The sequence below is a fragment of the Myxocyprinus asiaticus genome, chromosome 23 (assembly GCF_019703515.2).
Source record: "Myxocyprinus asiaticus isolate MX2 ecotype Aquarium Trade chromosome 23, UBuf_Myxa_2, whole genome shotgun sequence".
Lineage (NCBI taxonomy): Eukaryota > Metazoa > Chordata > Actinopteri > Cypriniformes > Catostomidae > Myxocyprinus > Myxocyprinus asiaticus.
In genome coordinates this window covers 264,878-553,235 of record NC_059366.1, presented here as the reverse complement: position 1 = coordinate 553,235, position 288,358 = coordinate 264,878, and the positions used below count along the sequence as shown (strand labels likewise).

Below are 288,358 nucleotides of genomic sequence, written 5' to 3'. Positions count from 1 at the left end.
GCAAGTTTTGTATTTCATTTGGAAACCAAGGTCCTAGAGTCTGGAGGAAGGGTGGAGAAGCTCATAGCCCAAGTTGCTTGAAGTCCAGTGTTAAGTTTCCACAGTCTGTGATGATTTGCGGTGCAGTGTCATCTGCTGGTGTTGGTCCATTGTGTTTTTTGAAAACCAAAGTCACTGCACCCGTTTACCAAGTAATTTTGGAGCACTTCAGGCTTCCTTCTGCTGACCAGCTTTTTAAATATGCTGATTTCATTTTCCAGCAGGATTTGGCACCTGCCCACACTGCCAAAAGCACCAAAAGTTGGTTAAATGACCATGGTGTTGGTGTGCTTGACTGGCCAGCAAACTCACCAGACCTGAACCCCATAGAGAATCTATGGGGTATTGTCAAGAGGAAAATGAGAAACAAGAGACCAAAAAATGCAGATGAGATGAAGGCCACTGTCAAAGAAACCTGGGCTTCCATACCACCTCAGCAGTGCCACAAACTGATCACCTCCATGCCACGCCGAATTGAGGCAGTAATTAAAGCAAAAGGAGCCCCTACCAAGTACTGAGTACATATACAGTAAATGAACATACTTTCCAGAAGGCCAACAATTTACTAAAAATGTTTTTTTTATTGGCCTTATGATGTATTCTAATTTGTTGAGATAATTTTTGTTAAATGTGAGCCAAAATCATCACAATTAAAAGAACCAAAGACTTAAACTACTTCAGTCTGTGTGCATTGAATTTATTTAATACACGAGTTTCACAATTTGAGTTGAATTACTGAAATAAATGAACTTTTCCACGACATTCTAATTTATTGAGATGCACCTGTACATAGATTTAAACAGACATTTTTCATCGGTGCACCTAGGTGTTGCAACTAACAATCTGGGCTTCAGCCACCCTCTACTAATATTAGCATTATGTTCATGCTGTACAGTCAGAGGAGGACTGCTCCAAAAAATGACGACTAATACTTAAGACCTTAATTTGCTGATTCAGGTGTGTTTGATTGGAGTCTGCAGGACAGTAGCACTCGAGGAGCAGACTTTGACATCCCTGCATAAGAGTGTTCTGATATCTTTCAGTATTGCAATGGGTTATACAAGATACAACACATACAAATCAAGTTTCACAGTCAAGTTGTTCCCTTTAACCTACTGAGACCCCCGTGTGACTGCTGTGTGCTTTTTCAATTTCCCTTTTTGATTTGTAACTAGTAGCACTGGATAAACAAGCAAAAAACAAAATAATAATAATAATTTTTGAGCAAATAGTTTTCCTATAAGTTGTAAAATTTTAAACAATATCAAGCTATAGAACGTCAAATTGTTTATTATGTGTGCAGGAGTGTTGGTTTTTCATGTTTTTGAGACGTTATAGACATTACAGCTGATTTTCTATAAAGCTGAATTAAAAATTCTAATTAAAAGTAATGGCCATCATCATCCAATCACTGCCAACAATGTTAAAATAAAATTATACTTTATAAATTCTGAATCTATGTACTGATTATCATTGTCCCATGTCTGCCAAACATGTTGAGTGAACCAAACATCATCTACAGCCTGAAACTGAACTTTTCCTGCGGGACAGGAACGCACAATCCCTCCATCAGTGCTCAGACTGTCCGCAATAGGCTGAGAGAGGCTGGACTGAGGGCTTGTAGGCCTGTTGTAAGGTAGGTCCTTACCAGACATCACTGGCAACAACGTCGCCTATGGGCACAAACCCACCTTTGCTGGACCAGACAGGACTGGTAAAAAGTGCTCTTCACTGATGAGTCACGGATTTGTCTCACCAGGGGTGATGGTCGGACTCGCGTTTATCGTCGAAGGAATGAGCGTTACACTGAGGCCTGTACTCTGGAGCGGGATCGATTTGGAGGTGGAGGGTCCGTCATGGTCTGGGGCAGTGTTTCACAGCATCATCGGACTGAGCTTGTTGTCATTGCAGGCAATCTCAATGCTGTGCGTTACAGGGAAGACATCCTCCTCCCTCATGTGGTACCCTTTCTGCAGACTCATCCTGACATGACCCTCCAGCATGACAATGCCACCAGCCATACTGCTTGTTCTGTGCATGATTTCCTGTAAGACAGGAATTTCAGTGTTCTGCCATGGCCAACGATGAGCCCGGATCTCAATCCCAGAGCATGTCTGGGACCTGTTGGATCGGAGGGTGAGGGCTAGGGCCATTCCCTCCAGAAATGTGCGGGAACTTGCAAGTGCCTTGTGGAAGAGTGAAGTAACATCTCACAGCAAGAACTGGCAAATCTGGTGAAGTCCATGAGGAGGAGATACACTGCAGTACTTAATGCAGCTGGTGGCCACACCAGATACTGACTGTTACTTTTGATTTTGACACCCCCCACCCCCCCCCCGTTCAGGGACACATTATTCCATTTCTGTTAGTCACATGTCTGTAAAACTTGTTCAGTTTATGTCTTAGTTGTTGAATGTTTTTATGTTCATACAAATATTTACACATGTTAAGTTTGCTGAAAATAAAAGTAGTTGAAATTGAGAGGACGTTTCTTTTTTTGCTGAGTTTATGTAGACTTCATAAAAATTGAATGGATTTTTTTAAAAGCAGCATATCAAACGAAACTAGAGACACTCCTCTTTACAGCCAAACAGGTTTCAATCAAAAAAACGTTGCCGCTGGTACTTTTGTTGGTGCTGCGCCCATAGTAACGCTTCCTGGAAATCAATGTAATGCTATTATGTGACGTGATGCGGTGCACCAGACGTTTAACCCTTAAATGACAGTGCAGAGTTTTGTGAACATTATTCAGTCAGTTTAAATTAATTTAAATTATGCGTTGCATATAGCGAAGCCAAAATACGTCCATACACGTGGACGCAGGGACGCACAAGGTTAATAGTGAAAAAAAAAAAGTGTTTTGTGAAATAACAATATTTAAAATGTTCTGTGTATTTAATTTTTAAGGTTCGGAGGAGACCAAGGGGTTGAAAATTTAAAAGTAGCCTGTATGATGTTTTCTGTTTGAGGTACGGGTAGAAGCAGTTTCATTGCAGGGAAGAGTGTCCACAACCAAAGGTGATATATGCTGTGTTGTTACACTGAATTCAATGTTCATACAGTATTGTGCATTTGGAAACCCTCCCACACAGTTTTTTTTTTTTTTTTTTACAAAGTATACAAAATAATTTTCAATCTTGAAACTAAAGATTAGTTAATCATCTAACAGAAAAGTTCATCCCGACATTTTCCAAGATGGATGGGATAACCATCCTCTAAGTACAGAGAGAAATCTGACTCTAAATCAGTTGTGGGAGATGGAAGAACATCACTCTGTTCTTCCAGAAAATGATGAGATGTTGTCCTGTATAATGTCAAATCAATGTAATTCTCTTCTTTTAACATTGTCAATTGTATTGTGTGTAGTGCAGTGGTAGGTCTGATCACTGACAATGATGAAACAGCCTACAGAGAGGAGGTGCACACTCTGACACACTGGTGTCAGAAGCACAACCTCTCCCTCAATGTCAGTAAGACAAAGGAGCTTGTGGTGGACTTCAGAAGAAAAGACAGAGAACACAGTCCCATCACCATCAATGGAGCACCAGTGGAGAGAGTCAGCAGCTTCAAGTTCCTGGGTGTCCACATCACTGAGTAACTCACATTGTCCATCCACACTGAAGTCGTTGTGAAGAAGGCTCATCAGCGCCTCTTCTTCCTGAGACGGCTGAGGAAGTTTGGAATGAACCGCCACATCCTCACACGGTTCTACACCTGCACTGTAGAGAGCATCCTGACTGGCTGCATCTCTGCCTGGTGTGGCAATAGCACCGCCCACAACCGCAAAGCACTGCAAAGGGTGGTGCGAACTGCCAGACACATCATCGGAGGTGAGCTTCCCTCCCTCCAGGAAATATATACAAGGCGGTGTGTGAAAAAAGCTCGGAGGATCATCAGAGACTCCAGCCACCAGAGCCATGGGCTGTTCTCACTGCTACTATCAGGTAGGCGGTATCGCAGCATCAGGACCCGCACCAGCCGACTCCATGACAGCTTCTTCCCCCAAGCAATCAGACTTCTGAACTCTTGATCTCCCACGATCAAATACATCAGCACTGCACTTTATTACTCTTACTCTTATATCTCACACCGGACTGTCATAAATTGTATTATTATTATATTATATTCTCTCTTAACAGCTGACTATCAACCGACAGCCTGAATGTCAATACAGTACAATACTGAAGATTCTATATATACTATATATACTTTTTTTATATATTTTTATTTTTTATTTTTATTGAATAATGTGTATCTATATAGTGCGTATTGTATACTGTACAGTGTATGTTATTATTTGTATATTGTTGAGTGTAATTATGTGTATATCAGATGTTTAAATTGTGCTGTGTTAATTTGATGTTATTGTAAATTGGTATATGTCTCATCACTGTCACGACTGCTATGTTGATCGGAACTGCACCCAAGAATTTCACACACCATTGCACTTGTGTATATGGCTGTGTGACAATAAAGTGATTTGATTTGATTTGATTTGATTTTATGAAAATTTAACACACGTGACAAAACGTCATGGTTACTTGTGTAACCTCCATTCCCTGATGGAGGGAACGAGATGTTGTGTCGATGTAGTGACACTAGGGGTCACTCTTGGGAGCCCGAGACACCTCTGGTCTTTGATAAATGGCCAATGAAAATTGGCGAATGGTATTTGCATGCCACTCCCCCGGACATACGGGTATAAAAGGAGCTGGCGTGCAACCACTCATTCAGGTTTTATGCTGAGCAGCCGAGACAAGGTCTGGCCATTTCAGCGGGTTGTTCAGCGTTGTGGCAGGAGGGACACAACATCTCGTTCCCTCCATCAGGGAACGGAGGTTACGCAAGTAACCATGACGTTCCCTATCTGTCACTCACTCGACGTTGTGTCGATGTAGTGACACTAGGGGTCCCTTTACAAAATGCCGCAACTGGCTGAACTGTGTTACGTGAACTGGGTGTGTGTGATGGGCAGACAACTGTGTGCCCCGTAGCCAGCACACCAGCCCAACACGTAACCATCCCCAACATAGTTATGAGTGTCGAACGGCCCTTTGGGGACAAGTTGACTACCCAAAAAATAGAAACAGGCTAGCCCAGTCGTGGCCTCTTTTCCCCTTCTTTTTTTCCACTCCCTAAAAAAAAGGGGGAATATCTGACTGGGCCGACCAGGTCTAGTCGGGGGGTGTCCCTCCCAAGGGGAGGACACAGCAGAGACCACACCTCGCCCAGAGAGTGAGGGATATTTAAGTGGAAATATGTCACATGGTCTTGCCGAATTATGTCGGAAGTATGTCATGTGGAGAAGTCTCATGGTAGGTCCTACCCAATGGGGGAGGAGTTACTACAAACATGGAGACTGTGGCAGAGGGGCCTCTGCCCAAGGAAGACGCAGTTTGCCAACAGGGAAACGAATTAGCGGAAGATATACATTGCATGGGGTTACCTACAGGGAACCGCCACATGCGGAGCACCTACCCCAGAACAGGGCTTTTAGTTAGGACATGTACTGGGCCAGCAGCGAGTCTCTATGAAAACTCGACTGCCACAGGGCTCGGAGGAAGTCAACCAGGGAACATAGTTTGTGAACACTACTGGGAGTTAATGGCGCACGTCTTCAGCTCAGGGGAGGTGAAAGGCGCTATGTGCAAGCGATACACCCGGCCAGCTATCCCGGACTTATCCTCTTGTATTGCGTGCCACTACCCGGGATGAAACCGGTTCCACCCGGAGGTTGTAGAACCTCGCAAACATGTTGGGTGTTGCCCATCCCACTGCTCTGCAAATGTCTGTTAGAGAGGCACCCCTGGCCAGGGCCCAGGAGGCCGCTACACCCCTGGTAGAATGGGTTCGTAGCCCTACTGGGGGCGGCATGTCCTGGGCGTGATATGCCATAGCTATGGCATCAATGAGCCAGTGGGTGATCCTCTGCTTGGAGACAGTGCTTCCTTTCCATTGTGCACCAAAGCAGACAAAGAGCCGCTCAGAGATCCTAAAGCTCTGCGTGCAATCCAAATAGATGCGTAAAGTGCGCACCGGACACAGCAATGACAGGGCTGGGTCTGCCTCCTCCTGGGGCAATGCTCGCAGGTTCACTACCTGGTCCCTAAAAGGAGTCGTGGGAACCTTGGGCACATAGCCCGGTCAGGGTCTCAAGATCACGTGAGAGTAGCCCGGACCGAATTCCAGGCATGTTTCGCTGACAGAGAATGCTTGTAGGTCTCCTACCCTCTTGATGGAAGTGAGCACAGTCAGGAGGGCAGTTGACTGAAAAGGCTCAAAGGGGGCTCTCTGTAGACCCTGAAGAACTACAGAGAGGTCCCATGAGGAAACGAGGCGTGGTCTGGAGGGGTTCAGCCTCCTGGTGCCTCTCAGGTACCTGATGATCAGGTCGTGCTTCCCTAAGGACTTACCGTCCACTGTGTCGTGGCGTGCTGCTATAGCGGCTACGTACACCTTCAAGGTGGAAGGGGACAGCCACCCTTCCAACCTCTCCTGCAGGAAGGAAAGCACCATTCCAACTGCGCATCTCTGGGGTCTTCCCATCGGAAAGAACACCACTTAGCGAACAGACGCCACTTAAAGGCATACAGGCGCCTTGTAGAGGGGGCCCTAGCCTGAGTGATCATGTCTACCACCGCGGGTGGTAGACCGCTTAGGTCTTCCGCGTCCCGTCCAGGGGTCAGACATGGAGATTTCAGAGGTCTGGTCGTGGGTGCCAGATGGTGCTCCGTCCCTGAGAAAGAAGGTCCTTGCTCAGGGGAATTCACCGGGGGGGGCTGTCATGAGGAGCGTGAGGTCCGAGAACCACATCTGGGTGGGCCAGTAGGGTGCTACCAGGACGACCTGCTCCTCGTCCTCCCTGACCTTGCACAGAGTCTGTGCAAGTAGGCTCACTGGGGGAAATGCATATTTGTGCAGTCCAGGGGGCCAGCTGTGTGCCAGCACGTCTATACCGAGAGGTGCCTTGGTCAGGGCATACCAAAGTGGGCAGTGGGAGGATTCTTGGGAGGGGAACAGGTCTATCTGTGCCTGTCCGAATCGACTCCAGATCAGCTGGACCACCTGAGGGTGGAGTCTCCACTCTCCCCTGAGGGTAACCTGCCGTGACAGCATGTCCACTGCAGTGTTGAGGTCGCCCGGGATGTGAGTAGCTCGCAGCAACTTGAGGTGCTGCTGACTCCAGAGGAAGAGACGGCGGGCGAGTTGTGACATACAACGAGAGCGCAGACCGCCTTGGCGGTTGACATATGCTTCCGTTGCCATGTTGTCTGTCCGAACTAACACGTGCTTGCCCTGGATCAATGGCCGGAACCTCCACAGGGTGAGCAGAATTGCCAGCAACTCGAGGCAGTTGATGTGCCAACGCAGCCGTGGGCCCGTCCACAAGGCAGCCCCAGCCCATCTTGGAGGCATCTGTCGTGACCACGACACACCTGGAGACCTGCTCTAGGGGAACGCCTGCCCGTAGAAATGTGAGGTTGGTCCAAGGGCTGAAGAGGCGGTGACAGACCGGCGTGATGACCACGCGATGTGTCCCACGGCGCCATGCCCATCTCTGGACTCGAGTCTGAAGCCAGTGCTGAAGTGGTCTCATATGCATCAACCCAAGCGGGGTGGCTACCGTTGAGGATGTCATATGCCCCAGGAGCCTCTGAAAGTTTCAGTGGAACCGCTGTTTTCTGTTTGAATGCCTTCAAACAGGCCAGCACTGACTGTGCGTGCTCGTTCGTGAGGCGCACTGTCAACGAGACTGAGTCCAACTCCAAACCGAGAAAAGAGATGCTCTGAACCGGGAGGAGCTTGCTCTTTTCCCAGTTGTCCCGAAGCCCTAATCGGCTGAGGTGTGAGAGCACCAAGTCCCTGTGTGCACACAACATGTCCCAAGAGTGAGCTAGGGTTATCCAATCATCGAGATAGTTGAGAATGTGAATGCCCACCTCCCTTAACGGGGCAAGAGCTGCCTCTGTGACTTTCGTGAAGACGCAAGGGGACAAGGACAGACCGAAAGGGAGGACCTTGTACTGATACGCCCTACCCTCGAATGCACACCTCAGGAAGGGTCTGTGTCAAGGTAGAATCGAGACGCGAAAGTACGCGTCCTTCAGGTCTACCGCCGCGAACAAATCTTGATGCCGGACGCTCACCAGAATGCGTTTTTGCATCAGCATCTTGAACAGGAGTCTGTGTAAAGCCCGGTTCAGTTCTCGCAGGTCCAAGATTGAATGAATTAGGGGCTGTAAAACCCATTCTTCATCTCGGCCAGAGGGACAGTTTCTATCGCACCCTTCCGTAGGAGGGTGGTGATCTTCACGCGCAAGGTAGCAGGTAGACTTTACTGTTACAGAATGACAGTGCTCTTGTGCGCAAAGCAAAGTCCACAGAGAAATGGTTCATCGAGTCTGGTGTGGAAGAACTTGACTGTCCAATACAAAGCCCAGACCTGAATCCCATTGAACACCTTTGGGATGAACTGGAACACTGGAATTAAGACAGAAGCCCAGTCTCAGAAATTGAGTTCCTATGTTTGAATGTATTTTTCACTGTTTGTAATACTTACAGTAACATAGAGCCTTAAGGGAAGGTATTGTGTTTGTTAGATGTACTGCTGTACAGTAAATTGAAATACCTTTTGTCTCCCTGGTTTAGGACATAAACATTTCCCTTATTGACTGGGAAAGCAGTGGCCTACCTGAAGAACACACACATTCAGGTACCAGAAACAGAGTGCCCGCTAACTGCAGAGGAGGCTGGGGAACTCAGGACTGCAATAGACCCAATGGGACAATTAGTGTGAGTGTTTAGTGCAGTGTGCACAGAGTGCAGTGACATTTACACTCACTGAGCACTTTAACAGGAACACTATAGCTCTCAAAACAGTGTAGGACTTTACTCAGTGGTACTCAGTGGTACTTTCAGAAATAATTAATAATTATTTCTTTAGTTATTAATTAATATTTAAATTAATCAATTGAATCTAACTCATTTAAACCTCATATGGGGCTCCTGTAAATATAGTGCGCTATGTTTAGGAGTGGGTTTGGTTATTAGCAATAATTAATAATTATCAAAGATAATTATTAATTATTAAAATCAATAGAACATTGATGAGAATCAATGTTAGCTTTTTTTAATCCTTTAAATCAACAAATATCAAAGATAATCACTAATCATTAACATCGATGAAACATTAATTAAAATTAACACTAGCTTATTGATCATTCAAATTCAACAATCATCAAAGATAATTATCAATTATCAAAAATCAATAGAATATTAATAAGGATTAACATTGACGGGGCACCACCCTGGAATCAGGGACTAACAACCAGATAGTATAACAGTCTCAATATTAGATTGTTTTCTTAGGAAAATCGACATCCGAAGAATATTGATTTTCGGGAGAAAGAACAATGAATGAAGGCTTGAATCCGAGCACTGACATCCCGTCAGCATGACACAGGTGTATGCAAAACAAACCAAAACACTTCTCTTTGTAATATAACAAAGTTTATTTATGCAGTAATATCAATTTATAATTAATACAATGCAGTCAATAAACTTCTGACTTACAACTACAAACTAAACAGTGATATGATTAGATATGGAAACTAAAATAATCCTATAACACATGAGTGTGTGTGTGTGTGAGAGAGAGAGAGCGAGTGTGTGTGTGTGGTTAGTACGAGAGAGAGAGAATAAAGTGATGGCCCCAAAGCCGGTTTCACGATCGTAGGAGAGGAAGCAGCTGTTAGTTTATCACTCAGAGATGCGGTGGATGGCTCGTAAACCATCCCGGTCTTTGATTCTTTAATGGATAAACTCGGTTTGCCGGTCTCACCCACGATGGCGGAAATGCACAACAGTCCAATGTGGTTGGACCACAATACAGCAAATCAAATTCATGATAATTAATACCCTGAGTATTAATAATGAGCGGACATGGCGGTCCGTAAACTGTACAAGCAAAAACCTTGGTGCACAAGAATAACACACTATAATATTCTATCTCTGCCCAGACGTAAACCTCTTACTTGAATCGCATGAGGATGCAGGTGGAATGTGTGTTCATCCGTCCTTTAACTCAGACTCGGTTCCTCGAGGCTTGGGTGATGACGGGAGGCCATTTTCCTCACTCTGTCGGCGGGCGGTACAGCTGCTGATTCTCAGCGGGCTGGCGGAGAAATCAGAAATGTCAACTTGATTGAAGATGGAAGAGACATCTTTAATCTCTTCACTTCTGCAGGCAAACGGATGAAGATGCGGATTGCTCGGCGGTCTCCTTCGGATCCGTTAGAGTGTTCGGTTGAACACAGAGTAATCTCAACTCGTCCAGCGAGATGGAGATTGTATGGCCACAGTTTCAAGTTAGACGTTACTTCCTTGTGCCACGAGACTGCACCTGAGAGCAGCGATGAGCTGCATCTATACACGGCGAGCAAAGTTGCTGGAAGCAAATCCCGGAAGCATTTCAGAGGTACTTCTACTCCTGATGATGTCATGTTTGAGGGACGTTCCGTTGTGTGTCTCATCCAATAGGAGTTGAGAGTTCGATCCTTTAATGAGCAAGGCTTCATGGGATTTGTAGTCTGTTTTGGACTCCCTTTGTTTGATTTTGGCGCTGTTTTTATCAGTAAGATTTACGACTTGTTATGTGGGGGCCTGAGTTAGGTTTTACGACTGTGTTAGGCCTGCCTTTGTCTTCTATCTGAATACATGAGGCCAAACAACAGCATCAATTTCTCATGGCATGGATTCCACAAGATGTCGGAAACATTCCTTTGACATTCAGGTCCATGTTGACATGATTGCATCTTGCAATTTCTGCAGATTTGTGAGCTGCACATTCATGCTGTGAATCTCCTACTCTACAACATCCCAAAGGTGTTCTATTGTATTCCGATCCGGTGACTGGGAAGGCCACTGAAGAACAGTGAACCCATTGTCATGTTCATGAAACCAGTTTGAGATAATGTTTGCTTTGTGACATGGTGCATTACCATGCTGGAAATGTAAGCGCAATGTAGTTCTAGCAGGAAGACTAGCAGCTGTACATCATTGCACCATTAGCTAGGTAACTCCTAGCCAATCACATGTAAGCCACTGCTTTATAAGTTTGCTCACAATCTATCACATTGCTGTTTCAGTGTGCTAACACAGCAATATCATTCTATAGCACTGTCCGATGTCGAGTCCATTTTGCTCTCTGACTAGCAACATCCAGCTATGGACACTGACTTATTCACTGCTCCTTACCTTTTATCCAGAATCAGCAGTCCTCGCCGCAACACACGTCTGCAAATTTCCGGATTTTCAGTGGGATCGCGCCCTTTCGGAATCATAATAGACATGTTCCGACCTCTCCAGGCCACAGGAGAATCAGTGCACAGAACATCTCCGGAAGCCCGCCTTCCCTTCCCAACGACGCCATCTGTTCATCTTAACTTCTGCCCGTATCAAACCCATGGGGAGTAAACAATCAGCAAACCCGGATCTTCATCCATATCTCATTCACTTAGGAGATCTCCCTCAATCTAGCCACCGCATCCTCAATCGGAATGCATGACCCGGCGCGGAAGGAGTGCGCTCCTCGCCAAGTCTGTCAAAATCATCGGCTCAGGCAGCAGCTGATTTCCATCAGAAATAAGCTAAGTTCTTATCATATCCTTCAATGCATTCAGATTTAGTCAAGGGTCTAGGCCTTCTGTTCCCTACGTTGTCTGTTCATCATAACAACATCTGCATCAATATCAAAAGGCAATATTTCATGTCAACAGTGCATTCGCTCTCATAGTAATGGCAGGCAACCACGCGTTCACAGCGTGATCAAATGAGGGTAACTCGGTCAATGTTCACTCACATGTCATTCACCGCATGCCCGAGCGTTCCCCATCGGGGAATTAAGATCATTATTGAGGCATGTACAGTGCTCATTGTACGGGGTCCCATCACTCCATTCAGTAAGATATTCCTGTTTTGTTGGTTGCTCTTCGCTCTAAATCACATAGCGGGCGCTTTCCAATACAAGGTATCATCCCTATGCCCTTCTCACTAGGAAAGACAGAGCTCATGATGTTGGCACTCCGAGGGAGCATGGCATCACAGTTTAATATAGTCTTCACCAGAGTCTTGTGAAAGGGTCCTAGTGAAATAATTAACTTATCTCATTAGGTTCAACATTTCAAGTGGTGTTCCCTACTCAAGCGCCTTCAAGGGCACATTAATGCCGCTTCGGAAAATGCAGTGTTTTCTTACTCTATACATACTTCCACATTCTCATCGGAAGCACCTAGCAGTAGGCTCTGCACTGCATTCTCTTATTCATCATATAATTTCATTACCAGCGCAACGCATATCGCCTATATGATCAGGTCATACAGGGGGTAATTCCTTTTTCACAGCATATTTATGTTTTATTACTCATTCAGGCATTATTAAGTGCAGTAATTTGTATCTTATGTCTTCATAAATAGTACACTTTCATCTTTGGTCCATGGGGATCTTCAAGCATTGGGGCTTCATCAATGTTCAAAATTTCAAAGCTCATGAGTTTAACAGTCATGTCAGCCTAACTACATTACTTTAATTTAAGTATCAACACATTTCAGTATGATGCTGTTCACTTAATGCACGTGATCAGGGACGTTACATTTAGTAGCAAGCAGGTTTTGCAATCATTGGATAAAACCTGTGCCAAATCAAGCTCACTAATTTCATCTTGCTACTCTTAATTTCTGTTCCTGCTGGTAAGTCATGGCTCCCTCCAAATGCTTTTATTTCTTCAACTATGTTTCCAAATGCCTTATTGATTTTAAAGTTATCAATGTTTTCGTTTTGCTCCACACAATGTACGTAGGTGCGCATACACACACACACACACATATACATATTCAAACAAAAATGTATCATCATGATGGCACCATGGATGGCTGCCTCGTTGTGGAGCTCCTCAGTTCTTTTGTTGTTTTTGTTTGTTTGTCAGAATCAGAATCAGAATCAGAATGAGCTTTATTGCCAAGTATGCTTACACATACAAGGAATTTGTCTTGGTGACAGGAGCTTCCAGTATACAACAAACAAACACAGTGTCCTGTGTTTAGTAATCTTTTTCCAGTCAGTTTTAACAGAGATGAACTTCTGAACATTCGACAGCATATACCAGACAATCTTTTCCTGGTTTTCGAATATTCAGACGTTTTGCTAGACATTTTAGTTGGAGGCGCAGCTCTGCTGTTCAAGAGACGCAGGCGAGGGAGACGAGTCGGTGCGCTGTTCAAACTCTGTCGGCACGGATTTCGAACAGCGCTGCCGAGTATTCACTTAGCGAATCTCCGCTCTCTTCCTAACAAAACGGACGAACTACATCTCCTCACCTGCACAAACAAGGACTTTTCAACCTCTGCTGCCTTGTGCTTCACAGAAATCTGGCTGAGTGAAGCCATTCCGGACAGCGCATTACATCTGCCGGACTTCCAGCTGTTCAGAGCGGATCGCATCGCAGAGTTAACGGGGAAAACGAGAGGCGGCGGAACATGCTTTTATATCAATGAAAGTTGGTGTACAGATGCAACAATGTTAAAGAGGATGTGCTGTCCTAATTTGGAAGTGCTCTTTATTAACTGTAAGCCTTTCTACTCACCATGGGAGTTTTCCTCGTTTATTCTGGTGAGTGTGTATATCGCACCAAACGCGTGTTTGAACACAGCGCTGCAACAGCTGACTGATCAAATCACAGACATGGAACAACAATACCTGGACTCAGTTATTATTATTCTTGGGGATTTTAACAAAGCAAATCTCACACGTCAACTGCCCAAATACAAACAGCACATCACATGCCCCACCAGAGACAGGAACATACTGGATCATTGTTACACAACAATAAAGAATGCATATCGCTCTGTCCCTAGAGCAGCTTTGGGACTCTCTGATCACTGTCTGGTTCATCTTCTTTCAACCTACAGGCAGAAATTAAAATCAACCAAGCCAGTAGTAAGGACTGTAAAGAGATGGACCAATGAAGCAGAGCGGGAACTAGAAGCCTGCTTTGATTGCACGGATTGGAGTGTTTTTGAGGCTGCAGCCACAGACCTGGATAAGCTCACAGATACTGTTACATCATATATCAGTTTCTGTGAGGATATGTGCATTCCTACTAGGACTTATTTAAAGTTCAACAATGACAAACCGTGGTTTACAGCAGAGCTCAGGCAGCTTCGACAGGCAAAAGAGGATGCTTACAGGGGTGGGGATAAAGTCTTGTACAATCAGGCCAGGAACACACTGAACAGGGAAATCAGAGTGGCTAAAAGAAGATACTCTGAGAACGACCCTGCATCAGTGTGGAGTGGCATGAAACAACTCACAAATTATAGGACTCCTACCCCCAACCCTGCAGGGAACCAACAATTGGCTGACGACCTGAATGTGTTCTACTGCAGATTTGAAAGGCCCAATCTCACACCCCACACTCACTCTGACCTTCACTTCATACAAACACCAACACCTCCTGCAACATCCCTCCTCCCCCCTCCTGCTACTCGACCTGCACTTAAGATCTGTGAAGATGATGTGAGCCGTGTCTTTCGGAAACAAAAGACGAGGAAGGCTTCAGGCCCAGATGGTGTCTCACCAGCATGTCTTCGATCCTGTGATAACCAGCTGGCCCCCATCTTCACACAGATCTTCAATAGATCACTGGAGAAGTGTGAAGTCCCATGCTGCTTCAAACGCTCAATCATTATTCCTGTCCCAAAGAAACCAAAAATCACAGGACTTAATGACTACAGACCTGTCACCCTGACGTCTGTGGTCATGAAATCATTTGAGAGACTGGTGTTGGCCCACCTGAAGAACATCACTGGACCCTTTCTAGATCCCCTTCAATTTGCTTATCGAGCAAACAGGTCTGTGGATGATGCAGTCAACACAGGATTGCATCATATCCTGCAACATCTGGACAGACCAGGGACATATGCAAGGATCCTTTTTGTGGACTTCAATTCGGCTTTCAACACCATCATACTCCAGAATAAATGACACCAACTCTTTGTTCCCATGTCTATCTGTCAGTGGATTATCAGCTTTCTAACAGACAGGCAGCAGCTTGTGAGACAGGGGAACTCACTTCTAGCACCTGTACTATCAGCACTGATGCCCCCCAGGGATGTGTGCTCTCCCCACTACTCTTCTCCCTCTACACCAATGACTGCATTGCCACGGACCCTTCTGTCATGCTCCTGAAGTTTGCAGATGACACCACTGTCATCGGCCTCATCCGAGATGCCGATGAGTCTGCATACAGAAGGGAGGTTGAACAGCTGGCTGTCTGGTGCAGTCAAAACAACCTTGAGCTGAACACATTCAAAACGGTGGAGATCACTGTGGATTTTAAGAGAAACACCCCAACACTGACCCCCCTCACCATTCTAAACAGCACTGTGGCAGCAGTGGAGTCATTCAGGTTCTGTTGTGGCTTCTGCCGTCTTTATGAAGAATCACTCTCAAAATCTTAAGGTTTTGATGCCAGAAGATAGACTTTATTATCAGAGATAGCAAAGCTGAGTCAGTCTGCAGAGTAACTAACTTTCTGTATTCAAACATCCCTATATACACATTCACCTAGGGCGTGACCAATACACCCCATACATTTTGTTCTGTGTCTTCAGACTGTTAGAGAACATGAACTATTTGAGAAGCTCCTCTCCATCTCTCTACAGGGCCTTATCTTATATTTCCTCTAGTGTCAAAACATGAGACTCAAGATTACTTATATGAGTACCATATGTGATCACATATTCCATTTTGATGGGCCTCCTTTACACAGGCTTCTACACACACACACACAGTAAAATCCATGCTTGACCACCATAAATAATTGTAGACAAAAATGGCTATATTTACATTGATTAAACTTGATTAATTTATATTTAACTTAATAAAAATTACTCCACATATCCCCCCTCTGAGACTTACATAAGTCTCACCTTCACTGTCTTTATCCAGAGTGCAGTTTCATAATTCAGTCGCCTCAGTTATGCTATCTAGTGACTAAGTTAAGTCACACAGCTTCATTACCAATGACCAGATTATGCAACCGCACTCTGGTGGAGATTACAGAACCAAACGTCTCCATTCAATTTTGATTAAGAACGGAGTAAAAGATTCTGTTCTCTTATTCATTCAATAAATGCAACATATAAGCATGTTATAAGCATGAGCGTGCAATTGGTTCAGCCTTGCTTGTGTTTGTCATAGTTACGTAGAGTATATCAAACAAAATATTCATCCTAATCAAGAGTTCTTTTTTGTAGTGTACATATCTTCAACCCAGATACTTTGTACATCGTAGAGGGTCACCCTTTGGGGAGAGGTTAGGCTAGCACTTACACCCAGGGTGTGGCTCATCTTTATTCATCTTCTTCGTCTTCATTTGAGGTACTTGAATTCCCATCCAATGTTTGTGAATCCCAATTTGGTTATAAAGCCAATCCTGATAATATACACTTTGGTTACCCTCTAATATCACTTTCCCATATCTTGACATCTTAGCACTTCCATTTGCTTAACTGTGGCTTTGGTAACTAGTGACCTCAATAAAGGGAGTACACAACAAAACAATAGCCCTCCTATCATTATTGCAATTCCCAAAAACATTCCCAATTTAGCAAACCATGCTCCCCATGCTCCTAACTTTAGATCAAACCAATCCCACATTTGATTATCTCTTCCAGCATTTGCTTTAACTTCGGTTCTTAAGTTTTTTAATTTAATCATGACTTCACTAAATGTTCCTCCTGGAGCAGTATTATTTGGTATAAAAGTACAACATTGATCTCCAAACATAACAATTACACCCCCTTTGTCTCCCAATAACCAATTAAGAGCCTGCCTATTTTGCCATGTCATCCTACTTGTTTCGTGTACTTGTTCTCCTAATGCAGATAAAGCATCATCAGTGTAATTAATAAACCTTTGTTGATTATAGTAAATATAATTGATCCATTCTGTGTTTTTATTTTGTGTGATCCAAATGAATATTTATTCAAACCCTGCTTTGACTTCATCTGTAGCTTTAAATTCATTAGGTATATTCCTGGGTTGACCAATTGAATCTAATTGTCTGAATCTAAATCACATTAGGGTCTGTTTTATAAGCTCTCTTAGTTCCATTCTTATCTTCCATTATGAAATGTCCTAATTCCCACTGTGCCATGGCAATATCCTGGATCAGTCGTACTCTAACACATATTCTTTTCCATCCTAGTGGTAAGGAGGCCCTAAGTCGTTCTTTTCCACAGACCCAAAAAAAATCTACCACCACTATTGTCTGATCCTCGTATAACTCTATTGAAGGTAACGCTATAGTTTGATTTTCACATTCTTCTGGATATATTTTCATTCCCTTTCCTAATCCTTGTGCTTGAAGTACTGGGGCTCTTACAGGTACATTTGATTGTCAAGCATTTGTTTTGTCTAAGTACCAAATAGTAGCACATCTTCCCTTGAATTTTCCCATATCAAGAGTTCCTTCAGGCTTATTATAGCACTCATACTCTTGGCTATAATCTATGTTGTACCATTTTGGGATTTCTACCTTTCTTTTATTTTATTTTTTTATTTTACATCCCAATATCTACACCAATCTCCCCAATGTGGTTTATTAAATTGCTCCTTAAGGATGGAATTACCCACAAAAGCCAAACACTCAGCTAAGCAGTAGGGTCTAAAATGCTTTTCTAGATGACAAAGGTTTCTATTAAATTCAGCACATTTTTGATAGTCATGTGGATTTGGAACTACTATTACCTTGTTTAAGGGTGATTTGGAGCACAGTAAGCAATTTTCCATACCTGTCTCTCTTGCTGTAAACGTTGCCCATTCGTACCATTCGTTATTTTGCACTGTTTCCCATAAACTATCTAATTCATTAATTTTTTCATTACTATTAATATCATTATCAATGTTTCTACGTTGTTTTGATATCTTCTGTTCTTTATTCAATTCTTGTTCTGTTGGGGTTATTATTGAGTTGTTACTGGGTCTGACCGAGGGCTGAAAAATCAATTGTAGGGAAGTCTGATTGAAATTTTGAGCAGTGGTGTTGGCTGTAGCTTGGGCTTGTAGTATCAGATGCAGTAGACATGTGATGATCATTAGACATGCTACTGGACTTATTCCTTCCACTCTCTTGATTCTTTCTGCTTTGCTCAGCTTTTTGTGCATCTCGTTCTGAGCTTTTGCCAATCTGCACTCTTTTATCCTGTGTCTCTGGTCTCTCCTCACTTTCTTCCTTATCGTCTGTTTCAAATCTCTCTCCTTCTCTTTCCTTCCTTACTCTGGGAACTCTTGTGCCGTGGTTTAGATGATACCAGGTGGTGCTTCCTTCCACTTGGACTGCTGTTGGAGTAGCTGTCACCACTTTGTAAGGTCCTTCTCTCCTGGGCTCATTCCACTTTCTCCTGAATACCCTTAACTATGTCACCTGGGATGACTGGACAAGATGTCTCTGTCTCCTCTTTGGGCTCCTTTCTTTTTTCCTGTAAATGGATAGCTTTATGTATTGCAGTTAGTTTCTTCATATAAGACCTAAGTTCCATTTGCAATTGCTCTAGAGGAGGTCCTTTGTAGGGACCTCTGCAATACAGCACAGGCATGGGTCGACCCGTAAGCATCTCATGCAGTGTTAAGTGCATGCTTCTGTTAGTTTTCATGCGATAGCTCATTAGCGCAAGAGGTAAAGCATCAATCCAGTTGAGTTTAGTACTTTCACAAATTTTGTTAAGTTTGGCCTTGAGGGTACCATTCACCCTTTCTACCATCCCTTGGGATTGTGCGTGATAAACACACCCTAGCCTCTGTTTTATTCTCAATTGTTGCAATACTTGTTTTACAGTTTTTTGAATGAATGCTGATCCATTATCTGAATTTATTTCTGATGGTATTCCAAATCTAGGGAATACTTCTCTTATTAGAAATGTAATTACTGTTCCTGCCCCCTCATCTGCTGATGGTATTGCTTCTACCCATCTGCTACATCTGTCTATTACCACAAGCATATACCTTTTGCCTTGTACTTGCTTTATCATGTCCACATAATCCATCACCAGGTGCTTGAATGGTCCTTCTGGTATTGGTATGTGGCCTATTGGTGTTGCTGTTCCTTTCCTAACATTGTTTTTGGCACAAACTTCACATGTGGACAGAAATTCGTCTATTATTGCATGTAAGTATGGAGACCAATATCCCTGCTGTTTTTTTTTTATCACTTCCCCCCTCGCGCAATGGTCAAAACCATGCGCATCTGGAATAAGAATGTTTAAAAATGTGGTTGTTGCAACGATTTGTCCTTCATGTGAACGCCAAATATCTTGTGTGTCTTTCATGGCTCCTCTTTGTTGCCACATGGAGTGTTCATAAAGACCAGCTTGTTGTTGAATTCGAATAATATATTCCAATTGAGGTTGTGGTTCTATAAGATCTACTGGAGCTAATATTGCTACTTGACATCCTGATGCTTTTTAGCTTCCAAATCTGCTTTGTTGTTACCCTTAATGATATAGTCATTTCCTTTTTTATGAGCCTGACATTTGATGATTGCTATTTGTTTTGGTAGCATCATAGCAGAAATTAATTGACCCATCTGTTCAGCATGTTGGATGGGAGTTCCATCAGTCTTTTTGAAGCCTCTCTGTTTCCACACTGCTCCAAACAGATGACATACACCATGAGCATAAGCTGAATCAGTGAAAATGTTTGCTGTTTGTCCCTTTGCTAATTGACATGCAGTCTTGAAAGCTTTTAATTCTGCTAATTGAGCAGAACAAGGCTGTACACACTGTTGGGAAATTATAGGCACAAATACATCCATGTTTTTCTTTACTACTGAATATCCTGTTCCCAAATAATCTCTAAAACTGGAACCATCCACAAAGTAAGTGACTTCTACCTCAAAGATTGGCGTAGACTCAAGATCTGGCCGTAACCTAGTGAATGCCAATGAATTAGCCGCACAGTCATGTGGCTCACCTTCATAAGCCAAAGGAATCAATTCAGCTGGATTAACTGTATTACATCGCTTAATGGTAACATCTGGATATGTAAGTAATGATGGATATGCTAGAATGCGGGCTTGAGTCAGAACAAATTTTCCTTGTTCTAGTAACTCCACAATTTTGTGATGCATATAAATGGTTACTGGGTATCCCATAGTTAATGTAGATGCTTTCTCATATGCGTAATATACTGCTGCAAGGCCTTGTCAGTAACATGGTGGGTAACCTTGCGCTACATTGTCCAGCTTAGTGCTATAGTAAGCTATGGGTTGTTTTTTCCTACTACTACAGGTCTCTTGCATCAATACAATTGAAGCATAACCATCAGCTCTGTTTGCCACATATAGGTGAAACGGTATAGTGTAGTCGGGATTACAGAGAGCAGGTGCCCTTTGTAATTCTTTCTTTATAGATTCAAATGCTAGCATCGCATCTGTATTCCATTTTAGTGGAGTACTTAAATTTTGCAGTCCTGCTTGTTTCATGATTTCTCTCAGTGGAGCTGTTTTTACTGCATATTCCTCTATCCAATCAGAACTGAAGCCCGTCATTCCTAAGAAAGTCATCATCTCTCCTACTGTTTGTGGCAATGGTGTTTTACTTATGCCTTCTAAGTGATCTGGGGCTATAGCTTTTGTGCCATATGAGATCAATCATCCTAAATACTCAACCTGTGGTTGGCAATACTGTAGTTTTGTTTTGGATGCCTTGTGACCTCCTTGAGCTAATTTAGTAAGTACTTTAATAGAATCTCTATGACACTGTTCCAATGATGTGGAACAAATCATCAAATCATCTACATACTGCAGCAGAGTACCGTCTATCATTAGGTCTTCTAAATCAGCCTTTAGAACTTGATTTAATATATGTGGTGAGTGTTTAAATCCCTGCGGCATTCTGGTATAGGTATACTGTTTACCAGCATATGTGAATGTAAACAAATGTCTACTTTCCTCTGCTACCGGAACAATGAAAAAGGCAGAGCATAAATCACAGTAAAGTATTTGGCATCAGGAGGGACATTTGTCAGCAGCGTGTGCGGGTTTGGAACATCAGCTGGCCAATCCTCTTCTATATCATTGATTGCTCGTAAGTCATGAACGAGGCGCCATTTAGATTTGTTTGCTTTGATCACAGGAAAAATTGGAGTATTACAGTAACTGTTTGTTTCCATTAACACTCCTGCTTTCACTAGACCTTCAATAGTGTTTTTTATGCCTGTTTTAGCCTCAGGCTGCAAAGGGTACTGCGATTTTCTTGGCAGTCGTGCACCTGGCTTAAGTTGTATTCTTATTGGGCTGGCTGAATTTACCAGTCCTACATCTGTGTCATGCTGAGACCATAACTTAGTTGGTACCTGATGCTCCACTTCCTTAAACAATTCAGCATCAATAGTCTCTACCAGTTTGGGTGTTGTTATCATCTGCGTTTGTATTTTTTTTTTACTAATGACTACTTTCTGAGGAGTACCCATCAATAAACTAATAAATAAATTTTTGTCAGCAGAATGAAAAATCAATGGATTTACTGTTGGTTCCCATTGGCACTGTTTAACTTTTTTCATCACTGGCCCCAAATCTTTTGCATTCCAATTTTTCCCTACATATAATGATACATGTGGAGCAGAATCTGCTACATTAAACCAATTTTTTACAAATTCACTCTCAGTTATACTCAAAGCTGCTCCCTGTTTACTTATTATGATGTATTGTGAGATCATTTCAGTTTTTTGTCCTTCAGTTCCTTCCTGCCATTTCTTTTCTATTTTTGCATCTCTCTCAGGATCATATATCATTGTACAGTGAAATTCTGATTTTGGCAACTGTGCTTCAGGAATCTGTGCTTCAATAAACTTTCCCCATTTATTAATTGTTTGTCTCACATCATTTTCTGTCTGTCCTATCCAGTACACATTTGCTCTTGGCTCAAAAATCATCATTTGAGTTCTTATTCCCTGTAAGTCTATATACACTCCCTCTAGAGAACACCAAATTTGAAGTCCCAATTTACATAAAGCATCTCTCCCTAACAAATTAACAGGAGTCTGATTTGATACTAGGATAGGTATAGTTACACTTTTGTTTTTAGTTTGTAGAAACACTGGAGCGGTCATAGGAATTAGCTGAATTTGTCCCGAGAATCCTACTGTCTTTGCAAAATTTCCAGACAAGTGGAGATGTGAGGCATAATTTGTATTTACACATGTATACCGCTCCTGTGTCTACTAGCATGGGTGTGGTTTTTCCCTCCATTTTAACCTGCAGCATAGGTTCTTGATCAGCATTGGTTGTTAAAATTGGAAGCTGACTCTCCCCTGTAGGATTCTCTGGGCATCCCTAATATCCTTGATTTGGACCTCCCCAAGGGTTTACTGGGCCTTGAGATGGACCCTGAAAGGGCTGTTGCCAACTTCCCCCCCTTCCACCCCCAGGTGGCTGTTGCCATGTACTTATGGGGCAATCGTTTTTGTTAGGTCCAGGCTGTCCACATCCCCAGCACCTTCTCTGAGGAAAATTATTAGGCCTGCCTCTTCCTCTCTGTCCCCCTTGTGATGGTTTGTTTTTCCATCCCATCGTCCCTGGCTGTTGAGCATAGACATTGACAATGGGTGCAGGGATCTGGTGTGTATTTGTAGGGATTGCTGTAGGTGAATTCAGCTGGATAGTTGGTGATGGAGCATTTACAGGAGCCATTACTGTCATTTGCTCTGATTCTTCTTTCTTTACTGTAGCTTGAATCTTTTTCTTATGCTTATGTGTTAGTTCTTCAAGTTGTAACTGAGTCAGTTTTCTCTGCAGCTCTTTCTCTTGGTTCTTAAGCTTTTGTTCATTTTTTCTGTATTGCTCCACTGCATGAGTCACATGATCGCAAAACTCCTTGTGTTTTTTGGAGGTTAAGCCAACCACGTCCTCCAGCTTGCTCTTTACAGCTTGTGGCATGGCATCTATCACAGCATTTCTAAACAATGTAGCCATTAATGGGTCTCTTTCTGGATCCCCTTCAGTCTCTTGCTTCCATCTGTTTAGTTGTCTCTTAACACATGTGATTGGGTTTTCTGTTTCCCCCAGCTGCTCCCCCTTTAATGCCTTAAGGTCCACTCTGGTTGGATACTCAGCACACATTGCCTGCCACACTGCTGGACGGTATGCATCAAAAACAGTTCCATCAATGTAATAAGAGTCCACAGCTCTATCCAGACCAGATGTTTGAAGGTTTTCTTCCATCTTTGCTCCTCCTACAGTTTTTGCCTTTAATGTCCCCCACAGATAAAAGTCTGCCCATTGTTTGTTCTTCAGACACTCTAATCCACTTCCCAGCCCCCTCGTGGATATCAGGGAGGTGAGTGACCAGCCCCTCAAGGTCCTGTGTAGCCCAGGGCACATAATGTCCCTGCGTACCTTTAATTAAAATGGGGAGTTGTTGTGCCAATGGTCTAAGCCTTCCTCGTTCTCTCCCTTGTGTCCACCTTCCTCCATCAAATGATGACTCCTCTTCACTTTCTATATCTCTACTGTCCAATAGTCTACTTCTATTTCTCACCAATTTATCTGTGTCTTGTATTAATTTTTCTTTTTCTCTAATTTTCCTATTTATTTGTGCTTCTATTTCTTGCGCTTCCACTTCAATCTCCTCTTGTTCTCTTCTCACTTGCCCTATCGGTTCTTCTTCACATTCTTTTTCTTTTTCATACTGTCCTTTTATTTTCTCTAACGCTGTCCTTGCCTGTTCATAACAATCTAAAGGCAAGTTTCTCTCACTTTTTCTATCCTGTTTCTTCTTTGGTCTCACTCCCAGTTTTGTTTGTCTTTCTTTTTCTAACTCCACATTCCTCCATCTGCATTTCTCCTAAAACCTCTACAGTTCCCTTGAGTATTGGGAACTGACCTTCCGAGGGCACATATGGAGGTGGTTTAACAAGGACTTCTTCTCCTTTTTTACTCTTCTCTTTTTCTGCATCCTTCAGTATTTTTCTTGCCTGTCTTATATTTTTCAGAGAATTTTCTCCTTCCTTTTTGAACAGGGCTAGCACTTCTCTCTCCTTTTCCCTTTTGTTTCTCTCTTTTTATCTTTTTTACTCATCTTTAGTTTTATAGTTTTTTATCAACGTTTCCATTTCTTCGCACAACCCTACATCAAATGTCCCTTCCTTTGGCCATTTTGTCATATCTTTGGTTCTCTTTTGCCATTTGTTTGAAAGCTTGTCTATAAGTTCTTTACACAATGGATATTTTAATCCTAATATGTCCACAGGAGTGGCTGCCATGATTTTTCCCATAATACACCAAATCCTATCTTTAGGAAAAATATATCACATTTTTGGACAATTTTATTTGTTCAATTAATATGATCTTCCTAAAGAAATTCAGTTATTTTTATTTATTTATAAACCAATTTCCCTTATCACATTCTATAACATACACTTTAATTGTAATAATTATTATACCACATACGTGTACAAATTTCCTATATGTTGTCAATTTACTTTTAGGATCACTATCCAAATAGTGCCAAACCACAATAACAGCTACTTTTTCTTAGATAAACTGAATTCTTATTTCTTTATTTTATTCTTTATTCTTTTTTCCTTCCAAGTATTTTTACTTGGCACACAAAGAATGAAAAATTATTTTATCACCCTTCATTTAGATAAATCATTAAATTTAGAAGATGAACATATATCTTACTATTTTATTTTATTTCATACTACAATAATCTGTAAAGCCAACAATTTTTCTAATTTCTTTCACCTTCAATTTTTAATACACAGCATTCACACAAGTCCCTTCATTATTTTGTGGGGCTCAAATTCTCATACATACCTATTTTCATACATACATGTCCCCTTTTTTGGGCTCATACACTCATTCTTTGCCCCTATTATTATTTAGGGTTCATTCTCTCATCCACTCCTCTCAAGTGTGACAATAATTGTGTCCTCTGTTGAATCACACTTATGTGACAGTCCAGAAGGCATCCATTGTCCACAAGATAGAGTTTTTCTCATACAGCCACAGTCACAGATATACTCACGCAGACACAAACTTAGTCACAGACTTTTATATATATCAATTTTTTACAAACACAAGGCATTTATAAACACAGAGCTCTCAAAGAATACAATAAAATTCTAAAATGCAACTATTCTACCCCCCTCTTAGGTGACCTGCAGGATTTGCCTTTCTTGCCTTCCTGGCTTTTTTTTAATTTATTTATTTTAATTTATTTTTTTCTGCTTTTCATTTACTGTTATTCATCATGGCCCCCTTAACAGTAAAAGCAGATAATTACAAGATTTTCCTGCCTGGTTGAAAACCTGTCTCTCTTGCCTTATTGGCTTTTTTATTTTTAAATTTTTCTGCTTTTCATTTACTGTTATCCATCATGGCCCCCTTAACAGTAAAAACAGATAATTACAGGATTTCCCTACCTGGTCAAAAACCTGTCTCTCTTGCCTTCCTGTCTTTTTTTATTTTTACATTTTTTCTGCTTTTCATTTACTGTTATCCTTCAAGGCCCCCTTAACAATAAAAACAGATCATTGCATGCATTTATTTCTTCTGGAATCAGAACCCTTTTTTTTTTTTTTTTTTTTTTTTGAATTTGGAGGAGCTTTTTGAATGTCCTTACCACCACAAGCAGATTCTGGCAAGCAACACAAACTAATTATATATGCAAAAAATGCTTACCTTTTTACGTGGCCACTGTTTGAGTTGCTTGTCCAGATAGCTCACTGTGGCTTCCACTCTGCTCCTTTCCAGTGTCCCACATTGGGCGCCAATTTGTTGTGGCTTCTGCCGTCTTTATGAAGAATCACTCTCAAAATCTTAAGGTTTTGATGCCAGAAGATAGACTTTATTATCAGAGATAGCAAAGCCGAGTCAGTCTGCAGAGTAACTAACTTTCTGTATTCAAATATGCCTATATACACATTCACCTACGGCGTGACCAATACACCCCATACGTTTTGTGTCTTCAGACTGTTAGAGAACATGAAACTATTTGAGAGGCCCCTCTCCATCTCTCTACGGGGCCTTATCCTTTATTTCCTCTAGTGTCAAAACATGAGACTCAAGATTACCTTATATGAGTACCATATGTGATCACATATTCCATTTTGAAGGGCCTTCTTTACACAGGCTTCTACACATACACACACACACAGTAAAATCCATGCTTGACCATCATAAATAATTGTAGACAAAAATGGCTATATTTACATTGATTATACTTGATTAATTTATATTTAACTTAATAAAAATTATTCCACAGTTCCTGGGCACTACCATCTCACAGGACCTGAAGTGGGAGACCCACATTGACTCCATTGTGAAAAAGGCCCAGCAGAGGTTGTACTTCCTTCGCCAGCTGAGGAAATTCAACCTGCCACAGGCGCTGCTGATACAGTTTTACTCAGCAGTCATTGAGTCTGTCCTCTGCACTTCACTTCACTTCAGCTATGAAATCAGACATCAGAAGACTACAAAGGGCAGTTCGGACTGCTGAGAGGATTATTGGTTGCCCTCTGCCCCCCCCCCCCCCTTCAAGAACTATACACTTCCAGAGTGAGGAAAAATCACTCTGGACCCCACTCACCCTGCCCACTACCTTTTTGAACTGTTGCCTTCTGGCCGACGCTTCAGAGCTCTGAACACCAGAACCGTCAGGCACAGGAACAGTTTTTTCCCTCAGGCTATCCATCTCATGAACAGATAAACTGCTCCATTGAGCAATAACTATGTGTAATACACAGTTCAGTCTTTCTTATATTTATCCAACATATCCAACCTCTTCTGCAATTTCATTCCTCTGAGAAAAAAACAAAAAAACATTTGCACTGTACATAACAGATCGTATTAAATTTGCACTACCCATGTGTATGTGTGTATGTATGTATGTGTGTGTCTGTACGTGTGTATAATTAGTTTTATTTTTTATTATTATCTATGTCTTGCTGCTGTTTTTGTATTGTTTTTGTATTGTTGTACACTGGAAGCTCCTGTCACTAAGATAAATTCTTTGTATGTGTAAGCATACTTGGCAATAAAGCCAATTCTGATTCTGATATACAAGGCAGCTCTCGTCAGCAGCAGGCAGTAGGATTCGTTCCTCTGGACATCACAGTGCCGGATAGGTGTTCTCACAGCAGATACCGGAATTCCGTCCACTGGAGCTGCATGTCATGGACCATGCATGCTCTGCTGGTTTTAGGGGCAAAATTTTTATATATATATATATATATATATATATATATATATATATATATATATATATATATATATATATATATATATATAAAAAGGCAGATATCAAAGATGCTTTCAAAATCATGCCCATTCACCCCACCGACTGGCCCCTCTAAATTTCCATGGCAATCAAAATTTTACTTTGCTGTCCGACTCACTCACGGGTGCAGAAGTAGCCCTCACATGGTAATTCTCTGTTGAAAGGCCTATACTGGATCCTTCTCAATCACATTAAGATCCCCTTTGTCAAAATCACCTGCTTGACGATTTCCTGCTCATCAATCACCCCGCTGCCCCAACCCTATTTTCGGACGTTCTATCGAGCTTTTGCACAAGTTGTGTGTTCCCCTCTCAAGTGGGAAAAAAAAAACACGGGCCCCGCCACGTCTCTCGAATTTCTCGCCATCACGCTCGATTCTCTAAACATGCAAGCTTCCCTGCCTAAAGATAAACTCGACAGGATCAGGTCTATTTGCACGTCGTTCTCTGGCCAGTTTGGGTCTCATAACACGATCTCCTGTCCCTATTAGGCCACCTCAAATTTGCCATGTGCATCATTCCTCAAGACCGCTCCATTTCCCGCCTCCTCACACTAGCCCATTCCGTAGACAACCTCTCCTACATATCAGTCGATGATGGCTGCTGCTCAGACCTCTTCTGGTCACAGCTACATTATTAAATCACTGGAATGGTATTTCCTTTTCACAAATTTTTTTTTTTTTTTTTAAACTCCGGACGACATGTCCCTTTTCACGGACGCGGCTCCCTCCATAGGATTCGGGGGATATTTTCTAGGATCATGGTTCACAGGGAAATGGCCAGATGAATTTTTCAGTATAGCTTCCTATGCTCCCTCATCTGCTCTCTTTGAAATTTATCCCATCGTCATGGCAAGTGTTATATGGGGTTCCCATTGGACATGCAAACATGTCGTAGTTTTGCGACAATTCCGCAGTCGTCACTATAATCAATAAACACTGGTCCTCCTCTAACCATCATGTCCCTTATGAGACGTCTGACATGGCAGAGCATTTCCTGCAACTTCATTATCTCAGCCTGACACATTCCTGGGTTTTTCAATGTAATCGCTAACTCCCTCTCTCGTTTCGCTTCCAGGAGTTCCACAGACCATGCCCCCCCCCCCACCAGCAAAAAAACAAAACATTCCCTGCCACCCCTCTCAGACCTCCTGCTGGATTAAGCCCCTCCTTACTACCCCATTTAAATTCTGCTCCAACTCATGCAGAAAGGTCCACACTTCCTACAACTCCACCTGGGCCCACTATTCCTCCTCCTGCAAATCACACAGTACACCTCTATTTTCCGTTCTGATCTCCCAGTGTGCTTGTTCATTTCCTTTTGCTTTCACACTAGACATCTCAAATTTCTCCCCTATTCATCACTCCATCCCCCATGTCATGCTACTGGTTCAGAAACCACCTCACCGCACCCTAAAACATTGTGGTCTCTCCCCTCATGTCCTCTCGGGGCACTCCTTTCACATCAGAGCAGCTACTACTGCCACTCTTCGAGGCATACCGGAGTCCTATGTCAAGATGCTCAGCCAAGGACGAGGTCACGTGATGCCATGGAAGAAGCAGATGTGTGAACGAAGAGCTCTGCGCAGTTTGCTAAATTTTTTGTTATTCTCATGTTATAATTTGGTGAAATTCGATACACCCAGTTACACATTTGCTCTTTGAGGTAAAACATAGCAAAGAAGTCAAAATCATCGGGCTCTGGAGACATTAAAAGACACTTGCGTGTTCAGGATGAAAGCCCCGACAGACCTACAGACTGAGGACTCAATTTGGATGGCGCGGCGGGAGAAGGAATCCAGTGTCAGTTGTCCAACATATCGGTGATGACGACGAAGTTTCTTGCTGACTTGGAGGATCTCGCTGTAATACGTCGATCGATTACGGCGATGGAAATAAAATTCTCTGACTTAGTTACAAGAGTGTCAGATGCTGAGAAACGAATTGATTATTTGGAATCTTCGGAGAGGGAATTAACCGCTAATCCACCCGCGACCAAATTTGATCTGGAACGCTTGAAGATCTTGAGAATAGAATCCACAGGAATAACGTCAGAATTGTTGGAATTCCTGAGCATGAGGAGGGCAGAGATATGGTGAAATTCCTAGACGAGCTCTTCCTGAGTCTGCTCGACATAACAGGCCACAAGCTGGAAATCGAGCGAGCTCACAGAGTCCCAGATCACAGATCTGCTGAGGGAGACAGCCGATCGATTCTGGCCAAATTTCTGAGGTCATCCGATAAAGATCTCCTGTTGCGCCAGGCGAGGAGCAAAGGGAAGCATTCTTGGAGGAATCATAATATTTTCTTGTTCCCGGATTTTGCGAGTTCAACAAGAGAGAAACGCGATCGGTTCAAGGAATGCAAGAAACTCTTACATCGGCGAAAGATCACTTTTGCTCTAATGTTTCTGGCCAAACTGAGAATAGAAACGAAGAATGGTCGCAAAGTATTTACATGTCCCAATCAGGCAATGTCTTTTATTGAGTCAATGGGTGAGTAAACCATTGGATGTTTCTCATATGAGTGGGTCTGACTCGCTGTACTTACTCATTTGGTTTCTTTTTGCGTTGGCTCCACCTAGCGGCTGGAGTTTGTTTTGTGAATAACACTTTCCTTAAAGAAGCTTTTGCACTGATGAAAGATTACTTTTGCATTGAAGTTCCCGGCCAGTTTGAGAGTGGACACTACGGATGACCGCAAAATATCTACATGCTCACACAAAGGATGTCTTTAAAAAAGTTGACGGATTGAGTAAGTCATGGTATATACTTTTATGCGGCCTCCGAGAGAATTGACTTGACCATCCGGGGAACAGGGATGTCGGTTTTGTTTCTTTTTGTGTTGGCTCCACCAACGGGACACTGGAATGATTACGTCATCCGCTGAACTCATAACAGCTGGCTCACTGAACATTTGTCTATCCATGAAACTGAACGGTTTTATATCAGCTGAAATTTGTTTTGTGGAGGATCACACCTTTAAAACAATTCTGTGAATTAATCTACATGTTCTGTGTTCATTCTTCCTTTTGGCTGGGGGTTATTTTACAAAGTATTTTCTGTTATGTAATTTTGCTTCACAAATTTGTGAGGCAAAATTGAGCAATCCGATGGCAAAGTTGTCGTGGGGGCTCGTCATGGACATTTTGAGTTTAAAGGGATTGTCGCCGGTTGGCGCTCTCGTGCGCGGGGTTAATGCGCACGTTTTTCTTTTTTCTGTTTGTTTTGTTCGGGGGGAAGTTCGGGGTTTGATTGTTTCACTAATGGGGAATGTGGTCTGTATAATTTTGTTTTTGACACAGTTTTTTTTTTTTATATCAATATGTCAGTTGTTAATATGAGTATACTATCTCTCTCCACATGGAATGTAAATGGGTTGGGGCACCCCATAAAAAGAAGGAAGGTTATTACTTTTCTTAAACATAAGAAATACGATGGTGTTTCTTCAAGAAACGCATCTTTCCTCGCAGGAAGCTGAAAAATTTGGGAAGATATGGGGTGGACATGTTTTCTTTAGTGTTGGCTCAAGTAAGAGCAAGGGAGTCATTATATTGGTAAATAAACATCTACAATTCAAATTTCTCAAACAGATTAAAGATAAATTAGGAAGAGTCATTATTGTTTTAGCTGAAATTCAAGAGCAAAGGTTGATTTTGGCTAATATTTATGCGCCTAATGCTGATGGTCAGGGCTTTTTTATAGATCTTGAAAGGATGTTGCAAACCACTGGCACCCCTCATGATATAATATTGGGAGGAGACTTTAATCTGTTGATGGATTCAGTCCTTAATCATAGTGAAGCAAAAGTGTGTAAGCCCCCCTAGAACAACCTTGATGCTTCACAGGATGTGTAAAAATCTTGGTCTTACAGATATTTGGAGACTTTTGAACCCATCTGGTAGGGACTATACATTTTTTTCATCAGTCCATAAGATTTATTCTAGAATAGATTTTTTTTTTTTATATCCAAATCCCTCGTTTCATCTGTTGTTGATTGCACAATTGGAAATATCTTAGTCTCAGATCATGCCCTGGTGAGTTTAGAGGTGTTGCCATATACGGAGAAAAAGAAATCATATAATTGGCACCTTAATGTGTCCCTTTTGCAAAATCCTGATTTTCAACAAATGCTAAAGGCTGAAATCAGTGTTTATATGGAGATCAATTGGTCCTCAGTATCCACTGTGGGCGTGGCTTGGGAGGCACTTAAGGCGGTTCTTAGGGGTCGGATCATACAGTATGCCTCATTCATCAAAAAATCCAAAGCACGAGAACTCGTGGAGTTGGAAGGAAATATTAAAAAGGCCGAAGCAGAGCTGAAGCGTCGTTTGTCATCCGATGGCCTCAGAGAATTGACTCGATTGAAATACAGATATAATACTATTTTGTCGCAGAAATTGGAGTTTTGGTTGTTTGGGGCAGGACAGTCGTGCTTTGGGTCAGGGGACAAGGCGGGAACACTTTTGGCTGGATATATAAAGCAGAGAGAATCTTTTTCTGCTATTCCCTTGGTGAGATCTGCTGGTGGTGAAATATTTACCTCGGCCATTGATATTGGTAATGCTTTTGGAGAGTTCTACTTTGATCTCTATAGTTCCACGTCTTCGTGTACTGATGAGGGTGTTAGAAACTTTGTGGAACCATTGGATCTCCCTGGACTGACGACTGAGCAGAAAAGTTCTCCTGATTCTGAGGTAATCTTGGAGGAGCTTGGCAAGGTTATTGTGGCCTTGCCTACAGACAAGGCTCCGGGGCCTGACGGCTTTGCTGCTGAGTTTTTCAAATCTTCAGAACTGGCTCCACTTTTGCTAGAAGTTTATACTGAATCATAAAAGAATGGAAAGCTTCCGCCAACCATGACACAAGCCCGGATCAGTCTGATTCTTAAAAAGGACAAAGATCCAAGCGAGTGTAAAAGTTACCGTCCAATTTCCCTGATCAAGTTAGATGTAAAAATTGTCAAAAATTCTGGCTAATCGATTTAGTTATGACATCACTTATACATATAGATCAGGTGGGGTTTATTCGGGGCCGTAGCTCTTCTGATAACATCAGGTGTCTCATCAATATCATGTGGTCAGTAGCGAATGAACAATCTCCGGTCACTGCCATCTCACTTGATGCCGAAAAGGCGTTTGATATGGTAGAATGGGATTATCTTTTTACGGTTTTGGAAATATACAGGTTCGGGAGTAGGTTTATTGGATGGATTAAGTTACTTTATAGACACACAGTAGCGGCGGTACAAACAAATGGACTAATTTCAGATTATTTTACTTTGGATAGGGGCACATGGCAGGGTTGCCCTCTTTCCCCATTATTGTTCTATCTTGCCCTGGAACCACTAGCAACCGTGATAAGAAAGGAGGATGATTTTCCAGGGGTGGTGGCGGGAGGTATGGCGCATAAACTCTTGCTTTACGCAGATGATATTTTATTATTTGTCTCTGACCCCAGTAGATCTATGTCTTGCCTCCACAGAATTATTCATTCCTTTTCTAAGTTCTCAGGATACAAAGTCAATTGGTCTAAATCCGAAGCTTTGGCTCTGACAGCGTACTGCCCAGAAACGGCTTTCCAGCCAGGTGCTTTCCAGTGGCCCAAACAGGGCATTAAGTATTTGGGGATTTTATTTCCAGCAAATTTGTGGGATTTAGTTAGAGTTAATTTTCACCCCTTAATAAAACGGTTTTCAAGCAATGTGGGCAGGTGGGCTTCATGACATTTATCTATGATTGGGAAGGTTAATGTTATTAAAATTACATTTATGCATTTGGCTGACACTTTTATCCAAAGCGACTTACAGTGCCCTGATTACAGGGACAATCCCCCTGGAGCAACCTGGAGTTAAGTGCCTTGCTCAAGGACACAATGGTGGTGGCTGTGGGGATTGAACCAACAACCTTCCGCTTACAAGTTCAGTGCTTTAGTCCACTACACCACCACCACTAAAGCAATTTGACAGCATAGCATAGTCTTTCATTTGGAATGGTAAGCGTTCCAAATTACATTTCAATAAGTTACATAGGCCGATTGACAAAGGTGGGCTAGGCCTACACAAAAATGTATTTTATTATTATGCATTCGGTCTCGGACATTTGGCTCATTGGTCGCTTCCACCTGAGAGAGCCCCTCCCTGGTTCTGTATAGAATGGCAAGTTCTTGCCCCTATTTTACCACTGCAGTGCCTTTCTATCAAATTAATTGGAGAAGCTAAGTTACATCCCGTTATCTCGCACTTGAACTCGGTATGGACTAAAGTGTCCGGACTGTTTAATTCTGACATTTTTTTAAATGTTGCCTCGAGCATATGGCTGATCCCCAAACTATGCATCAACAAGTCCCCTTTATGCTGGTCAGAGTGGATTGGGAGGGGGGTTACTACACTCAGTGACCTGTATGAGAATGGAGTGTTGAGATCCTTTCAAAATTTGGTTCAACTTTTTGGGATTCCTAGATCTCAGTTCTATAAATATTTACAGCTGTGCCACCTGCTCTGTACTGTTTTTGGGAGTGGTTTACACCCTCCTAAAGCGGCAGATACTCTGGGAGAGGTGATTACTGCTTTTGGAAAAGGTCATGAGGCATCGGTGTATTACTCCCTACTAATTCAGAGTCTGGGAGACGGAACTTCAACTTCTCTTAAGAGATTATGGGAGAAAGATCTAAATTTGGTATTGGAGGAGGGAGAGTGGGCTGGGATTCTAAAAAAATGTCAAATCTGCATCCAGAGACGCAAGGGTTCGCCTCATGCAATTTAAGATTTTACATAGAGTCTATTGGACCCCCTCTAGATTGCATAGGCTTGGTCTTAAAGACACACCCACCTGCTGTGGAGAGAGAGGTGTAGGGGTTTTGTGTGTGTGATTGTTTTACTTATTTTTGTTGTGTGTCACTGGTTGTGTGACCACTGGGGTGTTGTTGGGGGTCGGGTGAGGGATTGGGGGGGGGGGGTAGTGGGGGTTGTATATTGATTCTGTATATGTGTGTTCTGCTATGTATATTTAATGGTTGAATCAATAAAAAATGTTAATCAGAAGATGCTCAGCCGCTGGTCTTCCCACCAGAAATATAGTCGACCTAACCCAAATCATCAAACAAGCTCAACTCTCCATACCTATCTGGTGGTGGTTGGTGGCTCTCTCTCATCACATCTTTCCCCACACAATGATTAAATTCAAGCACGTCCATCGTTTCACAAGGATAACGCATAACTATGTCTACCCTCCTCGCCAGGGCTTCCATAATCTCAAGCATGGTTTCCTTTGCATAGGTATTGCACAAGCCAGCTTGCCCTCACCAGAAAGCTCACACTATCATGGGATATCTTTCAATAGGGTATTGCACGACAACATCGCCATTATCATATGGCTTTATGTATGCTGTTCATCTTGGCAAAGATAACTATTAAACAACGGCCGCCCTCGTTTGAGGGCTTGAGCCTCATGGAATATATCTTTCTACGAAGGGTACTGCAAGCAACGTCGCCATTATTGGATGGCTTTACGCACGTTGTTTACCTTTCGGCAAAGATAACCATCAAACAATCTCTTCCCTTGTCGGAGGGTTTTCATAATCAAATGTTGTTTTCTTTCAATGAAGGGATAGCACGCAACGTCACCATTATTGTATGGCTTTAATGCTACGTTGTTCACCTTTCGGCAAAGATATCTCAAACAACTCTTCCCTCGTCGGAGTGTTTTCATAATAAAACGTTGTTTTCTTTCAATGAAGGGATTGCACACAACGTTGCCATATTCGTATGGCTTTACGCTACGTTGTTCACCTTTCGGCAAAGATATCTCAAACAACTCTTCCCTCATCGGAGGGTTTTCATAATCAAATGTTGTTTATCTTTCAACAAAGACACTGCACAACAATGCTGGCATAATGTAGAGCCTCATCCCATGTTGTTCATGTTTGGCAAAGATTCTGCACAACCAGGGGCTCCTCGACAGAGAGCCCAAAATCGCACTCAAGGACAAGGACAAAACCAAACTCGAGGAGGAGTTAAAAAAACAAAAAAACAAAAAACAAACAAAGAGTAAAAAGACAAAACAAACAAACAAAAAAACAAAACAAACAAGGAGTAAAAAAAAAAAAAACCTTGGCTTTTCCTATTGCAAAGGCATTGCACAACCATGCCAGAGATATTGCGAATTTCATATCAAATCCAGGTGTTCACATCTCTTCTTATTTCCCCCTTCTTCTCCAGAATGAACGCCTAACACAAGACCTGGTTCGTACCTGACTGGATCGTCTTTTTTGGGGGTAGTATTCTACTTTCTCTCTCTTTTGGGGTAGGCTCCTCTCCCCTACCTCCTATCTCCAGCAGGATATGACGGTTCGGAGTACAACTTCTTCGGACTGCCAGACGGGACTTACGCCAAAGAGAGACGTTACATTTCTGTTTTATATTCATCAAATAAATGTCATCTTAAATTTCACTCATGTCTGCGAGTCTTCCTGCGAGTAGCCATTAGAAGATGGGTAAATTGTGGCCATGAAGGGATGAACATGGTAAGCAACAACACTCAAAAAGGCTGTGGCATTCAAGCGATGATTGATTGGTATTAACTGGCCCAAAGTGTGCCAAGAAAACATTCCCCACACCATTACACCACCACCACCAGCCTGGACTGTTGACACAAGGCAGGTTGGGTCCATGGATATATGCTGTTGGTGGCAAATTCTGACCCTACCAGATAACCTAACAGATGTGTGCCTCAGCAGAAATTGAGATCCATCAGTCTTCAACTGTCCAGTTTTGGTGAGCCTGTGTCCACTGCAGTCTCAGCTTTCTGTTCTTGGCTAACAGAAGTGGAACCCAACGTGGTCTTCTGCTGTTGTTGCCCATCTGTCTCAAGGTTCGACGCGTTTTGCATTCTGAGATGCTATTCTGCTCACTACAATGAGTTACCGTAGCCTTTCTGTCAGCTCAAACCAGTCTGGCCTTTCTCCTCTGACCTCTCTCATCAACAAGGCATTTCCGTCCGCAGAACTTCCTCTCACTGGATGTTTTTTTGTTTTTGGCACCATTCTGAGTAAATTCAAGTGTTTGTTGAACGTGTAAATGCCAGGAGATCAGCAGTTACAGAAATACACCCACAATCATGCCACAGTCGATATAACAGACTTGTACCTGCATGATTTTATGCACTGCACTGCTGGCTGAGATAATCACATAAATAAGTAGGTGTACCTAATAAAGTGCTCAGTGAGTGTATATTTCATTTGTATAATATGTGCAACACAATTTCTGTGTATATATAAAAAATGTGAGTACCAGAATTTGTCTTGTACTTTCAGTAGTGGTAAGCCTTTGACATCTATCATGGATAATGTCATGTCTGTATGCACTGTTAATAATAATAATAAACACTCTTAGAAGTGTCTTTTTGTCAGTTTATTTATTTCTTTTTGTCAGTTGTAGATTATACTTTATACCACAATGAACCAAATACTCATTCATCATGACACTGACATGAACATTGCTGTTTGACAGCTGCTGAATTAATTCTTTTTTTTCTTCTAATTTTTATCCTCTTTTCTCCCCAATTTGGAATGCCCAATTCCCACTATTTAGTAGGTCCTCGTGGTGGTGCAGTTACTCACCTCAATCCAGGTTGCCTCCGCTTCTGAGACCGTCAATCCGCGCATCTTATCACGTGGCTCCATGTGCATGACACCGCGGAGACTCGCAGCATGTGGAAACTCATGCTACTCTCCGCGATCCACGCACAACTTACCACACGCCCCACTGAGAGAGAGAACCACTAATCATGACCACGAGGAGGTTACCCTGTTGTGGCTTCTGCCACCTCTGTGAAACATCACTCTTGAAGTCTTGGGGTTTTGATGCCAGAAGATAGACTTTATTATCAGAGATAAAAAAGCCATGTTGTTCCCATCACAACAACTACAACTACTACTACTACAACAAAATGGTTTGCACCCACTTAAATACATATCATCTACCAAGGAGTGGCCAATATATTCCATACATGTCACCAATCCTATTCTTTGACTCCAATCTGTTTATTTTAAGAAGTGGACAGGAGACACCTGTGGAGGAACCTCAACATATATTTTCTCAGCAGTCATGAGAGCAGTTTACTATATGTGAGCACATTCCTTTCCTACACAGGCTTCTCCACACACACACTAAGATTCATGCTTGAAAATCAGAAATAATTGTAGAGTAAAATGGCTATATTAACATTGATTATACTTGATTAATTTATACTCAACTTGATAAAAATATTCTACATTATCCCCCCTCTGAGACTTATATAAGTCTCACCTTCACTGTCCTTATTCAGAGTGCAGTTTCATAATTCAGTCTCCTCAGTTATGCTTTCTAGCGACTTAGTTAAGTCACACAGCTTCACCACCAAATGACCAGATTATGCAACCGCACTCCGGTGGAGATTTCCGAATCAAACGTCTCTATTCAAGTTTGATTAAGAATGTAGTAAAAGTTTCTGTCTCATTATTCCTTCATTCAATAAATGAAACCTATAAGCATGTTATACTGCAAGCATGAGCGTGCAATTGGTTCAGCCTTGTCTTTGGTTGTCACAGTTATGTAGGAGTATATCAAACATAAAACAAAATATTCATCATCATATTAAGAGTTCTTTTTTGTAGTGTAGATATCTTCAACCCAGATACTTTGCGCATCATAGAGGGTCACCCTTTGGGGAGAGGTTAGGCTAGCACTTACACCCAGGGTGTGGCTCATCATTCATCTTCTCATACATATCTTAATTGGAGGAATCAATTTCCTCCCAATCTGGTATTTCTGTCCATCCAGAGTAGGTGTCATTGCATTGGACCATTCACATTGATCAATGTCATCTGCTTCACCGTTGCACGGATCAAGAATGATTTTACTAATGGTATCACACTACAGAATATTATGCCTTCCACAAGGTTTGTTATTCCAATCATTATATTAATTTTAGCCAATCGTGTACCCCATTTCTTAAAGAATTCCATTTAAATTGTTATAAACAAACAAGACAAGCAATGTTAATCTTTAGTCACCACCATGTTTTCTTTTTCCATTCTTCATTAATATTAAAATGTACATGAGTTCAATAAAAGCATAAGTAAAAGTAATAAATCCTTTTTCTTGTGTTTTCTTGTCTCATCTTTGATAATTGTTGATTTAAAGGATTAGGAAAAGCTAACATTGATTCTCATCAATGTTCTATTGATTTTAATAATTAATAATTATCTTTGATAATTATTAATTATTGCTGATAACCAAACCCGCTCCTAAACGTAGCACACTACATTTACTGGAGCCCCATATGAGGTTTTAATGAGTTAGATTCAATTAATTAATTTAAATATTAATAATGAACAACTGTATTACTTAACATTAACAAAGGTTACTAATGCTGTAAAAAAATATACTGTAGCCTTTTGTTGTGTTTTTTCATTATACCTAATGCATTAACTCATGTTAACAAAAGGAAACTTATTGTAAAGTATTACCAAACCATTCCCAATTAATGAATGTTTTGAAACTTATCAGATGGGGTTCTCTGTAGAACTGTTTTTTAAGTGAACACACTCTTCACAAATAACATTTTTGGCTACACTATGAATGTTTGGCAAACTAACAAACTTATGCCACTTCATATGTGACATGAATCACTTTAATGAAATCATGACATAGACATGAACTTGGATAGTGGACAGAAGCTTGAACACAGAAATTTATTTTGAATCCTTAGCCATTAATGATTGTTTTGGAACGGTAAAACAATAACCAAAATCCAGTGTCACTTATCTTCCAAATTCATCGAAAACTCTTTGAATGTATTGTAGTGACCAGGCAAGCGGAGGGTTTGAAAACATGTGGATGATCTTGGATGATTAGCACAGACCACTTCAACCTACAAGCCTCTTGACGGAATCTCCATTCCTACCAAGAATTTTACAAGTTGTTGGAGTGTTGGAGAAAAGCAAATAATAATAATAAAAAAAATAGTAAATTATATATATCATTGTCATTGTTGTTGACTGCTCAATTGGAGTAATCCAAGTCTCAGATCACGCCCTGGTGAGTTTAGAGGTGTTGCCACATACGGAGAAAAATAAATCATATAGTTGGCGCTTTAATGTATCCTTTTTGCAAAATCCTGAATTTCAACAAATGTTAAAGGCTGAAATCAATGTTTATATGGAGACCAACTGGTCCTCAGTATCCTCTGTGGGCGTGGCTTGGGAGGCACTTAAGGCGGTTCTTAGGGGCCGGATCATACATTATGCATCATTCACCAAAAAATCCAAAGCACGTGAACTCGTGGAGATGGAAGGGAATATTAAAAGTGCAGAGGCTGAGCTGAAGCATCGAATGTTGTCTGATGGCCTCAGAGAATTGACCCAATAGAAATACAGATATAATACTATTTTGTCATGGAAGGTGGAGTTTTGGCTATTCAGGGCAAGACAGTCATACTTTGAGTCGGGGGACAAAGCAGGGAAGCTTTTGGCTAGATACATATAGCAGAGAGAGTATTAATCTACCACTTCCTCAGTGAAATCTGCTCATTGATATTAATAATGCTTTTAAAGAATTTTATCTTGATCTTTATAGATCATCTTCATCTATTGATGAAGATATAAGGAACTTTGTGGAACCATTAGAACTCCCTAAACTGACGACTGAGCAAAAAAATTCTCTTGATTCTGAGATAAACTTGGAAGAGCTTGGTGAGGTAATTAAGGCCTTGCCTACAGGCAAGACTCCAGGGCCAGATGGCTTTGCTGCTGAATTTTTTAGATCTTATACTACAGAACTGGCTCCACTTTTGTTAAGTTTATATGGAATCATTAAAGAATGGAAAGCTTCGACCGAGAGGCTGGACGCCATGCAAGAAGCAGACGTGTGAGCGACGAGCTCTGCGCACTTTGCTGAATTTTCGATTATTTTCATATTATAATCTGGTGAACTTTGTTACACCCAGTTACACATTTGCCCTTTGTTGCAAAACATGGCAAAGAAGTCAAAATCCTCGGGCTCGGGAGACATTAAAAGACATTTACGTGTTCAGGATGAAAGCCCCGACAGGCCTACAGACCGGGGACTCGGTTTGGATGGCGCGGCGAGAGAGGAGATCCAGCGTCAGTTGTCCAACATGTCGGTGATGTTGACGAAGATTCTTGCTGACTTGGAGGATCTCGCTGTAATACGTAGATAGATCACGGTGATGGAAATAAAATTCTCCGAGTTAGGTACAAGAGTGACTGATGTTGAAAAACGAATCGATTTTCTGGAATCTTCGGAGAGGGAATTAACCGCTAATCCACCCGCGACCAAAGTTGATCTGGAACATCTCCTTGAAAAGCTTGAAGATCTTGAAAATAGAAGACGCAGGAATAACGTTCGAATTGTTGGAATTCCTGAGCTTGAGGAGGGCAGAGATATGGTGAAATTCCTAGACGAGTTTTTCCCGTGTCTGCTCGACATCACAGGCCACAAGCTGGAAATCGAGCGAGCTCACAGAGTCCCGTCTCACAGATCTGCTGAGGGAGACAGGCCCAGATCGATTCTGGCCAGATTTCTGAGATCATCCGATAAAGATCTTTTTTAAAGATCCAGGCGAGGAGCAAAGGGAAGCTTTCTTGGAAGAACCATAATATTTTCTTGTTCCTGGACTTTGCGAGTTCGACGAGAGAAACGCGATCGGTTCAAGGAATGTAAGAAACTCTTACATCAGAAAAACATCTCGTTTGCTCTGATGTTTCCTGCCAAACTGAGAATAGAAACGTCAGTCGCAAAGTATTCACATGTCCAAATCTGGCAATGTCTTTTATAGAATCAATGACTGAGTAAACCATTGGATGTTTCTCATGTGAGTGGGCCTGACTCGCTGTACTAACTCTTGAGGATGCTGGGCAACATATTGGATTTTTTGCGTTGGCTCCGCCGAGCGGCTGGAGCTTGTTTTGTGAATAACACTTTTCCTTAAAGAAACTTTTGCATTGATAAATGATTACTTTTGCATTGAAGTTCCCCGACAGATTGAGAGTGGACACTACGGATGACCGCAAAATATCTTCATGCTGCTCACACAAAGGATGTTTTTTATGAAGCCGACGGATTATGTAAGTCATGGTATATACTTTTATGCAGCCTCCGAGTGAATTGACTCGACCATCCGGGGAACCGGGATGCCAGTGTTGTTTCTTTTTGTATTGGTTCCGCCTAGCGGCTGGAGCTTGTTCTATTGAATAACACTCCTTGGAACAGCTGTGGATTAATCTGTTCATTCTTCGTGCTTATTCCTCCTGCTGGCTGTAGTTTGTTTTGTTGAGTTTTTTTTTTTATGGGACATTGGAATGATTACGTCATCCGCTGAACTCATAACAGCTGGCTCACTGAACATTCGTTTGTCTGTCCGAGGAATATGAACGGTTTTATATCAGCTGGAATTTGTCTTGTGGAAGATCACACCTTTAAAACAGTTCTGTGAATGAATCTACACGTTCTTAGTGTTCATTCTTCCTATTGACTGGGTTTATTTTACAAAGTATTTAATGTAATTTCGCCTCAAATTTGTGAGGCAAAATTGAGCAATCCGATGGCAAAGTTGTCGTGGGGACTCATTGGCGTACATGGACCTTTTGAGTTTAGAGGGATTGTCGCCGGTTGGCGCTGTCGTGCGCGGGGTTAATCGTTTCACTATTGGGGAATGTGGTCTATATAATTTTGTTTGACACACAATTTTTTTTTTTTTTACTATATCAAAATGTCAAATGTTAATATGAGTGTACTATCTCTCTCTACATGGAATGTGAATGGGTTGGGGCACCCCATAAAAAGAAGGAAGGTTATTACTTTTCCTAAACATAAGAAATATGATATAGCGTTTCTTCAAGAAACACATCTCTCCCCGCAGGAAGCTGAAAAATTTGGGAAGATATGGGGTGGACATGTTTTCTTTAGTGTTGGCTCAAGTAAGAGCAAGGGAGTCATTATATTGGTAAATAAACATCTACAATTCAAATGTCTCAAACAGAGCAAAGAAATTAGGAAGAGTAATTATTGTTTTAGCTGAAATTCAAGGGCAAAGGTTGATTTTGGCTAATATTTACGCACCTAACGCTGATGATCATGGCTTTTTTATAGATCTTGAAGGGATGTTGCAAACCGTTGGCACCCCTCATGATATAATATTGGGAGGAGACTTTAATCTTTTGATGGACTCGGTGCTTGATCATAGTGAAGCAAGTGTGCAAATCCCCTAGAGCAACATTGATGCTTCACAGGATGTGTACAAATCTTGGTCTTACAGACATTTGGAGACCTTTGAACCCATCTGGTAGGGACTATACATTTTTTTCATCAGTCCACAAGATTTATTCTAGAATAGATTTTTTTTAAATATCCAAATCCCTTATTTCATCTGTTGTTGATTGCTCAATTGCAAATATCTTAATCTCAGATACTTTGAGTCTTTTTCTATCATTCCCTCAGTGAAATTTACCTCGGCTATTGATATTAATAATGCTTTTAAAGAGTTCTATCTTGATCTCTATAGGTTCACGTCTTCGTCTACTGATGGAGATATTAGGAACTTTGTGGGACCATTAGATCTCCCTAAACTGACGAATGAGCAAAAAAACTCTTGATTCTGAGATAACCTTGGAGGAGCTTGATGAGGTAATTAAGTCCCTGCCTACAGGCAAGGCTCCAGGGCCTGACGGCTTTGCCGCTGAGTTTTTCAAATCTTATGCTACAGAACTGGCGCCACTTTTGTTAGAAGTTTATACTGATTCATTAAAGAATGGAAAGCTTCCGCCAACCATGACACAAGCCCGGATCAGTCAGATTCTAAAAAAGGATAAAGATCCAAGCGAGTGTAAAAGTTACCACCCAATTTCGCTGATCCAGTTAGATATAAAAATGTTGTCCAAAATTCTGGCTAATCGATTAAGTTATGACATCTCTTATACATATAGATCAGGTGGGGTTTATTCGAGGCCGTAGTTCTTCTGATAATATTAGGCGTTTCATTAATATCGTGTGGTCAGTAGCAAATAAACATCTCCGGTTGCTGCCATCTCTCTTGACGCCGAAAAGGCTTTTGATATGGTAGAATGGGATTATCTTTTCAAGATTTTGGAAAGGTATGGGTTCGGGAATACATTTATTGATTGGATTAAGTTACTTTATAGACACCCTGTAGCAGCGGTACAAACAAATGGGTTAATTTCAGATTATTTTACTCTGGATATGGGCACCCGGCAGGGTTGCCCTCTTTCCCCATTATTGTTCTGTCTTGCCCTGGAACTATTAGCAGCCGCGATAAGAAAGGAGGATGATTTTCCAGGGGTGACAGCGGGAGGTGTAGCGCATAAGCTTCTGCTTTACGCAGATGATATTTTATTATTCGTCTCCGACCCCACTAGATCCATGCCTTGCCTCCACAAAATTATTAACTCCTTTTCCAAATTCTCAGGATACAGAGTTAATTGGTCTAAATCCGAAGCATTGGCTTTGACAGAGTACTGTCCAGTAACGGCTTTCCAGCCGGGTGCCTTCATGTGGCCCAAACAGGGAATTAAGTATTTGGGAATTTTATTCCCAGCAAATTTGTCTGATTTAGTCAGAGTTAATTTTGATCCCTTAATAAAAAGGTTTTCGAATGATGTGGACAGGTGGGCTTCATTACATTTATCGATGATTGGGAAGGTCAATGTTATTAAAATGAATTGCATTCCAAAATTTAACTATCTGCTACAATCTCTCCCTGTAGATGTCCCTCTCTCTTATTTTAAGCAATTTGATAGCATAGTGAAGTCCTTCGTTTGGAATGGTAAGCGTCCCAGGTTAAATTTCAGTAAATTACATAGGCCGATTGACAAAGGTGGGTTAGGCCTACCCAAGATTTTATTTTATTATTATGCATTCAGTCTTAGACATTTGGTTCATTGGTCGCTTCCACCTGAGAGAGCTCCTCCCTGGTTTTGTATTGAAAAGGAAGTTCTTGCCCCTATCTCACCACTGCAAAGCCTTTCGATTAAACTAGCTGGAGAGGTTAAGTCACACCCCGCTATTTTGCATTTACACTCGATATGGACAAAAGTGTCCAGAGTGTTTAATTCTGATATTTATTTAAATGTTGCCTCGAGCATATGGCAGAACCCTAAACTATGCATTAATAAGTCCCCTTTCTTTTGGTCAGATTGGATTGTGAGGGGGGATTAATACACTTGGTGACCTATATGAGAGTGGAGTATTGAGATCTTTTGAAAATTTGGTTCAACATTTTGGGATTCCCAGATCTCAGTTTTATAAGTATTTACAGCTGCGCCACCTGCTCTGCTCTGTTTTTGGGAGTAGCATACACCCTCCTAGAGCGGCAGATACTCTGGAAGTGGTGATTGCTGCTTTTGGGAAGGGTCATGAGGCATCAGTGTATTACTCCTTGTTAATTCAGAGTCTGGGGGACCGAGCTTTAAATTCTTTTAAAAGATTATTGGAGAAAAATTTAAACTTGGTTTTGGAGGAGGGAGTGTGGGCAAGGATTCTAAAAAACAAAGTCTGCAACTAGAGATGCAAGGGTTCGCCTTATGCAATTTAAGATTTTACATAGATTTTATTGGACCCCCTCTAGATTGTATAGGCTTGGTCTTAAGGACACACCCATCTGCTGGCGATGCCATACTGAAGATGGAGACACCATCCATGCTTTTTGGAGGTGCCTTAAGATCCAAGAATTTTGGCTGAAGGTGCAAAGTTTTGTGTGTGATGTGTTGGGCACTCAGGTCTTGTTCTGCCCCAGACTCTGTATTTTGTGTGATAGGGAGGTCATGGATTTGGTAGATAAGCACATGAAGGACTGGGTTTTGACCGGTGTGATGATTGGTAGACAGGTTATTTTGAGGAGTTGGAAGTCAGATGGAACACCCTCATTCCCGGAGTGGTGCGCGGAGATGGGGAGGGTGGCTGCCTTCGAGGAGGGGTCGAGTATTAGGATGGGGGTTAGGGAAACTTACAATAAGAAATGGGGCAATTATTTAGCATTTTTGAGGGATTCTCAAGGTGGGGCGGTGGAGGGAGTAATTTAAAGGTTTTTTTTTTAGTTTTTTTTATTTTATTATTATTATACTTGATTATTGTATGTTATTTTATGTTGTTGTTTTAGTTTTCTGTGTGTGTGTGTCTATATTCTATTGACCACAGGGGTGTTCGTGGGGGGGTCAGGGTGGTTTTAGAGTTTGGTAGGGGGAGGGGATATAGTGGGGGTTTAATGTTAAAAGTTTTTGATTCATTATATAGATGTTGTTGTATTTCTTGTGTTAATTTATGGATCAATAAAAAAAATTAATAACAAAAAAGAATGGAAAGCTTCCGCCAACCATGACACAAGCCCAGATGAGTCTGATTCTTAAAAAGGACAAAGATCCAAGCGAGTTTAAGAGTTACCATCCAATTTCACTGATCCAGCTAGATGTAAAAATATTGTCAAAAATTCTGGCTGACCGATTAAGTTATGACATCTCTTATACATATAGATCAGGTGGGGTTTATTAGGGCCACAGCTCTTCTGATAACATTAGAGTGGCGAATGATCAGACTCCGGTCACTGCCATCTCACTTGATGCCAAAAAGGCATTTGATATGGTAAAATGGGATTATCTTTTTAAGATTTTGGAAATATATGGGTTCGGGAAAACTTTTATTGGATGGATTAAGTTACTTTATAGTCACCCGGTCGCAGTGGTACAAACAAATTGATTAATTTCAGATTATTTTACTCTGAATAGGGGCACCTGGCAGGGTTGCCCTCTTTCTCCCTTATTGTTCTGTCTGGCCCTGGAAACATTAGCAGCTGCGATAAGAAAGGAGGATGATTTTCCAGGGGTGGTGATGGGAGGTATGGCACATAAGCTTTTGCTTTATGCGGATGATATTTTATTATTTGTCTCTGACCCTACTAGATCTATGCCTGCCTCCACAGAATTATTAATTTATTTTCCAAGTTCTCAGGATACAAAGTCAATTGGTGTAAATCCGAAGCTTTGGCTCTGACAGCATACTGCCCAGTAACAGCTTTCCAGCTGGGCACCTTCCAGTGGCCCAAACAGGGCATTAAGTATTTGGACATTTTATTCCCAACAAATTTGTCTGATTTTAGTTAACTTTGACTCATTAATAAAAAGGTTTGAGCGATGTGGGCAGGTGGGCTTCATTACATGTATCTATGATTGGGAAGGTTAATGTTATTAAAATGAATTGTATTCCAAAATTTAACTATCTGCTACAATCTCTCCCTGTAGATGTCCCCCTCTCTTATTTCAAGCAATTTGATATAGGCCGACCGACAAATGTGGGCTAGGCCTACCCAAGATTTTGTTTTATTATTATGCATTCGGTCTCAGACATTTGCCTCATTGGTCGCTTCCACCTGAGAGAGCCCCTCCCTGGTTTTGTATTGAACAGGAAGTTCTTACCCCCATTTCACCATTGCAAAGCCTTTCTATCAAACTAACCGGAGAGGTTAAGTTACACCCCGTTATCTCGCATTTGCACTCGGTATGGACAAAAGTGTGCAGTGTGTTTAATTCAGACATTTATTTAAATTTTGCTTTAAGCATATGGCTAAATTATGTATTAATAAGTCCCCTTTCTGCTGGTCAGAGTGGATTGTGAGCGGTTACTACACTCGGTGACCTATATGAGAGTGGAGTATTGAAACCTTTTGAAAATTTGGTTCAACATTTTGGGATTCCCAGATCTCAATTCTTTAGGTATTTACAGCTGTGCCACCTGCTCTGTATTGTTTTTGGGAGTGGCATACACCCCCCTAAAGCTGCAGATACTCTGGGAGAGGTGATTACTGCTTTTGGAAAAAGTTATGAGGTATCATTGTATTACTCCTGCTAATTCAGAATCTGGGGGATGGAACTTCAAATTCTCTTAAGCGATTATGGGAGAAAGATTTAAACTTGGTATTGGAGGAGGGAGTGTGGGATAGGATTCTAATTGGACCCCCTCTAGATTATATAGGCTTGGTCTTAAAGACACACCCACCTGCTGGCGACACCAATCAGAAGATGGAGACACAACCCATGTTTTTTGGGGGTGTGTTAAGATCCAAGTGTTTTGGTTGAAGGTTCAGTGTCATATGTGATGTTTTGGGCACTCTAATTTCATTTTGCCCCAGACTCTGTATTCTGGGCGATGGAGCGGTCATAAATTTGGGGGACAAACACATAAAAAATTGGGTCCTGACCAGTATTGTGATTGGCAGGCAGATTATTTTAAGGGGATGGAAGACAGATGGTTCTCCCTCATTTCCGGAGTGGTGTGTGGAGATTGGGAGGGTGGCGGCTTTTGAGGAGATGTCGAGCAGAGGGCTGGGGGTTCGAGATTTGTTTGCTAGGAAGTGGGACAGGTATTTGGTGTTTTTGGGGGACTCTCAGGGAGGGGCTGCGGAGAGAGAGGTTTTGTTTTAATTAAATATGATTATTATAGTTTCTTTTTTGTGTGTGTGTGTGTCTGTGTGTGTGTGTGTGTGTGTGTGTGTATTATATTTGTGACCACAGGGGTGTTCGTTGGGGGTTGGGTGGGGTTGGTGATTGGGGAGGGGTAATAGTGGGGGTTAAATGTTGACTCAATGTATATATGTTGAGTTTTTTCTTTGTTATATGTTTGAGTCAATAAAAAAATTAACAAAAAAAAAAATAAAAAAAAATAAACACCTTGGGAGAAACCAGGCTCACAGTGGGGGCCAGTTCCCCTCTGGCTAAACAGCATGAATAAATGACATTATTAGTTATTTATGTGCAGTGCAAGGCATGGTTAAAAATTAGTAAACTAAGTAAGTGTTAAGGGCCAGTGTTTAAATAAAATTTTGTATGAACTGTAAGATTAACGACTAATGTCTTTGAAGTTCATCCTGGATTAACTGCAGAAGTTCACATTGATGCATTGTCCTTTGTTAGTAGGATTCTATGTATTCCATTTTAAGACAGTATTCCATCATTAGACCAAAGTGATGCAGGCAGAGATCAATGAGGTGCACCACAGTTCAACTGGCAGGTCATTTCGGTGAGGACTATCCTAAGTCCAATGTTCAGGCAGTGGCATATGAAGTATCCCATGACTTACGGTTGGAGTTGGCATCGGTTCATCCTCTAAAGTTCATCGTAATAGACTGAAGTGATGTCTGGCTGGCACCGGCTGCATTTAGTCATCATCACTCAGAGACACATAGCAGTGGAGTCTGACACCAAGCAGGAACGGAGCTGGATCTGGCCGGCTATGGTAACCTCGGGATATGAATCCAGAGGCTGAGACAGGGAAACAAATAGAATAATATTAGCACAGATGCCATTAAATTTTTTGCAGAGTTATAGATAATGATAAATGTTTCTGGTTCCGGCAGACCTAAATAAAGCAGCTTATCCTGACTGAAACTGTTCATATATACTGTACTATTTCTCTGTATAACATAGTTGGGAGAACACTATCTATTCTAGTATTTGACATAAACGCGAGATTTGAAATTGGTCTATAATTAGCTAATTCTCCAGGATCAAGCTTTGGCTACTTAATAAGCAGTTTGATAACTGCCATTTTAAAGTTTCTTGGGACATGTCCTAAGGATAGCGAGGAGTTAAAAATATTAAGAAGAGGTTCTGAGATTACAGGGAATACCTCTTTTAAGAGCTTAGTTGGTATTGGATCTAACATGGATGTTGTGGCTATTGATGTTTCAATAAGTTTTGTTAGCTCTTCATGACCTATGACAGTGAAGGATTGAAGTTGCTTGTGTGGAAAATTATGAGACACTGTTTTCTGAGGTACTGAGACAGACAGTTGCATAATTCCAAATTTATTTTTGATTATTTCAATTTTATCAGTAAAGAAATTCATGAAGTCATTACTATTTTACTGTGATGGAATATCTGGTTCAGTCAAGGCTTTATTCCTAACCAATTTAGCCACAGTACTGAATAAACACCTAGGATTGTTGTGGTTATTTTCTATGAGTTTACTAAAATATGCTGACCTGGCAGCTTTTAGTGCCTGTCTGTAGCTACAGTTACTATCCTTCCATGCACTGCGAAATACCTCTAATTTTGTATTCTTCCACTTGCGCTCCAATAACTGTTATTACATCAAGTTCTTCTAGACTTTTTGGCTTATTGAGTATATGAGATAAATCTGGAAGATTATTAGTGAAGCTATCCTTAGTGGTCGAAAGAATTGTTCTACCTGAATGATAAAATGGTGTAGAGAACATTAGCTGATCACATCATAAGAGACAAGGTAATGATCTGAGATGTCATTGCTCTGTGGCAGAATTTCTATAGTATCAACATCAGTTCCATATGACAGAATTAAATCTAGCGTATGATTACGGCAATGAGTTGACCCTGTCATAATTTGTCTGATTCTAAAAGAGTTGAGAATATCAATAAAATGCTAACCCCAATGTGTCATTTTCATTATCTATGTGAAAGTTGAAGTCACCAACAATTAAAGCTCTATCCACAGTAACTACTAGATCTGATAGAAAATGTGAAAATTCACCAAGGAAATCAGAATACAGTGGGGGGTGATCTAAATACTGTAGCAAGGGCAAAAGACGACAGATTTTTTTATTTATATCTGACGGTGTCATATTAAGCATTATTATTTCAAAAGACAAACTTACATCCTGTCCTCCGAGTAACACCAAAAACTTAAATTGCAGCAGCACCTCCTCCTCGACCCTTCAGGTGAGACTCATGTTTATAACAATAACTTGGGAGGGTAGATTCATTTAAACCAATATATTCATCTGGTTTAAGCCAGGTGTGGCATGGGGGGCGTGGTCATGTGTCTGTCTGTGGGAGAAGTATTCAGGCTCGTCACCTGGGTTGTAATTAACACCTGTCTCTCATTATAGTGATGGCGGAGGGAGACCTGATAAGGCACACGTCAGAGTGGCAGAAGGAAGTGGTGTCTGAGTGTCTGGCCATGTCATATTAAGAGACTGTATTTGTTTAGTTCTTTTGGGATACTGGAAGCCTTTGCGTCGGCTACTGAGAGCCAATTTTATTTACCATTTTGTGTGTGGAAGAGAAAATAAATACTCACCTCAACTGTTCGCTGTCTCCTGACTCCTCCATTGCCCAAGAACTCAGCTCTATCACAGTGGTGCCGAACGCCATTATGGAGTCCTCACCGCTGGACGAAGTGTTCAAGACCCTCGCCAGCATCCAACAAAATCAGCATCAAGCCCTCATGGAGGTACACCTGGAGCAGGAACAGCATTTCCAAATCCTGCTCCAGGCACAAGCAGAGAACCGGCAGGGGCTCTGGAGCCTGATTGCCAGAGATGGGGCTGGCGCTGCGACCCCCCCCCCCCCAGAGCCCATCCCACCCATGACCCTGATGAAGATGGGGCCGGATGATGACATGAAGGCCTTCCTCAATTTGTTCGAGAAAACAGCTGAGGTATGGAAGTGGCCTCCCGACCAGTGGGTGGCCCACTTATTGACATTACTCTCCAGGGAGGCACACATAACGGCACAGCAACTTTCCGCCGACAGCCTCCTTAACTACCACTATCTGAAGAAGGCCATCCAGCAATGGGTTGGTTGTAGCCCTGAGCAGAGTGGTCAGCTCTTCAGATCCCCGAGCTTCGGGAATCACGGCCACCCGTTCGCTTTTGCCCAACAGCTCCGTGGATGTCGTCAATCTGGTGGTACTGGAGCAGTTCATCTCCCAACTTCCTCAAGGAATGTCCGAGTGGGTCCAGTCCCATCACCCGGCGTCGCTGGAAGAGGCCATTCAATTGGCAGAGGACTACACGGTGGCGTTTCCAGGAGGCAGCGATGCAGTGTTGTTTTCTTCCTCTCCCTCTTCTACCTCTCCACCCCGTGTCTCACTCTCCCCCCTCCATTCCTCCCAGTCCTGGCTCCCCGGAAGTGGGGAGGAGCCCCGCCCAAACCCCTTCCCTGGTCCAGGTGACCCCTCCCCTTGTCTCCCCCTCCTACTCCCCTGTCTCCCTCCGCCCCCCCCCCAGGTTGGTGAGACCACCCAATGAGTGTGGTAGGAAAGATAGATCTGAATCCCTCACACAATTGTTTGCTGTTGTCGTGTTAGTTCCTGATCAGCAGATGTTTCTCTTTAAACTAATAAGGTGAAGACCTTATCTTTAATTAAACAAATAATAAGATTATTTGTAAAACATTTGGTACACAGATTATGCAATCTAAAGCACATCAGAAAATCATTTAAAAAAAAACTGATAGTATACTCTAATGCAAAGGTTTCTGGAAGGAAGTTTGGATAGTGATTTTTATATTCTGCTAGACTGAGTGACAAGTTCGGTGATGGAGACATCTTGCACTGGTTTGCTAGGTTCCATCGCAGTGGAGGAGGTTCTGGATTCTGTTTTAACAGTTTGGAACACGAAGAGTTGAGAAATGCTGATCTCCTGGAGCACTGAGAGGATTTTTGCAATCTAGAACACGAAGATGAAGCCCTTATGTCGGTGCAGAAGTTCCTTTATCCCGGAGTAGAACTCATTTGCATTGCGACGAACATTAAGGGTGCTTTCACAAGTGGTTGGATTGTTTGGACCGAACCAGAGTTCGTTTCCTCCCCCTGCACCCGCTGGTCTCTTTTCACATCATAGTTGAGTATGAACCATGACCCGATTGTGTCATCAACATATGCACAAGAGAAAGTCGTTTACCACTGTAACTAGGTAACACCAAAACACACAAATGTGTTCACATGCACAAAATGACAATTGTGTTTGTCTTCAACGGATGCATTGAATGTGCAATGATGTGATGAATGTTAGTGTTTGACGGATGTAAGCCGAGATGTGAAGAATGTGAGCTGCTCTCTGAAGGTGATTTATTTAGACACAAGCAGGTATGAGAAATGCATTAAACCATCGTAATTGTGATCGGGAGCCTGCAAAGACGCAAATTATTTGTCATCAATATCGGTTCACTTCCACTATTTAGTACAGTTTTGGTGCGGCAGTGAACCGTAATGGAGTTCACAGACCACCTTTTCAAGCAGACTTGGGTGCGGTTCATGGGTGTGCACCAGAGTACCGAAAGCAGCATTCACACCACCCAAACAAAACAAACTTTGATGCAACTCGAACCCAGGTGTGCACGAAAAGTGCTAGTGTGAAAGCACCCCAAGAGTCCAAATATGTTGAAAGGCTGAACTATACATTAATTTATGCATTAACAGCTCAGTTTGTGCGAACTGTTGTCGCAAATAGTTATTTCTAAGCATTTACCATTCAAATCAAATCACTTTTATTGTCACACAACCATATACACAAGTGCAATAGCGTGTGAAATTCTTGGGTGCAGTTCCAAGCAACATAGCAGTCGTGACAGTGATGAGACATACCAATCTACAATAAACATCAAATTTACACAACACAATTTAAAATCTAATATACACAATTACACACAACACAATATACAAATAATAACAATGTACATTATACAATACACAATATAGAATACACATTATACAATAAAAAATGTACAGTAGGTTGTATTGTACTGTATTGACATTCAGGCTGTCGGTTGATAGTCAGTTGCCAGTGTGTTGTTAAGAGAATATAATTTATGACAGTCCAGTGTGAGATAATAAAACTAATAAAGTGCAGTGCTGATGTATATTGATCGTGAGAGATCAAGAGTTCAAAAGTCTGACTGCTTGGGGGAAGAAGCTGTCATGAAGTCGGCTGGTGCTGGTCCCGATGCTGCGATACCGCTTGCCTGATGGTAGCAGTGAGAGCAGCCCATGGCTCGTGTGGCTGGAGTCTCTGATGATCCTCCGAGCTTTTTTCCACACACCGCCTGGTGTATATGTCCTGGAGAGAGGGAAGCTCACCTCCAATGACGTGTCTGGCAGTTCGCACCACCCTTTGCAGGGCTTTGCGGTTGTGGCGGTGCTATTGCCGTACCAGGCGGAGATGCAGCCAGTTAGGATGCTCTCTACAGTGCTGGTGAAGAACCGTGTGAGAATGTGGCGGTTCATTCCAAACTTCCTCAGCTGTCTCAGGAAGAAGAGGTGCTGATGAGCCTTCTTCACAGCGGCCTCAGTGTGGACGGACCATGTGAGTTCCTCAGTGATGTGGACACCCAGGAACTTGAAGCTGCTGACTCTCTCCACTGGTGCTCCGTTGATGGTGATGGGGCTGTGTTCTCTATCTCTTCTCCTGAAGTCCACCACAAGCTCCTTTGTCTTACTGATGTTGAGGGAGAGATTGTGCTCCTGACACCAGCGTGTCAGAGTGTGCACCTCCTCTCTGTAGGCTGTTTCATCATTGTCAGTGATCAGACCTACCACCGTCGTATCATCAGCAAACTTAATGATGGCATTGGAGCTATGTGTTGCCACACAGTCATGTGTGTACAGGGAATACAGGAGTGGGCTAAGAACACAGCCCTGTGGGGTTCCAGTGTTGAGGGTCAGTGATGAGATGTTGCTGCCCATTCTAACCACCTGGCGTCTGCTTGACAGGAAGTCCAGGATCCAGCTGCACAGCGAGTTGTTTAAGCTCAGAGCCCGAAGTTTCACATCAAGCTTGGAGGGCACTATGGTGTTGAATGCTGAGCTGTAGTCTACAAACAGCATTCTCACATAAGTGTTCCTTTTTTCCAGGTGGGAGAGAGCAGTGTGTATTGTAGATGCAATGGCATCATCAGTGGAGCAGTTGTTGCGGTAAGCAAACTGCAATGGGTCCAGTGATGGAGACAGCACAGAGCAGATGTAATCTCTGATTAGTCTCTCAAAGCATTTGCTGATTGATGGGGGTCAGAGCAACAGGACACCAGTCATTTAAGCAAGTGATTTTGGATTGCTTTGGTACAGGCACAATGGTGGACGTTTTAAAGCATGTGGGGACTACAGACAAAGAGAGGGAAAGGTTGAAAATGTCTGTAAAAACACCAGCCAGTTGGTTCGCACAAGCTCCGATGACATGGCCCGGAATGCCGTCTGGACCCGCGGCTTTACGGATATTCACCCATCGGAAGGATCGGGTTACATCCGCTACAGAGACGGAGAGTGAACTAACCTCTGTAGGTCCGGCCGTGAGAGCTCTCTCTGTGAGGGCTGTGTTATTTCCCTCTTACCGTGCATAAAAAGTATTTAGCTCATCCGGGAGAGAGGCAGCGGTGTTCACGGCGGAGTTTTTATTCCCTTTAAAGTTACATTTTGCTGCTCTGATAGTTTTTCTGAGGGCATAACTGGCTTGTTTATGCTCCTCTGTGTACCCGGAATTAAAAGCGGAGGTCCGCGCATGAAGTGCCGCGCGAACATTGCTATTAATCCAAGGTTTCTGGTTCGGGTAGATCAGTATTGTTTTGGATGGAACAACATCCTCTACGCATTTTCTGATGAAACACGTTACGCTATCAGCGTAAACCTCGATGTCGTCATCAGAGGCGGACCGGAACATCTCCCAGTCCGCGTGATCAAAACAGTCTTGTAGCATAGAATCTGACTGGTCTGACCAACACTGGATCGTTCTGAGGGTGGGTGTTTCCCATTTCAGTTTCTGCCTGTAAGCGGGCAGAAGCAGAATGGAAGAGTGGTCCAATTTGCCAAATGGTGGGCGGGGGAGGGATTTGTAGCCATCCCGGAAGGGAGAGTCCCCTCGTGTGTTAAAACTGATGTGTTGGTGGTATTTTGGTGCAATCGATTTAAAATTGGCTTTGTTAAAGTCCCCGGTCACAATGAACATGGCCTCAGGGTGCGTGGTTTCCTGCTCGTTTATAATCCCGTACAGTTCCTTGAGCGCCCAGTCTGTGTCGGCTTGTGGGGGGGATGTACACAGCTGTGATAATGACCGCTGTGAATTCCCTCGGTAGCCAGAATGGTCGACACAGAAGCATGAGAAATTCCAGATCAGGAGGGCAGAAAGACTTGATAGAATGTACGTTCCTCTGATCACACCAGGATTTGTTGATCATAAAACATACACCACCACCTCTGCTTTTACCTGAGAGATCTTTCGCTCTGTCCGCTCGGTGCACGGAGAGCCCCGCGGGTTCGATGGCTGAGTCTGGAATCTCCGCAGACATCCAAATTTCTGTAAGGCAGATAATGCAGCAGTCCCTCGTCTCTCGTTAGAAAGAGATCCGCGCTCTCAGCTCGCAGAGTTTGTTGTCCAGAGACTGAACATTTGCCAGTAGAATACTGGGTAGCAGGGGTCAATTTGCACGACATCTTACTCTGATGAGAACGCCGGCTCTGTTTCCCCTTTTCCTTCTGCATTTTCGCGGCCGGGCAGCCCAGACAGCGGGTCGGCATTGAGGAATTTGAAGTCGGTTTACGGTGTGTAATTGCAGAACCAATGTCCAAAAGTGTTTGTCTGTTGTAGACAATAAGGCAGACAACATCAAAGACAAAAAACATAAGAACTGTAAACAAAACAAACAAAAAACTACAATGTTGTTTTGGAGCTCGCAACGCAGCAGCCATACTCGGCGCCATCTCGAGTCCAACCTGTCCAATTCTGCAAATTGATATGGAGTAGATGTGATGTAATTGTGTGTCCATTTCACGAGTAAAAGTATGTATGTGAAGATTTGTCATTTCTTTTGGAGCATTTCTTTGTTTCAGTTGCTCCAGCCAAATGGCCAGGCCAATCAACAGAACCGGCTTACTGGTCCTGAGATGTCTTGTAGTCATTCACACCTAGGTCTTAGAAATGTGAAGCCTGGGTAAACAATAGGTGATCTGGTGATGGGGGTCAACTTCTCTGCAAGGGCCTTTATCACAAAGAGTGCTGGAAATTGTTTTTTATTCTTATCTGATAGCAAAAGGCATTCGTTTATGTAAGGCCTGATCAGATAAAAAACCTGATCACATCAAGGCGAAGTTTCATCCCCTTTAGTGGATGAAAAGGCTTTGGAATGCCTTTGTTTGTTTGCTGTCCGCTACACAATTATGACATGCCTTTATACAGTCTGGGGATTATGAATGTAACATGGTCCAATGTACATTTCCAGTTTAATTGTATCGGAATCAATAATTTAAAAAAAAATAAAATTGACTCGTCTACAGATAACTGGCATGTCTGAATAAAGGAATAAAAAACAACGTGTTTTATCTCCACTCTCCCCCTTCATCACTGCTTGACTTTGGTGAAAGTAAGCCATGTTTTTTGAAAGAAAAATAAAATTTGGCTCTAATAAGTAAACAGCAGTATCTTTATTTATTTAATTATTTTTTTAAAGTCTTGTTGCTGTTTTTGTATTGTGTACTAGAAGCTCCTGTCACCAAGACAAATTCCTTGTATGTGTAAGCATACTTGGCAAAAAAGCTCATTCTGATTCTGATCTCTTTTTCAATATAAGATAATTCAAGATTTTAAATAGAAACAATTTTGCCGGCACTGGAGCTATGTGCCTGAGTGGGCGGGGTTTAAGCACCAGCTACCAATAAATTGGCATGATTCTTCATAGCAGTGGTCTTCAACCCTGTTCCCAGGGACCCACAGCACTACACATTTTTGATGTTGCCCTGATTTAACAATTGATTCAAGTCACCATCTCATTATTAGAGGATCCGTGACCTGAACTGGGTGTATCAGAAAAGGGAAACTTACCCAAATGTGCAGTGCTGTGGATCCCCAGAAACAAGGTTGAAGGCCTCTGCTATACAGGTACAGTAATTATCAGTACTGACATCAGTTCTCACAGCGACAGCTACTAACGCAGTCATGTTAAAATACAGAATACTCCATAAAATAAATATTAAAAATATATATAAAAGACATAGTTTCCTCGTGTCTCTCTTCTCTCAGACTACCTGAGTTCAGTTTCTATTCCAGTTTTATAGCACAATAAGCAAAGTTACAGAGAGCATTCTAATCATGTCTGAATAAGGCATTTTAATGTTTTTCTTTTTCTCAAAATAATCAGGAGAAACAACCTTCCCTAGTCCATAAATGTAGTCCACAGTTTCAAAAACAACCAACAGGAATCTTATTTAATGGGAACATAAATCCCCACATTTACTTGTTCAGACAGAAATATGTCAATCAATAAATATTTTTCCAAGTGTCAAACAAAAATTTCTACATCTCAGGCCAATATAGTAACAAAATTCACAATAAACTTGCATGAAAAACTAAACAATATTATAACGGCTTTAAATAATTAGTCACAAAAAAAGAACATTCAAATTTTGTTCTCTTGTAATTTGGGAAAAACAATTTTTTCTTACTGGAAATCATTTTATTTGTCAAATGCTACAGTATTTCTCTCTCACCACTCGGCCTCCCCAACAGCCTTGGAGAAAACATAGTCTTTCCCTCCATAACACATGACTCCATCTTTCAAGTAGAATTTCCATCGATTTTTGCTGCGGTGAATCTGTCAAAAAATGTTTTAAATAAAATCATTAGTGCAACTTTTACAGATTGCAATGGTTTAACTTATGACGAGTTTATGTACAGTATGAAAATGAGGCCGATTCAAATGTACACACACTGAACCAAATCAAATGGCTCAGTGGTGTTTTCTTAATTACAAAATATATAAGAGTGGGCAGATCAAGGAGTTTGTTTTGATGGTCCATTTTAAATACTAGAACACACTATATAATACTAAACATTACCCTGTTTGGGAGAGTAGTGTAAGTAATTGGGAGTAAATATTGAAAAACAATTGATTTAGGGGAAAAATAAATAATGTATACCACAGGTCTGTTAAATGCTTGATTCTGATTGGTTGACAGATGTGTTCTATAGTGTGCAGTTATTTTTCAGTAAACAGACAGCTATGAAGTAGTTACAAGTCTTGACTGCATAATGGTTCCATATCACTTCGCCAAATTATCAGTTATTTCGAAAAGCAGTACAAGCTACCACAGCAAAATAACCAATTAAAACAACGACACTGGCTTAGAACATCGGATAAACAATTTGTATCATTTACACAGTGCGTCGTGATTGCATAACCACCTCGGGGTGTGCGTTATTTTTATAAAAATTCAACGGCTCGGAGTCATTTATTCATTGCTTATAGTATGAAGCTGCACAAGTCATTTACTATTCCATTTAGTAATTTAGCAGACACTTTTATCCAAGACGACTTGCAAATCAGGAACATAAACAATTTGTTGTTTACTTAGAGTGCAGAAGAGATGGGTGCAATTTACTTTCCCAGCCTTTCTTTTCTTTTTTTATACAGCACAATTAAAAACACCACGAGGTTGGCCAATGTGCTTAACAGGGCAGCATAAAAAAAAACACCACAACAAAAAAGCACAACAGCAACTGATGAATTAAAAGACGTTATTAAAAGAAAAACACAGTTTACACAGCATTGTAAGCTAGAGAAAAAGTGTGTTTTTAACATAGATTGGGCTTGTCTTATATGTAGAGGAAGGTCATTCCAAAGTTTAGGACCGGCTGTGGCAAAAGCCCGGTCACCATTATGTTTTAATCTAGTTCTGTTTAAGCTACATTCCCACCAGAAGCCTGCGGTCGGCTAATGAGCGGCAGCTCCTTGTACAAACACAAAGAGGCACCAAAACACTTTCCCAGACTTTCAGTTTCACTGTACCACGTTGGTGGAATGACCTTCCCAACTCCATCCATGATGCAGACTCACACTCTGTCTTCAAAAAATGGCTAAAAACACATCTTTTCCATGAGCACAACAATTCACTCCAAAAAAAAAAAATTGTGTATATATATATATATATTCTTGTTGCACTCTAATCTGTCTTGAATACTACTATTCTGATGCTAGTGAAACTTTGTAATGCAGCACTTTTAGTACCACTGTCTCCTTAAGATGAATCACTTATGATGTATTATTCCTCTTTTGTAAGTCACTCTGGTGGAGTCCCCTGACCCCTGGCGGACGATAACGGCTCCTCCGCTTCCTGGCGGCTGGCAGCGGCGAGGACTCCACAACAGCGCCTCCCTCCCGGGTTTCGGCACCAGTGTAACGGGGTTCTTAGGAGGCGGCGGGAACTGGCAGAACAGTCAACATAACTTTACTGACATAAATTAACTTCAACAAACATAAACACAAAGACACACACACAACTGGCGTCTCCAGCTCATCTATATCTCCCTCCTGGCTGATTAAGACAATTCAGCACTGGCATGCATCCTCATGGCCTGGCCACACCCTCCTCCTCATCACAAATGGAAAACAACAACAACAACAAAAACTATACTGCCTACAAAGGATAAGAACGGACAAAGAGAGAGCACATGTGGGCAATATTTAAACAAAAATAAACACTGCTAACAAGACATTGCTGGAAACAAATCAAAGGAGGGAACCAGGAACAGAGACAAGACCTCAAAACTAAAGTTCAATATAAAGTCCAAAATTCTAGAGCGACCCATACTGGCTGGTAGGGAACTCCCTCCCGATGTTAGTTATTGCAAGTAGATTATCAGACATGCTGAAGAAGATCCGTGAAGTTCCCTTTCATGTCCGTCACTTCGACGCGGTGTCAGTAGCTGACACTATTGGAAACTCCCCCATAGAGTGCCAATCTCTGAAGCCCTTTAAAATCATGGCAATTTATTGGCAGATGGTGCTGGCACCTGGAAAAGCGGTGTGGCACATCAATTGCCTGGAGCTGCTTGGAGAGATAATACTGAAGTTGTGGTTTACATAGACAACCAGGGGGGGAGTGCAGTCACGTCCAATGTTGAACCTGGCATGCCAGCTTCTCCTCTGGTGTAAGAAGCATCTCATTCATACGTGTGTTGCACATCCCCGGTCACCTGAACTGCGGTGCAGACTTACTTTTGTGTCAGTGACTCAGCCAGGGGGAGTGGAAGCTTCATCCCCAGACTGTCCTGAGGATTTGGGAGGTATTTGAGGAAGTAGAGATGGACCTGTTTGCGTCCCCAGAGACCACACACACTGTTGTCTCTGGTACTCCATGACTCAGGCTCCGCTGGGCTGGGACGCCCTAGCTCACAAATAGCCAGAGTAACACAATTATACGTTCCCTCCCATTCATTTGCTACACCAAGTGTTGTGCAAAATTCGGGAAAACAAGGAAACCGTGCTGTTGGTTGCACCAGAGTGGCCCAACCGCCCTTGGTTCCCAGAGCTGGTAGAGCTGTTGGATGCTCCCCCATGGAAGATTCCTTGCTCTAAAGATTGTTCTCTTACTTGCTCTGGCTTCACTCAAATGTTTTGGGGACCTTTAGGTCTTATTGGTCCATGACTCTTGCTTAGATATTGGACCGTGCTTGATTAAGTGCCCAAGGTTTTGGCCACTGCGTTCAGGGCTCGGGTTCAGGGATTAGTTGCAAGCGTTCTCTCATTTTCCATTCGCACCAGACGAGGTACAGAAACAGCACATGCCTTGTCCTGTGAGGGTGCAACGCATGTACATTGACTGTACAAGTCAATTTAGGCTGACGGATCAGCTTTTTGTCTGCTTTGGAGGCCGTTCAAAAGGCTATTTTCAGTGTAAAGAGTAATGTTTAATGATCTACTACCCTGTTGCCTAGTGGCATTGTCAATTTCAGTTGCACAGTGCTTCACTACCAGGTCTGGCTAGCATCACCATTATATTCTCTACTTGAAATTATTGAAATCTATTTGTATTCCTTTCTATTTGTCAATATGAAAGGGAGACTCTGTTGATGCCTCTTAACCCTGACGAAGTGTCTACGTGATTGACTGGAAAGTGAATGGACTGGTTATGAGATGTAATCTTGATAAAGAAGTGATTCTATTGGGTTTTTATAATATAATTTGGAATAAGATTTGCAGGATAACAAAGTTTCACAATTTTAAATCAAATGATCAATGGGTCCATTAACTCAAACACCAAAAACTTCTGTAATAAGCCACAGAGTATTTTGAAATCGTATAATTTTAGAACAAAGGACTCTGATCATAATTTAATATTGTCAGAAAAAAAAAGAAAAAAAGTACATACAGTACTGTGCAAAAGTCTTAGGCACGTAAGTTATTTCACAAAAGCATGTGTCTTAAGATGGTTATTTATATCTTCAGCTTTGAGTCAAAATGAAACATACATTTTAGACTCCCAAACATTCCTTTTGCAAATAGAATAGAAGAACAGGGAGCCCTGCAACAGATTGCATGACCCCCACAGAGCCCCCCACTAAACATTGAGTCTGGGATTACATGAGACAGAAGCAACTGAGACAGCCTAAATAAATAGAAGAACTGCAGTGAATTCTACAAGAAACTTGGAATATCCTATCTGCCAACAACCAAGAAAAACTGTGTCTAGGTGTACCTAGGAGAAATGGTGCTGTTTTGAAGGCAAAAGTGGTCACATGAAATATGATTTAGCTTCTTTTTTTGTTTACTGGTCTTTGTATGACCTTAATTTATAAATGAAAACTATTCATGGCATTATTTTTGAAGAAATACTCACTAGGCAATATTTTTCACAAGTACCTAAAACTTTTGCACAGTAATGTATTCAAACTGGGAAAAACATGTATTTTATTTTAAATACTAAAGAAATATTTAATGAGGAATTGAAACAAGTGGATTGCAATAGTTTAGATACTTAAGATCTTGATGCCTCTTGCAAAGGTTCAACTGATATAATAATGTTAAAAATAAATTTAGTATAAAATCTGTTAATAGACGCACAATAGTGAATCTTCCATGGATACCTGAACAGATAAGGGATCTTATGAATTTTTTTTATTTGGCTTTAAAATGTAGTCTTAATAATGCTTTGCACATCTTAATAATTACATGCACCTCTTTAAACATCTATACCGAATCATTTTTCCTGATAGTTTGAAAACAGCCTTTATTGTGTATGCATTTATAAAACTTGTGATGCCTGTGAAGTAGCTAATTACAGATGCATCAGTATACCTCCAATGTTATCCAAAATCTTATAGAAGGTGGTCACAAATCAATCAATAACACATTTCAGTATGGGTCAACATCTCCACCCTATGCAATTTGATTTTCATGAAAACCATTCCACAGAAACAGTTAACTTAAGAAATAAAAACAAGGTTGACAGGGGCGGAGTGGTTGGCACTATATTCATCGATTTAAAGAAAGCATTTGATACATCATGATATACTGTCTAAATTAATCAACAAACGCAGTAATTTCGCATTCCCATTATGTTCAGGTGCCAAGCCCTAGGATCTATTACAAAAATAAGAAGGTGTGCACTCTGAAAATGTATTTAGAGAAGAATCTTTTATTCTTTAGCAGCATGGGACTTAATATTAGACTAAAAGACTCTTCTCTAGAGACATTTTCATATCTTCTCTTATTTTTGTAAATTATCAACACAATATATCCCCAAACACAATACACTGGATGTCCTCTTATTTAGATAATAGACAACATTGTACTAGAATCAATGGACATTTGTCTTATTTTTTTAGATTGTTGCATAGGGGTTCCTCAAGGTTCCATTTTGGGCCTTTGCTGTATAAAATATTTAGGTGTGATTATTGATAGTAACTTGACTTAAAAGATTGTAAATTACTGTATAATCTTAATGAGTTTACATTTCAGGAATTAAATAAACAATGCAGCACAAAAAAAATACACATTCAATGATACTGTCGTATTTCTCTTATTGTGTTACAATTTGGTCTACTACTATGAAAACTCTGCGTAGACTTTTGCATAGGGGTTCCTCAAGGGTCCATTTTAGGCCCTTGCCATTTACAGTATTTACAGTTGAAGTCAGAAGTTTCCATACATTTAGGTTGAAGTCATTAACTCATTTAACCACTCCACAGATTTAATATTAGCAAACTAGAGTTTTGGCATGACACAAGTAATTTTTCCAACAACTGTTTACAGACAGATTGTTTTGCTTTTAATTGACTATATCACAATTCCAGTGGGTCAAAAGTTTACATAAGTTAACTGTGCCTTTAAACAGCTTGGAAAATTCCAGAAAAATATGTCAAGCCTTTAGGCAATTAGCCAATTAGATTCTGATCTGAATGAGGTGTACTGAATTGGAGGTGTACCTGTGGATATATTTTAAGCCCTACCTTCAAGCTCTGTGCCTCTTTGCTTGACAATGAAAAAAAAAAAATCAGCCAAGACCTCAGGAAAAACAATTTTTGGACCTCCACAAGTCTGGTTCATCCTTGGGAGCAATTTCTAAATGCCTGAAGGTACCACATTCAACTGTACCAACAATAGTACGCAAGTATAAACACCTTGGAACCACACCGCTCAGGAAGGATGCATTCGTTCTCCTAGAGATGAACATAGTTTGGTGTGAAAAGTGCAAATCAATCCCAGAACAAAAGCAAAGGACCTTGTGAAGATGCTGGAAGAAACAGGTAGACAAGTATCTACATCTGCAGTAAAACATGTCCTATATCGATATAACCTGAAAGACTGCTCAGCAAGGAAGAAGCCACTGCTCCAAGACCACCATAAAAAGCCAGACTACAGTTTGCAAGTGCACATGGGGACAAAGATCTTACTTTTTGGAGAAATGTCCTCTGGTCTGATGAAACAGAAATTGAACTGCCTGGCCATAATGACCATCGTTATGTTTGGAGGAAAAAGGGTGAGGCTTGCAAGCCGAAGAACACCATCCCAACCGTGAAGCATGGGGGTGGCAGCATCGTGTTGTGGGGGTGCTTCACTGCAGGAGGGACTGGTGCACTTCACAAAATAGATGGCATCATGAGGAAGGAAATATTGCGGATATATTGAAGCAACATCTCAAGACATCAGCCAGGAAGTTAAAGCTCGGTGTATGTAAACTTCTGACCAACTGGGAATGTGATGAAAGAAATAAAAGCTGAAATAAAATCACTCTCTACTATTATTCTGACATTTCACATTCTTAAAATAAAGTAGTGAGCTTAACTGACCTAAGACAGGAATGTTTTCTATGATTAAATGTCAGGAATTGTGAAAAACTGAGTTTAAATGTATTTGGCTAAGGTGTATGTAAACTTCTGACTTCAACTGTAGGTGTGATTATTGATAGTAACTTGACTTTTAAAAAAAGATTGTAAATTACTGTATAATCTTAATGAGTTTAAATTTCAGGAATTAAACACTAAATGCAGCAAAAATATAGACACATTCAATGATACTGTCACTTATTGGGTTATAATTTGGTCTCAGGCTAGCTGTACTACTATGAAAACTCTGCATAGACTTTATAAACAAACAGGTATTGGACAAGAAAAGGAATTCATATCACCATTGTAACATTATTAAAAATACAATGGTTATAGGAGATTCTATTGTAAGGAACGTGGAAATAGAGACTCCAGCCACTATTGTTAAATGCATTTCCATGCCAGAGCATCTGAAATCAGATCAAACTTACAAGTGCTAGCTAATGCTAAACGTACATTTTCTAAAACTGTTATTCATGTCGGCACTAACAATGTCCGGCTTAGCCAGTCGGAGATCACTAGAGATACTTTTAAAGAGGTGTGTGAACTTGCAAAAACAATGTCAGACACTGTAATATGCTCTGGCCTCCTCCCTGCTCATCGTGGTGACGAGGTTTATAGTAGATTAGTGTCACTGAATGGCTGGATGTCTGAGTGATGTCCGGAGAATAGAATAGGATTTATAGGCAATTGGAAGAGTTTTTGGGGTAGACCAGACCTGCTAAAAAGAGACGGACTCCATCCCTTGAGGGAAGGTGCCGCTCTCCTCTCTAATAATTTGACTCATAATCTTAATAGTGATAGTATTTGACTAACTGGGGCCCAGGTCAGGAAGCAGACAAATTGGCTAATCCGAACATCTGCTAGCTGCCTTGAAACGTCACACAGGTCATATAAACTACAACACAAAGAATTAATCACCTAGATAAATCACATAGAGATAGTGTCTGTTCCCCAAACTACCAAACACAAACCCCTCACTGAATCATTTAGAAAAAAAATAGGTAAAACTTGAAAATAACAAAAAACAAATTGAAGATAAAAATCAGATAAAAGGTAGGGCTATGAAACATTAGACCTCTTTCAACCAAAGCACTAACTGTAAATGAAATTATTACAGATCATAGTTTGTATGCGCTCTGTTTGACCGAAACCTTGCTTAAACTAGATGAATATTAGTTTTAATGAATCTACTCCCCCAGGTTATTGTTACAAAAAGGAGCCTCGTCTGAAGGGTCGAGGAGGTGGTGTTGCGAACTTCAGTTTATAGTGAAGTTTTTGGTGTTACTCAGGGGCTGTTTACACGACAACGTTTTCAACTAAAAACAGAAAACTTGCGTGTTTTGGGGCCTGAAAACGCAAACTTTTGAAAATGGTTTCACATGCAAGTTTTTGAAAACGATGCCGTTATTGTCTCCGTGTAAACATACAAAAACGTGAATTTGTGAAAATGATGACATCATGCGGACGCATATTACGTGTTATATAAAGAATGATGGATTGATAAGCATCAATTTGAGATGTATAATTATCAATATGAATACTGGTGTCTGTGCAAATAACAATAAATCAACAATTTATTCATTTGGAGCATTTTGTATGGAGTGTGAACATCGTACAGTAGGCAGAACCTGCAATTTGAAAATCTTGAAATGAAATGTATGGATTCAGATGGGAAAAATGTATTTTAAATGTTATTTATTTGATGTACCTTTACCCTGCAATTAATTCACCCACCGCTTATGTATATAGCCTATAGACAGAGATGTGATGCCATGTACAGTATTCAATGATATGCTTAGAATATGAAAACACGAGGCAGCGAAAAAGCATGTTAGATCCAGTGTATACAAGACCTCTCTCTGTCAGAAGATACCCGTATATCAGAGTTCTGTCTGATATCCAAAACCAGTCAACATCAACAGCTTATGTTAACTTACTCTCCTACCAGCCCAAGAGTCAGCAGGGGGAATACAGGAGGAGGCAGTAGACGAAGTGATGGTAAAAATGAGCAGAGTTTATTGAATAATCTTGAGAGTTCAGTCTATAGGCAAAACGCGAGAGTACTTCAAAACAATGCGCGAGACATTCAAAACTACAATGGCGGACTATAGGACTGTGTGTGTGCTGCTCAAGATTGAGTTTATTGACGCTTCTCCAGAAAAGTAATTGTAGTAATAAAGCAACCTCATCGTCCATCCAGACAAAATTGCTTGACGCTTTCGCCATCTTTATTGTTTGTATTCACCGCTCTGCGGAAGAATGCTTATGTGTGCAGGCGCGTAGGGTTTCTTTACAAGTGACATCACCAACTACTGGCCTGGCATGCACAATACAGCATTTTTAGTTGTTTTCGCAGATCCGTGTGAACGGGGATCGTTTTGACAATGTTGTCGTCTGTACGTGAAACTTTTCAAAAACGCAAAGGAAATACTTTTCCGTTTTTAGTACATCATTGTCGTGTAATGTGACACTGCCAGAAATAAAAAATCTGTCTTCTTTTGCCCTTGCTACAGTATATAGATCACCCAGGCCATACTCTGGTTTCCTTGGTGAATTTGCAATTTTTCTATAAGATCTTGTAGTTAATATAGATAGAGCTTTAATTGTTGGTGACATCTATGTGAATGTTGAAATTGAAAATGATACACTGGGATTAGCATTTATCGATATTCTCAACTCTCTTGGAGTCAGACAAAATGTGACAGGACCAACTCATTACCATAATCATACGCTAGATTTAATTGTCATATGGATTTGATACTGATACTATAGAAATTCTGCCACAGAGCGATGACATCAGATCATTACCTTGTCTCTTGTATGCTGTGATCAGCTAATGTTACTCAATCTACACCACGCTATCGTTCAGGTAGAACTATTCTTTCAATCATTAAAGACAGCATCACTAATCATCTTCCAGATTTATTTCATATACTCAGTTAGCCAAAAAGTCTAGAAGAACTTGATGTAATAACAGAAAAATTAAATACGGTCTTCTCTAACACTCCTGATAGTGTCGCCCCCCTTCGATAAAAGAAAAAGAAAAAAGCCCTGCACCATGATACAATGATCACACTCGTGCTCTCGAGAGAGCAGCTCGGAAAATGGCGCGCAAGTGGAAGAATACAAAATTAGAGGTATTTTGTGGTGCATGGAAGGATAGTGTCTGTAGCTACAGACAGGCACTAAAAGCTGTCAGGTCAGCATATTTTAGCAAACTCATAGAAAATAACCACAACAATTCTAGGTGTATATTCAGTACTGTGGCTAAATTGGTTAGGAATAAAGCTTCGACTGAACCAGATATTCCGTCGCAGCACATTAGTAATGACTTCATGAATTTCTTTACTGATAAAATTTAAATCAGAAATAAAATTGGAATTTTGCAATCGTCGGTCACAGTACCACAGAAGAGAGTGTCTCAATGTCTCACGAGCAACTTCAATCCTTCGCTGTCATAGGTCATGAAGAGCTAACAAAACTTTTCGAAACATCAAAAGCCACATGTATGTCAGATCCAATACCAACGAAGCTCTTAAAAGAGGTATTCCCGGTCATCTCAGAACCTCTTTTTAATATTATTAACTCCTCGCTATCCTTAGGAGATGTCCCAAAAAACTTAGCAGTTATCAAACCACTTCTGGAGAATTGGCTAATTATAGACCGTTTTCAAATCTCCTGTTTATTATCGAAAATACTAGAAAAGGTAGTGTCCTCCCAACTATGTTCATTTCTACAGAGAAATAGTATATATGACCAATTTCAGTCAGGATTTAGGCCCCATCACAGTACAGAGACTGCACATATCGGTTACAAATTATGCATTTTATTAATAAAATGCTCTTATATGATCGCGGCTGTATTTCTCATCTAGTGCTTTTAGATCTTAGTGCTGCCTTCAACACCATAGATCAGGACATTCTCTTGAATAGGCTTGAGAATTATGTTGGCATTTGTGGACTTGCATTAGCATGGTTTAGGTCCTATTTAGCAGACCGCTACCACTTTGTCTGTGTAAACGAGGAATTGTCAAATCAAACAAAAAGTTTGGCGTGCCACAGGGATCAGTTTTAGGGCCTATACTTTTCTCCTTATATATGCTTCCCCTGGGAGATATTATCAGGAATCATAAGTTTCTACTGTTATGCAATACCCAACTTTATATTTCTTCAAATCCCGATGAAATTTAACAGTTCTCCAAATTAGCAGTGTATCAATGAAATCAAAGATTGGATGGCCAGAAATTTCCTTCAACTCAATTCCGAAAAAAGAGGTACTATTTATTGGACCAAAAAACTCGCTAAATGTAATATGACACTCAATAGATGTAGTTACATTCTCTTCTACAGTGAAGAACTTAGGTGTAATATTTGATACCAATGTGTCCTTTGAAAATAAAATTTCCAATGTTTGTGGAACAGCATTCTTCCACCTCATAAATATTATGAAACATGCTATCCGTTGCTGATCCCAAAAAACTAATTCATGTGTTCAGGAGCTCAAGACTAGATTATTGTAATGCATTGCTGAGAGGATGTCCTGCAAGTTCAATAAATAAACTTCAACTGGTTCAAAATGCAGCAGGCAGAGTGCTGACTAGAACCAAGAAATATGATCATATTAGCCCCATTTTATCATCATTACATTGGCTACCTGTTAAATTTTGAATTAATTGTTTTATTTTGTTAACTACGTACAAAGCTTTGAATGGTCTAGCTCCACTGTACTTAAGTGACCTTCTACCACACTATATTCCATCATGTTCAATACGATCACAAAATTCTGGCCTGTTAATGGTTCCTAGAATATCAAAATCCACAAAAAGTGGTAGATAATTTTCCTATTTGGCTCCTAAACTGTGGAATAGTCTCCCTAACACCGTTTAGGACGCAGACACACTCACTCACGGAGTTTAAATCTAGACTAAAGACTCATCTATTTAGCCAGGCATACACCTAATTTATCCATCAACTCACAATTAGGCTGCTTTAGTTAGGTCTGCCGGAACCAGAAACATTTATCATGATCTATAACTCTGCAAAAACTTCAAATGGCATCTATGCTAATATTATTCTATTTGTTTCCCTGTCTCAACCTTGGGATGCATATCCCGATGTTACCAGAGCCAGCCAGATCCTGCTTAGTGTCGGACTCCACTGCCATGTGTCTATTTAGAAAATGCAGCCGGTGCCAGACAGACATCACTTCAGTCTAGTACAATGGACTTCAAGGGATGAACTGATGCCAACACCAACCGTAATACATGGGACACTACATATGCCACTGCTTGAACCTTGGACTTAGACCTCACCAAAATGACCTGCTGGTCGAACTGTGATGCACCTCACTGATGTCTGCCTGCATCATTTTGGTCTAATAATGGACTACACTCTTAAAATGGAATACATAGACTTAATTATTTGCCAACAAAAGACTTCATCGGCCAACTAACAAAGGACAATGCATCAATGTGAACTACTACAGTTAATCCAGGCTGAACTTCAAAAGACATTACTCAATCTTACAGTTTGTAAAAATCTTTATTTAAACACTGGCCCTTAACACTTAGTTTAATAATCTTAAACCAAGACTTGCACTACACATAAATAACTAATATTGGCATTATATTCATGTTGTTTAGCCAGAGAGGAACTGGCCCCCACAGTGAGTCTGGTTTCCCCCAAGGTTATTTTTCTCCATTAACCAACCATTTGTTATAGTTTTGTGTTCCTTGCCACAGTCGCCTTTGACTTACTCACAGGGGCTCTAAATACAATTATTTAATTATTTATTTTATACACAATTTACAATCATATTTAATCAAACTACACAATGATCACTCTCAAGACTTTATAGATTTTACGGTTTCATTTTTTGTTAATGCATGATTTTCTGCAAAGCTGCTTTTAAACTATGCTTGTTGTGAAAAGCGCTATACAAAAAATATAACTTGACAATCTTCTGACAATTTTTGATTATGGCAAACGCAAGTTGTTATATAAGATTTTACATAGGTTTTGCCCTACCACCTCTTTAACAATTTGTAACATCACACTACTGCTACAAGTTTGACCATCAAATATAGATCAACAAAATTTGGTGATCAGTCTTTTCATTAAAAGCAGTAGAACATTAACACTCACTACCTAGATCTATAAGAGTGTAGTACTTCAAAATTGTCATGTGAATTGTTGTAGATGCTGCATGCATATGTGGTATTCTTTTAAAAGTTTATTATTTTGTATGGTATTTATTATTATTATTAAATGTTCAATTGTGAATACAGACATCTTTCCAGGGCAGTACTGTAACTGCCGCCCAGAGACTACAGCTGTAATTTAGCTTCAAGCAAATACGGTTCACACATGCATGTAATATTATATATACACACACACACACACACACACACACACACACACACACAGTACTGTGCAAAAGTTTTAGGCACTTGTGAAAAATGTTGCATAGTGAGGATGTCTTCAAAAATAATGACATACAGTGCATCCGGAAAGTATTCACAGCGCTTCACTTTTTCCACATTTTGTTATGTTACAGCCTTATTCCAAAATGGATTAAATTCATTATTTTCCTCAAAATTCTACAAACAGTACCCCATAATGACAACGTGAAAGAAGTTTGAAATCTTTGCAAATGTATTAAAAATACATTCACAGCCTTTGCCATGACACTTAAACTTTAGCTCAGGTACATCCCGTTTCCACTGATCATCCTTGAGATGTTTCTACAACTTGATTGGAGTCCACCTGTGGTAAATTCAGTTGATTAGACATGATTTGGAAAGGCACACACCTGTCTATATAAGGTCCCACACTTAACAGTGCATGTCAGAGCACAAACCAAGCCATGAAGTCCAAGGAATTGTCTGTAGACCTCCAAGACAGGATTGTATCAAGGCACAGATCTGGGGAAGGGTACAGAAAAATTTCTGCAGCATTGAAGGTCCCAATGAGCACAGTGGCCTCCATCATCCATAAATGGAAGAAGTTTGGAACCACCAGGACTCTTCCTAGAGCTGGCCGCCCGGCCAAACTGAGCGATCGGGGGAGAATGGCCTTAGTCAGGGAGGTGACCAAGAACCCGATGGTCACTCTGACAGAGCTCCAGCGTTTCTCTGTGGAGAGAGAACCTTCCAGAAGAACAACCATCTCTGCAGCACTCCACCAATCAGGCCTGTATGGTAGAGTGGCCAGACGGAAGCCACTCCTCAGTAAAAGGCACATGACAGCCCGCCTGGAGTTTGCCAAAAGGCACCTGAAGGACTCTCAAATCATGAGAAACAAAGACTGAACTCTTTTGGCCTGAATGGCAAGCATCATGTCTGGAGGAAACCAGGCACCGCTCATCACCTGGCCAATACCATCCCTACAGTGAAGCATGGTGGTGACAGCATCATGCTGTTGGGATGTTTTTCAGCAGCAGGAACTGGGAGACTAGTCAGGATCGAGTATTGAGCAAAGGCTGTGAATACTTGTGCATGTGATTTTTTTTTTTTTTCTTCGTTTTTTATTTTTAATAAATTTGCAAAGATTTCAAACAAACTTCTTTCACGTTGTCATTATGGGGTATTGTTTGTAGAATTTTGAGGAAAATAATTTATTTAATCCATTTTGGAATAAGGCTGTAACATAACAAAATGTGGAAAAAGTGAAGCGCTGTGAAAACTTTCCGGATGCACTATAAATAGTTTTCATTTATCACTTAATGTCATACAAAGTCCAGTAAACATAAAAAAGCTAAATCAATATTCGGTGTGACCACCTTTGCCTTTGAAACAGCACCAATTCTCCTAGGTACACCTGGACACAGTTTTTCTTGGGTTGTTGGCAGATAGGATGTTCCAAGCTTCTTGGAGAATTCACCACAGTTCTTCTGTCTCTATGTAATCTCAGACAAACACTATGTTCTGTGGGGGGCTCTGTGGGGGCCATGACATCTGTTGCAGGGCTCCCTGTTCTCCTATTCTAAACTTTTCTATTTACAAAAGTAATGTTTGGGAGTCTAACATTTATATTTCCTATACAAGTTTATTAACACACTAAAGCTGAAGATATAAATAACCATCTTAAGACAAATGCTTTTGTGAAACCTCTTATGTGCCTAAGACTTTTGCACAGTACTGATATACAGTTGTGCTCAAAAGTTTGCATACCCTGGCATTGATTTTGAAAATATGACTGATCATGCAAAAAAAAAAAAAAAAACAAAAAAAAACTTAAGGAAAGTCATTTATTATCACATAGTTGTTTGGCTCCTTTTTAAATCATAATGATAACAGAAATCACCCAAATGGCCCCGATCAGAAGTTTACATACCCTTGAATGTTTGGCCTTGCTACAGACACACAAGGTGACACACACAGGTTTAAAATGGCAATTAAAGGTTAATTTCCCACACCTGTGGCTTTTTAAATTGCAATTAATGTCTGTGTATAAATAGTCAATGAGTTTGTTAGCTCTCATGTGGATGCACTGAGCAGGCTAGATACTGAGCCATGGGGAGCAGAAAAGAACTGTCAAAAGACCTGCGTAACAAGGTAATGGAACTTTATAAAGATGGAAAAGGAGATAAAAAGATATCCAAAGCCTTGAAAATGCCAGTCAGTACTGTTCAGTCACTTATTAAGAAGTGGAAAATTCAGGGATCTCTTGATACCAAGCCAAGGTCAGGTAGACTAAGAAAGATTTCAGCCACAACTGCCAGAAGAATTGTTCAGGATACAAAGAAAAACACACAGGTAACCTCAGGAGAAATACAGGCTGCTCTGGAAAAAGACGGTGTGGTTGTTTCAAGGAGCACAATACAATGATACTTGAACAAATATGAGCTGCATGGTCGAGTTGCCAGAAAGAAGCCTTTATTGCGCCAATGCCACAAAAAAGCCCGGTTACAATATGCCCGACAACACCTTGACACACCTCTCAGCTTCTGGCACACTGTAATTTGGAGTGACGAGACCAAAATAGAGCTTTATGGTCACAACCATAAGCGCTATGTTTGGAGAGGGGTCAACAAGGCCTATAGTGAAAAGAACAGCATCCCCACTGTGAAGCATGGTGGTGGCTCACTGATGTTTTGGGGGGGGGTGTGAGCTCTAAAGGCACAGGGAATCTTGTGAAGACTGATGGCAAGATGAATGCAGCATGTTATCAGAAAATACTGGCAGACAAGTTGCATTCTTCTGCACGAAAGCTACGCATGGGACACTCTTGGACTTTCCAGCACGATAATGACCCTAAACACAAGGCCAAGTTGACCCTCCAGTGGTTACAGCAGAAAAAGGTGAAGGTTCTGGAGTGGCCATCACAGTCTCCCGACCTTAATATCATCGAGCCACTCTGGGGAGATCTCAAAGGTGCGGTTCATGCAAGACGACCAAAGACTTTGCATGACCTGGAGGCATTTTGCCAAGACAAATGAGCAGCTATACCACCTGCAAGAATTTGGGGCCTCACAGACAGCTATTACAAAAGACTGCACGCTGTCATTGATGCTAAAGGGGGCAATACACAGTATTAAGAACTAAGGGTAATCTCATTTTTTCCTTTGTTGCCATGTTTTGTTTTATGATTGTGCCATTCTGTTATAACCTACAGTTGAATATGAATCCCATAAGAAATAAATGTGTTTTGCCTGCTCACTCATGTTTTCTTTAAAAATGGTACATATATATCCAATTTTCCAAGGGTATGCAAACTTTTGAGCACAACTGTGTGTGTGTGTGTATATAGTGAATTGTCCTGGAACAATAAATATAGAACAGTAAAGTATACAGTATGGTGCAATACAAATGTATGAACAGTACATGTAAATTCATATTTGTACATGCTACCTATTCAAACCCATGTGTTCAATACGCAAAATCACATTTATATATATATATATATATATATATATATATATATATATATATATATATATATATATATATATACACACACACACACACACACACACACACACACACACACACGATAACACTCCAGTATCTGATGGTATCAGATGGTATGGTACTTTGATATTCAGCTACTAGATTTAAATAACATTTTGTATTTATATGGTTCTTCAAAGTGCTTCATAGAATTCCATGGTACTTCAATATATGAATACCATACTCACCAGATTCAAATACCATTGTACTTTCATGGTGCTCCCAGGAAATGGTCCATAAAAACATGGTAATTCCATGGTACTTTTTTGATGTGTTTTTGTGTAGGCTACAAAGTGTTTTGATACTCTTTTGGCTGGAAAATGAGTCGTTCACAAGCAACACACACGTGTTGAACTTAATAAAGACCTTCTTCTATTTGCAGCTGCCCATCAATGGGAGTTTCCCTTTGTGTCAGCTACTAATGCAGCGTCTCCTTTCAAAGAACCAAAGATACAACTTTAACTTTTCCAATCGGACCCTTATTTCCTTGTAAAGCCGCACTTAACCAGCAAAGTTTAAACTCTTGTTTCAGTGCAGCGGTGGTGCTTAACTGTTGTCCTGGATGCATTCAGTGCCATGTATCACAAAAACATAGTACTTGTAAAAAATGCTCTATCAACTTTATCAACTCAGAGTTTGATCCTGTGTTATGGTTAGTTCACAAGCACGTTCACATGAATGAAGCAAACAGCCAATTGTGTGCAACATGGAGCGAGATAGCACAAGCCACTTCTCACGAGAGAATCAGCACGATTACTTCGCTAAAGATGGTTATGAAAATTATGAAGAATTTAAACTCAATTACACAGCATAAGAGGACATTATAAAAATATGATAAATGAAAACACATTAACAACACGAATGATCACTATAAAAGTGATTTGATATCAAATCATGAATAAATGTAACAAATTTAATAGTTATCGTCATGCAGAACTTTAAAGGAAATGAATGTTGCACTACAATAAAACTCCCCCTTAATGGTTTGTTATGGCACAGTTACCTTGTCATACTGGCAAACAATGACATTCTCTGTGTCAAAGATCTCTGGGATGTCCTGGTCGCTCACATCATCCCCAGAGTTCAGTGGATCCTGGGAAAATAGGAGAAAAAAAAAGAAGTTCAATCATCATTTAGCAATGATTTGGTAATTGAATGAACAAACAAGTGTTAGCTCATGGCGAGTTGTGAATTGTGTTTGTGTCGTCATTACCTCTTCCTCCTCCTCCTCATTGGCACTGATCATTCCCAGGAACTCATTCTCTCCAACCAGCCCCAGATCTTCATCTTCGTCTTCATCATCATCTTCAGTGTCCGAGCTACTGTCAGCGATCCCGTCCAGCTGCGAGAGCTCTACCAGCTCACTGAAGTTCAGGTCGTTCTGCAGATTAAAGTTTATCATGACAACACCTCAGCAGCAACATTTCCTTCATTTCATTACAGCTACAAAGCTACATGAGGATTCGGTCATCATTAAAATCCTCATTTCATTTTTATTCTTATTTCATATTATCAGAATTGAGAATCATTTTTTTACCTTAATGAAGGCATTGTCTAACCAAATAAAAACAATGTAGGACTGCACAATTAATCGAATAAATAATCGAGATTACAATTACAGCTACCGCAATTAACCAATCGTAAAAAACGTAAGTTATAGCAGTCCATGTACGTCTACTCATGTTGCGTCAATTTTTTTTTACATTTAATTTTCTATTTAACATATGTTTTTGCAGCAGTTGTTCAAATAACCTACAAGTCCATTGCTCACTACTGTGTATATTTATTCAAAATTTGAAAAAATTGTTTTTCATGCTTATAAGTGGGCCACTGTGAAGTTGACCATTTAGACACGGTTTTCGTTTACTGATAAAACAGCAATAAAGTAATTCAGAAAGAGTTTTGGCTTGATTTGGATGAGTTGCCACCATAATAGGGCATGCAGTTAATCCACCCAAAGTAAGCATTTTAATGTACATGTGTACATGTATTAATCAATTAAAATATAAGGGGAAATAATTGACAATTACAATTTTTTCATAATCGTGCAGCCCTAACTCGATGTGAGAGCCCATTTATGAATCAATTGAAATAAATTCTCAGTCTGAACAAAGCAGCTATTACTAATTCACAAAATATCATAACACAAACACGATGATATAATACATACTAAATAATTGTTTAATCTCTATGATAGATTAAATTGCTGTGTACTCTTAACCATCACAGTAGATTTTTAAATATAATTGCTGTTTTAGGTTATTGACGTTCATTTTCAACCTATGAGATGCTGAATACAAATATAGGACAGCTACAGGTCACTAAACTATCACTAGATAGAACTAGAGATAAGATGAAATAAAACATGTTCAATTACAGAGGAATTCAATTTGTAGGAATTTTTGCCAAAGTCCTTAATTTATGACCCTGAAAGTGTCGATCCACAGAAAAAAACCAAAGTGTTGGTTTGATTTCAGCTGTGACACACAGATTCTTCCTAGTTTTTGGGCTTTTCATTTATTGTCTGCTTTCGCTATTTGTAGCAAGTATTGCCTATCACACAACATCGGTTTATATTTTCAGTTGTTTAACATGTTCTGTTGTGGTTTACCTTAATGTCACTTTTAGTTTTAGTGTGCAGGTGTGACAGAGGTGTCCATTCATCAACACCTGACGCTGCGGCTCGCTCCTGCTCATTTAAAGGCGTTTCCAGCATGTCCGGAGCACAACTGGCAGCCAACTCTGACCGCGGGCCCTGTGCGTGCGGGGTGACGGGTGACACTGTGTCGAGCTGGGGGCTGAACTCAATGCCATCGAGGGTAAACTCACTCTGACTGTCTGCGGGTGAGGGGGGCGGTCCATCAGCATTGGGGTGAGAGGTGTGTTTGTCGGGCTGATGGAAGAGTCCACCGAGCATGTGTGGAGGAGGCTTCAGATTCTCAGGCACCGGACAGACAGACGGCTGCGGGCGACACGTGTCAGACAGCCGGCCGAGGAGACCGTGAGTGACAGTGGTGGGGTGAGGAGGCGGGTTGGAGTTCTGCTCGGGTCGAGTCAGGATGGGCTGAGCTCCTCGCGTCACCATCACGGGAACGTTGACCTTATAGAAATGTCCTGAGGTTTTGAGGGGAACAAGAGCAGCTTCAATATCATTCATATAATTATTTCTGCTCATTTATATCAATATATCAAGAGATTAGCTCAAGGGATTTCAAAGTCTTACACAGCAACAGTAGACAGTAGTGTTTACAAATTTTAAGAAATTTCCGTAAACGACAATCGTTAACGTAAATGAATGAAAATCGATCAATAACAAAAATAAAGAGACAACAAGCAGTGCTGATCCATAGGTCTTCCTGTATCATCCACACCGACGATCACATCAGTTCTTGCCAGGACAGCATGAGGTACATTTACCTGAAATGTATTAAACAGTTCATAGATTTTTTTTTTTTTTAAACAGTAGGCTACATGCACATACTTCAGTGATTGTTTCGTGTTTTCACAGTAGGGCCGCAACTAACAATTATTTTGATAATCGATTAATCTAACGATTATGTGAAGAGGTTTGTTGGGAAGGAATAAACGGGAAACTTAGGACTTTAACGCAAAGGTAGGTCTTTAATTAGACAAACTCTCTAATAAATATTCAATGATCACGCTTTTCAGCGTCCAGATCAACACAGTCTTTGCTTATGTGTGGTAGCTCTCTCTCTCTGTCGCTATCCCCAATGCTTACTGCAATCAGAAACAGGTGTTAGACATTATAGCACTCAGGTGTGTGCACACTTACCGCTTTCTCTCTCTGAACGAACGTTCGACCATGCCCCCACCGCTATAGATTATTAGAACGATTATTTCAACATTTAATCATTAGCTCTTAAACGATTATTCAGCTTGTGCCCCAACTTAAGTTGTATTAAATGTGCTTACTAACAAGAGGGAAAAAAAAATCTTTTTTTTTTGTAATTAACATTATTGATTCATATATACACCACAAAGAAAAACCCAACACATATACACAATGAATCAACACTTCACATTAAAATCTCACTAATATCCCTCCCCATTCACCAACCCCACCCTGACCCCCAACAAACACCCCTACACACAAAAAAATACAAAAAAATAAAAATAATATTAAACATACATAATTAAACTAAACTACTCTCTCTACATCCCCTCCCTGAGAGTCCCCCAAAAAAACTAAATAATTGCCACATTTTTTAACAAATAAGTCCCTTAACCCCAGCCTTCTACTTACCACTTCTTCGAAAGCAGCCACCCTCCCATCTCCACACACCACTCCAAAAAAGAGGGTGCTCCATCCGACTTCCATCCCCTTAAAATGATTTGCCTGCCGATCATGAGACTGGTCAGAACCCAATTTTTTATGTGATTATCCCCCAAATTTATGACCGCCCCATCACCCAAAATACAGAATTTGGGACAACGTAAAATTTGAGTGCTCAAAACGTCACACATAAAACTCTGAACCTTCAACCAAAATTTTGGGATCTTAACACACCACCAAAAAACATGGGTTGTGTCTCCATCTTCTGATTGGCATCACCAGCAGGTGGGTGTGTCTTTAAGACCAAACCTGTACAATCTAGAGGGGGTCCAATAGAAACTGTGTAATACCTTGAATTGCATAAGGTGAACCCTTGCATCTCTAGATGCAGACTTGACATTTTTTAGAATCCTAGCCCACACTCCCTCCTCCAATACCAAGTTTAAATCTTTCTCCCATAATCTCTTGAGAAGTTGAAGCTCTGTCCCCCAGACTCTGAATTAGCAGGGAGTAATACACTGATGCCTCATGACCTTTTCCAAAAGCAGTAATCACCCCTCACGTATCTGCCCCTTTAGGGGGGTGTATGCTACTCCCAAAAATAGTACAGAGTAGGTGGCGCAGCTGTAAATACCTATAGAACTGATATCTGGGAATCCCAAAATGTTGAACCAAATTTTCAAAAGATCTCAACACCCCACTCTCATACTGGTCACCGAGTGTAGTAACCCCCCTCACAATCCACTCTGGCCAGGACAAAATCATCTTTTAAAAATCTCTCTAAAATGACCTTCAGTAAAGAAATTCACAGCAAAAAAAACCCTATTGTCATCAAGTGTTTGTCTTGTTTTCCATTTAAAATAGTCTAAAAATACATTTACTTGAGAAGCATCATATAAGATATCAGAATGAGCTTTATTGCTAAGTATGCTTACACATACAAGGAATTTGTCTTGGTGACAGGAGCTTCCAGTACACAACAATACAAAAACAGCAGCAAGACATAGATAATAATAAAAAATAATTATACACATACGTACAGACACACACATACACAAGGGTAGTGCAAACCTAATACAATCTGTTATGTACAGTGCAAATGTTTTTTCCAGAGGAATGAAATGGCAGAAGAGGTTGGATGTGTTGGATAAATATAAAAAAAGACTAAACTGTGTATTGCACATAGTTACTGCTCAATGGGGCAATTTATCTGTTCATGAGATGGATAGCCTGAGGGAATAAACTGTTCCTGTGCCTGACGGTTCTGGTGCTCAAAGCTCTGAAGTGTCAGCCAGAAGGCAACAGTTCAAAAAGGTAGTGGGCAGGGTGAGTGGGGTCCAGAGTGATTTTTCCAGCCTTTTTCCTCACTCTGGAAGTGTATAGTTCTTGAAGGGGGGGCAGGGGGCAACCAATAATCCTCTCAGCAGTCCGAACTGTCCTTTGTAGTCTTCTGATGTCTGATTTCGTAGCTGAAGCAAACCAGACAGTTATTGAAGTGCAGAGGACAGACTCAATGACCGCTGAGTAGAACTGTATCAGCAGCGCCTGTGGCAGGTTGAATTTCCTCAGCTGGCGAAGGAAGTACAACCTCTGCTGGGCCTTTTTCACAATGGAGTCAATGTGGGTCTCCCACTTCAGGTCCTGTGAGATGGTAGTGCCCAGGAACCTGAATGACTCCACTGCTGCCACAGTGCTGTTTAGAATGGTGAGGGGGGTCAGTGTTGGGGTGTTTCTCCTAAAGTCCACAATCATCTCCACCATTTTGAGCGTGTTCAGCTCAAGGTTGTTTTGAATGCACCAGACAGCCAGCTGTTCAACCTCCCTTCTATATGCAGACTCATCATCATCTCGGATGAGGTCGATGACAGTGGTGTCATCTGAAAACTTCAGGAGCTTGACAGAGGGGTCCTTGGCGATGCAGTCATTGGTGTAGATGGAGAAGAGTAGTGGGGAAAGCACACATCCCTGGGGGGCACCAGTGCTGATTGTACAGGTGCTAGAAGTGAGTTTCCCCCGTCTCACAAGCTGCTGCCTGTCCGTCAGAAAGCTGGTAATCCACTGACAGATAGACATGGGAACAGCGAGTTGGTGTAATTTATTCTGGAGTATAGCTGGGATGATGGTGTTGAAAGCCGAACTGAAGTCCACAAAAAGAATCCTTGCATATGTCCCTGGTCTGTCCAGATGTTGCAGGATATGATGCAATCCAATGTTGACTGCATCATCCACAGACCTGTTTGCTCGATAAGCAAATTGAAGGGGATCTAGAAAGGGTCCAGTGATGTTCTTCAGGTGGGCCAACACCAGTCTCTCAAATGATTTTATGACCACAGACATCAGGGCAACAGGTCTGTAGTCATTAAGTCCTGTGATTTTTGGTTTCTTTGGGACAGGAATAATGATTGAGCATTTGAAGCAGCATGGGACTTCACACTGCTCCAGTGATCTATTGAAGATCTGTGTGAAGATGGGGGCCAGCTGGTTAGCACAGGATCGAAGACATGCTGGTGAGACGCCATCTGGGCCTGAAGCCTTCCTCGTCTTTTGTTTCCGAAAGACGCGGCTCACATCATCTTCACAGATCTTAAGTGCAGGTTGAGTAGCAGGAGGGGGAGGAGGGGGGTTGCAGGAGGTGTTGGTGTTTGTGTGAAGTGAAGGTCAGAGTGGGTGTGGGGTGTGAGATTGGACCTTTCAAATCTGCAGAAGAACACATTCAGGTCGTCAGCCAGTTGTTGGTTCCCTACAGGGTTGGGGGTAGGAGTCCTGTAATTTGTGAGTTGTTTCATGCCACTCCACACTGATGCAGGGTCGTTAGCTGAAAACTTGTTTTTCAGCTACTCAGAGTATCTTCTTTTAGCCACTCTGATTTCCCTGTTCAGTGTGTTCCTGGCCTGATTGTACCAGGTTTTATCCCTACCCCAGTAAGCATCCTCTTTGGCCAGACGAAGCTGCCTGAGCTCTGCTATAAACCACGGTTTGTCGTTGTTGAATGTTAAATAAGTCCTAGTTGGAATGCACATATCCTCACAGAAACTGATATATGATGTAACAGTATCTGTGAGCTCGTCCAGGTTTGTGGCTGCAGCCTCAAAAACCGTGCTGTCCAATCCGTGCAAAGCAGGCTTGTAGTTCCTGCTCTGCTTCATTGGTCCATCTCTTTACAGTCCTTAATACAGGCTTAGCAGATTTAAGTTTCTGTCTGTAGGTTGGAAGAAGATGAACCAGACAGTGATCAGAGAGTCCCAAAGCTGCTCTAGGGACAGAGCGATATGCATCCTTTATTGTTGTGTAACAATGATCCAGTATGTTCCTGTCTCTGGTGGGGCATGTGATGTGCTGTTTGTATTTGGGCAGTTCATGTGTGAGATTTGGTTTGTTAAAATCCCCAAGAATAATAATAACGGAGTCCGGGTATTGTTGTTCTGCGTGTGCGATTTGATCAGCCAGCTGTTGCAACGCTGTGTTCAAACATGCGTTTGGCGCGATATAAACACTCACCAGAATAAATGAGGAAAACTCCCGCGGCAAGTAGAAAGGCTTCCAGTTAATAAAGAGCGCTTCCAAATTAGGACAGCACATCCTCTTTAACATTGTTACATCTGTACACCAACATTCATTGATGTAAAAGAATGTTCCACCGCCTCTCGTTTTCCCCGTTAACTCCGTGATGCGATCCGCTCTGAACAGCTGGAAGCCCAGCAGATGTAACGCACTGTCCAGAATGGCTTCACTCAGCCAGGTTTCTGTGAAGCACAAGGCAGCAGAGATTGAAAAGTCCTTGTTTGTGCAGATGAGATGTAGTTCGTCCGTTTTGTTAGGAAGAGAGTGGAGATTCGCTAAGTGAATGCTCGGCAGTGCTGTTCGAAATCCATGCCGACGGAGTTTGACCAGCGCACCGGCTCATCTCCCTTGCCTGCGTCTCTTGAACAGCAGAGCTGCGCCTCCAACTAAAATGTCTAGCAAAACTTCTAAATATTCGAAAACCGGGAAAAGATTGTCTGGTATATGCTGTCGAATGTTCAGCAGTTCGTCTCTGGTAAAACTGACTGGAAAAAGATTACTAAACACAGGACAAACAAACAAAAACAACAAAAGAACTGAGGAGCTCCACACCGAGGCAGCCATCCACGGCACCATAATGATATATTTAGACTTGCTTTAAGAGAATGTATCTTAAATATAAGCGTATTTTGTATACAAGTGTATTTTTTCACTTGTTTATACTTCTGCGAGTGCAGTAAAGACAAAATATACTTATATTCAAGATCTATTCTCTAAAAGCAAGTTTAAATATCTTATATGCTGCTTCTCAGGTGAATGCATCTTTAAGGATTTTTAGATATTTTAAAATATTTGTATTTTTAATATTATATTCAACATTCTCAGATAAAAAAAAACTTCTTCTGCAGTATAGTTCCTAAAGTAAATGTACGTTGTTTTTAAGGAGTTTTAGATATTTATATTGGAAAACAAGCCAAAACAAAATCAAAAACGTATCTTGTTGCAGCGTATAATGGGGCGAAGACTACCCTCTCTCACCTTTCTGTTCACTTCAATCCATCTTTAACTCACAAAAAACAAACTCTCTCATATTAATAAAGCTGCGTATTGCCAATTTTCTTCATGATAATATGTGTCACTGTGCATTTCTTATGATTCAATAAGTCGCAAGCCTTCACGTTATAATCTAGCTGCATTAAGCGTGTGCGCTCGAGGGATGAGCGTCCACGCGCCAGAGTGTACATCAGCCGGGTGCAGTTTCAATCTCTCCCCCTTAGATCAGGACATTCGCACAACTCATAGAAGAGGTGCTGACCGCACGAAGACATGCCCGTTTTGAAGTTCATAGTTATTTACTTGATCTGCTTCTGTATTATCTGAACTTCAATTAAAGCTATAAAGCATTAAATATAACTGCATTTAAGATGTAACACCGGGGTGTTTCCTGCTCTGCTTATTCCACAATGAGAGTGCAACACTACTCATGCTGATGTTTTCAAGTTTGCATTAGAAGGGTTTTTCAGTCAAAATCAAACTTTCTATAAATAGACTTGAAGAAAAATGTGCATCTTTGAGTATCAAGCTGTTCACCACTTAGTTTATTATTGTTATTAATTAATTGAATTTCATTCATTAACGTTAACGATAGACATTTTCTTAATTGACATAATTTGCAACCTTAAATCTAATGAATGTAAAAACTAACCAACAGACAGGAAGTCTCACCTGAGGCCGTCTGTAGCGTGACACCAGCGGGAATTTGAACTGGATATGTGATTCCAGGTGGAAGAGAAAACGTGGCCACAGATCCACAGTTGTTCTGAAAGTCAAATGAATGTACATCATGAGTCTGAAATAGTTTACATTATCATTTAAAATTCAAGAACTCAGAGCTTCAGTTACTTCAGATTTACAGAGGTGATTAATGGGGAAATTCTACACACATAAATGTATTATAGGTTCAACCAAAACTTAGTGTTAGATGAGGCCTGGGGCTGCCAAGCTAATGATGACCAAAACAAACAAAAAAAAAACACACTATAAAAAAATGTTTTGTCATATGCAAGATTGTGACCAAAATTTTGTTGTTATTCACTGACAATCTACCTATCCAGTGAGCTGTTAATTGCTGTGACAGGGTCATAAAGTCCAGAAAGAAAGCCATACAAGTTAATGACAATTTTATTTTATGGGTGAACTATAACCCTTTAAATATCATCACAAGAGAGCGCTTTAAATTTAAAAATGTTGCGGATAATCAGAAAAACATGATCAAATCTCCAATATTCTCTCAATACATCTAACAAAATATACAGATATGTCAGTAGTATGTTTATCATCTGATTTCATTAACATGATGTCGATTGACTTACAGTTTTAGAAGTGATATTGTGAGCCGCAGGAATGACAACTGGCATGAGAGAGAGAAGAAAAAAAAAACATTAAACATCTGAGAACCAAAACGGATTTAAAGAGTTTGTCAAACTGAACTGTATGGCACAAAACAGATTGAGTGCGATATCTTAAAGACAAAGACATTACAGTAAGATTTTAATGACTCGACAATGTCCATTCTGAACAAATAATCGGAATTAAACTGTTTTCCACCAAGGGTAAAAAAAAAAATAAATAAATAAAAAAAACTGGTCACTGTGTGTGTGTGTGTCTGTCTGTCTGTCTCTTTGATGTGAACAGCTGAACTGACCGGTGGGTTTATGAAGAGTTTGACTGAAGTTTGTCGGAAGCTGCAGAACAAAATTAGATGGATTGCGGTCTTTGATGAAACCCTCCACGGCTTTAGATTCAATGACCTTTGACTCCCAGAGCTGAAAGACACGCACAACACATGCAGAAAGTACTGCCACTATCATCTCAACAGCACAGGTTTGATTTCTCTTATACGTAAGCAGCTGTTTTTATACTCATAATGAGTGACAGGATTCAGAAGTCCACTTAAATGAACACCTCTTTAATAAATATAGTGACTGAATTAGTCGCACCTGTTTCAGGTGATCCAGAACTCGCTCATCCACTCCTTCATCATAAAATAGCTCTCTAATACTCTCAATAACATCGTCGATGATAGACAAATACAGCTTCGGCTGAAATATAAAAGAAAAGAGCCCAACAGTTACTGTTTCTTGGGTGAAATACATTTTCCAGACTAACTAATCAGTAAAGTTTTGCTGATTATTTGATCACATAACGTCAAGTTAAAGATGAATTATAGGGTAAATGAAGAGAAACTTACCAGAGTATTAGCGTTTGAGAGCATGTCGCGTTCACTTGACAGTCACACGAGCAAATTAACTCCATCTGACGCTTTAATTCACATGACCAGAGCTACTCTCGAGATTGAGTCGTCGAGGTTTGCAAAACAAAGGGTAACGCGGCGGTACACTGACGAGGAGACCAGAAGCCGTTCTTTTTGAATGGATGTCTATAGAGGAGATGCTTCAATAGTAGTTAATAAACTGGTTTTGTGAGGAAAAAGCTCATCACTGTCCACTACGTTTCAACATGTTTTACACTAAACACTGAACTATGTTCGGAGTTTACCACGATAAAATTGCTGTTGTATAAGAGAAGACGCGGACAATTTTGCGACAGGTATGGGTCAGTTTACAGCTTTCCCCATTCAATTGTATGATATCCGCAAACGGTGACTGACGGTCGTAACACGCTAGTTGAACGTTACGCTCGAGCCTTGATAGAGCCGCGGAGGTTGTAATAACAGTAAATAAAAGAATCTCTGGTACAAACATTTAAAGGCATGCAGATCACCCCAAAATGAATAACACAATTTGGCTTTCTTTCTTTTTCTGAACACAAAGGGAGAAATTGTGAAAAAAATGTTGTGCTCAGTGATGTCATGCAGTGGCAGTTTATGGTGACCACCTCTTCAAGCTTCAAAAGGACGCAACGGTATAATTCAGAAGTCTAATAATTTATTCCATGAGACTCATGATTGTTATGAAAGCATACGATAAGGTTTGATGAGAAACAAACCGAAATCTAATTTATTTATTTTAAATCTAGTATTATTTCTTTTATACTTGAGTTAAGGGACAAAAGATGTCTTACATACAAAACTCCCTTTTATGTTAAAAATCAAGAAATTCATAATAATAAATAAAAATACTGAAAAAGTTAATTCTAAAGGAAATGTGTACACTCAGGGCATTTATTACTTCTATTTTTAAATAACTTCATTCGAATATTTTAAAATGCATGCTGTTTACAAGAAGTCACAATGTTAAACTGCCAAACAAAGTGTTTAAAAATGCAACAAATTCATAAATATAAATATCAAATGAAAGGTAGGGATCTGTAAGATATCAAACAATACATAAATTAAAATTTAAATAATATTTTTCCAATAAAAAACTGCACATCAAAGTTGTATCCTCACTTTGCATCAACTCTGACAGATTTTTTTATAATCTTGAATAAAACAGACTATAAGTTTCCATCCACTTTGTGCTGTTCTGTTATCGACAGAGTGAAAATGTTAAAAAAAAAACAAAAAAAAAACATACTGATAAAATGGTGTGCATCATGACGTCATTCTTCAAAAAAAAAAATACAAAAAAAAAAAAAAAATTTGTTGCATACATTTTGTTTTAGCACAAAAGAAATCTGCCCTTGAGCCATTTCCATACAGATTTTTGTGTATATCGCAAATTGCGTACCTTTCGCCTTCCAGATGTCCCCAATTTTTTTACCGAAGTCTTAGTAAAATGTATTGACACAATTAATTAAAATTGGCCAGCTAACAGTCATTTTAATTTCACAAATAATAGCAATATTAGGAAATATCAGAAGACGACATCGAAATGCTGCAGTTACTCCTGATAGGACAGCAAGTAACTGCCCTTACACGATGAAGCCCATGGGTCTGAGAGAGATAACGCAATAGGGCGTTCTGGGAGGCTGTGGTTGAGAGAAAAGTCACAGAAAATCTCTGGTTGCAATATGTTAGGATGGCACGGCTGATGTTCAAAATGCTGTGCCAATTCATTGGTCCTGATGTTGCGCCCATCGCAGGTTGCCACCGGTTCCGACCTGAAAGCGGATTGCCATTATTCTGTATAAGCTGGCAACCTGCGGCGAGTACAGAGTAGTGGGGGAAACTTTCGGGGTTAGTAAGACGACCATCCATTGGTGTGTATGCTGTGTGCACAGCTATTAAAGAAAAATGTATGCACCATTACATCAGGCTGCCAAATGTAGCGGAGGCCAATTAAATTGTGCACCGAGGAGTTCCACATGACACCATGCAAGGAGCGGACATGTAAATGGCGAACTCTGTGCACTTTGCTAGTTTTTAATGATTTTTACGTCATAAACCGGTGAGATTCGATACACCCTGCTACATATCTGTTCTTTGAAGTCAACTTGGCAAAGAATTCAAAATCCTCAGGCTCTGGAGATATTAAAAGACACTTACGTGCTCAAGCTGATACCTCAGATAAGGCCGCAGATCAGGGATTCGGTTTGGATGGTGCGGCGGGAGAAATCCAGCGGCAACTGGCGAGCATGTCTGTGATGCTGACGAAAGTTGTTGCTGACTTAGAGGATCTTGCTGTAATATGTCGATTGATTACTGTGATGGAAACAAAACTCTTTTAGTTGGTTACAAGAATCGGGGACATCAAGTGGTGGATCGATTATGGTAGATTTGGAACGCGTTTTGGATAAACTGGAGGATTTGGAGAATCGTAGCCAGCGAAACAACGTCCGAATTGTTGGAATTCCTGAGCATGAAGAAGGTTGAGATATGGTGAAATTCCTAGATGAGCTCTTCCCGAGTCTGCTCAACATAACAGGCCACAAGCTGGAAATCGAGTAAGCTCACAGAGTCCCGGCTCACAGATCCGCTGAGGGAGACAGGCCCCGATCATTTCTGGCCAAATTTCTGAGATCATCTGATAAAGATCTTGTGTTTCGCGAGGCGAGGAGCAAAGGAAAGCTTTCTTGGAAGAATCACAGCATTTTCTTGTTCCCAGATTTTACGAATTCGATTAGAGAGAAACGTGATCGATTCAAGGAATGCAAGAAACTCTTACATCAACAGAAGATCGCTTTTGCACTGATGTTTCCAGCCAAACTGAGAATAGATACTAAGGATGGCAGCAAAATATTTACATGCCCACAGCAAGCATTGTCTTTCATAGAGACAATGGGGTGAGTAAACCATTTGATGTTACTCATGTGGCCCCCAAGTGAGCTCATTTCGCTGTACATACACTTGACTGTCCGAGGAAGCTGGGTGCCTTTATTGTTTCTTTTTATGCTGGTTCTGCCTAGCGGCTAGCATTTGTTTTGTGTAGTAACACTCCTTCAAGAATCTCTTGCATCGACGGAGGATAGCTTTTCCACTGATGTTTCCGGCCAAATTGAGAATAGATACTAAGGATGGCTGCAAAATATTTACATGCCCACAACAAGCGATGTCTTTCATAAAATCAATGGACTGAGGAAGTCATGGTGTGTTTCTCACATGCCTCCAAGTGGGCTTGTCTCGTTGAACATACACTTGACCGTCCGAGGAAGCTGGGTGCCTTTCTTGTTTCTTTTTGTGCTGGTTCTGCCTAGCGGCTAGCATTTGTTTTGTGGACTAACACTCCTTCGGAACAGCTGTAGGATGAATCTGCATGTTCCCTGTGTTTATGCTGGAGCGGCTGGAGTTTGTTTTGTGGAGTATTTTGCAGGACATTGGAAGGATTAGGTAATCTGCTGCACTCATGAACAGCCGTCTCTCTGAACATTCATTTGACTGTCAGAGGAAACTGAAGTTTTTTTTAGTTTTTTTTTAAATTTGGGAAGATATGGGGTGGACATGTTTTCTTTAATACTCGCACAAGTAAGAGCAGGGGAGTCATTACATTGATAAGTAAACATCCACAATGCAAATGTCTCAAACAGGTTAAAGATAAATTAGGAAGAGTCATTATAGTTTTATCAGAAATTCAGGGGCAAAGGTTGATTTTGGCTAATATTTACGCACCTAACGCTGATGATCAGGGCTTATTTAAAGATCTTGAAGGGATGTTGCAAACCGCTGGCACCCCTCATGATATAATATTGGGAGGAGATTTTAATCTTTTGATGGATTTAGTCCTTGATCATAGTGAAGCAAAAGTGTGTAAGCCCCCTAGAGCAACATTGTCACTTCACAGGATGTGTAAAAATCTGGTAGGGACTATAAATTGTTTTCATCACTCCATAAGATTTATTCTTATTTTTATATATATAAAGTCCCTCATTTCATCTGTTGATGATTGCTCAGTTGGAAGCATCTTAGTCTCAGATCACGCCCTGGTGAGTTTAGAGGTGTTGCCACATATGGAGTAAAATAAATCATATAGTTGGTGCTTTAATGTATCCCTTATGCAAAATCCTGATTTCCAACAAATGTTAAAGGCTGAAATCAATGTTTATATGGAGACCAACTGGTCCTCAGTATCTTCTGTGGGCGTGGCTTGGGAGGCACTTAAGGTGGTTCTTAGGGGCCGGATCATACAGTATGACTCATTCACCAAAAACTCCAAAGCACGAGAACTCGTGGAGTTGGAAGGGAATATTAAAAGTGCCGAAGCAGAGCTGAAGTGCTGAATGTTGTCTAATGGCCTCAGAGAATTGACCCGATTGAAATATGGATATACTATTGTGTTGCGAAAGGTGGAGTTTTGGTTATTCAGGGCAAGACAGTCATATTTTGAGTCGGGGGACAAAGCAGGAAAACTTTTGGCTAGATATATAAAGCAGAGAGAGTCTTTTTCTACCATTCCCTCAGTGAAATCTGCTGGTGGTGAAATTTTTACCTCAGCCATTGATATTAATAATGTTTTTAAAGAGTTCTATCTTGATCTCTATAATTCCATGTCTTCTTCTACTGATGAAGATATTAAAAACTTTGTGGAACCATTAGAACTCCCTAAATTGACGACTGAGCAAAAAAATTCTCTTGATTCTGAGATAACCTTGGAGGAGCTTGATGAGGTAATTAAGGCCCTGCCTACAGGCAAGGCTCTGGGGCCAGATGGCTTTGCCGCTGATTTTTTAGATCTTATGATACAGAACTGGCTCCACTTTTGATAGAAGTTTATACGGAATCATTAAAGAATGGAAAGCTTCCACCAACCATGACACAAGCCCGGATCAGTCTGATTCTTAAAAAGGACAAAGATCCAAGCGAGTGTAAGAGTTACCGTCCAATTTCCCTGATCTAGCTAGACATAAAAATATTGTAAAAAATTTTGGCTAACCGATTAAGTAAAGTTATGACATCTCTTATACATATAGATCAGGTGGGGTTTATTCGGGGCCGCAGCTCTTCTGATAACATTACTTGTTTCATCAATATCATGTGGTCAATGGTGAATGATCAGACTCTGGTCGCTGCCATCTCACTTGACGCCGAAAAGGCGTTTGATATGGTAGAATGGGATTATCTTTTCAAGATTTTGGAAATGTATGGGTTCAGGAGTACATTTATTGGTTGGATTAAGTTACTTTATAAACACCCTGTAGCAGCGGTACAAACAAATGGATTAATTTCAGATTATTTTCCTCTGCATAGGGGCACCCGGCAGGGTTGCCCTCTTTCCCCATTATTGTTCTGTCTTCCCCTTGAACCATTAGCAGCCGCGATAAGAAAGGAGGATGATTTTCCAGGGGTGACAGCGGGAGGTGGGAAGCTTCTGCTTTACGCAGATGATATTTTATTATTTGTCTCTGAACCTACTAGATCTATGCCATGCCTCCACAGAATTATTCATTCCTTTTCCAAGTTCTCAGGATACAAAGTCAGTTGGTCTAAATCCGAAGCTTTGGCACTGACAGCGTACTGCCCAGAAACGGCTTTCCAGCCGGGTGCCTTCCAGTGGCCCAAACAGGGCATTAAGTATTTGGGGATTTTATTCCCAGCAAATTTGTCTGATTTAGTTAGTGTTAATTTTGACTCTTTAATGAAAAGGTTTTCGAGTGATGTGGGCAGGTGGACTTCATTACATTTATCGATGATTGGGAAGGTTAATGTTATTAAAATGAATTGTATTCCAAAATTCAACTACCTGCTTCAGTCTCTCCCTGTAGATGTCCCCCTCTCTTATTTCAGGCAATTTGATAGCATAGCGAAGTCCTTTATTTGGAATGGTAAGCGCCCCAGTTTAAATTTCAATAAGTTACATAGGCCAATTGACAAAGGTGGGCTAGGCCTACCCAAGATTTTGTTTTATTATTATGTGTTCAGTCTTAGACATTTGGCTCATTGGTCACTTCCACCTGAGAGAGCCCCTCCCTGGTTTTGTATTGAAAAGGAAGTTCTTGCCCCTATCTCACCACTGCAAAGCCTTTCGATCAAACTAGCTGGAGAGGTTAAGTCGCACCCAGTTATTTTGCATTTGCACTCAATATGGACAAAAGTGTCCAGAGTGTTTAATTCAGATATTAATTTAAACGCAGCCTCGAGCATGTGGCTGAACCCTAAACTATGTATTAATAAGTCCCCTTTTTGTTGGTCAGATTGGATTGTGAGGGGGGTTAATGCACTTGGTGACCTATATGACGGTGGAGTATTGAGACCTTTTGAAAATTTGGTTCAACATTTTGGCATTCCCAGATCTCAGTTTTATAAGTATTTACAGATTCGCCACCTACTCTGCACTATTTTTGGGAGTGGCACGCTTCCCCCTAAAGGGGCAGATACATGAGGGGTGATTACTGCTTTTGGAAAAGGTCATGAGGCATCAGTGTATTACTCCCTGCTAATTCAGAGTCTGGGGGACAGAGCTTCAACTTCTCAAGAGATTATGGGAGAAAGATTTAAACTTGGTATTGGAGGATGTGTGGACTAAGATTCTTAAAAATGTCAAGTCTGTATCTAGAGATGCAAGGGTTCACCTTATGCAATTTAAGATTTTACAAAGATTTTATTAGACCCCCTCTAGATTATATAGGCTTGGTCTTAAAGACACACCCACTTGCTGGCGATGCCAGTCAGAAGTTGGAGAAACTACCTATGTCTTTTGGGGTGTGTTAAGATCCAGGAGTTTTGGTTGAGGGTTCAGAGGTATTTGTGTGATGTTTTGAACACTCAGGTTTTGCTTTGTCCCAGACTCTGTATTTTGGGTGATGGGGCGGTCATGCATTTAGGGGATAATCATATCAAAAATTGGGTTATGACCAGTCTCATGATCGGCAGGCAAGTAATTTTAAAGGGTTGGAAGTCAAGTGGAGCACCCTCTTTTTTGGAGTGGTGTGTGGAAACGGGGAGGGTAGCTGCATTTGAAGAGGCGGTAAGTAGAAGGCTGGGGTTTAGGGACTTATTTGCTAAAAAATGGGGAATATATTTTGTTTTTTGGGGGGACTCTCGGGGAGGGGATGTGGAGAGTGTAGTTTAGTTTAATCATGTATGTTTATTATTATTTTATTTATTTATTTGTGTATATATATGTATATATATATAATATATATATATATATATATATATATTATTTTATGTGTGTGTGTGTGTGTGTGTGTGTGTGTGTATATATATATATATATATATATATATATATTTATTTATTTATTTATTTATTTATTTTTATTTTTTTGGATTGTGTGTGTGCTATATGGGACCACAGGGGTGTTCGTTAGGGGTCAGGGTGGGATTGTATTAGTTGGGTTTAAATGTAAAATGTTATTTTATAAAAAAATAAAAAATAAATAAATAAAAAGATTGAGGGTCATGGTGGGGTTGGGGATTGGGAGGGGGAAATAATGGGGGTTAAAAGTTGATTATGTGAATGAATATATGTTTTGCTTTTCTGTTTCAAGTGTGTGAATCAATAAAAATTGTTAATCAGAAAATAGATCTTTGGTCTCGCCATAAAAACGAAAAATAAATAAATATATATATATATATATATATATATATACACTATATTGCCAAAAGTATTCGCTCATCTGCCTTTAGACGCATATGAACTTAAGTGACATCCCATTCTTAATCCATAGGGTTTAATATGACATCGGCCCACCCTTTGCAGCTATAACAGCTTCAACTCTTCTGGGAAGGCTTTCCACAAGGTTTAGGAGTGTGTTTATGGGAATTTTTGACCATTCTTCCAGAAGCGCATTTGTGAGGTCAGACACTGAAGTTGGACGAGAAGGCCTGGCTCGCAGTCTTCGCTCTAATTCATCCCAAAGGTGCTCTATCGGGTTGAGGTCAGGACTCTGTGCAGGCCAGTCAAGTTATTCCACACCAAACTCGCTCATCCATGTCTTTATGGACCTTGCTTTGTGCACTGGTGCGCAGTCATGTTGGAACAGGAAGGGGCCATCCCCAAACTGTTCCCACAAAGTTGGGAGCATGGAATTGTCCAAAATCTCTTGGTATGCTGAAGCATTCAGAGTTCCTTTCACTGGAACTAAGGGGCCAAGCCCAGCTCCTGAAAAACAACCCCACACCATAATCCCCCCTCCACCAAACTTCACAGTTGGCACAATGCAGTCAGACAAGTACCGTTCTCCTGGCAACCGCCAAACCCAGACTCGTCCATCAGATTGCCAGATGGAGAAGCGTGATTCATCACTCCAGAGAATGCATCTCCACTGCTCTAGAGTCCAGTGGCGGCATGCTTTACACCACTGCATCTGACACTTTGCATTGCACTTGGTGATGTATGGCTTGGATGCAGCTGCTCAGCCATGGAAACCCATTCCATGAAGCTCTCTACGCACTGTTCTTGAGCTAATCTGAAGGCCACATGAACTTTGGAGGTCTGTAGCGATTGACTCTGCAGAAAGTTTGCGACCTCTGCGCACTATGCGCCTCAGCATCCGCTGACCCCGCTCTGTCATTTTACGTGGCCTACCACTTCGTGGCTGAGTTGCTGTCATTCCCAATCATTTCCACTTTGTTATAATACCACTGACAGTTGACTGTGGAATATTTAGTAGCGAGGAAATTTCACGACTGGACTTGTTGCACAGGTGGCATCCTATTACAGTACCACGCTGGAATTCACTGAGCTCCTGAGAGCGGCCCATTCTTTCACAAATGTTTGTAGAAGCAGTCTGCATGCCTAGGTGCTTCATTTTATACACCTGTGGCCATGGAAGTGATTGGAACACCTGAATTCAATTATTTGGATGGGTGAGCGAATACTTTTGGCAATACAGTGTATATATATATATATATATATATATATTATATGATGCCCTGCTGTTAATTACAGAAGATGACGCTGACTGGAGTTTGTGGTGTCAGAACCAGATCTTAAACGAGAGCGCAATCAACGAGAGCGCAAGATCTAAACCTATTTAGTGCTGCACAGTGGCATACCTAGACCCAGGCTGATAGGGCTGAACAGGGGTGTAGCAGTCATTTTAAAAGTGTGGGGGGGGGCACAGCTGTCAGTAGGTGGCTCACATAGACCCAACACTTACAGTGCAGTATTAATAAATTACAGTATATACACCGATCAGCCACAACATTAAAACCACCTGCCTAATATTGTGTAGGTCCCCCTTCTGCCGCCAAAACAGTGCCAACCCGCATCTCAGAATAGCATTCAGAGATTATATTCTTCTCACCACAATTGTACAGAGCAGTTATCTGAGTTACCGTAGACTTTGTCAGTTCGAACCAGTCTGGCCATTCTCTGTTGACCTATCTCATCAACAAGGCATTTCCATCCACAGAACTGCCACTCACTGGATGTATTTGGCACTATTCTGAGTAAATTCTAGAGACTGTTGTGTGTGAAATTCCCAGGAGATCAGCAGTTACAGAAATACTCAAACCAGCCCATCTGGCACCAGCAATCATGCCATGGTCCAAATCACTGAGATCACATTTTTCCCCATTCTAATGGTTGATGTGAACATTAACTGAAGCTCCTGACCCATATCTGCTTGATGTTACGCACTGTACTGCTGCCACACAATTGGCTGATTAGATAATCGCATGGATGACTGTTGGTGCCAGACGGGCAACCAATGAGCAGTGGACAAATTATGACCACATTGCCAATATCCGTCTCCTATTACTCGTGTTCCTTGTTTAGTAGGTGTTATGGGGTTACCTTTACCGCTGGTTTAGATGCACTATGCAGCATATGCGTACATACATAAGAACTACCTTACTTTCCTGTGTTTTTGGCTGTAAAATTAGCTAGTTTCCACCACAAATTGGAAGCATAGGTATGTGGTGCATCAACATCATCTGTCCATGTCTCATCTATCCATGTCTTCATCCCTTCTAATTCTCAAGTTCCCGGTTAGGCAATGGCACTGCGTGTTCTGCTCCTCCAGTACTTTCACAGTTCGCTTTCGAAATAGTCAGGCTCTCCCCAGGTGCAGGCTTCACGCGGTTGCGTGTATCCACTGTGGTTGCAGATCTGTCAGTACCCCCGTCCTGGTTACCACCAGAACTGTTGTTGGACCCAGATACTACAGTTGGTTTCAGACACTTCACTAGGACCTGCTGGTTTGGAACAAATGGATGAGTATGCTTTTCTGTGGGCATAGGGAGAGAAAGAAAAACATCACCATTTAAGCTATTCAATGTTTTGACAAGGGAATCCACGTAATCAGCTACTACCACTTTCAAATCACCTGTGGACAAAGAGCATGCGCGGCCTTTGACCCAAGGGGACGGGAAAGGCCTACCCATTAGTATTTCAAATGGAGACAGTCTTGTTGTTTCTGATGTAGTCATTCTTATCTCTGTTAAGACTGCTGGTAGTATATCTACCCATTTTTGGCCTGTTTCCAGGCATGCCTTAGTCAACTTATCTTTATTGTTCTGTTGGTGCGTTCTACCACCTCTGCTGATTGTGGATGGTAGGGTATGTTGAAATGCCAATTAATGTTTAGCTCCTTAACTAGGAGTTGTATTATTTTTGAATGAAAGTTGTGTTACTTTTAATGACCAATGGAATTCCAAAATGTGGAATTATCTCTTTTGTCAAAACTTTTACCATGGTTTGTGCATTTTCTTTGCTGCATGGGAAGGCTTTTGGCCATTTTGAAAATTGGTCTATAATCACCAGGAGTATGCCGGCATGTGTGTGAAATCAATTTGCAGATGTTGGAATGGAGCCTCTGGATGAGGTAATGATTTGTGTGTTTTCGGTTTGTTGCTGTTATTTTGTGCACACACTAAGCACACGTCTTGAATTAAAGAGACTGTTTTTCTCACATTTGCAATGCAATAAAATTCATTGATCGTCTGTATCACCTTTTCTTTTGAAATATGTGATATGCCATGATAATGTCTGCACAACAGCACTATTACTGCTGGTAGTGATAATCATTTTTGTTTTATCTTTTAACAGTCCCCTATCATCTGATACCTCATTGGATGCCCAATGCTCTAAGTCGTGTGCTGTTTGGTTTATTGCCAAATTTTGATGTCTAGATCACTAGTCAAAGTGGAATGCATCATTGGTACGATGCCCACTTTGGTATCCCATTCACCTATGAATGGGATATGCTATGAATTACTTCTTTTGTTGCCCACTTTGCTACTTCATCTGCAAGCCTGTTGCCCTTTGCTTCTTCTGAGTCACCAGTGGCATGGTCTGCCACTTTGATTACTGCTAATTTGGAAGTCAGCTGTTACTGTTTTAATCAAATCAGCTACCACATTGTGAAGTGATACTGGTTTTCCATCCAAAGTTTTATAATTTCTTTCTTCCCACAATTTTGCAAAATCGTGCACTACCCCAAATGCATACTTTGAATCTGTATATATATTTATGCATTGGTCTTCTGCCAATTGACAGGCTCTTGTTAAGGCTACTAGTTCAGCAGCTTGTGCTGATTTGTATGGTAATGAGTTTGCTTCAATAATTTGATTGGGTAGCTCTGTAATTGCATAACCACACCAGTACACATTGTCATTTGGTTTATAGCGTGAGCCATCTACATACCAATGTCTCCCCTCTTACAGAGCGGATGCAGAAACATCCGGTCTGCATGCAGTGGAAACCTGCATTCTCTCCGTACCATCATGTGAGTCATGCTCGAAAGTGCCCTGAACCAACAAATTATGCAGATGGATTGTTGGTCCGTGGACCACACTGGTTGGTTTTAGAGTCAAATTAGCAATAGATGTTAAAATAGCTTCATAACCAGACTTGTCTTTGTGCAGTCATGTATTGTGTTGAAATATTGTGCATAATATCACCTACCTGGTGAGTTGTGTGCACAGTCAGAGGATGTGAAAGCACAACTCGTTCTGCATCCTGTACCATCATCACTGTTGCAGCCACTGCTCGCAGACAACCAGGGAAGCCCTTTGCAACCAAATCCAGTGTTTTAGATAAATACGCCACCGGGCTGTAAGAGCCCCCGTGTTCCTGGGCAAGGATTGCAGCAGCAGTCCCCCCAGCCTCGTGCACGTACAGATGGAAATGCTTGCTGTAGTCTGGAAGACCCAGTGCTGGTGGTTTTCCAAGGCATTACTTCAGATGTTTAAATGCCAAGTCCATTTCCATAGTCCATTGGATTGCATCATCATTGTTCAGTGTTGAATTGCCTTTATTCGATCTGCAGACATGTGTACAGTCCCCTTTGTTAGCACATGTCCAAGGTATTCAACCTTTTGTTTGACCCATTATAGCTTCAATTAATAACTGATGCTTTTCTGCAATCCTCTGATGTTTCAGCAGTAACCAGGATGTCGCTGTCATACTGCAACAGGCACGTGTCAGGTGGCAGTTTCACATCCTGTAATGTACAGTGCACAACAGCTGAGAAGACAGCCGGCGAATCTCTTTACCCTTGTGGCAATCTCGTCCATGTATATTGTTTGCTCCCGTAGGTGAATGTGAACAATGGCTGGGTCACAGATGAAACAGGTACACTGAAAAAAGCAGAACATAAATCAATTATAGTAAAATGACCATGTGTTGATGGTATTGAATTAATAATTGTTTATACATCTGGGACTATTGGAGAAAGTGGTTCAATTAAATCATTCTTGTGTCAATCTCCACGTTCCGTTAGCCTTTCTCACAGGATTTATTGGAGTGTTTCATGGAGAGTATGTTGGTGTTAGAATACCTTGTTCAATCAATTGCTCAATGATTGGCCTAATACCTTCTTCCTTTTCAATTGATAGTGGATATTGCTTACAGTATACTGGAGTGGCTACAGCTAATTTAGCTGTATATGGTTTAACATCTATAAGGCCAGCTTCGTCTTTGTGCTGGGCCCATTCAGCATTGCGGGTTAATTATTGCTTCATCAGCCTCCAGCAGTTGCTGTCCGCTCACTTTCTCCCCCACACCTCCTATAGGCACAGTGACTGAATACACAGCAGGAAACATGAGTTCCAGAGAAGCATTGTCAAAATTAATTTGTGCACCAATTTATGCAATAGATCTCTGCCCAGTAAATAAAATGGAGAGTCTGGTATAATTACAAAAGCATGCATTTTGAACAAATCTGGCAAAAGATCTTGTTTACGTTCTGATAATTTGATTAGAAATTCTGTCATATGTCTGAACATCTGTGGGTTAGCCCATTTAAAATCTAGTGTTCGTTTTAACATTATCTTACCATTTTTCCTTTTTCTTGTGATCTTAATTTCATGGATTTGGCTTCTTCCATTTTTTTCCCCAGTAGATCGTGTGTGCTAGCCAATTTGGGGAATTAATTCAATCTCGTCACCGCAAATTTTTTCATATATTTATAATCCCATTCTGGGTCGCCCCATCCTTTGTTCACCATTGAATTGGCATTGTTTAAATCTATCATTTTGAACGACCCCTCTCGTAGAAACAGATCTAATTGCGTTTTTCCATCTGACCAACCGGCCAGGTTACTGACAAACGGTTTGGTTCCGAAACCTTTGTTATTTCCAAACATCCAATGTATGGGCGTTTCGCCTCGTATTGGTCTACTTATCATTTGTCCCATTTTTTTTTTTTGGTATGAACAATTCTCTGATTACATCAAAGTTCATTCCTATCATGAAGAGTGAATGCGGCAGTGAAAGTCCTACTGACCGTTAGTGGAATCCACTGCACTTCATCCACAGGACTGGCCCTTTTAACAGTCTTCAATAACAAAAGATCCTCACCTCTCGTGAGATCTGACAACAAAGATCCTCACCTCTCGTGAGATCTAACCATGTTTTTTGTGAATTTATTGATCTACGACTAGTGGTACACCCGCAGTTGTGTCATGGATGGATCCTGACCGCCGTAGAGATACAAGGAGTTTAACTGGAATTCTATAACCATGTTTAATAGATATCTCACAAACAGGCAGATAAATTATAAAAAGATCTTACCTGTCCAGAGATACCCCACTTTCTGACACCAGGATGTTAGTAAAATATGATTCGGCTGCTTTAGTCTGCCTTCCTCGTAGTCACTCTTCGATCAGTAGATGAATTCACCGGTGGGAAGAAATACACGGACACAGAATGTTCACAAGCAGTTCTTTGATTTATTAAAAGCAAGCATGGGGTTATATGGCTCTTGTCACACAAGGCTGGTTACCCCCCCCCCCAATTCTCCACATATGGGGTTGTTTCCTCTCGCTTACAGAAGTACATTCTTATCAAGTACATTTTGTGCTTAAGACAGTGCCGAAAACATAAAAGCAGATAAGCAAGCATCAGCATAAAAAGGTCACATTGGTCCATCTGAGGACTATTTCTCACACAATAATATCTTACTGCGGCCCTGATCACACAAGTCTAAGTACTGGTAATGTAAAACTCAACAAGGAAATGGTTGTACTGAAAATCTAATTTGCAACATACAAGTAACCAACATTAACATGTCTGTTCAAGAAGAGACATTTTAGACAACTTTTTAAATAGTGTTTTAGAATTTAGTACTAAAAGTGTTGCAACTAACCTGACAAGGTGTCAACTGAAATCTAACTAATGAAAAATAAATATTGGTCACACTTTATTTTACAGTGTTAATGTTACTCTGTATTTATTTGCTGATTAATATTTGCTGTGTAAATATTTCTGTAGAGCTGCTCGTACTTACATATTGTTATAACTATAGTAATTAAAAATAGTAACGTAATATGTATAACACGGACAATTATGTGTTACCAAAATATTTTTGTAACCCAATTGAAATGAAAGCAACAACCCCTAGAAGGAGTGGGTTTACCCGTCTCTTCGGCCTGTTGATGAGTTGAATACATTCACTAGCAATTGTTATAATCAAAAGGTAATAAAAATGTTTTTAATCATGTTCATTTATTCACCCCTCCATGGATTGCCACCTTCCGTGGTGAAGGGGTTTGAGGGCCTCCATTGCAGAAGCTTTGGCTTGAAGGTTGTTGATGCCCGTCATGGCGGCAACCCATTCTGTTCTCTTACCCAGCAGAAAATTGCTGTGAATTTTTATACCCTTTCGGTTCCATTTGTTCGAACAGAATTAGGGAAACAAGCTTTTCGGTATGCTGCCCACTGTGATTGGAACATACAAAACGATTTAAAGATAAAAAGGCTGGCGTCAATGTTAACTTTTAAATATCTTATTCGAGAATTTGAAAAAGATATATCAATTTGCAAATGTTTTAAAATATTTTTCTCTTTTAACTTCTTTGAGAATGTATTTTTTTATTTGTATTTGTATCGTTATATGTTATTTAAGACTGTCTTGACCAGGACACTTCTGTAAAAGAGATTCTTAATCTCAGTGAGTTTTATTTCCTGGTTAAATAAAGTACAAATAAATTAACCCGTTGGTGGACACTAGCAGTGAAGAAAGCCTTCAGGCTGAAGATGGTGGCCTTTCAGGATTGGTTAGCCCATGGGACTCCTGATTCAGCTGATGGACTACGGCTGCAGTAGTTGCGGGAAAAGAAATCTCGGGTGTGGGTGGAGTTTGGTGAGGCCATGGAGAAAGACTTTTGGTCGGCCTCAAAGAGGTTCTGGCAAACTGTCAGACAGCTTAGGCAGGGGAGACATGGCTTTGTCCAGGCTTTAGTTAGCCGGGATGGGGAACTGCTAACATCACCTGGCGATTTAGTTGGGTGGTGGAAAGAGCAGCTTTGGAGGAACTTTTGAACAAGACTGACACTTCCTCTGTGGAGGAGGCAGGGACGGAGGACTCAGGGGAGTCTTGGCCCATTTCTCTGGCTGAAGTCACTGAAGTAGTCAAAAAGCTCTGAAGTGGCAAGGCGTCGGGCGTGGACGAGATTCGCCCTGAGATGCTGAAGGCCCTGGATGTTGTTGGGCTGTCATGGCTGACACACCTCTTCAGCATTGCGTGGAAGTCAGAGACAGTACCTGAGGATTGGCAAATGGGTGTGGTTGTTCTGATTTTTGAAAAGGACCGGAAGGTGTGTTCCAATTATCGAGGGATCACACTTTTCAGAAAGGACATCTGTTCCGTGAGAACTTAACCAATCCACACTAAAGGCATTTACTATTTTTTTTTTTTTTTTTTTTTTAAATCCTTGTCTGTCTCTTTCTTCTGCGGTTCCCTGCATAAATGGTGTGAGAGCTGTGTCCGCATTCTCTGCAATAAGTCAAGCTTGTTCTCAGTGTGTGTTGGACTCTGCCAAGGCTGTCCCTTGTCACCTATGCTGTTTGTGATATTCATGGACAGGATTTCAAGGCTCAGCCATTTCCAGTTTGGGAGTAATGCAGTCATTGTTCCAGAATATGGTGGTGAAGAGGGAGCGGAGTCTACATGCAAAGCTTTCAATTTACCACTCGATCTATGTTCCTGCCCTCACCAATTGTGAGATCATGTCAATTAATTTGCATATGCCTATAATTACTGTTGTTTCAGTAATACAAGTTAGTTCAAGGTTAGATCCTCAGCTCATTTTCTGTTTCTGTCTTTGGAAATGTGGAAAATTTGTCTTCAGTAAACTCTCTCAGCTGACTGAACTCAACTTTCACTCCTGGTTTTCATTGTTCATACTGGTCTCTCTATTGGGTCTAGCTGTATTACGCACGTTTCCTAGGACAATACAATTTTGTAAAACCACATAAATAATTGTAAAACATGGGTGTAATGCTAATAACTATTCAAGGCAATCAAATACTGTGTTTTCTGCATATTATGCTGAAAATATTAAAAATGTGGTTACTTTTTTGCAGGAATCTGAAAAACTGTGCAAGTTATCTCACTGACATTTTTGTAAGGGTATTTATTTTTTTCAGTCCCTAAAACTCTGAACTCTGGAGTCAGAAGTGTAAAGTGCAGAATAACTATAAATTACTGGTTAGGACCATTATAGATTAATGATTATAGATGTAAAATACTCTTGAAAAACATTAAAGGTTGTATTATTTTCATGGTTAAGAAATGTACACATTTATCTAAGGGTATAGTGTGAGAGTGATTTCTGCATGATTAGTAGCAATAAAATATAACAATATAATATAAAAACATCTGTAATTCATCCCTTATGACAGGCTTCATTCTAGTCAACTGGAATGTATGTAATGACTGATATCCATGCAAGAAAAATCAATCCACTGGTGAACAAAATCTTCAAATCATCACTGTGTTGTGCAACTCAATTGCTTCTGTGTTTCGGCTTCAATCAACTTCTTCTCGATTTCCACCTTTAAGTGAAATGACACACAATCAATTCAGTAACAGTATGTTGGGAGGAAGGGCTCATAATAAGTTTAAGTAGTACTAAAGATGGAATGGTATCCTTACCTGGCAGTGATAGTACGCCCGGCTGCTCATGTGCTTCTGTGGCTGAATGTCACATTCGGTTCCCAATGATTTCACCCGTGTGTGAGACGCTACCACATCTGCCACCTCACACTCAACGGTGACAAATGGGAACCAATCAGCAGGAATCTCCTGATCTGACGCCAGCTCCAGTTTACATGCAAATGACTGAGGCTGCTCCACCGCTGATAAAGAAGACAAATCACAGAAGCTGTGAAGAGTGCTTGACACATGCATGAAACTGATAACTGACTGCTTTGTGTTACTAGACTCTGAGGGGGGAAATCACTAAACAGATGCACCACTTTTGAGCATGGTTTTTCAGTGCAAAAACCTGCATCTAAGTAGGAGTTTAAGTAGGAGTAATCAGCTCTGAAATAGAGCTGCATCTTTTGTCTTTAAAGTAAGTTCCTTCCTTATTAATGTATTCCTTTCCACCCATTTAGGCTCATTATAGATTGCACTTCATTCACAATTAAAAACGTAATCCACTATAGATTACTTCTCTAAAAATGTTAATTGGGTTACTTTTCCATAAAGTAATCGGTAAAGAATACCCTTAAAGGTCTTTTACAAACTGCCCTGAAGGAAACATGCTGCTGTTTTACATAATCATTGACCTGAGGTTGAATATGTTATGGATATTGCTGGTAAGGCCTTTTTTCTTTTACCCCCACCCAAAAAAATTAAGAGACCACTCCAAATGTTCAGTTTCTCTGGATTTACTATTTATAGGTACAGTATGTGTTTGAGTAAAATGAACCTTTTTGTTTTATTCTATAAAGTACTGACAACGTTTCTCCCAAATTTCAAATAAAAATATTGTCATTTAGAGCATTTATTTGCATTAAATGACAACTGGTCAAAATAACAAAAAAGATGCCGTGTTTTCAGACCTGGAATAATGCAAAGAAAACAAGTTCTTATTCATTTTTAAACAACACAATACTAATGTTTTAACTTAGGAAGAGTTCAGAAATCAATATTTGGTGGAATAACACTGATTTTCAATCACAGCTTTCATGCGTCTTGGCATGCTCTCTGCCAGTCTTTCACATTGCTGTTGGGTGACTTTATGCCACTCCTGGAATTCAATAGACACTGGAATGGAATGGCTGCTATACATGTAGAGATGCTGATTTAAGAAACATTTGAGAAGTTTGAGTCCACTTGTGAAAGCATTTCTATTTTGCATTTTTCTAGTTTAATTGTTTATTTTTCATTACAAATGATATTATCAGCATAACAGTTTGAGTGAAAAATGTGTGCAAAACCCAATGATTTTGATATAATCATGATCCTGCATGTGAATTTTCACAGGGCATCTTGTGAAAGTGCTTTAATGAAAGAAAACCTGTCCTTTTGTACAAAATGAGTTTAATGTCACAAATTTGCTTATTTGCTTACTGATCATGAAATTGTGTGAAATCTTAAATATTTCTTATATTATGTCATTGTAATCATGTAATCACTAGCAAGCAAGCAACAGTGAGAGAGGAGTAGACTATTTTATTTATATAAAGTTTTTCACACCTGCATTCCAATCTACATCTTGACGTAATCCTTCTTCATGATCACGCAGCGTGATTTCATCAGTTGAATTGGAGGCTAATGACTATTAAAGTGTGACGAGACTCGCCATTCGCGCATCACAAGCCGATCAACTATTTAACCCTTTTCTGTGAATCGCACCTGCAAAACCCTAACTTTATTTCCAGGTTTAATTTATATTTTGAATGGACTCAGATTTTTGAACCCCATGATGTGTGTTTGTTTTCTCTTTTAATGGTTTAATGTAATTTTGAATGTGACCATGGTTTAAGGAGGGTGTACCTGTATGCTGGGTTGGAAATCTCAAGGATTAATAGTGGTGTTTTCCTTATTACATCACGTGTTGTTCTGAAAGCAAAAAGAAACAAATGAAACACGGAATGTAGGCTGTCATCTGCGCAGCCTGACCGAAGCAAAGCGTGCGGGTTTACTCTCGTGATTAACCAAAAGTGAAGCGCTGCCGGCTCGTTGTACATGAATGGCTTGCACGCCCTGCACGAGTCTGTTGGGTATACTGCAGTCTCGTCACATTTAACTTTTTGTTTAGCCTCCCATTCAGCTCATGAAAACACGCTGCGTGATCACGAAGAAGGATTACATCAAGATGTAGATTGGAATGCAGGTGTGGAATTTATATAAATAAAATAGTCTACTCCTCTCTCGCAATTACTGGCATGCTAGCGATTACCCCTCCATGTGCCAATGCTGGCACATGTGCCATATGTTGCCGACCCTTGGTGTAGAGTATGCTTGTTTACCTGTGTTTGTGTAGATGGGAAAGACAGTAAAAGAAAACTAATAAACTGAAAACATTTCTGAAAACACATTTGCAAACAGCTTTCATAGTAAAACCATTGTATATTTCAATGCTTATATTTACTTTTTGGTGCGCAAATACTATACATATTTGCTTGTGTGTTGCATGTGTGCATGTACAGTATGTCTGTTTGTGTGTGTGTGTGTGTGTGTGTGTGTGTGTGTGTGTGTACATGAACAGCATGTGTGTTTTAACACATCTTTATAGAGAGTGGATCATTTCTACCTGCCTGCTTGTGCTCCAACGAATTAAAGGGATAGTACACTCAAAAATGATCATTTACTCACCCTCATGCCATGCCAGATGTGACTTTCTTTCTTTTGCTGAACACAAATGAAGATTTTTTTTAAAGAATATTTCAGCTCTGTAGGGCCATTCAATGCAAGTGAATGGTGACCAGAACTTTGAAGCTCCAAAAAGCAGATAAAGGCAGCATAAAGGTAATCAATGTCTTCTGAAGCGATCCAATCAGTTTTGGGTGAGAACAGACCAAAATATAAAAGATTTTTCACTGTACATCATGATCATGATTTCAAGCTCGATTACACTTCCTAGAGCTATATGAAGTGTAATCCAGCTTGAAATCACGATCGCTAAGGAGACTGCTGTCAAAATGTACAGTGAAAAAGTTGTATTTTGGTCTGTTTTCACTCAAAACCAACTGGATCACTTCAGAATACATTGATGTAGCCACTGGAGTTAGATAAATTATGTTTATGCTGACTTGATCTGCTTTTTGGAGCTTCAAAGTTCTGATCACCATTCACTTGCATTGTATGGACCTACAGAGCTGAGAACTTCTAAAAATCTCTGTTTGTGTTCTGCAGAAGCAAGAAAGTCATACACATCTGGGATGTCATGAGGGTGAGTAGATGATGAGAGAATTTTCATTTATGGGAGAACTAACCCTTTAAGTATCCATTATCACTTGCATGTCTGTAACGATATTGCATTGTGATTGTGTTGTGTTTTATTGTGTACAGTACATAAATTACATAAAAGAGCCGTTTGATTAGCAAAATCTTTTTCAAGACGCCGTTCCGCAAATGTTTCCACCTTGTGAGCAATATATCCCTGTGGCAAACAAGCCTTTCGTTCATTGGGAAAGGAGGAAGCAGGAACCGGATTAACAATCAAAAAGACTTTTAATAAAACACTGACAAAGACTTAAACAAAAGCGCACACAAAACACTGCTGCATGCATCTCTCTCTCTCTCTCTGGCATTCCCGGCTCCTCCTTTTATCTCTCTCCCACTGATTGGGCAACTCAGTGCCGGGCGTGAATCCTTTCGGCCTGGCCACGCCCTCCTCCTCATCACAATCCCTCTGTCAGATGAGCAAGAGTGCTGTTTTCCATAAACGGTCAAAGCTGATCCCCTCTCCTCCCGCTGCAGTTCCCGAGGGATCACACGAGGATGGAGAATAGAGCGCAGATATTTGAGGAGGATTTGTCGCCAGCCTATCCTTGCATGCCTCTCTCCTCCAGCCAGGGCTGGGAACACACTGACACAGCGCTCGCTGAGACTGACTGCGAGTGCAAAAACGCTTAACTCTCGGCTTGCTTTTGTTTTCCATTTGAAAAAACAAACACACACCGCTGCATCCATTGTAACATGCTGTTCCTGCCGTGGCCTTGATTATGCGTGTCCTCTACAGCGGTTTGTTAGTGTGCATGCTCATAACAAAGTAACAAGTTACACCCAACACTGACTTTTACTGACTGAGCAAAGCTCAGGCGGTAAAGTAAATTTTGTTTACAAGAGATGTTTGTGTTTTCAATTGATCATGGCAGTAGTAATTAATCAAATAATAGTCAAATGATGAAGAAGAGTTATATTATATAAGAGTTATATTGCATCATGACTGCGCCGCAGATGGCCGCCTCGGTGTGGAGCGCTTCTATTGTTTTGTTGTTTTTGTTTGTTTGTCCTGTGTTTAGTAATCTTTTTCCAGTCAGTTTTACCAGAGACAAACTGCTGAACATTCGACAGCATATACCAGTCAATCTTTTCCCAGATTTTGAATATTCGGACGTTTTGTTTGACATTTAATTTTCAGCAACGACCCTGCATCAGTGTGGAGTGGCATGAAACAACTTATGAATTACAGGACTCCTACCCCCAACCCTGTGGTGGACCAACAACTGGCTGACGACCTGAATGTGTTCTACTGTAGATTTGAAAGGCCCAATCTCACACCCCACACCCACACTGACCTTCACTTCACACAAAGACCAACACCTTCTGCAACCCCCCTCCTGCTACTCAACCTGCACTTAAGATCTGTGAAGATGATGTGTGCAGTGTCTTTCGGAAAAAAAAAAGATAAGAAAAGCACAGGGCCCACATGGTGTTTCACCTGCATGTCTTAGATCCTGTGCTAACCAGCTGGCCCACATCTTCACACAGATCTTCAATAGATCACTGGAGCAGTGTGAAATCCCATGCTGCTTCAAATGTTCCACTATCATCCCCATACCAAAGAAACCAAAAATCACAGGACTTAATGACTACAGACCTGTCGCCCTGACGTCTGTGGTCATGAAGTCATTTGAGACACTGGTGTTGGCCCACCTGAAGGACATCACTGGACCCTTTCTAGATCCCCTTCAATTTGCTTATCGAGCAAACAGGTCTGTGGATGATGCAGTCAACATGGGATTGCATCATATCCTGCAACATCTGGACAGACCAGGGACATATGCAAGGATCCTTTTTGTGGACTTCAGTTCAGCTTTCAACACCATCATCCCAGCTATACTCCAGACTAAATTACACCAACTCTCTGTTCCCACGTCTATCTGTCAGTGGATTACCAGCTTTCTGACAGACAGGCAGCTGCTTGTGAGACAGGGGAAATTCACTTCTAGCACCTGTTCAATCAGCGCTGGTGCCCCCCAGGGATGTGTGCTCTCCCCACTACTCTTCTCCCTCTACACCAACGACTGCATCGCCAAGGACCCCTCTGTCAAGCTCCTGAAGTTTGCAGATGACACAACTGTCATGGGCCTCATCCGAGATGACGATGAGTCTGCATACAGAAGGGAGGTTAAACAGCTGGCTGTCTGGTGCAGTCAAAACACCTGAGGCTTTTTAAATCGCAATTAGTTTGTGTATAAACAGTCAATGAGTTTGTTAGCTCTCACGTGGATTCACTGAGAAGGCTAGATACTGAGCCATGGGGAGCAGAAAAGAACTGTCAAAAGACCTGTGTAACAAGGTAATGGAACTTTATAAAGATGGAAAAGGATATAAAAAGATATCCAAAGCCTTGAAAATGCCAGTCAGTACTGTTCAGTCACTTATTAAGAAGTGGAAAATTCAAAGATCTTTTGATACCAAGCCAAGGTCAGGTAGACCAAGAAAGATTTCAGCCACAACTGCCAGAAGAATTGTTCAGGATACAAAAGAAAAACCCACAGGTAACCTCAGGAGAAATACAGGCTGCTCTGGAAAAAGACGGTGTGGTTGTTTCAAGGAGCACAATACGATACTTGAAAATCATGACGACAAAAATGAGCTGCATGGTCGAGTTGCCAGAAAGAAGCCAATGCCACAAAAAAAGCCCGGTTACAATATGCCCGACAACACTTGACACATCTCACAGCTTCTGGCACACTTTAATTTGGAGTGATGAGACCAAAACAGAGCTTTATGGTCACAACCATAAGCACTATGTTTGGAGAGGGGTCAACAAGTATTGTGCTCCTTATAACAACCACACCGTCTTTTTTCCAGAGCAGCATGTATGTCTCCTGAGGTTACCTGTGAGTTTTTCTTTGTATCCCGAACAATTCTTCTAGCTGTTGTGGCTGAAATCTTTCTTAGTCTACCTGACCTTGGCTTGGTATCAAGAGATCCCCGAATTTTCCACTTCTTAATAAGTGATTGAACAGTACTGACTGGCATTTTCAAGGCTTTGGATATCTTTTTATATCCTTTTCCATCTTTATAAAGTTCCATTACCTTGTTACGCAGGTCTTTTGACAGTTCTTTTCTGCTCCCCATGGCTCAGTATCTAGCCTGCTCAGTGCATCCACATGAGAGCTAACAAACTCATTGACTATTTATACACAGACACTAATTGCAATTTAAAAAGCCACAGGTGTGGGAAATTAACCTTTAATTGCCATTTAAACCTGTGTGTGTCACCTTGTGTGTCTGTAACAAGGCCAAACATTCAAAGGTATGTAAACTTTTGATTAGGGCCATTTGGGTGATTTCTGTTATCATTATGATTTAAAAAGGAGCCAAACAACTATGTGATAATAAATGGCTTCATATGATCACTATCCTTAAATAAAAGACAGTTTTTTTGCATGATCAGTCATATTTTCAAAATCAATGCCAAAATTTCACAATTTCTGCCAGGGTATTCAAACTTTTGAGCACAACTGTATGTATATATATTCATATATGTTTATATGTGTATATACAGTGTGTGTATATGTATGTGTGTGTATGTATATATATGTATGTATGTACGTATGTATATATTTTCTTGGGGATTTTAACAAAGAAAATTTCACACATGAACTGCTCAAATACAAACAGCACATCACATGCCCCACCAGAGACAGGAACATACTGGATCATTGTTACACAACAATAAAGGATGCATATCGCTCTGTCCCTAGAGCAGCTTTGGGACTCTCTGATCACTGTCTGGTTCTTCTTCTTCCAACCTACAGGCAGAAATTAAAATCAACCAAGCCAGTAGTAAGGAATGTTAAGAGATGGACCAATGAAGCAGAGTGGGAACTATAAGCCTGCTTTGACTGCACTGATTGGAGTGTTTTTGAGGCTGCAGCCACAGACCTGGACGAGCTCACAGATACTGTAACATCATATATCAGTTTCTGTGAGGATATGTGCATTCCTACTAGGACTTATTTAAAGTTCAACAACGACAAACCGTGGTTTACAGCAGACCTCAGGCAGCTTCGTCAGGCCAAAGAGGATGCTTACAGGGGTGGGGATAAAGTTTTGTACAATCAGGCCAGGAACACACTGAACAGGGAAATCAGAGTGGCCAAAAGATGATACTCTGAGATGCTGAAAAACAAGTTTTCAGCTAACAACCCTGCATCAGTGTGGAGTGGCATGAAACAACTCACAAATTACAGGACTCCTACCCCCAACCCTGTAGGGAACCAACAACTGGCTGACGACCTGAATGTGTTCTACTGCAGATTTGAAAGGCCCAATCTCACACCCCATACCCACTCTGACCTTCACTTCACACAAACACCAACGCTTCCTGCAACCCCCCTCCCCCCCTCCTACTACTCAACCTGCACTTCAAATCTGTGAAGATGATGTAAGCCGCGTCTTTCGGAAACAAAAGACGAGGAAGGCTTCAGGCCCAGATGGCGTCTCACCAGCGTGTCTTCGATCCTGTGCTAACCAGCTGGCTCCCATCTTCACACAGATCTTCAATAGATCACTGGAGCAGTGTGAAGTCCCATGCTGCTTCAAATGCTCAATCATTATTCCTGTCCCAAAGAAACCAAAAATCACAGGACTTAATGACTACAGACCTGTCGCCCTGACATCTGTGGTCATGAAATCATTTGAGAGACTGGTGTTGGCCCACCTGAAGAAATTCACTGGACCCTTTCTAGATCCCCTTCAACTTGCTTATCGAGCAAACAGGTCTGTGGATGATGCAGTCAACATAGGATTGCATCATATCCAGCAACATCTGGACAGACCAGGGACATATGCAAGGATTCTTTTTGTGGATTTCAGTTTGGCTTTCAACACAATCATCCCAGCTATACTCCAGAATAAATTACACCAACTCTCTGTTCCCATGTCTATCTGTCAGTGGATTACCAGCTTTCTGATGGACAGGCAGCAGCTTGTGAGACAGGGGAAACTCACTTCTAGCACCTGTTTAATCAACACTGGTGTCCCCCAGGGATGTGTGCTCTCCCCACTACCCTTCTCCCTCTACACCAATGACTGCATCGCCAAGGACCCCTCTGTCAAGCTCCTGAAGTTTGCAGACGACACCACTGTCATCGGCCTCATCCGAGATGACGATGAGTCTGCATACAGAAGGGAGGTTGAACAGCTGGCTCTCTGGTGCAGTCAAAACAACCTTGAGCTGAACACGCTCAAAACGGTGGAGATGATTGTGGACTTTAGGAGGAACACCCCAACACTGACCCCCCTCACCATTCTAAACAGCACTGTGGCAGCAGTGGAGTCATTCAGGTTCCTGGGCACAACCATCTCACAGGACCTGAAGTGGGAGACCCACATTGACTCCGAGGCCCAGCAGAGGTTGTACTTCCTTCACCAGCTGAGGAAATTCAACCTGCCACAGGCGCTGCTGATACAGTTTTACTCAGCAGTCATCGAGTCTGTCCTCTGCACTTCAATAATTGTCTGGTTTGGTTCAGCTACGAAATCAGACATCAGAAGACTACAAAGGACAGTTCGGACAGCTGAGAGGATTTTGGGCTGCCCCCTGCCCCCCCTTCAAGAACTATACACTTCCAGAGTGAGGAAAAAGGCTGGAAAAATCACTCTGGACCCCACACACCCTGCCCATTACCTTTTTGAACTGTTGCCTTCTGGCCAACGCTTCAGAGCTCTGAGCACCAGAACCGTCAGGCACAGGAACAGTTTTTTCCCTCAGGCTATCCATCTCATGAATAGTTAAATTGAGCAATAACTATGTGCAATACACAGTTTAGTCTTTCTTATATTTATCCAACACATCCAACCTCTTCTGCCATTTCAATCCTCTGGAAAAAAACAAAAAAACATTTGCACTGTACATAACAGATTGTATTAGATTTGCACTACCCATGTGTATGTGTGTATGTATGTGTGTGTCTGTACGTATGTGTATAATTTGTTTTATTTTTTATTATTATCTATGTCTTGCTGCTGTTTTTGTATTGTTGTACACTGGAAGCTCCTGTCACCAAGACAAATTCCTTGTATGTGTAAGCATACTTGGCAATAAAGCTCATTCTGATTCTGATAACCTGCACATATCCAGATGTTTGGTGTAGTCAAACTTTTGGTGTAGTGGCATGTTTGCACCATTGCCTGATCTATTCCTTTAGTGAATCAGGCACTAAACCAGTGCAGACAGCACATGCAAATAAATATTGGGCGCAATTTATTCTAAGTGAATTCCCCACTGTGTGTCAGCTAAGATGAGCAGCTGTAAAGACTTAGAAATCAATAAGATAAAAATAAGACCAGACATAATAGTTATCGATTGACAAATGCTGTCTTTGAATCATTATCAAAAAATGGTTAAAAAAAAAAAAAAAAAAAAAAAAATACATCCTTTTGCAGTGTCCTTTTGTTGGCATTAATTTTTTGTCTATGTATTACATTTTAAGAGAGTGTAGTCCATCCTATGACCTATGGCAGTTCATTTCGGTGAAGTTCATCCTAACTCCAAGGTTCAGGCATGTAATCTTGTACTCCACAAGGTTTGTAGTCTGAGGTTCAAGCTTGAGACAGTTCATTTTGGTGAAGAATTCCATCCTAAGTCAAAGGTTCAGGCAGTGGCCATTGGAGTGTCCCATGTGTTACGGTTAGATTTGGCAGTAGTTCATCCTCTGTGAAGTCCATTGTAGTAGACTGAGGTGATGCAGACAGTGATGACTGAAACACCCCTCGCTGTCTGATTGGTATAGGCTCCAGTTAGTGGTCATCATTCAGCGACCCATAGCAGTGGCAGCGGACATCGGGCTGGACCGGAGCTGGATCTGGCAACTTCAGAATATGTATCCCAAGAATGAGAAAGGAAAACAAATAGAATAATATTAGCATAGATGTCATTCACTTTAAAAGCAGAATTATAGAATATGAGAAGTATTTCTGTTTAGGGCTGGGCGATATGGCCAAAAATATTATCACGATATTCTTTTACATATCGTTCAATATTGATATTTATCATGATATACATTCACAATTGCACATTGCAAATTTTGTTGAATTTCAAAGTTGGCAGAAGAAAAGATGAAAAAAATAAATAAATGCTAAACAGTCAAAATAGTCATCGGCCGCCCAGAGATAGCCAAAGCAGTAGGGTCTGAGGGATCTTCTACTAAAATATTAAAATATTTTAGAGTTTATCAATTGAGTGCAGTTGGATATGAATGTAAAAAGATCATCTGTTCGTTTTGAAACATAATGACAGCAGTCCAGTATTTGACTGAATATTTTTCACAAAATTAGAACAGAAATCAATTTGTTTTTTGTTAAAAGCTCGTAACATGCTGATTAATAAAGCTCAATTTATAAGGAAAAAACGTTATTGTCTAAAGGCGCTTTGGAGCCACGTTAACTAATACGGCACCTCATGTCTTCTCACATGCGGGGAAAAGAGGCAAAGCGTGCGGAATGGGACAGGGCATAAATGAAGTGTGTTCGTTGCTTGAGAAAAATATTTCAGAATACAGCACAGAAAGATCAGAGCTGGTGTACACAGCACTGTTTTTTTGTCACGCTGCTCACTAGAGAAGATGAGAGGGCGCAACCGTCGTCATTAAGTCTTGTTGTCCGGATGGATTCAATCCAGGGTCCGGACCACGGTGACTGGCGTAGCCTTATCGTTAGCAAGGCAGCTAATGTTAGTAACCTTATACAGTTTGAGAAAGCCGAACTGCTTACTCAAACCAGCCCGTTTGGCACCAACAATCATTCATGCAATTATCTAATCAGCCAATCATGTGGCAGCAGTGCAGTGCATAAAATCATGCAGATATGGGTCAGGAGCTTCAGTTAATGTTCACATCAACCATCAGAATGGGGGAAAAAAATGTGATCTCAGTGATTTGAACCGTGGCGTGATTGTTGGTGCTAGACGGGCTGGTTTGAGTATCTGTATCTGCTGATCTCCTGGGATTTTCACACACAACAGTGTCTAGAATTTACTCCGAATGGTGCCAAAAACAAAAAAAAATCCAGTGAGCGGCAGTTCTGTGGACGGAAATGCCTTTTTGATGAGAGAGGTCAACAGAGAATGGTCAGACTGGTTTGAACTGACAAAGTCTACGGTAACTCAAGATAACCGCGCTGTACAATTGTGGTGAAAAGAATATCATCTCCGGATGCTATTCTGAGATGCGGGTTGGCGCTGTTTTGGCGGCACGAGGCGGACGTACACAATATTAGGCAGGTGGTTTTGATGATGTGGCTGATCGGTGTGTAAATCCTATGCTATTCTTCGGACACCACTCTAACATACAGCTATTCAGTAACAATTATCTACTATAAATCTTGTCACCGTGACGAGCAGGGACGGGGTCAGAGCATATTACAGTGTCTTTTTTTCGCCCCAAGTTCACACACCTTTTTAACAAAGCCAGACATCGTTATTGCCAATGTGAATAACAATCTTAGAAAATCTAATTTTAGCATTAGCCAGCACTTTTAAATCTGATCTGATGTCAGGCGCCCTCGTCCCCGGCAGATATTTAATAATGGTGGCTGGAGTCTATTTAAAAATTCCTTAAAACAGAATCTCCTATAACCAGGGCACTTTCAACAGGATTCTCAGTGGGTGCGTCACTTAGTGGGGAAAATCTGTTGGAAGTCCTAACAGGATTGGGAGAGTGGTGTCGCTTTGTTCTGCAGGAATGCCTCTGAGACATTACTCAATTTCCCTGCTGCAGGGGCTCTAAAGCTGGAACCAAAGTGTGTACATGGCTCGCTGTACAACCCGCATCCGAAACAATATCTAGCGGCTTCTCTTGCTCACTGAACTTGACTAGCATTCGGATGCATGTCTCTGACTCATTAAACTTCTCCATCAGTCTAACTAATTCCTTACATTTATTGCATGTAAATCCCTCACTGCTGATGGATGAAGCTATAGTAAACATGTGGCATGCAGTGCAAGTAGCGATGACGTGTGCTGATGCCATTACTTACCACAATTGTTTGTTGTATAGGTGTTGTGGTTCCTGAGCAGTGGGCGTTTGAGTTCGATGCAGATCAATCCATGTAAAAAAATGCAGAGGTAAAATGGATGCACGCAGTATCAATCGAGATGAATGTAGAAAAAGCGGAAAAGGGATGAATTCGGTAATGTGGCAGATATTAAAGAATAAATCCTGAAAATGGAAAAACTGAAAATGCTAGGCTTGCACAATTCCAAATTGCTAGGCAATTATCGGGCCAAGCAAATATAAAGCAAGTGATATGTTGCAGTAAGCAAAATGTGAGGACCAAAAGCACTGTTTTCACACCAGTCCCAGTGGGACTCGGATACCCGACTAGGGTGCGTTAACAGTGTTAACTCAATGCTTTATACACTGCACCACTCATAACTCCAGCTCACATAGCTCAACATAGCTAAAATCATTAGCTCGTGAGCAGATTAAGTGAGTTCACTAAGTGTGACACATAAGGGAGCCATACAAAATGCAGTGCTGTGGATCATGTGGAAGATAAAGTTTCACTGCTGATGGACCAATAGAGAGATGAGCAAACAGATCCTGTATTACAAGCTTTTGAAGCTTTTTTTAACAAGATTTTTTAAGCTGTGTTGGGGCGTCCCATGCCTTTCAGGTCTGTATATTGGAATAGAAGGTGACAGAGTAAAAATTATTTTTACTATTGTTAGCTGACACCTAGAGGAACAATTTAAGACCAAAAGTAGAGAGTTTGAGAAAACAGAGCCTTTATTACAAGCTTTTGAAATTGAACAAAAAAAAGGGTCAATTTGACCATTAAGGACAATGTAGGGACTTGATCGTTAAGACCAAAGAGGGGTTAAAAGGTGATTGATAATTTTTTTTTATCTCCTGTTTGTTGTAATTGCTTTGCTTTGTAATTGCTGATTTTTTTGAATGAGCATCCCCCCAGAACATTACTCCACTTTATGCAGAGCACCCCACTATCTTTAGAAGCACCCTCAGAAATTTTTATCTGGAATCAGGCCTACTTTCTATGTACCCTTAGATCATGGTCCTAATGAAGCATGCCAAGTTTCGTTTCGATAGGATAAAGCATTGCTGAGTTTTTGTCTCACTTCCTGTTTGCTGTCTTCGCTGCTGAATTTGTTGATGCATTATAAGGAATTGGTTTTATTTATCAAAAAGCTTGGGTTTCAAGGTGCTCTGCACATTTTGGAAATATCCGATGAAGGCTGTGGGATGAGTTTGCAAAAATACGTTTTTGTCAAATTTCAGATGGCTGCCAAAGTCGTGGGGAAGACTGGAGTGGCTGGATCCGTAAAAAAAGTTAAATCAGAGGATAAATGATTTATGTTTGTAGGCCATATGGTTCAAAAGTTAGTAGCTGTTAAAAAGTTGATTTATTTTATAGTTGACTTCACAGTTTGTCCTAGAGACCCCAAATTTGGTCTAGGGGCTATTCATACCCACACTATCAGTGTGCTACATTTTATAACTTTCCTATATACAGTTCTATGGGCTGCCATAGACTTTAAGTGTGGAATAATAATAATAATAGTAATAAAAAGATACAATGAGGGCTCCGCCGTTTCTGGGCTTGGCCCTTAAAAAACACAAACAAAATTATTAATGTATAGTTCATAAACCTTGCTTATCTGCGATTGCATAAACACTGAGTATGTTCTGTTCTTACCCACATTCTTCGGAGGAAGTCGGTCAATTCTCCACACAATGGCTCGATACACATTTTCATATTTGACTGTGCCGACAGACACCTGCATCACAGAGTGGGACTCTGACATGAGCGCTGAACCCAAGCATGCATTTCGGTTCATGCGAGCCTTGAGAGATTTCTGTCGCAGCAGTGATGTGCTGGTCGGCACTTTCACCCAATCCCCTGGAAAAGGCACTCGAAGAACGATGTTTTCACAGAACATCTCTGAAGTACCTCCAGGAGATGGGAAATTCAACATGAGGTTGAGGAAGACCTGCAGCTCGACGCAGGCACCCTGCACAGTTACCATAGCTTTAATGGACAGTGGCGATTCTCTGCAATGGAGGGACGCAGTGCTGTAGCGCATGAGCTCCACTCGACAAGCATCAGGAGGGCAGAACTTTATCAGGCGCTTGTCTAGAAACTCAGATTCTCTGACACACCTATGGAAATGGTGTTCTGTGATCTCCATCCAGATCTCATCGTCCTCCTCAGAGCCATACCCAGGAGCTTGTCTGAGAAGTCCAAGATCATTCAGTGCCAAGAAGCACTCCATTGCACCGTTTAAGAAAGCTAGACAGTGAATTTGAGTGATGGCCACAGACTGAAGAACAGCTCCACCCTTATCCTGTTGCATCCAGATGTGGTCAGATATCTGCAGAGTTAGCTCCTGCTCTTCGTAGTGTTTGTGTTGTTGCCGTAGAACTGGTATCTGCATTAGCTCTTCCTGAATGGACACTAGCAGGTCCTCCATGTCTCCATATTCTGTGGTGCCGAACTTCAAGAGTTGCTCCACCTCTGGTTCATGTATCACTTCGGGTTTGGGGTGATAACGCTTCCTCTCAACATATGACACATGCTCTACCTTCAACGTGGCGATCTTACGTGGTTCGCCATAGCTCTCTAGTTTTGGACCTGAGAGACAGCAGTTAGCATGCAGCTGAAACTCTTTGAAAGGTTTCTCCAAGCCCTTTTCATAAAACAACTGCAGCAGCGCTCCGGGTAACAGCTGTAGGTATATCGGCCCCCACTGGCGGGAGGACATCCGGTTCTTCTTCTCTGGTATTCGAAGCATCAAGGACCAACCGTGTCTTCTCTGGCTGAGGAACAATCCATGTGGAACAAAGGATGGAGTTCTTCTTATATCTTTATCTTTCACAATCCCTAAGCCAGAAGGTTGATTCTCTCTCTTTACTTTCCCATCATTACCCTGCGGTTGACCCTCCTTTGTTCTTAGATGTTCTAGTTTGTGGCAGATATAGGAGTAGGAGTATTGAAGGTTGTCACAGGATGGCTCGTTACCATCTTTTGTACGGATAAAAAAACGAGGCAAACTGGGACCAGAGTCAGAGTCTGACGATGAGCTCCAAGACACTCGTTTTTGCTCTGCTTCACCCCAGAAGGGGTTCAAATGGCCCGGCTCATGTTGGGATATGTCGAGAGACCTGGAGCCTTCAGTCATTTTCATGGAGTCTCTCTGAAGTTCTGGAGAGAAGCTGTTCAAAGAGCTCGAGAAGTAGTTTGGCTGCTCGTGAGGTCCACAATGAAAGGGAGACTGACCTGCTGGAGTTGCCCTTACTGGTGTGCTCATGGGAGTGTTGCTGGGCACACATGAGCTTCCGTTATGGCTAAAATCCACTGAAGGAGATTCAAGGAAAGTGCTAAATCTCCATGATTCATTCCCCAAAGGTGGCAGAACAAGTTTCAAACCATTTGGCCGAGGTATTGAACCTGAGGTTGATGTAGACGAGCACAGTGATTTTTGGGGTGAAGAGAAGGGCGTCCCTTCATCTTCAAATGTAACCCAGCTGGTCGGATGATTCATGGAGCACATTGCTTTGCTCAGCTTGTGTGTCTGTCACAGTGTTCTTCTCAACCAAAATAACCAAAGACTTAATCTGTAAAAGTACAAAAAGACAGGTACAAATAAGCTAATTACAATTCAGAAAAATGAAAGACGAAAAAAGTTCAATTACTTTTGTGCACTCCCATTAAACAAAGATTTTTAAAAAAAGAATACAGTAGATTATACAACATGCTATAGTGGAGTACAGGTTTTATGACTGACAAACATTTTACCTGCATGTAAAACTTCTCTGTACACTTTGATGATAAATGCATATAATTGATATAGGAATATAACTGAGCAGTTACGATCCGTCCTAAATACTTTACTAACAAAACCGTGGTGTTAAACCTCCATGGTGTTTTGTTTAGTTGCTGATTTTCAACATTGTGCTCTCTCTGTATAGTGAATGTTACCGTGAGACTGCAGGGCTGACAGAAAATACTACTGTGGGCAGAAAATTTGTGCATGAGTCAAGAAACATACAACTGTTTGTGTAATTTACTAGCACTGGAGAAGAGAAACACAAATCTCAGACAGGTGATGTCAAGGATGTCACTGTTCAGTTCAGTTCAGTACGTACTACGCAGATTTAATGAAACTTTTGTTGTAACTGCCTGAATTTTTCTGGAGTGAAATGAATTGTAGAATTTCTCTGTTGCTCCTATAAATAACTGAAATAACGGAGATCAGATTAAACACTCAGAAGAGGGTAATAACAATAAGGTTACGACTGTAACTATGGTTCCCTGAAATGAGGGAATGAATGCTGCGTCATATCTGACACTATGGGGTTATCCTCGCAGGCGTGGCCAAACTCTGAAACTCTTTAAAATCTTGCCAATTTTAGTTGGCAGATAGCACTTTGTGTTCCGCCATCCTTGCATGCGTCAGCGGGTGTATGTAGCAGCGGTGCACAGCGCTATCTCCTCAGAATATCTGACTGAAGGGTGCAAGCGATACTCGACCCTTGTGGTGAAGATTCAGTAGCGAGGCCAGCTTACACGGCATTCATTCCCTCATTTCAGGGAACCATGGTTACAGTTGTAACCTTATCATTCCCTTTCAATTCAGTCATGAATGCTGCGTCATAGCTGAAACTATGGGGAATGTATACCAACACGCCCTGCTACTGATTAGCACGCATAACTATGCCTACTAGCCAGTGGGGTAGTAAAAAGCACCAACAGAGTCTCCTCTTCGCATCACAATAAGAAGGGAGAAGCAGAATGATGAATGCATGGATATACATGGCAATGATGCTAACCGGTTTGGGTAGCACAGTCAACGCAGGATGAATTAAATCACTACCATGTGTGAATAAGTATATATACACTACCGGTCAAAAGTTTTGAAACACTTTACTGAAATGTTTCTCATGATCTTACAAATCTTTTGATCTGAAGGCGTATGCTTAAAGTGCACCTATTAAGGTTTTTAAACGTGCCTAATTTTGTTTTAAAGGTCTCATACAATAGATTTACATGCATCCAAGAGCAAAAAAACACTTTAATTTGCTCATAATTTAAATTGCAGCATTACCTTTTTTTCCCCAGTGTCAAAAACGACTCCTTCAATGATCCGTTCTAAAGGATTCATTTTAAACTCCTCCTTTCAGAGAGCCTACTCTGCTCTGATTGGTCAGATGTCCCAGTCTGTTGTGATTGGTCTACCACTTACAGCACGTGTCAGAAAGGAAACACCCACTACCATATCCGGGTTTCAAAATTTCTGTTTTACCATACCAATTTTAGCCCGAGTCCGAAAAGTGATACATCGGAAGATCAACCCGAACCACCATCGCAAACATGACGAGAACAGGATGTTTCTCAGTGGTAAGTTTATATGTAGTTTGACAATAACGTGAGTTAGCCGGTTAACAGAGGCTAACAGCTAACAGGCTAACAGCGTGCACTGGCTGTACATGTAAACAGACCAGAGGCGGGTTTTTTGTTACCAAATTACATAGGTTAGTACAGGAAGTAAATCTGGAATTACTAACGACTCGTTTCAGGTGTTCAGAATCGGTTCTTTCTTTTGGGTGTCAATAACTCCATATTTTGTGCACTTTGATTTTTGAAACTTTTTTACATTCACAAACAGCTATATAACACATTACATGAAAGGTCATATTTGAAAAACCATAATAGGTGCTCTTTAAATGTTTGAAATTAGTTTTGTAGACAAAAATATAATTGTGCCACCATATTAATTTATTTCATTATAAAACTAAAATGTAATTTAAAAAAAAAAAGTTTTTGAAATTGATGACTTGGACCAAATAATAAAGAAAAGCAGCCAATAAGTGCCCAACATAGATGGGAACTCCTTCAATACTGTTTAAAAAGCATCCCAGGGTGATACCTCAAGAAGTTGGTTGAGAAAATGTCAAGAGTACATGTCTGCAAATTCTAGGCAAAGGGTGACTACTTTGAAGATGCTAAAATATAATATAGTTTTGATTTATTTTGGATTTTGTTTAGTCACAACATAATTCCCATAGTTCCATTTATGTTATTCCATAGTTTTGATGACGTTACTATTATTCTAAAATGTGATGATAAATTATAATAAAGAATGTGTGTTTCAAAACTTTTGACCGGTAGTGTGTATATATAAGCTGGTAGTAAGCAGCACAATACACAGTTTAACTCTCCTTCACAGTAAGCACATGGGAGGATAGAGAGGAGACATCCAGGTTGTAAAATCTGGCGAAAGTGCTAGGGGAAGCCCAACCTGCAGCTAGGCAGATGTCTTCAAGGGAAACACCATTAGACAATGCCCATGAAGATGCTATGCCTCTAGTGGAGTGAGCTTTTACCCCAATAGGGCACTGTATGCCTTGCAAGTCATATGCAAGTGCAATGGTATCTACTAACCAATTTGAAAACCTTTGTTTGGAGACAGCCGAAACTTTAAAGCAACCTGTGATGCAGACAAAGCTGATCCAAAAGCTGCATTTGCCTCAAGCAATCGATATATGGACAGAGTGTGTGTAGCCTCTCTGCTTTGTCCAAAGTGAACGGAGGGGGGGAGAAAGCCTGAAGGATAATAGCCTATGCCCTGAAGGGAGTGGTCAAAACTTTCAGCACATAGCCTTTCCTGGGTTTAAGAACGGCTTTTGATAAACCTGGTCCAAACTCTAAGCAGGAGTCATTGAATGACGACGCTTGAAGGTCCCCGACATGTTTAACTTAAGCCAAAGCGAGAAGCAGCGCAGTCTTTACTGAGAATATGTGAAAACTCACTGAATCCAATGGCTCGAACGGCGGGCTAGTGTGTGCATTTAACACAAGCGCCAAGTCCCAAACTGGCACTGTGGTGGGGCAAGATGGTCTCAACTGCCTCGCACCATGTAAGGATTTCACAACCAAAGGGTGTCTGCCTATTGATAGACTGCCCAGTGGGATATGTCCGGTTGCTATGGCAAGCGACACACTTTGAGCGCAGGCGGGGTGAGACCCGCGTCTAAATGTTCTTGTAGAAAGTGAAGTATAGGCTGTACGGTGTATTCTACAGGGTCCTCATCCCGAGAGGAACACCAATCAGCGAACACTCGCCATTTCAACATGTATAAACGTTTTGTTGAAGGGGCTCTGGCTTGTAATTTGGTGTCGAGCACCAGTTGCGAGAGCCCGTGCACATCAGTCGGGGAAGTACAATACTTGAAGTGGACAGGAGGGAATGCATACTTGCGTTCCGCTGGCCATTTGTGGGCTAGAGCATCCAGGCCCAGCGGGGCATGAGTCAGGGAGTACCACAGGCGACAGTGTGTTGTCTCCAGTGATGTTAATAGATCTATTTTGACCTTCCCGAACTGATCCCATATCATCAGAACTGTCTGAGGATGAAGTCTCCATTCTCCTTTTATAATGGCCAGTCGCAAGATCAAATCTGCACCGCGGTTCAGGTGATCTGGAACGTGTGTTGCACGTATTGATAGATGTTTCTCACACCAGAGGAGAAGCTGGCACCCCAGGTTCATCAATGGACGTGATGGAACTCCCCCTTGGCAATTTATGTAGGCCACAACCACCGTGTTGTCGGTTCTGATCAGAACATGAAACCCCTGGATGGCTGGTCAGAAAGTCATTACTGCTAGAAATACACCAAGTAGTTCCAGACAATTTTTGTGCCAGGTCGCTTGAGCACCTGTCTAAGTGCCAAAGGCTGGGCGGCCATCGCACAGTGCTCCCCAGCCTGTGTTCGCTGCATCCATCTTTGCATTTTGCATTTGCACTTTGCATTTAGACACCTGACAGTGTACCATGTCCGTTTGATAGAATGTGGCCATTTTCCAAATGGTTAATTTGGCTAGACAGCGACGTGTCACCACAAGTTGCCATGAATGATGGGGTACCTTCAATCTGAGCCAGCACTAAAGTGGTCTCATCCGCAGTAGTCCCAGCAGGGTGACCGCTGTTGCAGAGACCATGAGGCCCAGGGCTTGTTGAAAAACCTTCAATGGAGAAATTTTTCCCAGCTTGAAAATGTTCAAACACCAGTGATTGAAATAAACGCATTCTTCTGTCAGGTGCACCATCATAGAGACTTAGTTGAGATACATGTACAGCAATGAAATCTGACGGCTGGGTGTTAACATGCTCTTTGACCAGTTGACTTTTAGTCCCAAATGTGTAAGTAACAGGTCTCTGTGTTTGCAATCTTGTTGCTCTGACTGTGCTAAGAGCAACCAGTCGTGGAGGTAATTCATAACGCGAATGCCACTCAGCCTCAGAGGAGCAAGGTCCGCACTGACACATTTCGTGAATGTGCGAGGAGCCAGGCATAAGCCGCAAGGCGGGACTTTAAACTGGTAAGCAATCCCCTAAAAGGCAAATCTCAAGAATGACCTGTGATGAGGGGCTAAGTGTAAGTGAAGTTAGCATCTTTCAGGTCGATCTATACAAACCAGTCCACAGGACGAACGCGAGACTGAATTTGTTTCTAAGTAATCATTTTGAACAGAAACCTCGCTCGGTTCAAGCGTCTCAGATCCAAAATGGGACATAATCCTCCGTCCTTTTTGGTGACTAGAAAATAGTGACTGTGGAATCCGCTGTGAGCATTGTCAGCTGATACAATCACTATTGCATCTTTTCCAAGATTTAATATCTCTGAACTGAGAAATCGCAGCATCCCGTACCGTTACGGTGGAGGACATAACAGCATTGATTGTCAAGCCATAATAAGCTGTTCGTGCAGCTCTGGAAGAACAACACTGGCAGCGAAACTCGGAGGCAAAGGGATTCTGCAAAACAATGTTTTTTTTTTTTTTTTTTTTTTAAGGCTTAAACAAGAAATCTTCAGGCATAGTCGCTTCATACCATTTTCCCAGCCACGGGGGGAAATTACAGTAAGCATCTCACCTGAGTAGGTACATGTCCACTAATGTAGCCCTGTGACAAAATATTCCAGACATAAACTACCGTGAACGATTGCAGCGTGCCAGAGCGTGCCGTCAATCTCCATTAATAGGCGAGGCCGCTGGATATGGAGAAGAGGAGGGATGCAGGCTCAAGCCGGTGAAAATCACCCTCAAATTCTCGACGCTCTGTGCACCGTCCTAGCTAGATATAGGGAGTAGAGGGGGGGATGGTGTCAGCTTGCTCAGATTCCGGTCGAGAGCAAAGCATTTGAGTATTAAACGCTCGCAATAACAATCAATCTCAATGAGCGCTGCGTGCCAGGCAGGAATAATGTTAGTGACATAGCACCCCTCCAATCATAAACTCCACCGAACGTGACTGCATCATGTGCGCCACACATCACAGCCGTACTGGGCAGGCGAATCCGCTTTATATGGAGAAGAGAAATGCACTGCCCGAGCCAGTGACAAAACATCCTCAAGTTCTCCGTGCTCTATATCCCGTCCTCATGCACCTTCCTCATGCAGTCCCTCGAAAGCCGCAGAAGGATAGACCAGCTTCGGCTTTTAGAACTAAAGGGAGTGGAGAGCAATGCGTTTCGAGTTTTTATGCGCCCACCAAAAACACAATCAAACACTGTGAGCACTGTGTCAGCATGGGGTCTGCCCAGGCAATCACAGCACTTGTGTTGAATGGCAAAGACACCTGATGTAGAGGAGAAGAGAAACGCAAGGCATGAGCCGGTGATAAATCCTCCTCAAATGTCCATGCTCTATTCCCTGTCCTCATGTGCCTGCCTCATGCGGGTCCTCGGAAGCCACAGAAGGAGTATAGCGGGAGGATAGGGGGATGGCTTTGGCTTTCAGAACGAAAAACGAGCTGAGAGCAACCATCTTTTGAGATTCATGCATTCACAGTGAACACAATCAGCCTCAACGAGCGCTGCTGTACGTAAAACAGCGCTCGTGCCCGCCTGACAGAGGGGTTTCATGTGCTTGTGGAAACATTTGCAAAACACCATCTTTATAAAGACGTTGTTAAGCAAACGGTTCTTTACGACTGTGCACAGTATACAAATACACATCCAAACACAATCAGGCTGTACCATTATGTTACGCGCTTACAGAAAATACAATACAATAATTCAAAGGATACTTTCCGTTGAGGCCCACAGGCCGCAGAATAATCAGTTCACTGGGAAGCGGTGAAAACGGCCAAGATGTCTTGCCCGCCCACTGTCCAACAGGAGAGAAATTCCATACACTGCCGTTCAATGGTGAATGTAGTAATCCGCGATCGCCAGAGCACCACAGGGGGTAGAAGAAAACTCTGATCCACCCACTGTGAGAGGTGCAGATCTTGATGGCAATTCTAGAAGAGATAAATTCAATTTTCACGCAGAGTATGAGAGAGAGATTATCAGCACCCTGAAGTAGAACATTTGGAGATATCGCTATGCACCACAGTTATATATGCTCGCTGACATGCGCGAGGGAGATGGAGCACAAAGCGCTATCTGCCAGTTAAAATTGCCAAGATTTTAAAGAGTTTCAGAGATTGGCTACGCCTGCAGGGATAACCCCATAGTGTCAGATATGACGCAGCATTCATGACTGAATTGAAAGGGAACTGTATTGAGCTGCAGTGCACTTTTTTGACACACGCGCGCGCACACACACACACACACACACACACACACACACACACACACACACACACACACACACACACACACAAAAGGTAAATTTTAGGAGAGTTATAATGATGTAGAGAGAAAATAAAATACATTTTACAGGTGTACTTTTAGTCTATAATACTTTATTTTAATTATATATTACTATAATTATACATATTATATACTCTGCACTCATCTATAGGGTTGCCACTTTTGACATTTTAAAATAAGGGACACTTAAATATGGGGGGGGATCACAGCCCCTAACCACATTCTCCACAGTTTTAGCAATAAAATTTAATATGCGTTATTAATAAAAAATTTATATTTTTTCTTTTATGCTAAAATGAGAACTTTCCTGACCCATGAGAAAAAGAATACATCATTTATATGTTAAAAATATATTTATTTTAATTTTTTCGATTATTTGTCTTTATATTATGTATACATTTTGGATGGTTTGTACATATTTTTTTATAATTTGTATTTATTTTTTCCTTCACTTGTACTTGTCTTTATGATTGATTTCATACATTGTTTGATCTTATTGAACATTTATATTGAACAAACTTCTCAGTTTTACCACCATTTGTGGACTTTTCAGACGGTCCCTTACCCAAGGTAGGCAAATTTTCCAATTTATGTCATTGTTAAACTGGCAATCTGGAACGATTTCACCATGAGGCCATCTGACCACCATATTGATTCAATACCAGACGCATCATTTTATCTTTAAATATGGGACGATCCTGTATTTTACGGGATGGGTGGCAACCTTACATCTACTGAGGTACATCAACTTGGGAATTAACATTACTTGCATTTGAACATAATATTTTAAGCAAATTGCCGTCATTTTTTTTATACAAATGATGTTCATTTCCGTTGAAGCAAAGAATTGTGGGTTGTGAGTGCCCACGAAGGATAGACTTCACGCTTCCTCAGAATTCCCGTGAAAGAAGGTCGCATTCGAAGGCTGTGTCTGGTTTAGAAGGCTACATGCTAGGTAGGACGTGTCCTTTAAAGGTTGCAGTATACCGAGCGTCCTCCTTAAAACGAAGGTTTCGTTTAAACGAGATGGCCTTCTAGGGCAAACAGAAACGGAACGTAACATGGTTGCTATGACAGCACGCCACTCTTTAACAAGCGCGAGCGTTTTTAGTGAGAAGGTAACAAAGTCCCTTTAGAAGGGAATGTATGAGGTACATTTTAGGGGAGTTATAATGATGTAAAGAGAAAAGAAAATAGATTTTACAGGTATACTTTTAGTCTAATACTTTATTTTAATTATATATTAATATCATTATACATATTATATACTCTGCACCCATCTACTGAGGTACTTCAGCTTGGGAATTAACATTACTTGCGTTGAACATCATATTTAGGGGCAAATTGGCGTCTTTTTTTTTTTTTTTTTTTTTTTTTTTGACTTTTCCGTTGAAGCAAAGAATTGTGGGTTGTGAGTGCCCACGAAGGATACACCTCATGCATCCTCCAAATTCCCGTGAAAGAAGGTCGCATTCGAAGTGTCCTACTCACTTTTCTGAAACGAGACAGCCTCAATGACGTATGCGGCCGACAAATGCGACCTCCGGAGGACTTTGAAAGGAAAGCAAAATATGAGCATTAATTCTTCTTCAGTGAGCCAAACAATTATCAGTGTTCGAATGTGACAAAGAGCGCCACCCAGTGGTCCAGCACACACGTTAGTATTTAAATGACTTTTTGTTTTTTATAAAGCTTATTATAACGACTACAACCCTAATATATATATATATCCTTCATACTCTTCTGAAAGAAGTATCAATATTACTGCAGACGATAAAGCCCGAGATGTCCAGAAAGATTTATTATTGTCACACTGTCCTTTAAGGTTGTTTATTGGTGTCAACTACATTGGTAAAATATCAGCACACCCCAAAATCAACACCAGAGACTGATGAAGACAATTCAGACAACACAATAGTCGTTTACATTAACGCATATGTGCTTCATATTGTTCACTTACTCGTACACTGTGCACTACATCAAACGCTCAATGCATCTTAAAACTAAAAGCATCTGTAATGTTTCATTGATTTATATCTAAAGAACAAACCAAATCAACACAAACAGATTTACTGCAGACAATAAAACAACTGCGAATGACACAAGTCATATAATCTCAACTCCAAACTCTCATTCCACATCAGATTCTCACTTTTATTAAACTTTTCCATTTGTTTATAAACACATTTGAATTCTGGATCATTAAAAACTTTTTAAACTCCGGAGTTTCTGTGATCCGTTATAAATCTGAATCCGTCAGTTCTGCTTTAATTCTCTTTGTCTGCAGCAACTTACAAATACTTTCAAGAACAATTAATAACTTTAGTAACTAATGGAAACAGTGGTTACATGCGCATAGTATTTGTTTACCTCATGATTTTAGAAGCATAATCCAGCGCCGACTGTATTCTCTCAAAATGGCAGAAATAACTGGAGCGGACGCGATTCCAACCAAAACATCCACAACGGGAAGCGGAGCGGCGATTCTACTATGAAGAAGGACTGCTCTTAATATTTATGACTCTTTCCTTCGCCATTGGATGGTTTCCGATCAACGTCAGCATATATGCTCATTAATATTGAAGAGACAGGCACTCGCCATAGAACGCTCCAGTCGCAACCTCCGCTGACCTTATCATTCATAATAAATATTCATGAGCGAAGTGTTCGCCTTAGGTTGTTGACCAAGTAACGTCAGCATGACTCAATTAGTATTCATGAGCTAATCCATCACCTTAGTAGGATACGTGATACAGCGAACGGGAAGAACTTCCGTGCACGACATATTATTTTATTTGGATTTTTAGACATCTGTTGAATTAATTGTTCAAATGAAATATCTGAATGCAATATAGCTTTGATTACACTTTATTTTTTGGATTTTAGTACACTGTGCTGGGAAACAAGTGAAAGAGTCAATATAATGAGAAAGAAATTGAAATGATATTTTGTAAACTCATGCAGCTTTTAATAAACTGCCATTGATGCTATATTAAACCATTCACGAACTGAATGATTATTTTGTATATCCACAGCATTTTATCTATAAAATAACATTGATGTGATAGACATATATTAAAGGAGCAATATGTAACACTGACATCAAGCGTTTAAAATGGGTACTGCAGTCCAAATTCAAAATATTGGAGAGCGTTGTCTCCCCGCCCCCTCTTCCCCAGACTCGAAGCTCACCAGGGTTGCCAGGTTAAGGACACGCAACAGGAACAAGCAAACTGACAATGGTAAGCAACGAGCCTTACACTGTAAGTTGATCAGCTAATGTATATGATTGCAATGTTTTTATTGTTTGCAAATTATAAACCAGCACATTTGGATTTTTTATAACTCTGTTAATGTTAGCTAGATGTATTGCTGGCTTCCATGGCTGCAGCGTGCTGTGTTTGCCCAATAACTTGTTTCAGATCTGGCAGCCCGGGTGTCCAATGACTATTGGGAAATCTCTGATAACATATGATAATTTTATGCTTTAGTACAGTAAATATATTACATATAGCTCCTTTAAGAGCTAGTGCATAAAATAATGTTGATGACACAGTAAATGAATGTGGATTCAACACGTTTATTCTCATGAACCATTTTTATCTGAGGAGTGAATTTATCAGTACATAAATAGTGAAGACAGCACACAAGTTTAATATGATTACCTCTTCACATTACTGATATACCTCTGAACACACGTGTAAAACAATGCCACTCAATCACACTCTCCTCTGCTGGATTACAAGGTTAACAGCAGAGGGGGTGTGTGTGTGTGTGTGTGTGTGTGTGTGTGTGTGTGTGAGAGAGTGTGTGTGTGAGAGAGACAGTCTGTGGTGTCTTTAACAACCACCATCTGTGAGGACAAAAACAAAAACACATGAATTCAATCATCACACATGCACGCGCGTTGTCATTGGTTCAGAGTGAAATGTAAAGGTCGGCCGTGTTCTGTCAGTCTGTGACATCATCAGTCCACTATCGGCTCTTGTTTTTCTTTGAGTTCGCCTGCAGATGAGAGGGTTCAGAGTTCACATACTGAAGAGGTCATATCAGGCACAATGTTTCACAGCAAACACTTCTTGCACAAAAAGACTTGTCAGTTTTATATTGAGAAACAGCAGCAAAGAGTGATTGTGCAATCCGCAGTTTTCCTGAACCACTGGGCAGTGCCACGATGATTCCAATTTCCTGTTTTCTGTGTCTGGTCTTGAGACGCAATGTAAAAACTACCGTAACGAGCGATCCAGACAGAGAACAACAACCATTTAAGTGTTATTTGGAGTAAAAATGAATTTCAGGCTCAACTTGTGCAGTTGTTGGATGTCAGTAATTAATGATATCAGCGTATCTATACTCAGGTGAGGCACTGTCAATAAAAAAACGGTCATCTCGACTTGGCACTATACAGCCACTTGTTTTGTTATCATTTTTACACATCTAATCCTCTAAACATCACATTACCCGCTAAGAATATATGCAGATGCGAGTGAAAACATTGGAGACCAGAGACTGAAAAATCACTTCCGTGTTCAGGAAAAAGGTGGATAACTGCTGGTGGCTTTCCTCACGTCACATCACATCACATGCACCGTCTGACCTTGGAGGCGAGTTTGAGCGTGTCAATCTCTTCTCTCTGTTTGCTCAGCGTGTCGTTCATGCTGCACAGGTGATCGCTCATCATGCTCAGCTGATCTTCATAACTTCTCTTGGTGGTGCTCAGCTCATCCTGAACATCACACACCAGAAAAGCTTCAACACCAGACGTTTGAACTCATGCAGTCAGTCTCACATCACAAAAGAAACTTGGAATGTTTCAGCTCTATTAATGACAAACATCTAACACAAATTCTGCACCTGTAAGCGTGTAATGTTCTGATTCGCCAGCTTCAGTTCCTCCGCCAAAGTCTCGCGAGATTTTTCTGCGATGGCGAGACGTTTGGCTACAGCTCGACACTGAAAGAGGAATCAACGACAAGGTTCAAGCAGGTTCTTAAATTACACTCGATATTATGATAAATGGGCCATAAACATGTACTGTAACTAAAATGTGTGTATTATTATGCTAGCTGAATAATGGGGAATTCTACAGACATCAGGTCATTGTACATTTAGCTGTGTGCTAATGCTGCTTCAGTATCAGCTGATATGAGAGAGTTTGGTGGATGCTGGTCCAGCTAGAGAACTTCAGCCCTACACAGCACTTCATTTCTCCCATAATTAACACCTGACTGAACTCATGAGTGCATCAGCAGATGATTGAAATGTGTGTGATGTGATTTCATCATTCATTTTCTCAGTTTGTCTGTGGTGGAATGAGCTTCCAACCTCAACCTGATCTGTTGAGACCATCTCAACATTCAAGACACACTCATCAGCACTTAACTACACCACAAGCATAGAGGTAATTCCTATGTAAAAACACTTTCTTTCTTTGTGTGTCTGTTTCTTCTGCTCCAGTGCTTCTCGAGCTGCTATGACAAACTGCATGTCTGTAAGTCGCTTTGGATAAAAGTGTTTGCTCATGACTGTACATATGTGTGAGTAGTACTGACCTCAGCGTTGAAGTGAACGGCTTTACTGTCACTCATCTGCAGTTGAGCGGTCAGTTCAGACACACGACTCATGTAATGTGTTTTGATCAGATGTTCACGAGACTCCTGATCTGAAGACTGCAACACACACACACACACAAACATTCTCCTATGAAGACGTGAAGATGAATAAAACAGCAGATTTAATTTAACATCTAACAAACACCAGCATTTCAAACATGCTCGTAATAAGCTGAACATTTGAATCTAATGTCTGAATGTCAATATGCAAATAACATGAAGTGAATAAGCTTGAATACGTACACTCTCGCTGCATGATGTGACAGTTAACATGCCGATCTGAGAAAGAGAAAAGCATTACACATGCACTGAAACAGTGACCCACACTGATAGCAGATATTATCATAGGAGCATTTTATGTAAAGCAGTGAACAAATCAAAGAAGATTATAAACATACAGTTTCATGCGGGCTGGTTGTCAGGTTGGGTGCGTTGACAGTATTCCCAGTATTTTATGATGTATAAATGCTATGATTTCAAATTCATGTATATCTTTCCATTTTGCAAAACTGTTTGTCAGAGCGAACAACTGATCTCAACAGAGAAAGTGAGCGCAATCATTTTGATTAAACTACACAGTTTGATAAACCTCTATTGTTGGCATTAAGTTTAAATGTAATAGGGATGTCCCGATTCCGATACTGTGCTCACATACTTGTACTCATACTCGTAAAAATGATCCAGTACCAAACACCGATACCATCTGACGTACGAATGCCATTGCATAAACATTCAGTGCACAAATTAAAATCACTTTGTCCTAGTATGATTATTATGCCACAAAGGCTGCGATGTAAGGAAGGAATAATATAAAGTCAGTCGGTTGTTATCGCACAATAAACCCCGACAAGTGATCAGGACACCGACATGAAGCAGAGACTCTTGTATCATCCTGAAGGGGATTATTTTGCAAAAACAACTGGCTGGACAGTACATTATCCCGCTTATTACACAATACAAATACATGGACGTAAAATATTGATCGGTGATGATCTGCGGGTGCTTCAGCAAGGCTGGAATCGGGCAGATTCATCTTTGTGAAGGATGCATGAATCAAGCCACGTACAAGGTTATCCTGGAATAAAACTTGCTTCCTTCTGCTCTGACAATGTTCCCCAACTCTGAGGATTGGTTTTTCCAGCAGGACAATGCTCCATTCCACACAGCCAGGTCAATCAATGTGTGTATGGAGGACCACCGGATCATGGCCAGCCCGATCTCCAGACCTGAACCCCATTGAAAACCTCTGGAATGTGATCAAGAGGAAGATGGATGGCCACAAGCCATCAAACAAAGCCGAGCTGCTTGTGCCAGGAGTGGCATAAAGTCACCCAACAGCAATGTGAAAGACTGGCAGAGAGCATGCCAAGACGCATGAAAGCTGTGATTGAAAATCAGTGTTATTCCACCAAATATTGATTTCTGAACTCTTCCTAAGTTAAAACATTAGTATTGTGTTGTTTAAAAATGAATAAGAACTTGTTTTCTTTGCATTATTCCAGGTCTGAAAACACGGCATCTTTTTTGTTATTTTGACCAGTTGTCATTTAATGCAAATAAATGCTCTAAATGACAATATTTTTATTTGAAATTTGGGAGAAATGTTATCAATACTTTCTAGAATAAAACAAAAAGGTTCATTTTACTCAAACACATACCTATAAATAGTAAATCCAGAGAAACTGATCATTTTGCAGTGGTCTCTTATTTTTTTTCCCAGAGCTGTATATCACTACTGTATAGTTATGTAAAATTCAGTGTAATATTGCCTAATACTAATACTAACTGTCTTGCAACGATATCTCACATCTGCTCTGTATTATTTAAAACTCCAATGTTGTAATGGATTGTGCTGTGAGGATAAAATTACTGCAATGTTATCTATTCAAAATGAACTGTATTTTTATGAATGTTTTAAATGCATTCCTTTATTGAGAGTCCCTTTTAATGATCAAATTGAATTAAATGATCGTATATGGAATTACATGTAACTTTTGATATGATTTAGAAAATTTTGTGACAGATAAAAATGTATTTTGATGACATCTTTTGAGTAACAGTTGCTGAACATTATGAACACACTGTCCTCAAATAATCAGTCTCACGGTTTTGTATTTTAACACTGCAATAAAAAGTTTAAAAAAAAAAGCAAGTACTGAAAGGTAAGTATCAATACTCGAACTTGGTCTCCAAAAAATGGTTTCGGGACATCCTTTAAATGTAACCATAACTGAAACCCTACATACAATGCAGAAATGATATTTTATAAGAACAGTCAAAAAAGACATTACACCAGCGTTTTTATATGTTCAAAGGGAATGTGTATGTGTGTGTGTGTGTGTGTGCGCGCGCGCAGAACATTTGACCGCTTGCAGTCTACACCAGATGGAAGCAGCGCGTCAAAAGCAATAGAACCCACTGTAAATATAGCCGTAAGCGGTGATTGTTGGGGGCCAAGCAAGTATGGCGAGATGACCAAAATTATAAAAATTTGACAGAAAAGATTGTGTGGATGCTGTGGACACAGCTATTTTGGTTTGACAATTCAACTGCTTTGAGCACTGTTGTAAAAATTAGATTTAAGTTAAAGCGCCCCCTAGTATCGAATATGAACGAAACTTGGCTTGTTACCTCAGAGTATTCTCTTGTCCATGTGTACAAAGTTTGAAAAATGCGCTCACAAGATACAGGCTAATTAGTCATTACAGGCCATGCCCCAAAACACATTTGTTTATATCTTCAGCACAATTTGACATATTACAATTCTTTTAATATCTTTTTTGTCAGGAGTGTCTGTAGATGATATATACCAAGTTTTGTGCGAATTGGACAAACGGCCTAGGACGAGTTCGAAAAAGTAGGTTTTTCAAATAAAAAGTTGTAGAAAACTTTTGTAACCATATGATTTGGGGGCACTGATGAATTCAGAAAAGCTTTAGATTTTTATTCTAGCTTATACGGTTCCCGAGATATTAGCAAAAATGAGAATTTGCTAATTATAGCACCACTGTGTGGCCGGTTGTTACGAAATGTTATATACCACTTCATGTAGACATCCTGCTTGTTTATAGTAAGTTTCATAACCATCGCAATTCCCAATACGAGTTATTAGGTGCTGAAATTTGATTGGCTGCTGGCAGCCATATTTGTTGATTTGTCAAATCTATTTTCTATCAATCAAAGAAGATGCATATGTAATTTGAACTGTCACTCAAACGGCTGCAAAGTTATGACAGTTTTGTTGTTGTAGTGCCCCCTAGTGGCAGAACTGTATGAAACTTTGCGTACATCTTCGAAATGTCCTGCTGACTACATATACTGAGTTTGGTAACATTTGGAGTTTGCGTTGAGTAGATATTGATCAATTACTCAATTGTATCGTTAAAATCTTCGGAATAATTTGACATATCGAAATTCGTTGAACAACTTTTTGTCAGGAGGGTCTGTAGATGATGTATACCAAATTTCGTGCCAATTGGACAAACGGCCTAGGAGGACTTTGAAAAAGTAGGTAAAAGTATATATATATTTTTTTGTTTATATGGACTCAATGAATAAGAGGAAAAAAAGAATTTTGATTCAAGCCCTCACGGTTGTGGAGATATGAGCCAAAACGTAAAGGTGCTTATAATAGCGCCACCTAGAGTCAGATGGGTGTGCATGTATGCGCCTGAGTAGCAGTCGGGATTTGGGACCATCCTGCCAAGTTTGGCGTCTTTAGGATTTACGGTCTTTGCTGCCCATTCGCTTTTAGGGCAGAAAAAAAAAAAATAATAATAATAATAATAATTAATATAGCCGCAAGCGGCGATTGTTGGGGGCCAAGCACATATGGTGAGATGACCAAAATAATCAAATTTGACAGAAAAGATCCTGTGGATGCTGTGGACACAGCTATTTGGGTGTCACATTACAGAGATAAAACAGTATCAAAACATCTCACAAATGTACACGACAATCCACAAATGCATGCAGCAGATCCACACATGCACAAGGCAATCCACAAACGCATTCAACAGATCCACAAATGCACACGACAATGCACAAATGTACACAACAATCCACAAATGCATGCAGCAGATCCACACACGTATACGGTAATCTACAAATGCACTTAACAGATCCACATGCACGCTCAATCCACAAATGCACGCAACAGGTCTACACAGGCACACAGCAATCCACAAATGCACACAACAGAGCCACACATTGTGAATTCACAAATGCTTGCATCAGAATGCACAATTACAAGCTATACAATGATTTATTTGCTCGCAGTACAGTCCACAAATGCACACAAAAATGCTGAGACTTTCCATTGGTATTCTGCCTTAATGATGCCCATCAATGTGCTTTTGCATTTGTGTATAGTTTTGAGATTTGTTTCACAGCCTTGATTCACAAATATGAGCAAGCTGATCTCCAATGTATGTGGATTGGCCTCCTCCTTCCTTTTAAACAGTGGATCACAAACTAAAATGGTTCATTACCGCCACCTGCTTTTAGTTTAAACCAGAGACATTGATATGGATCGTCACAGAGGGATAAAATGAGAGCGAGTTTAGTAAATTCTTTGCTTTATTTTAATTTCAAAACATGTGCAATTTTACATATGTACTGTTTTGATTTCATTCTTTGATTCTGCATTGCATAGCATCCTTGCATTCTTTAAGTTAAGAAAAATCACCAATTTTCATCATGAGTGTAAAAATACATGCTGTCTAAGTAATTATTAATAATCTTCTTTGGACAAAATCCAGCTGCAGGTTAGACTGTTTTACCGACACTGCTGTTGCATATCCAGCAAACGTAAAAAGAAATCAAATGAGGTGAAACGTTGGTCGTTTGTTCTATTCTAATTATTATTCACAAGTTAATAGTGTTGATCGATGCTGAAGCTGTTGTAACATGGGATCTGTTACATTTCGCAGTGCTAGTCAGGTTACAGGGGCATATTTCTACAGTACAAATCATTTGAATTCATAGATTTCATCAGAAATATTGTCTAGAATACAATTGTCTTGAATGCAGCCAATGAAGGGTTCCGCTTTGAAATCCAGTAATCATCCCCTGGAACGCACATTCATTTAGCATCAAAGGAATGTGGAAGACGATCGAGATTAACTTGCTCATATTTGAGAATCAAGGCTATGGAACAAGTGTCAAAACTATCCAAAAATGCAAAAGCATCCTCGAGGCAGAATACCAATGGAAAAACTCTCAGCATTTTTGTGTGCATTTGTGGACTGTACTGTGAGCAAAGAAATCATTGTTTAGCTATGTGCATTTGTGAACTGAGCAAAGGTGTGGATCTGTTGTGTGCATTTGTGAATTGCTGTGTGTGTGTGTGTGTGGATCTGTAGCATACATTTGTGTATCGAGTGTGCATGTGGATCTGTTAAGGGCATTTGTGAATTGCTGAGTGTGCAGATCTGTTGCTTGCATTTGTGGACTGAGTGCACATGTGGATCTGTTGTATGTATTTCTGAATTGCCTTTTGTGTGTGTGGATCTGTTGCATGCGTTTGTGGATTGCTGTGTGCATGTGTGAGGATCTGTTACGTGCTTTTGTGGATTGCTGTGTGCATTTGTCAATCTGCATGCATTTGAAAACGTAGAAAACATTTGTTGCGGAAATGGAAATTAATGTGACCATATGATTTAACGGCTCTGATGGATTCAGAAAAGCTTTAACATTTTATTCTAGCCTATATGGTTCCGAATATATTAGCGAAACCGCAAATTAGCTAATTAAAACACCAACGTGTGGCCGATTGTCACGAAATTTCAAAAACCCCTTCATGTTGACACCTGCTCGTGTATAGAAAGTTTCGTATTGGCCATTCCCAATACGAGTTATTAGGTGCTGAAATTTGATTGGCCGCTGGCAGCCATATTTGTTGATTTGTCAAATTGATTTTTTAAGAATATGTTAGCACTTTAACCAAAGATGCAGCATATTTAATTTGAACTTTGTCGCTCAAACGGCAGCAAAGAAATGACAGGGTTTTTTTTGTAGCACTCCCTAGTGACGGAATTGTATGAAACTGTGTACATCTTCAAAATGTTCTGTTGACTAGGTACAAAGAGTCTGGTTACATTTGGAGTTTGCGTTGAGTAGATATTGATCAATAACTAAAATTGCGTTCAACCGAAGGAATTTTTTCACTAATATCTTCGGAATGATTTGACGTATCAAAATTCTTTGAACAACTTCTTGTCAGGAGGGTCTGTAGATAATGTATACATCAAAAAATAAATAAATCTGATCTGGCCACATATAACTTGCAGTTTGAACAGTCACTCAAAAAAATCAGATTTGAGGAAAAATCTGATTTTTCCTGCAGTGTAAACAAAGCCTTTATGTAGCATTCATAAAACACCAAATAGATAGTCTGAGACATGAAATGTGTTAAATTGAATAAAATGAACAGATAATTCACTAGAAAATTTAGGCACCATAAATTGAATTTAAGAATCAGCAAGAATCTAGCATAAGCAGCATTGCTATGTGGAAAGCAATTTACATATTGATATAATCACTGCATATAGCTCCCTTCTAGGTGTTATCTCACAATATTCAAATGATGGAAAATATTTAAAAGGCAACATATATCAGATTAAGGAGAACATAATGAAATGTTGATTGTTGCAGAATGCTTACATGCCAAGAGACAAACAGGCCTACCAAATATTTTACTCATATAATAACACTTGTACAAATAATAATACAGTAATACCACAGTGTAACAATAGTACACAGAACAAAAAGTCATAATACTGCAGACAACGTGCTAGAAAGAGTACAGTAAACTATTAGCCTACTCCTCAGAGGTCAGTACAGCAATGATAAAGCAAGTGACTGCCGCTGCTTATGGGCTGGTGAGGTTACATGAGAATTTGCTCTTTTCATAAACACTTATATGCTTGTACTTTTGTGTTTATTTTATTATTCCTATCACAACACTAAATAAGTGTCTTTATAGAAATATAATATTTTATATATTTTATTAAAACAAACAAATAATATTGTCTCATTTTAATTGGACAACAATATATTTAATCATGTCTGGCAACTTGACAAATATGTTTTCAATATTTAATAATAATTAATAATTATAACAATTATAATAATAATAATTAATAATTAAAAAAAATTATTATTAATATGTTTTCAATATTTTTAGGATATATAAAAATTAAGGGGACATTTGATTATCTACAAGTATTTTGGAGATGACAGATTTCTTTGCAAACTAATTATATAAAGTTCAAAAAACATATTCAGTGTACTATAGTTCTTCAAATAAATTTCAATGCATTTATGTAATACATAAATACAAGTTTTTCAGCCATCTAAAATGACTTCTTATCCTGTAATATTCCAGCCATCATCTGTCAGTTGAAATGCCTGATCATTTAAAATTTGCTGTTAGCCCCCCTTTCATCAGAAATTCATGACATTTAGCATGTTTCCTCAGAATGTAAAATGTGATGTATACCAAATTTCGTGCTGATTGGACTAACTGGCTAAGAGGAGTTCGAAAAAGTATGTTTTTCAAAACAATTAAAATGGTAGAAAAAATGCAACCAATGTGCTAGCATTGGGGTCCCAGGGTGCTGGTAAGAAATGGACTACTGGCCGAAGTATCAAAGTAAAAAACAGAAATTTGACTCACTGCGTGGAACGTACTGACAGGACATCACAAAATTTCGATTACTGCATTATCTGAACGTCGACTCACTGGTTCCGGAACTATGACCATCCGCGTGCTAGACAGTGACGAAACGATGATATTATACTATTCAGGTGGCGATAAGAGACAAGGTGGTGTTGGGTTCATGGTCGACAGCAGGACGACATGAAGCGTGATAGCCTTCCAACCATTTTCAAACCATCTGACAATCCTGACCATCAACGGCACAGTCACGACACACATAGTCTCCATCTATGTGCCCACCGATGTCAGCCTTGATGACATGAAGGCTACAAGATGTGCTGGGTACGATCCCTGGACGTGATCTGGTTATCCTTGCTGGCGTCTTCAATGCCCATGTTGGTACGGACAGGGCCGGATGGGAGGGACGTTGGGCAGGTTTGGCGTGGGAACAAACAACAACAATGGTCTAAGTCTACTGTCCTTTGCCGCATTCAACAGCCTGATCATCGGAAACAGCCACTTCCAACATCCACGCAAACATCAGCTTACATGGCGCCATCCATCCAGCAAGGACACCGCTGTCTTGGATTATTTTCTGATCAGCTCCCGCTTTCGATCATCGCTAAAGGACGTCCGTACAATGAGGGGACCAGACTGCGGATCTGACCACTATCTTGTCCATGCTATGCTACAGCTGCAACTTCAACGGGTGAAGCGCAAGGCACCACCATCAGCCAAGCTGAATTGAATGCGTCTTATGGACCCAGCAACCAAGCGAGAATTCCAAATCGCCCTCTCCAACAAATTCGCAGCACTAGCTCAGTCGGATGATTTGGACGACGAAGAACAGCAGATATCACAAGCGATCCTAGAAAGTGCAGCTCCTCTCTGCCCACCAAATCACCGCCGGACACAGCCGTGGATCTCGGACGAATGTCTGAACCTGGTGGACAAGCGAAAGCGAGCCAAACACATAGATCTTGAGCAATATCGGCACCTGAACCAAGAAGTTCGGCAGATGATGAAGACAGAACAAAAAGCCTAATGGAATAACGTAGCAGCTGATCTCAAGGAAGCTGCATCTAGGCAAGAGTACTGGACTCTGTACCAAACGCTCAAGAGACTGAGTGGAAAGAACAAGTCGACCAATGACAACATCAAGAAAGCGGATGGAACCTTAGTGAGGTCTCCCAGTGAACGCCTGCAACGGTGGAAAGAATTGTTCCAAGAACTATACAATCACCACCTCAAGGACCACCGGCAGAGCCACCGCCTATCGACCCACCAGTGAATCCATTCCTCGACGACGAAGCTACAGTTGACAAAGTGAAAACCGCCATCAGATCACTGAAGAACGGAAAGGCACCCAGAGTCGATCAGGTCACCGTTGAGGCGATCAAGGCGGGAGGAGATGTCCTGCTGCACCGACTTCATGCACTTGTCACTTATCTGGCACTCTGAACGAATGCCATCTGCTTGGAAAAAAGCCATGATAGTGCCAATACTGTAGAAAGGTAGATAATCGGGAGTGCAAAAACTACCGCGGCATCAGCCTCCTGTCCATTATTGGCAAAGCTTTTATGAAGATCATCCAATCCAGGCTGTAGAAACATCTTGAACAGACCAGTTGAGAAGAACAGGTGGGATTTAGGCCGAACCGTGGATGCTGTGATCAAATCTTCGCCATTCGTCAACTGATGGAAGAAAGTATTAGATGTGGGAACCGTACCATCATCGTCTTTATAGACTTCAAATCTGCGTTCGACTGTGTCCACTGGCCAGCCCTATGGAGAGCATTGGACACGACAAGATCATTCAACTCCTGAAGATGTCATATGACAGCTCAACCAGTTGCGTGCGGATACAGAATGAACTATCAGAGGAGTTTCCCATCCAAACCGGAGTCCGCCAAGGAGATGTCGCCTCTCCTCTAATCTTAATAATAATACCTACATGACCGATTTGATGTTCGCCGACGACAGTGTGATCTTCGCCGATACTGACGCCGAAGCTACTGACATTCTTTCTAGCATTGCCCGCGTCACTGAGCCGTATGGCCTCAAAATCAACGCAGACAAGACCAAAGTTGACAACGGATGGGCTGCCGGCCAATGTCTACCTCGACGGAGCCCAGATCGAACAGGTTCAGGAATTCAAGTACCTAGGATCCGTGGTGCAGGAGAAGAAAGTGGCGTCTTCCTCTGATGTCCACGGCAGAATCGGACAAGCAACGGCATTCGTTTCACTCAAGTGGTGCCTATGGAAAAGGGCCAACATCTCCTTTAAGACCAAAATATGCCTTTTCCGGACGCTGATCCTGCCAATTCTCCTATACAGGTCAGAAACACGGACTCGAGGTCTTCCAAATGCGACGCCTGTGGCAGATCCTTAGTATCTCCCTCCACGACCGGATCCGAAATGAAACCTTCCGAATAAGATGCGACCACCAGCCAACGGTTGAGGAAGCGATCCAACTAAGACGACTTAGATGGTTTGGGCACATCTGCAGAATGAGCATCACCAGGACACCGTACCAGCTTCTCTGGCGAAAACGTCCAACAGAGTGGAAAGTTTGTATATATTTTGTTGATACCAATTTCGGCCAACATAGGCAAAATTGGTATCATTCGACACGGTATGCCACACAGAATCTAAAGAGCCCTGTTTCGTGATTTTAGTACAAACCGTTCAGAAGTTATTAGTAAAAATAGCCATTTATTTTTTGTATCTCGTAATCAGTAGGTGGTGCTGTTTATTAAGTTTATTCTAAATATGCTAATGCTTTGCAGAGATAGGCTAACAATTGATGTGGAGTGCTTGTCATCAAATTTCTTCGCGAGTTATTCGAGAACGGTTTGGTCTTTCAAAAATCTTTAGAACTATTTGTTGGCATGGTCTAAAGATGATCTGAGCCAAATTTGGTGAAAATCGGACCAACCGTCTAAGAGTTCGAAAAAGTAGGTTTTCAATTAAATTAATAATGGCAAACAGAAAGTTTGGCTGACCATGACAAATGTGGTATCGTTGAACTCAGATTGACCCAAGGAATCTATCAAGACCAGTGTCGTAACAATAGGCTAAAATTCTCAAAAATTATTAGAATTTTTATATATTACATTATATTTTTTGACCACACGGTGGCGCTGTCCTGAAACTTGAGCACCTTCAGTGCATCATGCCAAAGACACATACCGAGCTTCAGAACGATACGGCAATGCATTTGTAAAATACAGCATTTTACAACAAAATTCAAAATGGCAGACGGCCAAAAATGCCGACATAGGCAAAATTGGTATCATTCGACATGGTATGAAATCACAGACACAGAATCTAAAGAGTCCAGTTTCGTGATTTTAGGACAAACCGTTATAAGTTATAAGCAAAAATATACGGTTTGTATATCTCCTGACCCGTAGGTGGCATTGCACCAAAACGCTGCAGGTCACCTCAGGGCATGATGGCTGACACATACTAAGTTTCTTCACAATCCGTCAAAGCATTGTGGAGATACAGCCTCAAACATGTTAATAGCATAAACATGAGTGAAATTTTAAACTGTTGGTGGCACTACAGGGTTTGAGATAAAGACTCCAAATTTGCTATGGTATCACTTCAGACTGTCCTCTACCTGTGTGCAAAAATTTTATAACTTTTCCGCAAACGGCTCTATAGGCTGCCATAGGAAATGTATACAGAATAATAATAATAATAAATATAGCTGCAAGAAGCGATTAACGGGGTTCAAACCTTTAAGGTCCTTTAAGTTCACATGCAACACATTAAGTATTAATCAGATGTTAAAGTGCCTTAATTTTGAGAAACATCAGGTGAGGTATCACACAGATATGGTATTTTTTACATTCCTGACTGTTATAGTGCCACCAAGAGGCATAGGTATCCAATCTTTTTCAAGTGTCCTCAGAATGACCCCATACATAAGTGTCTCAAATTTTGTGAAAATATCTCATCCCTTCAAGAGTTATAACTGTTTAAGTAAAAGTGGCCACGTCCACTGCTTACATTTTGGTGTAGCTTTGCGATGTTGAATCGGAAGTTAAAACTTTTTTTGATAATTATTAATAATGGGACACCAGAGAATCTTTCTGCACTGGTTTGGTTCCGATCGGGCGAACAGCCTAGGACTAGTTCAAATAGCTGCTAAAAGATGATTTGGTTGATGGTGGCCATGTTTTTCAAGGTATGCAACTGTCCTCTTAGATCTTGATGGCACCTTAGACACTATGTTCGACAATATCTGGGAATCTTTCTGCACTGGTTTGGTTCCGATTGGGTGAACGGCCTAGGACTAGTTTGAAAAAGTTATCTTTTAAGTATTTAATTGAACGTTTTGTTTCACACCATTGGAACATACGGCAAAGTTGTTCAGAATGAGGAGATCTACAATATGGTATGAATAGCGTGTTTCTTTGTGAAACACAGCGGTATATACAATGATTTACACGCATGTAAAATGCGATAGCGCCTCCTGGTGGCCAAGTTTTTTCAAATTTTGCACAGACCTCTTGGGCCAAGAGACAAACAGGCCTACCAAGTTTAGTTCCAATCGGCCTTGTTTAACCTATATAAAAGCTGTTAAAAGCTGATTGGTCGATTGCGGCCATGTTTTTAAAGATATGCAACTGTCCTTATAGACCTTATAGAAGACACTGCATGCAAAATTTCAAGTCGATCAGACCAATGGTTCCATAGTTAGAGCCATTTTTATTTTATTATTATAATGCCACCAAGAGGCAAAGGTGTGCAAGTTTTTTGGGGTGTTCTCAGAATGAGCCCATACATACTTGTACCAAATTTGGTGATATCTCCAACCCCTAACCCCTTATGGCCCAAGAGTTATCGGCCAAAATAAGATTTCTTTTTGTTCACTAAAGCGCCACCTATGGGCCGATTGAGCCGATTCAATACGTACGGCGAGCCAGACGGAGTACTACCATCCCTGAAAGTTTCATGTCTCTAGGCCTTACGGTTCGGTCTGCATGATCAGTTTTAGGGCAGAAAATAATAATAAACATCCAGACAAAAACAATAGGGTTTCTAGCCCTTCAGGCTTGAACCCCTAATAATAAGAAAATCCTAATGGATACAATAGCGTTCCAGCATCTTTGGTGCTTGGACCCCTAAAAATCCTGACAAATACAAATCTGACTGTGTCAAAGGCTTTCTGCAGCCTTTGACATGGTCAACCATCAGATCTTTCCACCCTGTCTTCGCTGGGCATCACAGGAACTGTGCTTGACTGGTTTAATTCCTATCTCTCAGGTAGGTCCTTCAAGGTAGCCTGGAGAGGTCCTGGATAGTGACGAAGAGTTCACATTTTCCTCCAAAGAAGAGCGGGACTCCGACGATGAATGTTTACATTTTGAAGAGCGATTTGATGAATAAGTCATTTAGTTTTACTTACATATTAGTTAACATGCTATTTTATATAAACATGGACATATTTTACTAGCTGGACTATTTCCAGACTTGCCAGCCAGGATTCAGAGTATTGACATTTGAAATATATCCTAATAGGCAAGTTTTAGTTACATTTAAATGTTGTTTCATCTAAAGCAGGTATTTAAATTGTATGCTGTATGATATAAATATGATATGTAATATGATATAAAAATAATATGAATGTTTAGGTTATATTTTAACTAGTGTTTATGCTTCCTCATGATCAACGAAGCTTGTGCTTGCAAATATCTGTTCAGGTGTAAATGTGCCCATATTAGAAAATCAGCATATTAGAATGATTTCTGAAGGATCATGTGACACTGAAGACTGCAGTAATGATGCTGAAAATTCAGCTTTGATCACAGGAATAAACTGCATTTTACAATATATTCAAATAGAAAACAGTTATTTTAAATTGTAAAAATATTTCACAATATCACTGTTTTTGCTGTATTTTGGATCAAATAAATGCAGCATTGGTGAGCAGAAGAGACTTCTTTTAAAAACATTAAAAAAAAATCTTACAGTGTAGGTCTAAAGTTAAGTAAAGTCTTTATGTAAAGAAAATGTATAGTCAGATTACTTTTAACTTAAACTTGATTTGTGAATAAGCTACAAACAATATATTCAATCATTAAGTCTCCTCACATTCATTCTCTCTCAGGGGAGGGGTCTTTGTCTCCTCAGGTGTGAATCACATCAATATTCATGATCATCCACGCCTCCTCGCATATGGCCTTTCTAACACTAAAAGTGTCTTACAAAAGTTAAATGACTATATTGTTTTGTATGAATGAGTGATCAGGATGGTTTCACATCATTTTTGTAGCAAAAACTCTAGGCTTCAAGATCCAGTTCTCAAAAGTCTTGTGAACAAATATTTAGTATGTGATATATGGCCTTATTTCAGTGACTTACAATTTTAGTTTTTTCAAAAGCCACGCATAAACGTTCTTTTCTCAAAAATACAAACATGTACATACATGTTGTTCACATATTATTGTAGCCCAGTTTGTGCTGAATACAGTGTTATGAGACTTTAGCCATTAATATGTTTTTAAGCAACTGAAAAAGCACAAATGTCAAGGCATGTCAAAACTTCTCCAGTGCCCAAAACACCTTCAGACCCCAGAGGGTTGATGCACGTATCAAATTCAAGGCTCTGATGCTGGCATACAGAACAGTCACTGGGTCTGCTCCAGCATACCTTAAATCATTTCTGCAGAGCTACGCTCCCACTAGAAGCCTGCGGTCGGCTAAGGAACGTCGCCTTGTTGTACCAACACAAAGAGGCACCAAAACACTTTCCCGGACTTTCGGCTTCATCATACCACGTTGGTGGAATGATCTTTCCAACTCCATCCGTGAAGCTGACTCACTTTCTGTCTTCAAAAAACGACTAAAAACACATCTTTTCCATGAGCACTTAACCAGTCACTAATTAAAAAAAAAAAATCTTTAATCTGTTTTGAGTACTAATCTGATGCTAGTGAAACTTTGTAATATGGCACTTTTTCGTACCACTGTCTCCTTAAGATGATTCGCTTATGTTTTTCCTCTTTTGTAATATGCTTTGGATAAAAGCGTCTGCCAAATGAATAAATGTAAATGCAAAATGTTTCAGCCCTTCAAGGCTCAAACCCCTAATAATAAGAAAATCCTAACGGATACAATAGGGTTCCAGCACCTTTGGTGCTTGGCACCCTAAATATAGCCGCAAGCAGCAATCATCAGTGACAAAGCACACATGGACCCTATTTACAGTAGCACCATATTCAGTTTTTGACGGGATGAAATTGAGAGTGTGATGGACAAACTAACAGTTTTTTCAATGGGTTGTGCTGCTGTTTTAAGTATTTTGGATCATTTTGTGGACAAAACATTGAAAAAATGATTCTTATATATATATATATACATATATATATACACACACACACACACACACACACACACACACACACACAGTTGTGCTCAAAAGTTTGCATACCCTGGCAGAAATTGTGCAATTTTGGCATTGATTTTGAAAATATGACTGATCATGCAAAAAACTGTCTTTTATTTAAGGAAAGTGATCATATGAAGCCATTTATTATCACATAATTGTTTGGCACCTTTTTAAATCATAATGATAACAGAAATCACCCAAATGGCCCTGATCAAAAGTTTACATACCCTTGAATGTTTGGCCTTGTTACAGACACACAAGGTGACACACACAGGTTTAAATGGCAATTAAAGATTAATTTCCCACACCTGTGGCTTTTTAAATTGCAATTAGTGTCTGTGTATAAATAGTCAATGAGTTTGTTAGCTCTCACGTGGATGCACTGAGCAGGCTAGATACTGAGCCATGTGGAGATGAAAAAACTGTCAAAAGACCTGCGTAACAAGGTAATGGAACTTTATAAAGATGGAAAAGGACAAGGCCAAGTTGACCCTCCAGTGGTTACAGCAGAAAAAGGTGAAGGTTCTGGAGTGGCCATCACAGTCTCCCGCCCTTAATATCATCGAGCCACTCTGGGGAGATCTCAAAGGTGCGGTTCATGCAAGACGACCAAAGACTTTGCATGACCTGGAGGCATTTTGCCAAGACGAATGGGCAGCTATACCACCTGCAAGAATTTGGGGCCTCACAGACAACTATTACAAAAGACTGCACGCTGTCATTGATGCTAAAGGGGGCAATACACAGTATTAAGAACTAAGGGTAATCTCATTTTTTTCTTTGTTGCCATGTTTTGTTTTATGATTGTGCCATTCTGTTATAACCTACAGTTGAATATGAATCCCATAAGAAATAAAAGAAATGTGTTTTGCCTGCTCACTCATGTTTTCTTTAAAAATTGTACATATATTACCTCCAAGGGTATGCAAACTTTTGAGCACAACTGTATGTATATATATACTGTATATAAATCAGTAAACAACAAACTCCACAAAGCACGTTGTGAATATTAGATGTGATCTAAGACCTTTGTATGGCTTCATTCAGCACATGCAGTTGAAGAGACTGCAAGTCTATAATGTATTATACTGATATGTTTTTGTATACAAATGGACTGCTTCTAAACCAATTCGCCTAATTATACTTTTAGAAAGAATGGCAGCTCCTCCAGAGTATATTTCAAAATTATATTGTGAAGTAAAGACTGTACATATTAGGTTTGTGTATCGTTTCTGTGAGAAAAACAGAAATCAGCATAATAAATAGTAGTGTAAAACTAATATGACAATCCAGCAAAATAATAATAGTGTCAAGAATAAATGTTGTCATTTTACTTGAACAAAACAGGTTTTAAAGAGGTGCAGTAAACTAGTGCTGGGCAATATGGCTTCAAAAAAATCTCGATAATTACTCTGAAATGGCTAAATCTATATAAAAATAATAAAAAGGCATGTTTCCCCAGTTTTTCACTAAATGAACAAAAGGGAGAATTAGATCTAATCACTTTCATTGATATGCACATTTATATTTAAATTTTATATATAATGATACATAAAAATCATTATTTACCTTCATATATTTTTACTTAACATTTTTTGTGAATGAACAAGGTGAGCAAAAACGACTTCACTTGGTAGAACATTGCATAATACTGAAATATTACTGTGGGACCCAGTCAAGTTTTTTATTCTAATATAATACTGAATTATCAATATTGTTTTGAGGATTAGATCTGTTTTATATACACAAGTAAAATATTTTCTGCTGTTATTTCACCTTCACCTGGGGCTTTTATTTTGAAACTGAAAGTGCGGCAGTTGTGTGTGAGACAGCTTACAATGTTCCTTACACATGATGTTTAGATGCAAGTAAATCTGAGAGAGGGGCTCTTAACACAAAAACAAACCAGCATGCGAGAGCACGCTTGCCATCTCGGAAACATTGGAAAGACGGCTCGAAATAAATTGCAGCCTTATTTAGCTGATCTCAAAAATAACTTCTGAAAATATTTGATTCTACGGACTTCGGAACTTTGGCAAATAAGTGACTAGTTGTTCTCTGGTGCGGGTTGTTTTACACAAGACCCCTGTGATTCCAGTCCATGCTGCTGATACAGTAAATACTGGATATGTTTGTGTAATTACGGCTGAATGTATCAACAGAGGAACATTTATATCACATTTTATTCATGTCAGCAAATTCTGCATTATGCTGTGTTGTGAATTTGACAAATAAATGCTTTAACCGTGATGTTTTTATTTTGAGCATGAGTAACTTCTGGTTAATTGTCATCACATGCAGGCTTACACTTATACACATTACATTATATAAGCACAAAATGCAGTCATCTCGCTGATATGGTGTCAAGGAGAACTGCAGGTGCGCTCGTTATAACACTGAAGGGCTAAGTAAGCTTTTTGTTTATAGATAACAAATAATAAACTTGAAGATGAATAAACACCTTTGATGATAAATAACTGAGAAATCAGTCGAGTCTGTAAGCATTACATACTTATTTCCATGGAAAGGTTTCTGAGGTAAAATCGATTAAGTTAAACATTAACTCTCTAAATGTATTTAAAACAGTGCTGAACTTTACTCACGCACAGCAGCACCAGATTAAGAAAAACAGACTTTTCCTTAACAAATAAACCAGAAGACCTTTGCGAACCGAAACTTATGCACATGGACTAATGCAAACAGACTGCTTTCCCGAAGCAGGGAATTTCATAGAAGGATTTCTTGCCCTGTGGGTCCCTCTGGTGGACGAAATTGGTACAACATCCTGCATCTGTAATTAACACAGTTAACTAATAAAATGAATAATTTTTATGTGTTGCTGACAACAGAAATTGGTGAAATTTAGCACGTCATCAGACTGTCTAGGTGTTTATTATCAAAATGATCATATTTGACAGAATAGATCCTGTGGATGCTGTGGAAACATTTGTTTTGGTGTCAAATTTCAACTGCTTTAATCAGCGTGGCACAAAATGTTTTTCTTAAGTTATAGCTCCCCCAAGCATCATAAAATGGATGAAATATTGCACCTGACCTCAGAATGTCCATGTGTTTTAAATTTTAAATTTGAATCTTGCGCTCACAAGATATAGGTAAATTAGTCATTATAGGCCACACCCAAAAATGTACTGGCTTATATCTTCCAAACGATTAACCGAATCAAAATTCTTTTGATAATTTTTTTGTCTGTAGATGAAATATACAACATTTCGTATGTATCAGGGAAACGACCTTGGACGAGTTTGAAAAAGTAGTTTTTTTCAAAATGGGAAGAGAAGTTGTCTTGTGAAAATGGAAATCCATGTGAAGGGCACTGAAGGATTCAGAAAAACTATAAAGTTTTATTCTAGCCAATATGGTTCCAGAGTTATTAGCAAAAATGCGATTTAGCTTATTATAGCACCGCCGTGTGGCCGATTATCACAAAATTTGACATACAGCTTCGTGTGGAGACCCTGCTTGTGTATTATAAGTTTCATGACCATTGGCCATTCACAACTCAAGTTATTAAATTTGATTAGCTGCTGGAGGCCATTTTCAATCAATCACTCAATCAATATTTATTTATAAAGCACATTTAAAACCAAAGTTGACCAAAGTGCTGTACAGTATAAAAAGAATAAAATTGCTATAGCAGATATAACTGGAAACAAGGTAAAAACACAAAATATTAAAATTGACAATTCACAATGATTATGGGATATTAAAAGCCAGAGAAAACAGTTAAGTCTTTAGGACAGATTTGAATACTGAGATTGAAGGGGCTAGCCTGATGTGGAGAGGTAGACTATTCCATAGTTTCGGACCGGCGACCCTAAATGCACGATCACCTCTTTTTTTAAGTCTAGATCTAGGCACAGCAAGTAGGCCAAGATCACAAGATCTCAGATTTCTCTATGGAGTATATGGATGGAGCAAATCAATCAGATACTTGGGGGCCAAATTATTAAGGGCTTTATTAACATACAATACAATTTTTAAATAAATTCTATACTTAATAGGACGCCAGTGCAACGCAATTAAAATAGGTGTGACTGACTCGTACTTGTGAGTCCCTGTGATAAGTCTGGCAGCAGCGTTTTGCACCAGCTGTAATCGGGAAAGGGACGATTGAGACACACCATAATAAAGCGAGTTGCCGTAATCTAGACAAGAAGTACCGAAAGCGTGAGTCACAGTTTGAAAGTTGCTCTTAGATAAAAAGGGTTTGACCTTAATGAGTAGCCAAAGGTGGAAAAAGCACGACTTCATGACTGTATTAATCTGTTTATCAAAATTTAGATTGTTATCGAACTGAACACCTAGGTTTTTGGCACAGTCAGTTTTATATGAAGCCAGAGAGCCTAGGTCCAGGTCTACAGCACAATTTTTCTTGGGCCCAAATAGAATAATTTCAGTTTTATTTTCATTTAGGTTAAGGAAGTTACTTTCAAGCCATAACTTTAATTCATTTAAACAAGCCATCAGAGGTTGTAAGGGGTGTTTATCATTATGTTTTATAGGAAGATATAATTAAGTGTCATCAGTGTATAGATGCGAACATACTTATCAAAAATCGAAGCCAATGGGAGCATATACAGAGAAAACAACACCAAGCCAAGTATTGCTCCCTGCGGAACTCCGCAATTGAAAGGTATACTAGAGGAAGAGTGATGGCCAATATGAACCACCTATTAGACAAGTGCCTCGAAGGCCCACTGATATCTCCAAATGTGTCAGCAGGACCTCATGGTCAACCAGATCAAACGCAGCACTCAAATCTAAAAGAACTAAAGCCATGGATTTCCCAGAATCAGTCTCAGTAAAAAATATCACTTGAGACTCTTAAAAGAGCAGATTCAGTACTGTGTAAATCTTTTGGTTGATTTGTCAAATCGATATTTTAAGGATATATTAGCACTTGAACCAAAGAAGGTACATATTTAATTTGAACTTAGTCAACCTAACGGCTGCAGAGTTATGACAGTTTTTTTGTTGTAGTGCCCCCTATGAGCAGAACTAAATGAAAATTTGCGTGCATCTTCAACATGGCCCATTGATGATGTGTAGCAAGTTTCGTTACATTTGGACTTAATGTTTAGTAGATATTGATCAATGAATCAAATTGCATTCTAACAAAGGAATTGTATCACTAATATCTTTGGAATGATTTGACGTATCGAAATTCTTGATAACTTTTTGTCAGGAGGGTCTGTAGATGTATTCAAATTTTAGTGCGAATCGGAAAAAGTCTAGGTGGAGTTCGAAAAAGTCAAAATGGTGGAAAAATTATACATGGATTCAGAAGAAAAAATAATTTTGATTCTAGCCCTTACAGAGTTATGGCCCAAAACTCATTTGCCTTTGTTATAGTGCCACCTATTGGCCGATCGGGGTAAGAACATGTATGTCTAAGTTGTGTGACTACTACCATTCCCCAAAGTTTCATGTCTCTAGGCATTACAGTTTTGTCCGCACAATCAGTTTAAGGGGAGAATAATAATAATAAATATAGCTGCAAGCAGCAAATTAATGGGGTTCAAGCCTTTAAAGTGGTTTAATTATTAATCAATAAATCAATTACATATGTGCATTTTGTCAGATATCACCTAAAGAGTGATAAAATGTCATTATGTTAATAACCATCAGGTTAGGTACCATAGAGATATGGGCTTTAACATTCATAACTGTTATAGCACCAAATTAGTCTGATTTACACCAAATTGTGCACACATGTAAAGAATAACATGTCGTATGAGTACAAAACTTGATGATAATCGGGTTTCTCGTTTATGAGTTTTGGGTACAATTGGCCACACCCATTGTTTAAATTACCTTGTCATAGCCGTGACAAATAAAGTTCAAAATTTTGTTTTGATAATCATTGATCTTGGCTGTGCAAAGATTCCTCCTGTGCAGGTTTTGTTGCTGCTGGCTGAAAAACCTAGGAATAGTTCACAAAAGTAGGTTTTTCAAATAAACTTCAATATTTAATGAACGATCTGATTGATACCAATGTTTTTTTTTTTTTTTTTTACCCAATTTGGAATGCCCAATTCCCAGTGCGCTTTTAAGTTCTCGTGGTGGCGTAGTGACTCGCCTCAATCCGGGTGGCGGAGGACGAATCCCAGTTGCCTCCGCATCCGAGACCATCAACCCACGCATCTTATCATATGGCTTGTTGAGTGCATTACCACGGAGACGTAGCGTGTCTGGAGGCTCTGTGGCATCCACGCACAACTCACCACGCACCCCAACGAGAGTGAGAACCACACATTATAGCGACCATGAGGAGGTTACCCCATGTGACTCTACCCTTCCTAGCAATGGGGCCAATTTGGTTGCTTAGGAGACTTGGTTGGAGTCACTCAGCACGCCCTGGATTCGAACTTGCGACTTCAGGGGTGGTAGTCAGCATCAGTACTCGCTGAGCTACCCAGGCCCCTCGATCAGCCTTTTTTAACCTTATCTAAAAGCTAAAAATCCTGATTGGTCAATGGCAGCCATGTTTTTTCAAGATATGCAGATTTCCCCATAGACCTTGTTGGCACTTTAAACAAAGACACATCGTGCAAAATATCAAGTCATTCGGACCAACGATTTCATAGTTAGTCATTTGTATATTTTTATTATTATAGGGCCACCAAGTGTCCAATCCCAGGCAAATTTATTATATGTCCTCACTTTGATCCCCTACAAATTTGTCTCAAGTTTGGTCGAGATAGCTCATTGCGTTCAGGAGTTATAGCCTTATAAGTGTTTTAGGCTCCACCTACAAAATTTCATTGGTCTATTATAGCGATGCAAAATATGAAGTTCAACATGTTTATTGATGTAGGGACACCAAAGAACCTTTCTAAACTGGTTTCATTTTGATTGGACGAAAAACCCATGACTAGTTCGCAAAAGTATGTTTTTCAAATAATTGATGATGCTAAAACAACGATTTGATTGACAGCAATGGTTCTTGAGGCAAAATTGTTCAGGGTGAGGAGACCTATCTAGCTATATGAATTACATGTGTATTTGTTAAACACTGCAAGACATACAGCCATTTCTGTGCTCGAAAAATGTGATAGCGCCTCTCAGTGGCCGATGTCTGTGACCCAGAGTTGAATAAAAGTCCATGAAGTTTCATTTTGATCGGCCATTGCTAACCTTGCCTAAAAGCATCTGATTCTTAATTGGCTGATGGCGGCCATATTTTTTAGATATGCAAATGTCCTCTTAGAAATTAATGGGGTGTTAGACAAAGAGGCTACATACAAAATTTCAAGTCAATCGGGGCAACAGTTTCATAGAGCCATTTTCATGTTTGTTCAAATTATAGCGCCACCAAGTGGCCAATCAGCGCCAAATTTGGTGAAGATTGCTATTTCCGTTCAAAAGTTATAGTCATTTAAGTAAAATTGGCCCCGCCTACTACGGAAATTGTGGATGGGTGTGGCCATCCTGAATTGAAAATTCAACATGTTTTTGATTATTACTGATATTGGGACTCCAACGAATATTTCTGCACTGGTTTGGTTCCAATTGGTCAAACGGCCTAGGACTAGTTCGCAAAAGTATGTTTTACACAAAATCACAAATTGCGTAAAAATTGTCATGACGGAAATGAAAATGGTCATCACTGTTTGTTTTGATTACTGTAGTGCCGCCGTGTGGCCAATCGGGGTGACACTTTGCATCCACCGTGTCAGCTGGTGTACTACCATCCCTGAAAGTTTCAGGTCTCTAGGACTTACGGTTTGGTCTGCACAACGTGTTTTGCAGCAGAATAATAATAATAATAATAATAATAATAATAACAACAACAATAAAAGCAAATCCGAGCAAAAACAATAGGGTTTCTAGCCCTTCAGGCTTGAACCCCTAATATAAATCCTGACAAATATGATAGGGTTTCAGCCCTTTGGGCTTGAACCCTAATAATAATAAGAAAATCCTAACGGATACAATAGGGTTCCAGCACCTTTGGTGCTTGTCTACACTGGAAGTGTCCATTGCAGTACAGTAAACAGGTGTCACGTTCCATTTTGCACTGCATGCGCTGGAGCTACTACTGCCAACAACACACATAAATGGTTGAGAACATTTGTGCCAACGCGTCCGGTGTAGATCTCCTCAAGCTGTTGCATCACATCAACGGACGTGCCCAGCGTAGACAGGGTGTTACCAATTAACATGTGGTTTTGATTTTTCCAGTTTCCAGTTTTTTTAATAAATACAAATTTGTGAACAATGTATGATATAGTATTTTATTAAATAGTATAGAACTAGTTCTTTACTGATAAAGTTGTTTCATTGCGATGTACATGACTGTTTAAGTTTTTCAAATGTGTGAAAGGTCTACCATTACTCTGGACAATATTTTAAATAAAGGAACTTTCATTATTTTCTCAGACTTTTTTTAATGGCTTTTCCATAAAAAATAAGTCTATTTCCCATATAGTGTGTTATAAACCACTATATACAGGTGCTGGTCATATAATTAGAATATCATCAAAAAGTTGATTTATTTCACTAATTCCATTCAAAAGTGAAACTTGTATATTATATTCATTCATTACACACAGACTGATATATTTCAAATGTTTATTTCTTTTAATTTTGATGATTATAACTGACAACTAAGGAAAATCCCAAATTCAGTATCTCAGAAAATTAGAATATTGTGAAAAGGTTCAATATTGAAGACACCTGGTGCCACACTCTAATCAGCTAATTAACTCAAAACACCTGCAAAGGCCTTTAAATGGTCTCTCAGTCTAGTTCTGTACGCTACACAATCATGGGGAAGACTGCTGACTTGACAGTTGTCCAAAAGATGACCATTGACACGTTGCACAAGGAGGGCAAGACACAAAAGGTCATTGCAAAAGAGGCTGGCTGTTCACAGAGCTCTGTGTCCAAGCACATTAATAGAGAGGCGAAGGGAAGGAAAAGATGTGGTAGAAAAAAAGTGTACAAGCAATAGGGATAACCGCACCCTGGAGAGGATTGTGAAACAAAACCCATTCAAAAATGTGGGGGAGAACCACTACGCACAGACGTATGCAAGACATGGGTTTCAGCTGTCGCATTCCTTGTGTCAAGCCACTCTTGAACAACAGACAGCGTCTGAAGCGTCTTGCCTGGGCTAAAGACAAAAAGGACTGGACTGCTGCTGAGTGGTCCAAAGTTATGTTCTCTGATGAAAGTACATTTTGCATTTCCTTTGGAAATCAGGGTCCCAGAGTCTGGAAGAAGAGAGGAGAGGCACACAATCCACGTTGCTTGAGGTCCAGTGTAAAGTTTCCACAGTCAGTGATGGTTTGGGGTGCCATGTCATCTGCTGGTGTTGGTCCACTGTGTTTTCTGAGGTCCAAGGTCAACGCAGCCGTATACCAGGAAGTTTTAGAGCACTTCATGCTGCTGACCAACTTTATGGAGATGCAGATTTCATTTTCCAACAGGACTTGGCACCCGCACACAGTGCCAAAGCAACCAGTATCTGGTTTAAGGACCATGGTATCCCTGTTCTTAATTGGCCAGCAAACTCGCCTGACCTTAACCCCATAGAAAATCTATGGGGTATTGTGAAGAGGAAGATGCGATATGCCAGACCCAACAATGCAGAAGAGCTGAAGGCCACTATCAGAGCAACCTGGGCTCTCATAACACCTGAGCAGTGCCACAGACTGATCGACTCCATGCCACGCCGCATTGCTGCAGTAATTCAGGCAAAAGGAGCCCCAACTAAGTATTGAGTGCTGTACATGCTCATACTTTTCATGTTCATACTTTTCAGTTGGCCAAGATTTCTAAAAATCCTTTCTTTGTATTGGTCTTAAGTAATATTCTAATTTTCTGAGATACTGAATTTGGGATTTTCCTTAGTTGTCAGTTATAATCATCAAAATTAAAAGAAATAAACATTTGAAATATATCAGTATGTGTGTAATGAATGAATATAATAAAGTTTCACTTTTTGAATGGAATTAGTGAAATAAATCAACTTTTTGATGATATTCTAATTATATGACCAGCACCTGTATGGGAAATATATATATTGCAATATAAATGTTTGCTTTTATTGCTCACTGCTACTTCAAGCATTCAAGTTATTATTTTAATACGGTCAGTTTACTTGTCTTAATTAATATCTTGAGACATTAAAACAATGTTAACTTACAGTACTACTAATAATAAAATGGACCAGATTAGTTTTTGCTGTGGTATCAAAATTATTATTGATAATTGTGAAATTTCAAATGGTATTAGTATCGACTACCCAAGTTTCCTGTGGTCTATTTTACTGAAATTATAATAAAGAAATTTTCATGCATTTTGGTACACATGTGAGACCTGATGAATTTGGAGGTTTTGGCCACTTGGTGGTGAAATAATAATGATAAAACAGCTCTCTACTAGTGGACCGCTCATACGATCACCTTAAAATTTTGTATGCCATGTCTTTGACTAAGGTCTAAAGTGACTATATGAGGACAGTTGCATGTTAAAAAAGCCAGGCATACAGCTTTCAGCAGCTATAAAACAAGGTTAACTACAGCCGACTGTCATGAATTTCGGTGGACATGTTTGTCTCTCAGTGTCAGACGGCTGGATAAAATATTCCAACAGGAGGCTATATGAAATTGACTGTGTATTCATGCTGTGTTTTACTCAAGACAAAATGTATTAATATGAACTGACAGGCCTCCACACACTGAACAACACTGCCTCAAGAGCTATTTATTTCAAATCCAACAAATGATGAATTTCTGCTAAATGAACTGTTATGAAGTAGTCAACAATAGGATTGTTGTCTGATCTTCCCGAAACCAGTGCAGGAAGGTTCTTTGGGGTGTTATTTTCAATATTAATTGTGGCTGTTCCAGGACAATAAAATGTTCTGGTTGTGGCCTATGAAACCCCAAAACACATTTTGTTGCGATGCTAACAGTTACGTACACATTGCACATCACTGAAAACAATGATAGCACTCATTATGTTTAATACTAAGAAAAATGTGTTTTTTTAATCAATTTCATTCTTCAGGTTTAAAAAAAGTTGAAGCAACATCAAAATGTGAGGTGTATGTGTAAAGTCTGAGATGTGATTGGTTAGAGAGTACATGTCCACATAGTTAGTTTCTCAGCATTTCTCCACATTATTCATGAGAAGGAATATTTCCATCCAATCACAGCGCTGCCTCATGCATGATATCTCATTACAGCAGAGAATTCAAAATCACTCACACATGACAGCGGTTCTGGGACGGTGCAAGTTCAACAGCACTCGCGAACAGAAAAGAGAGCGTACGTCTGATCAAGAACAGGATAACACAACGAACGGCTTGTTCAAAAACAGAAGACAATGATAAAAACTGAAAACTCAGTCAACTCTCTTTTTAGTTTCCTTTACATTGTGCGAAAGATACTGGATTTAAGGCCTACATGGTTTACTGCGTCGTGACAACGAAGTCATATATACTCGATAACTTTAGACTGGCAAGGTTAGTTAGCAATTTTAGCACTCTACAGTCATGTTAACATGTATTATGTTAAGTATTGTGGCTGTACTTTTGAACAGTTTAGTTAATGTTCTGTGTATTTGACCTCCCTAACAAAAAAGCAAGAGTTCTGGGAAACGTGTCGCAAACTAGCTGCAAACTTGCCGCAAATTTGCCATTTGTTATGTTCTCAATGCAAATGAGCTTACAATTTGCGGCAAACGTTTGCCAAGAGTTTGCAGCTCTTCACCAGTAGGAGTGAACCTGCAGCAAACCTTTGGCAACAATAGACAATTTGCCGCTACAGGCAAACACTTCTGTGGCAAACCTATAACAACGACGAAGAGTTTGCCACACTCAATTGCATGTGAAAATATACAGCAAATTTGCCAGAACTCTCGATTTCCTTTCATTGTGTATGCCTTTTGCACACAAATTGTTTCTTAAGAAAAAGAGGGTCGAGTCAAAATTATTTTCTGTGGTAATCAACATTCTACCACAAATAAGTTTAACTTTTATTAAACCCGAAACATTCCTTGTAAGTATAAATATCTATGAATGTATGTCAAGTCTCAAAGCAGTCCTGGTTTTGAGTGCTTTCCTCACTTCATTTCCAAAAGTTTAAACAAAATATCCAAATATGTTTGCATCATTTGCTGTTAAAACATGTCTTTAAAATATTATATGAATAGAAATTGTTTTTTAATATGAAAGATAAACATGAGATTAAAGGATAAAGGGGATATCTGTGCAAGCAGCTCTATTAAATTAGGATGTAATGTGTGTGAACAGTGATTTGAGTAGGAATTGAGGTCAGTGATGTCACTCACCACACTTGTGTCATGAACGGGCTCTATATTGTCAGCATGAGCAGTATCTGTGCTTTCAGAGCTGATGTGAGTCTGTGTTTGAATCTCAGCGACCACCTGAGCCTCCAGCTGAGCGATGCGTTGGTTCTCCTTCTGTAGACGCACCTGCGCCAGCTGAGCCTCCAGCAACCAGTGTTCCTTCTCCTGTTCCAGATGAGAGATCTTCATCTGACTCTGAACAACCTACAGGAGACAGTCAACACACGAGACAGTGAGTGACAGACACCAAATACTAACCTTCACCTGACTCTAAACAACCTGCACAAGCAGATCCCAGACAACATATAAGAGAGGCAAACATAAATCACCTAGGACCACTGCAGTATGTTGACCCATTTGTTTACCCACACAAGGGCTCTGAACATTCAAGACAATGCTGAAACACTGTTTATTGAAAAATGCTAAAACACTGTGATGAACTGACCATCATAGTATAATGACTACGACTGAGTATTGCAAAACAATGCATGTCACAATTCCATGCATTGCAGTTCATCACGATATAATTGGATTGCAACTGAAACTGCAGCAAATGTGTGAGACTTGCCATGCTCGTGAGAGAAATAGTGTATCATCTCACAACTCACAGCATGGTTTTGATCGCACAGAGAAACATTGGTCTAAGAATTTGTGAATATTTAAACAACCTGCTTCTTCAATCTTGAAATGTTGGACATGACATGAATGCACACATAGATTAATAAAAATATTGACACAAAGTATCAATAAAATATTTGTGTAGGGAGGGTAGAGTCACAATGGGTTAACCTCCTCGTGGTCGCTATAACATGGTTCTCTCTCTCGGTGGGGCACGTGGCGAGTTGTGCGTGAATGCCGCGGAGAATAGCGTGAGCCTCCACACATGCTACGTCTCCACGGTAACGCGCTCAACAAGCCACGTGATAAGATGTGCGGATTGACGGTCTCAGACGTGGAGGCAACTGGGATTCGTCCCCCGCCAACCGGATTGAGGAGAGTCACTACACCACCACGAGGACTTAGAGCGCGTTCCAAATTGGGGAGAAAATTTAATAAAAATTAAATAAAAATAAATAAAAAAAGATGAAACAAGAATTTCCACTTAAATCAAACTGGCAATGTCATGATTCAGGGACAAGAGGCTTCTCTCAAAGCATTCATAGAAGACTGAAATAATTAAAATACAGACACTGTCTAATGCCAGTCCTGTACGAGATTACCAAACATATCCAAATACCAGGGCCCTTGTGTACAAAACTAAAACTAAAAGAATGAGTATGCACAAAAGACAGATTTTCAGATTTATGAAACTGAATGTATGCCAGAACTTGGAAAAAGTCCAATTTACAAATAAAATTTGTGTAAAGATCTGCGAGTCTACCTGGTCGAGTAGATGGTGCAAAGACACTGACAAAGCACTTGCAGTAAGCATCACTCTTATTACCTTCTGTTACTCATATCTTTGCATTTCTTCCTCCTCTCTCCTGCAGCACCATGTGCTTTCAACACATTCCCACTGTCACTCACACCCACCACTCATGCTTCAGACACAGGAGACAGTGCAATCATAAAAACTAAAATAAAATCTAAACTTCTGCTAAAAATTTCTCTCTTCCTATTGGCCTTTGGAACTGCCAGTCAGCAGTAAACAAAGCTGACTTCATTTCTGCCACTGCTAGCCAATCAGGTCTCAGCATCCATCCTGGCCTTGACTGAGAACTGGATCCGACCAGAGGAAACAGCCACATCCTCTGCCCTTTCCCCCACACCCCTCGTCAGACTAGAAAGCGGTGGGGGAAAGGGTTACTTATCTTCAATACATGTAAATTTATGCCTCTGTCCTCTTTATGGGACAATAACTCATTTGAACCACATGCCATTACTATCACCTATCCTGTAAAAATCAAGTTTTCAGTTATTTATCTTCCCCCAGGCCAGCTAGAACACTTTCTTGGAGGAACGGGATGTGCTACTAGCCTCCTTCCCTTAGGATGGCAGCCAACTTGTGGTTCTCTGTGACTTAAACATCTACCTGGACAAACCTCAGGCTGCAGACATTCACACTTTGCTTGCCTTGTTTGACCTCAAACTGCAGCAAAAAATCAGGTAGCAAGCTGGATCTCATCTTTACATGTAACTGTACCACTGACACCATTTTTTTTTACACCACTCCACACCTCTGTTCACTTCTTCCGTAGTTTTAACATACATCTGCCTCCTAGCCTCTTACACACTCCTTAAGCCTCTTTCGGTTAAATCTCTGCTCTTTCTCACCCGTCTTTCCTCTCTGGTCTCATCCTCACTTCCGTCCCCTAAACAATTTTCCTCACTTGATGTCAATAATACTACCAACACTCTGCTACACTTTTACATCTTGTCTTGACATCTGTCCCCTCTCCTCTAGGCCAGCCCACAATACACCTTCCCATCCATGGCTATCTGATGTATGCAAACATTGGTCCAAACTCAGGGCTGATGAGAGAAAATGCTGCAAATCAAAAGATCCAGCTGACCCGAGTACGTATCAGAACCAGTCTGGCATCAGAAGCAGACACTCATCTGAGACTGCCTTTCAATCTGTAAATAATGCTCAGAGACTGGTGAGAGTAGCATCCAAAATATATGCATTCAATATGGTTAACTACGAGATCCTCCTTTGCACCCTCTCGACATTCTCGACACCCTCTACTGTCCACTGGTTTGAGTTTTACCTCACAGGTAGGTCCTTCAGGGTGTCTTGGAAAAGAGCGGTGTCCAAGTCTCAACAACTAGCTACCAGTGAACCTCAGGGTTTAGTGCTTGGGCCCCTTCTCTTCTCCATATACATGACATCAGAGTGCTCTGCCATTCAGGCACATGGCTTTTACTATCAGTGGTATGCTGATGACACACAACTCTTAACTCGCATTCCAACCTGACAATCCTATGGTAGCTGCACTGATCTGAGCCTGCCTGGTAGACATCTCATGTTGGATGAAAGAACATCAACTCCAACTCAACCTTGCTGTTCGAGTGAGCCCAGCAATACAACATAACATCACCATTTAGTTAGACTGGTCAAAGATTGCACCATCCAGGACAGCCAGAAATCTTGGGGTTGTGTTTGACGATCAGTTAAACTTCATGGAACACATTGCAAAGACAGCCCAAATATGCAGATCTGCTCTGTACAACATTAGAAAGATCAGACCTTTCCTATCGGAGCATGCTACACGACTCCTTGTCCAAGCTCTTGTTATATCTAGACTGGACTTATGCAATGCTCTTCTGGCAGGACTTCCTGCATGTACAGTTAAACTTCTGCAGTTGATCCAGAGCGTAGCAGCATGATTGGTCTTCAACAAGCCCAAGAGAGTGCACGTCACACCTCTCTTCATTGAACTTCTCTGGCTGCCAATGGTTGCTCGCATAAAGTTCAAGGCATTGATGCTCAAATGTAGAACAGCCTCTGGATCCATGCCCCCTATCTACACTCACTACTCCAACTCTCTGTGCCCTATAGAAGTTTGTGATAACCAGGTTAGCAGTGCCTTGTGACTGCCACCTCAAGAGCACAAAATCACATTCCCAGACTTTCACTCCACCATTCCTTGATAGTCCGTTCCGAAGTCCCCCCGAACAGCTGATTTTCTAGCTACTTTGAAAAAATATATAAAGACGCATCTATTCCGCGAGCACCTGACCCAATACTACTAACGCACTCTCTTATTTTTTCTACTTAAATCCATTCTTTAACCACTCTCTCTCAACTTGTACTCCACTGAGAAATGTGAAACTTTGTATTGCATCACTTCTTATATTGCCTCCTTAGGACTAATTGCTTTTGTTGTTTTCCTTATTCATAAGTCGCTTTGGATAAAAGTGTCTGCTAAATGAATAAAGGTAAATCCCAGATGAAGATTGTGTGTGCTTGCTGGAACAGTCCTATCATCTATAGCAGAGGGACTTCAGCAGAGCCTGACCCTGCTGGAACAGTACTGTCATATAAATCAAAAGGATTTCAACAGAGCCTTACCCTGCTGGAACAACACTGCCATCTACAGCAGATGACTTCAGCAAAGCCTGACCCAGCTGGAACAGTCCTGTCTTCTATAGCAGAGGGACTTCAGCAGAGCCTAACCCAGCAAAAACATTACTATAATTTACAGCAGAGGAAAATCAGCAGAACCTGATCCTGCAGGAATGGTACTATCATTTACAGCAGATGGACATCAGTAGAGCCTGACCCTGCAGGAACAGTACTGTCACTTACAGCAGAAGGACTTCAACAGAGCCTGAACCTGCAGGAAAAGTACCATCACCTACAGCAGAAGAATTTCAACAAAGCCTGACCCAGCTGGAACAGTACTGTTATCTACAGCAGAAGGATTTCAAAAGAGCCTAACCCTGCTGCAACAGTACTATCATTTACAGCAGAGGGACATCAGCAGAACCTGACCCTGTAGGAACAGTACTATCATTTACAGCAGACGACTTCAGCAGAGCCTCACCCTGCTGGAACAGTACTGCCATCTACAGCAGGATTTCAATTGAGCCTGACCCTGCTGGAATAGTCCTGTCATCTACAGCAGAAGGATTTTACCAGAGCCTGACCCAGCTGGAACAGTACTGTTATCTACAGCAGAAGGATTTCAAAAGAGCCTGACCCTGCTGGAACAGTACTGCCATCTACAGCAGACGACTTCAGCAGAGCCTCACCCTGCTGGAACAGTACTGCCATCTACAGCAGGATTTCAATAGAGCCTGACCCTGCTGGAACAGTCCTGTCATCTACAGCAGATGACTTCAACAGAGCCTGACCCTGCAGGAACAGTACTGTAATCTACAGCAGAATGATTTCAACAGAGCTTTACCCAGCTGGAACAGTACTGTCATCTACAGCAGAAGGATTTCACCAGAGCCCGACCCAGCTGGAACAGTACTGTCATCTACAGTAGACAACTTCAGCAAAGCCTGACCCTGCTGGAATAGTCCTGTCATCTACAGCAGAGGGACTTCAGCAGAGCCTCACCCTACTGGAACAGTACTGTCATACACAGCAGAGGGACTTTACCAGAGCCTGACCCTGCTGGAACAGTCCTGCCATCTACAGCAGAAGGATTTCAACCGAGCCTGACCCTGCAGGAACAGTACTATCATTTACAGCAGAGGGACTTCAGCAGAGCCTCACCCTACTGGAACAGTACTGTCATATACAGCAGTGGGACTTTACCAGAGCCTGACCCTGTTGGAACAGTACTGTCACCTACAGTAGAAGGATTTCAACAGAGCCTGACCCTGCTGGAACAGTACTGCCATCTACAGCAGAGGGATTTCAACAGAGCCTGACCCTGCTGGAACAGTACTGTTACCCACAGCAGAGGAGTTTTAGAGGTTGCGAATGACATTTATGACATTTAATACTATTACACCATGAATTTAAGACTTATGGCCCCAAATTAACACTTAAAGCCTTAATTTAAAAAGAACAAATTAAGACTTGTAGAAACACTGACCAGAGAGAGACCGACAGAGAGAGAAAAACAGAAAGACAATGAGAAAGAGGAAGAGATCAACAGACAGTGTGTCATTGTTAGTTTGACTTACCTGTTGCATGAGTCCCTCTCTGCTCTCAGTAGAGCTGGTGAGAATGTGTTTGTTTTGTAAAGCTTGTGTGTATGGCACAGTTTCTGATCTCATCTGAAACAGCAACAATAACATTCAACATCACTGAGACACTTGCTAACAACAGCTCATAACTAATGACACAGGAGCACAGAAACAACAAAAAACAATTGTTTTAGGTCATTCAAATAAATCAATCAATCAATTAAATAAAAGCAAGAAGCCAATCAAAGACAATCAGAGCGTTACAGGGACTTTACCATAACAGTACTTAAGTAATTAATAATTGTAATCACAATTCTTCCACTAATCACAACAATTTTTCCACCACATAATATAGACCATTAGTGTAACTTTAGAATGTTTATGGTCACAGGTGCGAGTACATCAGCTGTTTTACAACGGCTTTAAACTCGACTCGTCCAATCAGATTTCAGAGCTGTAACTGCAAGTGTGAGCGTGTGACCTTCCTGATGGTGCTCAAGTATTTGGCGGCAAGTCTCTTGTTTGCGATCATTGTGTCGGCCTGTAGTGGGTTCACAACGTCTCCATGACGACTGTAACCGGGACATGACGTAAAGAAGTCCAGGTTGCTGCTGAAGAAGGTAGCTATCTGCACAAAATATAATTTAGCAAAAACTCATCACGTTTGGACACACCTGCTCATCCTGTATCATGACTATTATGATCATTCATTATGATTATTAAAATTACCAAAAAAAGAGGAATTATTTGTTTAATGTTTTTAGTACTACATTAAACTTGTCAAAGTCTTCACCATTTTGTCTAGATACCATCTCTGCACACTCTGGCATTCTCTCAAGCTTCATGAGGACCCTGGGATGCTTTGTAAGCACCAATTCATTAAAATACTTTTTTTTTAAATGTTTGGGGTGTGTGTGTGAGAAGACCTTGCTGCAACTGTTTGTGAGTGAAGCCAGTGACGACAGCAAACACTCGTTTGTAGTGCGAAACTTCTGTGTGACAGTGGGCAGCTCCTGCTCGAGAGAGACCTTCTGACTGTAGCTCTTAGACAACTCTGAGCACACATGAGACAGACACGAGGCAAGAGTGATTTCAAGAAAAACTGGTGCCGATTAATTCAGGTGAAACTGTTCCTATTAAATGCAGAGAATAACTGAATCTGATCTATGACATCATCACTGCAGTGAACAAGTCTTACCTCTGGTGATGTCGTGCAGGCCATGTAAACATGCACTCATCTGCGTGAAGACTGCGCTAGCACTGCTATGACACATGGCATCCAAGCGCAGACCTATAGGCAGAAAAAAAAAAGAATAAATCAAGCACATGTAACAATCTGCAGCACATACGCATAATGTGACATGATACTTACTGGGTACAGCCAATAGATTGATGTATGACCTGAGTTTGTCAAACACTGCCGTCAGTTTGTGCATGTCATTCTGTAACTCACGGTTCTTAGATATCAGCGCTGACGTGCAGAGAGGCGCGTCGCATTCCTCTTCTAAACTGCACAAAACAAACACAAACATAATTTTTTTGCACAGATTGTGACAGATAAGTGCAATTATTTATGATACCAGCCATGACACAATGACATGTCATATATCACTTTTAGTGACAACAGAAAAATGACTCAATGCTAAAAAACTGTATTGTGCACATGTACAAGGTGTTAAGACGAAGGCCATCAGACCGATCTGGCAGCATTAAAATGACATATTCCATAACATTCTGACAAACAATCTGATGAAGCAGATGTGATGTGGACTTAAGTGTTTAATATGAATTTATGTGACGTCACTATAATTTGTGAGGACTGGTTTATTAAACAAATGTTTTAGAAACTTGATCATGACTTTGTGAGCTGTTTTGTTATAAAATATGAAACAGTCACAGCAGTGTTTTAGTCACATATTCAATTCAGAAAAACACTGACACTCATTTCACATGAAAACATTGTTTTCACGCTCAGACCTTTTGAGCTGGTATGGAAGGATCTTCTGCAGGAAGCTGCTGTAGGCCGAGAAAGATCTGGAGAAGTCTTGCAGTTTTCCCACCGTTTCCTTCACACAGATAACACAAAATGTGTGATGTCATGTCGAACATGAATGTGTGATGGTGATGATAGTGTCATGTCTCTCACCAGCATAGTGATGGTGTCTTCTGTGATGCTCTGATGTAACTGCAGTAATCCCTCCTCAAGCGGACGCAGATATGACGCATTCTCATGCAGATACTGACTGAACTACAGACAACAAACACAATCCAAAAATCAAAAGGCCAATATTTGTCATTTCAACAAGATGCTGGTGAAAGAAAGTGCTGAACCTTCAGAATGTGAACCTCTGAAGGGCAAACTTTTATTTTATATATGTTTCCTATGAGGTTTGCAATTATTGCAACCCTGTTACCAAACCTAGTACATGTCTGAATAAATCCCCAGTTTGTGTGACTGTTTATAACAATAAACATTAAACAAAAAAAAGATGTACAATATAGGGCTGCTCGATTATGGCAAAAATCATAATCATGACTATTTTGGTCAATACTGAGATCATGATTATTTAACACGATTACGCATCGACTTTGGAAACATCGTGTATTTATTGAACTTTTAAAAAAAAACGTCTTTTTAACAGTGGTTTTCCTTGAACTTGAAATGTAAACTGCACTGTGTAGGGGAGGAGACTATTGTCATATGATTATTTTGTAACATATGGTAGTCAAACAAAGAAAAGCCTCCAACACCATCATTTACAGCAGGGGTGCTCACATTTCTATGGAATGAGGTCTACCATGTACAATAAAGGCTATACATTATCACAATACCAAAACTTCAGTGGTCAATAATGAAATTTGATGAATCTCAATACCAGCTTCAAAACCACAACAAATAAAAACACTAACCAGGACTCCAGACTGCGACTAAAATGCAACTATAATTTAAAATCTAGTTGCCACTGTTGACAGTCGGGTTGTGTGCAGTCGTGTACAGTTTCATCAGATTTCATCTTGTGAGTTATTGAACACATCTTTAGAGCGCTCACTAGTGTGTCTGTGCCGCTTTTCACCCATTCTGTTGTGATGATGATACTAAAGTATCGATACTTCCGATACTGATGTCGTATCAAGAATATCGATCCTCACGTAAAAATATAGATTGCCGTTTTTTTGTTTTTAACAAGTGATCTTATTTAGATTACATGAATATTAATGCATCTCATAAGCATCATAGTGGAAAAAAGAATTATATGAGTGAATTGTTGCATGGCACCAGAAATATGTTTTCTTCTACTCATCTTGACGTGCAGAAATGCTAAAATACACTAGCAGTCACAAACAGCGCTCACCCTTTCAGTCATAGCGCTTCTTCAAAGAGGGAGCAGTGCTTTCCTGAGGTAATGACAGAAAAACACACCTAGACGTGACATGTATTATAATGGGCTTGTTTGACCATTTTTACAGGTTTATTTAACTGTTGTTAAAACATTAATAATGATCTTTAATCCTTGTTAATAAATGATACCCTTATGAAAACTTACCATGGATTTACTGTAGTAATATTGTATTAACCATGACTGTAGTAACTATATGTTTTTTGTTTTTTTTTTGGCAGTAACCAAGGTTTTGTACAATTGACCATGGTTTTACTACAGCATTACTGTAGTATCCATGGTAACTTGGTTTTAGTAATCGTAAACATATAATATCTATGGTTAATTTTGAGGTTTTATATGTGGCCTATATTTACTCATTTTTAAAAGGTAAACAAAACAGCCTAATCATTTTCTGTTCAGGCCCATAAATATATAAAAAAATGTAAGTAATAAGTTACTAATTTTATCCAAAGAACTCTTAAAAATTCAATTTAATAGAGGTATCAGTATTGGTATCGATATCGGTGATATTGGCCTAAAAGTACTTGGTATCGGATCGAAAAGAAAATATGTGGTATCGCCCATCCCTAGATGAAGAGCTCACTGCTGCACTGCTTGCAACAACAACTCAGTGCAAGAGAGTCGTGAACAAATGACTCTTTTGAACAGGGCCTTTTCCATGAATCACCCGAAAAGAACTGAGGGTTTGAATTCAGGAGCTAAGGTTAGTTTGAATCAGATTCACTTTCTCAGCGAATCAGCCGTCAGTGAGCTCACGACTGGGAGCACAGACATTTCAAAATAAAAGTCCCATGTGTATTTTGGGCTTCTTTATAATTAAAAAGTCCAGTATTGTGCACCACATTTTTCTTCTACTAGTAATGATTGATTGGGATTGGAGTAGCACAATAAACTGAATTTGGGATTTCATTCAATTTGCACTCTGAAGTCTCTGTGTCTGGGCCATCCAGTAAAAGAAAGATTAAGGCAATATTTTAAAACAATTCAAAATGATATACATATAAGATCAAGCTTTTGACACTTAGGACAACTGAGGGACTTGTACACAACTATTACACAAGGTGCAAATATTCATTGATGCTCAAGAAGACAACACACTACTATATGCATACTATATGTAAATATCTGTAATGTAGATTCTGAAGAGCAGTACTAAATAAAAAAAATCTTTTAACTCTTATATTTGTATAAATTATGAAAGGGGTCTAAACATTTGAGGCAAAAGGGAATGCAAACTTATCTTCTCAATATATACTGTTTATTAAACCTCAGATTAATGGGTTATCAGCCGTCTTCCTTTTCTTCGGCTTTCAATCTAAATAGACTAAAAACAGCCATTTGGCTGCTTAATGTTTCAGTTTAAGAGCCAATGGCTCCTTAGTCATTTTTTTTTAGTGTGGAGCCCTGCTAACTAATATGTTGATTATGGAGGAATGGTTTCAAGTTCTTAACCCTTGTGCGTCAATTTAAAAAAAGTTACTCAGCGGTCCTTAGAAGACAAATGTCTGCATCAAAAAACTGCCATAAAAATATTATATATTAATATTATTTTGGAAAACAAGCCAAAAAAAGACTCATGAAAAACATATTTTGTTCCAGTGTATAATGGGCTAAGACTATACTCACCTTTATGTTCACTTCGATCCATCTTTATCTCACAAAAAACAAACTTTCTCTTCTTATTAGAAGAGTATCGCTGATTTTCTTCATGATAAGATACACACAGTGAACGTGACACATATTAACATTTACTACGTCGCGAGCCATCACGTTATAATCTAGCTGCAGCAAAAGTGCGCGAGTGATGAGCGTCCCCGCGCCAGAGTGTGCATTAGCCGGGAGAAGATTCAATGTCTTCCCCGGTCACTTCACGCAACTCACAGACGCACCGCTGACCGCACAGAGAAATGCCAGATTCTTGAGTTTATTTTCATAACCCACTTCCTTATTATTTGAACTTTAATAAAGGATGTTTTAAAGATATAACGCCGGGGTGTTTCGTTGCAAAACGGAATGTGGCACAATAATCATTTTATCTCAATTATCTTGTTTTCATAATCGTTGGAAGCCAAAATTGTAACTGAAAATACAATTTGATTAAACGCCCAGCCCTAGTACAATATTAAATCATTCATAAAATACAAAATTCACTAGAATAGGTAACAGGGTTGTATATTTAGCCTTAATATACCTTAGCAGAGGCAAAATAGTTTTTAATAAAGGCCAAGACCACAGAGATGGGACAGTCCAAAAACACTTTTTAAGAGGGGTGTAAATAGTTCAGACAATTTGTGCTACAACAACAGGAAGTGGATTTGTACCCTATTCAGGGATAGTCGCATTAGTAACATTAATAATCCTCCAAACCAGTGAAGATGGTGATGTGAGAGTGACAGAAGCACATTAAGATCAGAAGAGAAAATCCCAGCGCTCTGTTTGTACCTTCTGGTTTACAGGTGAGATGGCTTCAATGGACGAGTCGAGAGGGTAAATGTGCACTCTCTGTTCAGTGTACGAGTGAAAGTTGAGCAGAGCAGACACCAGATCCTGAACAAACCCCACAGCTTGAGCTGCTACATCACGAGCTTTCAGCTGCACACAGCACAAACAGCACATTCAGGGCTCAGAAAACATGAATAAAAACATCTGATCAGATGTTAAGAGATGTGTGGGTTATACGTTATGTAAAACAATGATATCAGGCATATTCATGAAGCCATCCAAGAAGGCAATGATGAAAACTGAAAATGAAAAGAAGAATGGACAGAAAAGCAGCCTACAGGGGCCGGATTCATGAAAATGTTCTTAAGAAAAAGTTCTTAGGATAAATTATAAGAAGTTCGTAAGAATGTTCCTAAGTGCAATTCTTGAAAAATTCTTAAGAAGTTTTCAAATATTTTCTTAAGAACATCTTAATTTGTTCCTTAAGAATAAAAAGACAGGCTTTGACATTGTCTGACCAGCCTGCTCTTGATAGCCTACAACAAATTCAATACTTCAATACTGGTAAATTGCAATGATACATTTATCTATTAACCTTTTTTTTTTTCCTCGCGATAATTTTTTTTGAATGTAAAGTGCATGAGATGTGTTAGTTTAACGAAATTAACAGTCAAAGGAGAATGTACTTGCTGCTAACCATTTGATAACTTTTAATTTGACATGGAGGAAAAGAAAAGAAAAAAAACTTCAGTAGACAAGTGCTTGATGTTATTGTTGAGGAAGTTACTGCAAGGAAAAAGTTCTCCTTGGGAAGCTTGATAATATCACGTCGGAAAGAGGCGGGTAAATGGGAAAAGGTGGCGGAGGCTGTCTCTGCTGTGCCCAACTCCGATAGGGATGTGGATGGGGGGTGAAAAAGAAAGTCTCTGCTTTCTAATGTTATAATTATTATGTTTCTATGAACTCTAAAGATCGCGAAGAGAGAGCACTATATGTAGCGCATCCATTACCATAATTGGTCACTACATTAAGTAGTGAAAACATTTACATGGTTTACAAGCTGAAAGTAAAAATATAATTAAACACAAAACAGTCAAAAACATTTTTTGTTCTAAAATCACATTTCTACGTAAAAAGCCCATTGCGACTTCAGACTCGACATTAAAAACCCAGTAAATTCATTTAAAATCTTACCTTTTAAGATTAAAGACAACTGTGAGGTTTTCCTAACTTAAAGATGTTATTTACGACTATTTTTTTCGAGAATTTGAATGCTGCTGTAGTTTTTCTTAAGAACAATCTTTATTTAAACAAAGTTTATTCGGGAATACAAAATATTTTTCTTAAGTTACAAATGGTAGTTAAGAAGAAATTTCTTCTCAAGAACGTTTCAGGAATCCGGCCCCAGGTACACATTTATTCTCCCTCTTTCAACTGTGGAAGATCTTTTAAATGTTTTTTTTCTCAGTTTTCTTAATTACAGACCAAGCGAAGGGCCATAAGAATAGCCACTGAGGCAGCAGAACTGGCCATCAGGGTCATCTGTGCTAGAGTGTGTGATGTGGAAGACCCCAGGAACATCACTGACGGCGTGTCCAGGTGCATCACATGACGTGTCCTTTAAGTAGCTTTAAAAAAAGTACTAATAGTACATCTAATAATCATATGGTGAACACATTACCATGTAAATTGAGAGCATGTTCTATTTTGTGTTATCATTGTGTCCTAAAGTAATCTTAACAAATTCATTTCTGTGTTTCAACCCCATGTACTTAAGAAAAGACACATTTTGCATTCCAAGGCATACAGAGGGTGCTGATAGTGATCCATATATGAAGTGTTTGTATATTGGGGGTCTGCAGATAGTCACAACTTGAATATAGTGGGGGTTCAAAGTGGTCTGCTTAAATGTATCTGGTCACATGGTCAAGGAAAGAATAAAAGGATTGTAAATTGTGCTCTGCCTCTTTTCTCTTCCTCTCATTTTCACCACCTCACCTTTTCTATGGCCTCTACTCTTGCGCAACTGGGTAATGTTACAGGGTTAATGTCACAGCGTAAAATATTTAAGCTTTAAGCGCAACATCAGGTTATAACAAGTTTCTAAGCAATGCTCTGCTCATGTCAGTGCTGAAAACACTGCTCCATATGACCATAACCTCACCTGATGTCTTCTGTTATGTAGAGGAACATTCAGACTGTTGTAATCACTCAACTCTATGAGAAAAAAACAATCATCACAGATTTAAACAATCACATATCACTTCTACATCTCACCCTTACAGTCAAACTACAGTTGTGCTCAAAAGATTGCATACCCTTGGAGGTAATATATGTACCATTTTTAAAGAAAACATGAGTGAGCAGACAAAACACATTTCTTTTATTTCTTATGGGATTCATATTCAACTGTAGGTTATAACAGAATGGCACAATCATAAAACAAAACATGGCAACAAAGAAAAAAATGAGATTACCCTTAGTTCTTAATACTGTGTATTGCCCCCTTTAGCATCAATGACAGCGTGCAGTCTTTTGTAATAGTTGTCTGTGAGGCCCCAAATTCTTGCAGGTGGTATAGCTGCCCATTCGTCTTGGCAAAATGCCTCCAGGTCATGCAAAGTCTTTGGTCGTCTTGCATGAACCACACCTTTGAGATCTCCCCAGAGTGGCTCGATGATATTAAGGTCGGGAGACTGTGATGGCCACTCCAGAACCTTCACCTTTTTCTGCTGTAACCACTGGAGGGTCAACTTGGCCTTGTGCTTAGGGTCATTGTGGTGCTGGAATGTCCAAGAGCGTCCCATGCGCAGCTTTCATGCAGAAGAATGCAAATTATCTGCCAGTATTTTCTGATAACATGCTGCATTCATCTTGCCATCAATTTTCACAAGATTCCCCATGCCTTTAGAGCTCACACACCCCCAAAACATCAGTGAGCCACCACCATGCTTCACAGTGGGGTTGGTATTCTTTTCACTATAGGCCTTGTTGACCCCTCTCCAAACATAGCACTTATGGTTGTGACCATAAAGCTCTATTTTGGTCTCGTCGCTCCAAATTACAGTGTGCCAGAAGCTGTGAGGCGTGTCAAGGTGTTGTCGGGCATATTGTAACCGTGCTTTTTTGTGGCATTGGCGCAGTAAAGGCTTCTTTCTGGCAACTCGACCATGCAGCTCATTTTTGTTCAAGTATCATTGTATTGTGCTCCTTGAAACAACCACACCATCTTTTTCCAGAGCAGCCTGTATTTCTCCTGAGGTTACCTGTGGGTTTTTCTTTGTATCCTGAACAATTCTTCTGGCAGTTGTGGCTGAAATCTTTCTTGGTCGACCTGACCTTGGCTTGGTATCAAGAGATCCCTGAATTTTCCACTTCTTAATAAGTGATTGAACAGTACTGACTGGCATTTTCAAGGCTTTGGATATCTTTTTATCTCCTTTTCCATCTTTATAAAGTTCCATTACCTTGTTACACAGGTCTTTTGACAGTTCTTTTCTGCTCCCCATGGCTCAGTATCTAGCCTGCTCAGTGAATCCACGTGAGAGCTAACAAACTCATTGACTGTTTATACACAGACATTAATTGCAATTTAAAAAGCCACAGGTGTGTGTGTAATGTGTGTGTGGTGTGTTTAATGTGTGATGTATAATGTGTGACGTGTGTGATGTGTAATGTGTGTAGGTGTGTTGTGTGATGTGTGTAATGTGTGTGTGTGTGGTGTGTAATGTGATGTATGTGTTATGTGTGTGTGATGTGTGTGTGTTATGTGTGGGGTGTGTAATGTGTGTGGTGTGTGTTGTGTGTGTGGTGTGTAAAGTGTGTGGTGTGTAATGTGCGTCAATGTGTGTGATGTGTGTGTGAGTAATGTGTGTTGTGTTTAATGTGTGTGTGGGGGGTGTTGTGTGTGGTGTATAATGTGTGGTGTGTGTTGTGTGTGAATGTGTGTTATGTAATGTGTGATGTGTATGATGTGTATGTGTTGTGGTGTGGTGTGTTTTGCTGTGTGTGAGATGTGTGTGTTGTGTGTGGTGTGTTGTGTTTTGTTGTGTGTGTGGTGTGTTGTGTGTGTGGGTGGTGTGTTGTGTGGGTGGTGTTTTGTTGCGTGTGTTATGTGTGTGGTGTGTTTTGTTGCGTGTGTTGTGTGTTTTGTTGTGTGAGATGTGTGTGGTGTGATGGGTGTTTTGTTGTGTGTGTTGTGGTGTGATGTGGTGTGTTGTGTTGTGTTTTATTGTGTGTGAGATGTGTGTGTTTTGTTGTGTGTGTGATGTGTTGTGTGTGATGTGTGTGTTGTGTTTTGTTGTGTGAGATGTGTGTGGTGTGATGGGTGTTTTGTTGTGTGTTTGTTGGTTGTGTGTGTGTGTGTTGTGGTGTGTGTGGTGTGTGTGTGATGTGTGTGTGATGTGTGTGGTATGTTGTGTGTGATGTGTGTTTTGTTGTGTGTGTGGTGTGTTGTGTGTGATGTGTGTTGTGTGTGTGTTTTGTTTTGTGTGTGTGTGTTTTGTGTGTGCGATGTGTGTGGTGTGTTTTGTTGTGTGTGTGGTGTGTTTGTTGTGTGTTGTGATTTGTTGTGTGTTGTGTTTTGCGTGGTGTGTTTTGTTGTGTGCGTGGTGTGTGTGGTGTTTTGTTGTGTGTGTTGTGTTGTATTTTGTGTGTTTTGGTGTGTGTGTGTGTGAGGTTTGTGGTGTTTTGTGTGTGTGGTGTGTTTTATTGTGTGTGTGATGTGTGGTGTGTTGTGTTTGTTTTGGTGTGTGTGGTGTTTGTTGTGTGTGGTGTGTTGTGTGTGTGTGGTGTGTTTTGTTGTGTGTGTGATGTGTTGTGTTTTGTGTGTGTGAGTGTTGTGTGTGTGGAGTGTTTCATGTGTGATGTGTTTTGTTTCGTGTGTGATGTGGTGTGTTGTGTGTGATGTGTGTTTTGTTGTGTGTGTGTTGTGTGTGTGAGATGTGTGTGACGTGTGTGGTGTGTTGTGTTTTATTTATTTTGTTGTGTGTGTGATGTGTGTGCGATGTGTTGTGTGATGAGTTGTGTTTTGTTGTGTGTGTGTGATGTGTGTGGTGTGTTTTGTTGTGTGTGTGTGATGTGCGTGGTGTGTGTGGTGTTTTGTTGTGTGTGTGTGATGTGCGTGGTGTGTGTGGTGTTTTGTTGTGTGTGCTGTGTTGCGTGTGTTTTGGTGTGTGTGGTGTTTTGTTGTGTGTGTGAGGTTTGTGGTGTTTTGTGTGTGTGGTGTGTTTTATTGTGTGTGTGATGTGTGTGGTGTGTTGTGTTTGTTTTGGTGTGTGTGGTGTTTGTTGTGTGTGGTGTGTTGTGTTTTGTGCGTGTGTTGTGTTTTGTGTGTGTGATGTGTGTGGTGTGTTGTGTGTTTTGTTGTGTGTGGTGTGTGTGTGGAGTGTTGCGTGATGTGTGTGGTGTGTTGTGTGTGTGATGTGGTGTGTTGTGTGATTTATTTTGTTGTGTGTGCGATGTGTTTTGTTGTGTGCGTGATGTGTGTGTGATGTGTTTTGTTTCGTGTGTGATGTGGTGTGTTGTGTGATTTATTTTGTTGTGTGTGCGATGTGTGTGTGATGTGTTTTGTTGTGTGTGTGTGTGATGTGCGTGGTGTGTTTTGTTGTGTGTGTGTGTGATGTGCGTGGTGTGTTTTGTTGTGTGTGTGATGTTTGTGTTGTGTGTGGTGTGTTGTGTTTCGTGTGTTTTGGTGTGTGTTGCGTGTGTGGTGTGTTGTATTTCGTGTGTTTTGGTGTGTGTTGCGTGTGTGGTGTGTTGTGTGTGGTGTGTTGTATTTTGTGTGTGTGGTGTATTTTGTTGTGTGTTTTGTGTGTGGTGTTTTGTGTGTGGTGTGTTTTGTTGTGTGTGTGAGGTTTGTGGTGTTTTGTGTGTGTGGTGTGTTGTGTTTGTTTTGGTGTGTGTGGTGTTTGTTGTGTGTGTGATGTGTGTGGTGTGTTGTATTTTGTGTGTGTGGTGTATTTTGTTGTGTGTTTTGTGTGTGGTGTTTTGTGTGTGGTGTGTTTTGTTGTGTGTGTGATGTGTGTGGTGTGTTGTGGTGTGTTGTGTGTGGTGTTTTGTGTGTGTGGTGTTTGTGTGTGATGTGTGTTGTGTGTGCAGTGTTTTGTGTGTGTGATGTGTTGTTTTGTGTGTGTGTTGTGTGTTTTGTGTTGTGTGAGGTGTTGTGTGTGTGTGCGGTGTTGTGTGATATGTGTGTTGTGTGTGTGGTACTCACGGGTGTCATTGAAGGGCACTTTCTCCTGTATCACACTGCTGCTTTGTTTTAACTGACTGCTCATTTCACTCTGATATTTCCTCAACTGCTGCTGACTGACAATATAACACACACACAATAACAATATATGAATCATTATATTATTGAGCAAACCAACATGTCCATTATCTCTCATTAGTACAGAGAAATGCATGTGTCTATTAGTTCTGAATGATGAAGATGAGATGTGAATGTTTACCACTCGTCAGTTTTGACTCTGCAGTCTTTGGCTTCTCGTTCCAGGCTCTGAGCTTTGACCTGAGATACCATCATTGAACAGACAACATAAGATCATGAACACATGAACATGAATCATATCTGAAGAGATGAGTGGATTTCATCGGTCTGACCTCTAGTTGGGCTTTGTCACTCTGGAGTTTGTCGATGGTGTCCATGTATTTGCTGGTGAGGGCATCTACCAGAGCCTGATGCTGTTCAGACTCTTTCTCCAGCTCATCCAGTCGAGCTCTCAGTTGAGCTTCCTGTCGTCGGTACTGCTCGTCCGCTTCATAGAACTGAACACACAACAATCTTCTATCATACCACACACAAGCACACGCTAAACTTACTGAGAAAAAAGGATAAAGCTAAATCTACAACTTATATTGCAATCCGTTTTTCATACCCACGTTTTCTGAAATTTCGTTACACTCCTACTAAAGTCACCATATCTAATAGCTAAACTTGTGGGTCATTGTAACAAGTGATTTCATATGTTGTCATATTGATCAAAGCAGATGAGAGCAATGATGCGTTTAAGACAGAAGGGTTGTTGGCAGCTTGGACGATCTTCACAGCTCAAACTAAAGCTGCACGAATATTCATTTTTTATAATCAGCTAGCTGCTCAGAAAAATTGCAAAGTAGTCCATTTTTACCTTAAGCAAATGAGTCCGAGCTTGTATTAACCTACATTTTCTCCAACTCTTTTCCACATTTTCAAAACATTGATGGATAATTCCAAATGATGTCCATCATTCTGACAAAGGAAGAAAATGTGCAGCATGTCTTTACTGTATGTGGTACATGTGCAGCTTCACTCTCTCTCCCTGTGTGTTTGTGTGATATATATATATATATATATATATATATTTATTTTTTTATTTTTTTTTTTTTTTACACATATATATATCATTTAAAATAATACACTTAAGAAATGCAAATATTGGTATATTTTACTTGGAATTTTTTAACACATTGACACTGTGTTAAGTATGAATTGTTTAATTTACTGCTGCATCCGAAACCATGAAAATGCTCCTCCGGAAGCTGTATACGGAGGTAGGAAGGGACCAAGGCATGTCCAAATCCAATGTTCACTTCACATCCTGTCTACTGAGATACCTTCATCTGACTGATTTTTGAAGGCAGTGTAGATGTATCCATCACTGCCTATGAAATCCCATAATTCTGTGCGCGTGGATCCACAACAGCAGAGCTGAAGAAACAAAATGGCAGCCAAAGAGGCAGTTGATAGCCAAATTTTGTATAAATGTACATTTTTATTCACTTTTTCCAACTTCTGATTCCATTTCTAGCAAGAAATTAGTATTGTAGTTATGAAATATGCACTTGGTTATCGTCAAAACTCTCTTGATTTTGTTCTAGATTATTTGACCATTCAGTCCAACCGAACCACAATGAAGCAGACGCGTTACCTTTAGTGGACGCCAGATGGTGTTCATGAGTTGCTGGTATCCTAGCAACGATGTGATGTTATGCTGCCTCAGTAGCCTGTCTGAAACCATTTCTGGAGGCACCTTCATACACAAACACTGTCTGTTGAGTCATTGACTGATGGGGCAGCGAGGCAAAAAGACAGATACAGTACCTTTGGTTTCGGACGCAGCCTAGGTCCACTTCATCTTTACAAGGAAGGAGTTTGTGTTTTGGACAAGTGTTAGTGGCAGATGACTGTATAGACCAGGGGTCGGCAACCTATGGCACGCGTGCCAGCATTGGCAGCAACCGCAAGAGAGGAGTAGACTATTTTATTTATATAAATTCCACACCTGCATTCCAATCTACATCTTGATGTAATCCTTCTTCGTGATCACGCAGCGTGTTTTCATGAGCTGAATGGGAGGCTAAACAAAAAGTTAAATGTGACGAGACTGCAGTATACCCAACAGACTCGTGCAGGGCGTGCAAGCCATTCATGTACAACGAGCCGGCAGCGCTTCACTTTTGGTTAATCACGAGAGTAAACCCGCACGCTTTGCTTCGGTCAGGCTGCGCAGATGACAGCCTACATTCCGTGTTTCATTTGTTTCTTTTTGCTTTCAGAACAACACGTGATGTAATAAGGAAAACACCACTATTAATCCTTGAGATTTCCAACCCAGCATACAGGTACACCCTCCTTAAACCATGGTCACATTCAAAATTACATTAAACCATTAAAAGAGAAAACAAACACACATCATGGGGTTCAAAAATCTGAGTCCATTCAAAATATAAATTAAACCTGGAAATAAAGTTAGGGTTTTGCAGGTGCGATTCACAGAAAAGGGTTAAATAGTTGATCGGCTTGTGATGCGCGAATGGCGAGTCTCGTCACACTTTAAAGAGCCCATATACTCTTACAAGTACACAGTTAATTATTGTGAACCTAACAAAGCTTCAAGTAAAAGACACATAGTGCATCAAAGTTAGTCATCTTTCGCTGGAATGGGTGTAGCCAAACTTTTGTCGCCAGAGATATGAACGGAGAACAGAGGCTTACTCCCAGTTGGACATTACCAGCGGTATTAGAGAGTTAGTGAGCAAGATAGCCGTGGACTATCGTGGATAGTGGCTGTAACAACTAATCGATAAAATTGATAAATGGAAATCGACAACGAATTTCATTACTGATTTGTTGGATATTTGCAGCGAGCATGGATAAGCCCCGTCAGTGATGTCACTTCACAGCCCAGTGAAAAATGTGTTGCATGATAAAACTCGTTTGAAAAACAACGGAGACAAGTTGTAGCGGAAAAAACAGGACCCAAGTTGTCCAGCGCACAAGAGCACTTTATAAATACTTCAAAGATCATAATAAGCATACAGTTTAATGTGGAGCGGTTGCTGCGTCAGGTGCATTTACAGAGTGATTGTGCTGATTGATGCGCGAGAGTTGTTTCTCTCCAGCGCATCGCTTACATTTTACTGCTATTGTCTATGTTTTATAAGGAAAACATGTTATGAATTCAAAATCAGCCACGTATTTCGCAAAACTGTTTGTTCTTACCACAACCGAGTATCTGTTAAACTCTAACGAGCAAGTGAGCACGCGCATCCGCGTCAATATTGCAATGGAGAAAGGGACTGCAATCATTTTGATTAAACGGTCCAACATCATACAACGATTTCAGTTTCAATGTAATCAGTTTCATGGATATCAGACTGAAGTCTCAGCAGTCAAGGTGTGCAGGTATTCAAAGTGTTTTCTCCTGCCCATGTAATACAGTGAGCACCAGGATGAGTGAGTCTTTTCAGCGTGAGAGTGAATTTGCACAAGGTTTACAGATGATTGTACTATATTAAAGTGTGTATAATGCTGAATATAATGTATAACAATGCTAAGGGTCCTGATATTTGAAAGTCCTCCTGATAATGCAAATTTATACAATTGCAAACATTATTTTACTGGATAAACATACACAATTTTTTGAAAAGAATAGTTTAGAAACATGCAATCAGTGAAAATACCATTTTAAAAACTATAATATGAAAATACTTAAATGTATATAATCAGCGACAGCGTACAAGCGTACTGTATGTATCTAACATAATTATGTATTTTTCAGTTGGGCCGAATTTTTAACATTTATGTTCTCAAGTCACTGTTGTCCTCTGCTGGGCTGATCTTTTGTCCCACTCCATGCCCTATGTATCATTTTACTCTTTAATGATGAGCATTTTTTGGTAAGTTTTACAAGTTAAGCAACTGTTTTGCACATGCCCTGAAAGCAATAATAATAATACATTTAAACTTAACTTTTTATGATTCAGGCTTTTTAAAGTTTTGTGAGAGAGAAGAATCGTTAATTCAGTAATGTAAATCAAACAAAATCCTTACGCCCTTTATCATTTGTTTTTTGAAAAATCATATTTTAATAAAATACAGGAAACAAAATTGAATTTTTATCCGATTAATCGTAGAAATAATCGAAGATTAATCGATTATCAAAATAATCGTTAGTTGCAGCCCTAAACATTACATGTCAAGTTAGCCGAGCACTACTGTGGATCGCAGATGTAAAATTACCGTTTGTAAAAATAAATCCATCTCCACAATTGTAGGTAAAAGTGGGCCCGCAGCTGAATAGCAAAATTAATTCACCACAATAACATTAGCTAGCAGGTTAGCAGAGGCTTACATCTGTGCACTGGGTGTACACCATAGCTACAACACAAAACTCTGCATTTGAACTCTCTGTAGAAGATAAATCCACAAATAATCAAGCATACTTACAGGTTGTGATCCTGAAGCACCAGATTGTCCCAACAAAGTGGGAACTGCACCATCTTTCAGGAGTAACCGACTTGAAAATCTGGCATTGGTTGTGGTTGTGCTGCTGAGGAATAGTTGTAAAACTAAATTGTAACCACTGATACTTCAATTCGTCTGCCTTTGGAAGTCCAAACAAAAAGGTTTTGTTTTCGCAGTGAAGAAAACTGTGTCTTCTCGACATGGTGACAACACTAACCCAACTCATCCTGGCCTATGCTATAACTACGTTTGTTTGAGGGCGGGCATTATGCAAATGTGTTACATAGTGACGTAGATACTTTACGGAAGAAATGGCTGGACTACAATCCAGCCATTTCTTGTAGTTCTTGAGCAGTGTGGTCTGTGGGAAAGAATAACTCCCTTTTGCGTGGACTTTGTGCTTTGTAACTTTGCAGACCTTTTACATGCACAAACAGCTATATTACACACTAAAGGAAAGATAAAATCCCAAAAAGCATAATAGGGCCTCTTTAAAAGTGTTTAGCCTCCAATTCAACTGATGAAATCACGCTGCGTGATCATGAAGAAGGATTACGTCAAGATGTAGATTGGAATGCAGGTGTGAAAAACTTTATATAAATAAAATAGTCTACTCCTCTCTCACTGTTGCTTGCTTGCTAGTGATTATCCCTCTGTGTGATTTTGAAAAATGTATGACAAAATATGAAAAGCACTTTCACAAGATGCCCTGTGAAAATTCACATGCAGGATCATGATTATATCAAAATCATTGGGTTTTGCACACATTTTTCACTCAAACTGTTATGCTGATAATATCATTTGTAATGAAAAATAAACAATTAAACTAGAAAAATGCAAAAAAGAAATGCTTTCACAAGTGGACTCAAACTACGGAAAATCACATACATGCACATGTTTTTTTGTTTGTTTTGTTTTTTGTCAGCACAGCCATTGACCAGGAAAATAAAAATGGCACTCCATGTCAAAAAGGTTGCTGACCCCTGGTTTAGACAGTTAGATTTTTGTGATGAAGTTAATCAATCAACGATCAAGAAGCTTAAATTTTTAACGATGAATAATCAATCACTAATTAATCATTAACATCCCTAGCACAGACCCAACAGGTCAACTAAAGGCAGAACTAATCAGGGCCTCCTTTCCCAGTAACGATTGATCTTAGCGGTGAGGAGCGTTTCTACAAGCGATTTTACGCACGTTCATTAGGTTTTATGTGTGTTTCCCAAAAATGCACTTAACATGAACGAGCGAGGACGCACTTTAAGTGCTACTTAAAGCTAGGGTGTGTAATCCAGAGAGTCTAGCAGTTAGCAAGTTAGCTTTGAAAGCATAGAGCCCGCCCTCGCTTCAGAGGTGTCTCCAAAGCCACGCCTCCTTTATCACACATGAACACACACACAGAGCAGAGCAGAGTTAATTCTGCTTTTAGCATGCTCTTGATCCAGACGTTTTTTCGTTGTAGAAGTTTCTAATATGGACTTTCTTTTCTTGTTTCCTTTTACTGGTGGTTCAGGAGGAACATAAGGTAGCAGCGGTTCACCTTCCATTCTCGCACGCGCACTGCACAGCGTCAAGGAACCCACGCTGATGACTCAATATTCATTTTCACACATTTCTCTCGATATAAAAGCTTCCAGAATTAGTGAGGACAGTGGAAGCCCTGTATATTATCCTGCTAATTACAAGCATTCATTGAATATTACGAGGTTCAACGTGTTATCACGCAGTACAAATAAGGAGACGTTTAGAAGATGCGCTTTAGGGAAATTCACCAATAAAGCGGAGGTCTGCTCTTTACTCCCAAAATTGATAACGGTGACAGCAATGCTGCATGTGCTACATGACTTGTAGTGCTGGCGAGAGCACCTTTGAGTGTCAGACAGGAATAGGAGACAAGGATGATGAGCCAATATATACTGACGATCTTCATGCAGTTATTGACTTTTTTTTCTTCTCTCTCACATTTAATTTAATTTTGTCTGTCTGCATCAATCGTGCCACCACTTTTCTGTTACCAACTAGTCCACACAAAGCTGCTTTGAAACAAGGCGTTGTGAAAAGCGCTATACAAATTGTGTATAGACTTGTTGTTAAAATAAATAAAACATAGGTATCTTGATATTAAAGTTTTAGTATAAAGTGTAGATATAGGTATTTAAATTGCATGAAGTGTAATTTCGCGTTTGTCCTGCAGGTGTCTGCAGAAGTCTACGTGCTTATGATGCTCTTAGCGAGCAGAAAAGTGCTGGTGCAGAGATGTGACGGCAGTAGAGCAGTGTGACATCAGCACCACAGCGGCAGAAAACACTGTATTCAGTTTATTCTCTATAATCTTATTTATATGGAGAAGAGCAGCAGGCCGAGTACTGAACCCTGAGGTACACCAGTGCTTAGTGGATATGACTTAGCTCTTGTGTAGATCCTTCTTGAAAGAGTGGGTGTCTAGGAACAAGAGAGTGATCCCACAATCCTGTCCTGATTAATGCACTGAATCCAGTCTGAACTGCACCAGCAAACGGCACTCTTTCAGAAAAGACTGTCAGATGAACGGCAACTAAATTCCTGATGGTTTGTTTGCTCACACACCTGGATGTGAAGTCGTTCGTTCTCCTGGATCTTTTTCTGCAGATCTTCATCAAAAACACTCTGCGTCTGTAGATTGATTTGGGTCGGCGAGTCTCCTTTATTCTGAAGGAATACACAAACAAGAGACTGTGAAGATCAGTCATTTACAGGGAGTGGACCAACAGAATACACAATAATATAATAGAGCTGATGGGCAGTCAGCCAGAACAGAATCTTATTGATACTAGAGCTGTGAATCTTCACTGGCCTCACGATTCGATTACGATTCAAAGGGTAACGATTCCATTATAAAACGATTCGATGCATCACCATGCATCTTGTCCTTCAATTTTTTTTTTTCCAGTTTCTTCAAAACTCATTTTTTACTCTATTTTTTCCTTTTCAGCTTTTTATTTATCAGCTGTTTTCACAAATCTGAATGAGTCACATTACATAAACTGGCCTTTTACATTCAGTATGAGCTGTGAACAAAACATGCAATATCCACAAGATTAAATAAACGGTTCTATAGTTTAGAAGAGTATCACAAATGTTCAGTTTCTTTCTTTAAAACCTCATAAAAAAACTCTTAAAAGCACTTGAAAAAATATATTGGTTCTCCATCAGAACACACTGAATACTATTACTTCAACTGATAAGATTATTTTTATTTTTTGAAGTATTGTAAATCATTTAATAGTATTTATTTATTATTTCAAATTATTCTATGCCATGCTATTCATTTTCATTTTTAAGCACAACTGGAAGTTGCGGGTCAGGGTGAGAGATATATCTGCTTCTATGAGAGTGCAGCGGTCATCTTCTCCTCTCCTCACCTGCACAGGTGATAGTAAAGCCCTTTAAATAGTGTAGTTGTTGCTTCAGAAATTGATCAAGCATCTCATATGCACTGTTCCATCTGTTTGCTCTGCGAGTAGATCACACGACCCTGTCGCAAAAGCTACGATGGATTTCAAATCTTTATCATCAGGTGTGCGCACTGTCCTGACAAGCGAGTGACCAGCAATAAGGCAAAAGTCAATTAAATGGAGAGTGCAAGACTAGAGAAAGGCAGAGAAAAAAAAAAAGAATTAAATGAAAACATCACCAACATCTCCCGAACCGCTGCATCGTCATTATTTTCTTCTGTGTTTTCCCCCATTGTGTGCAATAATGGGTGCGAGCCCGTCTTTTATGTTGTTTGTTGGCTTGTTATCACGAATAAACTCTCCCATTGCTATGTGATTTAAACTGAACTCAGAATCGATTCTGATTCTTTTGAGAATCGATTCAGAATCGTTTGAGTATGAATCGCGATGTGGGGGATTTGTTCCCCCATCCCTAATTGATACTGTTAAATGCTCTTATGTTTGTTGACCATTATACAAGCACACACAGCAATCCATAAGGCCTAATGACTTTAACGAGAACAGCGTGATTAACATCTGACAGCAGATATTGTGGGTTGTACTACAGTTTCTAAAGACTGGCGTGATCAGGAACACCAGCACAGGCATCCGTGTTTAACACACAAATCCTGTGCTAGATACTGGTTTATTAGTGAATTATGGAGAAACAGTTTCTCAAAAGATTATTACATTAAATACACATGTGACTCAGTATGTCAATAATCACTTTGCTCTTCTTGTTTGTGCTTTCACAGATCAGTAACAGCATGTATAAGTGTATGTATTTGTATATCGGGATTACTTTGCTCTTCTTGTTTCTGCTCTCTGACAGCAGTAACTCCTCCTGCAGGAGCTCCACTCTCTTGGTGAGCTGCTGGTTTCTGAAGGTCAGACTGTCCATTTCCTGCTGCACCTTCCGTAAACTCTGTTCCTTGTGCTTCAGCTCCTCCTGCAGATACACAAGACGCATGTGAACCCAGAACATTTCACACACACACACACACACACACACACACACACACACACACACACAGACAGACAGAGAGAGAGACACACACACACACACACAGACAGAGAGACAGACACACAGACAGAGAGACAGACACACACACACACACACACACACACACAAACACACAGACAGAGAGACAGACACACAGACAGACACACACACACACACACACACAGAGAGACACACAGACAAACAGAGACAGACACACACACACACACAGGGACAAACAGAGACAGACAAACAGACACACGCGCACACAGAGAGACAAACAGAGACACACACACACACACACACACACAGAGAGACAAACAGAGACACACACACACACACACACACAGACAAACAGAGACACACACACAGAGAGAGAGAGACACTGACACACACACACACACACACACACACACACAGAGAGAGACCGACACAGAGAGAGAGACACACACACACACAAACAGACACTGACACATACAGACAAACACACACACACACAGAGACACACAGAGACAAACAGAGACAGACAAACACACACACACACACACACACACAGAGACAAACAGAGACAGACAGACACACAGAGACAAACAGAGACAGACAGACAGACAGACAGACACAGACACACACACACACACACACACACACACACACACACACACACACGGTTTATTGGTCAGATACCTTTAATGAGTTGGAGCTGGTCTGTTCGTCCACCACGGCCTTTTTCAACACCTGATTCTGTGCTCTAAGCTGACAAACACACACATTTATTCACTTCCGTTTCATAAGTTTTCACTCAGGTCCTGTCGCTGAAGACCAGACAGCACCAAGAACATGCCGTGTGATTGGTCAGAAACAATATTTATTTAAAAGAAGGTAAAGCTGCTCATGATCTACTTTAGCAACAGACACAGGAAGTTGTCATATGTCAGTCAGCTGACTGAACTAAACTTGAATCTCTCTTATGAGACAAAAACACATGAACACAAACAGAATTTAAACGTCCACAATGACACACCATGCTTTAATCAATCTACTGCATGTAGAAACTGCGTTTATTCAGCAGTAAATGTAAGATTAAGACGCCTTTGAGTCACTAAACGAGCAAACTAAATAAAGCTGTGTGCAGTATACATGAGGACACTTTCACTACACCGCATGCAGATGGAAATATATTCATATATTCACGAACTTCACATTAATGCATTATTACCTTTGAATATTCTTGAGCCAGTTTACTGTATTTACTCTGAAGATCCGTCACGTTTGCCATGATGATGATGATGTATTCTCCTTCTTTATAATCTACTTTGACAGATACATATGCATTATTTCTACACCAGAATATGAAATCTCTGACTTTGAGTATAAATCCATATAATGCTCATAAAGAGCTTCTGATGTAATAATTGTGTCTGATCGCATCTGATAGCGGCTAATGCTAAGCGGATGTGTTTATGATCAGAGTGAATATTATAAAACAGTTAATGAAAAGACTCTTTAACATTGATCAGATTAATCTATCACATGATTGATCATTTAATCTCAAACCTGATCAAATTAATTTCATTCGTCCGTGAAACTCCGTTGCTCTTCTATCGCCTCTATAAGCAGCAGACAGACAGCATTATAACAAACTGATGAATAATATAAAGATATCAAATCACACTTCTACTGTAAAGCCATCCAGGTCGTGCAGATAAAACACATGAAATTCACAGGAATTGATCTTTTATATTTCAGCTGCACTAGAAATATCATCGAGCCTCCCGGACTGATCACATGACCTGCAGCACACCCTCCTTTCAAAATAAAAGTACACACACACACACACACACACACACACACACACACACACACACACACACACACACACACACACACACACACACACACACACACACACACACACACACACACACACACACACGGGCAAAGTTCGCAAGTCAGTCTTTCAAACGCTCCCAGGCAGCTAATGTCAATGTAATCCAGCGGCATGAACCCAACTAACATTTTTTGCTTCCCAGGACAGAGCTGTTATGTTTTTGTTTTCCAGGAACGTTTTCCAGGATGGTTTCCCTAACGTTCCCTTAAAGGGATAGTTCACCCAAAAATTAAAACTCTCTTATCATTTACTCACCCCTCATGCCATCCCAGACGTGTATGACTTTCTTTCTTCTGCTGAATGCAATTTTTAGAAAATATTTCAGCTCAGTCCTGACTTCCTGTTCCGGTTGCTGCTTACCACCACACTATTGTTCAGGTAGAACTATTCTTTCAACCACAAAAGACATTCACTAATAATCTTCCAGAATCTTCTCACATACTCAGTAAGCCAAAGAGTCTAGATGAACTTGATGTAATAACACAAAATATGAATATAGTCTTCTCTAGGACTCTTGATAGTGTCGCCCCCCTTCAACTAAAGAAAATTGAAGAAAAAATCTCCGCACCATGGGACAATGATCACACTCATGCTCTCAAGAGAGCAGCTCGGAAAATGGGGCACAAGTGGAAGAATACAAAATTAGAGGTATTTCGCGGTGCATGGAAGGATAGTGTCTGTAGATTTTAGCAAACTCACTGAAAATAACCACAACAATCCTAGGTGTTTATTCAGTACTCTGGCTAAATTGGTTAGGAATAAAGCCTAGACTGAAACAGATGTTCCATCGCAGCACAAGAGTAATGACTTCATGAATTTCTTCACAGTCACAGTACCTCAGAAAACAGTGTCTCATAATTTTGCTCATGAGCAACTTCAATCCTTCGCTGTCATAGGTCATGAGGAGCTAACAAAACGTATCAAAAAATCAAAAGCCACAACATGTTTATTATTCGTCTCTGACCCTACTAGATCTATGCCTTGCCTCCACAGAATTATTCATTCCTTTTCTAAATTCTCAGGATACAATGTCAATTGGTCTAAATCTGAAGCTTTGGCTCTGACAGCATACTGTCCAGTAACGGCTTTTCAGCCGGGCGCCTTCCAGTGACCCAAACAGGGCATTAAGCATTTGGGGATTTTATTCCCAGCAAATTTGTCTGATTTAGTTAGAGTTAATTTTGACGCCTTAATAAAAAGTTTTTTGAGCGATGTGGACAGGTGGGCTTCATTAAATTTATCTATGATTGGGAAGGTTAATGATGGACAGTAATGGTTATTAAAATGAAGTGTATTCCAAAATTCAACTACCTGCTACAGTCTCTCCCTATAGATGTCCCCCTCTCTTATTTCAAGCAATTTGATAGCATAGCGAAGTCTTTCATTTGGAATGGTAAACATCCCAGATGTTTTAATAAGTTACATAGGCCGATTGACAAAGCTGAGCTAGGCCTACCCAAGATTTAGTTTTATTATTATGCGTTCGGTCTCAGACATTTGGCTCATTGGTCGCTTCCACCTGAGAGAGCCCCTCCCTGGTTTTGTTTCAAACAGGAAGTTCTTGCCCCTTTTTTGCCATTACAAAGCCTTTCTGTTAAACTAACCGGAGTAGTTAAGTCACACCCCGTTATCTCACATTTGCACGCGATATGGACAAAAGTGTCCAGAGTGTTTAATTTGGACATTTATTTAAATGTTAAAAGGGAGTGTGGGCTAGGATTCTAAAAAACATCAAGTCTGCATCTAGAGATGCAAGGATTTGCCTTATGCAATTCAAGATATTACACAGATTCTATTGGACACCCTCTAGATTGTATTGGCTTGGTCTTAAAGACACACCCACCTGCTGGTGATGCCAATCAGAAGATGGAGACACAATCCATGTTTTTTGGGGGTGTGCTAAGATTCAAGAATTTTGGTTGAAAGTTCAGAATTGTATGTGTGGCGTTTTGAATACTCACATTAAAAATTGGGTTCTGGCAGTCTCATGTTCGGCAGGCAAATCATTTTAAGGGGATGAAAGTCGGCTGGAGCGCCCTCTTTTTCGGAGTGGTGTGTGGAAATGGAGAGGGTGGCTGCTTTCGAGGAAGTGGTAAATAGAAAGCTGGGATTTAGGGACTTATTTGTTAAAAAATGGGGTCATTATTTTTTTTTTTTTTGTTTTTTGTTTTTTGTTTTTTTTGTGGGGTGCTCTCCGGGAGGGGATGTGGAGAGTGTAGTTTAATTTAATTATCTATGTTTATTATTATTATTATTATTCTTTTTGGTTGTGTGTGTGTGTGTGTGTTATTATGTGGGACCACATGGGTGTTCGTTGGGGGTCAGGGTGGGGTTGGTGAATGGGAAGGGATATTAGTGGGATTTTAATGTGAAATGTTGATTCATTGTATATGTGTTGGGTTTTTCTTTGTGGTGTATATATGAATCAATAAAAAAATTTATTTAAAAAAAAAAAAAAAAAAAAAAATAGACACATAAAAAGCTGGGTCTTAACCAGTGTCATGATCGCCAGGCAGATAATTTTAAGGGGCTGGAGGTCGGCTGGAGCACCCTCTTTTCAGGAGTGGTGCTCAAAGATGGGAAGGGTGGTGGCCTTTGAGGAGGGGTCATCTAGAAGAATGGGGAAACACAGTGTGTTCGTGGAGAAATGGGGCAGGTATATGTCATTTATGGATGGGTGATTATAATTATTATATTTTTTATTTGTTTATTTATTTGTTTAGTTTTTATTTATTTTTATTTTATTTTTGTGCGTGTGTGTGTCTATATCATTTGCGACCACTGGGATGTTGTTGGGGCTAGGGTAGGATTGGGAATTGGGAGGGGGAAGGGTAATAGTGGGTTAAGATTGATTCTGTATATATATATATATATATATATATATATATATATATATATATATGTTTTGTTCTTCTGTGTTCATTTATGTGAATAAATAAAAAATTGTTAATCTGAAAATGGTTGGTATTGGATGTTAGATCCAATACCAACTAAGCTCTTAAAAGAGGTATTTCCTGTAATCTCATAAACTCTTCTTAATATTATTAACTCCTCGCTATCCTTAGGATATGTCCCAAGAAACTTTAAAATGGCAGTTATCAAACCGCTTATTAAGAAGCCACAGCTTGATCCTGGAGAATTGGCTGATTATAGACTGATTTCAAATCTCCCATTTATGTCGAAAAGGTAGTGTCCTCCGAACTATGTTCATTTCTACAGAGAAATGGAATTTATGAGGAATTTCAGTCAGGATATAGGCCCCATCAGAGACTGCACTTATCAGAGTTACAAATGACTTGCTCTTATCATCTTATCATCTTATCATCGTAGCTGCATTTCTCTTCTAGTCCTTTTAGATCTTAGTGCTGCCTTCGACACGATAGATCACAACATTCTCTTGAATAGGCTGGAGAATTATGTTGGCATTTGTGGACCGATTCATTAAAGAATGGAAAGCTTCCGCCAACCATGACACAAGCCCGGATCAGTCTGATTCTAAAAAAGGACAAAGATCCAAGCGAGTGTAAAAGTTACCGCCCAATTTCCCTGATCCAGTTAGATGTAAAAATGTTGTCCAAAATTCTGGCTAAAGTATTTTTGGATTAAGTAAAGTTATGATATCACTTATACATATAGATCAGGTGGGGTTTATTTGAGGCCGTAGTTCTTCTGATAATATTAGGCGTCTCATTAATATCATGTGGTCAGTAGCGAATGATCAGTCTCCGGTCGCTGCCATCTCTCTTGACGCCGAAAAGGCGTTTGATATGGTAGAATGGGATTATCTTTTTAAGATTTTGGAAAGGTATGGTTTGAGAGTACATTTATTGGTTGGGTTAAGTTACTTTATAGACACCCTGTAACAGCGGTGCAAACAAATGGATTAATTTCAGATTATTTTACTCTGGATAGGGGCACCCGGCAGGGTTGCCCTCTTTCCCCATTATTGTTCTGTCTTGCCCTGGAACCATTAGCAGGCGCGATAAGAAAGGAGGATGATTTTCCAGGGGTGACAGCGGGAGGTGTGGCGCATAAGCTTCTGCTTTACGCAGATTATATTTTATTATTCGTCTCCGACCCTACTAGATCTATGCCTTGCCTCCACAGAATTATTAACTCCTTTTCCAAATTCTCAGGATACAAAGTCAATTGGTCTAAATCCGAAGCTTTGGCACTGACAGCGTACTGTCCAGTAACGGCCTTCCAGCCGGGTGCCTTCCAGTGGCCCAAACAGGGAATTAAGTATTTGGGAATTTTATTCCCTGCAATTTTGTCTGATTTAGTCAGAGTTAATTTTGATCCCTTAATAAAAAGGTTTTCGAATGATGTGGACAGGTGGGCTTCATTACATTTATCGATGATTGGGAAGGTTAATGTTATTAAAATGAATTGTATTCCAAAATTGAACTACCTGCTACAATCTCTCCCTGTAGATGTCCCCCTCTCTTATTTCAAGCAATTTGATAGCACAGTGAGGTCCTTCATTTGGAATGGTAAACGTCCCAGGTTAAATTTCAGTAAGTTACATAGGCTGATTGACAAAGGTGGGTTAGGCCTACCCAAGATTTTATTTTATTATTATGCATTCAGTCTTAGACATTTGGTTCATTGGTCGCTTCCACCTGAGAGAGCTCCTCCCTGGTTTTGTATTGAAAAGGAAGTTCTTGCCCCTATCTCACCACTGCAAAGCCTTTCGATTAAACCAGCTGGAGAGGTTAAGTCGCACCCCGTTATTTTGCATTTGCAATCGATATGGACAAAAGTGTCCAGAGTGTTTAATTCTGATATTTATTTAAACGTAGCCTCGAGCATATGGCTGAACCCTAAACTATGTATTAATAAGTCCCCTTTCTGTTGGTCAGATTGGATTGTGAGGGGGGTTAATACACTTGGTGACCTGTATGAGGGTGGAGTATTGAGATCTTTAGAAAATTTGATTCAACATTTTGGGATTCCCAGATCTCAATTTTATAAGTATTTACAGCTGTGCCACCTGCTCTGCCTTGTTTTTTGGGAGTAGCATACACCCCCCTAGAGCGGCAGATACTTTGGAAATGGTGATTGCTGCTTTTGGGAAGGGTCATGAGGCATCAGCGTATTACTTCCTGTTAATTCAGAGTCTGGGGGACGGAGCTTTAAATTCTCTCAAAAGATTTTGGGAGAAAGATTTAAACTTGGTATTGGAGGATGGAGTGTGGGCAAGGATTCTAAAAAACATAAAGTCTGCATCTAGAGATGCAAGGGTTCGCCTTATGCAATTTAAGATTTTACATAGATTTTATTGGATCCCCTCTAGATTGTATAGGCTTGGTCTTAAGGACACACCCATCTGCTGGCGATGCTATACTGAAGATGGAGACACCATCCATGTTTTTTGGGGGTGCCTTAAGATCCAAGAATTTTGGCTGAAGGTGCAAAGTTTTGTGTGTGATGTGTTGGGCACTACAGGCCCCAGACTCTGTATTTTGGGAGATAGGGAGGTCATGGATTTGGTAGATAAATACATGAGAGACTGGGTTTTGACCAGTGTGATGACTGGTAGGCAGGTTATTTTGAGGAGTTGGAAGTCGGATGGAGCACCCTAGTTCCCGGAGTGGTGTGCGGAGATGGGGAGGGTGGCTGCCTTCGAGGAGGGGTCGAGCATTAGGATGGGGGTTAGGGAATCTTACAATAAGAAATGGGGCAATTATTTAGCATTTTTGAGGGAATCTCGAGGTGGGGCAGTGGAGGTAGTAATTTAGAGTTTAGTTTTTTTTTGTTTTTTTTTATACTTGATTATTGTGTTATTTTATGTTGTTGTTTTAGTTTTCTGTGTGTGTGTCTATATTCTAGTGACCACAGGGGTGTTCATGGGAGGGTGGCTGCCTTCGAGGAGGGGTCGAGCATTAGGATGGGGGTTAGGGAATCTTACAATAAGAAATGGGGCAATTATTTAGCATTTTTGAGGGAATCTCGAGGTGGGGCAGTGGAGGTAGTAATTTAGAGTTTAGGTTTTTTTTTTTTTTTTTTTATACTTGATTATTGTGTTATTTTATGTTGTTGTTTTAGTTTTCTGTGTGTGTGTCTATATTCTAGTGACCACAGGGGTGTTCATGGGGGGGTCTGGGTGGGTTGAGAGTTTGGTAGGGGGAGGGGATATAGTGGGGGTTTAATGTTTAAATTTTTTGATTCATTATATAGATGTTGTATTTTTTGTGGTAATTTATGAATCGATAAAAATGTTAATAAAAAAAAAAAAAAATGAGATGGATGAAATTCTTTTTTAGCTGACACCTGAATATCTGAATACTTTTGATGCCCAACTTCCTTTCATTATCAATGTGACGGTAATTTGTCTGGCATAGATGCTGCTGGAAGACCGGTTTCTCCTCACCTTGTCTTAGCCTAGTCTTGAACAGTCTGTAGTAGTGTATTTATGTAGTGTCTTTGAGATAAGTTTACACTTATTTGATCTGTATTGCAATGTAGCATGTTTTAATAGCGTGTGGAGACTCATGGGTTATGTTACAGGATGATGTCTGAGTAGGGAGTGAGTAGTTTATGTAAAGTGGGACTTAAGTCCTCTCTGTCCAGACAGCATACGAGCTTCTGGTGCTCATAACATTGTGCTGTGCATGTCAAACATACTAAGAGCCAATTTTAAGATTATTATGTGTTGTTGTGTTGTTTATCGCTGTTTAATTTCTCTGATGCAGTGGGTTTTGCATTTTACCCTGAAAATCTACTTCGTCCGGGTTGCAGAATCAATGCAAATGTATGTATGATGTATGCATACTGTATTTTGTGCTTGGTAAATTTAATTAATTTATGGAGGTTTGAATTATTTTAGAATTAAAAATTGTATTTGCAATGTGTTGTACTTATTATAATATTATACTTTTTATGTTGAAATTATTGATTAATAGTATAGGCTGTAATGAAGAAAATAATCTTTTAATACTCTGATCTCGTGGTTCTGATTGGTTATTAGGAGCTTTGCAGGAACCAGTTACTGCTTTGTTTTTTCCCACACTCACAAACTAATTTGTTCTTAAAAGGTTTGAATTGTGTTGATCTGATCAAGGCATATAGCCACAGGCATAAATTGGGTTTTGGTTGTTTTTGTATTTGTTAAATGTTTTTATTTATTTGGTCTGTATATTCTCTCCCTGTGTTTCATCCACTATTACCAGACAGACATCGAGTTGTTTACAATGTCTGTCTGAAGTGAGATCACAGGTGTAATTAACTGATTAATGGGTTTAACTGCATACAACAAAATGTGTGGTTTAACAAATTCATTGGGTCACTTTCCTTTTTATCTCTTTCTTTTCCCGCTTTTTGGCTTAGTATATATACAGTATACTGTACACTATATATTCTCTCTGCACTATTTGTTTAGTTGAATGACCTGATCTGCTGCCCATGAAAGTGGAGTGATGCAGTAACGTGTTGAGATCTTCCCCACCTCTGAATTTGTCCAATTTGTACATTAATAAAGAACTACATAAAAATGTTTGTGGACAAACTTAATGTTGGCTTGAAAAAGCCTGGTCTGAAAGTTTAAAATAGATAGATAGAAAGATTGCTAGGTAGTTGCTAGGGTGTTCTGGGTGGTTGTTAGAGCATTGCTAGATAGTTGCTAGGGTATTCTGGGTGGTAGCTAGGCAGTTGCTAGGGTGTTCTTGGTGGTCGCTAGGGCGTTGCTAAGTGGTTGCTAGGCAGTTGCTAAGGTGTTCTGGGTAGTCGCCAGGGCATTGCTAGGTGTTTTTAGGCGGTTGCTAGGGTGTTCTGGGTGGTCGCTAAGGTGTTGTTAGGCAGTTGCTAAGGTATTCTGGGAGGTCGCTAAGGCATTGCTAGATGGTTGTAAGGGTGTTCTTGGTGGTTGCTAGGGTATTTCTAGGCGGTTGCTAGGTTGTTCTGGGTGATTGCTAGGGTGTTGCTAGGCAGCTGTTAGGCAGTTGCTAAGGTGTTCTGAGGTGAGCCAGTACCCCGTGTGTGGGAGTTTGCACCCCGAGCTCACAGAGTCCCGGCTCGCAGATCTGCTGAGGGAAACAGGCTCCGATCAATTCTGGCCAAATGTTTTAGATCATCCGATAAAGATCTTGTGTTGCGCGAGGCGAGGAGCAAAGGAAAGTTTCTTGGAAGAATCACAATATTTTCTTGTTCCCGGACTTTGCGAATTCAACAAGAGAGAAACGCGATCGATTGAAGGAGTGTAAGAAATGCTTGCATCAACGGAAGATCGCTTTTGCACTGATGTTTCCGGCCAAACTGAGAATAGAAATGAAGGATGGCCGCAGGGTATTTACGTATCCCAAGCAAGCACTGTCCTTCATAAATACATTGGAGTGAGTAAGCCATTTGGTGTTTCTCATGTGAGTGAATTGACTCACTGAACATACACTCGACTGTCTGAGGAAGCTGGGCGCCATTTTTGTTTCTGTTTGTGTTGGTTCCACCTAATGGCTGGAGTTTGTTTTGTGGAATAACACTCCTTCAAGAAACATTTGCATTGACGGAGGATCGCTTTTGCACTGGGGTTCCCGGCCAGATTGAGAGTGGATGCTGGGGATGGCCGCAAAATATCTACATGCCCACACAAAGGATGTCTTTTATAATGTTGACGGACTGAGTAAGTCATGGTATAATTTTTTATGCAGCCTCCGAGTGAATTTGACTCTTAACCATCCGAGGAACCGGGATGCATGTTTTGTTTCTTTTTGTGATGGTTCCGCCTAGCGGCTGGAGTTTGTTTTGTGGAATAACACTGCTTCGGGACAGTTGTGGATGAATCTGTTTGTTCCTTGTTCTTATGCCTCCTGTTGGCTGGAGTTTGTTATGTGGAGTATTTTTGCAGGACATTGGAATGATTACATCATCCGCTGCACTCATAAACAGCCGGCTCACTGAACACTTGTTTGTCTGTCCGAGGAAACTGAACAGCTTTATATGCTGGAATCTGTTTTGTGGAGGAACACATCTTCGAGACTGAAGACTGAGTTCTGTGAATTAATTTACATGTTCTTTATGTTTATTCTGCCTATTGGCTGGGATTTGTTTTACAAAGTATTTTCTGCTATGTAATTTTGCCTAACAAAATTAGTGCAGAAGCACCAGACTTGAGCAATCTGACAGCAAAGTTGTTGTGGGGGCTCTCATAGGCATACATGGACCTTTAGAGCTTAGAGGGATTGATGGCGGTTGGCGCTGTCGTGCGCGGGGTTAATGCGCATGTTTTTCTTTTTTCTGTTTGTTTGGTTTGGGGGTGAGTTCGGGGTTTGATTGTTGCACTAATGTTGGAATGTGGTCTGTATAATCTTGTTTTTGACACACAATTTATTTTTTCAATTATATCAATATGGCAAAAGTTCATATGAGTGGATTGTCTGTCTCCATGTGGAATGTGAATGGGTTGGGGCACCCCATAAAAAGAAGGACGGTTATTTCTTTTCTTAAGTGTAAAAAATGTGATATAGTGTTTCTTCAAGAAACACATCTTTCCTCACAGGAAGCTGAAAAATTTGGGAATATATGGGATGGGCATGTTTTCTTTAGTGCTGGCTCAAGTAAAAGCAGGGGAGTCATTACATTGATAAGTAAACATCTACAATTCAAATCTCTCAAACAGATTAAAGATAAATTAGGGAGAATCATTATTGTTTTAGCAGAAATTCAGGGGCAAAGGTTGGTTTTGGCTAATTTTTACACACCTAACGTTGATGATCAGGGCTTTTTTATTGATCTTGAAGGGATGTTGCAAGCCGCTGGCACCCCTCATGATATAATATTGTGAGGAGACTTTAATCTTTTGATGGACTCAGTCCTTGATCATAGTGAAGCAAAAGTATACAAGCCCCCTAGAGCAACATTTGTTGATGATTTCCAACAAATGATAAAGACTGAAATTAGTGTTTATATGGAGACCAACTGGTCCTCAGTATTTTCTGTGGGCATGGCTTGGGAGGCACTTAAGGCGGTTCTTAGGGGTCGGATCATACAGTATGCCTCATTTACCAAAAAATCCAAAGCATGAGAACTCGTGGAGTTGGAAGGGAATATTGAAAGTGCAGAGGCAGAGCTGAAGTGCAGAATGTTGTCTGATGGCCGCAGAGAATTGACCCGATTGAAATATAGATATAATACTATTTTGTCGCGGAAAGTGGAGTTTTGGTTATTCAGGGCAAGACAGTCATACTTTGAGTCGGGCAACAAAGCAGGGAAGCTTTTGGCTAGATATATAAAACAGAGAGAGTCTTTTTCTACCATTCCCTGAAATCTGCTGGTGGTGACATTTTTACCTCGGCCATTGATATTAATAATGCCTTTAAAGAATTCTATCTTGATCTCTATAGCTCTAAATCTTCGTCTACTGATGAAGATATTAGAAAATGTGTGGAACCATTAGAACTCCCTAAATTGACAACGAGCAAAAAAATTCTCTTGATTCTGAGATAACCTTGGAGGAGCTTGACGAGGTAATTAAGGCCTTACCTACAGGCAAGTCTCCAGGGCCAGATGGTTTTGCCACTGAATTTTTTAGATCTTATGCTACAGAATTGGCTCCACTTTTGTTAGAAGTTTATACGGAATCATTAAAGAATGGAAAGCTTCCCCCAACCATGACACAAGCACGGATCAGTCTGATTCTTAAAAAGGACAAAGATTCAAGCAAGTGTAAAAGTTACCATCCAATTTCCCTGATCGAGCTAGATGTAAAAATTTTGTCAAAAATGTTGGCTAACAGATTAAGTAAAGTTATGACATCTCTTATACATATAGATCAGGTGGGGTTTATTCGGGGCCGTAGCTCTTCGGATAATATTAGGCGTTTCATCAATATCATTTGGTCAGTAGCGAATGATCAGTCTCTGGTCGCTGCCATCTCACTTAGATAGAATGGGATTCTTTTTTTAAGATTTTGGAAATGTATGGGCTCGGGAGTACATTTATTGGTTGGATTAAGTTACTTTATAGACACCCTGTAGCAGCGGTACAAACAAATGGATTAATTTCAGATTATTTTGCTCTGAATAGGGGCACTCGGCAGGGTTGACCTCTTTCCCCATTATTGTTCTGTCTTGCCCTGGAACCATTAGCAGCCGCAATAAGAAAGGAGGATGATTTTCCAGGGGTGATGGCGGGAGGTGTGGCGCATAAGCTTCTGCTTTATGCAGATGATATTTTATTATTGGTCTCTGACCCTACTAGATCTATGCCTTGCCTCCACAGAATTATTCATTCCTTTTCCAAGTTCTCAGGATACAAAAGTCAATTGGTCTAAATCTGAAGCTTTGGCTCTGACAGCGTACTGTCCTGTAACAGCCTTCCAGCCGGGCACCTTCCAGTGGCCCAAACAGGGCATTAAGTATTTGGGGATTTTATTCCCAGCAAATTTGTCTGATTTAGAGTTAATTTTGACCCTTTAATAAAAAGGTTTTCAAGCGATGTGTACAGGTGGGCTTCATTGCATTTATCGATGATTGGGAAGGTTAATGTTATTAAAATGAACTGTATTCCAAAATTCAACTACCTGCTACAGTCACTCCCTATAGATGTCCCCCTCTCTTATTTCAAGCAATTTGATAGCATAGCAAAATCTTTCATTTGGAATGGTAAACGTCCCAGACTACATTTGAACAAATTACATAGGCCGATTGACAAAAGTGGGCTAGGCCTACCCAAGATTTTTTTTAAATTATTATTATGCGTTCAGTCTCAGGCATTTGGCTCATTGGTCGCTTCCACTTGAAAAAGCCCCTCCCTGATTTTCTATTGAACAGGAATTTCTTGCCCCTATTTTGCCATTGCAAAGCCTTTCTATCAAACTAACCGGAGAAGCTAAGTTACACCCCGTTATCTCTCATTTGCTCTCGGTATGGACAAAAGTGTCCAAAGTGTTTAATTCAGACATTTATTTGAATGCTGCCTCGAGCATATGGCTGAACCCAAAATTAGGTATTGACAAGTCCCCCTTCTGCTGGTCAGAGTGGATTGTGAGGGGGGTTACTACACTCGGTGACCTATATGAGAGTGGAGTGTTGAGATCCTTTGGTAATTTGGCTCAACATTTTGGGATTCCCAGATCTCAGTTTTTTAGGTATTTACAGTTGCTCCATCTGCTCTGTACTATTTTTGGGAGTAGCATACACCTCCCTAAAGCGGCAGATACTCTGGGAGTGGTGATTACTGCTTTTGGAAAAGGTCATGAGGCATCAGTGTATTACTCCCTACTAGTTCAGAGTCTGGGGGACGGAGCTTTAACCTCTATCAAGAGATTATGGGAGAAAGATTTTAGTTTGGTATTGGAGGAGGGAGTGTGGGCTGGGATTCTAAAAAACATCAAGTCTGTATCTAGAGATGCAAGGGTGCAACTTATACAATTCAAGATTCTACACAGATTCTATTAGACCCCCTCTAGACTGTAAAGGCTTGGTCTTAAAGACACACCCACCTGCTGGCTTTGCCAGTCGAAGGATGGAGACACGGCCCATGTTTTTTGGTGATGCGCTGAGATTCAGGAATTTTGGTTGAAAGTTCAAAGTTTTGTTTGTGACGTGTTGGGCATTCGGATTTCATTTTGCCCCAGACTCTGTGTTTTGGGTGATGGGGCAGTCATCGACGTAGGTGACGAATACATAAAAGATTGGGTCCTCACCAGTGCGATGATAAGCAGGCAGATTGTTTTAAGGGGTGGGAAGTCAGTGGGAGCACCCTTAATTCGGGAGTGGTGCGAGGAGATGGGAAGGGTGGCAGCCTTCGAAGAGGTATCATGAGGAAGGCTGGGGATATGGGATTCTTTTAATGGGAAATGGGGTAGATATTTGATGTTTTTGGGGGGCTCTTGGACTGGGACTGTGGAGAGAGAGGCATAGTTTTAGAGTTGTATGTTTATTATACAGTTGTGCGCAAAAGTTTGCATACCCTTGGAGAATTGGAAATATATGTACCTTTTTTTAATTATTTTTTTTTATGATTAACAAAAAAAAATTATAAATACACTAAATCAACTTTTAACACCCACTACCACCCCTCCTCCTCCCCAACCCCAACCCCACCCCAAACCTCAACAAATATCCCTGTGGTCTTAGATGAACAAATATAAAATAATACAAAAACCAAACAACTAAAAGAGGAAAAAAGAGAATAATAATAATAATAATAATTAAAAAATACATATATATACAAATATAAAAATCACACACACTGACAATTACCCCTCCCTCTCCACTATTCCACCTGAGAACCCTCCAAGAATGCTAAATATCCACCCCATTTTCCCACAAACAGATCCGGATTCCCCAGTCTTCTATAAGACCCCTCCTCTAAGGCCGCCACTCTCCCCATCTCCGAGCACCACTCCTGAAACGGGGGTGCTCCAACCAACTTCCAACCCCTCAAAATCACCCGCCTGGCGACCATAACACAGGTCAGGACCCAATCCTCCACATGTTTATTCTCCACATTAATTTCTGCCCCATCTCCCAAAATACAGAGTCTGGGGCAAAATGAAACCCGAGTGCCCAAGACCTCACATACAAAATTATGAATTCTCAACCAAAACCCCTGGATCTCAACGCACCCCCAAAAAACATGGGTTATATCTCCATCCTCCGATTGGCATCACCAGCAGGTAGGTGTGTCTTTAAGACCAAACCTATACAGTCTAGAGGGGGTCCAATAGAATCTATGTAAAATCTTGAACTGAATAAGGTGAACCCTTGCATCTCTAGATGCAGACTTGACATTTTTCAGAATCTTAGTCCACACTCCATCCTCCAATACCAAATTCAAATCTTTCTCCCATAATCTCTTAATAGAAGTTAAAGCTCCATCCCCCATACTCTGAATTAACAGGGAGTAATACACTGATGCCTCATGACCTTTTCCAAAAGCCACAATCACCTCACCCAAGCATCTGCCTCCTTGGGGGGGGGGGGGGCGGTGTGCTACTCCCAAAAATAGTACAAAGCAGGTGGCACAATTGTAAATATCTATAAAACTGAGGTCTGGGGATCCCAAAATGTTGGACCAAGTTTTCAAACAATCTCAACACTCCACTTTCATATAGGTCACTGAGTGTAGCAACCCCCCTCACAATCCACTCTGGCCAGCAGAAAGGGGACTTGCCAATAAATAATCTTGGGTTCTGCCATATACTCGAGGCAACATTTAAATAAGTGTCCAATTTAAACAATCTGGACACTTTAGTCCATACCGAGTGTAAATGCGAAATAACGGGGTGTAACTTAACTTTTACGATTAGTTTGATAGAGATGCTTTGTAATGGCGAAATAGGGGCAAGAACTGCCTGTTCAATTATAAACCAAGGACGGGTCTCTCAGTTGGAAGTGACCAATGAGCCAAATGTCTGAGACTGAACGCATAGTAATAAAACAAAATCTTGGGTAGGCCTAGCCCTCCTTTGTCAATCGGCCTATGTAACTTATTAAAATGCAATCTGGGAAGTTTACCATTCCAAATGAAGGACTTTGCTATGCTATCAAATTGCTTGAAATAAGAAAGGGGGACATCTACAGGGAGAGATTGTAGCAGGTAGTTACATTTTGGAATACAATTCATTTTAATAACATTAACCTTCCCAATCATCGATAAATGTAATGAAGCCCACCTGCCCACATCGCTCGAAAATCATTTTATTAAAGGGTCAAAATTAACACTAACTAAATCAGACAAATTTGCTGGGAATAAAATCCCCAAATATTTAATGCCCTGTTTGGGCCATTGGAAGGCGCCCGGCTGAAAAGCCATTACTGGACATTACGCTGTAAAAGCCAAAGCTTCGGATTTAGAACAATTGACTTTGTATCCTGAGAACTTGGAAAAGGAATTAATAATTCTGTGGAGGCAAGGCATAGATCTAGTAGGTTAAGAGACAAATAATAAAATATCATCTGCATAAAGCAGAAGCTTATGCGCCACACCTCCCGTCTCCACCCCTGGAAAATCATCCTCCTTTCTTATCGCGGCTGCTAATGGTTCCAGGGCAAGACAGAACAATAAAGGGGAAAGAGGGCAGCCCTGCCGAGTGCCCCTATCCAGAGTAAAATAATCTAAAATTAATCCATTTGTTTGTACCGCTGCTACAGGGTGTCTATAAAGTAACTTAATCCAACCAATAAATGTACTCCCGAACCCATACATTTCTAAAATCTTAAAAAGATAATCCCATCCTACCATATCAAATGTCTTTTCGGCGTCAAGTGAGATGGCAGCGACCGGAGATTGATCATTCACTACTGACCACATGATATTGATGAAACGCCTAATGTTATCAGAAGAGCTACGGCCCCGAATAAACCCCACCTGATCTATATGTATAAGAGATGTCATAACCTTACTTAATCGGTTAGCCAAAAGTTTAGACAATATTTTTACATCTAGTTGGATCAGGGAGATTGGACGGTAACTTTTACTCTCGCTTGGATCTTTGTCCTTTTTAAGAATCAGACTGATCTGGGCTTGTGTCATGGTTGGAGGAAGCTTTCCATTCTAAACTTCTAACAAATGTGGAGCCAGTTCTGTAGCATAGGATCTAAAAAATTCTGCGGCAATACCATCTGGCCCCGGAGCCTTGCCAGTAGGTAGGGACTTAATTACCTCGTCAAGCTCCTCCAAGTTTATCTGAGAATCAAGAGAGTTTTTGCTCAATCGTCAGTTTAGGGAGATCTAATGGTTCCACAAAGTTTCTAATATCTTCATCAGTAGATGAAGACGTGGAACAATAAAGATCAACATAGAATTCTTTAAACGCATTATTAATATCAGTGGCAGAGGTAAAAATTTCACCACCAGCAGATTTCACAGAGGGAATGATAGAAAGAGACTCTCTCTGCTTTATATATCTAGCCAAAAGCTTCCCTGCTTTGTCACCCGACTCAAAGTATGACTGTCTTGCCCTGAATAACCAAAACTCCACTTTCCGCAACAAAATAGTATTATATCTATATTTCAATCGGGTCAATTCACTGAGGCCATCAGATGACATAGGGCGCTTCAGCTCTGCCTCGGCACTTTTAATATTTCCTTCCAACTCCACAAGTTCTCGTGCTTTGGATTTTTTGGTGAATGAGGCATACTGTATGATCCGACCCCTAAGAACCGCCTTAAGTGCCTCCCAAGCCATGCCCACAGAAAATACTGAGGACCAGTTGCTCTCCATATAAACATTGATTTCAGTCTTTAACATTTGTTGGAAATCAGGATTTTGCAAAAGGGACACATTAAGGTGCCAACAATATGATTTATTTTTCTCTGTATATGGCAACACCTCTAAACTCACCAGGGTGTGATCTGAGACTAAGATGTTTCCAATTGAGCAATCAACAACAGATGAAATGAGGGATCTGGATATCAAAAAAAAAAAAAAATCTATTCTAGAATAAATCTTATGGACTGATGAAAAAAATGTATAGTCCCTACCAGATGGGTTCAAAAGTCTCCAAATATCTGTAAGACCAAGATTTTTACACATCCTGTGAAGCATCAATGTTGCTCTAGGGGGCTTTCACACTTTTGCTTCACTATGATCAAGGACTGAGTCCATCAAAAGATTAAAGTCTCCTCCCAATATTATGTCATGAGGGGTGCCAGCGGTTTGCAGCATCCCTTCAAGATCTATAAAAAAGCCCTGATCATCAGCGTTAGGTGCGTAAATATTAGCCAATCTCAACCTTTGCCCTTGAATTTCAGCTAAAACAATAATGACTCTCCCTAATTTATCTTTAGTCTGTTTGAGACATTTGAATTGTAAATGTTTATTTACCAATATAATGACTCCCTTGCTCTTACTTGAGCCAGCACTAAAAAAATTTTTTCAGCTTCCTGCGGTGAGAGATGTGTTTCTTGAAGAAACACTATATCATATTTCTTACGTTTAAGAAAATAAATAACCTTCCTTCTTTTTATGGGGTGCCCCAACCCATTTACATTCCATGTGGAGAGAGATAGTACACTCATATTAACAACTGACATATTGATATAATAAAAAAAATAAACTGTGTGTCAAAAACAAAATTATACAGACCACATTCCCCATTAGTGAAACAATCAAACCCCAGAGTTCCCCCTGAACAAAACAAACAGAAAAAAGAAAAACGTGCGCATTAACCCCGTGCACAAAAGCGCCAACTCAAACTCAATCCCTCTAAACTTAGAGTCCGTGAAGCCTCCACGACAACTTTGCCATCGGATTGCTCAATTTTGCCTCACAAATTTGTGAGGCAAAATTACATAACAGAAAATAATTTGTAAAATAAACCCAGCCAATAGGAAGAATGAACACAAAGAATGTGTAGATTAATTCACAGAACTGTCTCAAAGGTGTAATCTTCCACAAAACAAATTCCAGCTGATATAAAACCGTTCAGATTCCTCGGACAGACAGACGAATGTTCAGTGAGCCGGCTGTTATGAGTTCAGCGGATGACGTAATCATTCATTGTCCCGTAAAAAAACTCAAAACAAACTCCAGCCAGCAGGAGGAATAAGCACGAAGAACAAACAGATTAATCCACAGCTGTTCCAAAGGAGTGTTATTCAATAGAACATGCTCCAGCCGCTAGGCGGAACCAACACAAAAAGAAACAAAACCGGCATCCCAGTTCCCCGGGTGATCGAGTCAATTCACTCGGAGGCTGCATAGAACTATATACCATGACTTACACAATCTGTCAACTTTATAAAAGACATCCTTTGTGTGAGCAGCATGTAGGTATTTTGCGGTCATCCGTAGTGTCTATTCTCAATCTATCCGGGAACTTCAATGCAAATGTAATCTTTCATCAATGCAAAAGCTTCTTTAAGGAAAGTGTTATTCACAAAACAAGCTCCAGCCGCACGGCGGAGCCAACGCAAAAAAACCAAAATGTCGCCCAGCTTCCTCAAAGAGTAAGTACAGCGAGTCGACCCACTCAAATGAGAAACATCCAATGGTTTACTCAGACATTGATTCAATAAAAGACATTGTCTGATTGGGACATGTAAATACTTTGCGACCGTCCTTCGTTTCTATTCTCAGTTTGGCTGGAAACATCAGAGCAAACGAGATATTTTTCTGATGTCAGAGTTTCTTACATTCCTTGAACTGATCGCGTTTCTCTCTTGTCGAACTCGCAAAGTCCGGGAACAAGAAAATATTATGGTTCTTCCAAGAAAGCTTCCCTTTGCTCCTCGCCTGGCGCAACACAAGATCTTTATCGGATGATCTCAGAAATCTGGCCAGGATTGATCGGGGCCTGTCTCCCTCAGCAAATCTGTGAGCTGGCACTCTGTGAGCTCGCTCGATTTCCAGCTTGTGGCCTGTTATGTCGAGCAGACTCGGGAAAAACTCGTCTAGGAATTTCACCATATCTCTGCCCTCCTCATGCTCAGGAATTCCAACAATTCGAACATTATTCCTGTGGCTTCTATTCTCAAGATCTTCAAGCTTTTCAAGGAGATGTTCCAAATCAACATTGGTCATGGGCGGATTAGCGGTTAATTCCCTCTCCGAGGATTCCAGAAAATCGATTCGTTTTTCAACATCAGTCACTCTTGTAACTAGCTAAGAGAATTTTATTTCCATCGCCGTAATCGATCGAGGTATTACAGCGAGATCCTCCAAGTCAGCAAGAAACTTCGTCAACATCACCGACATATTGGACTACTTACACAGGATTCCTTCTCCCGCCGCGCCATCCAAATCGAGTCCTCGGTCTGTAGGCCTGTCGGGGCTTTCATCCTGAACGCATAAGTGTCTTTTAATGTCTCCAGAGCCCGAGGATTTTGACTTCTTTGCCATGTTTTGCATCAAAGAGCAAATGTGTAACTGGGTGTATCAAATTTCACCAGATTAAAACTCGTCGCTCACATGTCTGCTCCTTGCATGGTATCACGTGACCCCCATATATGTACCATTTTTAAAGAAAACATGAGTGAGCAGACAAAACACATTTCTTTTATTTCTTATTGGATTCATATTCAACTGTAGGTTATAACAGAATGGCACAATCATAAAACAAAACATGGCAACAAAGGAAAAAATGAAATGACCCCTGTTCAAAAGTCTGCATACCCTTAGTTCTTAATACTGTGTATTGCCCCCATTAGCATCAATGACAGCGTGCAGTCTTTTGTAATAGTTGTCTAACCTATATAACATTGGCCTGTTGCAGGTCAACTTACTGCACAATTGCACTTTACCTTGCACATGTACATATTGCCAATCAACTGTTGCTGCTACCATCTCTACATCTGTCATTATGCACTATTTCATATTCATATGCATACTTTGTACATACAGTATATTTCTTTTTTCTCCTATTTTATTGTGTATTTTATTGTGTTTTTTAATTGTGTTTTTTTACTTCCATTTCTACTCCTTATCTATATCTATATCTATCTATCTATCTATATATATATATATATATATATATATATATATATATATATATATATATAATTTTATCATAAACTGTAAAACTGTGGGGAGAAAATTCGTACCAAGAATTTCACTACATGTCGTACTGTGTATGGTTATGTATGTGACCAATAAAACTTGAAACTATGAGGCCCCAAATTCTTGCAGGTGGTATAGCTGCCCATTCGTCTTGGCAAAATGCCTCTAGGTCATCCAAAGTCTTTGGTCGTCTTGCATGAACTGCACATTTGAGGTCTCCCCAGAGTGGCTCGATAATATTAAGGTCAAGAGACTGTGATGACCACTCCAGAACCTTCACCTTTTTCTGCTGTAACCACTGGAGGGTCAACTTGGCCTTGTGCTTAGGGTCATTGTCGTGCTGGAATGTCCAAGAGCGTCCCATGCGCAGCTTTCATGCAGAAGAATGCAAATTATCTGCCAGTATTTTCTGATAACATGCTGCATTCATCTTGCCATCAATTTTCACAAGATTCCCCATGCCTTTAGGGCTCAGACACCCCCAAAACATCAGTGAGCCACCACCATGCTTCACAGTGGGGATGGTATTCTTTTCACTATAGGCCTTGTTGACCCCTCTCCAAACATAGCGCTTATGGTTGTGACCATAAAGCTCTATTTTGGTCTCGTCACTCCAAATTACAGTGTGCCAGAAGTTGTGAGGCGTGTCAAGTTGTCGTCGGGCATATTGTAACCGGGCTTTTTTTTCCTCTAAATACTATTTTTATTACATTTTCTTCAACACTTACAAAACAATGTACATCACATGTTTGTAACAACACATATAATGTACAAAAACAAAACAAACAAAACAAACAAACACCGGGGCTCATATTACATGAAAAGTGCAATAGCACAAATCAACATTGGATAATACAATGTGTACTTTGGGAGTCAGAGTTAACCATACACTGCATTCAATAATAACCACAGATATAAGCAATAAAGTAGGGTTAATATAGTGCACATTAAAATATATTTTCATATGAATATAATACTTAATCAAGCATTTTGTTCCTCCTCTATTAAATTGTTAATATCCCCATGTTCAATAAATAATAAAAAGGGATTCCAGACCTTCTTAAATTTGTCTTCTTTACCCTTAAGAATATAAGTTATCTTTTCCATTGCAATGCATGAAGATATTTCTCTTAACCATCGAGTTATATTAGGCCTTTCTATCTTTTTCCAATAAATGGCGATGAGCCGTTTGGCATGTAGAATACAAATGTCTATCAATACTTGAGTGTCCTTTTTAATATTCCAGTTATCTGGATAAATACCAAGAATGAAAAACCCAGGATCCAGTGGTAATCTAACCGAGACTATATGCCATATCATATTATTAATTTCTTTCCAGAACTCTTTTATTTTTATCACATTCCCACATACAATGAATTAAAGTGCCTTTTTCACTGTTACATTTAAAACAAGTATCTGGTATATTGCTATAAATTTTATTTAATTTTACCGGAGTTATATAAGTACACATAAGCCAACTGTACTGTAACAGTTTTAGTCTGCTGTTAACTGTCTGTGTTTGGGCCTTTGCACATTTTTGCTCCCATTTTTCCTTATCTATCTTCAATCCGAGGTCTTGTTCCCACATGGCTAATATGAATGTAGATGACTCCTGAGAACCTAATAATAACATGTTGTATAAACAAGATATGTGTCCTCCACCTTGGCTTGGTTTAGATATACATTTCTCCAGATTAGTTAGTTCTGGCTCAGCAAGTCCTTGTCCCCAGGCAGTACGTATAAAATTCCTAATTTGTAAATATTTATAATCATGTTTTTTAGGGATTTTGAACTTGTCAGTAATATCAGCAAATTACATTAGAACACCATCTTTGTATAGGTTTTTAACTTTCCACACACTGTTCTCAGCCCAGAGTCAAAAGCCTAAATCCTTTCAACCAGGTATAAAATTATCATTCCCCCATATTGGCCTAAATACAGATAAAGACTCTTTTTCCTTTAGATGAATTCGTACTTTTCCCCCAGACATTTATCATGTTCAGTACTATTGGATTAAATGATATTGCACTAAAATTTTTCTGTAACATTTTTGTATTGGCTGAATAAAGATATAAGTTAAAAGGAATCTTAGATTTCACAAATTAATTTTCTATTTCTAGCCATTTAGGAGGAGCGCTTGCCGAAAAATGAAACATTATCGCCCTTAACTGGGATGCCCAATAGTATGACTGAATATTTGGGAGTTTCAATCCTCCCCTATCATATGGTAGGTAAAGGAAAGATGTCCGGACTCTTGGATGTAAGATAAACATTCTTCGTAAATTGGTGAAGAATGAAGTAGTGGGGGGCAAAGGGATATTTTGGAAATGATATAGTAATTTGGGTAGTATATTCATCTTCAGTATATTAATTCTACCGATTAATGAAATTGGTAAACTTGACCATCTATCTACAGACTTAGTAATTGAATTTGTTAGGGCATTGTAGTTCAGTGCGGTTGTTTTTTCTATTTCTGACATAATCTGAAGTCCTAAGTATGTAAATGAATCTGTAACATTAAGACTGGAGGTTAAGTATGATAATTTTGACTTTTCCTCTTGATTAAGAAATAAAACAGAGGATTTAAACTTTTAATAAGATTGAGTAAAGCTGGAATAGATTGGCTGAGTTCGGTAAGAAATAATAAAACATCATCTGCGTATAGGGATATGTAGTGTGTTATTGAGCCGATCTTAATTCCACTTATGTTGCTTTCAGCTCGTACTGCAATAGCAAGTGGTTCGATTACCAAGAGAAACAGAAGTGGTGACAGAGGACATCCCTGCCGGGTGCCTCTATTTACTTCGAAAGGCCTAGAAATTATTCCATTGGTCAGAACCTCTGCCGTAGGGTGTGTATACAATAACTTAATCCATGAGCAAAATACTTCCCCAAAACCAAACCTTTGTAGAACCTCCCAGAGGTAAGGCCACTCTACCCTATCAAAGGCCTTCTCTGCATCTAAAGATAAAATTGCTGTGTCTGTAAAACCCTTTTTATAATGTAAAATGTGAAACAACATCCGGACGTTGTGAAATCCCTGGCGGCCTTTCACAAATCCATTCTGATCACGGTCCACTATATTTGGTAAGACATTTTCTTGTCTTTTTGCCAATATCTTACTAAGTATCTTTGTATCAGAGTTTAGTAATGAAATTGGATGATAGGATTCACACTTTGTTTTTAATTTGTTGGGTTTAATAAGGAGCATAATCAGTGCACCTCTTAAAGATAGTGGGAGTACACTTTGTTGGTATGACTCTTTAAACATATTTAAGATAGGAGAGGCTAATTTTTTCTTAAACTTCTTATAGAAGTCAATAGGAATTCCATCTGGTCCAGGAGTTCGGCCCGCTCTCAAATTCTTAATAGCACTTAAAACTTCCTCTTCTGATAAATCTGCTTCAAGATTGTCTTTTACTTCATTAGAGATCTTAGAAACCTCTTTTAAAAAAGTTTCTTGTTGTTTCCTATCTTCTGTATATTCTGAGCTGTATAAAGAACTAAACAATTCTTTAAACACATTATTTATTTTGACAGGATCTGTTGTAATATCTCCCCCATCATCCTGAATAGAATTAATAGCACTTTCTGACTGCAACTGTTTGATTCTCCATGCTAAAAGTTTCCCTGGCTTTTCTCCTTGATCATAATAGCTTTGTTTCAGTTTCATCATACTGCTTGCCACTCTAGAGGCGGACATCTCTTCATACTGGGCTCTAAGAAATACAATTTTCTGATTAATTTTTGTATCATTATTTTGGTTTTGAAATTGTCTTTTTTTCTAGGTCTTTCGATTTAGAATCCAGAAGATTTAACTTTTGATTACATAATTTTGATTTTGTTTTAGTGAAACTAATTATTTGACCTCTAATAAAGGCTTTAAATGCTTCCCACCTAATACTAGCTGATGTTTCTGAAGTATTTATATCAAAATATAGGTGAATTTGTTGTTCCATATATTCAATAAATTTTGCATTGCCCAGCCACTTTGGATGTAATCTCCAGTTTGGTGGGTCACTTCTTAAATTAGCATCCACATATATCAGAGATATAGAAGCATGATCTGATTGTACCATACTATCATACCAACAGTCCTGAATTTTTGACAGGAGAGGTGCTGATATAAGAAAATAGTCAATTCTTGAGTGAGTTTTTTGCGTACTTGAGTAACATGAGAATTTAATATCTGTGGGCTTTTGGTTTCTCCATATATCAATTAAATTTAGGTCATTTATCAAATTATTCAGTACTTTTCTTGTTTGATTGTGTGACCTATCTACTCCAGAAGATCGATCTTTACCCAGATCTAGGGTGCAATTAAAGTCACCTCCCATTATATAGTGACCATGTTGTGAGGAAATAGTTAAGAATAGGTTAGTAAAGAATGCAGCATTATCTGTATTGGGACCATACACCTTAATCAAGTTCAGTGTTTCTGACAAAAGGGTTCCCTTTACAATTACATGTCTTCCCATAGTATCACATTTTACCTCAGACATCTGAAATGGTATAGATTTATGAATCAAGGTAATTACCCCTCATGCTTGACTACTATAAGATGCAGGAAAAACTTGTCCAGGCCATCTCTTTCTCACCCTTATTATATCTTCAGATCTTAGATGTGTTTCTTGAAGGAACACAATCTTGCACTGCAATTGTTTGAGTCGGAGCATGACCTGCTTGAGTTTTGTAATACTGTTAAGCCCCCTACAGTTCCAGGATGTTATTTTAAGCTTTACTTCTCTAGACATTATTATTAGTTATATGCAATGTACCATTTTTCTCTATTCAACACTTGCATGTCTCCAAAATACAACAGAATAGACATCTTCGCGAACTTACTGACCAAAAATAAAAAGCAGCCCCTAGTTAAAGAACAATTATACATAAAAAACAAACTTCCCACCCTTATTCCCTGAATTTAACTTCACTAGGAACAACACGGGTCCACCGACTCACTCCCCGAGGAACCGTTCTTGTTATGTCAACATCTCGCCATCACTTCCATACTCAAGCTCTTTAGAATTTAGCAAACTATTTACACTGATATGCGAAAAAAGGGAGGATTAAAAATGTAAATTTCCCCACACATCATTTTAGATTAAGTCTAACAAAAAAAAATTAAAAAATTAAAATAAATAAATAAATAAATATTCAATTATAAGGTGAGCATACTTTGTCCAACTGATTTTAGTCCTTCGTTTGCACTTTTTCTGACATAAAACCATGCCCATGCAAAACAATGTCCAGAAAAAAAAAAAAAAAAAAAAAAAAATAATATATATATATATATATATATATATATATATACAGGTGCATCTCAATTAATTAGAATGTCGTGGAAAAGTTCATTTATTTCAGTAATTCAACTCAAATTGTGAAACTCGTGTATTAAATAAATTCAATGCACACAGACTGAAGTAGTTTAAGTCTTTGGTTCTTTTAATTGTGATGATTTTGGCTCACATTTAACAAAAACCCACCAATTCACTATCTCAAAAAATTAGAATATGGTGACATGCCAATCAGCTAATCAACTCAAAACACCTGCAAAGGTTTCCTGAGCCTTCAAAATGGTCTGTCAGTTTGGTTCACTAGGCTACACAATCATGGGGAAGACTGCTGATCTGACAGTTGTCCAGAAGACAATCATTGACAGCCTTCACAAGGAGGGTAAGCCACAAACATTCATTGCCAAAGAAGCTGGCTGTTCACAGAGTGCTGTATCCAAGCATGTTAACAGAAAGTTGAGTGGAAGGAAAAAGTGTGGAAGAAAAAGATGCACAACCAACCGAGAGAACCGCAGCCTTATGAGGATTGTCATGCAAAATCGATTCAAGAATTTGGGTGAACTTCACAAGGAATGGACTGAGGCTGGGGTCAAGGCATCAAGAGCCACCACACACAGACGTGTCAAAGAATTTGGCTACAGTTGTCGTATTCCTCGTTAAGCCACTCCTGAACCACAGACAACGTCAGAGGTGTCTTACCTGAGCTAAGGAGAAGAAGAACTGGACTGTTGCCCAGTGGTCCAAAGTCCTCTTTTCAGATGAGAGCAAGTTTTGTATTTCATTTGGAAACCAAGGTCCTAGAGTCTGGAGGAAGGGTGGAGAAGCTCATAGCCCAAGTTGCTTGAAGTCCAGTGTTAAGTTTCCACAGTCTGTGATGATTTGGGGTGCAATGTCATCTGCTGGTGTTGGTCCATTGTGTTTTTTGAAAACCAAAGTCACTGCACCCGTTTACCAAGAAATTTTGGAGCACTTCATGCTTCCTTCTGCTGACCAGCTTTTTAAAGATGCTGATTTCATTTTCCAGCAGGATTTGGCACCTGCCCACACTGCCAAAAGCACCAAAAGTTGGTTAAATGACCATGGTGTTGGTGTGCTTGACTGGCCAGCAAACTCACCAGACCTGAACCCCATAGAGAATCTATGGGGTATTGTCAAGAGGAAAATGAGAAACAAGAGACCAAAAAATGCAGATGAGCTGAAGGCCACTGTCAAAGAAACCTGGGCTTCCATACCACCTCAGCAGTGCCACAAACTGATCACCTCCATGCCACGCCGAATTGAGGCAGTAATTAAAGCAAAAGGAGCCCCTACCAAGTACTGAGTACATATACAGTAAATGAACATACTTTCCAGAAGGCCAACAATTCACTAAAAATGTTTTTTTTATTGGTCTTATGATGTATTCTAATTTGTTGAGATAATTTTTGTTAAATGTGAGCCAAAATCATCACAATTAAAAGAACCAAAGACTTAAACTACTTCAGTCTGTGTGCATTGAATTTATTTAATACACGAGTTTCACAATTTGAGTTGAATTACTGAAATAAATGAACTTTTCCACGACATTCTAATTTATTGAGATGCACCTGTGTATATATATATATATATATATATATATAAATACATATATATATATATACATACACATTCATATAATAATAAATACAATTATCAAAACAAGTGTATAGTGTGGGCATTCTCAAAGTCTAAAGTCTTTGGCATTATATTTTCAATCCAGATTGTTACATCAGTGACTCACCCCATTTCTATTTGATTCTACTATGGTGGATTGTCCAAAAAGGCTTCAACTTCACCAGGGTTTTCAAAAGTATATGAAGTTCCTTTGAAAGACACCTGTAGCCGTGAGGGGAAGATGAATCTGTAACCCAGACCTTTTGCTCTAAGCTTTTTCTTGACCTCGTTGTAGCACTGGCGTGTCTTGCTGACCTCGGCTGAAAAATCAGGAAAGAGCATCACTCGCTTGCCTTTGTACAGAACTTCTCTTTTTTTCTCTGGCCGCATTCAATACTCAGACTTTGTCTTTGTAATTGAGGAACTTCATTATTAATGCCCTCGGCGGTGCTTTGTCGTCTGATCTAACATTTGCGATTCTGTGAGCTCGTTCGATGATCAGCGGCAAGCAAAGCGGTTCCATCCCCATCGCGTCAGGAAGCCATTTTTCCAGAAAACCACACGCATCTCTGCCTTCAGCATTTTCCACTTCTTAATAAGTGATTGAACAGTACTGACTGGCATTTTCAAGGCTTTGGATATCTTTTTATATCCTTTTCCATCTTTATAAAGTTCCATTACCTTGTTACACAGGTCTTTTGACAGTTCTTTACTGCTCCCCATGGCTCAGTATCTAGCCTGCTCAGTGCATCCACGTGAGAGCTAACAAACTCATTGACTATTTATACACAGACACTAATTGCAATTTAAAAAGCCACAGGTGTGGGAAATTAAACTTTAATTGCCATTTAAACCTGTGTGTGTCACCTTGTGTGTCTGTAACAAGGCCAAACATTCAAAGGTATGTAAACTTCTGATCAGGGCCATTTGGGTGATTTCTGTTAACATTATGATTTAAAAAGGAGCCAAACACTATCCTTAAATAAAAGACAGTTCTTTTGCATGATCAGTCATATTTTCAGAATCAATGCAAAAATTGCACAATTTCTGCCAGGGTATGCAAACTTTTGAGCACAACTGTATGTGTGTGTATATATATATATATATATATATATATATATATATATATATATATAAATTGTATTATATATTAATTTTTTTTCTTTTTTTTTTATTCTTTGTATGTGTGTGTGTACTTATGTAAGACCACTGGGATGTTCGTTTGGGGTCGGGTGGGGTTCTTGATTGGGGAGGGGTAGTAGTGGGAGTTAAATGTTGATTAATTGTATATATGTTTTGTTTTCTTTGTCTTTGAAGAATCAATAAAAAAGAACAACAGAGCCGACTGTATAACAGGGGAACTCGGCTGCGGGAATTTGCACCGGGAGATAAGGTACTCGTATTACTCCCCACATCGGGCTGCAAATTACTCGCCAAGTGGCAAGGACCCTTTGAGGTCACACGACGAGTGGGGGATCTCGATTATGAGGTAAAGCGAACCGATAGAGGGGGCGCATGTCAAATATATCACCTCAACCATGGAGGGAGGCGGTCCCTGAGACATTGGCTATGGTAGTTCTGGAGAGGGCGGAGCTCGGGCCGGAGGTGAATACAAAACACAATCATATCAACCCGATCGCTTGCAGAGACCACCTCTCACCGTATCAACTCGCAGAGGTTGCCAAGTTGCAACAGGAGTTTGCAGACGTGTTTTCCCCTCTACCGGGTCATACAAACCTCATCCAGCACCACATCGAGACCGAGCAGGGGTGGTGGTACGTAGCTGTCCTTACCGATTGCCCGAGCACAAAAAGAAAATAATTTGGGGAAAATTGGATGCAATGCTCGATATGGGGGTAATAGAGGAATCCCACAGTGATTGGTCCAGCCCAGTTGTTCTAGTTCCTAAGAGTGACAGGTCTGTACGGTTCTGTGTGGATTATAGAAAAGTCAACGCGGTGTTTAAATTTGACGCCTACCCATGCCTCGCGTTGATGAGTTGCTCAATCGATTGGGCACTGCTCGATTTTATTCGAAATTGGATTTGACAAAGGGTTATTGGCAGATCCCCTTGACACCAATTTCCCATGTAAAAACAGCCTTCTCCACACCGTTTGGATTACACCAATTTGTGACGCTCACTGAGGGAGACTAATTACAGCACCGTGGAAAAGGAGTGTCTCGCCATCAAGTGGGCAGTCCTCGCTCTCCGGTACTACCTGCTGGGGCGGGCCTTCACCCTCTGCTCAGATCATACCCCACTCCAATTGCTCCACCGCATGAAGGATACCAACACGCAGATCACCCGGTGGTATCTGGCTCTCCAGCCCTTTAAATTCAAGGTGGTCCACAGACCGGGGGTGCAGATGGCTGTCGCCGACTTCCTTTCCAGAAATGGGGGGAGTGGTAGACAGGTCGGTTGGTGGGGATATGTGGCAGCGGGGGCGTGGTCGAGCATCCGTCCGGAGAGAGAGAAAGCGGTAAGGGCGCTTACACCTGAGCTAGATTATGTCTAACACCTGTCTCTAATTCCAGTGAGCATGGGGAGAGCGGCATATAAGCAGCCGCGCCACCAGCAGAGAGAGAGAGAGTGTCTGGGTCCAGAAGTCTGTTTGTGAAGCTAATGAGTTGTTATTGTAAAGCTGAGTTGTTATTGTGATGCTGATGAGTTATTGTGAAACTGTAAACCAGAAAGTTGCCAAGAGCCTTACCTGTGACTGGAGAAATCTGCTCCCCTGTGTCCTCCTCCCCTCTTGCTGGGAATTCTTTACAGGCAGTTACCAGTGTGATACTCAAAAGGCTCCTTGCTAGCCTGAGTTAAATGAGCCAACCCGGAAGTCTCTACGATGTTGTGGTGCAGAGATATGTGTTTTGCTACTTGGTTGCTAGGGTGAGCTTATTTGGTTGCTAGGCAATTAGCAGGGTGATACTCAAAAGGCTCCTTGCTAGCCTGAGTCAAATGAGCGAACCCGCAAGTCTCTACGATGTTCTGGTGCAGAGGTATATGTTTTGCTACTTGGTTGCTAGGGTGAGCTCATTTGGTTGCTAGGCAGATACCAGGGTGATACTCAAAAGGCTCCTTTTTAGCCTGAGTCAAATGAGCCAACCCAGAATTCTCTACGATGTTCTGGTGCAGAGGTATATGTTTTGCTACTTGGTTGCTAGGGTGAGCTCATTTGGTTGCTAGGCAGTTACCAGGGTGATACTCAAAAGGCTCCTTGTTAGCCTGAGTCAAATGAGCCAACCCGGAAGTCTCTACGATGTTCTGGTGCAGAGATATGAATATTGCTACTTGGTTGCTAGGGTGAGCTCATTTGGTTGCTAGGCAGTTGCCAGAGTGATACTAACAAGGCTCCTCGCTAGCCTGAGTCAAATGAGTCAACACTGAAGTCTGTATGACATTCTGATCCAAAGATATCCCACTGAGCCAATTTGAATAGAAGTAAATGGGGTTTTGTTGCTAGGGTGCTCTAAATGGCTGCTAGGGCGTGGCTAAGTAGTTTCAAAGTGGATACATGAAGACCGATTGCTCACCCAATTCAAACAAGCCAACTCTCCTGCCTCTAGGTCATTCTGATCCAAAGATACTGTATCCCTCTCAGCCATTTTTAATGCAAGTCAATAGGGCTGGTTGCTAGGGTGCTCTAAATGGTTACTAGGGTGTGACTAGCCAGTCACCAGAGTGATTCTTATTGGCTGCTTACTAACCTGACTCAAAAGAGCCAATCTGCAATTCTCTATGACATTCTGTTCTGTGTGAAGATATCCTTCCAAGCCAAGTCTATGGAAGTATTATTATTACTACTACTAATAATAATATTAAGTTTAAATAGTAGATCAGTAGGTTGGCTCTTTCAAGCCAACCTAATAAGTAAATGTCTTAATATCAGATGAATGTCTGATATTGGCATAGCTACAATTATGTAACATGCACCGTTTATGATGAAAAACAGGTACTTTATGTAGAGTGAGTTTCTTGATCAGCCAGACCAGAGTAAAGCCGCCACTGTCGTATTTCTCTCACTAGTGGCAGTCGTGATGAATTGCCATTTTGCTCGCAATGGATTTTATTTATTGAGGGAGAAGCTACCAGAAGTTGACCTCAGAATGTGATTTTGAAGAGCAGATTTATTAATTCAATAAAATTCAGGATTAATATTCACTCAGTATTTATTATTAACAGTATTATTTATAATTATTACTGTTTTTATATTTAATATCTAATTCAGCAAATATGAATCAGAAATTCATTATGCAGTAAGAAATACTGAGTGAATATTAATCCTGAATTTTATTAATTAATCTGCTCTACAAAATCACAAACAACAATAATGTCAAACCAACATGATGATAATCTGCTGAGCAGTACATCATGTGAGATCGAGGAACATCTAATGTAGCTTTCATCTGAAGGTTTCAATATATTGTATTCATCGCCATTGCTGAATGATGGACATGCAACATCTGAAAGTATAATTCATCGAGAAGCTTTATTGGTACTCGTTTACATGTCACAATGCATTCCACAGAGTTCAGAAGAACCGTATGAGCATCATTCACAATTACTCATAACAAACACTGATCTGTTCTCCTGTGATGATCATTTGGGTCCACGGATAAATACATTTAAATAGAATAACTTCTTCTAAGTTAAGCTGCGTGTAAACGTGTTCATCCAGAAATGTTCCTGCAGTGAGGTGAAATGAACTCTTCATATCTACTCTTGTCTAGTACAGATGATAGAGTATGAAGGAAACTCTACAGTCAATCGTATGAACAGTAAAATCATATGAACTAAAATACCACAAATAGCCAATTAAAAAATGTAGACATATTCATAGTGTATTTCATTTTCTGAAGTAAAGAGAAACCAGGTGAGACATTTCTTTATTGACTGCGTGAGGTCAGATATGTGTTTCACGATCAGTATCGACCAGCACTACTTCAAAATAATGCGGTCATAAGAACAAGCTGAAGAATGAAGAAATAAACGGAGCAGAAGAACATGACGGCAAACTCTTCGCAGCTCTTCTGCCATCACTCAGACTTCTTCATCCCAGGAACTGTAGCTTGAATCCTGAGGAAATAAAGACGAACACAGCCGGACTGTCACAACACAAACAACACTTCTACATGACAGGAGAAACTTCCTCCATCAGCAGAAAACTAGACCAAATAGAGTTGAACTTACTTCCTCAAGACATCCTTCAGCTGCTTCTTCACCATGGACAGGTACTGATCAATCTGTGTCTGCAAGAGACAACCCAACATTACACACATCGTCCTTTAACAAACGCAACCATACGACAAAATGACACATGACTTCTGAGGTTTTGCATGTGCAATTCACATGGAAATATTTGTCTGTTTAAGAGCAGAAATTCAGATGTGACAATTCACATTTCTACACACAGTTCATATGAGCATACCTGATGTTTCTCATATATTATTGGGCAGCTGAAGGCTCCAAGCAGACCTGCAACATGAGAAGATATTCAAGCTTTAAAAATGATAGCACAGCCACAATGACGTTCATAATACAGTCAATGAACTGAAGTGAGTCAACTCAATGATCTTACCGAGAATGAGAAGAGTGAGTCCGTTAAACAAGGCACCAACATACGTGAGGATCCACAAGAGCACCGCAAGCTAGAGGAGAAACACATGAACATCATCAACGTACCCAGAATCTTCCTTTAATAACTGTATTCAGCTATGATAAATGTGAGCCCATGTGCTGTAGCAATAAACACTGTGAATTCTGAATAAAAAACCTCTTTTAAATGACTGAATTCTATGGTGTCAGATGGGTTTTCTCTAAGACTGTAAAAACAAATAGCTAAAATCGCTAAAAAAGGAAACTGACAACTAATGACATTATCAAATAGTCGCACTGCCATGCAAGGGATTGTGAAAGAACGTAGATTTCGTTTGAATTTCTCTTGATTTTGACCAATAAAAACAACAGAGCGTAATTAACACTGGTCTAATTCATCATATGTTGCTACATTACTTTAAATACTTATAATAATACTTTACAGACTCTTCATATCAAATCAGGTAGATATCAATGGACGAATCACAAACCTCCACTGCTTATTCATCATTAGGATTCAGATCGCCGACGACGATTTGATCTGTGACGTGACTCAAGTTTACTGCATTTATCGTTTTTAAAGAGGAATGGCGATAAACACTGATCTACTCGTATATCTGCGCTGTTTAACTCGGTGAAATCACTTCTTTGTAGTGGAAGTGCTTGTGCAGTCAAGCTCACGTGGCCGTGTCAGAAGTCAACATTGCCATAATTATAATCAACTAGAACTTTGTCACCGACATGTCGCTCAATATTTCCTATTAACAACATCTCATGAAATAAAAGTATTGTGAAGTATGAAGTCCATTCAGGCTTAAATGTAAACATTTTAATGGACACACATGTATTACTTCTGTAGTGATTTTCAGTGTCATCAGTTTGAACTTGAAGCCTCATCCGGGAGGTGCACATTAGTTTAATGAATTAACTGATGTAAATCGGGATCGCATCAGGAGGAACTGACTCTTCTAAAACACCTCCATTAATTATTGAATCGTCTTCAGCACACTGACTATTTGAGCTGCTGAAAACTGTATTCATAACGTTCAACCATGCACAAATATTAGGATGTTATGGACGGTGAAAATCTGTTTATAATTTCACGGAGGAGTTTTATATGCAGCTAAACTTCATGTGGCCACTAGGTAACTTATTCACTTGATACTTCATTTATATCTCAATATAATTATTCTCCATGTTTCCTGCAGTCCAACAGTAGCTCAGACAAATGTTCAGTTGTTGGTTTTTGGAGATTCTGAATGATGACTGGACAAAACAGACATGACCGGCACCACAGCTCAAGTGAAGATTAAGTGTTTTTCCACACAATGGCACAAATTTGACTTGCCGATTATTTCCCTTGATACTGTATAATTCATATCATTTACTAGGGGTGGGAGATATACCAGTAGACATGATGAACCGGTAGAAATTTGACAACCGGTATACATTTTGGATTATCATCTGTAATGCGGTTACACAAAATCGCCACCGTGTGGCAAGAAATGTGCACTTCATTCTATCACGTAATGTACACAGTACACGTTCTGTCGGAGGAATGGAGGAAGGCGGATCAGCTTCACGTGAGACTGAGAGAATTCAATGACATTCTTCTCGCAATCAGCTTCATGTGATTGTCGTGTGCACTTTCTCTTAAGAATGAAAGTGCATGCGAGTGTTTGTGCTCCACAGACAGGGGAATGCAGAGCGTGTGATCACTTGCATTACTCAATCCAGTTTCTCTATCGTGGCACAAACTTCAAAACTTGTGTGACCCATTTGAATTCTATGGAGTTTTGAGTTTTAATTACCTTTAATTAAGTGCTATGGAGGAAGTCAAACGGCGAGAGAGCCTGACACTCTAACCAACACTGATGAGGAAAACAGCTAAAACAATGTGTCATGCGCCAACAATTATGTCATCTGTCATGCAGATTTTTCAAACTACACCTCATCATCCTTAATAAAATTCAGTTTGAATTATGTTAGGTATTAGAAAACAAACCAGCTTTGGATTCAGGTAAAGAGCTGTTCATTTTGTAGTCCACAAACCTGGAAGTCTTATTCTCCATGGGTTCCCTCTGGATTTTCCTGTGCGGTTTTTCAACTTAAAATAAGATAAAATAAGATCTTTGGTAAACATTACTTGACGATATGTGGACGTTTTTTTCTACAACATCTATTACACTTTCACACCTCAAGCGTGAATTTTGAAGCCATATTGAATTGCATACTTTTTTTAACAATCATACGGAGGCTTCAAAATTCACATTTGAGGTATGAAAGTGTGTAATAGATGTTGTGGAACAAAACGTCCACATATCGAAAACCCCATTATAGGGGGGCCTGGGTATCTCAGCGAGTACTGATGCTGACTGTCACACCTGGAGTTGTGAGTTCGAATCCAGGGCGTGCTGAGTGACTCCAGTCAGGTCTCCTAAGCAACCAAATTGGCCCGGTTGCTAGGGAGGGTAGAGTCACATGGGGTAACCTCCTCGTGGTCACTATAATGTGGTTCTCGCTCTCGGTGGGGCGCTTGGTGTGTTGTGCGTGGATGCCGTGGAGAATGGTGTGAAGCCTCCACACGCGCTATGTCTCCAGGGTAACGCGCTCAACAAGCCACGTGATAAGATGTGCGGATTGACGGTCTCAGACATGGAGGCAACTGAGATACGTCCTCCACCACCACGAGGACTTAGAGAGCATTCCAAATTGGGGAGCAAAGGGGAAGAAAAAAATAACCTTTATAAAGCCCTATAGGAAAATCCAGAGGGAACCCATGGAGAACAAGGCTTCTGAGTTTGCCTACAAATTGACGTCACGGCTGAACAGCTCTATTCAAATATTATCTACAGAGATGACTTAAACCATTAAGAGCCTATTTAAGTGTATATTTTTGTACTTATGGATTATTTCCTTTGTTTTCAGATGTCGAGTTTCTTGAGGAAAATTTTATAATAATAATACTAGTCAACAACTATTGTGGTACTAATATACTGTGCTGTGGTACAACTATTATAGCATTTTCTTTTTTTTTTTTTATGTTTGTCCAGTTCCAAATAAAGAGAAAATGATATAAGAGGAAGTAGTTTTCATTTATAAAGTATTCAATTCAATTACTGGATTTTTCAAAAATAGGCATTACAATATGTTTATTTAATATATAGTTTTTTTTTTCAAATGTAACGATATATTGACATATCATTATCGTAATATAAAATTAGTGATATTGTGATAAGATTTTGGTCATATCATCCACCCCTACAATTTACGCTGAGAAGTGTTCATGTGAGATATAAAACATCTCACTCTTTACCACTCTTACTGCCATCATTTTCACACATTTCCTGTCCCTTGTGTGTTTGTTCATTTTATATTCAGCAGACATTAAGACTGTGGTACTCTCAACTCAATTTAACACATTTTACCATGTTTAGAATACATTTAGCAAAAGTCTGTAGATTTTACAACAAGATCATTACAAAAAAATGCCAAAAGGTCTGATCTAAACACTCTCTGATTGGTCACAGTGCTCAACTCATATTGTAACTAAAAATGCAGACACGAGTGGAGTATACCGAAGGGAAATCTGTAATTGACATTTCCATGATTCGTTAATCACGGCAGTTGTTTCTGTAATCTGGGTTATTTTTGGATTCATTGTGCTGCTGTAGGTGGACATGAGACCAGTCCATTATGAAAAGATGTAGTTTATCTGTTAAATACAGGTTTTGTTTTATTATCATTTAAAGAGTTCTGTTGCTTCCCAACCGTGGACAATCATTCAGTGTGAAAAGCATCTGCTAACATTTGACCTTTTGGAGTAGAATCCATTCATGCTTTGTCAGTTCTGCTCATGGTTATTTGATTTGTTTGAAATGTGAGTGATGTAAGATGTATTTATCCTGACTGCCCTGATGTAACTGAAGACTGAAGTTTAACATTCTGTGCTGAATCAACACAACAGTATCAGGAAAGAGTTTCTCATGTGCTGTACATGTGGAGAAGGATTCTGACCTTCAGAGAGTCCACCAGATCCTCCACCAGGAACAGACGGCGCAGCTCCTTCATTGCATTGTTGATTCGACTCAGAGTCATGTCACTGTACTTCTGCACCAGATCGTCTGACAGAGACACATCCTGCTCCAGGTACTGTCTGTACAATGACAAAAACACATCATTCATCACACCAGTCTGACAGGTGCAGTGAGAGCTGTTTATTTGACACTGTAACATGCTGGAAAATGTTAATTAACAGTTAAATCAAGACAATATCAAAATATAAGTACACAAATGGACTGGTACACATCTTACTGGAAAATCAAACAAATATGATGGATAAAAAAAAATACACCACAATGACATTTTATAACTTGCTCCGTCAAAGTGACGGATTCTAATTATTTTGACCGTGACCTCTCACTATGCTTTGCAGTAAAAACGTTTTCAAAATAAATAAAACACAGCACTCTTGGCGATGGCCTCAACTGTATCTTTGGAGGGCAGGCTTTAGGAAGGAGGGGGCGTGTCTAATTCTGTGGTTAAATGCTGACAGAAGTTCCAGATCGGCTAATGTGGGGTTTGGACATTATGAGTCCCTTTATTATTTGTAAAAGTAAAGAATTGTAGATCCATCACTACAACAGATTGTTTTGACATGAACAAACTGCCAGTGAGATGGCAGGAAATAAACAGAGTTAAGACTTTGTGTTCACACACACACACACACACACACAGCTTTTGTGCTGTGATCTGTAGTGTTTGAGATGACTCACTTGAACGGATGTCCTTCCTCAGATTTCTGGATGGCCTGCAGGACTCCCTTATAGATCCTGAAGGACATGGTGATGGACAGCAGCGCCAGCGACAGGTACGAGAGCACACTGATGATGCTGAACACGCTGAGAGACAGGAGGAGCACGAGACTGCAGCCGAACACCACAGCGCTCGACCGCACATCACGCCAGCGCACCAGCTCCAGAACTGCAACACAACAACACTTCAGTAATCACAGCAAACTCAACTGAACAATGACAATCATGAAGAACGGCACTGACGAAACATACAGTGAACATGCACTCATTTCCTGGAACATTTCCTGTCATTGATGTGACTAATTTGTTGAGCTTCTCTAAGATTGACTTACACTTTCAGTATCTGACAGATGTAAAAATGTAAGAGGATGTGAATGAATCCACTCTAAAGGACAACAGTCTGGCCCGCGGGTCAAATCCGGCCCACAAGAGATTCATTGTGGTTCGCCAGCACAATACTTTTATGTCTTTTGTAAATGCAGCTGTGTCATGACACAAAACAGAACGCTCATGTCAAAAATGTGTCATTTTTAAGCAATATCCATCAATAAGTATCAGAAACAGACAGAATCCATTCCTCTAGTATTATTATAAAAACTGCATTGACTGTTTTATTCACACATCACAAAAAATTACCCTGGCAAAATACCATCAGTACAACAGAACAACTATTAGCCAGCACTGTCATCAGAAAATAACTGAATTAAAATGACATATTCTGAAAGCATTTTGCACAGATTGAAGGAGATTTGAGTTTACAGTAGAGGTCATTTCATCTGATGCGTCTACAAAAACATCACAAATGTCATTTCACGATAACTGAATAACCTAGGACACTACAATAGACTATTATACAGCTCTCTGGAATACAGGATTCAGATTAGTCAATGGCGCCATCTAGTGATCTGATATTTCTGAGTAACAACCGCACATCACGTATCAGACCGCTCATCCGGGTTTTAAAGGAATATTTCACCCAATTATGAAAATTCTCTTATCATTTCCTCACTCTCATGCCATCCCAGATGTGTATGACTTACTTTCTTCAGCAGAGCACAAATGAAGCTCTGTCTGGTCCTTACAATGCAAATAAACGGGTGCCAGCACTTTGACGGTCCAAAAGGCATATTTAGGCAGCATAAAATTAATCCATGTGAGGTTTCCCCAATATGTGATAAATGTCAGACAGAGGAAGCCACTCTCCTGCATAGTTATGTTCTTTGCTCCAAGATAATTCCATTCTGGACTAATATTTTTCAAATTCTGTCAGAAATGTTACATGTTGAGTTAGAGCCTGATCCACTTGTGGTGATATCTGGAATCTCAGATAAATCTCAACAACAGTTGTTGTCCTATGGGCTTATTATTGCAAAGAAACTAATACTAAAGTTTTGGAAGAACACCAAAGTCCCTTCTGTTAAATTGTGGTTGGGTGAAAAGGTTGGTACATCTGGAAAAAATTATTTTCTTTTTGTTAAACAAACTGGATCAGTTTGATAAGATATGGTTTCCCCTTCTCCATTATCTTGATAGCACAGTTTTAGTAAGTGTGTAGCACTGACCCTCCCATTAGTGCGGTATGACTTAAGTCCCTAGGGTGGGGAGGGTGGTATGGGAACTGATTTGTTTTTCTAGTTTTTTGTATATTTTGCTTTGTTTGTTTTTTTGATTTTATTTACTTTGATCTTTGTTTCTTCCTTATCTTTATAATGAGGAATCATAAAAGCTATGTAACAACGAATGTCAAATCATTGGATTCCCTAAAATAAATAAATAAATAATAATCCACGCGACTCCAGTCAATCACTGAATGTCTTCTGAAGCGAATCAATACGTTTGTGTAAGAAATAAGTAGATAATTAAAATGTTATTAATTTTAAATCAGAGCTTCCGTCCAGGGCTCTGATAATGTTTGAAATGGCCGAACTCACGTGACGTTCGTTCTTCTGTTTTAAATAAGCACCACTTCCAAATTCTCCAAATTCCAACAGCTACATGATGTGTCAACTGCTGCAGGAAGTGCTTTTTAAATGTTAATAATGTTTTATTTATCGATTTATTTTTTACACAAACGTATCAATTTGCTTCAGAAGACATTAATTGATCGACTGCGGTAGTACTGAGCACCGACTCTATCCGGTATCCTAAAACACACGTGCTTCCTGGGATGCTTTTTAAACCGAGGAGTTCGAAGGCCTGCTTTTCCGTCACTGTCCACCCAAAACTTACACATTTAAATAAATAAACATTTCATTTTGTAAAGGAATTCATATGTGGCACAACTTACATTTGTCTTTAAGCATACGTATTTAAGGATATGTCTTTCGATCATGAGAAACACGAATATGGATTACAAATATTGCAGTGTATAAGTGCTTTTTTAATTAGCTCTCTACCGTACAGTCACAGTAGTTCTTTGTCAGAGATTATGTTTTCAGAAACTTTCTGTAATTTTATGATGACAGTGCTGGCTAATAACAGTTATTAAAGTTTTACTGTAGTGACAATAACTGCAGTAACAACGGTATTTTAGCAGAAACTATGGTTACCATGGTGATTTTTTTAAATTGAGAAATACAGAATGTCTCATGTGTCAGTACACATTCAGTTTATGATAATGACATGAATTGTAGTGATGCAGTTCAATGAATAAATCATGTGCAGGACAAAACAACATGATTTGTGTGTTCTGGAAGGTTTGACAGGGTTGCGTTCCAGTCGTTTTCAGTTATCTCAGTTGAAGTTAAACGGTCCTGACTTCTCACACAACGACCTCACTGTTGCAATGGTGACATCACATGCATGTGTTGCAACAGAGGAATAAACTCAGAGGACAAACGCATCGCCAGAGACACGGGTGAGATTATGACTGGAATCATGTGCATTAAGCCCTTCAATAGACAAGATGAAGTAAAAACAGTTTGACTTTCACACAATCACTTTCACAAACACAGTTCCAATAATCCGAGGTGTGAGTCGAGTGAAGTCACTTTCTGCTTCTAGATCACCAAGTATTGCAAGAGAAACCAGCAAATGATTAAACGACAATTCCTTCTGACCCACCGCGCCCAGCACCTTTGACCAGATTCACTCGATAACCACTGACACCCTCCAGGGCAAAGACCGACTCTGAAACACCAGCACATTTCACTTCAGAAAAGCATCTTAAAACACACAGCTAAACTTCACGTTCACCAGTAAGCGCTCTGCTACAGTCAAACAGCATTTACTTTGCTCTTTAATACCAACATGAACATTAAAATCACTCTGCACATCAGAAAGTGTGTATGAAAGTGTGTCTCTACCCTTTTGTTTCCAGTGTGGAGAGGGTTGGCAGTCCTTCTCGTCCATATTTTCAGTGTGGATGTGAAGCAGAAGTGAGACAAGGCGGGTGGAGCGACAGGTCACAGACGGAGGAGGAGAGAGTCTGTTGGACTCTGCAATCTCCCCTGACAGCAAATCAACATCTCCTCACGTACTTCACACACACATATCAATTAAAACACTGTCAGTTTATAAACGGAGATCAAGCTGAGCTGGGTTTTATTCAACTCTACTGCAGCGTTCATCTATCTCTCACAAGACACATTCACACAGTCAGTGTTTGGTCTTAAATTGTCCTGTTCACACAACACCTTACAGCAGCAGCTTAAATACTGTCCATATGAACAAATAAAGTCAATGTTATTCTATTCTCACTAGAACACTGACTTGTAACCATAGCAACAGTGACTAAAGTAAATATCAATTATCACAATTGACGCCAGAGTATTTAATGAGTCCAATTAAGTTAATCTGTCAAATATGAATTAACCGAAAGTATGGTTCCATTCACACGGCACAGGTTTACTGGAAATACCGCTGCGAGTCCTGAAAATGAATAGGTGCTCGTTTGGTTACAGAATGCCATTGTCAGTCTTGTTAATAACCAAACTGTGTAAGCGTGCAGTGTTTAGCACTCAAAAACAGGTCTGACAACCGTATTCTGCTGCTGTGTGAATGTGGTCATATCACTTCTGACAAACTGCACTTTGAGAGCCATAAGCATAAAGTTCAGTGTCACTTCAGATAGACAAATGAGTCATTTTAGTGCTCTGTCAATACTGTCGCTCTGTGACCTACAGACGGCTTCATATCACACACACACACACGGCAGCGCTCCAGATAAGCTTTAATAATGAGCCACTGGTGCAATGAGGCCATTCATGTAAATTCTTCAACCTCTGAAAACGAACTACAAGCCCAAAAAGACCTGTATCATCTCTGTGAACCACAACAAATGAAAAATTGCTTCTATCCTCGAATCATTAACTATCATTGACCAAACATGAGTATTAAATGAGAATAATTACAATGCAAAACAAATAATCCATTACAATATATAATACATTGGGTTGAAGTAAGAGCAAAGGTCTATTAATGCTGTGTGAATTTTCACCATGACGAGATGTTAAGACATGCAAGAAAAACATGGGTTGTATTTTGCATTGAAGAACGTGAATCACAGGAGTGTTTCACTTTAATACAGGCATGTACTCTTTTCTCAGCATTTTCTCATATCTGACATTTGAAAAAAAAAAATCTTTTGAAGTAGTTTAAAAAAATATATAAGATCATTCATTGTTCAGTTGTGAATGAAGTGATGAGACAGACGAGAACAAATCCATGAAAGCATGATCATGCAAATGGACCGAAATAATACAACTGTTGACATCATGCATTATGGCGTTGATGGGCATGCCATGCCAAAACATTAGACAGACACAAAAACAATGATGGGAATAGATGCAACACAAAAAATGAAAACACGGACAGAAAACGATGGATGGATACCGATGGTGAGCAGACTGGTACTGATGACGGCCATGTTGACTTTACCTGCTGCTGCTCTCAGGTTGGATATGTTGCCGACTCTGGCTTCCTTCTTCTCAGCCCCAGTTGTGTCAGCAGGAGAATGGATTAGAGGAGCTGGAGACACTTCTTGGACATCCAATTCCAGGCCGGCCTTTCTACTCCCAGCAGAGGATTTGTCTGACAGCTCGGTGAGAAGGTGGTCAGAGCTTTGACAGTTTGCATCTTGAGTTGCAGGCATTTGATCTGTAACCTGAGGATCCACTTTTGGTGACCAGTCTTCATCCGTCAGCATTTCTGATGGTTTCATGAATGCTGAACTCTCCTGCATTTCCAGCAACTCATCAGCTGTGCCTTGTTGTGGCCTCTCCACAAACTCAAACTCTTCAGATGAGACCTCCTGCTCCGACACCTCATCACTGGCTTCATTCTCCTCCTTGACACAGCTGTCAAGCTGCTCATGCTCTACGGGGAAACTTGAAGGATTTTTTGCCATTGTATCAAGCACTGGAGAGAACAAATCTGCAGAAGGACTCTCAGAATCAGAGAGTTCTTGAGCCTTTCTGGTTGGAAAGTTAAGACATTCAAATTTGTCCACCGTTTGAACAGAAGTTTGGCTTGACATGTCAGAATCATCTTTGTCCTTCATTAGGCCGTCGCTTTTTGGAGGCACATCAGTCCCTTTAACAAGATCAAAGGCAACAAAACTTTGCTCTAAAATCTTCTCCACTTCCAGTTTTGCATTTTCCTCAGTTTTTGCCTCCGTCTCCTCAGCCATCTCCTTCAGCAGCAAAATCTTGGAGTCAAATCCAAACAAATTGGTTGCAGGTGCAGAGAATGGGAAATTTGGGGATTCATTCTTACATCTGTGAACAGGGCTAAAATCAGGACTTCCTTCCGAAGACCCCGAGTCCATCTTGTCAGGGTTAAGCGGTGAAGATTTCAGGATATCTGGGAGAGACATCGGCCGGTTGTCAGACTCTTTGTTCACATTTGAAAAAAGGTCAGATAAAGCAAGTTGCTGCACAAATGAATGGGAAACTACTGTGTCAGAAACTAAATCCTGTTGGATTTCCTGGGGCTCCATGTTATCTTCATCTCTATCATAGGCATCCTGATCCAGGTCTGGAGATGGACTCTCCGACACCTCCACAGACCTTCTGGCAGCTGTTGTGTCTTCGAGGCTGTCGCTGACGTCATTAACAGGTGAAAATGCCTGAAAAGGACTCTTTTTAATTTCAAACATGAAGTCATCATCTGACTGGTTCAGCACATTTCGGTCGAATCCTGCTGCATCCTTGCTGAATGAATCCATAGTAGGACAAGTGCTGGCCTGTGAAGCTACGGGTGGAGAATGCTTGAGGTCTGTGGGTCAGAAGCATGTGCAGTATTAGAATGGCACATTCACTTCAGTTAACTTGAGTCTGAGCAGTGATGATTCTTTGAAGATTTACAATCTTCAACCTAAACATTCCTCATTCTTTGGGTTGTGATGCTCTAATGAACGATAGGGCATCTGGCATGAAGGAAATACTTCAACTTTTGACTGATACTTTCACAAAGCTTTTACATATGACAGCAGCTGCTTTTCTCTAAGTGATATAATATGTACTGATCAATGCTATGAGAGGTTAAGTTCATTCAGCCTTAGCTGTAAAGATTACTTGAGGCAAAGCGTTATGGACTTAAAGGAGACATTAGGCTTCTCTCATAGTAAGACTGTTCAGAGACTTGGGCAGTGTTCCCACTCTTTTATGAACACTAGATTCAAGGATTTTCAAGGACTCACCTTTCATTTCATATCAAGCACTTATTAAAATCACATTTAAGCATACATAATAATGAAGGCCTCTTAGATAATAAATCAAACGTTCTGTAATATCCAATGTGCGAAGATAACTTTTTTCTTTAAGCTCAATAGAATTACTATTGGTAACAATTTGTCAATACTTTCAATATCACTTGACAATGCACAGTTGGAGTCAGAAGTTAACACACTTAGGTTGAAGTCATTAAAACTCCTTTTTTAACCACTCCACAGATTTCATATTAGCAAACTATAGTTTTTGCAAGTCGTTTAGGACATCTACATTGTGTATGACAAGTACATTTTCCAACATTTGTTCACAGACAGATCACAATTCCAGTCGGTCAGAAGTTTACATACACTAAGTTGACTGTGCCTTTAAGCAGCTAGGAAAATTCCAGAAAATGATGTCAAGCCTTCTGATACACTATTTGGCTAATTGGAGTCAATTGGAAGTGTATCTGTGGATGTATTTTAAGGGTTACCTTCTCCTACCTGGATATCGACGATGTCTTACAAAGATCCCGATGCGATTGCGAACAGACGACAATATCAGAAAATGGCAAAACCATGGATCTGGGAAGTTGGCAAATATATTAAACAGTGGCTAGGGTGTGAAACTAGCACCCGCCACCTGCAGAATGCAGTTCGCAAGCTCCTCGTCCAAATGCAGGTATTTCATGTGCAGGTAATTTTGCTCGTCTACCTGCAACAGGCGGGTGACCTACTGCAAGACATCTCGGAGCGACACAGGATAAGAAATGCTGTTAGTCACAAAGACATGCACTTGAAGAAACACACTTTATTATATTTTTAAGAATAGACAAAAAAGACTATATGACACGACGCCATGTGAGGATCGGACGTGTGAACAGCGAGTTCTGCGCACTTTGCTAATTTTAATACTTGTAATGACATAAACCGGTGAGATTCGATACACTCTGTTCCGTAACTGTTCTAGGACAATATGTCAAAGAATTCAAAATTCTTGGGCTCTGGAGACATGAAAAGACACATACAGTTGCAATCAAAATTATTCAACCCCCCTGACCAGCAGTACATTCTGGTGATGTGAATTAAAACACATCAACTAAAACCTCAGTAAACAGTCAAAGTAAGTTTTAATACACATTTGAGTGATTTTGAGAACAAAGAGTTCAGTTTACCCAAATTTTAAAATAAAAATAACTAATTCTCTCCACAAATGTCATGTCAAAAATATTCAACCCCAAAGTCAATCATTTATCCTTAATAACAGCAAATAAATGTTTCAGGTAAGTGTTCTCAGTCTTCAGACACCCCTCTATTAGAATTTTTACACATTTCTCATGAGCAAAAGCTTCCAGCTCATTGACATTCTTTGGTTTCTGTGCTGCCACTGCTTCCTTGAAATCCCAACAAAGGTTTGCAATGGGATTTTAATGATGGATACTGAAAGGGCCATTTAAGGACATTCCACAACCTATCCCTGAACCAGATTTGGTCAGGGCTAGAAATTTACACACTGAAGACATACAATTTTTCATGCCAAAATGGCCTGATTCCTGAAAGAATCCATGGTGTCAGTCACATAGTCAGCCACAAAACACCCCCATAACAGGACTGGACTGACCCACCTCTATGCTTGACTGTGGGGATGGTGTCGTTCTTGTCAACACCTTGTCATCTTACTCCAGACATACTGCTGACCCATTTTCATTTTTTTTTTTTTTTTGTATTGGGGGGGGATTTTTCCCCTTTTTCTCCCAATTTGGAATGCCCAATTCCCAATGCAAATCCCAACAAGTCCTCGTGGTCGCATAGTGATTCGCCTCAGTCCGGGTGGCGGAGGACGAATCCCAGTTGCCTCCGCGTCTGAGACAGTCAACCTGCGCATCTTATCACGTGGCTTGTTGAGCGCGTTGCCACGGAGACATAGCGCGTGTGGAGGCTTCACGCCATCCACTGTGGCAACCACGCTCAATTCACCATGCGCCCCACCGAGAACAAACCACATTATAGCGACCACGAGGAGGTTACCCCATGTGACTCTACCCTCCCTAGCAACCGGACCAATTTTGGTTGCTTACGAGACCTGGCTGGAGTCACTCAGCATGCCCTGGGATTTGAACTAGCGAACTCCAGGGGTGGTAGCCAGCGTATTTTACCACTGAGCTACCCAGGCCCCCTAAAACTCATTTTCAGTTTAGTGTCATACATCTATAAAACCTTCTTCCAGGACTCCACAGGTCTTTCCTACTTCTTTCCTATTACTTCTTGAATATTCAAGTCAACATTTCCCTTGGTGAAGTTTTGCTTTCTTCCACACCCCAAGAATGTTGCTTTTGTACCATATTTAAAAAATGTATGAATGGTGCTGCCAACTTTGTCTATTGGAAATTGAAGTGCCTTGGAAATGTACTTTTAGCCATGACCTTTCTTGTGTAATGAAATAATCTCCTCTATTAGCTTTTGAGACAGCTTATTTTTAATTGCATTTTTTGCATAGAAATACATTTTTGCTTACAACGCTAAATTTACATTTGAAAACTTAAGTGCCATTGCAGATTGATGACTTAATTTTGTTTTAAAACAATTACTTGTGTAGCCTTACATATTTAAGAAACAGCTACATGCAATAGGGGTTGAATAATTATGACATGGCTGTATTTAACAAAAAAATCCTGCTATTTACAAATATTAGGTTATATATTCACACTATGACTTTGAATGTGTCACTCAACTGATATAGATGTAAAGTTTAAAAATTCTGGGTCATCAGAAAAGCTTACCTTTGTAAATCCTTACTGTCTTGGGGGGTTGAATAATTTCGATTGCAAATGTACGTGCTCATGCTGACACCCCCGAACAGGCCCCGAGCCAGGGAGTCTATTTGGTCGGAGAGAAGAGGGAATTGCGGCCAGAGATGTTGAACACGATGGCAATGCTGACGAAGGTCGTTGCTGACTTGGGGATTCTTGCTGTGATACGTCAATCGATCACTCCCATGGAGACGAAATTCTCTGAGGTGGTTACAAGAGTGGGGGATGTCGAGAAACGGATCGATTCATCGGAGAAGGAATTATCTGCTAATCCACTAGCGACCAAGGTGGATTTGGAGCATGTCTGAGAGAAGTTGGAGGACATGGAGCACTGTAGCTGGTGGAGTAATGTCCGTATTGTTGGAATTCCTGAGGCCGAAGAGGGTCAGGATATGGTGAAATTCCTGGACGGGCTCTTTCTGAATCTGCTTGACATAACAGACCATAAGCTGGAAATCGAGCGAGCTCACAGGGTTCCTTCTCAGCGAGTTGTGGAGGGAGGCAGGCCCCGATCAATTCTGGCCAAATTTCTGAGATCATCCGATAAAGATCTTGTGTTACGCGAGGCGAGGAGTAAAGGAAGGCTTTCTTGGAAAAACCACAGCATTTTCTTGTTCCCAGACTTTGCAAATTCGACAAGAGAGAAACGTGATCGATTCAAGGAATGCAAGAAACTTTTACATCAACGAAAGGTCGCTTTTGCACTGATATTCCTGGCCAAATTGAGAATAGAAGCTAAGGATGGCCGTAAAACATTCACATGCCCACAGCAAGCAATGTGATATGTGATAAAATCAATGGAGTAAGTTATCTTGTGGTACTCACGTTGCAGCCGAGTGGGTCGGCTCACTGAACATTCGTTGGACTATTCGAGGAAACTGAGCGCCTTTTTTACTTTTGGTGCTGGTTCCGCCTGTAGCTGGAGTTTGTTTTGTGAAGTAACACACCTTTGGAACAGTTCTGTGAATGAATCTACATACTCTTTGTGTTTATTCCGCCTATTGGCTGGAGTTTGTTTTATAGATTATCTTTTGTTGTGTAATTCTGTCTCACAAAATTTGTATAGAAACACCGGACTTGAGCAATCCGACAGCAAAGTTGTAGCGGGGGTTCTCGTAGGCGTACATGGACTGTTTGAGTTTAGAGGGATGGATGCCAGTTGGCACTGTCATGCACGGGGTTAATGCGCAAGTTTATCTTTTTTCTGTTTGTTTTATTCTGGGGGAAGTTCGGGGTTTGATCGTTGCACTAATGTTGGAATGTGGTCTTTATAATTTTGTTTTTGACATACAATCTATTTTTTCTTATATGTCAAAATGTCAAATGTTAATATGAGTGGACTGTCTCTCTCCACATGGAATGTAAATGGGTTGGGGCACCCCATAAAAAGAAGGAAGGTTATTTCTCTTCTTAAGCATAAGAAATATGATATAGTGTTTCTTCAAGAAACGCATCTTTCCCCGCAGGAAGCTGACAAATTTGGGAAGATATGGGGTGGACATGTTTTCTTTAGTGCTGGCTCAAGTAAGAGCAGGGGAGTCATTACACTAGTAAACAAGTAAACATCTTATTTTGGCTAATATTTACGCACCTAACGTTGAAGATCAGGGCTTTTTTATAGATCTTGAAGGGATGTTGCAAGCTGCTGGCACTCCTCATGATATAATATTGGGAGGAGACATTAATCTTTTGATGGACTCAGTCCTTGATCATAGTGAAGCAAAAGTGTGCAAGCCCCCTAGAGCAACACTGATGCTTCACAGGATGTGTAAAAATCTTGGTCTTACAGATATTTGGAGACTTCTGAATCCATCTGGTAGGGACTAAACATTTTTTTCATCAGTCCATAGGATTTACTCTAGAATAGATTTATATATATATATATATATATCTAAGTCCCTCATTTCATCTGTTGTTGATTGCTCAATTGGAAATATCTTAGTCTCAGATCATGCCCTGATGTGTTTAGAGGTGTTGCCACATATGGAGAAAAAAAAAATCATGTAGTTGCCGCTTTAATGTATCCCTTTGCAAAATCCTGAATTCCAACAAATGTTAAAGGCTGAAATCAATGTCTATATGGAGACCAACTGGTCCTCAGTAACCTCTGTGGGGGTGGCTTGGGAGGCACTTAAGGCAGTTCTTAGGGGTCGGATCATACAGTATGCCTCATTCATCAAGAAAAATCCAAAGCACGAGAACTCGTGGAGTTGGAAGGGAATATTAAAAGTGCAGAGGCAGAGATGAAGTACCGAATGTCGTCCGATAGCCTCAGAGAATTGACCTGATTGAAATACAGATATAATACTATTTTTCAGGGCAAGACAGTCATACTTTGAGTCGGGGGACAAGGCAGGAAAATTTCTGTCTAGATATATAAAACAGAGAGATTCTCTTTCTATCATTCCCTCAGTGAAATCTGCTGGTGGTGAAATTTTTACCTCAGCCATTGATATTAATAATGCTTTTAAAGAATTCTATCTTGATCTCTATAGTTCCACATCTTCGTCTACTGATGAGGATATTAGAAATTTTGTGGAACCATTAGAACTTCCTAAACTGATGGCTGTGCAAAAAAATAATATTAATATTTGGGGGGAAAAGTTATGATTTCATGTGGTTTGATTCTGCATTTTCTGTTGTGTCTATTTGATTTGCTGCATGGAATCAATACAATTTTTTAATAATAATAATAATAATAATAATAAAAAAAGAACAGACAAAAGAGAAGCCGTCAATGCTTGTGTCTGATTCGCTGTTTCACGAGCCTGTCATGTGGAACAAGCACATGTAAAGAGTTATCACTTTTTGTTTCTCTGTTTCATTCATCTGAAAACTGTTTGCAAGAATAATGTTGTCTATGAGAATGCTGCATATTATCTCTGATCATCTCAGGAGGTGCTGTTAGTTTAGTTCGCATTATTTCCACGTGATTAGCATACATTGTGTGAACAACTCTGCAGGTTTAGTAATAAATATCTTTGTATTAATGAAAAAAATATGAAAGTGATTAAATCATAAATTAATGCAAGACACGTTCACCTTGAACCTAAAATTGAGTGTTATTTTCTTTAGGCAGCATTAACTGTATTACCAAAACGCAATGCAAACACAAATTCGGTAAGAACACACATTTGGCAGCATTATTTTGGGAACACAAGGAATTAATTAGGCTTATTTATTTTGATCATTATTGTCTGTACATTTATAATTGTCTTTAGTTCTTAATCTGTAGGCTATTAGTAATTTTCCATCTGGGTGGTTAAATAAGATTTTTTAAATTTTTTTTATTGCTTTTTTCATTTAAAGTGTCATTTGAATTTATAAATGTCTTTTGTTTATGTTTTTCGTGTTTCAATAAATGAATTACATTTTTAAAGCAAAATCAATAAAGCAAAAAAATTCACCGACCCTCAGCAAGGGGGTTAACGGTGTAATCAGATATCGAAATATTTTTTAAGGCAATTATCGCAAAAATATTTTTTACACATCGCCCAACCCTAGACTGCAAGCAGGCCAATCTAGCACCCACACTCTCTGTTTACACAGCCATGCACTTGTAATCTGGCCAGTATGTGGTTTGAAGTGTTCCAGCTGGAAAATGAAGGGACGTCCCTGGTAGGGCTGCAACAAACAATTATTTTGATAATCGATTAATCTAACGATTATTACACCGATTAATCGATTAATCGTCGATCATTTCAATGACTAATCAGTAGGCTTTGAACGATTATTCAGCTTTTGCAATTAGTTATAACATTGAGTTATACTTATTCTAACTAATAAATAAAACAAGAAAATCACTTCAGCTTTTGAAAAAGTCTTTTTAATGAACTTTGAGCCAGCTAAACAGGTCAATCTCTTCAGGTTTTCTGATTCTGTCCAACTCAAAAATCACACACAAATGCTCTCTAAGCACTGATTTACAGGTGCATCTCAATAAATTAGAATGTCGTGGAAAAGTTCATTTATTTCAGTAATTCAACTCAAATTGTGAAACTCGTGTATTAAATAAATTCAATGAACACAGACTGAAGTTGTTTAAGTCTTTGGTTCTTTTAATTGTGATGATTTTGGCTCACATTTAACAAAAACCCACCATTTCACGATCTCAAAAAATTGGAATATGGTGACATGCCAGTCAGCTAATCAACTCAAAACACCTGCAAAGGTTTCCTGAGCCTTCAAAATGGTCTGTCAGTTTGGTTCACTAGGCTACACAATCATGGGGAAGACTGCTGATCTGACAGTTGTCCAGAAGACAATCATTGACACCCTTCACAAGGAGGGTAAACCACAAACATTCATTGCCAGAGAAGCTGGCTGTTCACAGAGTGCTGTATCCAAGCATGTTAACAGAAAGTTGAGTGGAAGGAAAAAGTGTGGAAGAAAAAGATGCACAACCAACCGAGAGAACCGCAGCCTTATGATTGTCAAGCAAAATCGATTCAAGAATTTGGGTGAACTTCACAAGGAATGGACTGAGGCTGGGGTCAAGGCATCAAGAGCCACCACACACAGACATGTCAAGGAATTGCTACAGTTGTTGTATTCCTCTTGTTAAGCCACTCCTGAACCACAGACAATGTCAGAGGCGTCTTACCTGGGCTAAGGAGAAGAAGAACTGGACTGTTGCCCAGTGGTCCAAAGTCCTCTTTTCAGATGAGAGCAAGTTTTGTATTTCATTTGGAAACCAAGGTCCTAGAGTCTGGAGGAAGGGTGGAGAAGCTCATAGCCCAAGTTGCTTGAAGTCCAGTGTTAAGTTTCCACAGTCTGTGATGATTTGGGGTGCAGTGTCATCTGCTGGTGTTGGTCCATTGTGTTTTTGAAAACCAAAGTCACTGCACCCGTTTACCAAGAAATTTTGGAGCACTCCATGCTTCCTTCTGCTGACCAGCTTTTTAAAGATGCTGATTTCATTTTCCAGCAGGATTTGGCACCTGCCCACACTGCCAAAAGCACCAAAAGTTGGTTAAATGACCATGGTGTTGGTGTGCTTGACTGGCCAGCAAACTCACCAGACCTGAACCCCATAGAGAATCTATGGGGTATTGTCAAGAGGAAAATGAGAAACAAGAGACCAAAAAATGCAGATGAGCTGAAGGCCACTGTCAAAGAAACCTGGGCTTCTATACCACCTCAGCAGTGCCACAAACTGATCACCTCCATGCCACGCCGAATTGAGGCAGTAATTAAAGCAAAAGGAGCCCCTACCAAGTACTGAGTACATATACAGTAAATGAACATACTTTCCAGAAGGCCAACAATTCACTAAAAATGTTTTTTTTATTGGTCTTATGATGTATTCTAATTTTTTGAGATAGTGAATTGGTGGGTTTTTGTTAAATGTGAGCCAAAATCAACACAATTAAAAGAACCAAAGACTTAAACTACTTCAGTCTGTGTGCACTGAATTTATTTAATACATGAGTTTCACAATTTGAGTTGAATTACTGAAATAAATGAACTTTTCCACAACATTCTAATTTATTGAGATGCACCTGTAATTATTTTGTTTCCTTTAAATAGAAGAAAAAAAAATAAATAAAAATAAATCAGCTGCATTACAGACAAAAAAAATAAATTATGTTTGAATGTAAACAAATCTCTATTAAATAAGGCAGCAGCATTAAGTGCTTCATTTGCAAGGGTTCTGTTTCATGAAAAACAAATTTCATGTAAGTATCAGTGTCATTTCTGGACTGCATTTTTTTGGGATTGTCAAATAAGCACCAAATTAAAATGAAGAAAGGTCAGCATATCAACATGCTCACATGACAAGCTTGCTCTTTTTTGTGAGCAAATGTTTCCTGCAGCAGAGAAGATCCGTTCTGCTGGAGTGGATGCGGCGGGAATGCAAAGAAAAGATCTAGCAAGCTTTGATAGGTTAGGGAAATGTCCCTCATTTTCCTTCCACCAACCTAGGGGATCTTCTTGTTTGGGTATTTGTGATTCTGAGAAGTACATCCATACTTCCTTTCTCACCGCCTGAATCTTTTGGTCCTCGTGCGGCGACTCCTCTTCACTGAGGCTGTCTGTGTCAGACTGGAGGAGGTTTTCTAGCCTTGACCCTTCCTCTCTCCTTGGAACAGTGACACTCTGACCCTGCACTACTTCTGTAGGTTTCCAGGACTCTTTTCCTGCTTTAATAGCCAGGACTTCGACAATGCTTTGAACCTCTATCCTCTGTTCGGCAGACATAAACTTAAGCTTTCTAAATCTTGGGTCTAGGACTGCTGACAGAAGAACTGTGTTGTCTTTGTCCTTGAAGAAAGTGTTGATATTCCCCCACCTCTCTGTTAACTCTTTAGAAACTTTGGCTAAAAAAGCCTTTTCCAGGTGTTGTTTCGAAGCTAAGCGATTGTTGCACAGACCTCTGTAGCCCTTTTGCAAGTTGAGGAAGGCATGACAATATTGCATACTCTCGACCACTAAGAAACACAGTGGCACATTGAAAAGGCTGCAGGTCCTGGGCCAGCTCTTCAAGCAGTGACCACTGATCAGGCTTCAAATCAAAGTAATATTTGCCCCTTGGTGTCCCTTCAGGATCAGAAAGTGTGGCAGTAATGGGCCAGCACTGCTTCAGTAGTCTCTCCACCATAAAATAGGTACTGTTCCACCGGGTACTGACATCTTGGATCAGCTTATGCTCTGGTATGTTCATCTGCTGCTGCTTTTCCTTCAGCTTAGTATGGGCCAGTTCACTTAAAATGTTAAACCAAGGTCCTTGCAGCTCCCAAAGCTTTGCAGATGCTGGTCTCTTGAAGTGTCCAGTACAGCGGACAGAGACCCAATTATGTTTGTCTGCCAGCAATTTCATTGCAGCCACAACATTGGATCCATTGTCATGGGCGACTGCTTTAATGTTGTTCACTGGAATGTTACATTTTGCAAAAACCTCTTCCAGCCACGTTGCAATGTTGGCACCAGTATGTCGTACTTCAAGAGGCATTGTTGCTAGTGTGAGAGTCTTCATTTTCCAATCTTTGTTGATAAAGTGACATGTGACATCAAGGTATGCTTCTGTAGCAAGGCTAGCCCAAATGTCAACTGTCAGTGCAACGAAGCTTCTTCCATCCTGAATAGTTTCTTTAATCTTTAAAAGACAGATTTTTTTTTTTAAGTTGAACATTTTATTTTAAGATTCTCAATTTTAACTCTTAGTGGTTAAATTGCTGTTTAGTCATCTTTACAGCGTGTTCAGTTTGAAATCTAGATTGTTCCTAAAACATGTATTTACATTAGGTGTATGCATACCTTTTGACAGGTTTTTTCATATTTTTGTTCCATTTAAACTTGTAAAGTGTGTTCTTGATGGAAGGATATATCCAGAGTTGAATGCAGAAACCATTTCACGAAAGCCTTGTCCATCCACTATGGAAAGAGGTCTCATGTCTTAACAATCATGTTCAGAATTGAATCTGTAAGAGCGGTGGCTTGCTGAGGAGTACAAGAATTCCTCCTCAAAAGAAAGTCATCAAAAGGACCACTGCTTTTCTTTGAACTGAAACGGAAAAACAGAAAAAGGGGCATTTACTTCAGGGCACATAGAATGCTAACATATTAATCTGCAAACAATTACTATTTGTATAAAATCAATTTTTACACTACAAATAAATATTTTTGGCACACAAAATGAGATGAAAGGGAGAGAGACATTCTTATTCACCATGACAACTGACTAGCTGATGCATCATTCTGCTTAACACATCTTTTGTAAGTCATATGAATATGGAACAAAATAAAGGAGATTCTTATCACTTACCTTTCCTATAATCACTTTCCTATAATACCGTATAGTGTTATGATAATCAAAACAGTCCTAACTCCTGAGCTCGTTCAAGCTTTAATCTATGCAAACCAAACTATCACTTAACTGCAATTGTTATTTTTTTTATTATAATTATTTTTGCATTCTATAATAAAAATATTCAACACTAGTTATTTAGCTCAAGCTGAAGCACACTCACCTCTCGCCGTTTCCATCCCCTCTCGTGCCGGTAAGTTTCCTCTTCAAATGCTCCAACATGCATGTTGTGCTCCCATGAAAGGCAAGTTCCACCTTGCATGTATTACACACGACTGCATTTTTTGTTTGAAGTTTTGTAAAACTTCCCCAAACTCTACTAGTGCGACTTCGTTTGCACTCCGTCATAACTCGCGCCATGTTGTGTCTTCTTCTATTGGATTTCGTAAGGGAGGGCTGCATTACAGTCTAGCGCAACAGCGCTGCAGTGGTCAAAATGTGATATTACAGGCCCTTACATTATTAGGTCATATGAGATCAAATGACTATTAGACAACAAAAATATTTGTCGACAATTTTTTATTGTCGACGTTGTCGATAATGTCGACTAATCGTTTCAGCCCTAGTCCCTGGAAAGGATAACGTCTGGATGACAGCATATGTTGCTCCAAAATGTGTACATCTTTTTCTGCATCAGTGGTGCCCTCGGAAATGTGTGAGTTACCCATGCCTTGGGCACTGACACACTCCTGGCCTATACAGACACTGGCTTTTGGACAAGATGCTGATAACAGCTTGGATGGTCCTTTTCCTCTTTGGCCTAGAGAACACGATGGCTGTGTTTTTCAAAAACTTTTGTAATATGGACACATCGGACCAAAAAACATGGTTCCTCTGTTCCACTTTACATCTAAGATGAGACCATGCCCAGAAAAGTCGGCAGCGTTTCTGGACAGTGTTGATGTATAGCTTCTGCTTTGGATAGTAAAGTCATAACTTGCATCTGTGGATGCAGCGGTGAGTGGTGTTGACTAACAAAGGTTTACTAAAGTAATCCCAAACCCATGTTCATGATATCCATTACAGATGAATGATGTCTTTTAAGACAGTGATGTCTGAGGGATCGGAGATCACGTGCATTCAGAAGTGGTTTTCCAGCAGGACAACTTCAAACCACATACTGACCGGATTATAAGTGCATGGCTGTGTAAGCAGAGAGTGTGGGTGCTTGATCGGCCTGCCTGCAGTCCTGACCTGTCTCCAATTGAGAATGTGTGGCACATTATGAAGCACACCATACAGCAACGAAGACCCCATACAATTGTGCAGCTGAAGACCTACATAATGGATGAATGGGGGAAAATTCCACTTTCTAAACTTGACAAACTTGTGTCTTCAGTGCCCAAATGCTTAATAAGTGTTATTAGAAGAAACGGTGATGTTTCACAATGGTAAACACTCGACTGTCCCAACTATTTTGGAATTAGGGTTGTAAACAAGTAGTTCAAATGATAGCTGACCCAAAAATGAAAATGTTGTCATGATTACCCTACCTCATGTTGTTCCAAGCTCTTGTAAATTTCTCTCTTATGTGGAACACAAAAGTAGATTTTAGGCTAAATGTTAGTCTCAGTCACCATTCACTTTCATTCATAAACTTCCATACAATAAAAGTGAATCGTGACTGAGAGTAACATTTAGCCTAAAATCTACTTTTGAGTTCCACGGATGAAAGAAAGTCATATGGGTTTGCAAAAACATGAAGGTGAGTAATAAATGATGACAGAATTTTCATTTTTGGGTAAACTATCTCTTTAAGAGTTCAAGTCAGTGCTAACGGGTTTATAGCTGACAAAATGCACTGAAAATTAACAGATGACATCCTGAAAGAAGGGACATTGCTGCTAAATCAGTAATTAAGTTTATAAAATAGATTTGTATATTTAAGATAGATAAGAATTTTTTTTTTTTTGGATTTTCAAAAAAATGATTTTTTCCTCGTGAAAAAGAAAAGTCCTCGTGGTGGCGTAGTTACTCACCTCAATCCGGGTGGCGGAGGACGATTCTCAGTTGCCTCCGTGTCTGAGACCGTCAATCTGCGCATCTTATCGCGTGGCTTGTTGAGCGCGTTACTGCGGAGACCTAGCGTGTGAGGAGGCTTCACGCTATTCTCCACGGCATCCACGCACAACTCACCATGCACCCCACTGAGAGCGAGAACCACATTATAGTGACCACGAGGAGGTTAATCCAATGTGACTCTACCCTCCCTAGCAACCGGGCCAATTGGTTGCTTAGGAAGCCTGACTGGAGTCACTCAGCACGCCCTGGATTCGAACTTGCGACTCCATGTGTGGTAGTCAACGTCAATACTCGCTGAGATACCCAGACCCCCTGATAGATACAATATTTTAAATATTATGTATATTAAGAATATTATTTTATTTATATTATGTAAATCAGTACATAGGCATACTACTTATTTTAAAACAGACTAATTCACAAAGCAGAGAAAATACCTGTACATATAAGACAGAGATGAGATGTAACTAGGGCTGTCGCGGTGAAGGAATTTCTCTTGCGGTGATTTTGGATGTTTGGTTTTTTTTTTTGCAAATGACTTCATTTATCCTGATTTTAATGCTATATAAATAAGCTCTATTGTTGGGCTATTATTATGTAGCCTATGTTGTTGCTTTTTAAATGACAAAGATGACACAGTTTTAAAACAAATTAAATATTTGTTTATTGTTAAATGCAGAACACAGAGGGGCAATGAGGTGCAATAAGAACGCAAGGTAGGCTACACGCTTTTTCTCCTTTATGAAGAAAAAAAAAGAAGAATTAAGCCTAGCCAGCCTAGGCTAAATATAAATTGTCAAACGAAAATAAAAAAAGCAAATTGTTTAGGCTTGTTTAGTAAAAATCTATGGAGCATCCGTACAAATCACAACAGTCTTAATGAAGTAAAAAAGAGCCAGTATTTGTGCAACTGTAACTGTGCAAAACTAATGCAATATAAAAGGCACTGGATATTGTAAAAAATAAATGAAAATGAAATATTCCTTTCCTTTAGCATAAGGAATAAAGTCTATAAGATTTAGACCTGGGTTGTCTTGTCTTTGTTTCGTGCTAGGAAAACCAACATGTTCACCTTATGTGGTTTCAGAGAGGATTGGAGAGGGGTAACAATGTTCCCAGCGGCACTAAATACTCTCTCTGTTGGTGTGCTCATTGCACAAATGCACATGTACTTGCGGGCGACTTTGGAGAGCAGAGGAAATCTACCCTGGTGGATCTGCGTTGGAGTCTATGGGCTCCTGCTGTAGGTAGCAAGTGAGTTCTGTATCTGATCGAGCTCTCTTGCGGAGGTGGTTGTCCGTGAATTCAGCAAGTCTCCAAGAGTCTTCTTTGTTGCTGCAGGTGGCACCACTGCTTGCGCAAAGGACTCTTCGTCTCCAACCGCTGATGCATTGGCACTGCTCCCTCCAACCTCCACTCCCAGCATCTCTTCGATGAGTGCGTATTTTGTCTCCTCCGTGTCATCGATATGATCCCCCCTATATCTAGGGTCCAGCAAGCAGGCCTTTGCCAAAAGTTTCTGTAAGACAGCTGGTTCGTACTTCTGGAGAACACTGCACATCTTTCGCTTGATGTTCAATGTTAAGGTGGTGCCCTCATCTGATGGTTTCAGAACATCTCCAGTCAGGAGTTTCAGGACAGGTTTGACTGATGACATGGTAACAGAGATCTCGCCAGACAGCAGATCCGTAAACTCAGCCATGGGTTTCAAGGCCGCATTCACAGCATCAAAGACAGCGATGTCCTCCCAGCACGGAATTAGATGCTGGTGTTGCCGGTCATCCAAAACTCTTTTGATAGCCGGGATTTGCTCCAAAACTCTGTCCACCATTTTCTGTTTGGTGCTCCATCTCGTAGCGCAGTCCTGCACAGAGTATTGGCCATTAAATTACTGAACTGAAATTAGCCTACATCTATTAAGTAATTAGCCTAACAAAATAGGCTATAGGCTACATTTAAAATTATTATTTGTTTCAATATATTTTTATTAAACAAAAAATACATTTAAATCATCCCAGCAAGCCAGCAACAGAATACAGGCAGGCTGCAATGCCATATTCATTAAATATCCTGCACAGAGTAGCCTACTGGCCGTTAAATTATTGAACTGAAATTAGCCTAAATCTCTTTATTAACAAAATAACAATATAGGCTACATTTTGAAATATTATTCGTTTCAATATATTTTTACTAAATGAAAAAATACATTTAAATCATCACAACAAGCCAGCAACAGAATACAGGCATAGCTTAGAGACTGCAATGCCATATTAACTTGATGAATTTGAACGTAGCCTAAATGACAAGTATTTTATTGTGTGAACTCTATGCAGTTTGGTCATTGATAAAGTTGCCTCTAATAACCTAATAGTCTAAATTTCGTAGCTTACCAGTATGAGGCCATGCTGAGAGATTTGGAGTTCCGCTTGTGCTTTCGCCAGATCTCTTCTCTTCAACTAGCTCTGAGAGAACGTACTGACCAAGGTGTGGCACAGGCCCATTGCTCGGGCTGTGCGGTCCTTAGCGCTTGCCGTTGCGTTTGTCACTGCCAAATGTAAATTGTGACCAAAGCAGTTCAGCCAATGGCAGTTCAATTTGTTCACTGCTGCTACGATGTTTGCCCCGTTGTCTGTAGTCATACAGGCCAACTTCTTTTCATCCAGGGACCACTCATCAAATGCGTGTCGGAGAGCTTTCGAAATATTGTTGGACATGTGGTTCTGGGGCATAAACACTGTTGAGGCAATGTGATTGAGTCCAGTCCGTGCTCAGATAATCTACCGTTAGACTCATATAAGGAGTCATATTGACACTTGACCACATATCAGTTGTGGCAGAGTAGTCGACTTTATTGAACTCGCTTTTGATCGATGTCTTTACTGTGTTGTACATTTTCGGGACAGCAGTCTCTGAGAAGTAGGTTTTGCCAGGCAACTCGTATTGCTTGTTGAATTTTTGAAGCATCTCCTCAACCAGATACTGCATGACAGCGGCTGTAAGGCATTTATGCCTGTCACTTTCACAGCTGTATTTGACAACTCACGCAAAGGCTTCAGCCACTCCTAACTGTCGGTCGGCACTGGCCTGAGCTGTCCCTTTTGAGGCTGCTCCGCAACTTGATGCTGGTGGGGGCAGCTGCGCTTCGATAGCTGGATGATAGGTAGCTAGGTGAGACCACAAATTCGATGTATTTCCCCGTTTCACAGGGACCTTTCAGGTGCAGATTTTGCATATTGCCTCATCTAAATTGGCTGGCTCTCCCTTTTCATTCGATTGAAAGCCAAAATGTTCCCAAACTGGTGAAGTTACATTTGGTTCTGGGACCAGAGCAGCTGCCATTGTTTCAATCTTAAAAAACAGACTAAAACTCAGCAGCACTGGATGCGAACAGACAGTTGGCGGGAAAAATTACACTCTTAACTCTTGTTTTCATTATTAATTAATTTAACATTCAATACACATGTATGAAGTGTAAAACTAGAAGGGCATAGCCTCATGAAAAAAAGAAAAAACGTGAACATAGCAGTTGCGGCGGTTGCTTGCCATCCTCTGCGGTTGGCTTGTCAATAGTGCGGTATTACAATATTGCGGTTATCGCGACAGCCCTAGATGTAACAGGTGTTTATCGGGATGATGAAGTTGTCTTTATTAGGTGTTTCTCTTCTCTCGAAGAAGCAACAAGATCGCTCCACTGTCACGCACTTGCAATGTAATTATGAACAGTAACAATAGTTCTATCTCGTCTGTCACTTGCAGAGACGCAATATTACTCCATATGCATGTCAAATTAACATGTTTATACATTTTAAATTGAACAAATATGCAACAAATATGCAACAATGCTCTTCCTTTGCTCACTGTGCATTCAAATTAAACTCAACAAGCATCCAATGAGCTGCGTTATGCAGTACGCGAACGAGACTCACGCTGATTCTGGAATTAAGATAGAAAGACAAAATTTCCTGCATTATGAACGTGGAACTTTCGGGAATAAATAAAATGGTGCGCAATACTTGCAATCCTGCCCTTGCAATTCTCTGTGTTCCGTGACTGCTATTGTGTCCTTGAATAACGCATAACGTGCAAGGAAGGGCAGCCGGTGGAGTTTATGGTGCCACCCTACTGAGTATCTGTAACAGAGAACAGAGCAGTTCGTGAAGTGAGCAGCGTGTGCACATTCAATAATTCAATCGCCTTTGCGGTTTGATAATCGCACTCGGTCACATTGGGATTTTATTTTAATTTGGATTAATTGTTCAGCCTTGAATCTGTGTGTCTGAAATGTAAGTACTTTCAAGGAACGTGGGAACCCTGCTTGAGAAATTGAGAGAAGAGATCACAAATCAAGACACATATCAACCATCCATCATTTCAACCGTTCAGCAGAACAGCATTCTGTTTGAGACTGCATTAGGGGTGACAATAATACCAGTACTTGTATACCAATTAGTGCCCAACCAATATATCGGTCAGTTGATATTAGACTTTCACCGATATATCGGCATCGGCGTATATGCTTACTGATATGCGCTGACATGAACACTTTTTTTCAGAACATATAATCCAGAAAACAATGCTTTAGAACTGGTAGTTTGTCCAGCAGAGCACGCTCCGGCTCCATTGTTTACAGAGCTGACTCTGAGCTGATGGTGGCTCTGCAGACAGGGCGGAGTTAAACGGTGTGGAGTTAAGCGGTGTCTTCTCGGTAAGTTGCTAACTAGTTTGTGAAATACATACTGGAAAGTTAATAAACAATGACCCCATCATTTTCCTTTTTCAATATTACTAATATAACGTTAACCCTGTCCCTGACAACCATGTCACTCATGTTTATCACATCTGTTTGCTATGTTAGCCAGACATAGTTTGTCAGTGCAGTCAGTAATGTAGCAGATTGAAAGGTAAACATCAGGGCATCTTATTGCAGCTCAACATACAACAGTGCGGTGGTGGATTGTGTCTGTTGAGTGTTGATTTCACGCTATGTTATTACCTAGTTGGTGAGACGCAATGCTGGAAAGTAAATAAATAACATCCGTCTTTTACTCTCTGTGACAACAAGCTTATAGCTAACTAGCTAACCACAAAGCTATTTATTACCTTGTCAACAGAGTGGAAGCTAATGTGTAAACATGTTTTCATCAAACTGTTTTGTTCAGGATTCACAGTTTGGTACCCCCTTCAACCAAAACAATTCCAGTCGTTGCATTTATAAAATGTCATATTTAAAAGTCTGGTTTTCCACCATTGAAAGTTTCCCCTGAACTTGTATAGCAGAATACGGTGTAACACCTCTGCCGCTGTTTTTCTCTTGACTCGGCAGGTGTAAATGCTTCTTGTTTTACAACCTGCCCAATTGACTGGCAGTATTAAAATAGTCAGCATTTGACTGATACTAAACAGTACTACTGATATTTATTTAGCTATTTGTTTTATTTTTATTTATTCTTTATTTTAATGGTCAGCATTTGACTGATACTAAACAGTACTGATGTTTATTTAGCTATTTGTTTTATTTTAATTTATTCTTTATTTTAATGGTCAGCATTTGACTGATACTAAACAGTACTGATGTTTATTTAGCTATTTATTTTATTTGTATTCTTTATTTTAATGGTCAGCATTTGACTGATACTAAACAGTCATACTGATTTTTATTTAGCTATTTATTGTATTTTTATTTATTCTTTATTTTAATGGTCAGCAATTTGCTTGTACTAAACATACAGTACTGATGTTTATTTAGCTATTTATTGTATTTTTATTTATTCTTTAGTTGAATGGTCAGCATTTGACTGATACTAAACAGTACTACTGATATTTATTTAGCTATTTGTTTTATTTTTATTTATTCTTTATTTTAAATGGTCAGCATTTGACTGATACTAAACAGTACTGATGTTTATTTAGCTATTTGTTTTATTTTGTTTATTCTTTATTTTAATGGTCAGCATTTGACTGATACTAAACAGTACTGAAGTTTATTTAGCTATGTTTTATTTTTATTTATTCTTTATTTTAATGGTCAGCATTTGACTGATACTAAACAGTACTGATGTTTATTTAGCTATTTATTTTATTTTGTTTATTCTTTATTTTAATGGTCAGCATTTGACTGATACTAAACGGTGCTGATGTTTATTTAGCTATTTATTTTATTTTGTTTATTCTTTATTTTAATGGTCAACATTTGAATGCTACTAAACAGTACTGATGTTTATTTAACTGTTTATTTTATTTGTATTTATTCTTTATTTTAATGGTCAGCATGTGACTGTTACTAAACAGTACTGATGTTTATTTAGCTATTTATTTTATTTTTATTTATTCTTTATTTTAATGGTTAGCATTTGACTAATACTAAACAGTACTGATGTTTATTTAGATATTTATTTTATTTTTATTTATTCTTTATTTTAATGGTCAGCATTTGACTGATACTAAACAGTACTGATGTTTATTTAGCTATTTGTTTTATTTTTATTTATTCTTTATTTTAATGGTCAGCATTTGACTGATACTAAACAGTAATACTGATTTAAATAGTCAGCAATTGACTTGTACTAAACATACAGTACTGATGTTTATTTAGCCATTTATTTTATTTGTATTTATTCTTTATTTTAATGGTCAGCATTTGACTGATACTAAACAGTACTGATGTTTATTTAGCTATTTATTTTATTTTGTTTATTCTTTATTTTAATGGTCAGCATTTGAATGCTACTAAACAGTACTGATGTTTAACTATTTATTTTATTTGTATTTATTCTTCATTTTAATGGTCAGCATTTGACTAATATTAAACAGTACTGATGTTTATTTAGCTATTTATTGTATTTTTATTTATTCTTTATTTTAATGGTCAGCATTTGACTGATACTAAACAGTACTGATGTTTATTTAACTATTTATTTTATTTGTATTTATTCTTTATTTTAATGGTCAGCATTTGACTGATCCTAAACAGTACTGATGTTTATTTAGCTATTTATTTTATTTTGTTTATTCTTTATTTTAATGGTCAGCATTTGAATGCTACTAAACAGTACTGATGTTTATTTAGCTATTTATTTTTATTTATTCTTTATTTTAATGGTCAGCATTTGAATGCTACTAAACAGTACTAATGTTTATTTAGCTATTTATTGTATTTGTATTTATTCTTTATTTTAATGGTCAGCATTTGACTGATCCTAAACAGTACTGATGTTTATTTAGCTATTTATTTTATTTTGTTTATTCTTTATTTTAATGGTTAGCATTTGAATGCTACTAAACAGTACTGATGTTTATTTAGCTATTTATTTTTATTTATTCTTTAATTTCATGGTCAGCATTTGACTGATACTAAACAGTACTAATGTTTATTTAGCTATTTATTGTATTTGTATTTATTCTTTATTTTAATGGTCAGCATTTGACTGATACTAAAAGGTACTGATGTTTCTTTAGCCATTTATTTTATTTTGTTTATTCTTTATTTTAATGGTCAGCATTTGAATGCTACTAAACAGTACTGATATTTAACTATTCATTTTATTTGTATTTATTCTTTATTTTAATAGTCAGCATCTGACTGATACTAAACAGTACTGATGTTTATTTAGCTATTTATTGTATTTTTATTTATTCTTTATTTTAATGGTCAGCATTTGACTGATCCTAAACAGTACTGATGTTTATTTAGCTATTTATTTTATTTATTCTTTATTTTAATGGTCAGCAATTGACTTGTACTAAACATACAGTACTGATGTTTATTTAGCTATTTGTTTTATTTTTATTTATTCTTTATTTTTATGGTCAGCATTTGACAGATACTAAACAGTGCTGATGTTTAACTATTTATTTTATTTGTATTTATTCTTTATTTTAATGGTCAGCAATTGACTTGTACTAAACATACAGTACTGAAGTTTATTTAGCTATTTATTGTATTTTTATTTATTCTTTATTTTAATGGTCAGCATTTGACTGATACTAAACGGTACTGATGTTTATTTAGCTATTTATTGTATTTTTATTTATTCTTTATTTTCATGGTCAGCATTTGACTGATAATAAACAGTACTGATGTTTATTTAGCTATTTATTTTTTAATTTAATGGTCAGCATTTGACTGATACGAAACAGTACTGATGTTTATTTAGCTATTTGTTTTATTTTTATTTATTCTTTAATTTAATGGTCAGCATTTGACTGATACTAAACAGTGCTGATGTTTATTTAGCTATTTATTTTATTTTAATAGTTAGCATTTGACTGATACTAAACAGTACTGATGTTTATTTAGCTATTTATTTTATTTATTCTTTATTTTAATGGTCAGCATTTGACTGATACTAAACGGTACTGATGTTTATTTAGCTATTTATTGTATTTTTATTTATTCTTTATTTTCATGGTCAGCATTTGACTGATAATAAACAGTACTGATGTTTATTTAGCTATTTATTTTATTTATTCTTTATTTTAATGGTCAGCATTTGACTGATACTAAACGGTACTGATGTTTATTTAGCTATTTATTGTATTTTTATTTATTCTTTATTTTCATGGTCAGCATTTGACTGATAATAAACAGTACTGATGTTTATTTAGCTATTTATTTTTTAATTTAATGGTCAGCATCTGACTGATACTAAACAGTACTGATGTTTATTTAGCTATTTATTTGATTTTGTTTATTCTTTATTTTAATGGTCAGCATTTGACTGATATTAAACAGTACTGATGTTTATTTAGCTATTTATTTTATTTTGTTTATTCTTTATTTAAATGGTCAGCATTTGACTGATATTAAACAGTACTGTTGTTTATTTAGCTATTTATTTTATTTTGTTTATTCTTTATTTAATGATCAGCATTTGACTGATACTAAACAGTAATACTGATTTAAATAGTCAGCAATTGACTTGTACTAAACATACAGTACTGATGTTTATTTAGCCATTTATTTTATTTGTATTTATTCTTTATTTTAATGGTCAGCATTTGACTGATACTAAACAGTACTGATGTTTATTTAGCTATTTATTTTATTTTGTTTATTCTTTATTTTAATGGTCAGCATTTTACTGATACTAAACAGTACTGATGTTTATTTAGCTATTTGCTTAATTTTTATTTATTCTTTATTTTAATGGTCAGCATTTGACTGATACTAAACAGTACTGATGTTTATTTAGCTATTTATTTTATTTTGTTTATTCTTTATTTTAATGGTGAGCATTTGACTGATACTAAACAGTACTGATGTTTATTTAGCTATTTATTTGATTTTGTTTATTCTTTATTTTAATGGTGAGCATTTGACTGATACTAAACAGTACTGATGTTTATTTAGCTATTTATTTGATTTTATTTATTCTTTATTTTAATGGTCAGCATTTGACTGATATTAAACAGTACTGATGTTTATTTAGCTATTTATTTGATTTTGTTTATTCTTTATTTTAATGGTCAGCATTTGACTGACAATAAACAGTACTGATGTTTATTTAGCTATTTATTTTTTAATTTAATGGTCAGCATTTGACTGATACGAAACAGTACTGATGTTTATTTAGCTATTTATTTTATTTTGTTTATTCTTTATTTTAATGGTCAGCATTTGACTGATAATAAACAGTACTGATGTTTATTTAGCTATTTATTTGATTTTGTTTATTCTTTATTTTAATGGTCAGCATTTGACTGACAATAAACAGTACTGATGTTTATTTAGCTATTTATTTTTTAATTTAATGGTCAGCATTTGACTGATACGAAACAGTACTGATGTTTATTTAGCTATTTATTTTATTTTGTTTATTCTTTATTTTAATGGTCAGCATTTGACTGATATTAAACAGTACTGATGTTTATTTAGCTATTTATTTTTTAATTTAATGGTCAGCATTTGACTGATACGAAACAGTACTGATGTTTATTTAGCTATTTATTTTATTTTGTTTATTCTTTATTTTAATGGTCAGCATTTGACTGATAATAAACAGTACTGATGTTTATTTAGCTATTTATTTTATTTTGTTTATTCTTTATTTTAATGGTCAGCATTTGACTGATACTAAACAGTACTGATGTTTATTTAGCTATTTATTTGATTTTGTTTATTCTTCATTTTAATGGTCAGCATTTGACTGATATTAAACAGTACTGATGTTTATTTAGCTATTTATTTGATTTTGTTTATTCTTTATTTTAATGGTCAGCATCTGACTGATACTAAACAGTACTGATGTTTATTTAGCTATTTATTTGATTTTGTTTATTCTTTATTTTAATGGTCAGCATTTGACTGATATTAAACAGTACTGATGTTTATTTAGCTATTTATTTGATTTTGTTTATTCTTTATTTTAATGGTCAGCATTTGACTGATATTAAACACCGCTCATCACCTGGCCAATACCATCCCTACAGTGAAGCATGGTGGTGGCAGCATCATGCTGGGGGGATGTTTTTCAGCGGCAGGAACTGGGAGACTAGTCAGGATCGAGGGAAAGATGAATGCAGCAATGTACAGAGACATCCTTGATGAAAACCTGCTCCAGAGCGCTCTGGACCTCAGACTGGGGCGAAGGTTCATCTTCCAACAGGACAACGACCCTAAGCACACAGCCAAGATAACAAAGGAGTGGCTACAGGACAACTCTTTGAATGTCCTTGAGTGGCCCAGCCAGAGCCCAGACTTGAACCTGATTGAACATCTCTGGAGAGATCTGAAATTGGCTGTGCACCAATGCTCCCCATCCAACCTGATAGAGCTTTAGAAGTCCTGCAAAGAAGAATGGGAGAAACTGCCCAAAAATAGGTGTGCCAAGCTTGTAGCATCATACTCAAAAAGACTTGAGGCTGTAATTGGTGCCAAAGGTGCTTCAACAAAGTATTGAGCAAAGGCTGTGAATACTTATGTACATGTGATTTTTTTCATTTTTTATTTTTAATAAATTTGCAAAGATTTCAAACAAACTTCTTTCACGTTGTCATTATGGGGTATTGTTTGTAGAATTTTGAGGAAAATAATGAATTTAATCCATTTTGGAATAAGGCTGTAACATAACATAAAATGTGGAAAAAGTGAAGCGCTGTGAATACTTTCCGGATGCACTGTACATGGAGTACTATATAATGTTGCTTTTATGTAATTTTTTTGAACTTGTCAGTGACTGCGTTTACATGGACAACAGAAACGGCTTATTGTGAGAAAACAGCATTCCCATTTACATGCATTGTATAAGCAGCGTACTCTTTACTCCCATATACATGTGGCTCTATCAGTAAGTAGCTTTCTCCACGGTAACGTAATTTCCCCATGACGCTCGAGTAAATAACACACATGGCATCTGAGGAAGACTTCTCTATTTTACTCTCTGTTGTTTTGCTTTATTCCAAGATATTCCAGAGTTGTTGCTGTGTTTGTTTCCTTAACTCACTATTGCGACCTGCAGGTGAATTGCGACACAGTAGTGGGGTTTCCCTCTTACATGAAACTCCGGATTCCCCTAATGTACAAGCGCATATATGCGAATGTGAGGGACAGTTGCTATTTTACATTGGTGTGTAGAAATGGGTATAGTTTATAGTGTATGAGCTTTTCCCACTGTACTCCCAGAAACGTTTTATTCTTTCCACTGTTTTGACATGTTGTTGGATTCCATACTATGATGTTTTTTTATCTGGTCTGTTCCATGCACACGCACTCTTCAAACACTCATCAGAACGCCGCTTATGTGTTTACATGAGCACATTAAGCCGTGATCTCAAGAGAGAAACCTAGGTGTGTTAAACCGCTTAATCCCTTAAACAGCATAAGGAAACCAGCGTTCTTGCTTACATGACGTTTCAGAACACCGCTTTCTGTTAAAACTTTGGAATAAACCGTTTTCTTAAGAGCACGTAAACGTGGTCAATGAAACACAGTATCGGATTTGGATTGGTCTCATCTGGCAGGTATGATGGCCCGATTTGTTTAGAAAGTCAGTATCGGAGCAGGGTATAAGATCCAGATATAAGACTGGTGCATCCCTTTCAAGTCATACCAGGGGCGCTGCCAAAGGTGGGCATTAGGGGGCAATGTCCCTCTGAGTGCTGTAAATAGTTTTACAGGCATGAGGGGAAAAATTAATGTACCAATAAAAATCCTTAGGAACTTTCCTTGTAATTCTCACTCAATCTACTGCTTACTGCTTCTAACTGCTGCTCTGCAATAACGCTGCCCATTCTTGTTGGTGTAGGATTAGTTCCTCCAACTCAAATTCAAACCTTAATCACTAGTTGGACAGGAAACGCTGACTCTAAATCAACTTTAATCGCATGTTGTGTGCATCCGCAGAGAAAATGTCATTTTTTTAAAACAATAATACATGGTTAAAACACATTTTTAAATAGAAGTAGTGTAGTTCTTGGAATAGAAAATATTTATAAAATAATTGTAGCATAAAAATGAGTTTTTCCAAGTTTATTATGAGAGAACCCTCATAATCAGCTCAAACATAACCTGCAGTGAGATGACTCTGATGAAAGTAAAGTGACTAGACATCTCTTGAACATGTGAAGAAGGCACTCTCCACTGCATATTATCTGTCGGCAGAGTGCGCATACAGTACAATGACAAATGATAGCAGGACCAAGCAAATCATTTTTCAGCATTCCATAAGATTAATATTCATTTGGGCAGCCATGCTGAAGGGAAAACAAATCACGCTGCCTGTTCTATTAGTTAAATAATTATCACTAAGTCGAGAATAGGATCGTATGTGATCGAAAAACAACAATAACACTTTTCTTCAGAGTGTTGTTTTGATGGGGATGTGAACGTAATACAGGTATGATCTGTAAAAAAAGACACTTTTTTATGGAATTTGTGGTTCAAGATCTGGAAATGATCTAGAATGTGATTTTAAAATGCTAAGAGAGCCCCGCCGATGTAGATGAAAAAAAAAAAAAAAAAAAAAAAATGTTTTTAAAACTCAACCTCAATGTATAATTATTTTAAGAGCAGATTTACTTAACATATTGTGGTGTGGTTATTACTTTGTAAAGTATCATTTACTTAGTTAGCGTAGTGTGTCAGATCATAAGAGTGTCCCGACTGCTCCTCCGTTCCTCATGTTCTGGCGATGACCCTGCAATATGCTGATGTTGTTCTGTAACCTTCCTGCTGCGTCCAGTCACATAGCCTAATCAATATTTTTGAGACACGCCTTCATCATGGTAGAAACAGACTGCTCACAGGCACAACTGAAAAACATGTAAGAGCTCTTTGTGGAAGTCAGCTCTGAGCTACACACAACTGATTTAATATCATTGGCAAATATTTGTAGAGGTGTTTTCAAATTATGAAGTGTTTAATGGCATTTCAGTTTTTGCTGTGGTAGTAAAATAAGTATTGAAAATAGTCTAATTGCAATGTAATTAGTTTTGACTACTGGTATCAAGACAACCCTAGTCTGAATTAGCCGAAAATCAAGCATCACTCTATGACATGCTTTCAGTGATCATCCAGAAACACAAAGGACTAGTTTTCTTCAAGCAGAAAAAATATTAGATACTTTATAATTTTACAAACATCGCTCAGCATTAGTCAAACATCACAACAAATGCAACCAAAACCCATGTGTGAAAGACCAAAAGAACAGTATGTAAGGAAAGACGAAACTTACCTGATGAAAACGGAGACTGAAAGAGAGCAGGAGCGGCAGGAGAAACGAGGGCAGGAGCGGGTTCATCTGAAAAAACAAGCACCAAGATGCAAATAAAATCTCCAAAATGCACAGAAAAACGTATGTTCACTTGAGGTGGATACATTTTTTATTCAATCAGAAAACGCTTAAACTATGATGGAAACACATTTACCGAATAAACTCCTATTGAATTTATTTGGAATAAAAGATGCGCATCAAAAAAGTAATGTGACTGATAACTCGTTCATAACTGGACTAACCAGCGGACCAGTCATCACATAGGAAATGTTTCTCTGGTCATCCTGAAATAACGTGTTCTGAAAATCCAAAACATGCAGAGAGTTTGTAGCGCACTGTTTATTGACACTTTGAAAAATATTTTCTAGATGTTCACAGTAAAGTCATTCAGATGGAGTGACACATACACAGTGCTTCCAGAACACACTGTCACTCCCAGACATGGGACAAAAGCTGCATCTGAAATCGCTCACTTGTTAACTCATTCACTATTTCCTATATAGTGGATATCTGTGAGTGCCCTATATCAGGCAAGGAGTGAACAGAATGAGTGAGTGAATTCAGACGCTGACGTATACACGGAGCATTGGAGAGAGCACTGGAGATGACACAGAATCAACTTACATGTAGGATAATAACAATCTGAATTACAACAATAATACTTGTTGTTCTTATAAACTGGTATATACAATAAATCTTCATTCTGTTTGTCATGTTTAATATTTATTTTCATAATGATTAAAATAATCAGACTAAAAAATGCTAATAAAAATAAAACCATTTAAACAAGCATACATTATTGTCTTTATTTATTATTTTTTCCCATTTTGACACTCTCCCATCCAAACTCAACAGCATTTCTGAATGCTGAGAAGAGATGACATGTGCACATAGAGCCCTCATGTAGGGCTGCAACTAATGATTATTTTGATAATCGATTAATCTAACGATTATTAGAACGATTACTCGACTATTCGGGCGATTATTGCAAAGATTAATCATTAGCTCTTAACTGACTATTCAGCTTGTGCCCCAATTTAAAATTTTGTTTTAAACATGCTTACTAACAATAAAGAGAACAAAATCATCTTTCTCCCCAATTTGGAATGCCCAATTCCCAATGCACTCTAAATCCTCATGGTGGCGTAGTGACTCGCCTCAATCTGGGTGGCGGAGGACGAATCTCAGTTGCCTCCGCTTCTGAGACCGTCAATCTGCGCATCTTATCACGTGGCTTGTTGAGCGCGTTACCGTGGAGACGTAGCGCGTGTGGAGGCTTCACGCTATTCTCCGCGGCATCCACGCACAACTCACCGCGCACCCCTCTGAGAGTGAGAACCACATTATAGTGACCACGAGGAGGTTACCCCATGTGACTCTACCCTCCCTAGCAACCAGGCCAATTTGGTTGCTTAGAAGACCTGACTGGAGTCACTCAGCACGCCCTGGATTTAAACTCGCGACTCCAGGGGTGTTAGTCAGCGTCAATACTCGCTGAGCTACCCAGGCCCCCTTGGACAAAATCATCTTTTAAAAATTACCTCTAAATTACATGCACTAAAATTAAAGGGAAATACATATATTTATATTTAGTTTTAGTAAAAATTTCACTGCAAAAAAACAACAAACAAAAAAACTGTTTTTTCTTGTTTTTCATTTTAAAATATCTTAAATCCTGACAACAAGATACATTTACTTGAGAAGCAATATAGAAGATATTTAGACTTGCTTTCAGAGAATGTATCTTAAATAAGTGTATTCTATATATACCGTATTTTCCGTACATAAAGTCTCACCAGGTCAAAATCGCGTTGTTGAGAGAAAAAACACACAAGTTAAAGTACCTCGGAATCTACACATTGTATCACAGTGTTTTTGGGATTCTTTTAAATGGGATTTGCTTTAAGTAATCGTGTGTAACAGTTTATCATATTCTTTTTAAGTTTCATGAAAGAAACGTGACAGGTAAGCCACATCTGTTCATAACATCCGTAACTCTATGCTGTGCACAAATAAACAGCTTTTAGTCTTTGAATAAAACAATACACCTGTTGTATTCTATTCATTCATTAACGTTAGCGACTGTGGATTAGGGATGTGCGAGACTAGTCGACTAAACGGTACTGCTGCTACTAGTAGACATCATGTCGGTTAAATATAGGGCTGCACAATCGTATTTTAATCGTGATCACGATTAATTAAGCATAACCGTCTGCGGTATTAGTGAGCTAGCAAACAAAAATTATCAGCCAGCTAAAGTCGCAAATTGTTTCTCATTTTTATAATAGGCTGTGTCTAAAGATGATAGGTCAAATCACAAGTGCTTCTGAGTCTCTTTTCACCTCACCTGACCAACTGAGCTCTCTTCACTTTTCAGTTTTGAGCACGCACTGACATACTGAGCCGCAGATGTTTACAAGTATGTTTTATATATTGCTTTGATTGATACGAGGCTCGCATCAGAAAGCTTGAACATGCTGCCTTCGGAGACAATGTGGAGGTAGGATGAAAATCAGGTGCCTTTCAAAATATTCTGAGACCAGTCATTCAATAAATCTGTGTGTTCAGTCATTAACTGATTACGTAGCAAGTCAGCTGAATAAACTTAAACTGTCATTAATGTGTGTTGAACGTGCTAAAAAGCGCTCCAGATTTACCTCATTGCACATTTGCGTAATTTCAGGTATGTTTGGCCATTACAGGTGTCTAAAAAATCTAAAGTAAACCCATGGCACCAGGGTTTTGTGGGTTGAAGAGATAAGGGCATTTCACTATGTTTGGATGGAGCACCAGAGCCTGCCAAATCTGTTGACAACAGAAACACACACACAACACACATCAAATTAAGGCTTGAGACCGTTTAGCATTGCCGCCTGCTAAATTATTACAGAAATATATTACTACTGTTTATTGCAATAAAAATAATAATATAAGTAAATTAATTTTTTAAAGTGAACTAAAGGTTGAAAACCCTTAAATTGGAAGTAAAACATGGACAAAACATGACTTAATTTTGGTCAAAAAGAATTTACTTGTTTGTAGTTTTAACACCTTGTTCAACATGAGAGCTGCTAATGTAAATGTAAATGTAATTTGACTTTTAAAGAAAAATATATCAAAGCTGTGGCAACAGTATTATTTTTTTTTTTTTTCCAAATTGTGCAGCCCTGCCATAAAATAAATAAATAAAACTTCAAAAGAGCAGACTAATTGTGATTAATAATCGTGATTACAATTTTTTTTTTTAAATAACCGAGCTCATCTCAAAGATGACTGCAAGGGACATACAACCACTCAGTTTCATTGAGGGTGAAGGCTTCTGAAAACTGATTGACTACATAGAGCCTGAATACACCGTACCAGGGCGGAAAATTATGATGTCAAGGCTAGAGCTGGAGCATCAGAAATGATGGCGAACATGAAAGAGACTATGGAGAAGGCTGAGTATGTGGCAATAACTACAGATGGCTGGACATCAATGACAACAGAGTCTTGCATGACCATAACAAGCCATTTTATTGTTGAGAGCGAACTTATCAGTAAGATGCTCCAGATTCGCACGCTCGTTGAGCGACACACTGTGGAGAACTTGGCAGAACATCTCCGAAGAGCTACCAGCACCTGGGGCCTTGAAGACAAGGTCAATGCCTGTGTCCATGACAATGCAAGCAACACTGTATTGGCCAACAATGACCTACTGGAATGGGAGTCAGCGCCCTGCTTCGCCCACACACTGCAGTTAGCCATAAGTGACGGATTGAAGGCTAACGCCAAGACCCGACTGATTGGTGCGTGCACAAGACTGGTAAGCCATTTTCACCATAGTACTGTGGTAACCATGGCACACAAGAAAAAACAGGAACAGCAGGGTTTGCCCCAGCACAAACTAATGCAGTCCTGCAAAACACGCTGGAATTCAGTCAGTGATATGTTCTAACGACTCCACGAGCAAAGATGGGCGATTACTGCGGTACTATCTGACAGATCCATTACCAAACTTCCAGAGACCAGGACTTTGGAGTTGTCTGATGAGAAATGGCTGACAATCCAGACCATGTCAGTTTCCATGGTGTTTCCTGTAACAATGAGTTTACTGAACAGGTAGGGCAAATATAGGCTAATTAACATTTGTATAATAATAATAATATAAAAAGAATATAATAGAAAATATAAGTATTTAAGAATATACAAGAATAAATAATAATAATAATAATAAAATACCACATGTAGTATAACATTAATAATAATATTATCGGTCCGGTGACGCCATGCGAGGATCGGACGTGTGAATGGTGAGCTCTGCGCACTTTGCTAGTTTTAACACTTTTAATTATATAAATCGGTGAGATTCGATACACTCTGTTCCATAACTGTTCTAGGAGGACAATATGTCAAAGAATTCAAATTCCTCGGGCCCTGGAGACATTAAAAGACACTTACATCCTCAAGCTGACACTCCTGAGTGGGCCGCGAGCCTGGGAGTTGATTTGGTTGGAGAGATACAGGAGATGTGGCGAAAGATGCTGGGCATGTCGGCAATGCTGATGAAGGTCATTGCTGATTTGGAGGATCTGGCTGTGATGTGTTGATCGATCACTGCCATGGAGGCAAAGTTCTCTGAGGTAGTTACAAGAGTGGGGGATGTCGAGAAACAGATCAATTATCAGGAGTCATCGGAGAGGGAATTATCTGCTAATCCGCTAGCGACAAAGGTAGATTTGGAGCGTGTCTGGGAGAAGTTGGAAGACAAGGAGAACCATAGCCGGCGGAATAACGTCCATATTGTTGGAATTCCTGAGGTTGAAGAGGGTCAGGATATGGTGAAATTCCTTGATGGGCTCCTTCCGAATCTGCTCGACATAACAGGCCATAAGCTGGAAATCGAGCGAGCTCACAGGGTTCCGGCTTGGAGATCTGCGGAGGGAGACAGGCCCTGATCAATTCTGGCCAAATTTCTGAGATCATCCGATGAAGATCTTGTGTTGCGCGAGGCGAAGAGTGAAGGAGGGCTTTCTTGGAAAAACCACAGCATTTTCTTGTTCCCAGACTTTGCAAATTCGACAGGAGAGAGAGAGAGAGACGTTACTGATTCAAGGAATGCAAAAGACTTTTGCATCAACGGAGGGTCGCATTTGCACTGATGTTCCTGGCCAAATTGAGAATGGATGCTAGGGAGGGCTGTGGAACATTCACATGCCCACAGCAGGCGATGTTCTTCATGGATAATGGAGGGATGGATGCCAGTTGGCACTGTCATGCAAGGGGTTAATGTGCACGTTTTTCTTTTTTCTGTTTGTTTTATTCTGGGGGAAGTTCAGGTTTAAATGGTCACACCAATGTTGGAATGTGGTCTTTATAATCTTGTTTTTGACATACAATCTATTTTTTCTTATATGTCAAAATGTCAAATGTTAATATGAGTGGACTGTCTCTCTCCACGTGGAATGTGAATGGGTTGGGGCACCCCATAAAAAGAAGGAAGGTTATTTCTCTTCTTAAGCATAAGAAATATGATATAGTGTTTCGTCAAGAAACGCATCTTTCCCCGCAGGAAGCTGAAAAATTTGGGAAGATATGGGGTGGACATGTTTTCTTTAGTGCTGGCTCAAGTAAGAGCAGGGGAATCATTACACTGATAAATAAGCATCTACAATTCAAATGCCTAAAACAGATTAAAGATAAATTAGTCATTATTGTTTTAGCAGAAATTCAGGGGAAAAGGTTGATTTTGGTTAATATTACGCACCTAACGCTGATGATCAGGGCTTTTTTTTAGACCCTGAAGGTATGTTACAAGCCTCTGGCACCCCTCATGATATAATATTGGAAGGAGACTTTACTCTATTGATGGACTCAGTCCTTGATCATAGTGAAGCAAAAGTGTGCAAGCCCTCTAGAGCAACACTGACACTTCACATGATGTGTAAAAATCTTGGTCTTACAGATATTTGGAGACATTTGAACCCATCTGGTAGCAACTATACATTCTTTTCATTAGTCCATAAGATTTATTCTAGAATAGATTTTTTTTTATATCTCTAAGTCCCTCATTTCATCTGTTGTTGATTGCTCAATTGGAAACATCTTAGTCTCAGATCACACCCTGGTGAGTTTAGAGATTTTGCCACATACGGAGAAAACAAAAATCATATAGTTGGGGCTTTAATGTATCCCTTCTGCAAAATCCTGAATTCCAACCAATTTTAAAGGCTGAAATCAATGTTCATATGGAGACCAACTGGTTCTCAGTATCCTCTGTGGGCGTGGGTTGGGAGGCACTTAAGGTGGTTCTTAGGGGTCGGATCATACAATATTTACCAAAAAATCCAAAGCACGAGAACTCGTGGAGCTGGAAGGTAATATTTGAAGCGCCGAATGTCGTCTGACGGCCTCAGATAATTGACCAGATTGAAATACAGATATAATACTATTTTGTCACGGAAGGTGGCGTTTTGGCTATTCAGGGCAGGACAGCCATACTTTGAGTCGGGTGACAAAGCAGGGAAGCTTTTGGCAAGATATATAAAGCAGAGAGAGTCTTTTTCTACCATTCCCTCAGTGAAATCTGCTGGTGGTAAATTATTTGATATTAATAATGCTTTTAAAGAATTCTATCTTGATCTCTACAGTTCCACGTCTTCGTCTACTAATGAAGATATTTGAAACTTTGTGGAACCATTAGAACTCCCTAAACTGACGACAGAGCAAAAAAATTCTCTTGATTCTGAGATAAACTTGGAGGAGCTTGACGAGGTAATTAAGGCCTTGCCTAGAGGCAAGGTTCCGGGGCCAGGTGGCTTTGCCGCTGAATTTTTTAGATCTTATGATACAGAACTGGCTCCACTTTTGCTAGAAGTTTATACGGAATCACTAAAGAATGGAAAGCTTCCGTCAACTGTGACACAAGCCCGGATCAGTTTGATTCTTAAAAAGGACAAAGATCCAAGCGAGTGTAAGAGTTACTGTCCAATTTCCCTGAACCAGCTAGACGTAAAAATACTGTCAAAAATTCTGGCTAACTGATTAGGTCAAGTTATGACTTCTCTTATACATATAGATCAAGTGGCGTTTAATCAGTGCTGCAGCTCTTCTTATAACATTAGGCGTTTCATCAATATCATGTGGTCAGTGGCTAATGATCAGATTCCGGTCGCTGCCATCTCACTTGATGCTGAAAAGGCGTTTTATATGGTAGAATGGGATTATTTTTTTAAGATTTTGTAAATATACGGGTCTGGGAATACTTTTATTGGATGGATTAAGTTACTTTATAGACACCCTGTAGCATCAGTACAAACAAATGAATTAATTTCAGATTATTTTACTCTGGATAGGGGCACCCGGAAGGGTTGCCCTCTTTCCCCATTATTGTTCTTTCTTGCCCTGGAACCATTAGCAGCCATGATAAGAAAGGAGGATGATTTTCCAGGGGTGGTGGTGGGAGGTGTGGCACATAAGCTTTTGATTTACGCAGATGATATTTTATTATTCGTCTCTGACCCTACTAGATCTATGCCTTGCCTCCACAGAATTATTAATTCCTTTTCTAAATTACAAGGATACAGAGTTAATTGGTCTAAATGACAGCGTACTGTCCAGTAACGGCTTTTCAGCTGGGCGTCTTCCAGTGGCCCAAACAGGGCATTAAGTATTTGGGTATTTTATTCCCAGCAAATTTGTCTGATTTAGTTAGAGTTAATTTTGACCCTTTAATAAAAAGGTTTTCGGGCTTCATTACATTTATCTATGACTGGGAAGCTTAATGTTATTAAAATGAATTGTATTCCAAAATGAAACTACCTGCTACAGTCTCTCCCTGTAGATGTCCCCCTCTCTTATTTCAAGCAATTTAATAGTGAAGTCCTTCATTTGGAATGGTCAACATCCAGATTACACTTCAGTAAGTTACATAGGCTGACTGACAAAGGTGAGCTAGGCCTACCCAAGATTTTGTTTTATTATTATGCATTTGGTCTCAGACATTTGGCTCATTGGTCGCTTCCACCTGAGAGAGCCACTCCTTGGTTTTGTATTGAACAGGAAGTTCTTGCCCCATCTCGCCATTGCAAAGCCTTTCTATCAAATTAACCAGAGAAGTTAAGTTACACCCCGTTATCTTGCATTTGCATGCGGTATGGACAAAAGTGTGCAGAGTGTTTAATTCAGACATTTATTTAAATTTTGCTTCGAGCATATGACTTAACCCAAAATGATGTATTAATAAGTCCCCTTTCTGCTGGACAGAGTGGATTGTGAGGGAGGTTAATATGCTCGGTGACCTATATAAGAGTGGAGTGTTGAGATCCTTTGAAAATATGGTTCAACATTTTGGGATTCCCAGGTCTATATTCTTTAGATATTTACAATTGCGCCACCTGCTCTGTACTATTTTTGGGAGTAGCATACACCCCCCTAAAGCGGAGTTTTGTTTACTGCCTTTGGAAAAGGTCATGAGGCATCAGTGTATTACTCCTGTTAATTCAGAGTCTGGGGGACGGAGCTTCAACTTCTTCCAAGAGATTATTGGAGAAAGATTTAAACTTGGTATTGGAGGAGGGAGTGTGGACTAGGATTCTAAAAAACATCAAGTCTGCAACTAGAGATGCAAGGGTGCACCTTATGTAATTTAAGATTTTACACAGATTTTATTGGACCCCCTCTTGATTATATAGGCTTGGTCTTAAAGACACACCCACCTGCTGGCGATGCCAATCAGAAGTTGCAGACACAACGCGTCTTTTGGGAATGTGTTAAGATCCAAGATTTTTGGATAAACAGGGTTCGTACAGATGCTTCAAAGTTAAAGTCAAGGACATTCAAGGACTTTTCAAGCACATTTTTATTTGTTTTCAAGGACTATGCTCGAGATGTCATTAAAACAAATTATTTTTGTTAATTTTAAATAAAAATATTTTAACCATACAGTTAATATATTTTTTTAAAACACCACTTATTACAAGTACTATAATGAGCATCTTTAACTACATATTCTCACAGTAACAATTCTTGGTTCATTCATGATGAAACTGATGTGCAGTTGTAGTGTGCTCCCTTAAAATGCACTTCGCTTTCCAACAAAAGTGTTTCATGTTTTCTAAAGTCACACAACATACACTATATTGCCAAAAGTATTCGCTCATCTGCCTTTAGACGCATATGAATTTAAGTGACATCCCATTCTTAATCCATAGGGTTTAATATGATGTCGGCCCACCCTTTGCAGCTATAACAGCTTCAACTCTTCTGGGAAGGCTTTCCACAAGGTTTAGGAGCGTGTTTATGGGAATTTTTGACCATTCTTCCAGAAGCGCATTTGTGAGGTCAGACACTGATGTTGGACGAGAAGGCCTGGCTCGCAGTCTTCGCTCTAATTCATCCCAAAGGTGCTCTGTCGGGTTGAGGTCAGGACTCTGTGCAGGCCAGTCAAGTTCTTCCACACCAAACTCGCTCATCCATGTCTTTATGGACCTTGCTTTGTGCACTGGTGCGCAGTCATGTTGGAACAGGAAGGGGCCATCCCCAAACTGTTCCCACAAAGTTGGGAGCATGGAATTGTCCAAAATCTCTTGGTATGCTGAAGCATTCAGAGTTCCTTTCACTGGAACTAAGGGGCCATGCCCAGCTCCTGAAAAACAACCCCACACCATAATCCCCCTCCACCAAACTTCACAGTTGGCACAATGCAGTCAGACAAGTACCGTTCTCCTGGCAACCGCCAAACCCAGACTCGTCCATCAGATTGCCAGATGGAGAAGCGTGATTCGTCACTCCAGAGAACGCGTCTCCACTGCTCTAGAGTCCAGTGGCGGCGTGCTTTACACCACTGCATCTGACGCTTTGCATTGCACTTGGTGATGTATGGCTTGGATGCAGCTGCTTGGCCATGGAAACCCATTCCATGAAGCTCTCTACGCACTGTTCTTGAGCTAATCTGAAGGCCACATGAACTTTGGATGTCTGTAGCGATTGACTCTGCAGAAAGTTGGCGACCTCTGCGCACTATGCGCCTCAGCATCCACTGACCCCGCTCTGTCATTTTATGTGGCCTACCACTTCGTGGCTGAGTTGCTGTCATTCCCAATCGCTTCCACTTTGTTATAATACCACTGACAGTTGACTGTGGAATATTCAGTAGCGAGGAAATTTCACGACTGGACTTGTTGCACAGGTGGCATCCTATCACAGTACCACGCTGGAATTCACTGAGCTCCTGAGAGCGGCCCATTCTTTCACAAATGTTTGTAGAAGCAGTCTGCATGCCTAGGTGCTTCATTTTATACACCTGTGGCCATGGAAGTGATTGGAACACCTGAATTCAATTATTTGGATGGGTGAGCGAATACTTTTGGCAATATAGTGTATTTATGTGAGGAACTGACCGAAATTGCAAATGGGACATTCTCAAAAATGTTTGACTTTCCAACTTACAAAATATTGAAATTTTCCATTTAGTTCAGTTTTAGCCTATAAACGCTGAGGGTAAATATTTTGTAACATGTTGACATTAATTTTTATTCATAAAGGACAACTTGGCTGTTGTTCTTTCTTTTATTATTTAATTTTGTTTCATGAACGAAGCAAGTTAACACTAAGTTAACACTAACGAGGGTTAAATGGGTTACACCACCACATTTGAAGGGTTTAATGGGGTAAAACACCCAATATTTTTGTGTGAAAATATTAGTTAAAATGTGAATTAATAACTTTTTAACATGCTGGGGAAAATCACTATATGCATATTTAAGCAGCCTCTGAAATAAAAAAAAATTTTAAAAAGTTTTAACATTGATAACACCAATGCCATGAAATCAAACACTTTTTTTAAATTATTAAAATTATTAATAATAATTTTGTTTTGCTTTTTTGCACACTTGTTCGGCCTTGCACTAATGCTTTTATTAAAAATAAGTACAAAATAAATACACAAATAACTTTACATGTCATTGAAGTGGTGTACCAGATGAAGGGGACAAGAATTTTTTTCAGGCAATTAACAATTTCAAATATATTTTCAAAAAAATTTGCAAAACAGAGTCAAGCCATTTAATATCATTAAAGGTTAGGTTATAAAATTATAAAAAAAAATTTTTTTTTTTTTTTGCTGTTTGAATGCATTTTCATGACTAAAAAAGTCAAGGGACATGACTTTGTCGAAATATTTTGATATTGACCCAAATGTTGTCAGAAATAACCTATTTTGTGAGACAAAGCTTTCTTTACACAAGGGGGCGCTAGATGGCTCACAAAACTGAATCCTCCATTGATCTGCTTTCAGATCATTCAAAACGTTTTACATCTCATATAATTTTTTCACTCTGGAGAGTAAATTGTAATTAAAACTGATAGTTGCAAGGATTCATACTTGTTAAATCCGCCACAGCAGTATCTATAAAATATATTTTTTAAATCCTCCAGTAACTTGATTGTGATTGGCCCATTCTGAACAGCACTGCCAAAAGTAACAGATGCCAAGTGACAGCGCCGTCTATGCGCTGCCTGTTTCAGCAGTGGTCTAGTGGTCTGTTGTCGTGTTTTTCCGAAAATAAATACATTTCATTTATTAAATGATTTAAGCAACGTATTTTAAGATTTTCTATAATTCAAGAACTTTTTAAGCAACTCTTGGTAAAAATTGCTACTTTCAAGGGTTTTCCAGGACTTAAATTTGAAAAAGCCAAATGCAAGCACTTCAAGCACCTTGTACGAACCCTGGTTAAAGGTTCAGAGTTGTTTGTGTGACGTTTTGGGCACTCAAATTTTACTTTGCCCCAGACTTTGTATTTTGGGCGATGGGGCGGTCATAAATTTGGGGGACAAACATATAAAAATGTGGGTTCTGACCAGTATTATGATTGGCAGACAAATTATTTTAAGGGGTTGGAAATCGGACAGAGCGCCATCATTTCCAGAGTGGTGTGCGGATATTGGGAGGGTGGCAGCTTTCGAGGAGGTGGCAAGCAGAAGGCTGGGGTTTGGGGACTTGTTTGTCAGAAAATGGGGTAATTATTTCACTGTTTTGGGGGAAGGGATGGGGAGAGAGAAGTCTAGTTTATTTATGTATGTTTATTATATATTTAATTTTGTATTTTTTTATGTGACCACAGGGGTGTTCTTTGGATTGGGTGGGGCTAGCGTTTGGGGAGGGATATTAGTGAGGGTTAAAAGTTAAATGTTGATTCGGTGTGTATCGTTGTGTCATTTTCTTTGAATCAATAAAAATATAGGGGATAAATACATAAGTAATTGGGTTATAGCCAGTGTTATGATCGGCAGACAGATTGTCCTTAGGGGATGGAGGTCGGCTGGAACGCCGGTGTGGTGCACAGAGATGGGTGGCAGCATTTGAAGAAATGTCAGATATAATGCTAGGCAACCTGGAGGTATTTAATAGGAAGTGGGGCAGTTACTTGACCTTTTTGAAAGGCTCTCGGGGAGGGGCAGTGGAGAGGGATTTATAGTTTTAAATGTGTGTGATTATTATTTTCTCTTATTTTTTTGCTTCTTTGTGTGTATTTTAGCTTTGACCACAGGGATGTTTGTTGGGGGTCAGGGTGGGGTTGGTGATTGGGAGGGGGAAAGGGAATAATGGGGGTTAAAAGATTCTGTACATATATGTTTTGTTTTTCTGTTTCATTTGTTGGAGTCAATAAAAAAGTGTTAATCGAAAAAAATTTTTAAGATAAAATCTTCAAACCAAGGTAATTATAGTTTTTGATATTTTAATTTAGTTTTGTTTTTATTTCTTTTATTTAAAGTTTCCTTTATTTCCTTATTGATTTTAGTTTTTTGTGTTAGTTTTTACTCAATCAATATTTATTTTTCAGTATTATTTTCATTTATTATTATTTTATTGATGTTTTACTAATTTGTTAACAGGAATTATTTGTTTTAAAGCATGAGCATAGTCTATCATATACACTCCAAAAAATATTTTAGCTTATTTTTAAGATTTATGTGTTTAAATTTCATAACAAAATGTCATTCAATTGTATAATTTTAGTTAAATTAAATTAATAAAATGAAGAAAAAACGTTTTTAGATTGTTTTGTTACAAATTACACAATTCAATTTAATGCAAATCTTATAAATATTGTAAATAATTTTTGAGTGTAGTGACATTTATGTGATTAATGCATGTAAATGTAAAGGTTTCACATTTCATAATGCACAGTGTATCAAAAATTATATATATATATTTTTGGTTATATTTCATTTTAACTGACTTATAATGAGGGTTGGGAGGGTTACTTTTGAAATGTATTCCACTACAGATTACAGAATACATGCAGTAAAATGTAATTTGTAATGTATTCCGTTAGATTACTCAAGGTCAGTAAAGTATTCTAAATACTTTGGATTACTTCTTCAGCACTGGTAGATTTTTTCACTTGTTTTGACTATAAAAACTACAATGTTAAAAATACGTTCTCTGAATAACCTCAATATCTTATGCAGTGTTGTTTCTAAAACAAGATAAATCAAATTGATCTTGTTTAAGGATTTTTAAATATATTTACAGGAAAACAATACAAAAACTAGATAGTAAAGTTTGAAGACAAACCTTATGTTGGCTTGACAAAGCCTTGTCTGAAAGTTTAAAATAGTTTGAAGAGTTGGAAGTTTGAAGGGCTTAACGTAAGAAAGACAGAAGGAACATAATACGGATAGACAGCCAGCTGCAAGAAGTCCTATGCAACCCTGCCCCTTGCTTGTTTTTCTGAATGGTAAATTGGTTGCTAGGGTAACCCCATCTGGTTGCTAGGCAGTTACCAAGGTGATACTCAAAAGGCTCCTTGCTAGCCTGAGTCAAATGAATGTAATCTAAAATCTCTATGATGTTCTGGTTCAGAGATATGTGATTTGTTACTCGGTTGCTAGGGTAACCCCATCTGGTTGCTAGGCAGTTACCAAGGTGATACTTAACATGGCTCCTTGCCATCCTGAGTGAAATAAGTCAACCCAGAAGTCTCTACGATGTTCTGGTGCAGAGATATGTGATTTGTTACTTGGTTGCTAGGGTAACCCCATCTGGTTGCTATGCAGTTACCAGGGTGATACTTATCAATCTCCTTTCCATCCTGAGTGAAATAAGTCAACCCGGAAGTCTCTAAGATGTTCTGGTACAGAGATATGTGATTTGTTACTTGGTTGCTGGGGTAACCACATTTGGTTGCTATGCAGTAAACAAGGTGATACTCAAAAGGCTACCTTGCTACCCTGAGTCAAATGAAAGAAACCCAAAATCTCTATGATGTTCTGGTTCAGAGATATGTCATTTGTTACTTGGTTGCTAGAGTAACCCCATCTGGTTGCTAGGCAGTTAACAAGGTGATACTTAACATGGCTAATTGCCATCCTGAGTGAAATAAGTCAACTCTGAAGTCTCTACGATGTTCTGGTGCAGAGATATGTGATTTGTTACTTGGTTGCTAGGGTAACCCCATCTGGTTGCTAGGCAGTTACCAGGGTGATACTTATCAAGGCTTCTTGCTATCCTGAGTGAAATAAGTCAACCCGGAAGTCTCTATGATGTTCTGATCCTAAGATACCCATCTAAGCGATTTTAAATGGAAATCAATGGGGCTTGGTTGCTAGGGTGCTCTAAATGGTTGCTAGGGTGTGGCTAAGTAGTTTCCATGATGATACTTGAAGACTGATTGCTCACCCAATTCAAACAAACCAACTCTCATGTCTGTAGGACATTCTGATCAGGAGATATCCATCTAAGCCATTTTGAAGGGCAGTCAATGGGTTTTTGTTGCTAGGGTGCACTAAATGGTTGCTAGGTTGTATGCAGTTACTAGGGTGTTAAAGTGATGGAGTGAAAGAAAGAATAAAAAGAGTGGAGTGATGGAGTGATAGATAGAAAGTATGAGTGGTGGAGTGATAGGAAGTAGATTGAATCCTCTAAAGGAGTTATTACAGGGAAAAGTTTTCACACCCTGAATGGGAGTCAATTTAAAATCAGTCCTGTTCGGAAGTCCGATACGGGAATACCGGAAGTCTGATCAGTGGTGAGTTTGGTGTTTGTAGCTTGAAAGCTCTAGGAGGAGATACTCTTAGAAATTTTTGGGTCCCAGAATAATAATAATAATAATAATAATAATAAGCTTATGTAGTAGATCAGTATGTTGGCTTTTTCAAGCCAACCTAATAATAATAACTAGAAGCTACAGTTTGTGAACAAACTTTGATGTTGGCTTGAGAAAGCCCGAACCTTGAACCGGAACTCGATGATAACAATAAAACAAGATCATAGCAAAAATATGAAATATATGCAATTACTTGAAAATTATTTAAGCTCTCCATGTCATTATACCACATACGGCATTCACTAAGATTTTCACTTTGTCATAAGATTCATTGTATGTGTTATAAAAATAAGTGAATGTTAAAGGGATATTTGATCATTTCCTCACCCTCATGCCATCCGAGATGTGTATGACTTTCTTCTGCAAAACATTAATGAAGATGTTTAGAAGAATATCTCAGCTCTGTTGGTCCACTCAATGCAAGTAAATGAGAAGCGGTGAGAAAGAGATCAATAATTAAGTCATTTTTACTATAAATCTCCACTTTCACTTTCATAAGCACTCTTCTCTCTTAAGAGTTCTTCTTCTGTTTGTGGTGATTTACATAAGCATATCGTTCCCTACTGGGCAGGAGAATTTATAGTAAAAAAACGTATTCAAATCAAATATTGATCTGTTTCTCACCCACACCTATCATATCGCTTCTGAAGACATACAGGTGCATCTCAATAAATTAGAATGTCGTGGAAAAGTTCATTTATTTCAGTAATTCAACTCAAATTGTGAAACTCGTGTATTAAATAAATTCAGTGCACACAGACTGAAGTTGTTTAAGTCTTTGGTTCTTTTAATTGTGATGATTTTGGCTCACATTTAACAAAAACCCACCATTTCACGATCTCAAAAAATTGGAATATGTTGACATGCCAGTCAGCTAATCAACTCAAAACACCTGCAAAGGTTTCCTGAGCCTTCAAAATGGTCTGTCAGTTTGGTTCACTAGGCTACACAATCATGGGGAAGACTGCTGATCTGACAGTTGTCCAGAAGACAATCATTGACACCCTTCACAAGGAGGGTAAACCACAAACATTCATTGCCAGAGAAGCTGGCTGTTCACAGAGTGCTGTATCCAAGCATGTTAACAGAAAGTTGAGTGGAAGGAAAAAGTGTGGAAGAAAAAGATGCACAACCAACCGAGAGAACCGCAGCCTTATGATTGTCAAGCAAAATCGATTCAAGAATTTGGGAGAACCTCACAAGGAATGGACTGAGGCTGGGGTCAAGGCATCAGGAGCCACCACACACAGACGTGTCAAGGAATTTGGCTACAGTTGTTGTATTCCTCTTGTTAAGCCACTCCTGAACCACAGACAACGTCAGAGGCGTCTTACCTGGGCTAAGGAGAAGAAGAACTGGACTGTTGCCCAGTGGTCCAAAGTCCTCTTTTCAGATGAGAGCAAGTTTTGTATTTCATTTGGAAACCAAGGTCCTAGAGTCTGGAGGAAGGGTGGAGAAGCTCATAGCCCAAGTTGCTTGAAGTCCAGTGTTAAGTTTCCACAGTCTGTGATGATTTGAGGTGCAATGTCATCTGCTGGTGTTGGTCCATTGTGTTTTTTGAAAACCAAAGTCACTGCACCCGTTTACCAAGAAATTTTGGAGCACTTCATGCTTCCTTCTGCTGACCAGCTTTTTAAAGATGCTGATTTCATTTTCCAGCAGGATTTGGCACCTGCCCACACTGCCAAAAGCACCAAAAGTTGGTTAAATGACCATGGTGTTGGTGTGCTTGACTGGCCAGTAAACTCACCAGACCTGAACCCCATAGAGAATCTATGGGGTACTGTCAAGAGGAAAATGAGAAACAAGAGACCAAAAAATGCAGATGAGCTGAAGGCCACTGTCAAAGAAACCTGGGCTTCTATACCACCTCAGCAGTGCCACAAACTGATCACCTCCATGCCACGCCGAATTGAGGCAGTAATTAAAGCAAAAGGAGCCCCTACCAAGTACTGAGTACATATACAGTAAATGAACATACTTTCCAGAAGGCCAACAATTCACTAAAAATGTTTTTTTTATTGGTCTTATGATGTATTCTAATTTTTTGAGATAGTGAATTGGTGGGTTTTTGTTAAATGTGAGCCAAAATCATCACAATTAAAAGAACCAAAGACTTAAACTACTTCAGTCTGTGTGCATTGAATTTATTTAATACATGAGTTTCACAATTTGAGTTGAATTACTGAAATAAATGAACTTTTCCACGACATTCTAATTTATTGAGATGCACCTGTAGATTAAACCACTGGAGTTGTATGGATTAATTTTATGCTGCATTTATGTGATTTTTGTACCTTCTGAGTTCTGATCACCATTCATGTTCATTGAAAGGACCAACAGAAATGAGAAATTCTTCTAAAAATCTTAATTTGTGTTCTGCAGAAGAAAAAAAGTCATACACATCTGGGATGGCATGAGGGTGAGTAAATGATGAGAGAAATTTCATTTTTGGGTGAACAAAGTTTATTTGAAAGACTATCTAGGCACATAATAACACTATAGAACTGTAAATGTTTATAACTCTTTCAAGATGTACAGGCTCACACTTTAAATGGTCAGTGCTTTGTATTTTAGATAATTAAAATAGCAACAGATCCAGTGAAACAATTAAGGTTGAGTGATTGTTTTTACATTTTTACATGCCATTCAAAAACATGCCAATTTACAATGATAAGAGTGAAATAAAAGACTAAAAATAACACATTTGTACTTTTCTTTTACTTGGAATGTAAATGATCAGGACAAAGGCAAAATGGTTACTGTCTCTTTAAGAGGGTTTTATCACATGGTACAACATTGAAGGCACTCTGTGCAGTTTTTTTTCGTTGAGTTTATTCTTTTGAGAGCTGTAAAGTCCCATTATTTATATGCTGGCAATTGTTACACGACATATGATGAAAGTTTGTCAATCAACATGCGGCCCTAACCGGCCCAATCTTTGACCGGCCCAGCGGGAATTCTCCCGATCTTCCCGACTGCCACTCCGGCCCTGCTTGAGACATAACAGACTCGCCAAGATATCATGTATTTTGACATTATGTTGCATGTATTTGTCCGTTCAAACGCAAGGAGAAGCGAAAGTGATCTCTCTTCGGGGCGCGTGCGTTGTCTGAGACGTGGCTCGGCTCGGCTGTCTGTGTCACAGTAAACAGCTTGCGAGTACTGAATTGAATCCTTTCGTGTCTTCGTGCGCTTGAATGGTTTAAAATCGTTTGAATGTTGAAATTGGCAAGGTGTATTTGTCCATTCAAGCCTAAGAAGAGAAGAAAGAGAACGCACTTCTAGGTTGTTTGTGTGTGCGTTACAATGAATCAGCGCATTAGTTTAGAACGGCGATTAACTAACCTGTACAATAAACTGTATAAAACATGCATTCATGCGATCAATACTGAGTATCCAGATGGTAAAAACAAACATAACTTGTGGAGCGCTCTCGAAGCATGCATTTATTTGTCATTTTCAACGGATGGAAAATGAAAGTAAAAGAAAGGTTTTGTTATCCTGGGGCTCCACCCTCTACTGGACAGTACTGCTCCACTAGAGGGGGCATTTTTGCTCAGCCAATGTAAGTCTATGTGATTTTTTTTATAATTTTTGATCATCATTTATATAAAAACCATAAGTTGGATCAAGCAGAAAAGATAAAGCAACAAACTTCCGAACAGTCCAAAGGTCTGTGGCGAGTTTGGTGCTTGTAGCATTAAAGCTCTAGAGGAGTAGTGATGAACATTTTAGTCTCAAAAGAATAAGAATAAAATAGAATAAGTTTAAATAGTATAACAGTATGTTGGTTTTCTCAAGCCAACATAATAATAAGCTTATGTAGTAGATCAGTATGTTCTAAACATAATTATTATCAAGAATACAATTTTTGCCCTAATGTCAAAGGTCTTACTAGATCAAAAGAAATTATGATCTAACGTGAATTTTCTTAATAAGAAATATGATTGTGCCTGGTAACTTCGTGCTCAAGATGGCGCCGAGTATGGCTGCTGCGTTGCGAGCTCCGACACAACATAGTAGTGTTTTGTTTGTTTTGTTCACAATTCTTATGTTTTTTGTCTTGGATGTTGTCTGCCTTATTGTCTACGACAGACAAACACTTTTGGACATTGGTTCAGCAATTACACACCGTAAACCGGACTTCACATTCCTCAATGCCGACCCGCTGTTTACAAACACGCCAGCGGAGCCCTTTATCTGGGCAGCACGGCCGCGGAAACGCAGAAGGAAAAGGGGAAACAGAGCCGGCGTTCTCATCAGAGTAAGACGCCGCGCAAATCGACCCCCGCTACCCACTATTCTACTGGTAAATGTTCAGTCTCTGGATAACAAGCTCTGCGAGCTGAAAGCGCGGATCTCTTTCCAACGAGAGACGAGGGACTGCTGCATTATCTGCCTTACAGAAACTTGGATGTCTGTGGAGATTCCAGACTCAGCCATTGAACCCGCGGGGTTCTCCATGCACCGAGCGGACAGAGCGAAAGACCTCTCAGGTAAAAGTAGAGGTGGTGGTGTATGTTTTATGATCAACAAATCCTGGTGTGATCAGAGGAACGTACATTCTATCAAGTCTTTCTGCTCTCCTGATCTGGAATTTCTTATGCTTCTGTGTCGACCATTCTGGCTACCGAGGGAATTCACAGCGGTCATTATCACTGCTGTGTACATCCCCCCACAAGCCGACACAGACCGGGCACTCAAGGAACTGTATGGGAGTATAAGCGAGCAGGAAACCACGCACCCTGAGGCCGCGTTCATTGTGACCGGGGACTTTAATAAAGCCAGTTTAAAATCAGTCGCACCAAAATACCACCAGCACATTAGTTTCAACACACGAGGGGACCGGGCTTTGGACCATTGCTACTCTCCCTTCAGGGATGGCTACAAATCCCTCCCCCGCCCACCATTTGGCAAATCGGACCACTCTTCCATTCTGCTTCTGACCGCTTACAGGCAGAAATTGAAACAGGAAGCACCCACCCTCAGAACGATCCAGTGCTGGTCGGACCAGTCAGATTCTACACTACAAGACTGTTTTGATCACGCGGACTGGGAGATGTTCCGGTCCGCCTCTGATGACGACATCGAGCTTTACGCTGATAGCGTAATGTGTTTCATCAGAACGTGCGTAGAGGACGTGGTTCCGACTAGAACAATACGGATCTATCCGAATCAGAAACCTTGGATTAATAGCGATGTTCGCGCGGCACTTAATGTACGGACCTCCGCTTTTAATTCCGGGAATGCGGAGGAGCATAAACAAGCCAGTTATGCCCTCGGAACCGCAAAACGCCAGTACAGGAGCAAGATTGAAGGACAGTTTAACACCACCAACTCTAGAAGCATGTGGCAGGGAATTAACATCATCACGGACTTTAAAGGGAATAAAAACTCCGCCATGAACACCGCTGCCTCTCTCCCGGATGAGCTAAATACTTTTTATGCTCGTTTTGAGGGAAATAACACTGCCCTCGCGGAGAGAGCTCTCGTGGCTGAAGCTACAGAGGTTAGTTCACTCTCCGTCTCTGTAGCGGATGTAACCCGATCCTTCCGACGGGTGAATATCCGCAAAGCCGCAGGCCCAGACAGCATTCCGGACCGCATCATCAGAGCGTGCGCGAACCAGCTGGCTGGTGTTTGTACGGACATTTTCAACCTTTCCCTCTCTTTGTCTGTAGTCCCCACATGCTTTAAAACATCCACCATTGTGCCTGTTCCAAAACAATCCAAAATAACTTGCTTAAATGACTGGCGTCCTGTTACTCTGACCCCCATCATCAGCAAATGCTTTGAGAGACTAATCAGAGATTACATCTGCTCCGTATTGCCTCTCTCTCTTGACCCGCTGCAGTTTGCTTACCGCAACAACCGCTCCACTGTTGATGCCATTGCATCTACAATACACACTGCTCTCTCCCACCTGGAAAAAAAGACCACTTGTGAGAATGCTGTTTGTAGACTACAGCTCAGCATTCAACACCATAGTGCCCTCCAACTAGATGAGAAACTCCGGGCTCTGGGCTTAAACAGCTCACTGTGCAGCTGGATCCTGGACTTCCTGTCAAGCAGATGCCAGGTGGTTAGAATAGGCAGCAACATCGTGGTAGGTCTGATCACTGACAATGATGAAACAGCCTACAGAGAGGAGGTGCACACTCTGACACACTGGTGTCAGGAGCAAAACCTCTCCCTCAACGTCAGTAAGACAAAGGAGCTTGTGGTGGACTTCAGAAGAAAAGACAGAGAACACAGTCCCATCACCATCAATGGAGCACCAGTGGAGAGAGTCAGCAGCTTCAAGTTCCTGGGTGTCCACATCACTGAGGAACTCACATGGTCCATCCACACTGAAGTTGTTGTGAAGAAGGCTCATCAGCGCCTCTTCTTCCTGAGACGGCTGAGGAAGTTTGGAATGAACCGCCACATCCTCACACGGTTCTACACCTGCACTGTAGAGAGCATCCTGACTGGCTGCATCTCCGCCTGGTATGGCAATAGCACCGCCCACAACCGCAAAGCACTGCAAAGGGTGGTGCGAACTGCCAGACACATCATCGGAGGTGAGCTTCCCTCCCTCCAGGAAATATATACAAGGCGGTGTGTGAAAAAAGCTCGGAGGATCATCAGAGACTCCAGCCACCCGAGCCATGGGCTGTTCTCACTGCTACTATCAGGTAGGCGGTATCGCAGCATCAGGACCCGCACCAGCCGACTTCATGACAGCTTCTTCCCCCAAGCAATCAGACTTCTGAACTCTTGATCTCCCACGATCAAAATACATCAGCACTGCACTTTATTACCCTTACTCTTATATCTCACACCGGACTGTCATAAATTATATTATTATTATTATATTATATTCTCTCTTTAACAACTGACTATCAACCGACAGCTGAATGTCAATACAGTACAATACAGCCTACTGTACATTCTATATATATATATATATACTTCTTTATATATTTTTATTGAATAATGTGTATCTATATAGTGCGTATTGTATACTGTACAGTGTATGTTATTATTTGTATATTATTGAGTGTAATTATGTGTATAAAAGATGTTTAAATTGTGTTGTGTTAATTTGATGTTATTGTAAATTGGTATATGTCTCATCACTGTCACGACTGCTATGTTGATCGGAACTGCACCCAAGAATTTCACACACCATTGCACTTGTGTATATGGCTGTGTGACAATAAAGTTATTAGATTTGAACTTGTGCAATTAAAATGGCTAGAAATAGGATTTTAGCTTAGCGTAAAGCTAACAATTTATACAAGGTTTATTTCTATTTCTTCTGCTCCAAACTTACTTCAAACTTCTCTGTCTGCTCGTATGAATGTAACACATCATAAGAAAGTGTTTCACCGCTGTTCAAATGCACTTTGGATCGCATCATTTATATGTAGAAATGTTTTCCATCTGAAAGGACTAAATATTATATGAAACAAATAACAATAACATGCAAAGTAATCTCTCCAGTAATCAAAATACTTTTTGAATGTAACTGTATTCTAAATACCAATGATTTAAATTATAACTGTAGTAAAATACAGTTACTTATATTTAGTATTTAAAATACGTAATCCCGTTACATGTATTCCGTTACTCCCCAACCCTGCTTATAGTAATCACTGAGTCCTTCATTATAGGCATCTCTGCCAGGCAGCAGGCGATTCAAGCAAAGTGTCCGAGTTCAAAAAGATGGTTGCAGCATCACTGGAGAGAAGAATTGGTCCCATAGATGTCAAGAAAGCTCAAAGTGTAGCACTGCTAGCCTCTGCTCTCAACCCTTGATACAAACACCTCCGTTTTCTCCCTGAGGATGTGCAACGGTGTGTGAGAGAAAATATCACCTTCCGGTATCACAGCCTCCCATCAAATGACAATGAAGAAAGTGGTACTACTAATGAAGACGACTGTTCCCACTCAAACAAAATGAAAGAAAACGGGCCTGAGTGCTTTCTTTGGGGATGATTATAGAGAGCCAAGGCTTCAAGAAGAACTGAATCAATACTGGACGGCACCATCTATCCCACCAAGTGAAGACCCACTTCGGTGGTGGTGCAACAAGGCTAGACAATTCCCCAAACTCTACCGGCTTGCAAGTCACTATCTTTGCGTGCCTGCTACTTTCGGATTATCGTTAATCGCCTCAGGTCCCATCTTTCACCAGACCACGTTGATATGTTAATTTCACTTAACAAAAATGTGTGGTCTGAGTTAGTAATAATGGGTGTTTTTCCACGTTATTTTTACCCTTTTATCTCTGTTCAACAAAGTTCCGACTGGTAAATTGGTTACTTTAGGCTTATCTTTAAAATTTTTTGTGAGAGATGTCATTTAAACAACATTTCTCAGACTGAAAGACTTATATTTTTCTATCATATAGCTGTTTTTCCAATGCTAACTAATACGTTCTTAACAGGGCAGCTTTCATATTTTTAATACGCGCAGTCGCGCATAATGTTCTACCTGTAAATGTTTTTTCAAAAATGTGCTGACTGTTAAAAAGTTTTGCTTAATGTTTCCTTTAATTTATAACGTTTTTTTTATATGTCATGCAATGCATATTCATTCAATTGTTTTAAATAAATATGCAGATATTTGGCTAACGCTGATTAAATTGTAGCCTAATAATATTCTTATATGCAAAAACAGCACGTCGGGCATTTACTTAAGCTGCATTTAGTATCAGATTTGGCTTTTGGAATAATAAATGAACTATTACAAATGGATTGCACATGCACACAATGCTTTTTTTTTATTTTTATTTTATTTTATTTTTATTGTGTAATGGGTTTCTTTACTTTTAGACTAGTCGACTTCAAAATTTCTGTTTAAATGGCATTGAAATTAGTCGTTGTGCACATCCCTACTGTGGATTAGGGTTGCATGGTTTACCGTTACTAACAAAGTATCGGGATACCCCAAAAAATTCAACGGTATGATATCATCTTGTTGCTAATTTCGGTACCATATAACAGTATGCTGTCATTAGCAAAATTATATGAGATGTGACAGTTGAGATGAAATCAATGACAATTTGAAAATAATAATAAAAAACCTCTGGATATGGCCATGTGTGATCATTAAACAGCAGAAGGATGTCATTTAATTAAATATTATACAGTCACATGTGCTGCACGCTACAGAATGAACAAGAGGTGCAGCTCTGCTCTGTCATATGATTCCCACACACACATGCGCACACACTCACACAAACACAACACACACTGCTGGTGCTTAATTTTCATGCAGTGTGTTTAGAGTATAAACGGTTGTTAACACTTAAATGAACTCCTCTGGTGCAGCTTGGAGATTTCAGCTCGGTATCCCAGCATTAATGGGAAGCTTGATATAATTAACCCGTCACAAACAGGAAGAACTCAAAGGTCTGTCAAAATAAAAGTCCTGCTTGAAAGCTCTATTCAACTGGATGCGTGAAATTGAAGACAGAAAAATATAACTACTGTATAAAAATGTAATATTCAAAAAGTAGCAATAATACTCAATTTAAATTCTATAATATTAAATGTTGTTTTAATATATTATTATCTTTAAGCAATATCACAAATGCAAGTGTTTTATCAGCATGTTGTGATATACATATAGATATATATATATATATATATATATATATATATATATAGTGCCCGACCAATTTATCGGTCGGCCGATATTAGCCTTTCACAGATAAATAGGTATCTGCGTATATGTTTTCCGATATGCGCAGATATGAAAACTTTTTTTTTTTTTTCCCAGAACATATAATGCAGAAAACAATGCTTGGGGTGATTTAGAATAGGTGTCATAACGTAGTTTGTCCAGCAGAGTGCGCTCCGACTCCATTGTTTACAGAGCTGAACTGATGTGGCTCTGTAGACGGTGCGGAGTTAAGCGGTGCGGTGTTAAGCGGTGTCTTCTTGGTAAGTTGCTAACTAGTTTGTGAAATACATACTGGAAAGTTAATAAACAATGACCCCATCATTTTCCCTTTTCAATATAACTAATATAACATTAACCCTGTCCCTGGGGAGGTCACGTGATGCCATGCGAGGAGCGGACGTGTGAGCAACGAGCTCTGCACACTTTGCTATTTTTTTAATTATTTTCATGTTATAATCCGGTGAAATTCGATACACCTAGTTACACATTTGCTCTTTGAGGTAAACATGGCAAAGAAGTCAAAATCCTCGGGCTCTAGAGATATAAAAAGACACTTGCGTGCTCAGGACTGCCGGGCCTGCAGACCGGGGACTCGATTTGGATGGCGCGGCCGGGGAAATTCAGCGTCAACTGTCCAACATGTCAGTGATGATGACGAAGGTTGTTGCTGACTTGGAGGATCTCGCTGTAATACATCGATCGATTACGGCGATCGAAACAAAATTCTCTGAGTTGGTTACAAGAGTGGCAGATGTTGAGAAACGGATCGATTATCTGGAGTCATTGGAAAGGGAATTATCCACTAATCTACTCGCGACCAAAATAGACCTGAAAGGCATTTTGGAAAGACTGGAAGATCTCGAAAATAGGAGCCGAAGGAACAACGTACGGATTGTTGGAATTCCTGAAGCAGAAATATGGTGAAATTCCTGGACGATCTCTTCCTGAGTCTGCTCAACATAACAAGCCATAAGCTGGAAATCAAGCGAGCTCACAGAGTCCCGGCTCACAGATCTGCTGAGGGAGACAGACAAATTTCTGAGATCATCCGATAAAGATCTCGTGTTGCGCCAGGCGAGGAGCAAAGGAAAGATTTCTTGGAAGAATCACAATATTTTCTTGTTCCTAGACTTTACGAATTCGACAAGAGAGAAACGCGATTGGTTCAAGGAATGTAAGAAACTCTTGCATCAATGGAAGATCACTTTTGCACTGATGTTTCCGGCCAAACTGAGAATAGATACTAAGGATGGCAGCGAAGCATTTTTATGCCCCAAACAAGCACTGTCCTTCATAGAAAAAATGGGTGAGTAAACCATTGAGTGTTTCTCATGTGAGTGGATTGACTCGCTGTACATTGACTCGACTGTCTGAGGAAGCTAGGCGCCATTTTTGTTTCTTTTTGCGTTGGCTCCACCTAGTGGCTGGAGTTTGTTTTGTGGAATAACACTTTTCCTTAAAGAAACTTTTGCATTGACGGAAGATCGCTTTTACACTGAAGTTCCCGGCCAGATTGAGAATGGACACTATGGATGAATGAAAAATATCTACATGCCCACACAAAGGATGTCTTTCATAAAGTTGATGGACTAAGTCATGGTGTATTTTTATTTTTTATTTTTTTGTATGCAGCCTCCAAGTGAATTTGACTCTTGACCATCCGAGGAACCGGGGCACCTGTTTTGTTTCTTTTTGTGTTGGTTCCGCCTAGCGGCTGGAGCTTTCTTTTTTGAATAACACTGCTTCGGGACAGTTGTGGAAGAAAGCTGTTCGTTCTTTGTGCTTATGCCTTCTGTTGGCTGGAGTTTGTTTTGCGGAGTATTTTTGCGGGACATTGGAATGATTATGTCATCTGCTGCACTCATAAACAGCCGGCTCACTGAACACTTGTTTGTCTGTCCGAGGAAACTGAACGGCTTTATATCGGTTGGAATTTGTTTTGTGGAGGAACACACCTTCGAGACAGTTCTGTGAATGAATCTACACGTTCTTTGTGTTTATTCTGCCTATTGGCTTGGGTATGTTTTACAAAGTATTTTCTGTTATGTAATTTTGTCTCACAAATTTGTGAGGCAAAATTGAGCAATCCGATTGAGAACCAAAATTGAGAAATCCATAGAAAGAAGGAAGGTTATTTCTTTTCTTAAGCGTAAGAAATGTGATATAGTGTTTCTTCAAGAAACACATTTTTCCACCCCTGGAGTTCGCTAGTTCGCTAGTTCGAATCCCAGGGCGTGCTGAGTGACTCCAGCCAGGTCTCCTAAGCAACCAAATTGGCCCGGTTGCTAGGGAGGGTAGAGTCACATGGGGTAACCTCCTCGTGGTCGCTATAATTTTGTTTTTTTCTCGGTGGGGCTCATGGTGAATTGAGCGTGATTGCCGCGGTGGATGGCGTGAAGCCTCCATACGCGCTATGTCTCCGTGGCAACGTGCTCAACAAGCCATGTGATAAGATGCGCGGGTTGACTGTCTCAGACACGGAGGCAACTGGGATTCGTCCTCCGCCACCCGGACTGAAGCGAATCACTATGCGACCACGAGGACTTAGAGCGCATTGGGAATTGGGCATTCCAAATTGGGAGAAAAAGGGGGAAAATCCCCCCCCCCCCCAAAAAAAAATAAAATAAATAAATAAATAAAAAAACACATTTTTCCTCGCAGGAAGCTGAAAAATTTGGGAAGATATGGGGTGGACATGTTTTCTTTAGTGCTGACTCAAGTAAGTGCAGGGGAGTCATTATATTGATAAACATCTAACATTTAATTCAAACATTTAACATGGAATCCAGAAAAATTAAAACAGAAAATGTATAATTTGAATCTGTAAGACTTTATACATTTCTTTTAATCAAGTCATTTTCTGTGTAATTTCATCAAAAATCTGAGGCTTTTTATTTGTTGATTTTAGTATTGATTTAGTATCAATACCGAGGTACCAGGGCTGGTATCATACCAAAGCTAAAAGTTTGGTATCGGAGCAACTCTGTGACAGTTGTTAGCGATTGTTTTTCTGGGACTAATTGTTTCCCGGTAGGGCGCTGTTGAGCATTCACATGGGATACCGTGGAGGAAGTTATTTTAGGAAGTGTGAATGCGATTGCGGTCTTTCCTTCTCCTTTGTTGTCAGGGCGTGCAGGTTTTCCCAGGTTACACTGCCGGGTGTATGACAGAGAGTCACGGCTTAAGCGTTGCCTCAGCCACAACTCTGCATTTAATAGTGAAGTACCTCAGCTTGTGGTTTATAGTTGTGGTGCATGCGATTCTTACCTTAGACGGAGTTTGTGTCCCACATTTGAACCTGAGTGCTTGTAAATCCGTGGTGGAGAGAGCAGATCACGCAGTCAGGTAGCATTGTGTCAGTGACGGGCATAAATGTTTCTTTCATTCTTTAAATTATGCAAACTGTTTATGGACATTCTACGACTTTCACGTAAATCATATCACGTAAATTATAACTACTTACATTAAAATCTGGACTTGTGTATAAGGGAACATCTCCTTATGGTTCTACACGTGTCTACGAACAAAACAGACAGTGACAGCTCGCCCGTGTGTTCTCATCCACTTTCATTCATTTTTGAGTTAGCCACAGTCGGTCCGGGACTTCTGTAGATCAGTGGTTAGATGAACCGATCAGACATCTGCATGTTTTCACTTTTCTTAGTGCAAAATGGCACGTTTACCTATTTAAATGAATGTCAGGTGTTACAATTACATCGAATTACAGTCCTCACCAGGAATAAGGCCTCCTCGTGCCCCGTCTTCTGACCAACAATAGCAACAACTGTTCTGTCCTGTTATCCATCAGGAGAATTACAATCACTGAGTCACAGATAATATAAGCAATAACTGCATTAGCAGACTCTCTGTCTTTATATAAAATATAACACTGAACATCTGAACACAAAGCAACAGAAGAACAGGCAGAAAAACAGCTCCATTTCCCTTATAAAACAACAAAGGCTTCAAACTGTCAGACTGAAGCTGTGATGAACACAAACAGTCTCTCTCAATCATGATGAGCATGTTTCAGAGAGGAATCAATATCTCTGAATCTGGTTTGGATGAGTCTTCTGCTTCATCATCATCATCATCTTTAATGCTACATCAGGCCATGAAAGGGAAAGGAGTTTAGAAATGAGGTGTGGCTCTGCCGGTCACATCATCATCATCATCATCATCATGCAGACATGAAGCTCTGGAGACAATAGAGCTGCTGCTCTTTATTAACACAAGCTCATCACACCAGTTCAAAACACTGAACACAGACTGCACATTATTACATCAGATCAGTTCATCTGAACATGCGCCCGAAAATCCCCAAATCCTGCAGGTTTCATTATGACTAGATTTCTCTGAGATACACACGTGCTCTGTTCTGATCTGTTATTGACCAATCGAGCTGAACGGACATCACTTTAATAACACACACATTTCAATAAAGCGATAGTATTTATCAATCAAACGCCAGAGATTCACAGACAAAAAGTGTCTTTGTTCAATACGGGCCGCGACGACAAACTACACCGGCGATTCAATCGCGCATTTCCTCAAAAGAAACAATAAATCCGGCAATAATCAATCACTTCAACACACACTCGATTCTGGCTCGACTATATTTGATCAGACAAAAGCAACATACTGAAATGCAGCACGATCACAACACAATACAGATGATAACAATAGTGTGATACTCACAAGATGACGGATGAAGAGTGTGTGAATGTTTCTGAATGTCTTCAGACGAGAGATTGCTGCTCTCTGTGTCTGTGTGAAGCGTCTGAATCTCAGTCGAGCTGCTCAACTCCACCTCAACTCCTTCTGCTGCTGCTGGAGGAGGAGCGACACACACTTCTGCTGCTGCTGCTGGAGGAGCGACACACACTTCTGCTGCTGCTGGAGGAGGAGCGACACACACTTCCGCTGCATGTGGTGTGATATTATTGACCTCTGAGATCTCTGCTGCTGAACTCTTCTCTGGTATCTCAGTAGATGTTACTTTAGATCCCTGAGGAGTTTCAATGCTTTCTTCATGTATCTGTGCAGATGATGTTGCTTCAGTTCCCTCTGTAGATGATGTGACTTCTGCTCTCTCTGGAGTGAAGATTTTTCCTGCTGACTGTGGGCTGATAGTTTCCTCAGATGTCTGACATGTTTCTTCTGGACTGATGGAGACTTCATTGATTTCATTTGTATTAATGGGTTCTTCAGTGGCAGGTGAAGAAGTAATGTTTTCCTCAGATATCTGTGAAGCAGTGTTTGTGTTGTCCTCTTTTATCTCCTGATGTATATCCTCCGCGTGTGGCATGTTTTCCCTCGCATCCTCTGATTGTGTTTGATTGACGGTCGCGAGCGGCTCAACAGGACTCTCACCAGCTGAAGTGGAGGAAACTTTATCTGCCTCTTCCATCTGGAATCTGTGTTTGATATCACTGTGTTCTGGGTTCGGAGGTGAAAAGATACTCGATTCCTGGAGAACAACAGTGCGCTGAGAGAGAAGCTGCATGAGACTGCTCAATTTCACAGACTCACTCAAGTGACTAAGCGGAATACTGATAGTGCGGCCCACAATTATCTGACCAATCAGTAAACACCACGGTTGAGTGATGTAGCCATTCAACAATGGAGAAGCAGAAGGTGCACAGAGCCCCACCCACAAAGGGTTTCCCCACCTCTTTCTCGAGCCCTCCCTCATGTACAAGATAAACAGGTTCATCTGTTGATGCTCTCATATATACTCTAGCTAAACAACTGTCAGTTCACTGATAGATGAATACTGTATTCAGTGTTAATATGAAACGAGAGGAAAATCACACTGCTGTGACGTCAGCATGTATGTTTGTGTGTCGTGCTATAGAGCTGCACAGATATCACTAAAAATAAATGTAAGTGGATCATGCCTGTGCTACAGATGTTTTTCAGGTCATATTTCAAATATGTGGCATACCACCAATATCTATAATAATGTGCACATGTACACACTACTATTTGATTTTTGTTTGTCTTTAGCAGTTACTTTATATTACAATACTAGGAACATCTGAATAAACATCTGCTTTGCATCATTAAAGCGGTTCTTGAGTTACTCTGAGTGAATGTAGACCGCTGCGTCACGATTAGGATTCATTAAGGTGCTTAAGTTACATGTTTTGACTGTTCACAGGGACTTGTGCAATTCATGTGAGAAAACTGTATTCCTAATGTGACATAAATCAACCAGATATGAGACCAAAGATCGTAAATCTATATCATCCATGTATATTTGTTTTCTGTCAGCTTATGGTTGGGTGACGTCAGTAGTTCTTTTTATTAAAGTAATAATTCACACATAAATGAAAATTGTCTCATCATTTACTCACCCTCATGCCATCCCAGATGTGTATGACTTTCTTCTGCAGAACACAAATGAAGATTTTTAGAAGAATATTTCAGCTCTGAAGGTCCATACAATGCAAGTGAATGGTGACCAGAACTTTGAAGCTCCAAAAAGCACATTAAGGCAGCATAAAAGTAATCCATAAGACTCCAGTGGTTTAATCCATGTCTTCTGAAGTGATATGATAGGTGTGGGTGAGAAACAGATAAAAATGTAAAGGTGGAGAGTGTAATTTTAATCCAACACACTTTTTGACAAATTCCATGAATATC

The 288,358-nt window shown here is 39.9% G+C and overlaps 3 protein-coding genes across 9 annotated transcripts; all 3 read right to left on the bottom strand.

Annotated features, from left to right (window-relative positions):
- Positions 1–57,520: 57,520 nt before the first annotated feature.
- On the bottom strand, positions 57,521–128,132 carry LOC127414304 (stonin-1). Its single transcript, XM_051652250.1, has 11 exons — positions 127,999–128,132; positions 116,667–118,585; positions 102,690–102,892; positions 85,029–85,130; positions 84,734–84,854; positions 84,402–84,439; positions 83,755–83,848; positions 76,846–77,348; positions 75,448–75,615; positions 75,238–75,327; positions 57,521–57,770 (listed from the first exon to the last, which is right to left on the bottom strand). Exons 2-11 carry the CDS (start codon positions 118,519–118,521, stop codon positions 57,663–57,665), a joined length of 3,282 nt encoding a protein of 1,093 aa, XP_051508210.1. The 5' UTR covers positions 118,522–118,585; positions 127,999–128,132; the 3' UTR covers positions 57,521–57,662.
- Positions 128,133–129,194: 1,062 nt separating this feature from the next.
- ppp1r21 (protein phosphatase 1, regulatory subunit 21) lies at positions 129,195–187,096 on the bottom strand. 2 transcript variants are annotated; one of them, XM_051651143.1, is made up of 23 exons: positions 186,836–187,096; positions 186,498–186,589; positions 185,966–186,034; positions 185,084–185,230; positions 183,395–183,496; positions 176,683–176,847; positions 176,532–176,590; positions 176,294–176,388; positions 172,244–172,296; positions 170,080–170,229; positions 166,383–166,484; positions 166,214–166,302; positions 165,609–165,745; positions 165,435–165,527; positions 165,163–165,290; positions 164,718–164,864; positions 164,234–164,326; positions 158,630–158,851; positions 131,484–131,519; positions 131,181–131,297; positions 130,483–130,581; positions 130,226–130,354; positions 129,195–129,633 (listed from the first exon to the last, which is right to left on the bottom strand). In XM_051651143.1, the coding sequence occupies exons 2-23, from the start codon at positions 186,555–186,557 to the stop codon at positions 129,604–129,606; spliced, it is 2,322 nt and encodes a 773-aa protein (XP_051507103.1). In that variant the 5' UTR covers positions 186,558–186,589; positions 186,836–187,096; the 3' UTR covers positions 129,195–129,603. The 2 variants fall into 2 exon arrangements, with proteins under 2 accessions (XP_051507103.1, XP_051507104.1); XM_051651144.1 differs by lacking the exons at positions 185,966–186,034; positions 186,498–186,589; positions 186,836–187,096 and having other exon boundaries at positions 176,683–176,866; positions 185,084–185,229.
- A 30,908-nt stretch (positions 187,097–218,004) lies between these two features.
- Positions 218,005–287,965, bottom strand: rtn4b (reticulon 4b). Of its 6 annotated transcripts, none has more exons than XM_051651128.1 (9): positions 286,409–287,910; positions 256,902–256,967; positions 228,822–230,159; positions 223,905–224,112; positions 223,147–223,285; positions 219,113–219,182; positions 218,963–219,009; positions 218,725–218,783; positions 218,005–218,610 (listed from the first exon to the last, which is right to left on the bottom strand). In XM_051651128.1, exons 1-9 carry the CDS (start codon positions 287,424–287,426, stop codon positions 218,571–218,573), a joined length of 2,985 nt encoding a protein of 994 aa, XP_051507088.1. In that variant the 5' UTR covers positions 287,427–287,910; the 3' UTR covers positions 218,005–218,570. The 6 variants fall into 6 exon arrangements, 4 of the variants coding, with proteins under 4 accessions (XP_051507088.1, XP_051507090.1, XP_051507089.1 ...); XM_051651130.1 differs by lacking the exons at positions 256,902–256,967; positions 286,409–287,910 and adding exons at positions 227,007–227,072; positions 227,249–227,421 and having other exon boundaries at positions 228,822–228,942; XM_051651129.1 differs by lacking the exon at positions 228,822–230,159 and having other exon boundaries at positions 286,409–287,854.
- Positions 287,966–288,358: the final 393 nt, after the last annotated feature.

Excerpts from the sequence above, each read along its gene's own strand:
- rtn4b (XM_051651128.1), bottom strand. The coding sequence starts at position 287,426 with ATGAACCTGTTTATCTTGTACATGAGGGAGGGCTCGAGAAAGAGGTGG. Across the intron at positions 256,968-286,408 it reads CACTCTTCATCCGTCATCTT|ATGAACCCGCTCCTGCCCTC; the intron begins GTGAGTATCACA and ends TTGTTTTTTCAG. Across the intron at positions 224,113-228,821 it reads CAACCTGAGAGCAGCAGCAG|TTCTGGAGCTGGTGCGCTGG; the intron begins GTAAAGTCAACA and ends GTTGTGTTGCAG.
- ppp1r21 (XM_051651143.1), bottom strand. The coding sequence starts at position 186,557 with ATGGCAAACGTGACGGATCTTCAGAGTAAATACAGTAAACTGGCTCAA. Across the intron at positions 165,528-165,608 it reads CAATCTATTGGCTGTACCCA|GTCTGCGCTTGGATGCCATG; the intron begins GTAAGTATCATG and ends TTCTGCCTATAG. Across the intron at positions 164,865-165,162 it reads TCACAAACAGTTGCAGCAAG|ATAGCTACCTTCTTCAGCAG; the intron begins GTCTTCTCACAC and ends TATTTTGTGCAG.
- LOC127414304 (XM_051652250.1), bottom strand. The coding sequence starts at position 118,521 with ATGTGCTCCATGAATCATCCGACCAGCTGGGTTACATTTGAAGATGAA. Across the intron at positions 84,440-84,733 it reads AACTCTTCATAAACCCACCG|TTGTCATTCCTGCGGCTCAC; the intron begins GTCAGTTCAGCT and ends CTCTCATGCCAG. Across the intron at positions 75,328-75,447 it reads ATGAGGAGGAGGAGGAAGAG|GATCCACTGAACTCTGGGGA; the intron begins GTAATGACGACA and ends CTATTTTCCCAG.